The sequence below is a fragment of the Erythrolamprus reginae genome, chromosome 8 (assembly GCF_031021105.1).
Source record: "Erythrolamprus reginae isolate rEryReg1 chromosome 8, rEryReg1.hap1, whole genome shotgun sequence".
NCBI classification, from domain to species: domain Eukaryota; kingdom Metazoa; phylum Chordata; class Lepidosauria; order Squamata; family Dipsadidae; genus Erythrolamprus; species Erythrolamprus reginae.
The window spans coordinates 57,206,088-57,490,640 of record NC_091957.1 but is presented as its reverse complement, the minus strand read 5'-3'; the positions used below and the strand labels follow the sequence as shown (position 1 = coordinate 57,490,640).

Here is a 284,553-nt window from a genome sequence, read left to right as displayed (position 1 = left end):
ATTCAGGCCTCCAGCGGACAATGAGGTCAGGGAAGAAAGACCGACCATACGACTGGGCTTTGCTCTTCAGCCAAGCAAAATCAACCCCGTTGGGCCTCTTTGCAAGGGCTCACCTTTGCTCAGGTACGCCTGGAGCTCCTTTCAAGAGACAAGCAGCCCCCACCATGCTCCCCCCCCCGGCCATTGCTACAGAGCCTGGTTGGGCAGCTGAAAGAGATCTACCCTGCTAGCGAGTCCATTAATCTGCCCTCCTATTATGCTTTTGCTCTCCTATATCTCCTATACCTTTCTTCTATTCCTATATCTCTTCTTCTATTCTTTCATTGATATGTTCTATTACTATACCTTCTTTTCTATTATTTCTTAGATATATTTTACTATGAGTATCTCCTCTATAACCTTCATCATGTATTTTACTAAAACCCTCATTGTGTATTGGACAAAATAAATAAATAAATAAATAATAAATAAAAATAATTTTAAAATAACCTATCAACCCCACCAGATCTCCTTCACAGACAACTCCACCCTGGGTCCTGAAGTCCAACCAGGTTAGTCCTGCAAGAAAGAACCTCTTTCCAAAGACAGGGGGGGGATTCTTGCTCCCAGCCCCCCCTCCCCAGCCCCCCACCCTTCCCTGCTCCAGGTTAATCTGCTGACACCGAGAGTAAATCATTAGCTCTGCTCCTCCTTGGTGTTGTTTTCCTTTCCCTCTGCCAAGCAGGAGGGAGGTGGGGCTTCAAGGAGATTTGGGGGCTGGTTTTTTGGGGGTGGTGGAGGTGGGGCAGGTGGTAAAAACCACCAGGGAGTGTTGGGTTGCTGAGATACACCTCTTGTGGGTTTCCTCTCCCTCTTTTTGTACAGCAATGAGACACACCCAACCTCTTCTGAGCTTGTTCCGACATGCAAGAGGAATGAAAGCTACTTGGTATAAGGCCACACTTGGAATATTTGCATCCAGTTTTGGTCACCACGATGCAAAAAGGAGACTCTAGAAAGAGTGCAGAGAAGAGCAACAAAGAGGATGTGGGGACTGGAGGTTGAAACATAGAAAGAACGGTTGCAGGAACTGGGCATGGCTGGTTTAATGAAAAGAAGGACCAGGGGAGACAGGATAGCAGCCTTCCAATATCTCAGGGGTTACCCCAAAGGAGAAGGACTGAACCTATTCTACAAAGCACCTGAGGACAGAGCAAGAAGCAATGGGTGGAAACTAAACAAGGAGAGAAGCAACTTAGAACTAAGGAGAAATTTCCTGACAGTCAGAACGGTTGATCAGTGGAACAGAAGTTGCCTCCAGAAGTTCTGGGTGCCCCAACACTGGAAGGTTTTAAGCAGATGCTGGATAACCATCTGTCTGAAGTAGTGTAGGGTTTCCTGCCGAAGCAGGGGTTTAGACTAGAAGACCTCCAAGGCCCCTTCCAACTCTGTTTTTATTATTATTATTGTTGTTGTTGTTGTTGTTATTATTATTATTATTAATAATAATAATAATAATAATAATAATAATAATAATAGTAATAATAATAATATATAAAAATTGAGTTGCAATGACTCTGGCATAAGCCAGTGAAAGTGGTCCCAGTGGTACTTGGCACGTTGGGCGCAAGGCCAAAGGATCTCAGCAGACATTTGAAAACCATTGGAATTGACAAAATCTCCACCTGTCAATTGCAAAAGGCCGCTTGACTGGGATCGGCAAACATAATTCGCCGCTACCTCACGCAGTCCTAGGTGCTTGGGAAGCGCCCGACTGGTGATGAAATACGAAATCCAGCATAGTGATCTCGTTTGCTGCATTGTATTGAAATAATAATAATAATAATAATAATAATAATAATAATAATAATAATAATAATAATAATAATAGATTTCCCCTGGCTGTTCCGTTTTATGTATAGTTTGTTTGGGGTATATGACTGTTTTTATATTAAGGGTTTTAACTGTTTTTAATCATTGGATTTGTACTGTGCTTTGCTGTTGTGAGCCGCTCCGATTCTTCAGAGAGGGGCGGCATACAAATCTAATAAATAATAATAATGTTGGATAACCATCTGTCCGAAGTAGTGTAGGGTTTCCCTACCCATAAGAGCCCATCATTGTTTACATGCAAACTTTAAAAAACGGTAAAAGGCAATATTAGATTTCTTTATTGTACACTGTTTTATTGTTGTTGTGAGCCGCCCCGAGTCTGCGGAGAGGGGTGGCATACAAATCTAATAAATAAATGAGTGAGTGAGTGAGTGAGTGAGTGAGTGAGTGAATGAGTGAATGAATAAATAAATATAAGATGGATCCACAGGAAAGGAAGCAAAAGGTCATTCACTCCGCCTTGACCTGCAAGTGCCATCTGGATGTTCGGACTACACCTCCCATCGCTCCCTGCTCACAAGAAAAAATCAGGAAGCGTAGCTCGGTCTGACTGGAGGGCACGTCTTAATTGCAAGACTAACTTTACGATTAAACTGAGCGTAAAGGGATAGAAAAGTTCTACGCAAACACGGAGATAATTGGACCCGGGAACCGCAGGGCAGAAGAGCCACGGGGCGACTTCAAGGTCTTCTCCTCCACTGAGATATCACACAAATCTTCCCTAAGTTCTCCGTAATACAAAGATTGCACAGAGCCAGAGGTGTGTGGCCAGATTCAAAATGATTCTAGTCACGTTATAATTGCAGGCAAATATTTCCTTCCTTATTATCTGTAAGGGCATGACGCTAAAGACCGAACACCTTATAATCCTCCATTCTACGTGCACTGAAACAAAACTAGCCTCTCATTAACAAGGTTAATATTAACAAATAATGGCCTTTCGAGCTGCAAAGGAATCTTAAAACCCAGGTGGACATGGGCTAAACAATACACAAAGGAAGGAGGGATGAAATACAACCAGGAACAGCTGTGTAACAATTCCAAGGATTTCATTTTGGTGGTAGGAAGTCCTGTATTGTGATCCTAGAATCACCAGAGTTGGGAGAAGGGACCTAAGAGGTCATCAAGTCCAACCCCCCTACATGGATCATTCTATCACGCTCGATATTGCCAGCTTCCATTTTGAAAAACCCCAGTGAAAGGAAAGGAAACCCCTCCCTGTCCAGCAGTAAATCCATTTGGGACTAAGGACACTGAATAATTTCTTTCAGTGCAGCCTTGGTGGGTCTCTAAATAATATCCTCAATTTCTTTGGTTTTTGTTTGTTTGTTTAGTTTCTTTCATATCTCAAGACCTAAAATGGTCACCTAACATCAAAAAGATAAATAGATAGAGGGATGGGTGGGTGGGTGGGTGGGTGGGTGGGTAGTTAGGTAGGTAGGTAGGTAGGTAGGTACATAGGTAGACAGACAGACAGATTATAGATAGACAGATAGATAGACAGACAGACAGATAGGATGGATAGGATAGAATAGGATAGGATGGATGGATGGATGGATAGATAGATGTTTGATTGATAGATAGATAGATAGATAGATATATGAGAGAGAGAGAGAGATATGATAGATAGATAACAGATAGATGTTTGATAGATAGATAGATAGATAGATAGATAGATAGATGGATGGATGGATGGATGGATGGATGGATGGATGGATGGATGGATGGATGGACGGACGGACAGACAGACGATAGATAGATAGATAGATAGATAGATAGATAGATAGATGATAGATAGATAGATATGAGAGAGGAAAAGAGAGAGAGAGAGAGAAGGATGGTGGTCACAAGAGAATTCCCTGGCAAGTCTCTGGCTCAGAGCATCAACCTGCAGTTCAGGTGAATTTCCAGAGCTGGCAAAGCTCCCACACCTGGAGAGGTCTCAGCCTGAAAGCTGGTGGACAGGAGAGAAAGGACCATAAATGGAGACGGAGGAAATGGATTTGCCCTTTGGGAGGAAAGGAAGCCAGGTCTTGTTCTCTTCGGCCAGGAAGCCCCACTTGGAGGGAAGCCCTGGGATTTCTTGCGCCTGGAACACCTGGCCAGCGATCAGCCTTAGCCAGATGTGCTCAGTCGTCCCAGGAGAGCTTCCAGATCCAGATTTCCTCCCCCCGCCTCAAAAAAAAGGATGTTGTGTTCTTATTGTGTTCTCATTTGGAAAGAAGGGAAGCCGGAGATTGGAGGCGTAGAAGAGACAAGAAGCTGAAAAATAATTGTAAAAATCACACACACAAACAAACAAAAAATCCAAAAATAAAGATGACGGTGTCCTCGGACCAGCACCAACAGAACTGGCTCTGTGACATCACCACCGGTTTACTACAAACTGGGAGGAACCTACTAAGTCAGATTTGCAGACCATCCTGGTTTACTATATCAAAATATATCAATATATATTTCAGTACACTGTCTATTGCCTATAAATTTAATTAATAAATAATAGATAGACAGACAGACAGACAGACAGATGAGATGGAGAGTGAAAGAGAGATGGAGAGAGAGAGAGAGAGAGAGAGAGAGATATGGAGAAAGATGGAGAGAGTTGGAGAGAGAATGATAGAGACAGAAATGAAGAGAGAGAAAGATGGAGAGAGAGAGGGAGAGAGAGAGAGAGAAAGGTGGAGATAAATGAAGAAAGAGGGAGAGAGATAGAGAGAGAATGGAGAGAGAATGATAGAGAGTGAAATGAAGAGAGAGAAAGATGGAGAGAGAGAGGGAGAAAGATGGAGGGAGAGAGAGAGAGAGAGATGGAGAGAGGGAGAGAGAGAAAGGTGGAGATAAATGAAGAGAGAGAGAGAAATGAAGAGAACGATGGAGAGAGAGAGGGAGAAAGATGGAGAGAGAGAGATGGAGAGAGAGAGAGAAAGTTGGAGAGAAAGAGAGAGAGAGAGAGATGGAGAGAGAGTGTTTTAGCCTGCATTCATTTCAGAAAGCTTTTACAATTTATTATATAGTGGTTTGGGATTTTTTTTTCTTTGACAATAAGTCTTTTAACCTGGATAAAAGCAAAAGTAATAACCAAAAAAGGTAAGGGGTTTTGGTGGGAGGGGGATGTAAAGAGACTCTTAATCAGGATGAAAGCGATAGTAAAAAATGTAGAAACAATTTTTCAGGTAATGAGAATCGAGATCCTAAGAAAAGCAGTAACATTGCCAACTTCGGCCACGACTAATGATTTCAGAGCGGTGGGTGTGGGTGGGAGTGTGGGTGTAAGGATTTTTGTTTTCTTAAATCTGACACATGTGTACACACACACACACAAACACACACACATACACACACCTGAAAGTTTTTGTGCAGCATGGACTTTTGAGCAGAGCTCGGAGGTTCCCTTGAACGTCCTCAGGCCAGAGACCCCAGGACAACCCACCCACCCCCGATATAAAATCCAGGACTGACCAGAGGAGCAAACCAAGTGCACCTGAAGTTGCTCAGAACGGAACCCCAAGTGTTGTTGGTGTGGGAAGGATATTACTAACTTCCCACCAAGAGCTGCTTACGTCCCTCTGGGCCACGGGAGGGAATTGCGAACAGAAACAGGAAAAAACACCTCCTGCCCCTTCCCCAAAAACATCCCCCAGCCACAGCTGCTAGAAAGAGCAGATTCCTCACACCTGAATCCTGGGGACTCCCCGAGACCTGAAATAGGGACCAAGTAGAGGCCACGAGCACAAGTGAGGGGATTGGTAAAGGTGGGGAACAGGAGCGAAGAATGATGGGTGGGGGCAGAATTAAGGAAGGGAGGGGGGGTGTCTTTGTGCTGCCATTATTCCCAGCCAGCAGTGGAATATAGTCATTGTAGTTCAGCCTATCTGGAGAAGTTGGGAAGAGTTGGGCCAAGGATCAAAATTCTCAAAATGTTGACTAGAACCTATCCTAGATCTGAATGAATGAAATATTCTCCTTGAATACTTTATTCTGTACAAAGTTGAATGTGAACAACAGCAGGTGAAAATGATTTTCAGTCGGTGTTGCTTCTTCCTAAGTGGACAGTTTGATTTCACAGAATTTTGATTTACTTGGAGTTATATTGTGTTCTTTAAGTGTTGCCTTTATTTTTTTTGAGCAGTGTATATTGTATTATAAGGCCTTGGTAAGGCCACATTTGGAATATTGCATTTAATTTTGGTCTCCACAATGCAAAAAAGATATTGAGACTCTAGGAAAAGTGCAGAGAAGAACGACAAATATGATTAGGGGACTGGAGGCTAAAACGTATGAAGAATGGTTGCAGGAACTGGGCATGGCTAGTTTAATGAAAAGAAGGACCAGGGGGGACAAGATAGCAGTCTTCCAACATCTCAGGGGTTGCCACAAAGAAGAGGGAGTCAAGCTATTCTGCAAAGCAATTGAGGGCAGAACAAGAAGCAATAGGTAGAAACTAAACGAGGAGAGAAGCAACTTAGAATCGAGGAGAAATTTCCTGACAGTTAGAACAATTGATCAGTGGAACAGCCTGCCTCCAGAAGTTGTGAATGCCCCAACACTGGAGGTTTTTAAGAAGATGTTGGATAACTATCTGTCTGAAGTGGTGTAGGGTTTCCTGCCTAAGCAGAGGGTGGGACTAGAAGACCTCCAAGGTCCTTTCCAACTCTGTTATTCTATTCTATTCAAAATCATAAAATACTCTGCAATTTCAAAGGTGTGTTTAAAAAAGCATGTATATAGAAAAGTATAAGTATTTTAGCTACTGTAGTAATATAATGCTCAAAAAATAAAGGGAACACTTAAACAACACAATATAACTCCAAGAAAATAAAACTTCCGTGAAATCAAACTGTCCACTTAGGAAGCAACAGGGATTGACAATCAATTCCCCATGCTGTTGTACCAATGGAATAGTTGTGTAAATGTGTAAATATTCAGTGAGAATATTTCATTCGTGTTCCCTTTATTTTATATTTTTTGAGCAGTGTATAGTATCAGTACAATATGTTCAAATATATATAATGTGAGGTCACTCCAAAAAAAGGAGATGTAATTATTGTTGTTGTTATTATTAGTCTTCGGAGAGGGGCAGCATACAAATCTAATAAATTATTATTATTATTATTATTATTATTATTATTATTATTATTATTAATTATATTTGTATGCCGCCCCTCTCCGAATACTCGGAGCAGCTGTAATGATATAACAACGCAGAATCACTTCCTGTATTTATTGTATTATTGTTTTTACAAAAAAGACTGACAATTTATAAACTCTATTAATAAAAAAACTTTTTTTTAAAAAAGGCATCTCGAGACGAGAGACCTTTTCCAAACCAAGGAAAGAGGTGAACTCAAAAGGCCCAAAAGGCCACCTTGCCATCAGTTTCTTACAACCGGACACAGAGTTGTTTATAAACACAGCAAATGCAGAGGCACCAAAAACTCTGCCGTGGAAGAAAAAATAATAATAATAATTCCCACACTTCTGCCTTCAAAGGAAACAAAACTCGAAAGTCTTGAGGTGGCCCAAGGAAACTTAAAAGGGGAAGAGACACCACGGGGAGATAACAAACATTTCAGCCAATGTATAAACACATGTTTGGAATGAGGGAGGTTTGGAGTTCGGTTCTCAGGGGAGGTTGATCTGTTTGGCGTTTGTTGTGTTCAGCTTCCTGCCCAGGTTAGGGGTAGAATTAACACCTTGTAAAACAGCCAGGTATTTCAACTGGTCTGCGATTCAAAACGCCTGGAGGAGTCCCAAAAAACGAAACACAGACCAAAAGTAAACTTTGTAAACCTAATCCTACGTAGCTTCTGCTCCGGCAATCTCTTACTACTTACCCGAGTTTACAAAACCTTTGCCAGACCCATCCTCGAATATAGCTCATCTGTTTGGAACCCATATCGCATCTCAGACATTAGCACCCTCGAAAATGTCCAAAGATACTTCACCAGAAGAGCCCTTCACTCCTCCACTCGTAATAGAATCCCCTACAAAACTAGACTTACAATCCTGGGTCTTGAAAGCTTAGAACTACAATGCCTTAAACAAGATCTAAGTATTGCCCACAAGATCATATGCTGCAACGTCCTGCCTGTCGGCGACTACTTCAGCTTCAACCACAACAACACAAGAGCACACTACAGATTTAAACTTAATATTAACCGCTCCAAACCTGACTGTAAAAAATACGACTTCAGTAACCGAGTTGTCGAAGCGTGGAACTCATTACCGGACTCCGTAGTGTCATCCCCAAACCCCCAACACTTTACCCTTAGATTATCCACAATTGACCTCTCCAGATTCCTAAGAGGTCAGTAAGGGGCGAGTACAAGTGCACTAGACTAGAGTGCCTTCCGTCCCCTGTCCTTTTGCTCTCCTATATCTCCTATACCTTTCTTCTTTTCCTATATCTCTTCTTCTATTCTTTCATTGATATGTTTTATTCCTATATCTCTTCTTCTCTTCTTTCTTAGATATATTTTACTATGAGTATCTCCTCTATAACCTTCAGTGTGTATTTTACTATGTGTATGCCCACTAAAACCCTCATTGCGTGTTGGACAAAATCAACCAACCAATCAATAAATCAATAAATCAATAAGGTGTGCCTTGCTTTGGGTTCAAAGCAAAAAAGCCACTTTAAAGCCGACACCTGAGTGTGGTTAAAGTCTCCTTAAAAAAGCCACACAAAACATGCCTGGCTGACATTGATTTAGGCGCCTTGAAAGGAAAACCAATCTTGGATCCTGCCTTAATATCTTGAATTTTTCAGCAGCTGGGCCTGGGGAAGTCCTTTCCCAACCTTTCCAGCCACGCAAAAAGGCACATCGGAAAATGGAAAATTCTCCAATTGAAATTTTGAACGAGCAGGGAATGTAAATTCCCCAAATTTATGCCTTATGGTTTTTTCCCCTTTGTTTTGTTTGTCATTGTTATATTTGTGTATGTATAAAAAATAAAGAGAGAGAGAGAGAGAGAGAAGGCCAAACAGCAGCTTCCCTTGCGAAAGTCCCAGGTTTGGGGATCTGAAATGAAGAAGCGGAACCTGGCCAGATAGACATTTGTCATTTGTCAGGAGTGAAATTACAGCTGTGGGAACAAGAGTTGCTGGCAGGTGAAGGAAAAATCCATTGTGTATAAAATAATTTAAGTTTTATTTTAAGAATATCAGTATTTGATGTCTGTAGCTTCCGTCTCTAACAAGATAAGGATTTCCTGTTTTTCCTTATCTTGTGACGGTCATTTTTGGATCTGTTTTCAACAAGATAAATGTTTGCTGTTTACCCAATAAACCATATAAGGTACTATCCATCTCCAGGAGAAAGAAACAGGATGTAGACCATCTTTAGGCAAGGAATTCTGTGTACCTCTGTGATTGGCTGAGGAATTCTATGTACCTTTGTGACTTGTAAAAACTATACAACCTGCTCTTTAGCTTCTGTACAGGTGTCTCTTCCCTTATGAAGAGTACCCGCTTTGCAAACCGTTTTCTTTTGGTATACCCAGAGGGAATAAACATTTCTGTTCTCTTTGTCCAAACATCTCGTGTGAACTTTTTCATAAAATTTCAGGGCACACAGGGAAGATCAAAAAGGGGAACAGCATCACCTCAAGCATAGAAACATAGAAACATAGAAGACGGAGGGCAGAAAAAGACCTCCTGGTCCATCTAGTCTGCCCTTATACTATTTCCTGTACTTTAACTTAGGATGAATATATGTATACAGTATATTGAATATATGAATACTGTATATGAATAAATATATATATGTCACATGGGTTTTTTTTGCTGAATTTGAAAATTAAGGGAGACTAGGATAGATCTATTTCGGCCTTATTTCGGCCTCATCAGCTAGCCATACCCACTGGGACTTGAACCTGCAACCTTTGCCTTGTAAGGCAGAGAATTAACCTCTAGGCTACAGTATCCAATCCCTTCAGCTCTGCACCAGGGAAGGGTTACATATTTTTGTGTCATATATATACACGAGGATGCTGTGCAGACAGACCACGGAGCAGAAGTCGGAGAGGGGCGGCATACAACCAATTATTATTATAATGATTATTATAAGTCAAAGTTTTGGGATCCTGAAAACCTTTGAAAATAAGGAACCGGAAAGGAGGGGAACTGCCTCTAGCAAGACCAGAGCGGAGATTCCTTGCAAGATCAGGTTCAGGTCCGAAGGTGCTGCTGGGCCTTCCAGGAATCCTCCAGACGTGGACAGAAGCACAAATGGACCTTTTTCCAACTCCAAGCCCTGGCATTCCGGGTGCCCCACGCTGGTCACCAGACGGGCTTGGCATGCCTGTATCCTTCTCCTCCTCTTCTTCCTCCTCCTCTTCCTCCTCCCTTTTCTTCTCCTTCCTTCTCTCCCTCTTCCTGCTGCTCTCCCCCACCTCTTCTTCCTTCTCCTCATCCACTTCTTCCTCCTCCTCTCCCTCCCCACCTCCCTCTCCTTTTCTTCTTCTCCTTCCTTCTCTTCCTCCTCCCTCTCCTCCACCTCTCCTTCCTTCTCCTCCTCCTTTTCTTCCTCTCCTCCCACCTTCTTCTTTTCTTCCTTCTCCTTTTTCTTCTTCTCTTCCTCTTTCGTCTCTTCCTCCTTCTGCTCCTCTCGTCCATCTCCTCTTTCTTCTCATCCTTTTCTTTTTTCCTCTTCTTTCTCCTCTCCTTCCTTCTCCTCTTCCTCTTCCTGCTGCTCTCCTCCACCCCTTCTTCCTTCTCATCCTTTTCTTCTTCCTCTTCTTTCTCCTCTCCTCCCTTCTCTTCTTCCTTCTCCCTGCTCCTGTCTTCCACCCCTTCTTTTTTCTCCTCCCCTTCTTCCCCCTCCTCTTACTCCCCTGCTCCTTCTCCTCTCGTCTTCCTTCTCCTCTCCCCCTCTTCTTCTTCTTCTTCCACTTTTCCTCCAGATTTGGCATAGAACCTAATTCACACGACCCAACTTCTACTGAAGGACCCACCCTGGACCTGCTATAAACACAATCCCTTCCGACAGGCTAAAAAGCCCGTCTGCAAATGTGCTCGCTCGCAGGCTGGGACGGAAACAATGCTCCAGTCATTGAGTTAATTGAGGATTTCCGCCTCTGTCCCTTCCCGTGTCCCCTCTGCACGTCAAAGGCACCAACTAGGGGCTGCAGCCTGCCAATGCCTTTATTTGGGTCCTTGCAAGGAGCTCGGCCTTTAGGGGTGAAGCCCTCCCACCCTCCCACCTCTCACAATACTAGACAACACAGGATCAACAGGAGAGACCTTCCAATTTCTAGGTTCTATCACATCCCAAGACCTAAAATGGTCACCTAACATCAAAAGCATCATCCAAAAAGCACAATAAATGACAAAGGGAGGGAGGGAAGAAGGGAGGGAGGAAGATTAGAAGGGAGAGAAGGAGGAAGATTAGAAGGGAGAGAAGGAAGGAAGGAAGGAAGATGAGAAGGAAGGAAGGATGGAAGATGAGAAGGAAGGAAGATGAGAAGGAAGGAAGATGAGAAGGAGAGAAGGAAAGAAGGAAGGAAGATGAGAAGGAAGGAAGGAAGGAAAGAAGGAAGGAAGATGAGGAGGAAGGAAGGATGGAAGATGAGAAGGAAAGAAGGAAGGAAGATGAGAAGGAAGGAAGATGGGAAGGAAGGAAGGAAGGAAGGAAGGCTGAATCAACCTTGAGCCAGTGGTGAGATTTGAACCAGTGAACTATAGCCAGCAGTTACCAGAAGCAGCTTGCAGTATTGCACTCTAACCATTGTGCTATCAAGGATCTTTGGGCCTATCGCCTCCAAGCTCTCCCCCAACCATGTTCTCAAACGAATCATGTTCTCCAGGGAGCCAAGGCCACGGTTGTTCTGCCTGCCTGCAACCCCCCCCCAAGATCCACCAGCATCCCCCCCCCTTTTCCCCCTGCTAATGAACTGCAGGTAGGGGAGGCTGCTAATTCGGAGCAGAGCAGCCGAGATGGAAGACGATTTCCAAAATTATCCCCCATGACCCCAAAGAGCCTCCGACTTCCCTCGTCTTCCTATCTCATCCCAAGGGCTGGGAGAGAGAAGAATGGTGGGAAGATTTTGGCTGGAGAAACCCAAGTAAATCGAAAAAGGGCTCAACCCCAGCTCAACTCTCCTTCCCACAGCTGCAACTCATTAAGAAAGACAATGTCGCGAGATCGAATCACGGTTCAGTCTGTTCTGGTCTGCAGCGGATTGGATTAAAAACTCTCCTTAAGAAACCCACCGAGGTGGTTGAAAAATCAAGAAGAGACTGAATATTATAAAATCTGGGATACAGTGTTCCCTCGATTTTTGCAGGGAGTGAGTTCCGAGACCGCCCGCGAGAGTCGAATTTCCACGAAGTAGAGATGCGGAAGTAAATACACCATTTTTGGCTATGGACAGTATCACAAGCCTTCCCTTAACACTTTAAACCCCTAGATTACCATTTCCCATTCCCTTAACAACCATTTACTCACCATTATTACTGGTACTCACCATTGAATAAGACAGTGATCCTGATATTTATAAACATAATTATTTATTAACAATAATTAATTTTTTTGTTATTTATTTGCAAAAATTATTAGTTTGGTGATGACGTCATCAGGTGGGAAAAACCCCGCAAAGTATTTTTTAATTAATATTTTTTGAAAAACTGTAGTATAGGCTATTCGCGAAGTTCGGACCCGCAAAAATCGAGGGAACCCTGTAGGGTCTATATTTGGTTGAATGGAAGAAATTCTCAACGAATCCCGGACTATGTAAGTTTATTATCTTGAACTGTATATAAATAGAGATATGAAGTAGGTGTTTTTTTTCCTTTGAAATGATCTAATTAACAAAAGTTTTTTCTTATTATGGAGGCTACTATTTTGAGTGGAGCGATTGGCGCTCCTTTTTTTGTGCGATGTGTTTTGTTTTGTATTTTTATGTATGTATGTCTTGTTTTGTCTTTGAAAATAATAATAAAAAATTTAAAAATTTAAAAATTTAAAAACCTGGTTCTCAGGGCAGGGCAGGTAACGCCAGTTGTGGCTTCTCTTTGCCTTTCGTCCTCGGAGGGTTCGATTCATGGAATAAGGAGGTGTGAACACTCTCACAAACACACACTCACACCCAAGAAAATCTGACAGCAGCACCCTCTCAGCTTCCACTCAGGAAGATGTGGCAGATCAAAGGGAGAGAATGGATGGAAGCATCTGGACTCGTTTGAAGTGTTTCATATATACAGCATGTCTTCCTCTTTCGACTTGAAGGCTCCCGGGAATGATTCTTTCCGGGTTCAGTTGCTTTCGGTCGTGGGAAATGGGCAAGTGGAGCTTTGGAGCCCGAAGGGGAGATGGGGTAGTCCAACATTCGCCGGTGTGTGAGGTCAGACAGGGAAGGAAAGAAAAAGAGAGAGAGAGGGAGGGAGGGATAGAGGGAGAAAGGAAGGAAGGAAGAAAGAAAGAAAGGAAGGAAGGAAGGAAGTCAGAAAGAGAAAATGAGAAAGAAAGAGAGAGAGGGAGAGAGAAGGAGGGAGGGATAGGGAGAAAGGAAGGAAGGAAGGAGGGGAGTCAGAAAATGAGAAAGAAAAAAGAGAGAGAGGGAGGGAGGGACAGAGGGAGAAAGGAAGGAAGGAAGAGAGGGAGAGAGAGGGAGGGAGGGACACAGGGAGAAAGAAAGGAAGGAAGTTAGAAAGAAAGAGAGAGAGAGAGAGAGAGAGAGAGAAAGAGAGGAAGAAACAGAGAGAGAAGAAGAGGAAAAAGAAGGAGGAGGGGGAGGAGGAGGAGGAGGAGGAGGAGGAGAAGAAGAAGAAGAAGAAGAAGAAGAAGAAGAAGAAGAAGAAGAAGAAGAAGAAGAAGAAGCGGCGGAAAAAAAGAAGGAAAAGAAAGGGGAGGAGGAGAGGAAAGGAAAGGAAGAAGGAGAGAAAAGGGAGAGGAAGGGGAAGGAAAGGAAAGGACAGACCCTACTTTCTTGGAAATTCTTGTTATATTTTTAAATCAGGATATGGGTAAATAGTTGTGTTTTTCCCAACACTTCCCCCAAAATAGAGGTATATCTGTTTTTTTAATAAAACAATCAATATTTCTCCCACCACCAACATTCCAAACACGCCAGATATGATAGAAAGAGCAGAAATTCCAATTCGCGGCTTAAATGCTGGGATTCTATTTCCTTCCCTGACCTGTGCCTGCCGCCCATCTGTGCTCTTCCCACCCTCTTCGCAATGGCGGCCTCGGACAGACTCTCCGGGTTTGGTGTCACACTGACGACCACACGTTTCTCTTAGCGGCCGTGGGTGAACCTCCACTTCCCCCCCCTGGTCGTTAAGTCGAGGACTCCCTGCAAGGCCCAATTCCCCCATTACCTGCCAAAAACCTTAATTGGTTCTTCGCTTTCAATTCTCCGTCTCCAGAAGCCGCATCCTCATCGCAAGCATCTTCATCGTCGCAATCCCCACTTTCGGCCCCCTCCTCTGCGTCTTCAAGGCGCTCCGGACTTTTCCGATGAGAGGCAGATGTGCCTTTGAGCAGCTGGAAGGAGAGACGTCGAGAGGGAATGGCTTCACAGGGTTTACAGTGAAAGAATATAAATAGCTTAGGGAAGATGATTACACTGGGTATACAGTGAAAAAAAAAATAGAGTAGGGAAGGTGACACTGAAGTATAAATAGAGTAGGGCATGATAACTGATTGATGAAGCACCCACAATTTCTAGTGGCAAGTTGTTCTACTGGTTAATTGTTCTGTCCAACCCCCTGCTTAGGCAGGAAACCCTACACGACTTCAGGCAAATGGTTATCCAACATCTTAAAATCTTCCAGTGTTGGGGCATTCACAACTTCTGGAGGCAACTTCTGTTCCACTGATCAACTGTCCTGACTGTCAGGAAATTTCTCCTTAGTTCTAAGTTGCTTCTCTCCTTGTTTAGTTTCCACCCATTGCTTTTTTATCTACCCTCAGGTGCTTTGGAGAATAGCTTGACTCCCTCTTCTTTGTGTCAACCCCTAACACAAAGGAGACTTAAAAACATAGAAAACTAGAAGATTGACGGCAGAAAAAGACCTCCTGCTCCATCTAGTCTGCCCTTATACTATTCCCTGTATTTTATCTACAGGTGGATCTATGTTTATCTCAGGCATGTTTCAATTCAGTTACTGTGGATTCTTCCTTCATCCTTCCTTCCTTCTTTCTTTCTCTTCCTTTGTTCCTTCTCTTCCTTTCTTTCTTCCTTCCTTCTTTTCCTTCCTCCCTCCCTTCTTCATTCATAGAAACATAGAAGACGGACGGCAGAAAAAGACCTCCTGGTCCACCTAGTCTGCCCTTATACTATTTCCTGTATTTTATCTTAAGATGAATCTATGTTTCTCCTAGGCATGTTTCAATTCAGTTCCTGTGAATTTACCAACCACGTCTGCTGGAAGTTTGTTCCAAGGATCTACTACTCTTTCAGTCAAATAATATTTTCTCACGTTGCTTCTGATCTTTCCCCCAACTCACCTCGGATTGTGTCCCCTTGTTCTTGTGTTCACTTTCCTATTAAAAACACTTCCCCCATGAACCTTATTTAATCCTTGAACATATTTAAATGTTTCGATCGTGTCCTCCATTTCCCTTCTGTCCTCCAGACTCTACAGATTGAGTTCATTCAGTCTTTCCTGGTCAGTTTGATGCTTGAGACCTTCCACCATTTTTGTGGCCCGTCTTTGAACCCCTTCAATTTTGTCAATATCTTGGTTTGAAACTAGTCAGGGAAAAGGCCGAGATCGCTCAATAGCTCCGAATTAGGATTTTTATTCTTCCGAGGCAGGAAATGTCTTCTTTAATTGAGTCTGGCTGACCGAAAGGCATTTAATAAAAGAAGACATTCCAATGGCTGCAAAGCTGACATGTTTGGCATACTTCTCCAGAACTTTGGAACATCAATCAAGCTTAGAGGTTGGGAAAGGCCGATAAGGACTTTCCAGCTGAAATAACACCCAGGACGGAAGGAGGAACGGGAGGAGACGGGATGGGTGGGCCGAGACCTTCAAGGGGACAAGCCAGAGAAGATCCGAGATCGCTCTCATCTTCCATTCATCCGCTTGTCCTTCTCAGGAAGTCCTTCATCTGAGGACCTGGGAAGTTGGGGGACAACAGGCTAGCAACTTCTTGCCAAATTGGATGCCTTGTTAACTGACCATCTTCCACAGTTCCCAAGTTGGGAAGCGGTTGCGGAAAGGAAGGAAGGAAGGAAGGAAGGAAGGAAGGAAGGAAGGAAAAAATTGAGGGAGGGAAAGAGAGAGAGAGGAGGGATAGAAGGAAAGAAGGAAGGAAAGGAAGGAAAATTGAGGGAGGGAGGAGGAAGGAAGGAAAAAATTGAGGGAGGGGAGAAAGAAGGATGGAAAGAAGGAAAAGAAAGAAGGAAAGAAAATTGAGGGAGAAGAAAAGAAGGGAGGGAGGCAGAGAGGGAGGGAGGAGGAAGGAAGGAAGGAAGGAAGGAAGGAAGGAAAAAATTGAGGGAGGGGAGAAAGAAGGATGGAAAGAAGGAAAGGAAAGAAGGAAAGAAAATTGAGGGAGGGAAGGAGAAAGAAGAAAAGAAGGGAGGGAGGCAGAGAGGGAGGGAGAGAGGAAGGAAGGAAGGAAGGAAGGAAGACTAACCTGCAGAATGCTAAACCATGAACAGGGGTTTCAAACCTGGATATCGTATTTGCATGTTCATCTGCAGCCAACACGGCACACCCCCTCCAACTGCTCAGCCCCAGGTGCAAAGCCAGCCCAGCCCCTTCTTCTCCTTGACCTTGGTGACCCCAACTCAACCACCTGTCCCATCACGTCCTGCCTCCCACCCCCAAGAGAAGGCGGCAGCAGCAGCAGCACCCACCTGGTTGATATGTTTCAGTTTGTCAATGATCTGGCTGATGACCGGTTCGGGACCCCTGGCCTTTGCTTCGTGCTGTCCCGACTGAGATCGGCCTCCGTTCCTCATGGGGGGGTGGCTGTACCTGCAGAGGAAAAGAAGACCCCCAAAGATCAGGACACAAAGGAAACCCCCACTGCGTTCACCTGAGGTCCCAGGAGGGTCCCAGGTGGGCGCTTGGGCAGAGCCTGTCTTGCCAGCTTCAACCTGGATTCCTTCCCAGACCTTCCCGGGGTTTGGACCTGGGTCCTCTCTGAATTCTAGGACTCTAGGAAGGAAGGTTGGCTGTCCCTCAGGCAGAGCTCAAAATATTCCTGACTCCAGCATGGAGTTTGTGTTGGACTTCAGAACCCATCCTCCACAGCCTCCCCTGCCCCTGCAATTCGCCCAGCAATGGGTGGACCGTGAGAGAGCACGAGAAAACCTTTTTTTAAAGAGATTAACAGAGTTGGAAGGGACCTTGCAGGTCATCTAGTCCAACCCCTTGCCCAAGCAAGAGATCCTACATCGGCCTCTACCTAGGGTCGAACTCACACTGCAGCCTGGAATCCACACTATACTACTCTCCCCTGCTACAATAGAAACTTTCTCTCTCTCTCTTTCTCTCTCTCATCTATCTATCTATTTCTCTCTCTCTTATCTATCTCTATCTATCTATCATTCTATTTCTATTATTCTGTCTCTCTCTTCTATCTATCTATCTTTCTATCTATCTATCTATCTTTCTTTCTATCATCTATCTATCTATCTTTTTATTTCTCTCTCTCTTATCTATCTATCTATATCTATCTATCTATCTATCTATCATTCTATTTCTAGTTCTCTCTCTCTTCTATCTATCTATCTATCCATCCATCCATCCATCTTTCAATTTAATTGGATTTATATACCTCCCCTCTCTGGGGGCTTAAAAAAAACAAAAAAAAACAATGCAACATCATAATCCAATTCATTTAAAACAGTTAATCTACTGATTTCTTGTACTCATATTCATGTTTATACTTATACTCGTTATCCCGTACATGTTTGACAAGCTAACTAACTAAATAAATAAAAATGAGATCCTCCAAACCTTGAGAAAAGAAAGACCTTGAGGAGGAACCAGAGAATGGAGTGGAAAGGTCTGAAGAGTCTATAAAAAGTGTTGCTGCAATCTGGGGGTGGGGGGCAAGGAAGGAGGGGAGGGGGAGCAAGCCTTGAACTTGGCCAAGGCCTTGAGGCCGGGTTCTCCGAGTGCCACCTGCTGGAATCGCTGCCCTGCTGCTTCCATGTCCGGATACAATCACACTTGTGCACACCCGCAAGCTCAGAGCAAACAGTTCCTTTGCGGCAACAAAAAAACACCCCCTAAACGGCTAACGAAATGAAAAATGAACCAACCACACTGCACAGAAGTGACTTTAAGGAGAATATAGAGGAGTTCTTGAAGAGGGGCAGCAAGTAAGGAAAGAGAGAGAGAGGAGAGGAAGGAAGGGAAGGGAGGGAGGGAGGAAGGAAGGAAGGAAGGAGAGACAGGGAGGGAGGAGGGGAGGGAGAGAGGGAGGGAGAGAGGGAGGAATGAAGGAAAGAAGGAAAGAAGGAAGGACGGAAGGGAAGGAAGGAAGGAGAGACAGGGAGGGAGGGAGGGAGGGAGGAGGGGAGAGAGAGGGAGAGAGGGAGGAAGGAAGGAAAGAAGGAAGGTAGGAAGGAAGGGCTTAGAGAGGGCTGTACAAGCACTAGGAAGCGGTATATACATCTAAATGCTATTGCTATTGCTATCCAATAGGAACATATTGGATCGTTTATATCCAAATTTTTTCCAATATAAAATAACTTTTCAGAACTAAAGTGTTCTCTCCTTACAATTTTCATTTCCCAAGGCACAAACCATCCAAGGAGCCTTTCCACAGGGGGCTGTTTTCGCTGCCCCTTGGTTTGGGATCCAGATGTCAGCAGACCAGATCTAACAGCCCTGATCGAGATTCAGTTGATAAACTCTCCGGGATGCAGGAAGTCGAACATTTTGCCTTCAGAACATTGCCAGGTCCATCTACCATTTGCCGGCGTGGGCATTCGCTGGGCTTGTGCCCATTTTTTCAGCCATCCTGCTTAATACATTTGAAAGAGGTGGAAGAGAAGGAAAACAGAGGTTGGGCCAACCTGAGGAATTCAAGGAAGGGGGAGGGTGGAGTTACCTGTCCACCACTTCGTGGCCGTTCCAGCAGAAGGTGTCGTTGTGCACGGTGGAACTGTGGCTGCAGATATATTCTGGCAAACTGCTGTAGAAGCCGCTGTGGGCCCGTAGCTTGACGACAAGTTCCCTGCAAGGAAAAAAACCCCCACACATACATAGAAACATAGAAACATAGAAGACTGACGGCAGAAAAAGACCTCCTGGTCCATCTAGTCTGCCCTTATACTATTTCCTGTATTTTATCTTAGGATGGATCTAGGTTTATCCCAGGCATGTTTAAATTCAGTTCCTGTGGATTGACCAACCACGTCTGCTGGAAGTTTGTTTCAAGCATCTATACTACTATTTCAATAAAATAATATTGTCTCACGTTACTTTTGATCTTGATTCCTGATACGTTTTATGCTTAAGACCAAAAGTAGGTTTGTAAGCAAAGCTGCACCATTGTTCTATCTTTGTTCAAAAGCATAGGTCAGTGATGGCGAAACTTTTTTTCCCCTCGGGTGCCGAAAGAGGATGGACACGCACCATTGTGCATGTCTGAGTGCCCACACCCATAATTCAATGGCTGGGGAGGGCGAAAGCAGTTTCCCAACCCCTCGGGAGGCTAGAAACGGCCTGTTTCTCAGCCTCTGGTGGGCCCTGTAGGCTGGTGTTTTGCCCTCCCAAGGCTCAAAGGCTTCCCTGGAGCTGTGTATTAAATATATACCAATATATTAAGTAATTGATATATAATATATAAAGAAGAAAATGGCAAACTGATGAAATGTAAGCCTAAAAACCTCAACTAATGTTAAATATGTTGATTAACTTTATTTTAATTGTTTAATAAAGTTTAAAATGTATATACTGTATACTAGTGGTAGACAGATGTTCAAATGCCTTTCCCTGCCACTAGGTGGCACTAGAGCACTGTTAGAAATGAAGAACTCCAAGCTTTCCAAAAAAAAACCCCAAAACAACTGGGATTTAATCTGTCCCAATACAACCAACATCTTCAACAGTAACTCTTCTGGGGTGATATAATCTTCCAGGCGCATATATGAAAATAAAATTAGTTTATAAACTTTATTGATCCACTTAATCTAGAATTTATGTGGTTTTATTTTGCTCAGAAGCGGGCCAGATAAAAAGAAGGAATCGAAGCAACAGGAAATTAAAAATGCATCATAAAAAACATGCAATAAGAAGAGTAGAAAGAGCGAGAAAGATTCCATGATGTAGCCATATGATAGCACGGGATTTCTGCAGCTCCCACAACATTGTGGAGTTTTTGGTGCAAGACCTGAACGTGGAATCTAACCCACATTCTGTGAAAGACCTTGGAATACTAAGATCGAACGACCTAAGTGCTAAAGCCCACTGCAACAATATCGCCAAAAAAGCCTGTAGAGTTGTTAACCTGATCCTACGCAGCTTCTGCTCAGGTAATCTCACTCTATTCACAAGAGCCTACAAAACTTTTGCCAGACCCATCTTAGACTACTGCTCATCTGTCTGGAACCCATACCACATCTCGGACATCAACACCCTTGAAAAGGTCCAAAGATATTTCACCAGAAGAGCCCTTCACTCCTCCACTCGAAACAGAATAGCCTACGAAAATAGACTAATAATCCTGGGCCTAGAAAGCCTCGAACTACGGCGCCTAAAACACGGTTTGAGTATTGCCCACAAGATCACATGCTGCAATGTCCTACCAGTCAATGACTACTTCAGCTTCAACCGCAATAACACAAGAGCACGCAACAGATTCAAACTCAATACGAACTGCGCCAAAGTTGACTGTAAAAAATATGATTTCAACAATCGCGTTATCGAAGCGTGGAACTCATTACCGGACTCAGTAGTGTCAACCCCTAACCCCCAACATTTCTCCCTTAGACTCTCCACGATTGACCTCTCCAGGTTCCTAAGAGGCCAGTAAGGGGCGTACATAAGTGCACTGGTGTGCCTTTCGTCCCCTGTCCAATTGTCTTTCCTTTCTTTCACCTATCATATATATTCTCTTCCTTTCATATATCCTCTCCTCTAAGTTCACTTTCACCCTCTTTTATATTATCACATATCTATTTTTCTTCCTATGTATTTGTGTATTGGACAAATGAATGAATGAATAAATAAATCAATCAAGAATGCAGAAGGATCCTGGGTTCCATGTTGCCCAGCCACTTTTCTAAGGGGCTTGTCAGTGCAATTCCTGAGCTTTCTACCTCTCTGGAGGCTGCTCTTTGCAGAAAAAGCACGTGAGAATTTGCCAAAGATAAGTGACGCTGTCTCCATTTTCTGCTTCTCAGGGTGGTTCAGGGCTGTGTACAACAATATAAATGCAATAATATACACTGCTCCAAAAAATAAAGGGAACCCTTAAACAACAGAATGAAACTCCATGCAAAACAGACTTCTGTGAAATCAAACTGTCCACTCAGGAAGCAACACTGATTGACAGTCAATTTCACCTGCTGTTGTGCACATTCAACTTTGTACAGAACAAAGGATTCCATGAGAATATTTCATTCTTTCAGATCTAGGATGTAGAAAAAGACCTTCCAGTCTGCCCTTATACTATTTCCTGTATTTTATCTTAGGATGGATATATGTTTATCCCAGGCATGTTTAAATTCAGTTCCTGTGGATTTATCTACCACGTCTGCTGGAAGTTTGTTCCAAGGATCTACTACTCTTTCAGCTGTATTTTAATGGAAGAAGGAAAACCAACCTGATAGCTTCATTGCACAGTATTTCCGGGAGACCCAATTTTGATGCTTATGTAGCACAACCTCCTGACAACTATTACCTATCAGAGAACCCATAAATCTCAGAAATAAATAAAACAAGGCATCGTGGGGGGAAGCAGCCACAGCAGGCTCTGTGTATTTGCAAAAGCATCTCATGCGCCTTCCAAGGCAGCCAGGAGAGGGCGCTCTGGACAAAGCCAGCAACTAACTGGGGTTTAATCAAGCCGTCATGCAAATGAGAGGCCAGTTAAGAAAGGCGACTTTTCCTAGAGACATGAAACCAACATTGTGCCTCGAAGTCTTTAGAGGGGGAAAAATATTTCAGCAAGGAAACCACACTCCTCCTGTTCAAGAGCTGCCAGGACCGTTTTACAGATTTATTTATTTTTTGCAAAGATGGTAGGTGAAGCACACAAATTCAGACTCTATTCACCAATCTTGGCAACTTAAAGACTTGTGGACTTCAACTCCCAGAATTCCCTATAAAGCCCTATATGGCTCAGGACCAGATTATTTATGCGACCGTCTCTTTCCACATACCTCCCAGAGACCTATAAGAGCACACAGAGATGGCCTCCTCTAGGTCCTGTCAGCCAAGCAATGCAGGCTGGCGGGACCACGGGGAAGGGCCTTCTTTGTTGCTGCCCCGGCTCTATGGAATCAACTCTCCATACTGCTCCCACCCTATTGACCTTCCATAAGGCCATGAAGACCTGGGGGCCATGAACCAACGACAACCATGGCCAAATTGCATGAATGTTTAGTATGCATGTTGGGTTAGTTTATTATGTTTATTAGGGTCCTTAATTAATGGTTTCATAACTTAGTTTTTATATTTGACTTATTTTTATTGTCTTGTATTTTATGTTCTTGTAAGCTGCCCTGAGTCCTTTGGAATTGGGCGGCACAGAAGTCGAATTAATAAATAAATTAAAGAAATAAAAAATGGTAATTCAGCCTAGATTGACTATTTATTTGTTTGTTTGTTTGTTTGTTCGTGTATTTATTTACTTACTTACTTATTTATTTACTTATTTATTTACTTACTTACTTATTTATTTACTTATTTACTTATTTACTTACTTACTTACTTACTTACTTACTTACTTATTTATTTATTTATTTATTTATTTATTTATTCATCAAATTTGTATGCCGCCCCTCTCCACAGACTCGGGACGGCTAACAACAGTAACAAAACAATGTAAACAAATCTAATATTTAAGTTAATTTAAAAAGAAACCCCAATTTAAGAAACCAATCATACATACAGACATACCATGCATAAATTTTTTTATAAGCCTAGGGGGGAGGGAATATCTCAAACCCACGACAGAGGTGGGTTTTAAGGAGCTTACGAAAGGCAAGGAGGGTGGGGGCAACTCTGATATCTGGGGGGAGCTGGTTCCAGAGGGTAGGGGTCGCCACAGAGAAGGCTCTTCCCCTGGATCCCGCCAAACGGCATTGTTTAGTCGACGGGACCCAGAGAAGGCCAACTCTGTGGGACCTAACTGGTCGCTGGGATTCGTGCGGCAGAAAGCGGTCCCGGAGGTATTCTGGTCCAATGCCATCATAACTTCTGGTCCGATGACTATCATAACTTCTTGTAAGTAAGCAAGTAAGTCACTACATGAACATGCTTGAATTTACAACCTTTGGGCCAGCTGGAGAATTCTGGGAGTCGGAAAGTCCCCAAGTCTTAAAAGTTGCCACGGTTGGACATCCTCGCTTTAAAGTTTTATCTTCAAGGCAAGTCACTCCAATGCCTCCAGGGGTTTCCGCTATTTCAAATCTGGACCACCACCGCCTTCGCTGCGGAAAAGTACAACTCAAATGTGTTTTTCCTGATAATGCACAATCCTATTTTCCAGCATAATTTCTATTGAAGGTGTTCTGTCGGGCTCTCTGGTAGAATCCTCCCAAAAATTCACAGGTACAAATTTCAGACACACACACGTTTGAAAATTCAAAACAATGTTCTTTATAAGGAAAATTCACTTAAACCAAGCCCTCTTTTGGTATAGCAAAGAGCACTGGTCTCCAAACAAACTGGTAATTTGTACAAGTCCCTTATCAGTTCTGTGATACTTAGCTTGCAGCTGGGAGGCAATTCACAGTCCTTCTTCTTTCACAAAGTGAAACACACTTTGCTCTGGTTTAGTTTCAAAGCGGGGAAAAATCAGCACACAAAAGGTCAAAGTCAGTAAAGCAGTCACGAAACACAAGGATCAGATAATCCTCCACAATGGCCAAACCCACAGGCTGCTATTTATAGCAGCCTCACTAATGACCACAGCCCCACCCAACCACAGGTGGCCTCATTTTCTTTGATAATAATCTCTCAGTTGTTGCTGCCTATGTATCGCTCTCCGCATGCGTGGCTGTATCATTCACTCTTGTTCCGAATCCAAGGAGGAGCTAGATAATTGATCTCCTTCTGAACTGTCTGCCACACTCTCCTCCTCCCTGTCACTCATGTCTTCTTGGTCAGAGGAGCCTTCATCATCAGATTCCACCGGGGGCAAAAAAGGCCTGCAGCATGTGGATGTCTCCCCCACATCCACAGTCCTTGGGGCAGGAGCTGGGCCAGAGCTAACCACAACAGAAGGTGAGGGTTTTTTTTTATTTTTTATTTTTTAAAAAGGTCCTAGCAGCGTAACCAGATGGAACTTTTTTGAACGTACCACCCCTAGTTGGGCTGGAATCAACTTGCTCTCTTTTCAGACCGCCACTTAAAACACAGATGCGCTGGGGAGACGCGTCCCACATCATCAATCAAATCACAGAATGTGCTACTCTGCTATTAGTCAGGATCTTTTTCCAGAAAAAAAAGAAGTGAGTTGAAATAAGCGTTTCAACCCACAGAGACTGGTGGGGAGAAGAGTGTTTGTGGGGGAAGGACAGGAGAAGAAGACAGGGTGGTTTTCTGAGCTGAAAATTGCAGCTTTGTTTCCCCCGAGAACTTCTGACACTAATGATCACATTCTCTGACCATTTAAATGCCAGGTTTTATATATATATATATATATAAAGCCCTTTCCTGCTATATTTGTTCCAAGCTGCAAGGCCACAAAATACAGCTGTAATTACACACCAAGGCTACACAATGGGTGCTTTGGCCTGTCTGTCTGCTTATGGCTTAGCAACGAACAAAGTGACAGGCCCCAAACCCTCATCCTATCCAAACAAGGTTCATTGTGGAAAATGTCCAGAGATACTTCACCAGAAGACCTCTTCACTCCTCTCCCCGTAACAGAACACCCTACGAAACCAGACTTACAATCCTGGGTCTAGAAAGCTTAGAACTAAGACGCCCCAAACATGATCTACGTATTGCCCACAAGATCATATGCTGCAACGTCCTGCCTGTCAAAGACTACTTCAGCTTCAACCACAACAACACAAGAGCACACAACAGATTCAAACTTAATATTAACCGCTCCAAACGTGACTGTAAAAAATACGACTTTAGTAATCCAGTTGTTGAAGCGTGGAATTCACTACTGGACTCTGTAGTATCATCTCCTAACCCTCAACACTTCACCCTTAGACTATCCACGCTTGACCTCACCAAGTTCCTAAGAGGTCAGTAATGGGCATACATAAGTGCACCAGAGTGCCCCCTGTCCTATTGTCTCTCCTATATTTCCTATATCTTCTCTTCTATCCCTTTATCTTTTCCAGCTATTCTCTCATAGTTATATTTCACTCCTTTGTTTTCTCCTCCATTTAATACATTGTACCTGATTATATCCTCTATAACCCTCATTGTGTATTGGACAAAACAAATAAATAAATAAAATAAATAAATCATAGTCAGAATGGCCAAGGAGTTCTCTTTTTGCCTTTTGGTCACCACCAAGTCCAAAACTGTGCACCCACCTCTTTCGACCAGACAAGGTTTCTTGGGATTCCACCAGAGTGGCACCCATCATCCCCTGGTCAGCAACATGGTCTTCGGGGTTCCACACTGACCGGTGTTGCCTCTGGTGGGAAGAGCCACACAACTTGCTGATCTGCAACAGAGAGAGAGAAAAAACCACCACGGAATCAGGAATGCCAAAGCATCGCTTTCAAGACTTGATCTTTTCCAACCCTACTCTCTGGCGAGTCTCGAAACTGCAAACCGAATCGGGTTTTTATTTGAAGTCAAATTTATAATAATAATACATTGGAAGGGACCTTGGAGGTCTTCTAGTCTAACCCCCTGCCTAAGCAGGAACCCCTACACTACTTCAGGCAGATGGTTATCCAACATCTGCTTAAAAACTTCCAGTGTTTGGGGCATTCACAACTTCTGGAGGCAACTTCTGTTCTATTGATTAATTGTTCTGACTGTCAGGAAATTTCTCTTTAGTTTTAAGTTGCTTCTCTCCTTGTTTAGTTTCCACCCATTGCTTCTTGTTCTACCTTCAGGTGCTTTGGAGAATAGCTTGACTCCTCCTTCTTTGTGGCAACCCCTGAGATATTGGAATACTATCATGTCTCCCCTGGTCCTTCTTCTCATTAAACTGAACATACCCAGTTCTGGAGAAGTTGTGAATTTGCAATTCCCTGTTCGATTTAGAGATTGCGAATTGCTTCAGGGCCATTAAAAGATTAATTAAAAGACCGAAAATAATTAATTTGACTTTGTAGACAAAATTCTTGCAACACATTTTTTCCCTCTCTCTTTTTTCTATACTATTTTTATTCTAATCTATTCTATTCTATTCTTATTCTATTCTTATTCTAATCTATTCTATTCTATTCTTATTCTATTCTTATTCTATTCTTATTCTATTCTATTCTATTCTTATTCTATTCTTATTCTATTCTTATTCTATTCTTATTCTATTCTATTCTTATTCGATTCTTATTCTATTCGATTCTTATTCTATTCTATTCTTATTCTATTCTATTCTATTCTTATTCTATTCTTATTTGATTTGATTCTTATTCTATTCTTATTCTAATCTATTCTATTCTATAAGAAGCGGTCACGTCTTTTGACCCCCCCCACCAAATACCCCCAATTGTGGGTTTTGGCAAATAAATTCCAGAATACACACACACTTGAAACATCAGGCCTAGCGGTTGCCTTTCACAATCTCCTATTTAATTATGTGTTGAGCTCCGGCACCTGGTGCACACAGCTGCTCCCTTCCTCCCGTTGAGTTTCTGCCTTTTGGGGCGGGCAGTGGGAGTTCATTCCCTCTCTTTCTTTTCCTGCGTCCTGCTTCCCACCGCCCCACCCACCCTGCAAAGCCACAGGCAGAAAAACCCGGTTGTGGAGAAACCCCCGTGATGCCCCACAGACATCTTCCCTGTGCCAAATGCCAACACAAGAATTCCAGAATTATTTATTTTTTAAATTTCATTTCTTTTGTCAAGTACCTATTGGTGGTATACAAAGATATGCAGTGGCACCTCGTCTTTCGAAATTAATTTGTTCCGTAAGTAGAAAAATTCGTAAGATGAAACAACGTTTCCCATAGGAATCAATGGAAAAGTGACTTATGCATGCGTTCCCAAAACTCACCTCTTTTGCCTTGCGCCGCTGGGAATCCCCACCTCCGGACTTCCGTTGCCAGCTGAAGCGCCCGTTCTTGCACTGCTGGGATTCCCCTGAGGCTCCCCTCGCTGGGATTCAAAGCAGCGCCGGCAAAAATGAAGGGAATCCCAGCGAAGGGAGCCTCAGGGGAATGCCAGCAGCGTGAGAACGGGCACTTCAGCTGGCAACGGAAGACCGGAGACGGGGCATCCCAGCGAAGGGAGGCTCAGGGTATTCCCAGCGCTTCAGCTGGCAACGGAAGTCCGGAGATGGGGCACCCCAGCGGCGGCAGCTTGGGTTCGTAAGGTGAAAATAGTTCGGAAGAAGAGGCAAAAAAAATCTTAAACACCGGGTTCGTATCTCAAAAAGTTCGTTAGAAGAGGCGTTCGTAAGACAAGGTATCACTGTAATAATATTTATATACATGATACTAGTAAGAGAGAAACATTAGGACAGGGGACGGAAGGCACGCTGGTGCACTTATGCACGCCCCTTACTGACCTCTTAGGAATCGGAAGAGGTCAACAATGGATGGTCTAAGGGTAAAATTTTGGGGGTTAGGTGATTGTTGTGGTTAGCTCTGGCCCAGCTCCTGCCCCAAGGACTGTGAATGTGGGGGAGACATCACATGCTGCAGGCCTGTTTTGCCCACGGTGGAATCTGCTGATGAAGGCTCCTCAGACCAAGAAGACATGAGTAACAGGGAGGAGGAGAGTGGGGCAGACAGCTCAGAAGGAGATCAATTATCTAGCTCCTCTTTGGATTCAGAACAAGAGTTAATGAAACAGCCACGCATGCGGAGAGCGATGCATAGGCAGCAACAACTGAGAGATTATTATCAAAGAAAATGAGGCCACCTGTGGTTGGGTGGGGCTGTGGTCATTAGTGAGTGGGTTTGGCCATTGTGGAGGATTATCTGATCCTTGTGTTTTGTGACTGCTTTACTGACTTTGACTTTTTGTGTGCTGATTTTTCCCCGCTTTGAAACTAAACCAGAGCAAAGTGTGTTTCACTTTGTGAAAGAAGAAGGACTGTGAATTGCCTCCCAGCTGCAAGCTAAGTATCACAGAACTGATCAGGGACTTGTACAAATTACCAGTTTGTTTGGAGACCAGGGCTCTTGGCTATACCAAAAGAGGGCTTGGTTTAAGTGCATTTTCATTATAAAGAACATTGTTTTGAATTTTCAAACGTGTGTGTCTGAAATTTGTACCTGTGAATTTTTGGGAGGAGTCTACCAGAGAGCCCGACAGAACAGAAGATGATACTACATCACCCAGTGGTGATGGTGCTGCGCACACAACGCCATTTCATTTCCTGCCCATCTCTGGTTTCAAGGCGCCAGGATAGACGCTTTAGTTCCTAACACCAGGGGAAATTTGTCTTTTCTCCCCCAGGGTCCTGGGTGACCCCTGTGAAAGGGTCCTTCGACCCCCAAAGGGGTCCCACCTCCCAGGTTGAGAACCACTGATCTGGGGGTGTATAGGACATAAACTTTTTAATAGCATTAGCCGGGTCCATTCCCCCCTTTCTACAGGTGTAATCAAAATGTTAATATATGTTAATGTTTACTCTGTGGTTCATGTTTTGTCTTCTTAATGTCCCCGGGGCTTTTAGTGCAGATTTAAATCTTCCAGGTTGTTCGCTGGGTCGGCCTCTTTCGGGAAGGTGGATGGTGCTTGCAGAATACTGATGAAGGAAGGGGAGCGAATGGCTCCCCCCCCCCCCAAAAGAAAATAGAAAGCAAATACAAAGGCTCCATTTATTATAGCCCAAGATGTGGGCTATAATGTACAAATGCACCAAAAGAGAAAGACCTGGTTGAAAAGACTAAAATTTATACGATGTTGTAACTGAAAAGGGAATTTTTACAAACATAGAAACATAGAAGACTGATGGCAGAAAAAGACCTCATGTCCATCTAGTCTGCCCTTAAACTATTTCCTGTATTTTATCTTAGGATGGATCTATGTTTATCCCAGGCATGTTTCAATTCAGTTACTGTGGATTTACCAACAACGTCTGCTGGAAGTTTGTTCCAAGGATCTACTACTCTTTCAGTGAAATAATATTTTCTCATGTTGCTTTTGATCTTTCCCCCAACTAACTTCAGATTGTGTCCCCTTGTTCTTGTGTTCACTTTCCTATTAAAAACACTTCCCTCCTGAACCTTATTTAACCCTTTAATATATTTAAATGTTTCAATCATTTCCCCCCTTTTCCTTCTGTCCTCCAGACTATACAGGTTGAGTTCATTGAGTCTTTCCTGATACGTTTTATGCTTAAGACCTTCCACCATTCTTGTAGCCCGTCTTTGGACCCGTTCAATTTTGTCAATCTCTTTTTGTAGGTCTCCAGAACTGAACACAGTATTATTCCAAATGTGGTCTCACCAGCGCTCTATAAAGCGGGGCCACAATCTCCCTCTTCCTGCTTGTTATACCTTTAGCTATGCAGCCAAGCATCCTACTTGCTTTCCCTACCGCCTGACTGCACTGTTCACCCATTTTGAGACTGTCAGAAATCACTACCCCTAAATCCTTCTCTTCTGAAGTTTTTGCTAACACAGAACTGCCAATACAATACTCAGATTGAGGATTCCTTTTCCCCAAGTGCATCATTTTACATTTGGAAACATTAAACTGAAGTTTCCATTGCTTTGACCATTTATCTAGTAAAGCTAAATCATTTACCATATTATAGACGCCTCCAGGAATATCAACCTGGAGAAGGCACCTTTAGTATACAGCACCATGAAACATTATCTAGAATGTAGAGTTACTTCAAATTTATGATGGAATAAAGGATCATTTTCGCATACAGGGTGGACTTTTAAAAAAGGCTAGAAAACTCTTCCCAAATGCATAGAGAGATACAAAGACTTTTTAAAAAGTAATTTTCAGCAAGGTTGGGACAGCTTGGAAACCAATTTTTAATAAATGTGTGATGTGCTTTCAAAATACCATATAAGAAAAAAAAATATATATATAGAAAGGTATTGTTTAAATGTAAACCTTCCTGACCTCATGACCTCATGGGGAAGACATATTTCATGCCCGGAGGGTCCTTCAATATTGCAGCAGCTTTAAATAATTCACGGCCAAAATGCGAAGAGCCAACGAAATACGAACATTTTAAAGCTCACCGAGAAAAACTGTTTCTAGCACATTGATTCACACCTGTTTCTTGGTGGGAAAAGAGAGACAGACAGAGAGAGAGAGAGAGAGAGAGAGAAGTCTACAAAATCTCTGCTAAGTAAGGCAAACATTTTATTAAATAAAGTTACTGAGTTGATTTTAAAGACTAGGGCACATCCAATGGGTTACATTTAAAAAATTAAAGAACAAGAAACAAAAATAGCAGAAGTGCCTTTAGCATAAACCCTAAAGTGTGGGAGCTGCTAGAATAAAAAGTCTAGGAAGATTGTTGGTCATCGAAGCCATTGGTTGTCTCAAAGAGTGTTTTGGGGTTGTTGTTGTTTGTATTCTTGAAAATGCAAACAGAAGTGGTTCTTCGAGGACGAAGAAAAGGGAAGATAAAAGGACATCTTTATTTATTTATTTGTTTGTTTATTTGTTTATTTATTTATTATTTAGATTTGTATGCCGCCCCTCTCCAAAGATTCGGGGCAGCTCACAACAAGATAGAACAAATCATAAATAATCCAAATAACTTTAAAATATTTAAAGATTTAAAAGAACCCCATATACTAACAGACACACACACAAGCATACCATGTATAAAATTGAACATGCCCGGGGGAGATATTTCAGTTCCCCCATGCCTGAGGGCAAAGGTGGGTTTTAAGGAGTTTACGGAAGGCAGGAAGAGTAGGGGCAGTTCTAATCTCTGGGGAGAGTTGGTTCCAGAGAGCCGGTGCTGCCACAGAGAAGGCTCTTCCCCTGGGGCCCGCCAACCGACATTGTTTAGTTGACGGGACCCGGAGAAGGCCAATTCTGTGGGACCTAATCGGTCGCTGGGATTCATGCGGCAGGAGGCGGTCTCGGAGATATTCTGGTCCAGTGCCATGAAGGGCTTTAAAGGTCATAACCAACACTTTGAATTGTGACTGGAAATTGATCGGCAGCCAATGCAGACTGTGGAGTGATGGTGAAACATGGGCATACCTAGGTAAGCCCATGACTGCTCTCGCAGCTGCATTCTGCACGATCTGAAGTTTCCGAACACTTTTCAAAGGTAGCCCCATGTAGAGAGCATTACAGTAGTCGAACCTCGAGGTGATGAGGGCATGAGTGACTGTGAGCAGTGACTCCCGATCCAGATAGGGCCGCAACTGGTGCACCAGGCGAACCTGGGCAAACGCCCCCCTCGCCACAGCTGAGAGATGGTTCTCTAATGTGAGCTGTGGATCGAGGAGGACGCCCAAGTTGCGGACCCTCTCTGAGGGGGTCAATAATCCCCCCCCCCGGGTAATGGACGGACAGATGGGATTGTCCTTGGGAGGCCAAACCCACAGCCACTCCGTCTTATCCGGGTTGAGTTTGAGTCTGTTGACACCCATCCAGGCCCCAACATCCTCCAGGCACCGGCACATCACTTCCACCGCTTCGTTGACTGGACATGGGGTGGAGATGTAAAGCTGGGTATCATCAGCATATTGATGATACCTCACCCCATGTCCTTGGATGATCTCCATCTTTGCTAGAATAAAGGGATTTTCTTAGGCAAATCCTGCAAAGCAAAGCAAATACTGTACTTAATTTTTATCTCTAGATTGTGTCTGCCCCAAACACATTTCCTAGACTAAATGTGACAGCAAGAAAGGGGTCGGAGTGTGGGTGGGTGATGGATTAATTGCAAGAAAGCTGAAGTGTATGTAGGTCTCAATTTATGACAACTGGGGCCAGAATTTTGGAAGTACCGTAGGGGAAAGAATTCATCTGGCTAGCATCCTTAGCCAGCACATTATTTTATCCCTGGTTAGGGCTTTAAAACAACTTTATTTGGAGAGAGTAACAATGAAAGAACTTGCAGGCCAGTAAGAGCTGGGGACATCAGCTGGAAAGAAATATTTGGAGCAAGTTAGAGCAATGAAAAAACCCTGCAAAGACTTAGGGCTTGGAAAACATTCTTCGCAGAGAGTAACAATGAAAGAGCCTGCAAGATGGTAAGAGCTGGGAATATTGTTAGCACCTAGTTAGGGCTGGAAAGAAACATTCGGAGCAAGTAGAGCAATGGAAAAAACCCTGGAAAGACTTAAGGCTTGGAAAACATTCTTCGCAGGGAGTAACAATGAAAGAGCCTGCAAGGTAAGAGCTGGGAAGATCGTTAGCAGCTAGTTAGGGCTGGAAAAAAAAAGTTATATTCAGAGTATAAGACGCACCCAAATTATCAGCCTCTTTTAAGGAGGAAAAAGGTGCATGTTATACTCCAATAAATACAGTATCTTACATTCAGCTGCAGACAATCGGAAGCTAAATTCCCAACAAGTTGCTTCATGATGCACAGATGGTTTTTTGCAAGAATTTCTTTTAAAAAAAGAAATAAATCCACAGAGCCATCCAGGAATAAACCCTTCACACGATTGGCTTTTTCTAAAGGTGATTCGCACAATTAGTGACCGTTGTTGGGCTTGTGACCCTCGTGACTGGAGCCAAAAGCAACATTCTCGGGGAAACGGAGCATTAATTTGTCTGGCCCCGACTTTAATAAGACCTCGGAACAAGTGGCCGCTCGTAAAACCAGAGTGGAGGACGGAGGGGGAGGCCCAAGCTGCTTAATTAAGCCTCTTTTCCTCCTTCCTTTCCTCTTGATTAGCATCTTCACAGCAAATGCACATATTTATATACGGCATCACAAGAACGCGGGGGCCTTTAATTAAGAGGCAAATGGGTGTTTTTTAAAAAGACCGGAGCATCTTTGCAAACGCTCCCAAAGGACGCTGGATTTGCAGTCGCCACCAGGAGCCTCTCTGGAGCCAGGCCAGGAAGGGGACGAGAGTGACACAGAGCGATCCATCAAATTGTAAGGATGTGGATTGTTAAAAAGATGCCTCTGGAGGGGCCAACGGGGATATGGCCCTGCAACTGGTTCATCACTGCAGTTGTTCCATTAGTAACACGGTTGCAGTGATGGGCTTCTACGGGTACAGTCAGGTACGCAGAACTGGTAGAAAAAATTTGGTCAGGTATGCAGGACCAGTAGGAAAAAAAATTGATTTTTTTTCTTTTTTTCCCTTCTGGGCTTCCTAAGTGGACAGTTTAATTTCACAGATGTTTGATTTACTTGGAGTTGTTTTCTGTTTAAGTGTTCTCTTTAGTTTTTTGAGCAATGTATATCTTTGTGTGCCTGTATGTAATATGTATGTACAGGTATGGCATATATACATAGAATTAAAGAGTATATTTTGGATGTTCAGTAATAGTAAATAGAGAGGGAAATTGTATCTCTTAGAGGTGAGAAGAGGCTAGGCACCCTAACCCTAACCCTTGACATGAGTGATGTCAAGTTGGCCACATCTACCTACCTACCTGTCTGTCTGTCTGTCTATCAGTCTATCTGTCCATTTATCTATTTATCTACCTACCTACCTACCTACCTACCTATCTATCTATCTACCTACCTACCTATCATCTATCTATCATCTATTTATCTGTCTATCCATATCTATCTATCTATCATCTATCTATCTATCATCTATCTATCTATCTATCTATCCATATCTATCTATCTATCTTTCTATCCATCCATCCATCTATTTATATCTATCTGTCTGTCTGTCTGTCTGTCTGTCTGTCTATATCTATCTATCTATCTATCTATCTATCTATCTATCTATCTATCCATATCTATCTATCTATCTATCTAACTATCTATCTTTCTATCCATCCATCCATCCATCTATTTATATCTGTCTGTCTGTCTGTCTGTCTGTCTATCTATATCTATCTATCTATCTATCTATCTATCTATCTATCTATCTATCTATCTATCTATCTGTCTATATCAACCTATCGATCCATCTATCCATCCATCTATTTGTATCTGTCTGTCTGTTTGTCTATCTATCTATATCAACTTATCGATCCATCTATCTATCGATCCATTGATCCATCTATCCATCCATCCATCCATCCATCCATCTATCTATGCATCCATCCATCCATCCAGAGGTGGGCTGTTAAGGTGGAAGGGTGACCTGTGCTTGCCCCCCATGGCTCCAAACGCTAGGGGAGTCCAGCGCAATTATGCCACTGCACCTGGGTAGGTAGTGAAATCGCGCCTGGACATGAACTGTTCAGAGGTGGAGAGCTGCCTGTCCCCCCTCCCCAAACTCTAGCAAAGGAAAGGGACACATCATTTTCCGGTCCCTCGTTTTTCGTCTCTTCTCTTTAAACCTCTGCGCAAGGCTGCAGGATCAGATTAAATCCCCACCGAATGTATTTTCACCCGATAGAAAACAGCAAACACCAGCTCCTTTCGAGGACCATTAACCCCCTTGTTTCTTTTTTATTTCCTGTTTTTGCCTTTGTCTTCCAAAGCAGCATTTCTCAACCTCAGCAACTTTCAAAGGTCTGTGGACTTACTTCCAACTCTCAGAATTCTCCGGCCACGCACCTCAAAATTTCTAAGGCCCAAAAATGCTTAGGACAGTGATGGGGAACCTATGGCATGGGTGCCACAGGTGGCACGCGGAGCCACAACTGCCGGCATGCAAACTGTTGCCCCATGGGGGTGGACCAAAAAATGGAAACCCCTTGCAGCTCTTCCCTGGAATCCAGGTTAGTGAAGCTCCCTTCGAACAGTTTTTGTGGAAACTGGGTTCCTGTACGTGTCTATTGAGCTCTGCAGTGATTTTAGGAGCTGCATTCTTGCGATCCGCTCTAACAATTCGCTTTAGAGTCTGTTCTGCCGGTGTGTTTCAACCGCCCGTAATTACAGGGTAATTACTCCAGGAAGACACACACCACACGATAAAAGGAAAACCCAAAAGTTTTTATAAACAGAAAAACAGAAACAGCTCCCTTTTTAAATGTCACAGGGATTTTCTGGTACACACAAGGCACAGGTTAAATGCAATCCAATTGCTCACCCAATAACTGGGAAATTGAGTCCAATTCTAAAGTCCAGAGAGTCCATACACTCAATACTGAAGAGCAAAAACCACGATCTTGACGAAACAATGAATCAGATAAACTGCCATGAGGCTCAAACACCAGGCTGCACTTTTATCTGTAGCACTAATTACAGCAGCCCCACCCAACCACAGGCGGCCTCATTTTCTCTTGTAATAATCCTTCAGTTGTTGTCTCCTATGCATCACTCTACGCATGCGTGGATGTGTCATTAATTCTTGTTCAGAATCCAGGGATGATACACATGACTGATCTCCTCCTGGACTGTCTGCCAAACTCCCCTTTTCCCTGTCACTCACTCTTCCTTGGTCAGAGGAGGCTTCGTCGGCAGATTCTACTGGGAGCAAAACAGGCCTGCTGCATGTGGATGTCTCCCCCACATCCACCTCCACCTCCACATTCCTTGGGGCAGGAGCTGGGCGGGAGATAACCACAACAGAGTCCGACGGTCTCTTCTCAGACAACTTCGACTTTCAACCAGACCTGTGCTTGGCTGAGGAGTTTTCCCATGTCTGCTGAAAGTTTGTTCCAAGCATCTACTACTCTTTCAGTCAAATAATATTTTCTCACGTTGCTTCTGATCTTTCCCCCAACTAACCTCAGATTGTGCCCCCTTGTTCTTGGGTTCACTTTCCTATTTAAAAACCTCTCCTGAACTTTATTTAACTCTTTAGCTCTTCTTCTCCTTCTTCCTCCTCCTCCTCCTCCTCCTTCTGCTTGGCTGCATAGCTAGAGGTATAACAAGCAGGAAGAGGGAGATTATGATCCCGCTATATAGAATGCTGGTGAGACCCCATTTGGAATACTGTGTTCAGTTCTGGAGACCTCACCTACAAAAAGATATTGACAAAATTGAAGGGGTCCAAAGACGGGCTACAAGAATGGTGGAAGGTCTTAAGCATAAAACGTATCAGGAAAGACTTCATGAACTCAATCTGTATAGTCTGGAGGACAGAAGGAAAAGGGGGGACATGATCGAAACATTTAAACATGTGAAAGGGTTAAATAAGGTCCAGGAGGGGAGTGTTTTTAATAGGAAAGTGAACACGAGAACAAGGGGACACAATCTGAAGTTAGTTGGGGGAAAGATCAAGAGCATCATGAGAAAATATTATTTTATTGAAAGAGTAGTAGATCCTTGGAACAAACTTCCAGCAGACGTGGTTGGTCAATCCGCAGTGACTGAATTTAAACATGCCTGGGATAAACATATATCCATCCTAAGATAAAATACAGAAAATAGTATAAGGGCAGACTAGATGGACCATGAGGTCTTTTTCTGCCATCAGTCTTCTATGTTTCTATGTTTCTGCTCCTCCTCCGCTTTAAATTCTTCCTGGGAACGGGCTTTTTACACAGTCCATCTTGCAGGGTAGGTTACGGTGACATTGGGTGAGAAATGCGAATGCCGTCTCCTGCATTTATAGCTGAACAACGTACCTGAGCCTTCGCAATTGCTTCTCTGTCCCAGTTAACTCAATCAGCAGTGGATGAGTAAGTTTTGCAGGCTGGAAGAAATACCTAATTGCAGAGAATTGTTATGATTGGACACGACCTTCCCTCTAAATCACTTTTATTGCCCTTCCGCGAGATCTCTTTCCGTAAAGCTTTCTGCGGTTCCTGGATGAAGAGAGTGTCTTCTAATGGGGACCGGGTTTTTCAAAAGGCCGCTTTCATTTGCCTCTTTATTATGCTTTTATACATCTAAGTAATTCAGGCGGGCGCAGTAATAAATCGGAAATGTAAATACAAGCAATAAAGATGTGAGTCAAAAATCTCTGAAGTCGTTGCTTTGTGTTTTGTTTTCACTTTTAAAATTCAACAAATTTTTTTTAAAAAAAGACAAAAATATTTTTAAAAAATTCTGAAGTCAAAGGGCTGGGGGGCGGTTTGTAGAAACACAATACTGAAAACCAAAGGAAAAGCAAAAAAGAAAGGGGGGGAAAAACAGGAAAACAAAGAGCTGTTTTCTTAATGCAAACATTTCCCCCAATTTTGGGGGGAGAGACATCATGCAAAAGGTTGCAAAAGACCCTTAAATTAGTAATAAATGGATTTATTACTAAACACACCTATGTTCAAGAATCTAAACTAAGTCTCCAAATGGGTGAGCAGTGCGGTCAGGTGGTAGGGAAAGCAAGTAGAATGCTTGGCTGCATAGCTAGAGGTATAACAAGCAGAAAGAGGGAGATTGTGATCCCGCTGTATGGAGCACTGGGGAGACCCCCTTTGGAATAATACTGTGTCCAGTTCTGGAGACCTCACCTACAAAAAGAGATGGATCAAATTGAACGGGGCCAAAGACGGGCTACAAAAAGGGTCGAAGGTCTCAAGCATCAAACGTATCAGGAAAGACTTCATGAACTCCATCTGTAGAGTCTGGAGGACAGAAGGAAAAGGGGGGACACGATCGAAACATTTAAATATGTGAAAGGGTTAAATAAGGTTCAGGACAGAAGTGTTTTTAATAGGAAAGTGAACACAAGAACAAGGGGACACAATCTGAGGTTAGTTGGGGGAAAGATCAGAAACAACGGGAGAAAATATTATTTGACTGAAAGAGTAGTAGATGCTTGGAACAAACTTCCAGCAGAGGTGGTTGGAAAATCCACAATAATTGAATTTAAACATGTCTGGGATAAACATAGATCCATCCTAAGATCAAATACAAGAAATAGCATAAGGGCAGACTAGATGGACCAGGAGGTCTTTTTCTGCCGTCAATCTTCTATGTTTCTATATAAATAAATGAAACATTTTATTAATTCAAACAAAAATGCACCAATTATGTTTACATCCCTTTTAACTATCTAATTAAATGAGAATTGAGGTCTTTTTCTGCCGTCAATCTTCTACGTTTCTATATTTCTAACTGTTTGGCATTCTCTTGGCATTAGGTAAGGGACAATGGCGTTCAAGAGAGGTTGGACCTGGTCAGTTTGTGGCAACGTAGAGATGCCAGACTGATTCCTCTTTTGACGCCACCCTCCTTTCTCTCGCATCATGTGCACTTCAGAGGTGGCGTCACGCTGTTCCTGGAGAAACATAAATTCAAAAGGGTCACCGAACCCAAGGCAGCCGGCTACGTCAACTTTCTTCCGGAAAACAGCTGAACCGGAGCGATAACAAGGTATAAAAACAACTACAGATCAGAGGCATAACAACGGGATAATGCTCCCAGATACGAAGTGCAGGACAAAAATAAGGCAGCTAATACCTGCAAACAGCTTTTTAGCCATTGGGGGTGTTTCCACCTCCAACTGGTCTTGGGTTCATGCCCAGGTTCACACTCACGTTGAGTGGATTCACACAAAAATTGCATTTTTTGCACAGGGTGCAATTGGCGTTATTCCCGCCATGTTTACACAGTGCGAGTAAGCCCCTGGCGCCTCCTGCACCCCCTGCCTTCACCTCCCCAAGAGGTTGATAGACTAATCCTCCCCGTAACCCATCTTTTCTTCTTTCCCCGCGCAAATTGAATTGTTTTCATCGCACGCAATTATTATTTATTAGGCTCCCCGCTCCGAGCTACTCCTACCAACAATTGCCTGGGAGCCATTTAGACCGAAATAGATTCTGAGCCACTTTGGGAAAGCTACCTTTCTTAAATCTCCTTTTACGGGCTGCGAGGAAGTTGCGTTCTTTCCTTGCGGGTTTTTTTGGGGGGAGGGGGGGTTTGCAACACGTTGTGCTGCAAGGAACAACGAAGCACCTGATGCTCTCCTTTACCGGTGATGTCTTAATCAAGATTCTCCCCGGGTTATTCGCTTGAATCTTTGTTTACCTTTAATGTACCAGCAAATTGTTCACGAGTTATTAACGCCAGCACAGAAAAGCCATTTGCTTAAAATCACCTGCTTTCCCTCCGCCTCCCCCCCCCACCAAAAGCAGCTAATGTCTTGCAATTAGAGAGCGGTAGAAATCTTCCCACCAACCCTCTTCATGGCTCCATTCAGGTTACAGTAGCATTTCCAAAACTTGGCCAAACTTTAAAGCAGGTGGGTTTCAACTCTCAGCATTCCCCAGCCACAGCATTGGGGGGCAACCTTGGGTTACTTATTATGGGCCAGCCTCCTGTCGCACGAATCCCAGCGGCCGGTTAGATCCCACAAAGTCAGCCTTCTCCAGGTCCCATCAACCAGACAATGTCACTTGGTGGGGCCTAGGGGAAGGGCCTTCTCTGTGGAGGGCCCAGCCCTCTGGAATCAGCTCCCTCATTGCCTCCCCACTCCAGGGGAAGGATACTGCAAAATCTCCATTCCTTCCCCACTCCTGGGGGAAGGATACTGCAAAATCTCCATTCCTTCCCCACTCCTGGGGGAAGGATACTGCAAAATCTCCATTGCCTCCCCACTCTAGGGGAAGGACACTGCAAAATCGCCATTCCTTCCCCACTTCTGGGGAAGGATACTGCAAAATCCCCATTCCCTCCCCACTTCTAGGGGAAGAATATACAAAATCTCCATTCCTTCCCCACTCCAGGGGAAGGATACTGCAAAATCTCCATTCCTTCCCCACTCCAGGGGAAGGATACTGCAAAATCCCCATTCCCTCCCCACTTCTAGGGGAAGAATATACAAAATCTCCATTCCTTCCCCACTCTAGGGGAAGGATACTGCAAAATCTCCATATCCTCCCTACTCCTGGGGGAAGGATCCTGCAAAAACCCCATTCCCTCCCAGTCTGGGGCCAGCCAGAGGTAGTATTTGCCGGTTTTCCGAACTACTCAAAATTTCTGTTACTAGTTCTCCAGAACCTGTCAGAACCTGCTGGATTTTGCCTCTGTGCCCGCCCCTTTTTCTCTTGGAAGGACCAATCGTTTTCATGCTATTGCTGGAGGAAGCAACATGAGTCTGTCTCTCCGTGCATTCCTCCCAAGTTGAGTGCACATTTTATTATTATTTATTATTATTATTATTATTATTATTATTATTTTTTATTAGATATGTACGCTGCCCCTCTCCGCAGACTTAATAGCCTTTCTGCAGAAAGCGGGCATTATTCAGAACAAACTCCAAGGGTTCAATGTCCTTGTTCCTTGCAGAAATGCCATGCTGGGACCCTCCGAACGGAAAGAAGGCAAGGCAGGAGGAGAGCAGGCAACGGAGAAAGGAGACAAAGGCAGGTCGGGGTCTTTGAGAGCTTCCTGGGATGGGAGGAAATGAAGATGAGCCTCGTTTCCTCCTTTCCCATAAAAAGGACGACTTGCAGCCGACCCCATTTATCAAGCCGTCATCTTAAAATTAAGAGCAGGCGGGAGGAAAATTGGGAACCTTTTACGGTCCATGAGCCTGTCGTATCCATGACCCACAAGGTGAATCTCAGCTGCCTCTGTCTTCTTCAGAGGGACAAAGATGCTGGTTAAAGAAGGAATGTCCTCTTCTGGGCCACGTCTTTATGGAAGCCCATCAAGTCAAAGCAGCAAATGAATGATCTACCAACTTTCTCTCCCCATTGGGAGAAGGCACTTTTCCTTCTTGCTACGTGTTTTCTAACATTTCGTGTCCGTATAGCCCTTACCAGCCACCTGCAGACACATTGCATACAGCCCACAAACAGTTAGATGTCAAGGTCCTCTTCCAACACAAAGATGGAGATGGAGACAGACAGTGGCAAACAGCAAAATAGATAGGTAGATAAGTAGGTAGGTAGATGAAAGATAGATAGATAGATAGATAGGTAGATGGATAGATGGATGGATGATAGATAGATAGATAGATAGATAGATAGATAGATAATAAGTAGGTAGATAGGTAGATAGATAAATGGATGGATACATAAATGGATAGATAGATAGATAGATAGATAGATAGATAGATAGATAGTAGGTAGGTAGGTAGATAAATGGATGGATAGGTAGGTAGATAGATAGATAGATAGATAGATAGATAGATAGATAGATAGTAGGTAGGTAGGTAGATAAATGGATGGATGGATAGGTAGGTAGGTAGGTAGGTAGATGGATGGATGGATGGATGGATGATAGGTAGGTAGATAGATAGATAGATAGATAGATAGATAGATAGATAGATAGATAAATGGATGGATAGATAGATAGATAGTAGGTAGGTAGGTAGGTAGGTAGGTAGATAAATGGATGGATGGATAGGTAGGTAGGTAGATAGGTAGGTAGATGGATGGATGGATGATAGGTAGGTAGATAGATAGATAGATAGATAAATGGATGGATAGATAGATAGATAGATAGATAGATAGATAGATAGATAGATAGATAGATAGATAATAGGTAGGTATATTAGATAGACAGACAGATAGGAGGGAGGGGAGAGGGAGATAGACAGACACAGCCAAGCAGCAAAGTAGATAAGTAGACAGACAGACAGACACATTCTGTAACATCCGTACCACGTGGTTCAAGTAAAAGAAGAACTTACGGTTGTGACCAACTTCCCAGCGTTCTTCTGCATGTAGCCGATGGCGTCCTGGACCAAAGAGAAGAGGCCGAGGAGCACCTGTTCTATGTCGTAGGGGCCCTTCATGCCCTTCACCATCCCTTCCAGGGAGCGGAGGTATTCCCGCCAGTGGCCGTCAATCTCCACCACGCTGGCCAAGCACCCTTGCAACACCCCGCCGCAGAATCCCGCGCACGGCTTGGCCAGGAGCAGGTCCTGGCACTGGGGGCAATACCACATCTTCAGGAGGGCCCGTCCGCACTCCTTGCTGAACCTCAAGTGGTCAGTGGTGTTGACCACTTCGATGCCCAGATTGAGCGCCTGGAGGAAGAGCCGGGTGACCTGCAGGGACTTGGAGACCTGGGTCATGATGGTCTTGGGGAAGGGCCCAAACGCCTTCAAGTCTTGCCGGGCTAGCCGTAGGCACTCCAGGGTCTCAGCGGGAGGGTCGGAGGCTCCTGGGTGGATCAGGTGGGGGTAGACCAAGGGGAACAAGCTGTCAAAGAGCTCGTTGACCATGTCGTTGACGTTGATATCGGAGCCCAAGATGTAGAGGGAGACGTCGGTGAAGAACTCCCCCACCAATTTAGAAGTCCTGGCAGCCACGTGGCGGTAGGAGCTCCTGAACATGGCGTTGGTGTGGTTCCTGGCGTGGCGCACGACCATTTCGAAGGCTTCTGAAAAGCAAAATAAAACGGGAGAGGAGAGTTGGTTAGTGTGTCAGCGGGCAAAGACAATTCTCATCCACCATCTTATTATCTCTACTGTGATCTCTGCTACTTATCTCCACTGTGTTCAGTTCTGGAGACCTCACCTACAATAGGTATGGATCAAATTGAACGGGTCCAAAGACGGGCTAAAAAAACAATGGAAGGAAGGTCTTAAGCATAGAACTTATCAGGAAAGACTTCATGAACTCAATCTGTCTAGTCTGAACGACAGAAGGGAAAGGGGGGACATGATCGAAACATTTAAATAGGTTCAAGGGTTAAATAAGGTTAAGGAGGGAAGTGTTTTTAATAGGAAAGTGAACACAATAACAAGGGGACACAATCTGAAGTTAGTTGGGGGAAAGATCAAAAGCAACATGAGAAAATATTATTTTACTGAAAGAGTAGTAGATCCTTGGAACAAACTTCCAGCAGACGTGGTTGGTAAATCCGCAATCACTGAATTTAAACATGCCTGGGATAAACATAGATCCATCCTAAGATGAAATATAAGAAATAGTATAAGGGCAGACTAGATGGACCATGAGGTCTTTTTCTGCCGTCAATCTTCTTTGTTTCTATGTTTCTGTGAATGAGGAAGGGAGGGAGGGAGGAAAGAAGGAAGAAAGGAAAGAAAGAGAAGGAAGGAAGGAAGAGAAAGAAGGAATGAGGAAGAAGGAAGGAAAGAAGGAATGAGGAAGGGAGGGAGGGAGGGAGGGAGGAAGGAAGGAAGGAAGGAACGAAGGAAGGAAGGAAGGAAGGAACGAAGGAAGGAAGGAAGGAAGGAAGGAAGGAAGGAAGGAAGAATCCACAGTCACTGAATTTAAACATGCCTGGGATAAACATCTATCCATCCCAAGATAAAATACAGGAAATAGTATAAGGGCAGACAAGGTGGACCAGGAGGTCTTTTTCTGCCGTCAATCTTCGATGTTTCTATTAAGGATTTTCTGGGAGAAAGATGTAAAAAGCTGGAGAAATTCAGGAAAAAAGGGAGTGTGTCCTGTTTTGGACATCATCATTACAAAAAAAAAAAAAGATTTTGAGAGTCTAGAACAGTGATGGCGAACCTTTTTTTCCTCGGGTACGGAAAGAGCATGTGTGAGTGCCCACACCCATAATTCAATGCCTGGGGAGGGCAAAAATAGCTTCCCCCATCCCCCAGAGACACCCTGGAGGCTGGAAACGGCCTGTTTCCCAACTTCTGGTGGGCCCAGTAGGCTCGTGTTTCGCCCTACCCAGGCTCCAAAGGCTTCCCTGGAGTTGGGGGAGGTAAAAACACCCTCCCCCATCCCTCTGGAGGCTCTCTGGAAGCCAAAAACGCCCTCCCAGAGCCTCTGTGCGAGCCAAAAATCAGATGGATGGCATATACATGCATGTTGGAGCCGAGCTGGGCCAACGGCTCGCGTGCCAGCAGATATGGCTCCATGTACCACCTGTGGCACCCATGCCATAGGTTTGCCATCACTAGGTCTCCTGCTTGAACAGGGGGTTGGACTAGAAGACCTCTGAGGTCCCCTTCCAGCTCTGCTATTCTCTAATTCTGTCAAGTGCCAAAGTGCACAGGTCTCTCGGAAGCTTCCTGCTGGCCTGGGGCATTCCCCACTAATTGGTCCCCAGCATCCAAAGCTCTTTGCTGCTCAGGTGATCAAATAGTGCCCCCCCCCCTTCAACCCCACTCCCACCAGCCTGTGAATTAGCAGAGCAAAAGGGAAAGAAAGAGACTGGGCTGGAGGACTGTGACAGGCAGTAGACGCTGTTATGTCTTGTTATGCTGTTTAAAAGCTGCCATCACATTTTCTTTGAATGCTAAATAGTCCCACACCATCTTCGCCCTCCAAACCTCCAGGGCACCTTTAATAAAAGGATGGAAACTTAACAAGCACTTTGGCAGGTGACAGGGGGCTCACCTTTCCTGGCAGGGCAGCTTTCCACAGATTGGTAGACAGAAAGTGGGGGAGGGAAGTGGTAGAACAAGCAGGAAGAGGGAGATTGTGATCCCGCTGTAGAGAGCACTGGGGAGAAGACCCCGTCTGGAATAATACTGTGTCCAGTTCTGGAGACCTCACTTACAAAAAGAGACGGATCAAATTGAAGGGGTCCAAAGACGGGCTACAAAAATGGTGGAAGGTGAAGCATCTGCTTCAACTCAATAAACTAGGTTTAACGTCAGGCGGTAGGGAAAGCGAGTGGAATGCTTGGCTGCATAGCTAGAGGTATAACAAGCAGAAAGAGGGAGATTGTGATCCCGCTGTATAGAGCACCGGGGAGACCCCGTTTGGAATAATACTGTGTCCAGTTCTGGAGACCTCACCTACAAAAAGATATGGATAAAATTGAATGGGTCCAAAGATGGTCTACAAGAATGGTGGAAGGTCTCAAGCACAAAACTGATCAGGAAAGACTCCATGAACTCCATCTGTCTAGTCTGGAGGACAGAAGGGAAAAGGGGGGACAGGATCGAAACATTTAAATAAGTGAAAGGGTTAAATAAGGTCCAGGAGGGAAGTGTTTTTAATAGGAAAGTGAACCCAAGAACAAGGGGGCACAATCTGGGGTTAGTTGGGGGAAAGATCAGAAGCAACGTGAGAAAATATTATTTTACCGAAAGAGTAGTAGATACTTGGAACAAACTTCCAGCAGACGTGGTTAGTAAATCCACAGGAACTGAAATTAAACTGTCTGGTATAAACATAGATCCATCCTAAGATAAAATACAGGAAATAGTATGAGGGCAAACTAGATGGACCAGGAGGTCTTTTTCCGCTGTCAATCTTCTATGTTTCTATGTGGAACCGAGTCCCTAAAAACGATCCCCATGAAACACGAGTGCTCCTTTCGATTCTCCCTCTCTTGCTTCCCAGCTTGTGTTAGATCCAAACTGAGATTGAATTACAGATTATTTCTATCGTGGGGGGGGGGGGGTCCCTGCAGGAAGGCAGAGCTAAGAATTAAGCCACTTAGCAAGATTAAAAGTGTGATGCTTGGTGTTCACAGCACCTTTTAGTGAAGGTTGCCCTTAAAGGGAGACACACCGCACATTAAAATAAAGTTGATTATGCATTGGGCACTTTAAAGGTTGTGGAGTCCTTGATGCTCTCCGCAAAGGTTTCATTATTATCTGACTAGGTAACAACATCACCGTCAACGAGCCCTTCTGAAAATTAGTATTTCTGTTCTATTCCAAATGATCAGGAATGGCTAAACTCCTATGAAAACAAATATCCAGCGACTGGTAGCCAGATAAGCGAGGATTTACACCAAACAAACAATCAAGTAGAAAACCAAATGAAGTACTGTATTTTTCAGAGTATAAAACGCGCCAGAATATAAGACTCACCTTAGTTTTTGGGAAGGAAAACCTTACAAAGACTTAGGGCTTGGAAAACATTCTTCGCAGAGAGTAACAATGAAAGAGCTTGCAAGCAGGTAAGAGCTGGGGACATTGTTAGCACCAGATTAGGGCTGGAAAAAAACTTATTCAGAGCAAGGTAGAGCAATGAAAAACCCCTGCTAAGACTTAGGGCTTGGAAAACATTCTTTGCAGAGAGTAACAATGAAAGAGCTTGCAAGCTGGTAAGAGCTGGGAACATTGTTATCACCTGGTTAGGGCTGGAAAGAAACATTCAGGAGCAAGTAAAGCAATGAAGAAAAAAACCTACAAAACTACAGGGTTTGGAAAACATTCTTCAAAGGGAATAACAATGAAAGAGCTTGCAAGGTAAGAGCTGGGAAGATCGTTAGCAGCTATTTAGGTCTGGGGAAAAATGCTACATTCAGAGTATAAGATGCACCCAAATTATCAGCCTCTTTTAGGGAGGAAAATACGGTATATGCACGCTAACATCCCTGTTCTTTGTGAAATATGTAGAAACTCAGAATGGGTCTTTCAGTTTATAAGAACAAAAGTCTGCTCTACAACTTCAAGGTGTCTTTGTGACTATCTTTTCAGAAGAGCTTCAAGGTTCCACTAGCCCTCTCTTGCCATGGTGGTGTGGGAATATCTTAATTCCTTCATATTTAATTTTCATCTTTTTTGCGTGAAGATTTATGCATTTGCTAAGGAAATCCGAATTTAGGGAGCACTGGATGCTTCTTGAAGATGCCGCTATCAGGATTGATCAGCAAATTCAACCTGGCATCTCATTTTCCGAGAGTTGTTCTGGTATTAGCATAGGTGCAGTGTTGACAATATGAAATTGTTCATATACCAGGCGCCTTTCATTATATTTCCCAAGAATCTTTCTCACTTTCTCTTTGGCTGCAAAGGGGAAGAAAACTCTTCGAAATGACATTTCTGTAAAAATGCAGGATGGCTTTTTTTTTTTTTAGCATTTTAAAATAAAAATCCATTCCATTCAGTCAAAGGTTACAGTCTTTTCTGACAATATGTAATAATAAAAAATAAAAAATCCAATAAAAACAGTGGAATGCACTAAAAAAAATTGGCAGGAAACTAGAAAAAACCCAAGTTTAAAAAAAAGAGGAAGAAATATTTGATCAGTATTTCATAAAAGGTGAATCATGCCTTGAAATGGTTTTTCCCCCCTTGCAAGAATGGTTTGTTTGTTTGTGTGTTTGTTTGTTTGTTTATTTATTTATTTATTTATTTATTTATTTATTTATTAATAAACGTAGACTCGGGGCGACTAACAACAGTAATAAAAATAGCATATAACAATTCAATATTAAAACAGTTAGAAACCCTTATTATAAAACCAAACATACATACAGACATACCATGCATAAAATTGTAAAGGCCTAGGGGGAAAGAATTTCTCAGTTCCCCCATTCCTGACGGCAGAGGTGGGTTTTAAGAAGTTTACGAAAGGCAAGGAGGGTGGGGGCAATTCTAATCTCTGGGGGGAGTTGGTTCCAGAGGGTCGGGGCCGCCACAGAAAAGGCTCTTACCCTGGGTCCCGCCAGACGACATTGTTTAGTAGTAGTTCCAGCCAGCCAAGATGCTGGTGTTGTCCACTGACCCTAATTTTGTCCTTCAGTCTGGGAGTTCAATCCCACAGGGGCAAGAGGACAGCTGTTGTGCCCATTTCATTGATTTAAATGTTGGTAGAATGGCTGCAGCTACAGAAAGCCACAAGATTTAATAACAGCCCATTAACTTTTTCTAAAGCAGGTCTACTGTAGTTGCATCAGGAATGGATAGGATATAATTCCTGCAAGTGTTCAACTGCCCACCACACCCCTTTAAAAATTGCTAATAACGCACGGCAAGTAACAGGACAAATTTGATTTAAAAGGCAGACAGAGATTCTATGCAAATCCAGCTGCAAACGATGTTCTTTGACTTTTCCAGAATTCCTCATCGGGATGGTTTAACATTAGCTATTTTAAAAAAAAAAAACTTGTAGAAGTTTGCAAATGGCAGATGTTGATAAGAGCGAGAGACAAGTGGTTGATCAATGAATAAATAATCAGAAGATGGTTTGGAGCAGGGAAAGCAAACAGAAGTCATTGTTTTGAGACATAATCCTCCCCACACCGAGAATGCATATTTTATAACAATTTGCATGCAAGAACCAACAGAGAATACATTTTTCAACACGGTTAAATATTCATCTCCAGACTGGAAATGTTCAGATTGGCGAATTTTGCATTTGCAAAATGAGATGCCCATATCAGCATTATGGTGCCTTGTTGTAGGGAACCTACAACCATGTTTAAACCATAGTTTAAAGCCACTGTGCAAAGCTCCCTCCTTAATTTTGCCTCCTGCCTTGATGATTTCTCCAGCTGTCAAATTCCATTCCAGGCAATGCAAGACCCACCCACCCAATTTTTCTTCAAAGAGGAGAAAGGGAGCAGAGGGGAAAACATTTATTTGCAGCTGAAATTTGGCCTCCACGAAACATTTTAATTTCCATTGTCAGTTGAAGGCTAAGCCATTCACAGCTAAGGATGGCAGAAAATTTATGCATGGTATGTTTGTATGTATGTTTGGTTTTATAATAAGGGTTTTTAGTTGTTTTAGTATTGGATTGCTACATGCTGTTTTTTATCACTGTTGTTAGCCGTCCCAAGTCTACGGAGAGGGGCGGCATACTAACTAACTAACTAACTAACTAACTAACTAACTAACTAACTAACTAACTAACTAACAAATAGGAATCTTTTTTTTTAATCAAAGAAAATAACCAGAACTTGTTTCGTTCTGAGCAATAGTTCCCTTTCAAAGTCTCTCTTTAGCTCAGCCTGTAAATTCCAGGCACTTCTCTGAACTTCCAAAACTGTTATTTAATTTTATACCTTTTGTAAAAATGGAATCATCTGAATTAGTCTCCTTTTTAAAAAAAATTAGGGAAGGCAGGAATTAGGGAAGAGGTTGATCCTTTTTGACATTCTCTGACTTTGCCCCTATCCCCTTACTGCTTTTATCCAATTGCTCTCAAATTAAACTCCTGTTAATAAGATTAAAATAAAAGAGCATCCAAAGAAAAGAATGAATGTTCAGAATGAAAAACGCAGGAATTAGGTAGTAATCCGGCAATTTAAAGAGAATTGGCTTAGACAAGAGTATCCAACTGTCAAATGATCTTCTATCAGCTTTAACATGGGTTATATACCGTATCTTGCAGACTATATGACGCACCAGAGACCTTAGTTTTTAGGGAGGAAAAGAAGAAAAGAACTGATTGGCAGGTGGATGGACTCCCTGAATACTCTGAAAAATGGTGAAAAACAGGCTACAAAAATGGTGGAAGGTCTTAAGCATAAAACGTATCAGGAAAGACTTAATGAACTCCATCTCTATAGTCTGGAGGACAGAAGGAAAAGGGGGGACATGATCGAAACATTTAAATATGTGAAAGGGTTAAATAAGGTTCAGGAGGGAAGTGTTTTCAATAGGAAAGTGAACCCAAGAACAAGGTGATACAATCTGAGGTTAGTTGGGGGAAAGATCAAAAGCAACATGAGAAAATATTATTTTATCGAAAGAGTAGTAGATGCTTGGAACAAACTTCCAGTAGACGTAGTTGGTCAATCCACAGTAACTGAATTGAAACATGCCTGGGATAAGCATAGATCCACCCTAAGATAAAAAACAGGAAATAGTATAAGGGACTATTGATGGGCCAGGAGGTCTTTTTCTGCCGTCAGTCTTCTAGGTTTCTAGGTTTCTGAAACCTCAGTTGTAGTCCGGCCCAGCTTCTCAAATGGAGGTTTCACAGGCTGGGGGGGGGGAAAATTATACACTACATTCGCTGTATAAATTTTCACCTTCTTTTAAGGGGGAAAATGATGCACCTTATACTCTGAAAAATACGGTATTTTAATGTTTCTATTGTGTTCTGCATGGTCTAAAACTGCACAAGAAGAAGATTTCGGTGAATTCAGAACTGTGCTATCAATCAATAGGGTCTTTTGGGGAGGGGGGCAGAATGAAAAGCTCTTTCCTTTAAGATGCAAAACTGGGGATTTGTGGGGGGGGGAGGAAGGGTGATTCTTAAAAAGCAGGAAGACACAAGGGAGCTATTAGCGCCTCGTGATAGGGATGGGATTGAGCTGGGATTCTCTCTGGAGGCCGAAATGGAGAAAGAGGCTGAAATGGAGACTTTGCCCGTCAGCCAGGCAGAAATTCTATTCAGCCGGTAAAACCCCACAGAAACAAGGTCACGGCTGGGCCCCGACATTTGCACCAAAAAGAGGCAGGCAGGGTTATTCCCCAACTCTTGCAACATCAAAAATTCTCCTTCTCCGAAAGGTTGATTTCACCACGCTTTTAAATTTGGGGTCTCGATGGCAGAAGGAAGACCAGTTCTGCAGCCAAAAACGGTGAAGGGAGGGAGGGAACGGAATGAAAGGAGGAAGGAAGGAAGGAAGGAAGGAAGGAAAGAAGGAAGGGAAGGAGTAGGAAGGGGGAAGGAAGGAAAGAGGGAAGGAGGAAGGAAGGAAGGAAGGAAGGAAGGAAGGAAGGAGGGAAGATAGGAGGGAGGGAAGGAAGGAAGGAAAAAGTAGGGAGAATAGAGAAGGATGGATGAATGGATGGAAGGAAGGATGGAAGGAAGGAAAGAGAGAAGAGAGGGGAGGAGAAAGGAAGGAAGGAGGGAGGGAGGGAAGGAAGATAGGAAGGAAGGGAGGAAAGAATGAAGGAGAGAAGGAAGGAAGGAGGGAGGGAGGGAAGGAAGGAAGGAAGGAAAAAGTAGGGAGAATAGAGAAGGATGGATGAATGGATGGAAGGAAGGATGGAAGGAAAGAGAGAAGAGAGGGAAGGAGGAAGGAAGGAGGGAGGGAAGGAAGATAGGAAGGGAGGAAGGAATGAAGGAGAGAAGGAAGGAAGGAGGGAAGGAAGGAGGGAGGTAAGGAAGGAAGGAGTAGGAAGGGGGAAGGAAGGAAAGAGAGAGAACGAGGGAGGAAGGAAGGAAGGAAGGAAGGAAGGAAGGAAGGAAGGAAGGAAGGAAGGAAGGAAGGAAGGAAGGAAGGAAGGAAGGAAGGGGGCTTTAAAACGAAAAAGCGGCACAGGAGTTGAAGTCTACCAGTTGTAAAATTGCCAGAAGTCGTCCAAAAAGAGGCAGCCCAAATTATTCCCCAACTCTTGCAACTTCAAAAATTCTCCTTCTCCAACGGTTGACTTGACGAATTTCCATGCCCCAGTTGTTCAGTGAATCACTGCTGTTGATAAGAGGTTTTTTTAGTCCCGTCGTAACTCTGAAGCAATACGAACTTGAGGACCTCCTGTATTTACGATGGCAACAAGGGACTTGGACATTTGTGACCACATACACCACTTTCCTTAAAGTGAAGAAAAACCGAGGGAGACCTTCCTAGGAGAGGGAAATAATTGGCTATAAACCTGGGGAAAGTCTTTCTGTTTTGGGGGTCAAGAGGCCTGACCTCAGCACCAATGAAAGAAAATTAAAACTGCAGCTTAAAAAACTGCAAGTTTTGCATAGCCAGAGGTGTCGAAATCCGCTTGCTCTCCAACAGGCGCCTCCCCCCATTTTGCAATTAAAGCCTCTCTGCATGTCTGCACCCAGATAGATTTGGGGTGGGGGGAGGGGGGAATAATAATAATTTCTGCAACCTCCATTATCCTCTTCATTCATTCTGAGCGGCAAACCCCCCCCCCCCAAAACCCACCACTTCCAGTGCTTTTAAGTGCCATTAGAGCTGCACCCAAGCAGGCAGGAGAGGTGGCGGAGAGGTGGGGGCAGAGGCAGGGCGTGCAAATGGGGGCAACACAATTCCTGGGGTGTGTAAGGGGCTAGTTTGTTTATTTACTACTTATTTACTAATTTACTTATTTGCCTATTTATTTATTTGCTTATTTACCTATTTATTTACTTATTTACCTATTTACTTACCGGTAATTACTTATTTACCTATTTACTTAATTACTTATTTACCTATTTACGTAATTACTTATTTACCTATTTACTTAATTACTTATTTACCTACTTACTTATTTACCTATTTACCTATTTATTTCCTTATTTACCTATTTACCTATTTACCTATTTACGTAATTACTTATTTACCTATTTACTTAATTACTTATTTACCTATTTACGTAATTACTTATTTACCTACTTACTTATTTACCTATTTACCTATTTATTTCCTTATTTACCTATTTACCTTTTTACCTATTTACTTAATTACTTATTTACCTATTTACCTACTTACTTATTTACCTATTTACTTAATTATTTATTTACCTATTTACGTAATTACTTATTTACCTACTTACTTATTTACCTATTTACCTATTTATTTCCTTATTTACCTATTTACCTATTTACTTAATTACTTATTTACCTATTTACCTACTTACTTATTTACCTATTTACTTAATTACTTATTAGACTTCTATGCTGCCCTTCTTGAAGCGACTCAGGGCAGGGTACAACAATGTAAAGGTAGACAATATATGTTTTTTAAAAAGACATATCTTCTAGGTGCTTGTCTTATCACATCCAACTCACCTGGATATCAGAATCTGTCACTGGTTGAAACTAAACCAGAGTTTCTCAACCTCAGAGACTTTTAGCTAATTTTGAAGAATGCACAATCAAATCTAAGTTAAGCCTCGTCATCTAACCAATGTTTTCCAATCTCAGCAACTTTAAGTCTTCAAGGCAGGCTGGGAAATTCTGGGAGATGAAATCTTAAAGTTGCTGAGATTGCAAAACAGGGATCTAAGCTACCAGTTGCCTAACAAGCCATTTGGAACCTTTCTGGCTCCAAAGAAGGGAGGAAAAATGAAATAAAACCAAAGAAGAAAAAGAAAAAAACTGACTTTCGTTCATTTCCTTGCTCTGCTCTGCTTCATCAATATTTATCTGGCCATTTGTCACTGAAAGCAACTCACAGCTACTAAACATCCACCTTTCAAATAAACCACCTGTATATTTATAAGGCCTTGTAGCTTTCATATTTTTTATTTTATTCATTTTTCTCTCTCGGAGCTGGAGAAAAGTTTTTTAAAATCCATAGGTATCCTGGTATTTTTCACTTATCAGTTGGATTTTTGGAATTGGCCCTGGCAGTTCTCTTCCGTTGGCTGCATATTTCTTTTTTATCGACAATTCAATCATGTCTGCTTGCAACAGCAGAACTGCCAATCCCATCCATCATCTCTGGATTTGCCATAGAGAAATGACAGGACAAATTTAGAAGTGGCTGTTTTCTCTATCGATTTATACGCTGACCTGAGAAAAAAAATTGCAACCCGATCCCGGCCGGTGGGATTTGCCAAGATCAGTGTCCTCTTTTTTTCCCTGCCTCCTTAATGACATGAAAGCTGAGATAAGGATGAGAATCGGTCCAATCGGGACAAATTGAAAAATTGCCCACGCTATTAATGCAGGATGAGATGAATGCAACATTGAAAGAGAAACACGTAATGAAAAGCTCCTTGAATTGCAAGCGACAAACCAAGCCGCTTAATTCTTTCCCGAGAATCTCCGAAATTGTCGCCGTGTGTTGTGGTTGGCTCTGGCCCAGCTCCTGCCCCAGGGAATGGGGAGGTGGATGCAGGGGAAAATTCACCATGTCACAGGCCTGTGTTATTGCCGACAGAATCAGATCAGAGTTTAGTTTCCTCGGATGAAGAAGAAGGTGGGAGTGACTCGGCAGAGGAGGGCTTGGCACACAGCCCAGGCAGTCACTCTCCCTTATCTTCCCTTGATTCAGATGATGATGTTTTGGACCCACGCAAGCGCAGAATTATGCTTAGAAGAGACCAAATAAGAACATATTACAGGAAATAAGGGAGGCCACCTGTGTTTGGGTGGGGCTCCAGTAATTAGGGCTGCTGCTATAAATAGCAGCGTGTGGGTTTGGTCGTTGTGGAAGATTATCTGATCACAGTTCTTCAGGAATCTTGTGTTGCTGGACTTTGTTGCTTTTTCACACCTTTGAAACCAAAGCAGAGCAACCTTTGTGTGTGTGTCACTTCCTTGGAAGAAGAAGGGGTGTGAAGTTTCTTCACAGCTGCTAGCTAAGTACTTAATGACTGCTTAAGGGAAACTGTACAGACTACCAGGTTGTTTTGGGAAGAGTGCTCTTTGCAATACAAAAAGAGGGCTTTGTTTATTTGGACTTTTTTGTTAAAGAACATTGTTTTTTTTAATTTTCAAATGTGTGTGTGTCTGAAATTTGTACCCTTGAATTTTTGGGAGGCTCCCATCAGAGAGCCCGACAGAACACAGTGGAGGAGTTTAAAAAGTGGCTCTGCAATTCTGGGCATTGATCCTTTTTGGAGGAGAACTAAGAACTGCCGGTAGCTCATATAGGACAGAAAGAGACATGTGGTTCAGACTGGGCCCATTGAAGAGCGTCGGTGGCGCAGTGGTTAGAGTACAGCAGTATATAAGTCTAAATGCTATTGCTAGGGAGGGAGGACAGGAAGAAAGGAAGGAAGGAAGGACAGGAAGGGAGGAAGGAAGGACAGGAAGGAAGGAAGGAAGGAAGGACAGGAAGGACAGGAAGGAAGGAAGGAAGGACAGGAAGGAAGGATGGACAGGAAGGAAGGAAGGAAGGACAGGAAGAAAGGAAGGAAGGACAGGAAGGAAGGAAGGACAGGAAGGAAGGAAGGAAGGAAGGACAGGAAGGACAGGAAGGAAGGATGGACAGGAAGGAAGGAAGGAAGGACAGGAAGGAAGGACAGGAAGGAAGGAAGAAAGGAAGGACAGAAAGGAAGAATGGACAGGAAGGAAGGAAGAAAGGAAGGACAGGAAGGACAGGAAGGAAGGATGGACAGGAAGGAAGGACAGGAAGGAAGGAAGGAAGGACAGGAAGGAAGGATGGACAGGAAGGAAGGAAGGACAGGAAGGAAGGACAGGAAGGAAGGACAAGAAGGAAGGAAGGAAGGACAGGAAAGAAGGAAGGAAGGAAGGACAGGAAGGAAGGAAGGAAGGACAGGAAGGAAGGAAGGAAGGTCAACAAAGGCAAAGGGAGGGAGGGAGGAAGAGCCTTGGTAGCATAGTGGTTAGAGGCGGTCCCATAAGTCAGTGTTTCCCAACCTTGGCAACTTGAAGATATTTGGACTTCAATTCCCAGAATTCCCCAGCCAGCATTCGCTGGCTGGGGAATTCTGGGAGTTGAAATCCAAATATCTTCCAGTTGCCAAGGTTGGGAAACACTGCCATAAGTAATCTGGCGCGATTCCTTTGCAAGGAAAGTGCAAAACCAGCCCACCCACGTGCCCACTGCTGGAGAAGACCACAAGGGAAGCAGCCCCAGCCATCTCAGCAACACTCTTTCTCGCACAATTAGGAAAAGTGTTTTCCGCGCCACCTCCTCCGTCGCTTCCCGTCTCTCTCCCAGGACCGCCGGTGGGAGGCTTAGCACAGCGAGCCTCATTGGTTTTATAGTCCTCTCCGGTGGGGGGAGACGTGGCTGCCTCAAACATCCAGGGGGGGCCGTCTCAAAGCAACGGATGAAGTTAAAGTAATTGCAAATTTCATCAACGGCACCAAAAATAAATAAAATTGGGAAGCCGCCGACGGGCATCGCACACCAAGGGGAGCAATCGCGGCAGCTCTTCTGCAGAATTGCGTTGGAATGCAATGCTCCAAAAAATGGGACAGGCAGGGGATGATGGGGACAGTGGTCCTAAATCTCTGAAATTCTTGAATCCAAGCATCCTCATTCTAAGCTTCAGGGCTGAGCAAATTGGTTGGGTTCACCCATTTTTTTTGTGTGGTTGAAACCTACAGCTTGGCACATGGGGTGAATCCCATCGTTTATTTAGTGCATGATAAGCACATGGCCAAAGCGAAGTGAACATAGCAACATAGAAACATAGAAGACTGACAGCAGAAAAAGACCTCCTGGTCCATCTAGTCTGCCCTTATACTATTTTCTGTATTTTATCTTACAATGGATATATGTTTATCCCAGGCATATTTAAATTCGGTTACTGTGGATTTACCAACCACGTCTGCTGGACGTTTGTTCCAAGGATCTGTACTACTCTTTCAGTAAAACAATATTTTCTCATGTTGCTTTTGATCTTTCCCCCAACTAACTTCAGATTGTGTCCCCTTGTTCTTGTGTTCACTTTCCTATTAAAAACACTTCCCTCCTGGACCTTATTTAACCCTTTAACATATTTAAATGTTTCAATCACGTTCCCCCTTTGCCTTCTGTCCTCCAGACTATACAGATGGGAGTTCATGAAGTCTTTCCTGATACGTTTTATGCTTAAGACCTTCCACCATTCTTGTAGCCCGTCTTTGGACCCATTCAATTTTGTCAATATCTTTTTGTAGGTGAGGTCTCCAGAACTGAACACAGTATTCCAAATGTGGTCTCACCAGCACTCTATATAGCGGGATCACAATCTCCCTCTTCCTGTTTGTTCTACCTCTAGCTATGCAGCCAAGCATCCTACTTGCTTTCCCTACCGCCTGACTGCACTGTCCACCCATTTTGAGACTGTCAGAAATCATGACCCCTAAATCCTTCGCTTCTGAAGTTTTTGCTAACACAGAACTGCCAATACAATACATATATGCACAAGCCATAGAATTGCAGATAATCCTCAACTACAGCTACCAAGGCAATCATATCTGGTATGCTGTGGGTGTGTAGGGTTTCCTGCCTATGCAGGGGGTTGGACTAAAAGATCTCCAAGATCCCTTCCTATTGTTATTATTTGGCGTGCTTACAAATCTATCTGCATGTACTTTGGAGCTGGAATGCCCGACCTGCTCCCAGAAAGGATCTTGAAGTATTATTATTATTATTATTATTATTATTATTATTATTATTATTATTTATTAGATTTGTATGCCACCCCTCTCCGTAGACTCGGGGCAGCTCACAGCAATAATAAAAACAATATACAGTAACAAATCTAATAATTAAAAAACTAAAAAAACCTTATTTAAAAATAAAACGTACACACAAGCATAACATGCATAAAATATATAGGCCAGGGAGATGTCTCAGTTCCCCCATGCCTGACGGCAGAGATGGGTCTTAAGAAGTTTACGAAAGGCAAGGAGGGTGGGGGCAATTATAATCTCCAGGGGGAGCTGGTTCCAAAGGGTTGGGGCCACCACAGAGAAGGCTCTTCCCCTGGGTCCTGCCAAACAACATTGTTTCATCGACGGGACCCGGAAAAGGCCAACTATGTGGGACCTAACTGGTAGCTGGGATTCGTGCGGCAGAAGGCGGTCCCTGAGATATTCTGGTCAGATGGCATGAAGGGCTTTATAGGTCATAACCAACACTTTGAATTGTGACCAGAAACTGATCGGCAACCAATGCAGACTGCGGAGTGTTGGTGTGACATGGGCATACCTAGGAAAGCCCATGATTGCTCTCGCAACAGATACAGATTTATAAGTGGAAAATGGTTCTTCAGAAGAGGCAGAAAAATCTTGAACACCTGGTTCTTATCTAGAAAAGTTTGTAAGTAGAGGCGTTCGTAGGTAGAGGTGCCGCTGTACTGAGATTGGCTCAGCTGATGGGAGACTTCTTTGCCTTCCAAGTTCCTTCAAGGACAAATATTTGATGGAGAAGCAGAGCAGTGGAAGTCCCCTGGTTAATGGAAGGGCTGGGCTTAATAAATCGTTTTGCCCGGAACCTGCATTTCCAAGAAATGGATTTCTGGGAAGAAGACCTGTCATCGCTAATGGCTGCGAGAGGTAATTGCCTCAAAAATCCAGTTGCCATTAGAAGCTTCTCTTAGGAAATGCTGAATTACCTGTTGAAATAGTCACCTCTGCATGTCTGGACTTTGGGAAAAGGTGTTTTGTCTGTTTAAATGGTTGCCCTTTTTTAGCTAAATCCTCCTCACCTGTGATTACTGTGTTTAAGTTTATTTATTTTATTTATTTATTATTTGGATTTGTATGCCGCCCCTCTACGCAGACTCGGGGCGGCTCACAACAAGACACAGCACATCATGACAAATCCAAATAGATTTAAAATAATTAAAAAGATTTAAAAAGAACCCCATTTACTAACAAACACACACACAAACATACCATGTATAAATTGAACATGCCCGGGGGAGGTGTTTCAATTCCCCCATGCCTGACGACAAAGGTGGTTTTTAAGGAGTTTACGGAAGGCAAGGAGGGTAGGGGCAGTCCTAATCTCTGGGGGGAGTTGGTTCCAGAGAGTCGGGGCCGCCACAGAGAAGGCTCTTCCCCTGGGGCCCGCCAACCGACATTGTTTAGTTGACGGGACCCGGAGAAGGCCCACTCTGTGGGACCTAAGTTCAGTTTGCTGTCTTCACTTTGTTGTTTTTTCCCCCTTTCTTCTCTTTCTTGCTGCACAAACCTGATGGCGCATTAGGTGTCCCCTTGTTTAGAATGTTTTTATTGCTAGGAAAGACAACCATTTATTTGTATCTTTTTCATTTATGTACGCTGAGAGCATCTGCACCAAAGACAAATTCCTTGTGTATCCAATCTTACTTCTGTTGTACGTTTTTTAAATAATGGGTTTTTAGATATTTTCTTTTAAATATTAGATTTGTTCATTGTACACTGTTTTATTATTGTTGTGAGCCACCCCTAGTCTGAGGAGAGGGCGGCACACAAACCTAATAAATAAATAAATAAATAAAAGAAATAAATCACACTTGGCCAATAAAATTCTCTTCTCTTCTGTTCTATTCTATTCTATTCTAGTCTCTTACTTACTTATTAGATTTGTATGCCGCCCCTCTCTGAGGACTCGGGGCAGCTCACAACACATCAAAAACAATATATCATATACCTATCTAAAAAAATCCAATTAATATAACTAAAACAACTTTTAAAAACACGAATAAGATTTAAAATCATTCATTTTCATTCACACAGCAAAACATACTACACTCGTCGGCCAGGGGGCAGAAGGAAGGCGAGGAGGAGGTGGGGGCAGTGCGAATCTCTGGGGGGAGCTGATTCCAAAGGGACGGGCCCCCCACAGAGAAGGCTCTGCCCCTAGGCCCCGTCAAGGGACATTGTCTGGTTGACGGGACCTAGAGAAGGCGGTTCCGCAAGTAATCTGGTCCAATGCCATGTAAGGCTTTATAGGACATAACCAACATTTTGAATTGTGTCCGGAAACTAATCGGCAGCTAACGCAGTCCACGGAGTGATAATAAAACGTGGACATGCAATCGAAGGTCCATAACTGCTCGTGCGGCTGCATTTTTAGACGATTCGAAGTTTCCGAACACTCTTCAAAGGTCGCCCCATTTTCTCTGCATGGTTACTTTGGTGTGTTGAACCAGAAAGGCCATGTGTATTTTATGGGTTTGCCTTTTGATTAAAAACTCTTTCTTTTAACTTTTACATTGAGAGTTTGAATTATTTCCAAGAGGCTGAGATGGGAGATATTTGCACAATTCTCTCTTTTACATCTCACTGTCTCTCAGCCTTGGTCACTTGCAAAGGTCAGGACTTCAGCTCCCAGAATTCCTTAGCTGACTAAGCTGGGTGGGGAATTCTGGGAGATGAAGTCCACATATCTTCTAGAAACATAGAAGATTGAGGGCAGAAAAAGACCTCCTGGTCCATCTAGTCTGCCCTTATACTATTTCCTGTATTTTATCTTAGGATGGATATATGTTTATCCCAGGCATGTTTACTTTCAGTGACTATGGATTCTTCCTTTCTTCCTTCCTTCTCTTTCTTTCTATCCTTCCTTCCTTCCTCATTCCTTCTTTCTCTTCCTTCCTTCTCTTTCTTTCCTTTCTTCCTTCTTTCCTTCCTCCCTCCTTTCCTCATTCACAGAAACATAGAAGATTGACGGCAGAAAAAGACCTCCTGGTCCATCTAGTCTGCCCTTATACTACTTCCTGTATTTTATCTTAGGATGGATCTATGTTTATCCCAGGCATGTTTCAATTCAGTTCCTGTGGATTCTTCCTTTCTTCCTTCCTTCTCTTTCTTTCTATCCTTCCTTCCTCCCTCCCTCCCTTCCTTCCTTCCTTCCTCATTCCTTCTTTCCTTCTTTCTTCCTCATTCCTTCTTTCTCTTCCTTCCTTCCTTCTCTTCCTTTCCTTTCTTCCCTCTTTCCTTCCTCCCTCCTTTCCTCATTCACAGAAACATAGAAGATTGAGGGCAGAAAAAGACCTCCTGGTCCATCTAGTCTGCCCTTATACTATTTCTTGTATTTCATCTTAGGATGGATCTGTGGTTTATCCCAGGCATGTTTATATTCAGTTACTGTGGATTTATCAACCACTACTGCTGGAAGTTTGTTCCAAGCATCTACGACTCTTTCAGTAAAATAATACAGACTCTACAGATGGAGTCCATGAAGTCTTTCCCGGTAAGTTTTATGCTTTGAAGACTTATGGACTTCAACTCCCAGATTGACCCACCTGAAAAATTCCCAGCTGGAAAATTCTGGAATTTGAACTCCACAAAGTCTTTAAAAGTTGCCACTTTTGGAGACCCCTGGCTTTGGGCCCGATTCTGAGAAGAAGCCACGAAGGATCGCTCCAGGATGGGTTTGCGACATCATCCTTTTTTTCTCTCCTCCTGCCAATGTTTATTTGGCTTCTCTCGGAGGGGGACCGAATAGAAGCTTTTCGGGGAAAACCAAGGCTTTTGTTCGAAGTGTCGTTTCAGCACTGGGCCCAGATGGAAACTCCGCCAGGGACTTCGCAGCGGCTCATGCCCTCTGCCCAATTTAATTGAATGCAGCCCGGAAGGAAACGTCGGCTATTTAGGAACAACGGACCTCCTATCACGTTCCAATTGCAAGGAAGCCGGGAGGGAAAAAAACACTTAAAACCCGGTCCATTTAACACAGACGCAGCCAGAATGAAAACCTTTGGAGAGAGTTTACCAGGCGGGTCTCAGAACATCCCATAATATGCCCACATGTCTTCTTCTGCATTTTTCAAGTAGAAGAAAAAAAGTTGCTTCTAACCAATTACAACACTAATGTTCAGCCTCAGTTCCTGCTCAGGACTTTTATTTACAGAGAGAAAGAAGGAGGAGGAGGGATATACGGATCCCGGCGGCCAATCAGGTCCCACAGAGTTGGCCTTCTCCGGGTCCCATCGACTAAACAATGCCGTTTGGCGGGACCCAGGGGAAGAGCCTTCTCTGTGGCGGCCCCGGCCCTCTGGAATCAATTCGAATTGCCCCCACTCTTTCCGCATTCCGCAAGCTGTTAAAGACCTATCTATGTCACCAGGCATGGAGGGTCTAACCATCTCTTACCCCCACCACCACCACCTTTTTTTCTGACTGTAATACATGAGAATAGTGTGATTGTGCAATAACGATTGTTTTTAATATTTATGGGTTTTAAATTTTGCTTTTTATCTAATATTGGATTTGTATTCTGTATATTGTATTATTGTTGTTGTGAGCCGCCCTGAGTCTTTGGAAAGGGGCGGCATACAAATATTATTATTATTATTATTATTATTATTATTATTATTATTATTATTATTATTATTACGAGATCACTATGCTGGATTTCGTATTTCATCACCAGTCGGGCGCTTCCCAAGCACCTAGGACTGCGTGATGTAGCGGCGAATTATGTTTGCCGATCCCAGGAAAGCGGCCTTTTGTAATTGACAGATGGAGGTTTTGTCAATTCCGATGGTTTTCAAATGTCCGCTGAGATCCTTTGGCCCTGCGCCCAGCCTGCCAAGTACCACTGGGACCACTTTCACGGGCTTATGCCAGAGTCGTTGCAGCTCGATTTTTAGATCTTCGTATTTCACTAATTTCTCTAGCTGCTTCTCCTCAATTCTGCTGTCCCCTGGGATTGCGATGTTGATGATCCATACTTTCTTTTTCTCCACAAAATAATAATATATTATTATTTAAATAATAATAATTGTTATTGTTATTATTTATCATTATCATTATCATTATCATTATCATTATCATTATCATTATCATTATCAATAATAATAATAATAATAATAATAATAATAATAATAGTAATAATTTATTAGATTTGTATGCCGCCCCTCTCCAAAGACTCAGAGCTAGCTGGCTAGATGAATGAATGAATCAATCAATCAATCCCCACTTCTCTGTTTCACCCTCCAGATGTGTAAGTAGAGCAGAGGGAAGGGAACCCAGTCCAGGGTCTCAGGCCCACCCTACAAACCCCCCACCCCACCCCTCCTCCCCTCCTCCCAGCAGAGATAGAAATCTCAGCCTGGCTTTTAACATTTTAATTCCACTGGAGACCTTATCTGCCAGGGCCGAGCAAACAGGCGAAGAAAGATGTTATCAGAGCTGGGGTCCCCTTTTAGGAAGCTTGGAAAGCACTCAGCATCCCTCCCCCTCCCTTGCGGCCCCCTCCCCACCCAGCGCCAAAGGGGTCATTACGGAAACCGAGACCCTCTGGCATTTAAACACCGGGCTAATGGTTTCCTTTCTCTCACCCTCCTGGGTTCAGAGAGACCCCCTCCCAACTTTGCCTGGGGTTCAGACTGGGCAGGGGAGAAATCAAGCGAAGGCGGGGAAAGGGAATAAAATGACCCCCCCCAAATGAATGTAGCTACAGATGGAAGTAGCTGCAACCCCCCCTACCCACAAAAAAACAGAGAGAGAGATAGAGAGAGACCTTGGAAATGCACCACACCCCCAGGAATTTGAGGTTGGGGGCCATTTCGAAAGAATGTTATTGACGTGCAAAACATTTACGCAAGCAAAATGCATTGAAATGGCTAACTAATACAACCCCCCCCCCAAAGGAAGCTGAGCCAGCAGTGTTAAACTGACCCTGCCTAAGCCACGTTTTGTTCAATGGTGGTTGTTGTGGTTAGCTCTGGCCCAGCTCCTGCCCCAAGGACTGTGGATGTGGGGGAGACATCCACATGCTGCAGGCCTGTTTTGCCCCCCCCCCCGGTGGAATCTGCTGATGAAGGCTTCTCTGACCAAGAAGACATGAATGACAGGGAGGAGGAGAGTGTGGCAGACAGCTCAGAAGGAGATCAATTCTCTAGCTCCTCCTTGGATTCAGAACAAGAGTTCATGATACAGCCACACATGCAGAGAGCGATGCATAGGCAACAACAACTGAGAGATTATTATCAAAGAAAATGAGGCCACCTGTGGTTGGGTGGGGCTGGGGTCATTAGTGAGGCTGCTATAAAGAGCAGCCTGTGGGTCTGGCCATTGTGGAGGATTATCTGATCCTTGTGTTTCGTGACTGCTTTACTGACTTTGACCTTTTGTGTGCTGATTTTCCCCCACTTTGAAACTAAACCAGAGCAGAGTGTGTTTCACTTTGTGAAAGGAGAAGGACTGTGAATTGCCTCACAGCTGCAAGCTAAGTATCACAGAACTGATAAGGGACTTGTACAAATTACCAGTTTGTTTGGAGACGAGTGCTCTTTGCTATCCCAAAAGAGGGCTTGGTTTAAGCGAATTTTCAGTATAAAGAACATTGTTTTGAATTTTCAAACGTGTGTGTGTTTGAAATTTGTACCTGTGCATTTTTGGGAGGAGTCTACCAGAGAGCCCGACAGAACAGTGGTGTAGTGAAATTTGAATGTGGTTTAGCAGGAAATGCCGCCATCAACCCGGTTTGCAAACAGAATAACAGAAGAAGGGTTCTTGGAGGTCTTCTAATCTAAGCCCCCTCCTCAAGCAGGAAAGGGTCAGAATAGTAAAAAAAGTAGAAGCGGATAAAACTGATACTGTTCTGCAGAGGAATCACTGAGTCTGTCACCTGCACCTCTATCACTGTCTGGTTCGGTTCTGCAACCCAACAAGACCGACATGGACTTCAGAGGGGAATCAGAACTGCAGAAAAAACAATGGCTGCCAACCTGCCTTCCATTGAGGACCTGTAGACTGCACAAGTCAAAAAGAGGGCGGGGAAAATATTTACTCACCCCTCACATCCTGGACACAAACTGTTTCAACTCCCACCCTCAAAACTACAGAGCACTGCACACCAAGACAACTAGACACAAGAACAGGTTTTTTCCCCCGAACGCCATCACTCTGCTAAACAAATAATTCCCTCCACACTGTCAAACTAAGTGTGATTGGACACAAGGAATGATGATAAAAAAATTAGTAGCAATAGTAGTTCAGGCTTAGTAAATAGTTTGACAGTGTTGAGGGAATTATTTGTTGAGCAGAGTGAGGGCGTTCGGGGAAAAAAACTGTTCTTGTGTGAAACACTTTTCAAAGGTAGCCCCATAATAATGGCGCCGCCTCCAGTAACCCTCCCATCAGCCGCTTCCAATTCCTCCAGTGTCTTATTCCTCAGCTCCTCTTTTAATCCAATTGAGAAGCCCATCAATTCCATGTTTCCTTGACTCCCACTTTAAATCTATTATACCTGGCTACTTGTTAAATTGTCATTAACTGATGGAAAGAAGACTATCGCTTGCTTTCCGGGCACCGGATCAAAGAGGTAGTAAATTGCTTTTTCAAATTATTGAGCGCTGGGAACCGTATTACACACCCCGTCTCCTTCTCTTGCAGCCTCTCATTAGCCTGGGGTCGCAAGGCATTCTGTAACACACACACACCCCTGTCCTTTCCCCCCCACCACCACCACATTTTTAGAACTCAAATCAAGGGGGAAGGAAAATAAACAAGGCTGCAGCTCGTTGCCTCCTCTGACAAGGCCTGGGTGTCAGGTACACTGCTTAGTGCAAAGGCTGTCGCTCCAAAGGGGCTTTACTACACCCTATTCGGTGCGATTAAAGAAAAGATTAATCTGGGAGGCAAATGAAACTCTTAAAATTAAGGGAAAGAGGGAGATGGAGGGATGGAAGGGAGAGAGGAAGATGGAGAGAGAGATGGAGAGAGAGAGTGATGGAGAGAGAGAAAGAGAGAGAGAGATGGAATAGAGAGAAGAAAATGGAGAGATATGGAAAAGATAGAGAGAGATGGAGAGAGAGAGAGATGGGAGAGAAAGATGGAGAGAGATATGGAAAGAAAGAGAGAGATGGAGAGAGAGAGAGAGGTAGAGATGGAAAGAGAGAGAGAGAAAGAGAGAGATGGAGAGAGAGATGGAAAGAGAGAAAGTGAGAGAGAGATGGAGAGAGAGATGAAAATAGAGAGAGATGTAAAGAGAGAGAGATGGAGAGAGAGAGAGATGGAGAGAGAGAGATGGAGAGATGAAAATAGAGAGTGATGGAGAGAGAGAGATGGAGAGAGAGATGAAAATAGAGAGAGATGGAGAGAGATATGAAAATAGAGAGAGATGTAGAGAGAGAGAGATGGAGAGAGAGAGATGGAGAGAGAGATGAAAATAGAGAGAGATGGAGAGAGAGATGAAAATAGAGAGAGATGTAGAGAGAGAGAGATGGAGAGAGATATGAAAATAGAGAGAGATGGAGAGAGAGAGGTAGAGATGGAAAGAGAGAGAAAGAGAGAGAGATGGAGAGAGAGATGCAGAGAGAGAGATGGAGAGAGAGATGAAAATAGAGAGAGATGGAGGGAGAGAGATGGAGAGAGAGAAAGAGAAAGAGAGATTTGCAAGAATAATTGAAAAAGATGTATTTTTTCCTGAGCAAGCAGAAATGAATTCGTTTCTCTCTGGACTGCCAGGCAGCTAATCAATCCCTAATTAGTTCCTCTTAGCTCAACGCAAACCTCGTTAAAGCTCCTGTCACCTATTCATCTTTTTATTTCTTTCCCCCCCCAAAAGAAACCGGTCCCAGGACCAAAGGCAGTGGTGGGTTAGGGGAAAATCATGACAGGGGAAAGAGAAGGTGACAACGTACCAGTAATTGAATTTTTTTCCCCTCCCCGTGCAAAAGCCAAGTTTCTGTTTTTCTTTGAGAATATCATTCACTGCAGGAAATGTCAGAAGGCAGAAGTGGAGGAAAAATCTCTATTAACGTTGCGTGACCCTTTTTGGAGGAAAAAAAAGAAACGGGGCCTTTCGGAGAGCAGACTCTGGGTTGCAAAGAGGAAGAAAAGTCGGTCTCAAGGCCAAAATCACCGGTGGCAGGGAAAGCGAGTAGAAGGCTTGGCTGCATAGCTAGAGGTATCACAAGCAGGAAGAGGGAGACTGTGATCCCGCTGTATAGAGCGCTGGTCAGACCCCATTTGGAATAATACTGTGTCCAGTTCTGGAGACCTCAACTACAAAAAGAGATGGATCACATTGAAGGGGTCCAAAGACGGGCTACAAAAAGGGCGGAAGGTCTTAAGATCCAATCCAAAAAGGGTCACGCAACATTATGCTTAGGACCTTCCGCCATTTAGACCTGCCGTCTTTGGACCCGTTCGATTTTACCCATCTCCTTTTATTTATTTTATTTTATTTATTTATTTTGTCCAATACATATTGAAAGTTAAGGGGAATAAAAATGTGTAGTAGTAAATATCAGGGAAGGGATAAAAGAAGAGACATGAGAATAGAATACATCAATGAACAGTAGAGGAAAGGATACATGAATGGGAGAAAAGATATATAAAATATAGGAGAGACAATTGGACAGGGGACGGAAGGCACCCTAGTGCACTTATGCTCACCCCTTACTGACCTCTAAGGAATCTGGAGAGGTCAACCATGGACAGTCTAAGGGGAAAATGTTGGGGGTTGGGGGTTGACACCACGGAGTCTGGTAATGAGTTCCATGCTTCAACAACTCGATTGCTAAAGTCATATTTTTTTACAGTCAAGTTTGGAGCGGTTGATATTAAGCCTGAATCTGTCGTGTGTTGTTGTGGTTGAAACTAAAGTAGTAGTTGACAGGCAGGATGTTGAGCATATGGTCTTGTGGGCAATACTTAGATCATGTTTAAGGCGTCGTAGTAACAAGCTTTCTAGACCCAGGATTGTAAGTCTAGTTTCGTAGGGTCTTCTGTTTCGAGTGGTGGAGTGAAGGGCTCTTCTGGTGAAGTATCGTTGGACCTTTTCTAGGGTGTTGATGTCCGAAATTCAGTGTGGGTTCCAGACAGGGGGCGAGGTCTCCAGAACTGAACACCTTTACATTGTAAATAATTTACGCTGTACTTTTTTCTTAATTTTTTTTCGTCCTCCTTTTCATTGGAAAAAAAAATGGGTCACCTTAGTCTCTCTGGCAGGCAGAGGATTCCCAGGCCCCTCGGACGATCCCTGCTCCCTTTCCGGCATCTCAGGAATCCCTCAAGAGCTTTGATTAGAGAGCCAGACGGGAGATACTCCCAAGGCACTGCTGCCAGCCGACCTCCGAGCAGTCTCGTGTCTCTACCAGGCTCCATCTTAGATAAACACACCGAGACACCCACACTGCCCAGACTGAGGGCCTGGGTCTTTTCACACGAGGGGGGGGGCTGTGAGGGGCCGGCACTGGTCCGAGGCTTCTTTTGCAGTAATGCTGGAAACTCAGACTGCCTCATCCCTGCAGAGCCCTGCACACCAAGACAACTAGACACAAGGGCAGCTTTTTCTCGAATGCCATCACTCTGCTAAACAAATCATCCCCTCCACACTGTCAGACTATTCACTAAGGCTGCACTTCTATTTCTTTTGGACACCATAGGGGGCACGGATGGAGAGAAAGAGAAAGAGGGAGAGAAGAAAGGAAGTTTTTCTCATCATTCCTATCCCCCATTTCCTCCCACTCAGGACTGTATGACTGTAAATTGTTCCTTGTATCCTTAAGATTTTTATTAATATTGATTGCTTCCTCATTGCTTATTTGACCCCTATGACAATCATTAAGTGTTGTAGCTCATGATTATTGACAAATGTCTCTTTTTCTTTTATGTTCACTGAGAGCATCTGCACCAATCATACTTGGCCAAGAAAGAATTGTATTCTATTCTATAAAATAAAGTGAATAATATAAATAGATGGATGTATGGATGTATGGATAGAAATTAGATAGATAGACAGACAGATAGATAGATATAGATGGATAGATGGATAGATCAGTGTTTCCCAACCTTGGCAACTTGAAGATATCTGGATGGGGGAATTCTGAGAGTTGAAGTCCAAATATCTTCAAATTGCCAAGGTTGGGAAATACTTAGATAGATAGATAGATAGATAGATAGATAGATAGGTAGGTAGGTAGGTAGGTAGGTAGGTAGGTAGATATAGAAAGAATATATGATAGATAGGTAGGTAGGTAGGTAGGTAGATATAGAAAGAATATATGATTGATAGATAGATAGATAGATAGATAGATAGATAGATAGATAGATAGATAGATAGATAGATAGATAGATAGGGTGGGTGGACGAACGGACGGACGGATGGATAGAAATTAGATAGACAGACAGACAGATAGATATGGATGGATAGATGGATGGATGGATGGAGGGAGGGAGGGAGGGAGGGATGATATAGATAGATGGATAGATAGATAAGAGATACTGTAGATTGTCCTCACTGTTAGGAATTTTCTCTTTAATTCACAGCATCATTCAGGAAAGAGAAAACCGGGAGAATGAGACGCCCCCACAGGTCTTCTCACCGAGGGAGGCTTTGAGCACAAGACCTAAATAGGAACACTGGAGTTGCACGCCAGGGAGCACTTCAAAGCTCTCGCTTCAACCCATCGCCAAGGCTCGCCAAGCCCGGCTTACAAGCTGGCGGTGTGAATTTGGCCCTTGTTTGCCGAAGCCGGTTTCCGAGGCAGACCCCCGGCTCCCTCCCCCTTTTCTTCTGAGCCCAGATTAACCTAAACTCCTCCAGAGGGCCTGGCACCATTCGAGATGGCTGGACGGCGCTCCCATCATTGGCAAGTGTCAATAGGGTGAATAAGGGCCTGTTTTCTTGTGGGCAAGGACGTGTATTGACAGCTTAAGGGGCTCGGGAAGAGCTCATCTCTGGCCTTGACTGTTTTTTATCATTTTTGTCTCACAGGGGCTTCGAGAGCCAAGCCCATCGTAGCCGCTGAAGGGATGGGAAGAGGGGAGAGGAGGGCGAGTGTTTGTTCTCTATCAATCCCTCTCGTCCTTGACTGGGTCTGCTTGCTATGCGTCCCTCATGTTTACCAACTCACGTTTCTTCTCTGCATTTTTAAATACTCCGGCACAGACAAAAGAGAATTTATTGTCTCCTTTAATCCCTTTTCATCCTACAGAGCAAACAGGGGAAATGTTGGGTGGGGGGTGGCAGGGAAGGGAAGCAGACAGGCAGAGGAGCCGCCGAAAAAAGGGAGGCAAATTCAGTTCGGTTTTGGAAGGTAGCGCGACGCAGTAGTAGAAACATAGAACCATAGAAGACTGACGGCAGAAAAAGACCTCGTGGTCCATCTCGTCTGCCCTTATACTATTTCCTGTATTTTATCTCAGGATGGATATATGTTTATCCCAGGCATGTTTAAATTCAGTAACTGTGGATTTATCTACCACGTCTGCTGGAAGTTTGTTCCAAGCATCTACTCCTCTTTCAGTAAAATAATATTTTCTCACGTTGCTTCTGATCTTTCCCCCAACTAACTTCAGATTGTGTCCCCTTGTTCTTGTGTTCACTTTCCTATTAAAAACACTTCCCTCCTGGACCTTATTTAACCCTTTAACATATTTAAATGTTTCGATCTTATCCCCCCTTTTCCTTCTGTCCTCCAGACTAGACAGATGGAGTTCATGAAGTCTTTCCTGATACGTTTTATGCTTAAGACCTTCCACCATTCTTGTAGCCCGTCTTTGGACCCGTTCAGTTTTATCCATATCTTTTTGTAGGTGAGGTCTCCAGAACTGAACACAGTATTATTCCAAATGTGGTCTCACCAGCGTTCTATATAAGAGGATCACAATCTCCCTCTTCCTGCTTGTTATACCTCTAGCTATGCAGCCAAGCATCCTACTTGCTTTTCCTACCGCCCAACCACACTGCTCACCCATTTTGAGACTGTCAGAAATCACTACCCCTAAATCCTTCTCTTCTGAAGTTTTTGCTAACACAGAACTGCCAATGCAATACTCCGATTGAGGATTCCTTTTCCCCAATGTGGGTTGCTAATGGTACGGTAGGGGACAGCGCCACAATTTGCATGTGGCCGCTGTTGTGCGTGCTCTGGTCCTGTCGGATTCTGAGGAGGAATACCCTTCTGGAGACCCTGGGCGAGGGGGGGGTTGACAGATGAAGCAGAGAGCGAGAGAGAAAGTGACCTGAGGGAGCCTGAGGAACCACTAGAGGGAGCTGATGTGACAATGAGGGAGTGGTCGCAGTCAGAGGAGGAGGAAGACATTAGAGTGGAAAGTCGGTGGAGAGACCCTCGCTGTACAATGTGACAGTTTGATTTTAAAACGTTTAGTTTTTAAGATAGTTTTTAGCTTATTGATTGATTTGATTTTGATTGATTTTATTGGATTTGTATGCCACCCCTCTCCGTAGACTCGGGGCGGCTAACAACAGTAGTCAACAGCATATGACAATCCAATATAAACAGTTAAAAAACCCTATTGTAAAACCAACATTTATTTATTTATTTATTGATTGATTGATTGATTGATTGTATTTGTATGCCATACATACAGACATACCATGCATAAAATTATAAAGGCCAAGGGGGAAAGAGTATCTCAATTCCCCCATGCCTGGCGGCAGAGGTGGGTTTTAAGAAGCTTACGAAAGGCAAGGAGGGTGGGGGCAATTCTAATCTCTGGGGGAAGTTGGTTCCAGAGGGTCAGGGCCGCCACAGAGAAGGCTCTTCCCCTGGGGCCCGCCAAGCGACACTGTTTAGTTAACGGGACCCGGAGAAGATCGACTCTGTGGGACCTAACTGGTCGCTGGGATTCGTGCAGCAGAATTAATTGGCCTAGAAATGTTTTATATACTTTGTACCTTTTTATCAAAAGGTTGCCCCAAGTCCACGGAGAGGGGCGGTATATAAGTCCAATAAATAAATAAATAAATAAATCCGCCCCTGAGCGCGAGGTTTGTGGCTGCCCAGGGAAATCCTAGAAGAAAACAACATCACTTGGTGGTGGTGGGGGGTTGTTTTTTATAGCGTTTCCCGAGCACTCGGAATGTATTCAGACTTAAAACTGCAGAAGATAATTCTTGCCTAGAGAAGTAATTACAGAAAACAGGAGTTTGCTGTTGCAAGTAGTAAATACATTGCAGGAAGAGGCAATGCGACTGGGTGGGAATGGCCCGGTGCTCTCTAAGCTCTTCTCAAAGGAACAGATGGCGCTTGAGCTCCACCACTTCTCCACCCTAATCTTCCCAAAGCCGTCTGCGGCAAAACCACCTGAAGTCCATTCTCTTTTTTCCCTGAAAATACAACAGAACCATTTAGCGTTCCTTCCATTCGACCGAGGAGAGAACCAAAAAAACAACTTTCCCTTTGCATCAAGATATGGATCAAATTGAAGGGGTCCAAAGACGGGCGACAAAAATGGTGGAAGGTCTTAAGCATCAAACTGATCAGGAAGGACTTTGTGAACTCCATCAACAGAAGGGAAAGGGGGGGACATGATCGAAACATTTAAATATGTTCAAGGGTTCAATAAGGTTCAGGAGGGAAGTGTTTTTAATAGGAAAGTGAACACAAGAACAAGGGGGCACAATCTGAAGTTAGTTGGGGGAAAGATCATAAACAACGGGAGAAAATATGATTTGACTGAAAGAGCAGTAGGTGCTTGGAACAAACTTCCAGCAGACGTGGTTGGCAAATCCACAGTAACTGAATTGTTACATTTCCCAAACAATTGTTCACATGGTCCTGACCAAGGTGATTTCTGGCTTCTTGGAAACTTTACTCCTCCCCTCTTCAGCCACCCATGGGAATGTCCTTGATTCTCAAGGGAAGCTATTTTGTTTTGACTACAAAACCCCAGCTCTCTCTATTTCCTCCACCCCAATCCCTCAGCACCATTGTGGCAACGCCGAAGCCTCCCAGATGGCCTTAGTCAGGCTAGCTTCAGAGTTGACAACCCCACCCCCCCAAATTTGAAGATGGGCAGGGAAATCTGGAAGCTGCAGCCCACCCATCTTCAAGCTGTCAAAGGTTGAGAACCTGGCTTAACAGAAGAATCTCCCAACCTGTCATCTCGGAGACAAAACAGATGGAAGATCAAAAAAACTCCACCAGCCCTTCCTGGGAGGGGGGGAACCTTGGCCCAGTCATCAATCTGTCAGTGTCATCTCAACTGGCAGCTATTTTTGGCTGCCACCAGGAAATGGGAAAGGTCTTCGCTCGCCTGCTGAGAAACAGCTCGTGTCAATCTGGCCATCACCCCCCCCCCCCCCTTCTTGCGTTTGATACCACGTATGGAAATGTCACCAAACCCAAAAGGATTTTGGAAAACAATTCATAAGTGGCTATTGGAGATAACAGAAATGGATATAGAACTCACTCCAGAATGCTTGCTTCTAGCAATAAAGACAAAAATACAATATTTAATTACCCATATAAGTAGAGCCGCAAGGATATCCTATGCACAATTCCGGGAAAACAAAAGAGACCCCACCAGAAAATAATATCATAGATAAAATCTTTAGATGCGCAGAAATGGATAGGATGGCCATGGAGATGGAGGGATGAAGTAACTCAGAACATTAGGAGATTTGGAATACGTATTTGGTATAATTGGATACGCAATAAAGGCAAAAAGATTGGGATAAAAAGTGAAAGAACGTAAAAAAAATGAGAAATATACTTATAAAAATGTAATGCAATACAGTGGTACCGCTACCTACAAACATGCCTCTACTTACGAACATTTCTAGATAAGAACCGGGTGTTCAAGATTCTTTTGCCTCTTCTCAAGAACCATTTTCCACTTACAAACCCCAGCCTCCGAAACTGTAACTGGGAAAGGCAGGGAGAAGCCTCCATGGGGCCTCTCTAGGAATCTCCTGGGAGGAAACAGGGCCGGAAAAGGCAGGGAGAAGCCTCCGTGGGGCCTCTCTAGGAATCTCCTGGGAGGAAACAGGGCCCGAAAAGGCAGGGAAAAGCCTCCGTGGGGCCTCTCTAGGAATCTCCTGGGAGGAAACAGGGCCTCCACCCTCCCTGTGGTTTCCCCAATCGCACACATTATTTGCTTTTACATTGATTCCTATGGGAAAAATGGCTTCTTCTTTCAAACTTTTCTACTTGAGAACCTGGTCACGGAACAAGGTGATTAAAAGAAATAATAATAATAATAATAATAATAATAATAATAATAATAATAATAAAATAATTTGTTAGATTTGTATGCCACCCCACTCCGAAGACTCAGGGCGGCTCACAACAATAATAAAAACAATATTAAAATGGAACAAACTAGGGGAAAAAACAGGCACAGATCTGAATTAAACTATAGAAATGTGGTTTTTAAACCTTGAAAACTAATAAACAAACCTTTTCTAAATGGAAATGTCACCGCACCCATTCAAAAGCCTTGCGCGCATGCTCTGCCGGCCTTTCACAACTCATTTCAGGAGGTTTCCATCAACTGCACGCAGGGGCTGCTTGAGTGACAGGGCCGACTCCAGCCGATGCGCTCCTGCGCTAAATTGAATTTCCTTCCTGCTGAAGCCGCGTCGGGATTTTTTTTTCTTTTTGCTGATGAAGACCGTGAGGAGTCGTTTGGCATTTAGCGAGATGCCGTCCAGGCATGTCCATTATGGTGTTCACTTAGCAAACTTTATTAGATTATTAGATTTTTTTTTCCCCAGGCCCCGTGGCATTTCCAGGATTGCAGCCGTGAAATAACACCAAATAAGAGCTGGCGGTTGGTTCTCTGTCTGCTGCCAAGGACTCTTCCCCCACCGCTATACAGTGGCGCCTCTACTTACGCACTTAATTCGTTCCGTGACCAGGTTCTCAAGTAGAAAAGTTTGAAAGAAGAAGCCATTTTTCCCATAGGAATCAATGTAAAAGCAAATAATGCGTGCGATTGGGGAAACCACAGGGAGGGTGGAGGCCCTGTTTCCTCCCAGGAGATTCCTAGAGAGGCCCCACGGAGGCTTCTCCCTGCCTTTTCCAGCCCCATTTCCTCCCAAGAGATTCCTAGAGAAGCCCCACGGAGGCTTCTCCCTGCCTTTTCCAGCCGTGTTTTCTCCCAGGAGATTCCTAGAGAGGCCCCACGGAGGCTTCTCCCTACCTTTTCCAGCCCTGTTTCCTCCCAGGAGATTCCTAGAGAGGCCCCACGGAGGCTTTTCCCCACCTTTTCCAGCCCCATTTCCTCCCAAGAGATTCCTAGAGAGGCCCCACGGAGGCTTCTCCCTGCCTTTTCCAGCCATGTTTTCTCCCAGGAGATTCCTAGAGAGGCCCCACGGAGGCTTCTCCCTACCTTTTCCAGCCCTGTTTCCTCCCAGGAGATTCCTAGAGAGGCCCCACGGAGGCTTTTCCCCACCTTTTCCGGCCCTGTTTCCTCTCAGGAGATTCCTAGAGAGGCCCCACGGAGGCTTCTCCCCACCTTTTCCGGCCCTGTTTCCTCCCAGGAGATTCCTAGAGAGGCCCCACGGAGGCTTTTCCCCACCTTTTCTGGCCCTGTTTCCTCCCAGGAGATTCCTAGAGAGGCCCCATGAAGGCTTCTCCCCGCCTTTTCCAGCCCCATTTCCTCCCAGGAGATTCCTAGAGAGGCCCCACGGAGGCTTCTCCCTGCCTTTTCTGGCCCAGTTTCCTCCCAGGAGATTCAAATCAACTCTCCACCAGTGGAGGGCTGCAAAAAATTTTACTACCACACTGTGGCCGTGGCTTCTTTTGTGGGTGTGGTTTGCTGGCCATGTGATCAGGTGGGAGTGGCTTGACGATCATGTGACTGGGCACGGCTTAAAGGTCATGGGACTGGCTTAAAGGTGGCCAACTTGAGGTCACTCACGTCAAGAGTTAGGGTTAGGTTTCCCTCTCTATTGACTATTACTGAACATCCAAAATATGCTATTTAATTCTATGTATATATGCCATATGTTTACATATATATTACACACAGGCACACAAAAATATACGTTATCTATTATATAAAGTGTATGCACACGCGCACGCACAGCTCTTCTAAAATTATACACAATCAACCTCATTTACTGCATTAGGAAAAACAGACCCAGAGCCCAGAAGTGGAAAAAAGAAAATTCAAAATTCAATTTTTGTTCTCCCGGTCCTGCGTACCTGACCGTCCCTGTAGGAGCCCATCCCTGCTGTCCGCTCACCTACCTTGGAAAACAGCCGCGTTCTGCATGATGAGGAATTTCAGATCCATGCTGGCCGTCTGGAGAATCTGTTCCATGTTGGAGCGAGCCAGGCCTTGGTACCTCTCCTCCATCTTGCGGGAGCAACAGGTGAGCCCTCTAGGGAGGCATACTTGCAGGTCTGACCCTGAAAAGGCAGAGAGCGGGGAGGGGTGAGCACCTGCTTTTGGGGTAGAGGGGCTCTCGTTCTTTCTAGCAACATGGGGGAGCGAGAGAGCTGGAACTTCTAGAAGAGGCGAGTTCTTGCGCCAGGTGCCAGTGTTGGGATTCAGCTGCTTTGGGCCAGTTTGGGAGGGAGGGAGGGAGGGAGGAAGGAAAGAGAAGGGAGGGAAGGAAGGAAAGAGAAGGGAGGGAGGGAGGAGGGAGGGAGGGAGGAAAGGGAAGGGAGGGAGGGAGGAAGGAAGGAAGGAGAAGGGAAGGAGGGAGGAGGGAGGGAGGAAGGAAAGAGAAGGGAGGGAGGGAGGAAGGAACGAAGGAACAAAATAGGAGGAAGAATAGAGAAATGGATGGATGGATGGATGGGAGGGAGGGAGGGAGGGAGGGAGGAAGGGAAGGAAGGAGGGAAAATAGAGAAGCGGATGGACAGAAGGAAGGAAATAGAAGAAAATGATGGACGGATCGATCAATGGAAAGAATAAAGTCTTTAATGGGGATTGTTAAAGTGAATCACCACAATTGCTAATCTTAATAGTTTTAAAACTAAGAGGGGAAAGACAGCTGACAGATTGGCCATTTCTGCTTCCCACAGAATAGTTGAGAACCACTCCAAGGTGATGGCCAACTGCCCCCCCCTCCACACACACGCAAGAATCTTTGGCCTCCCCAAGATCCCAAGGACCAGGCGGCTTCTTTGCTGGCCCTAGAGATGCCAAGGAGCCAAGGAGGCGACCAACTAAGCCTCTACCAACCTCCATCCCATAAAAGCAGAGCCATGTCTAATTCGCAAGGGTCTACAGCTTCCCTTCTGTTTTAATTACGCGCATAAATACATAAACAGACTTCCCGAAGCCGCAAGGAAAAATAAGCAAAAGAGCGAAGGCAGGGAGGGGGGTGTAGAAAGGCTTGCAAAAATTGCACTTTTTTGTTGTTAAAATTAATCCCTGGGCCAAGAAAAGGAGCCGCCAGCGGTTGTTACCGGGAGAGAAGCAACGGCCTGGAGCAGCTTCCTACCGCGTGGAGTCTTCCAAAGCCATCAAGAGAGCCACTCGCGGTCCTGAAATAATTGCAAGCCAAAAACCCAATTACCCAGCAAACCAAAAGAGCCCCGAAAACTGCTGAGCCCAAGGAGAAGGTGGGAGGGAGGGAGCATGGGTGGTGCTAATGTCCTCGGGTGCGCAGAGGCCCTCCGAGCGCTCCGGGTCCCTCCCACCCGCCCCACACAATCCAGGAGGGCCTGCTATTGAAATTTATTTATTTGTTTTATTTATTTATTTATTGGATTTGTATGCTGCCCCTCTCCGGAGACTCGGGGCGGCTAACAGCAATAATAAAACAATGTACAATAATAATCCAATAAATACTAAAAACGATTAAAAACCCATTATAATAAAAAACCAAACATACATACAGACATACCATGCATGAAATTGTAAAGGCCTAGGGGGAAAGAGGATCTCAATTCCCCCATGCCTGATGGCAGAGGTGGGTTTTAAGTAGCTTACAAAAGGCAAGGAGGGTGGGGGCAATTCTAATCTCTGGGGGGAGTTGGTTCCAGAGGGCCGGGGCCGCCACAGAGAAGGCTCTTCCCCTACTACATCCCGGTAGTAATTTTTGGGATGTGTGCGCAGTGGCACGCCCCCAACACACGCACATGTGCCCCTGTGTGAGATTTTGGCTTCTGCATACGCACAACAAGTGAAATCTTGTGTGAACATGCTCGCTCAAGTGAGATTTTGGTGACTTTCGCTGAAATTTTTGCTTCTGCGCATGTCTCGCTTGCGCGAGCATCTTCACATAGAATTTCACTTGTTGTGCGTGTGCAGAAGATCACAGTGTCTTCATACAACATTTCACTTGCTGCACAAGATTTCAGCAAAAATCACCAAAATATCACTGGCGTGAGCATCTTCACACAAGATTTTACATGCTGTGCAGGTTTTCAGTGAAAATCAACAAAATCTCACTGGCGCAAGTGTCTTCACACAAGATTTCGCTTGCGGCAGAAGATTTCAGGGGGTGTGGGGTTCAAATGGTTCTCCCTGGTTGCTTCCTTCGCAGGGCCGAGTTCTTTCCATTTTCTGACTTTTAATTGTTCGGAAACTTCAGATCTACACTCCGCAGTCTGCATTGGTTGCCGATCAGTTTCCGGTCACAATTCAAAGTGTTGGTTGTGACCTATAAAGCCCTTCATGGCACCGGACCAGAATATCTCCGGGACCGCCTTCTGCCGCACGAATCCCAGTGATCAGTTAGGTCCCACAGAGTTGGCCTTCTCCGGGTCCCGTCAACTAAACAATGTCGTTTGGCGGGACCCAGGGAAAGAGCCTCCTCTGTGGCGGCCCCGACCCTTTGGAACCAACTCCCCCCGGATATCAGAGTTGCCCCCACCCTCCTAGCCTTTCGTAAGCTCCTTAAAAACCACCTCTGTCGTCAGGCATGGGGGAATTGAGACTTTCCCTCCCCCTAGGCTTATAAAATTTATGCATGGTATGTCAGTATGTATGATTCGTTTCTAAATTGGGGTTTTTAAAATTAACTTAAATATTAGATTTGTTTGCATTGTATTATTATTGCTGTGAGCCGCCCCGAGTCTGTGGAGAGGGGCGGCATACAAATCTGATAGATAGATAGATAGATAGATAGATAGATAGATAGATAGATAGATAGATAGATAGATAGATAGATGATAGATAGATAGATAGATAGATAGATAGATTAATAAAAAAATAAAATAAAATAAAATAAAATAAAATGAAATTTTAAATAAAATAAAATAAAATAAAATAATTGAATTGAATTGAATTGAATTGAATTAAATTAAATTAAATTAAATTAAATTAAATTAAATTAAATTAAATTAAATTAAATTAAATTAAAAGATGGCTAGGGGATTTAGGGGAGCTGAAGTCCACCCCTCTTCAAGTGGTCAATTCCGAGACACCCCGAGTTAAAAACCCGATGGTCCCTTTTCAACCCAGGCTGAATCTACCAGATCCAAACAGATTTTTGGAATTTACAGATGATGGGGGGGGGGGGGCATTAGCTAAAATCCCCCAGAAAGGACTATTGTTTAAGAAGGGTAAAGATAACCAGGCCACCTGGAACAAACCGTGCCACCAAATTAACTACGGCTCTGCGGAGAAGCAAAGACGGTCCCACGGAAATGAAACTGCTCTACGGTAATCTCGTAAGACATTTATTTAATCGTCTTATCAATAGAATGGAGGAAATGCTACAGCGGAATCCATCTTGCCTGCTTTAATTAAATTATCAGGGAAGCAGGAAACCGGTAGCAAGCAATCGTTCGGCTCCCCTGGCACAAAATTGATAAGTCCGGCCTCCTGTATAATCCCGTAATGTGGACAGATGAGAGCTGTGGCGCGGGGAGCTTTGGAGAAGCGACGGCCAAAAGAAATACGGTAAACGTGTGGTGGGCGAAGGGCTTTGGATGCGCTCTCTCTGAAAGGAAAGAGGGTTTTAAGAAGCACTTAAGACCTGATGGCATTTGGGGGGGGGGACTGCCATAAATTGGCCATCGCAGCCCTAGCACCGTTTTTGACAGACGGCTGCCCAGTTTCTTCTTGAAAGCTTCCAATGATGAAGCTCCCACCGTTATCCTGAGGAAGATATTAATAATAGTAATAATAATAATAATAATAATAATAAGAAGAAGAAGAAGAAGAAAAATAATACTAATAATACTAATACTAGTACTAATACTACTACTATTACTAATAATAATAATACTAAGAAAAATAATACTAATAATACTAATACTAGTACTAGTACTAATACTACTACTACTACTACTACTACTAATAATAATAATAATAATAAGAAGAAGAAGAAGAAGAAGAAGAAGAAGAAGTAAAATACTAAGAATAAGAATAAGAATAAGTAACAACAACAACAACAACAGAGTTGGAAGGGACCTTGGAGGTCATCTAGTCCAACCTCCCACCCAAGCAGGAGACCCTAGACTAGTGGTTCTAATCCTTTCTAATGCTGTAACCCCTTAATACAGTTCCTCATGTTGTGGTGACCCCCAACCATAAGTCTAGCGCCAATTCTCCCAACAGAGCTTTTAGCTGATTGGCAAGGAAGGTCAAAGGGACACCCGTACTATGGGAGGGAGGGAGGGAGGGAGGGAGGGAGGAAGGAAGAAGGAAGGAAGGAAGGAAGGAAGGAAGACGGAAAGGAAGGGAAGAAGGGAAGGAATGAAGGAAAGGCAGGACAGAAGGAAGACGGAAAGGAAGGAAGAAGGAAGGAAGGGAAGAAGGGAAGGAATGAAGGAAAGGAAGGAAGGAAGAAAGGAAGGAAGGAAGACGGAAAGGAAGGGAAGAAGGGAAGGAATGAAGGAAAGGAAGGAAGGAAGAAGGGAAGGAAGACGGAAAGGAAGGAAGAAGGAAGGAAGGGAAGAAGGGAAGGAATGAAGGAAAGGAAGGAAGGAAGAAAGGAAGGAAGGAAGACGGAAAGGAAGGAAGACGGAAAGGAAGGGAAGAAGGGAAGGAATGAAGGAAAGGAAGGAAGGAAGAAAGGAAGGAAGGAAGACGGAAAGGAAGGAAGACGGAAAGGAAGGGAAGAAGGGAAGGAATGAAGGAAAGGAAGGAAGGAAGAAAGGAAGGAAGGAAGGAAGACGGAAAGGAAGGAAGAAGGAAGGAAGGGAAGAAGGGAAGGAATGAATGAAAGGAAGGAAGGAAGGACAGAAGGAAGGAAGATGGAAAGGAAGGAAGAAGGAAGGGAAGAAGGGAAGGAAGGAAAGGAAGGAAGGAAGGAAGCAATAGCACATATAATGCTTCACAGTGCTTTTCCAACCCTCTCTAAACTGTTTACAGAATCAGAATCCCCCAACAATCGGGGTCCTCATTTGACCCACCTGGGAAGGATGGAAGGCTGAGTCAACCTTGAGCCGGTGGTGAGATTTGAACTGCTGAACTACAGAGAGCAGTTAGCTGAAGGCGTCTGAGGTGCTGCACCCTAACCACTGCACCACGCCCGCTCAGTTCGGGCAAACAGGTAGTAGCAACCTGCGGCGCTATTGTCATCCCTATTTAGGCACATTTTGAAGCTGCGCGCAGGTGTGAGCCAAGCACATGAGCGGAAGCGGCTGTGCGCTCACATTTGCCAACCGGTCAGGAATGGAAGTGAATGGCATCTCCGAAGAGGATGGAGAAGAAGAGGAGAGCTGACAGGCCGAGCGGGGCAGGTGGCGGCAGCATAGACGGAGGAGCGAGCAATAAACAGGCAGCCCAGCCACCCAGTCCTCATGAGGCTTCCCTGATTATGGAGGATTTATGGAGCCCGTTCTGGAAAGGAGACGGTCATCAAAGTGTAATTACTCTTCCGAGATTTCCAGAAATGAGCAACGAGAAGACAGAAATAGACAGACAGCCCAGCCATTCTACGCATTAGGGCAAGATGCATACCGTATTTTTCAGAGTATAAGACGCCCCTTAGTTTTGGGGGAGGAAAATAGGGGAAAAAATCTTCCTACCAGGTATTCATCTGGCTAGCGTCCTTAGTCTGCTTAGCTTCAGCACATTATTTTATCCCCTGGTTAGGGCTTTAAAAAAACTTTATTGGGAGAGAGTAACAATGAAAGAGCCTGCAAGCTGGTAAGAGCTGGGAACATTGTTAGCACCTGGTTAGGGCTGGAAAGAAATATTTGGAGCAAGTAGAGGAATAAAAAAAAACCCTGGAAAGACTTAGGGCTTGGAAAACATTCTTTACAGAGAGTAACAATGAAAGAACCTGCAAGGTAAGAGCTGGGAAGATAGTTAGGGCTGGGGGGGGGGGAGGCTTCGAAAAAAGCTACATTCAGAGTATAGGACACACCTGAATTTATTTATTTATCTATTTATTTATTGGATTTGTATGCCGCCCCTCTCCGTAGACTCGGGGCGGCTAACAACAGTGGTAAAAACAACATGCGACAATCCAATGCTAAAGCAGCTAAAAACCCTTATTTCAAAAACCAATCATACATACAAACATACCATACATAAATTGTAGAAGCCTAGGGGGAAAGAATATCTCAGTTCCCCCATGCCTGACGACAGAGGTGGGTTTTAAGAAGCTTACGAAAGGCAAGAAGGGTGGGGGCTATTCTAATCTCTGGGGGGAGTTGGTTCCAGAGGGCCGGGGCCGCCACAGAGAAGGCACTTCCCCTGGGTCCCGCCAAACGACATTACTTAGTCAATGGGACCCGGAGAAGGCCCACTCTGTGGGACCTAATTGGTCGCTGGGATTTGTGCGGCAGAAGGCGGTCCCTGAGATAATCTGGTCCGGTGCCATGAAGGGCTTTATAGGTCATAACCAACACTTTGAATTGTGACCAGATATTATCAGCCTCTTTTAGGGAGGAAAAAAGTGTGTCTTATACTCCGAAAAATACGGTGTGTGTGTGTGCATATACACTGCTCAAAAAAATAAAGGGAACACTTAAACAACCTAATATAACTCCAAGTAAATCAAACTGTCCACTTAGGAAGCAACACTGATTGACCATCAATTTCACCTGCTTTTGTGCACATTCAACTTTGTACAGAACAAAGTATATTCAATGAGAATATTTCATTCATTCACATCTAGGATGTGTTGTTTGAGTGTTCCCTTTATTTTTTTGAGCAGTGTATATGTACATACACACACACACCAGTGAGGGGAGAAGGGTAATGCAATGTGTAAATACCAAGAGTCCTCTATTTACATTTCGTTTAGTGACCGGTCACCAGGAGATTGATTTCCGCTATCGGTGCACCGTCATCGTAACCTACCCACCCCCGTCCAGGTAGGAACTCAATACTGTCACCTTCCCCACTGGAAATCTACCATCAACCCCCCCTCATCAACAGAACAAGACCTCCCCCCTCGTGATTTTTAGGCTGAATTTCTTTCTGTGTCTAAATAAGATGCCAAATCACGTCCTAGCTTTTCAAACACCCCTTAATGACAGGTTTCGACCTCCAAACCAAGGCTTCCAAATTGGTACCCGACCCAAGTTGTAGGGTACCAATTTGGCTGTCGTCCTCCTTCTCGGCTGGCAATCTTGGGAACTGTAACCCCAACTTATCCCGACAGCTGCCGGAGGGATTCAGACGTTAGCATTAAGCTATGGTTAAGTTGTAGGCAGATGAAAAGGCCCAACATCTTATATTCTCATTTTTCTTTGCTGTTTTTAGTTATCTTTGAACACTTTGTAATTCTGAAAATGAGTCTGCTTAAGCCGACTTCAAAAGGACATTCAAGCCTGCCAAATGGATCCATATATCCCAACTGGATTATCTGCAGCATACAGACTTTTCCGTTTTTGTTTTTTTTTTAAATATCGTAATAATTTTTTTTGCAAGAATAATTCATGACTTATCTCCTTCCCCCCTCCCCTTTTCCCGGGAGAATGCCCCCCACTGCGTCTCCCTCTGGGAGGATTTACACAAGTTTTTACCCTACGTTAAACTGGTAAATAAAAAAAATGTACATCTAATTTAGCACTTCGCCTTTAAATTCCAAGGAAAACTCCCAAGTACATAAGCAGAAAATAAGAGAAATGAGACTTTGGCAGCCAGAAATGATTCACAGACAGTTCCTGCAACTGGTTCAGCCTTGGCAAAACTGAGATTTTCGGCTGGCTGGGAAATTCTGGGAATTGGAAGTTACCGAGGTTGGAGAGCCCAGTTTTAGCCAGAGTCTACCAGCACAGGCTTAACCCTGGTCAGCCAGCCCTCAACGCCACTGTAGACTTACAGGCAGGATTAGAGCAAGAACTGGAGATAAAAGAAAATTCCTTCCCGAGACTAATACTGTACTGCATCCAGTTTTGGTCGCCACAATGCAAAAAGAATGTTGAGACTCTAGAAAGAGTGCAGAGAAGAGCAACAAAGAGGATCAGGGGATAAATGGAGGCTAAAACACATGAAGAACGGTTGCAGGAACTGGGCATGGCTAGTTGAATGAAAAGAAGGACCAGGGGAGACAGGATAGCAGTCTTCCAATATCTCAGGGGTTGCCACAAAGAAGAGGGAGTCAAGCTATTCTCCAAAGAAAAAGAAAGGAAGGAAGGAAGGAAAAGAGGGAAGGAAGGAAGGAAGGAAGGAAAGAACAAGGAAGGAAGGAAGGAAAAGAGGGAAGGAAAAGAGGGAAGGAAGGAAGGAAAAGAGGGAAAGAGGGAAGGAAGGAAGGAAGGAAGGAAGGAAGGAAGGAAGGAAGGAAGGAAGGAAGGCGAGGACTAGGAAGGAAGGAGATGACTGGGAAGGGAGCATCCCGGGCGCCCTCTCCCCCGCTGCGCCCTATCCCCAGAGCCGGGCAGCCTCGCAGGGGCCTCCCCTCCCCATTCCGGGGCGCGGGCTCACCTGTCCCGGGGCTCTCGAGGACCCCGCGGGCGCCCGGGGGAAGCGCCTGGAGGGCTGCGCGGACGCGCGGGCAGGCGGGCGGGGCGGGGGCCGGCGGCGTGGAGGCGGGCGGCGGCCAGGAGGGCGCAGAGGCGGCAGGCGAGGGCAGCGGCTCCGCCGGGGCTCATGGCGGTCGGGCGGCGGCGAGTGCGGCGGCCCCGAGCATCCCGAGCCGAGCGGCGCGAGCTGGAAGCCGCCGTCGTCGGAGCAGGAGCGCGCCAGCCGAGCGGCAGCCCAGCCCAGCCCGGATTGGCCCGCGACGCCCCCCCGCAAACTTTCCTCGCTCTTCATTGGCTGCGCGGGGCGGGGGGGGGTCTCGCCGCTCCCTCTGCGGTAGACTGCCCGTGCGAAGGGCGGCTCCACCTGGACGGGTCAAGACGGGGCGGCTCTGCCGGCAGCCTCTGCCGGGGGAGCCTTCGGGGAGCCCCCTCTCTGCCCCCCCCCCGAAGCATCCCGCCTCCTGTATCCAAGACTCGCCCTTCAGTCCCGGACAGATTGAGAATTTGGAATAGAGGTGGAAGGGACCTTGGAGGTCTTCTAGTCCAGCCGGAGAAGCAGGAGAGCCTATATACACAAGGGGCTGCCCGGTCTCTTCTTAAACGCCTCCAGTGATGAAGAAGGGAAGGAAGGAAGGAAGGAAGGAAGGAAGGAAGGAAGGAAGGAAGGAAGGAAGGAAGGAAAAGGATGGAAGGAAGGAAAAGGATGGATGGAAGGAAGAGAAAGGATGGAAGAGAAGGAAGGAAGGAAGAGAAAGGATGGAAGAGAAGGAAGGAAGAGAAAGGATGGATGAGAAGGAAGGAAGGAAGGGAGCAGGGAGGAAGGAAGGAAGAGAGAGGATGGAAGAGAAGGAAGGAAGCCCCTCCAATGCTGGAAGACTGTCCTCGTGTCACCTCTAATTCTTCTTTTCTTTAGATTCCTCCAGGATCAGCAGGAACCTCCCCCTGCCTGGGGTGTCCATCCTTGGCCACTAAGACTTCTGAACTTCAATTCCCAGAATTCCCCCGTCAACTAACGGAACCCTTCAGCTTCTAGATTAGGGGTGTCCAACCTTGGTAAAGTTAGAACCTGTGGACTTCAATTCCCAGGATTCCCTAGTCAATTCCGAAGGCTTTTTTCCCCCTAAACTCAGAGCAGCAGCGTTTCCCAACCTTCGGCGATTTTTAAAGGCCTGAGGACTTCTATATATAGCTGGCTGGGGAATTCTGGGAGTTGAGGTCCGTGGGCCTTAAAGTCGCCAAGGCTGATTGAGAGGACTGGGAGAAATTGAGAGACTTCAAAAGTGCTTAAGACGATGGATGGAGTCTCTCTTTCTCTCTCTCCAGGCTCCCACCGAGCGCCTGGGGCCTTCCCGCCTTCACCAAGCCGGGCTCCCGAGAGCCTTTTTAAAACGATCCGTGCAGCCTCACTTATAAACTGATTTCACACCCGCAGACTGCATTAACACCCCGCCGTAGCTCATGGCTCCGAGCCCTGGAGTTAAATCTCTTTGTAAAACAGTGCTGCAGATTGCAAGGCAGATACTCCTCGGAGGAAGCAACTCTCAATCTTGCAGCTTCTGGGGAATCCAGCTCAAAAGAGAACTGTCAGTTCAGCCTTGAGTGATAGGGACAGCACGCTATTCTTCATTCCGCTCAACAACCTGCCCTTTCTTCCTAGCCGCAAATCCCAGAATTTTAGCATATTCCCGCAATTTCCCCAATGTCGCCTATCTCTCTTTAGTCTCCTGCCTGCGAAGCACAGAAGGTAGTTTGCATTCAAGCCAGGCGTGAAATGGAGATGAAACAAGCTGGGTTTTTTCTTTTTTTCTCCCGTTGACATTTTTAAAGCTAGGAAATATGAATTAAGGGATGCTCAATTAAAAGGTGTTTGCAGGAACGCAGACTAGGGGAATGTCAGGTGGCAAAGGGGCCAGGTGTGTCCACTTTGGGTCAACTGTTGGCTTAAGCAAGGTTCCAAGTTCCTTTGCAACTCCACAGTTGCCTTCTCCATGTGCCAAAAATCCTGCACCCACTGGCTTGACTGACTGTCTCCAGACTAACACATTTGGAATAATACTGTGTCCAGTTCTGGAGACCTCACCTACAAAAAGAGATGGATCAAATTGAAGGGGTCCAAAGACGGGCTACAAAAACGGTGGAAGGTCTTAAGCATCAAACTCATCAGGAAAGACTTCATGAACTCCATCTGTCTAGTCTGGAGGACAGAAGGAAAAGGGGGGACATGATGGAAACATTTAAATATGTTAAAGGGTTAAATAAGGTCCAGGAGGGAAGTGTTTTTAATAGGAAAGTGAACACAAGAACAAGGGGACACAATCTGAAGTTAGTTGGGGGAAAGATCAGAAGCCACGGGAGAAAATATTATTTAACTGAAAGAGTAGTAGATGCTTGGAACAAACTCCCAGCAGACGTGGTTGGTCAATCCACAGGAAATGAATTTGAACATGCCTGGGATAAACATAGATCCATTGTAAGATCAAATACAGGAAGTAGTATAAGGGCAGACGAGATGGCCCAAGAGGTCTTTTTCTGCCATCAATCTTCTAGGTTTCTATGTTTTTAACTGAATCCTGGTTAGCTGAAGTAAAGCCAATTATTGGCGTTTACACACACCTTGAATTGCAATGTTAGTTAATTCTACTATTACATGTTACAGTAGGAGAAATGAAGGCTCGTGCTGCTACTGCCACCTAGTGGTTGTTTTGCCTCTGGCGGAAACCAGGTTTTGTAGCTTAATGCATTGTGCCAAGCCCAGTTTGGTTAGCAGGTAAATCATGGTTACATGACCAGTGATGGGCTGCTGCCCCCACCGGGGTCCGGGGGGGTTATGCAGTGGGTGTAGTAAGTTTATGTACTATTTATTTAATACATAATCGTTTTTTTATTGTCCTTCCTTCTCTAATAGGCTAGTATGATCCTGAATTACTTTTAAAATAGGAACCTTAACCTTAAAATGTTGCTGTGCTCCTCAATCAATCATGCTGTCTATCATTGGTCCTTTTTGTGGCTATTCAACTGAAAAAGAGTCCAAACACCTGTTTGAAAGCTTATCTTGGTTGGTAAGCCACTCCCACCCAGTCACATGACCTTTAAGCCAACCCCACCGTCACGTGATTGCCAGGTCACTCCCACCTGGTCACATGGTCCTCGGAGAGGGGCAACATACAAATCTAATAAATTATTATTATTGTTATTATTATTATGGCCAGCAAGCCACTCCTACCCAGTCACATGGCCAGCAAGCCACACCCACAAAATAAACCACGCCCATGGTATGGCAATAAAAATTTTGGCAGCCCATCATTGGACATAACACTATTTTTTTCCTTCTTCCTCCTCCTTTCACCTACAAAGTTAGCGTTAATGCTACAGGCCTCTTCTTCCTTTTCAACAGGGTGTAACCATTGAGCAAGGAAAAGGTGAATATAATATAGATGTAGAATTGAGAAGTATGGATATATGTGTGCACGTATATATGTATTTAAAGCCACAAGAAGTAATATTGTGAAGTGTTAATATATCTGGAAGTGAAATACTGTAGTGTTCCCTCAATTTTTGCGGGTTCGAACTTCGCAAAACGTCTATACCACGGTTTTTCAAAAATATTAATTTAAAAATACTTTGCAGTTCTTTCCCCTATACCACGTTTTTTCCCGCCCGATGACATCATATGTCATTGCCAAACTTTCGTCTGCCTTTAAAAAACATTTTTTTAATAAACTTTAATAAATAAACATGGTAATAATCTAAATGGTTCTTAAGGGAATGGGAAATTGCAATTTAGGGGTTTAAAGTGTTAAGGGAAGACTTGGGATACTGTTCATAGCCAAAAATAGTGTATTTACTTCCGCATTTCTACTTCGCGGAAATTCAACTTTCGCAGGCGCTCGGAACGCATCCCCTGTGAAAATCGAGGGAACACTGTAGTTGCAAAAGTGATTAGTATTTACTTTATCTGTTTATATTTCATGTATTTTTGTATATCTTGTTTATATGTGGTTTGTTTATAACTAAAAAACTCAATAAAGATTAAACTTTTTTTTTAAAGAAAATCACAAACCATGGTTTGTTTATTCACAAGCTGCTAAACCCTGGTCTACCTTCTTGCTGCTTTGGCACATGACTGATCTGCAGGTATCTCTGCAAAGGACCTACCAATTGATTTCACACAACACAGCTACGGCGTGGAAGTAAAATATGCGACATGAACAGATCAGCGACTGCTGTAAATTCTTGAATAGAGCCTCAATCCTGGGATCCCACATGGTTAACCACAGTTAACAGAGCCTCACTTTGTTCTGTTTAACCCCATTTCCACAGCCTAAGCAGCGCGCAAATGGGTTTGCACAGCACATTAGCTAAAACAAGGCTAGCTAGTTTAACCACGCTGAATTGTAATTAGCTGAACCCAAAGACCGGACCGAAAAATCTTCCTTTTCTCTCTCGTCGTGATCCTGGCCAGTCAGGGGGGGCTAAAAGCGAAATATATTTGCAAATGTGAATGTTGCAACCTAAACAGAAATAAATGTGACATTTCGTTCTGGACGCCCAAGTGAAATGGTCAGAACAGATTTTTACGTTAACTCAGCCGACGCCTGGAAAGGCCTCCAAAATGTCATGGGTTGATTAATTGGCTGGTTCACACCTGCTAGCCTGGAACACAGGCTGGCTGGGGACTCGGTGGCAGAGTTCACACAACATGCTGACACCCATTTTAGCCCAGGGCAGCTTGCCTGGAGGGTGGGGGGAGGAGCGAAAGAGGAATTCTTTAATGGCCAAGTGTGATTGCTCACAAGGAATTTGTCTTTGGTGCAGATGATCTCAGTGTACATTAAATATATACGTATTTCAAGAATCATGGGGTACAACACTTAATGATTGTTATAGGGGTCAAATAAGCAATGAAGAAACAATCAATATTAATAAAAATCTTAGGACACAAGCAACAAGTGACAGTCCTACAGTCCTAAGTGGGAGGAAATGGGTGATGGGAATGAGAAAAAAATAGTAGCAATGGCAATTGAACCAGTAAATTAGCATAAACTGAGATGGTCATTGAGCAAATTGTGTCACTGGACACAATTTTGCTTTTTTGGTGGGTGGGAGCGGATTTGCAACCGTCGTTAAGCAAACCCATAATTCATTACAGGGCCTTTTTTGGGGGGCGGGGTCCATAAATTATGAGCCTCCGAGTCTTCAGAGAAGGGTGGCATATAAGTCCAATAATTAATAAAAGATCACTTGCATTTATAGCTGCAGGACCTCAACAGCTCTAAAGGCAGGCCAAGCACCTCTAATGTAGTCATGTGACCAAAGGCTGTAGCCAGAATTTTGAATCTGAATGGTCACTAAGTGAGCAATTGTATTACCTGTATAAACTTCCCATTTTCCCTTGGGAGATTCCTAGGTCACTCTTAAAAACATAGATTGACGGCAGAAAAAGACCTCCTGGTCCATCTAGTCTGCCCTGATACTATTTCCTGTATTTTATCTTAGGATGGATGCTTCTCCCAGGCATGTTTCAATTCAGTTCCTGTGGATTTACCAACCACGTCTGCTGGAAGTTTGTTCCAAGTATCTACGACTCTTTGTCAAATATTTTCTCATGTTGCTTCTGATCTTTCCCCCAATTAACCTCAGGTTGTGCCCTTGTTCTTGTGTTCACTTTCCTATTGAAAACACTTCCCACTGAACCTTAGAAACATAGAAGACTGACGGCAGAAAAAGACCTCATGGTCCATCTCGTCTGCCCTTAATACTATTTCCTGTATTTTATCTTAGGGTGGATATGTTTATCCCAGGCATGTTTCAATTCAGTTACTGTGGATTTACCAACCACGTCTGCTGGAAGTTTGTTCCAAGGATCTACTACTCTTTCAGTAAAATATTTTCTCACGTTGCTTTTTATCTTTCCACCAACTAACTTCAGATTGTGCCCCTTGTTCTTGTGTTGACTTTCCTATTAAAAACACTTCCCTCCTGAACCTTATTTAACCCTTTAACATACTTAAATGTTTCGATCGTGTCCCCCCTTTCCCTTCTGTCCTCCAGACTCTACAGACGGAGTTCCTGGAGTCTTTCCTGAGAAGCAGAAAAGGCATTTGAGCCATGAAAGTGGAAGTCCCCAAACCACATGGGATCCATTCACTCTCTCCCACCTCAAGAAGTTTGCAAGGAAACAAGTTCTTCCAGTGTCCAAGTCAGTTTATTTTGTTTTGCAAAGACGACACCCACCCCCCTCGAGAGTCCAGATTTCCCCTTACGCCCCCCTCTTCTTCTGCGCCCCCCCCCAAGGACTCGCCAGAGCCAGGAAGGTCCTGCGGTTTACAGATGGATACCGTGCAATTTCCTGCCTGCTAATCTAATCAAAATTGCATCGTGATCCACCCGACAACAGCAACACAGAGCTTCCTGCCAGGGCCCCCAGCTCGCTTGGCTGGTGCCCTCTGCCTCGTTCTTCCGCCGGGTCGATCCTCCGCTCGCCCTCCACAGGCCGGGACAAGTGCAATACTGTTCACACAGACGTCCGAGTAATACAACTGATCCCAACCCAGGGAGGAAAGAGCCTCTCCGATGGCCTCCGCCACATGGTCTCTCCAGGACCCCCAGTTTCCTCCTCGTAATCTGCCCCACGGTCAGTTTTGCATGGATTTGCACAGCAAGGGAGGTCCAGCTGAGATGCAAACCAGCAAAACCCACCGTAGGTCAGCACGGAAGGGGGGAGGGTCCTTCTTCGTCTGCCATTCCCGGAGCAGAGAATGCGGCCGTGGAGCTCAGGATCCGGCACGACTGGAAGTGCCCACATTACAGTAGAATTTGGCTCCACAACTACCTGCACTGTGAGCACTTTGGCCCTGCCAGGATCAACTGGAGGTGGGGGCCAGGAGAGTAGAGGGTCTCCAAGGAGAAGCGGGCACCAACTTCCATCGTTTCGGAGAAGCAGGAGTTTGGGTCTAGCAAGGTCTAAGCAATGTCGCCTGGCGGGACCCAGGGGAAGAGCCTTCTCTGTGGCGGCCCCGGCCCTCTGGAACCAACTCCCCCCAGAGATTAGAAATGCCCCCACCCTCCTTGCCCTTCGTAAACAACTTAAAACCCACCTCTGCCGCCAGGCATGGGGGAATTGAGATTTATTTATTTTTTACATTTGTATGCCGCCCCTCTCCGCAGACTCGGGGCGGCTCACAGCAGGATACAACAATTCATGGCAAATCTAAATATAATTTAAAATATTTTTTTAAAAACCCATTTACTAAACAAACATACACACAAACAAACATACCATGCATAAATTGTACATGTCCAGGGGAGGTGATTCAGTTCCCCCATGCCTGACGACAAAGGTGGGTTTTAAGGAGTTTACGAAAGGCAGGGAGAGTAGGGGCAGTTCTAATCTCTGGGGGGAGTTGGTTCCAGAGTCGGGGCCGCCACAGAGAAGGCTCTTCCCCATAGGCCTTTACAATTCTATGCATGGTATGTATGTATGTTTGGTTTTTATATTAATAGATTTTTAATCATTTCTAATACCAAATTACTATTGTACACTGTTTTATTGTCGCTGTCAGCCGCCCCGAGTCTCCGGAGAGGGGCGGCATACAAATCCAATAAATAAATAAGGTGGGTCCAAGGTGGCCAGCCCCATCAGGAAGAGCTGAGGGCCCACTCCCCCAGGAAGGCTGAAACTATGACTCAAGGTGGCACAGTGGTTGGAATGCAGCATTGCAGGCTAATTCTGCCCACTGCCAGGAGTTCGATCCTCACCAGCGCAAGGATGAGTCGGCCTCCCATCCTTCCAAGGGGGGTAAAGATTAAGAGGAAAATATCTTGACTCTGTAAACTGCTTAGAGACGGCTGCAAAGCCCTGTGAAGCGGTATATAAGTGCTATGTTAAGAGCTGTGGCAGCGCAGTGGCTAGGAGATATTGCGGGCTAATTCTGCCCACTGCCAGGAGTTCGATCCTCACCGGCTCAAAGTTGACTCAGCCTTCCATCCTTCCGAGGTGGGTAAAATAAAGACCCAGATTGTTGGGGGCAAGAGGCCGACTCTGTGAAACTGTTTAGAGAGGGACTGTATAGCACTGTGAAGCAGTATATAAGTCTAAGTGCTATTGCTATTGATTGACAGGAGCTCGAATGAAAAAAAAATCAAATTTCATTGTACTGTACCCCCTTTCTTTACATAGTATAAAGCCGTAGGGGTTTTTCTTCAAACATGTCACCTGCATGGACTTTAACTCCTAAAACTCCCCAGGCAGCATGTTTTAAGACATGTGGATTTCAATTGCCCAGCCAACATGTTTACGGAGGGCATATGAATATGGCTAATCAATTATAGTTTGATTGGCAGCAGATCAAAGTTTATCACCAAAATGAAACCACCCTTCTACCATATTGAACCCTTTGGTGAACCCAGAACATCCCCATGTTCTCAACAGCTGCCATGAAGAAGGGAGAGCATCAACCCCATCCCCGCAATCCCCCTACCTCCAAAGCACTCAACACGAGTAGTTGTGGCTGTTGTGTTGCCAACCCACCTGAATGGAGTCGTCTTTTCAACCAGGGGTTTCCAACCTGGTTAAGACTTGCGAATTTCAACTCCCAGAGTTTTATTTATTTATTGGATTCCTATACCTCTACTCTCCGAGAACTCGGGGTGGCTTACAACATACAGTGGTGCCTCTACTTAAGAACTTTTCTAGATAAGAACCGGGTGTTCAAGATTTTTTTGTCTCTTCTTAAGAACCTTTTTCTACTTAAGAACCCGAGCCTGGAAAAAATTCCCAGGAACTTTGAGAGCGGCACGAAGGCCTGGCCACTTTCCTGCCCTTCCCCCTTTAATCCCGGTCATCTGGGCTGCCAGAGGAGCCTTTTGATGGCACTTAAGGAGGCTTTGGCAGCCCAGAGCGAACAAAGCATTTTCCTTCCTGTGGGCGCTTGGAGAGGGAATAAACCTCTGCCAGCGCCCAAAGAAACGCTCCCTTCGCTCTGGGCAGCGACTGTCCTCCTCCTCTTCTTCCTCCTTTTCCTCCTCCCACCCAAATTCCGAGCTCTTATTTCTTTCCTAATGGGTTTGCACGCATTATTTGCTTTTACATTGATCCCTATGGGAGAAATGGCTTCTACTTACAAACCTTTCTACTTAAGAACCTGGTCACGGAACGAATTAAGTTCATAAGTAGAGGCACCACTGTATAGAGTTCTCCAACACACACACCTGTACTGGCTGGGGAATTCTGGGAGTTGAAGTCCATAAGGGGCCCAGGTTGGACCTCAAGCATCTTTGGGGGGGATGACCCCAAGCCAAGACTTTGGAGGAAAGATTGCAGAGTTGGACAGGGTCAGATTTAACTGGACCAGGAACCCAACCTGATGGACACTGCAACTTCCTTCCAGCCCATAATGGTTTTTTTCAAAAGAATATGGATCCGAGAGAGAGAGAGAGAGATCCAAGAGAGAGAGAGAGAGAGAGAGAGAGAGAGAGAGAGAGAGAGAGAGAGAGAGAGAGAGAGAGAGGTCCCTTCATTTCCTTCTGCACAACATGGACCAACCTAACTGATCATGGTTAAGACCAGGAGGTGGGACTCATCCTCACGTCTACCTTCACCCATGGAAGCTTAGGGGGTCAGTCTCAGGTGTTCTCTTTACCTGCTGAGGGCAACGCCGTACATCAAGCCTGACCAGGTAGTAGCTCCGCGTGCCAGAAGGAGCACTCAGGGCAGTAGATTGTAAGCTACTTCACTAACTGCACTAGATGCACCTTAGCACAAGGAACTTCTTGGGTCCCTCTGTTGAGGTTGGAGAACGTGGACTTGAGCTCAACCCTCCACCAGGAAGAAGATCCATCCTGCGCACTGCGCCATTGTGTCACTGAAGTGCTAACACTGCAGTAGGGAGCATCCACTACCTGCACTATAAGCACTTTTGCGCCACCAATGGCTTGCCTCAAGGTCCAGCGAAGCTCTTGGGACAGCTTCCTTTGGCCACTGCTACTGCCGTGTCCGGTCAAGAGTAGCTGTTGGACAAAAAAAAGGGACAGGAACAAAGAGAAAGGCGACACATTAATGGACACAACGATGACCAGATGGCAGAACTATTTGGACCGGGACTCACTGCTCACAGTCACTCATGCCCTCATCACCTCGAGGTTCGACTACTGTAACGCTCTCTACATGGGGCTACCTTTGAAAAGTGTTCGGAAACTTCAGATCGTGCAGAATGCAGCTGCGAGAGCAATCATGGGCTTTCCCAAATATGCCCATGTTACACCAACACTCCGCAGTCTGCATTGGCTGCCGATCAGTTTCCGGTCACAATTCAAAGTGTTGGTTATGACCTATAAAGCCCTTCATGGCATCAGACCAGAATATCTCCGGGACCGCCTTCTGCCGCATGAATCCCAGCGACCGGTTAGGTCCCAGAGTGGATCTTCTCCGGGTCCTGTCAACTAAACCAGAGGTCCCCAACCGCCGGTCCGCGGACCGAGACCGGGCCGTTGGGGCTTTTCAGCCGGTCCGCGGCGCCAGGGCCCCCTCGGCCTTTCCGCACCACCAGTGGCGCTCCCCCCGCCAGCCAGCCAAGCCCCGCGCCCGCCGGAACCGGCTCCTCGCTCTCCCCCCGCCGCCCGCCGCGTTTGCAGGAGGTGGGGAGGGTTGGGCGGCCCGCCAAGGCCAGGAGGGACGCCGCTGCCCCCCCTTCCCTCTCTCCGCCCGCCGCTGCGCCTCCTTGACGCCGAGAGGAAATGCCGGCAAAGGCTTTCCTCAGCGGAGGCCGGCGAAGGTGATATTGAATGTCGGGGGAGAACGGGCGGTTGCACGCGCTCCCTATCTCCCTGCTAGCCCACTCGGAATATTCAAAATAAGAAAAACCTTTGCCGGCGAAGGCTTTTCTTATTTTGAATATTCCGAGTGGGCTAGCAGGGGGATAGGGAGCGCGTGCAACCGCCCGTTCTCCCCCGACATTCAATATCACCTTCGCCGGCCCCGCCTCTCCTGCAAACCCCCTTGCTGAGAGCCCGGGCCGAAAGTGCTCTCGCAAAGGTGAGGCGGGCAGGGCGTGCGCGCGTCATCGCTGAGAAGAACGGAGAGAGAACGAGAGCAACAGACAGCAAGATAGAGAGAAAGTGAGAAAGAGAGAGTGAGAAAGGGGGGGAGAGAAAGAGATAGCAAGAGAGAGAACAAGAGAGAGAAAGAGCGTGAGAAAGAAAACAAGAAAGAGTGAGAGAGAAAGCAAAAGAGACAGAAAGAAAACAAGAGAGAGAAAGTGAGAAGAAGAGAGAGAAAGAGAGAGGGGGGAGAGAGAGAAAGAGAGGGAGAGGGAGAAAGAGAGAGGGAGAGGGGGGAGAGATAACAAGAGAGGGAGAGAGGGAAAGGGGGAGAGAGGGGGGAGAGAAAGAGAGGGAGAGAGAGAGGAGATAAAGGAAGAGGAGAGAAAGGAAGAGAAAGAAAGAAAGAGGGATAGAAAGAGAGAGAGAGTGAGAGATGCTCAGTGAGCCTTTCTTTGAAGTTGCCTTTCTTTCTTTCTCTTTCTTGCTTTCTTTCTTGCTCTTTTTCTTTCTCTCTTTTACCTTCCCTTCCTCTATTTCTTCTTTTCTTTCTCCTTCCTACCTTCTTCCCTTACTCTCCCCTTTCATAAGTTTCCTTGCTTCCTTCCTCTGTTCCTGTCCCTTCCCCCTTTCTTTCTTTCTTTCCTTTCCTCCCTCCATTTCTTGCTTTCCTTTTCCTTCCTCCCTTCTTTCCTCCCTCATTCCCTTCTTTCACTCCTTCCTCTCTTACTCTCCCCTTTCACACCTTTCCTTGCTTCCTTTGCACCCTTCTTTTGTTCCTGTCCCTTCCCTCTTTCCTTCCTTCCTTCCCACCCTCCGTCCATTCATTCACCCATTCCTCTCTTGATCGCCCCTTTTACGGCGCCGCTGACAGCTAGCTCCCCCCCCCCCCACCGGGCCATGGAAAACTGGTCTAGCTTAAAGCCGGTCCCTGGTGCAAAAAAGGTTGGGGACCTCTGAACTAAACAATGTTGGTTGGCGGGCCCCAGGGGAAGAGCCTTCTCTGTGGCGGCCCCGACTCTCTGGAACCAGCTCCCCCCAGAGATTAGAACTGCCCCTACCCTCCTTGCCTTTCGTAAACTCCTTAAAACCCACCTTTGTTGTCAGGCATGGGGGAACTGAGATATCTCCCCCGGGCCTATAGAATTTATGTATGGTATGTTTGTATGTATGTTTGTTTAGTAAATGGGTTTTTTTAACTATTTTAAATTTTAAATTATTAGATTTGTCATGAACTGTTTTATTGTGTTGTGAGCCGCCCCGAGTCTTACGGAGAGGGGCGGCATACAAATGTAATAAATAAATAAACAAACTCATCTGATAGCTCATTGAATTCAACCAGTTTCTATTGAGGTTCCTCACTTCAGCTTCCAGAAGGCTCAACCAGGCCTCAGTGTCCATGGAGGCTATAGACCACAAAGAGGCTGGAAATGTTTCTTCACAAGAGAAGCCATATTCTGGGATTCCGGAGTTTCCAGCTGCAAATTGCTGTCATTCACAAAGTCCTCCATAAGCTGATAAATAGCCATTCCCATCACAGGTAGCATTTCAAAACTGACCCTTCAAGATCTTCAAGGGAATGAAGGACCTTTAAGGAGGTTGTTAAGCATCAATAATCGCTTAGCAGTCAAAGATACACATACAGACTTCAACGACTGTGTTTTCCCGAAAATAAGACCCTGTCTTGTGTTTTTTTCAACCCCGAAATAAGCGTTTGACCTTATTGTCATGCACTCAAAAACCTCGATTGGTCTTATTGTCTTATCTTGGGGGAAACAGGGTTGGACGGTCATTAACTAAGCATTAAGTCGCACAAGAAGGTTGATCTATTCTATTCGGGGTGTGTGTGTGTGTGAGTTTTTCAATTGCACCCTGCAAAGTGAGCCGAGGTGGCGCAGTGCGTGGAGTGGAGTACTGCAGACCATTAAAAGCTGACTGCTAGATCTGTAGGTCAGCTGTTCAAATCTCACCACTGGCTCAAGGCTGACTCAGCCTCCCATCCTTCCGAGGACCCAGATTGTGGGGGCAATATGCTGGCTCTGTTAAAAAAAGTGCTTTGGCTAAAATGTTGTAAGCCGCCCTGAGTCTAAGGCAGTGTTTCCCAACCTTGGCAACTTGAAGATATTTGGACTTCAACTCCCAGAATTCCTTTGCTGGCTGGGGAATTCTGGGAGTTGAAGTCCAGATATCTTCAAGCTGCCAAGGTTGGGAAACACTGGTCTAAGGAGAAGAGCGACATTTTTTTAAAAATCAAATAAATAAATAAACAAGCATGGTCAGGATCCAGATATTAACCAGGAGTACGTGATATATTATATCAGAGGCATATTAGCAATATATATTGATAAGACTTCCATTCTTGGAAAAGCTTGACAAATGCAACATTAATTATGGAAGAGGGCCACCAGCTCCATCCTCCCATACTCCTGTGCCCCAGAATTCAATCCGGAGAGGCCAAAATTGCCTTTTTGAATGGTTCTGCTGAAGCTGGGTTTGAGGTTCTACCAGGGGGGAAAGGGCCAATTGTGCCAAGAAGGAGAGAAGTCCCAAGAAGTCCTCTTGGAAGGAGAACACCACGAGATTCTCCACTTCTTCTAAACAAACGTGGACCAAGCTAACTCAGGGGTGGGCCGAGTGGGCTCTTCTATGACTTGTGGACTTCAACTCCCAGAATTCCTGAGCCAATCAAGCTATCTCAGGAATTCTGGGAGTTGAAGTCCACATGCCAGAGCCAACTTTGCCTACCCCAGATCAGGGTTAGGGCCAGGTGAGGCTGGTCTTCACATCTACCTTCACCCAATGAAACTTTGGGGTCTCCTACTTCAGCCAACCTACCTCACCAGGTTCTGGTGGTAATGGAGAACGGGAGAAGACCAAGCTGTGGACGTCTCTTGGGTCTTCTGGAGAAATAGCTGGATATCTGTAGAACTACTCAAGAACATGGACATCTCTGTGGGTGGAAACGAAAGATTAAAATTAGACTTGTGATCCAAAGGACCTTCTCTGAAGCCCCCCCAATGGTTGTCTTGCAACACACTTGGAAGCCCCTTCAACCTGACCCCCCCCCCCAGAGCCACGTGTGAAGCATAGGTGGGCTGCTAAGGTGGAAGTTTGATGTGGTGGCTCTGAGTGCTAGTGGAGTCCAGTGCAATTCTGCTACTGCACCTGGTCATGCGCGCGATTTCACTCCCTGACCAGGTGCCGTAGCAGAATTGCACTGGACTCCACTAGCGCTCAAAGCGACGGGGGCGAGCACACCTCACCCTTCAGCTTAGTAGCCCACCTCTGGGGTGAAGAGGTCCCCCTTCCCTGCTGGCCTTGGCCTTTCGGAAGCCCCCTCCCCAGAGGGGAATCCCCACCACCGCCCCTCCCCTCCCTCCCCAACGCTTTCGGGGGCCAAAGCTTTGCAACAGGCCCCTTTTTGCAAGGGGGGGAAAAGTGAAAGGGAAAAAGTCTCCCGCACAACTTTCGCCCGCAGCCCGGGAAAGTTCCCCAGGCAGAGAGGGGGAAGGGGGGGCGCCTGCAAAAGAGAAAGGAAAAAGCCGCCCCGCGCAGGAGCCGCACTTGCAAGAGGGCGCCCGCGGGCCCCGCCGGGAAAGCGCCGCTTCCATTCAAAGGGGGGGAAACGCGCCAAGCCCTGCGCCGCCCCTCCCACTCCCGACTTTCTGCCCCCCTCCCCCTTCTCTGCCCCCCCCCCGCGCGGCCCGAGGGGAGGGGGGGGAGCGGGCGTGGCGCGGCCCTTTGTCCCGCCGCCACGAGGGACCCCCGCCCGGCGCCCCCGCCCCCCCTCCCGGAAAAGTTTTGCCCGGCGCAGAGCGGCCTCGTGGGGGCCCGGCTGAGCTTCGGGGGGGGGGCGGGGGAGGGGGGCGAAGGGTCCCGGGGCGGCAGCGACGGCGGCGCCTCCGCCTCCTCCCGCGCGTGCTGCCCGCGTGGGAACTACCCGCCCCGGCGTGCCTCGCGGGCGCGCTCATGCGCACTGCCCCTCCCGCGCCGGGCGAGCGGAGACGGGCCGAGACACGCCGCCCCCCCCCCCGCCCCGCCCCGCCATGTGCAGGGCGCAACAATGGAGACGTGGCCCGCGCGGCCCGTCCATCCCCCCTGCCCCCCTCCGCGCAGAAGGCGCGCAAGCGGCACAGACACACACACGCACGCGCGCAAAGTGTTCCCCCCCCAAGCGCGCAAAAGGCGCGCGGCAAAACTTTTGCAAGGCCCGGCGGCGGATGGCGCGGAAGGGGCCTCGAGGGGAGGGGGGGTCCTCTCTGCCGGGCCTCCCCCCCTCCCGGGCCTGGCTCGCCCCCCCACCCCCCCGGGAACTCGGGCCCCTCGGAGGGGGGGTCAGGTGGGGGGGCTGCACTGCACCGGGACCTCCCCCTTTCCTCCCCCCCCGTCCTCTGCAGGTGCCTGAGGAAGAGGGGGTCTCGGCGGCAGGCGGCGGACTGGCCGGGGCAGCGGGGCGCGCGGCGGGCCGGACGTTACCTCGGAGCTCCGGAGCGAAAGGCTGCGTTGTGGGGGGGGGCGAGGCAGATTTACGAAAGTGGCGCGAAGAGCCGGTCATGTGACCGCGGGGGGCGTTCCCGCTCTGGCCGGCCAGCCCCCCAAAGAGGCACATCCGCTCCCCGCCTCATTTGCATAAGGAGGGCGGTCCGGTCGCCTCGGCCCCCTCCGGCTCAGCCAATGGGAAGGCCGGGACCCACCTCCCCAACCCCCTTCTAGATCTGGCGGGCAGCGCTTTAAACGCCGGAGGTGGGGGGGCGGGGTCGCTTCGGGATGAATGGGAGGAGAGGAGCCCCCCCTCCGGATGGGGGAAGCCGGAGTGACTCCGAATCCCCCCGCAAATTGGGCTCTATCCCCACCGGGCCCCGACCCTAAGCGACCGCACTCCGGGGAAGCCATCCCGGCCGAGCAGCGCCTCCTCTGCAGCGTCCCCGGGAGGAAAGCGGAGCGATGCGGCCTCTCCCCCTAGGGGGCCCGGAGCCATCGGGCGGGGGCCCCTAAGAAGGGGGGTGCTGCCTTCTCCCCCCCCCCACACACACACCAGCCTCGCTTTTCCGGAGCGCGCAACCTCGATGGGTGCAAAAGCCCCCCGCCCCCCCTCCATTCCCCCTCCCAGCCGTTGCATTGATTCCCCCCCCATTGGAAAGCCCGTCTTTTTCTCTCCGGACCCCCCCCCAAAAAAAACCCCAGAACAAAGACCCCCGGCCTCTCCTCCGGACAGTCCTGCGAAAGGCATGTGGCCTCTTCCTGCAGGCCCCCCCCCCCCTTTAAAGCCAGCCTGTGGTCAGGCTGGGGCTGTTTAAAGAATTATTTATATATCTATTTATACGTGGTGCCAGCAAGTATTAGAAATTAATAGCTCACAATCCGGTTTTCAACAAGAATTGCAGGACATATTTTCAAATAATCCTAATAATCTGAAATCAGGCTATTTTTAAAGTATATTTGTTGCTCACTACCATATTCTTCAGGGAGCAGTGGCTTCCTTCTGATTTTGAAATAAAGTGATAAGGAAGACTCTTAAAACGAGGAAATAAAATTTAAAAGAAGGGAGAGCTTACTAAAATAATACATTCCTTCATTCTAACTATTGCTAACTTTTTTTTTTAATGAAGAGGGGAAAATCCCCAAGGAAATCAATAAATAGTCCTTTGTGTAAATATCCTTTGTATAGCTGTTGCTCTCCACTGTTTTAATTTCTCCTTTTACCCTCTAAAGTCAGGCTAGGTGAGAACAAAGAGTTTGGGGCAACTGCATCCTGATTGGGTTTTCACTGGGATAATTTAACAAAAGGAGCCAATTTAAGCCCCAAATTCAAGATTCCTTAAACAAAGGCTCTGGGTTAAAGAGAGAAAGAACAAGGTAGAAATGTCATCCATACATCTGCAGGAACAAAAATGCTCTTTTGTGTTTCTCTTCTCCAAATTCTTGAAGACACATTTACCCAAATCTGAGTTCACTCATCAATTAGAAGAGAAACAAATTAGTTTAATCCTAGTTGCCAGAATTTTGAGAACTTTAATATCCCAAAATTGCCCTAATCCTTTTCCATTTATAAGCATCAGATAAAGTTCATTGGGAATATATATTTGCTATAGTTAGTGCATAAAGTGTCTTAAGAACTACTCAGCCAGAACAGAAAACCTTTGAAAATAAAGGACTGATAATCTCAGTAGTTTAATTGATGGAATAATTTATAATATACAGCTACAGATACCTCTATCTATATTCTATACTGATCGCTAGGAAGAATTTAGAACCCAGCCTATCTCTCATCAAATTCTGTAACTTAGAAAAGTTCACAAGAAAATTAAATGCTGTATATTAAAATCCTCTTATATAGGGAAAAGCACAAAGATTTTATTTCTGTAAAAGCTAAAGACTGTTTACCTGGAAAAATGGAGAACCATAATAATTTTTGCATTCCTACTCAGCTTTTAGAAACATAGAAACATAGATGTCTGACGGCAGAAAAAGACCTCCTGGTCCATCTAGTCTGCCCTTATACTATTTCCTGTATTTTATCTTAGGATGGATGGATGTTTATCCCAGGCATGTTTAAATTCAGTTACTGTGGATTTACCAACCACGTCTGCTGGAAGTTTGTTCCAAGGATCTACTACTCTTTCAGTGAAATAATATTTCCTCACATTGCTTTTGATCTTTCCCCCAACTAACTTCAGATTTTATTTTTAATTTCTGAGCAGTCTAAAAAGAGACCATTCTAAAGAAAACATCATCTCCCACAGAGATTTTAAGCATCCTTTTCCTGTTGTTTTACTGATTCACCTCAAACGAGGGTGCAGACATTGTCAGGAGCAGACAAAAATTAAAAGTAATTAAATATTTTGGTACCATCCAAGGCTACTTTAACCTGTTTAGAATATCAGTGCAGTTTGGGGAGAATTCCGTTGCAATTCATGTGGATGTGATATTTAGAGATATGATGCAACTAATGTGCTTGCGTTGCACATTAATTTATGAAACTTTTGCTGTCTGCAATTTTGTTGGGAAATAAGCCTATTTCTAATCAAATTAACAACCTTTTCACTTTCAAAAAACACCATATTCTGTATTTTGTATAAATGGGTACATTCAAAAGTTGGAATCGCTTTTTCTGTGACTGTGTGTGTTTATTATAACTCAGCTGTTTGCCGTGGTTGAATTGTTTATTAGTGTATATCCCTGTTTTTGCAACCGAGTTCTGAATTGTAGCCAAGATGTCACTTTTACACCATGGAGCATACTCCTGATTTCACAATTTTTTTCCCAATGTGGGAAAAATGTGCTTTGATTCGCCTGCAAATGTGCCACATGTTGCTCTTCCTTGGACTTAACTGATCCTCCACAAATTGATATGCAATATTTTCTTCAGAAAGCCTTATAAATAGTAAACAGTGAAACGTAAGCGTTTGCCCACATGGGATTTAACAAGGCTGTTTTCGTGTTCCGTGATTCAAACTTGGCCACTGGGAACATCAAGCTTAGCTAACAAGACTATGATTGCAAACCGTAATGGTTGGATGAGCGCATTAAACTATGTTAAAAGTATTTTGAATTCAAACTATTAAACTATTAATAGTTTAAAAATGTTCATAGTAGAATAAACTTAGATATGCTATTTGCTATATTATATTTTTTGAATAAGTATTTTATAGGCAAAGTAATTAAATTAACATATAGAGTTAAAATTTAATAAATGCCTAATATAAATGTATGTTATTTTTCTATTGATCTGATTATAGTTAGGTTTTTATTTTTTGTAGTAGTTAGACTTCTAAGATAAGTGGAGCAATGGCAGCTCCTTGAGTGTTCAATGTTGTATGTCTTTGTCCTTTTAAAAAAATTCAATAAAAATATTATTTTTAAAAAAAAGTATTTTGAATTCAAGGGATCCCTTCCATTTGAAGGCATCTACCAACATTACAAGCCCACTCTAAGCAGGTTCTTCTGCGCTCAGGTGGGTGAGGGTTGCAGAGAAGATGAGGGTGTTCCCAGAAACTCTGGTGAGAAGAACAGAAGATTATTTCAGCAAGGGAATTTTTTGCCTTCCCTACTTGTGGATCTGAGAAGCAGCCACTCCTGGGACATTTACACCCCCCCCCCTTGTGTATTATAACTGAGCCTGGTGGCGGTGGTCACAACTCAGTCAATCTTCCCTTCCCTTCTTTTGTTTACCCTGGATTTAGAAAGAGACATTTTGCATCTTTAAGAACCTTGGAGAATCTTCCATTTATCTGTCCTGCTTTTTTCATGGAAATGCTCCAGCAAACAGGGATTCGATTGTGGAATCTGGCCGCCTTGCCCCTGGGAGAAGCTCATTGGGTCGGACAATGGTACCTCTTGGTGTCTCCACTCTTTTGAATTCCCAGTGGTCAGAGGCTTCAAAGGTCAAGCAAAGTGCATCCTTCTGTTGTAAGCAAGGAAGAATGTGGGGCTGGGGGTTGGGGGAGGGGGTGGGGTGGGGTAAGGGAGAGGGAGCCGGCTGGCAGAACACAAAGGCCCTGCACTGGGTAATTTGCAAGGATGGTTCAAACACACACAAGTTCTAACAGCCTATAAACCCCGCATTGAGGCTCCAGCAGGGTAGAAAGCACCAAAAACCTCCAGCCATTTGTAATGCATCATATTCTTATGCTGCTATTCAAGGAAGCAGCAAGTTGTAGAACAAAGGAAAGGGACATTTAAGGCCTCCAAAACTCCATGAACAGATGCAGGCATTGGGGAGGTCCAGTTTAAGGAAAGGAAGGATTAAGGGGTAACATGATAGCAGTCTAATAATAATAATAATAATAATAATAATAATAATAATAATAATAATAATATTAACCATGTGAAGGAGAGCAAAGAATCAGCGTTGATGGAGGTCAACAACAGGAAGCTTCTCAAGGTGAAGCAAACTAAGGACCAGTACAGAAAAAATGTAACTCAATGTCTTATGGACAGTTGGCGGAACAAAGCATTGCATGGACAGTTCTTGGAGAAGATTGAAGGCAAAGTGGATAAAGAAAAGACCTGGTCATGGCTTACAAGTGGAACACTAAAAAAGGAGACAGAAGGACTAATACTGGCGGCACAAGAACAGGCCATTAGAACAAATGCTGTCAAAGCCAGAATTGGAAAATCAACAGAGGATCCAAAGTGCAGACTCTGTAAAGAAACAGATGAAACAATCGATCACATACTCAGCTGCTGCAAAAAGATCGCACAGACTGACTACAAGCATAGACATGATGCTGTGGCACAGATGATCCACTGGAACTTGTGCCGAAACTACCAGTTATCAGTGGCAAAGAACTGGTGGGATCATAAGCCCGAAAAAGTGGTCGAAAATGAGCAAGCAAAACTACTGTGGGACTTCCGACTTCAGACTGACCGAATTCTGAAGCATAACACACCAGACATTGTGATCGTGGAGAAAAAGAAAGCATGGATCATCGACATCGCAATCCCAGGGGACAGCAGAATTGAGGAGAAGCAGCTAGAGAAATTAGTGAAATACGAAGATCTAAAAATCGAGCTGCAATGACTCTGGGCGCAGTGCCAAAGGATCTCAGCGGACATTTGAAAACCATTGGAATTGACAAAATCTCCATCTGTCAATTGCAAAAGGCCGCTTGACTGGGGTCGGCAAACATAATTCGCCGTTACATCACGCAGTCCTAGGTGCTTGGGAAGCGCCCGACTGGGGATGAAATACAAAATCCAGCATAGTTATCTCGTTTGCTGTGTTGTACTGACATAATAATAATAATAATAATAATAATAAAAATAATAATAATAATAATAATTTATTAGATTTGTATGCCGCCCCTCTGAGGGGCAGTCATAGAGGGTGAGGGCTGGGGGGGGGTCATCAATCTGTTCTCCAAAGCACCTGAAGAAGCAATGGGTGAGAGATCCAAGCTAGAACTAAGGAGAAATTTCCTGACAGAACAATTAACCAGGGGAACAGCTCGCCTCCAGAAGTTGTGAATGCTCCAACACTGGAAGTTTTTAAGAAGAAACTGGACAACCATTTGATTGCATGGTGGGTAAAGTCTTCTGCTTGAGCAGGGTATTGGGCTAGAAGACCTCCAGGGTTCCTTCCATCTTTTTTAAAATTATTGTGGCTATTTTTAGATACTACTTTTTGTTTTCACTCTAGGCCAGAGGTCTTCAAACTTGGCAACTTTAAGACTTGTGGACTTCAAGTCCCAGAATTCTGGGAGTTGAAATCCACAACTCTTAAAGTTGCCAAGTTTGAGGACCCCTGCAGTCTAGGCGAAAGCAAAGTCAGTCCTATTTTAGAATTAAAACCTAAGTATTTATTTTATTTTCGGTGTGCTTTTAAACTATGTCACCATTAGGGGAGGGGAGGTAGCAACTGGCAATCACATAAGCTCAGGGTTCCCCCATTGTAAATGCCCTAATTTTGATCACATGACCCTGAGGAGGCTGTAATGGTCATAAGTGTGAAGACTGGCCATGGGTCATTTAAACAGTTTTATTTATTTATTTATTTTATTAATTGGATTTATATGCCGCCCCTCTCCGAAAACTCGGGGCGGCTAACAGCAATCATAAACAGTGTACAATAATAATCCTAAATTAATAGCTGCTAAATTAATAGTTGTAAATTGAAGGCTACCCGTATTAGAGCCCATCTCAATCAAAGTAGTTTAATCTTCTAGCAAAGATAATTTCATGATTGGCTTCACCTACCTAGTGTGGCTGACAAAATGTTCCCAGTTGTTGCAGTTTAAAAACCACAGTGGCCGGCCTCTGTATCTCTAAAACACAATCCATTGTGACTTATTCCACAATAAGTGTTTTCTTTCTGTTTCTTTGACACAAAGGGAAAAAAGGGTCTCCTTTTTAATCTTATACACACAGAGAATGCCAACATCCGAAGCACATGCCCTCCAAGATCCCTTTCTCATAATGAAACCAGAGCATCAGAATGTTGCCATAAATCTATTTCTCAGAGGTTTTGCGCCCCTGAAAAGGACACCCCATATTTCCCCCCACCTAAAACCCCCTCTGTTTCTTGAGATATTGCTGTAAACGTTCTTGGCTCGCTCAGAATCAAGAGTGCAAAAAGAGATTTTTTTTGTGACCCTCTCCTTATTTTGCCCTACAGAGACAGCAAAGGGTGTGGAAGGGGGTGTTAGGTGTCCATTCTTGACCAACATCAGGCCAAAAAAGCAGCTGGGGTTTCATTGTATGCTTCTGGCTCTTCCGGGCACCAGCCATGGGCCGGTCAATAGGCTGCCTTCATCCCCTCCTGGTCCCTCTGGTGCAGAATGGTCACCCAGTTCCAAGGTCAGCAGGAGGGCAGCCTTTTGTCTCCAGCCCCTGAAAGATTGTAGAGCAAAAGGCTGGCTTTTAAAAGGTCCCCAAAGGCGGGAAAGCAAGAGAGAGAATGGAGTTTGGCAAACACTTGCAAGATTTCAACCTTCTTTCGCATTCCTGGTTTTGTGTCTCCTCCAATCTTTGTGGAGGAATAATTTGATCACGGTGAGTGGTTGAGTAGAATATTTGCCCACCCACAAGCACAAGTATTATTATTATTATTATTATTATTATTATTATTATTATTATTATTTATTAGATTTGTATGCCACCCTTCTCCGTAGACTCGGGGCTGCTCACAACAATAACAAAGACTATGTAAGAACAAATCTAATAATTTAAAAAATGCTAAAAAACCCATTATTAAAAGCAAACATACACACAAACATACCATGTATAAACTGTATAGGCCCAGGGGAGATGTCTCAGTTCCCCCATGCCTGACGGCAGAGATGGGTCTTAAGAACTTTACGAAAGGCAAGGAGGGTGGGGGCAGTTTTAATCTCCGGGGGGAGCTGGTTCCCGAGGGTCGGGGCCGCCACAGAGAAGGCTCTTCCCCTGGGTCCCGCCAACCGACATTGTTTAGTCGACGGGACCCGGAGAAGGCCAACTCTGTGGGACCTTATCGGTCGCTGGGATTCGTGCGGCAGAAGGCGGTTCTGGAGATATTCTGGCCCGATGCCATGAAGGGCTTTATAGGTCCAGACCAACACTTTGAATTGTGACCGGAAATTGATCGGCAACCAATCTACTACTTGGAAAGAACCTATGCAGAAAATATTTGGCCAATTTCGCAGTTTTGGTACATTATTTAACAGCAAGGGATGGCGAACAATATCCTGGTCTGAGTGCCAACTATGGTTTAGGGAATTCCAACCCCCCACCATTTAACAACTGCAGTGACTCAAATTAACAACCATGGCTGAAAGATCATGTCGGGTGTGACTCCTTTCACAACTACCTTGCTTAGCGAGGGAAATTCTAATCCTAGGAAAAAGTAGATGGGAAGTTTTTAAAAACTACAAGGAAAAACCAATCGCTGGCATTGTTTGTGTTTAAATGCCACAGTAGCCTGTCCACAGTGCCATCCATTTGTTCCCAAGGAGAGTGAGAGGAAAAGCTTTGTTCCACCTTTGCCCAGCTGGGAAGTCTGGTGCGAAAAAGAGGAGGGGGAGGAAGCAGAAAGAATGTGGCAAATGGGCTAGAAAGAGGGCAGCTAATTAGTTGGGCTTGCAAATCCAGCCTGCCTCCCTCTTCACGCTTTTGCACAATAATTTTTCCATTGCAAAATGCTGATTGCCCCCCCCCCCCAAAAAAAACAATAACCAGAGTTTTTGCATGTGAGACCTGCAAGAAAAAGCAATCCCCTCCATTTCATTTTAACAACACAACAATCCTGTGAGGTAGGCCAGGCTGAGAGATTGTGGCATTCAGTCTTCAAACATGATGTTCTGTCGGGTTCTCTGGTAGAATCCTCCCAAAAATTCACAGGTACAAATTTTAGACACACACACACACGTTTGAAAATTCAAAACAATGTTCTTTATAATGAAAATTCACTGAAACCAAGCCCTCTTTTGATATAGCCAAGAGCACTGGTCTCCAAACAAACTGGTAATTTGTACAAGTCCCTTATCGGTTCTGTGATACTTAGCTTGCAGCTGTGAGGCAATTCACAGTCCTTCTTTCACAAAGTGAAACACACTTTGCCCTGGTTTAGTTTCAAAGCGGGGAAAAATCAGCACACAAAAGGTCAAAGTCAGCAAAGCTGTCACGAAACACAAAGATCAGATAATCCTCCACAATGGCCAAACCTACGGGCTGCTCTTTATAGCAGCCTCACTAACGACCACAGCCCCACCCAACCACAGGTGGCCTCATTTTCTTTGATACTAATCTCTCAGTTGTTGCTGCCTATGCATCGCTCTCCGCATGCGTGGCTGTATCATTAACTCTTGTTCCGAATCCAAGGAGGAGCTAGAGAATTGATCTCCATCTGAGCTGTCTGCCACATTCTCCTCCTCCCTGTCACTCATGTCTTCTTGGTCAGAGGAGCCTTCATCACCAGATTCCACCGGGGGCAAAACAGGCCTGCAGCATGTGGATGTCTCCCCCACATCCACAGTCCTTGGGGCAGGAGCTGGGCCAGAGCCAACCACAACACATATTTGTTTAGTTTAGTGGGATGTAAACCCAGACTGGATTTTCTAAATGCTCCTCGTCTATTAAGCCTGCGGGTCCTGCTTCACTAGAGGCGGGTTCGTACTTCAAGTTACCCGTGAAATTTGGTCCTCTTTGTTTGTCCAGTCAGCCAAGATTGTAAGAGTCAAGGAAGCAAATCCTGTTAAATTCTCGTTTCCATTTTTCATGACTCCCAAGCGCGGCTGGTGGGAGCTAGCCTCAGTGTGTCATTTGCAAAGGACTAGAAACGAGCTTTGCATTTAAAGATGCTGTCAGGTGGAAAGTTACGATGGGTTTGCATCCAACGCATGTTACGTGGCTACCCTGCATTTCAACCCTGTGGAATAAAAGAGCCGTTTTTCTAACTTGGCCACTTAAAGGAAGAGGAGACTTGAAGTCCCAGAATTCCCCAGCCAGGAAAAAGCCGTTTGGAAGACGTGGAGACTTGTGGAGATTCTCAGCCACCCAGGCCATGGGTGTCCCAAAGGTGTTTTTGGGCTGGACTTTGTTTTCCCTTGAAGACATTCCTCCTCCAAGAAGCTTCTTCAACTGCGACTGGATGGTGGGGAAGAAGCTTCTTGGGTGAGAAGAGACACCTCTTTAAGGGAAGACCAAGGAAGCCCAGTTGCCTCTTGGAAGAGCCCCTTTGGGACAACCATGACCTGGATGATGGGCAGTCTCCACACAGGTCCTCCTGGAGGTTTACATCCCCCCCCCTTTCATTTCTTGTGTTTCGAGTCTGTGCTTGTCATGCCGCCCTCGGCCAGGAGGAGGAGCCCTCCCGCAGCTTGACAGCCCCCGTGGCTGTGCAGCACAAAAAGCCCGCAAAAGTTTTAAATGCGCCGCTTTCCCCTTGACACATGTTCGCACGCCCAGCATGTGGGGCATCAGGCACCGCGGGACTTCCTCGTTACTTTTCATCCCTATATAAAGGGGCGCGTGGGTTTCCCCCCCCCCCCTGAAATCAATGAAACAACTATATTTTCAATAAATCATTTACATTCCCAACTGATTGGAGGGGGTTTGCAAGCCGCCCCACAACGAATGGATTAAAAAAAATTAACAAGAGGAATCTTCGGGCATGCTCAGTTGCTTCGCAGCCTCATTGGACGCCTACTTCCTTTTCGATGCGGCTGCGTGGAAGCGCCGCCTCAACCCTTCCCCTGAAGCGAAAGCAAACGCGCACGCGCGGCTCTTCTTCCACACGCGAGATAGGATGTTGGCCTCATCCCAACCGTCGCGCGGCCTTCTGCGCACGCGCCTCCCCGACCGTCTTTCCCCCCCTCCCTTTAGGGGGCGTTTCTCTTTCTTTCCCTTTTTCCCTCGGCGCCTGCGCAACGACGGCGTCCGTCAGGAGGGGAAGAGGGGGAGGCGACGTCGGGGGTGACGTAGAACGCCGGTAGCGCGACCGACGCTCGCTCCCTTAGCGGCGCGCCGTACGTCCCTTGCGTGCTGGCGTCAGGCTCCGCGGCGTAGCGTCTTCTCTCCTGCTGCCCCTCCGAATGAAAGGGAGCGGGCGGGCGGCGGTCCCGGTCGGCTTCTGAGCAGCGTTTCCCGCGCGTCCCTCGCTTGCGCCGGCGCCCTCGGCCTGAGCCGCCCGGTGAGTCCCGCGTCCGGACGCCACCCCGCCAGGTTGCTATGGGAACCCTCCCCCTCCCCCCCTTTCCCCGGGGGTCCACCGGGGTCCGAGAGGGAAGGGCCGCCGCTTCCGGGGCCCTTCGACCCTGCCCGGCCCCGCCCCTCCCGCCGCTGGACGGAGGGGGTCCCCGCGGGCCCCGGAGGGAGAGGCCGGAGGGGGGGGGGAGAAGCCCACCTTGTCCAGGAGGCTTCTACTGCCGATGCCTCCCCCCCGCGCCCCGTTTCCCCCTGGCTCAAAAAGAGGTGGCTGGGGGGGTCCCGGGGAGGGGGGGCTTCCAAGGCCCGCCGGGTGGGCTCTGCTGTGTGCCTCCCTGGCAGGGGTGGGAGACAGCCCCCCTGGAGGGGAGGGAGGGCCAGGATGGCATCCCAAGGTTGGGGCTGCCACGGAAGGGCCCGCGGGGCCACCCTGCAGCAGGCCCGTGGGGTCTCTCCGTGGCAGATCTAATGGACACTTCTACCACATGTGGACTTCAACTCCCAGAATCCCCGAGCTAGCCTGATTGGCTCAGGAATTCTGGGAGTTGAAGTCCACAAGTCCTAGAAGAGCCCACTTGGCCTCTCTCCAGGGGTTCTGGCCCTTTCCCTCCTGACCTGCAGTGCCAAGGGCTGCCAGGGGCTTTCCCAAACTACCCGCCTCTTAGGTCACTCCTGAAGGGCAGCTTTCCCCCAACAGCGCTTCTGTCCCGATTCTGGCTCCCAGCTTTGTAGGGGAAGGCCGGTGGAGTCCAACCAGGAGCTACGCAGCTCACCTTCAAGTTCTTAGCTGAGGGTATCACCTTCCGAGGGCAGAGGAACCATGGGAGGCGCTGGGCTCCCAAAAGACTGGGCCCAAACCCACCCGACACCTGGTCCTCCCCTTTGGCATTGGACTTCAGGTGCTTGCCCCCCACTGCTGGTTAAATTCAACAAAGGACCCTGCAAATCATTTGAGGTCTTTTGCACTGGCCCTTGTATACCTGCACAGGTGTGGAAGTATGTGCCAGTATTTAATGGGGTTTTTTTTACACAGTTAATCTACCTGTCAACATCACATCTTGGGGCGCGGGGGGGGGAGGGTGTTGGCTTTGTCATTACCTGTGTGCCCTGCAAGTCTTTAGGGCTAAGGTGATGCCATGGGCACCTGTCTTTTCTACCTTCTAACTGCAGTGAATGGTGGAGAATCTGAATAACCGAGAGACCTGAAAGAGATTTTAAGGGTGGGATGACAGAACTAGCCCTGTAGAGGAACAGGTTTTATAGTGTTTATTTGTAGACGGAACAATATTATTTTTAGCCATTTGCTCTATATTTCTGAAACGAGGTTGGTACAGTGTGTGTATTTATTTATTTATTAGATTTGTATGCCGCCCCTCTCCATCGACTCGGGGTGGCTAACAACAATAATAAAAACAGCATATAGCAAATTTAATATTTAAAACAACTAAAAACCCTTATTAAAAACCAAACATGCAGACAAACATACCATGCATAAATTGTATAGGCCCAGGGGGAAGGGCAAAAGGTCCACAGTCACAAGTGGGGCTGCAGATCCGAGAACCCCACGCTTCAAAGCTTGCCTATAACCCAATGCCTTGGACTTCCTCCAGGGATCTGGTCTTCTTGGCATCTAGGAAGCCTGGACCTCTTGGAAAAGGGACAGGCTGGGGCTTGACTGGCAGCTCAGGCGTTGTAGCCAGCATGTGGACCAGGCTCTTGAATTTCCCTCCTTACCCTCAGCTGAAGTGACATCACCGCTGCCCTCCCTCCGTTGGGGCTGAATGAAGCCGGCTGCTGTGGAGCTGTCCTTAGGACCATTCTCCCCCCCTCCCTTGCTTTTGGAACCATCCGTTTCGGAAAGCAATGGAGGCTCCCCAAAGGGCAGACCATGCGGCTGATATTTGGGGGGTGGGTGGGGGGAAACGGGGTCCAAGCTTGCCTTCTTAGGGGAAAGCCTCTTGCGCCAAAGATAGACAGCCCTGCAAACATCAGAAGGATGTCCTCAGCTCAGAACTTAGTGGCCCTACAGAAGGACTCAGTCTAGTGTGTCTTTAGTTGGGGTTCTGAGTGGCGCTACGAGTGAGAAGGTAAGGCTTGGCTTTGTATCGGGGTGGGTTGCATCACAACGGAAGTGCACATTTTCTGTGCGTCATTTCCCTATCAAAAAAGCTTTTGCGCAGGTGCAGAAGCACAAACACAAGAGAACTGGCTCAGGTGAGTGGAAGGCCTGGGTCGCTGCTGGTTCCAGTGACCCAGGCTGCCAATTTACTACTGGTTCTATAGAACCAGTCAGAACCTGGAGGAACCCACGTCTGGTTTGTACGTGAAACATTTCTGGGCTTCATGTCACATTAATATGCATCTCACAGTGCGGCTTTGTTGCCACAGTGAGGAAAACATTGCTAAGCTTTTTTTTTAAAAAAAAACATTAAACCACTGTTAGCTCAGAACACCAAAACCACAAATGCATATCTGGATTAATTATTTTTGTCAGAATGTATCCACGTTCTCCTGTCTTGAACCCTTCTGATATATTGGGCTACAACCCAAATCATTCACAAAATAGGTTTAGGAAAGAAGACGGAGAACCTGGTGCCAGTAAACTAAGGCTACGTAATGTTAATTTAAATACAATCTCTTATTCTGGAATGGCAAGTGAAGCTATAATCTTTTTTTCTGTATGAAAAGTAATGGCAGTGCTATATGCTGGTTTTATTTTTCCTCCGGTGGAAAAAAATAGAATATTCTGCCTGTTCTCAATGAGGAAGGTAGGCAATATGGGTTTTCAGGTAGGTGATATTACAAGCATCGGAAAGTCATTTTTCTAAGCAGGTTCCAGAAGTGATTACAAGGCCAATAGAAGCTGTTTACAATTCTTAACAAGAATTTGATGGCATGGAGTTACAGGCCATCAAAGAGCATTGTTATGGTGAGGGTCGCCTAGAAAACTGAATGAAGCCATCAGCAGTTTGCAGCCATACTGGATGTCTGTGGATCCAAAATCAGATACTCATCATATTTGGGACATCGCGATACGGAATGATTTTTCTTTTGCTTTTCCATTTGTGGGGAAAAATTTCCACTAATTATTGTTCCTTTAAAACTGTTTGTAGCATGGCAGCACACCAACTTCTTCCTGTGTATAAATTGACTTACTTAAGGCTCTATCCTTGAATGCAAAGAATGACCATACTCAGTACATTCGTGTTCAGGTTCCCGCTTTCTAGAGTGTGGATACAATGAGCACTTCCAGAAAATCCGAAAATAAGAGAACTTTAGAATAAGGCTGGACCGCTTTGTTCCCAGGGCCCAAACATTGTGACGTCTCCTCTCCTGCGCTGCCTTTGCTACTTGGGAGAATTATTGTTTTTCACTGAGTCAGTTTTTTCTCCCTTGTAGAAGTGAGGCTTTTGGAGAAAGCATGCAGATCTGTTAGAGGAGTTACGCCTTTTCCTATGTCCCTTTGGGTGCTTAATGATAAAACTAGCTTTGATGAGGGATACCGAGGAGTTTCCCTGCACTTCAGTAAATAAAAGTAATATTTCTGTTGGTTTCCCCCTCCTAGATCTAGCCAGAATTGAAGTGGTGCCCTTCAAGCCATTTTTAAATAACCATGTCGGGTGCTGTTGGGCAGAAGAAGGGCCCCAGGAGGCAGCGCAAGTGTGGCTTCTGCCGATCCAACAAAGAAGAGGAATGTGGGCAGCTGTTGCTCTCTGAAAACCAGAAGGTGGCAGCCCATCATAAGTGTATGGTGAGTCCCACGAGCGATGCGGGTCAGCCCCGGTGGTTGCAGGGGAGGAAAGAGACGGGGCATAAGTCTTGCTTGCCTCTTTCTTCTCCCAGAGGCCTCTGTGGTCGTTCTTAGCATGCGCCTTTCTTCACTGTGACATAGCGTAGCTGGTGGCCCTGTCACTTTAACCTCTGTCGAGCTGTTTCCTGTGATTCCTGAGCGAACATCTGCCCATTGTGCCCATTACATTAAAGCACGAGAGACAGGCATGGCTTCAGAACGATGGCCTTGCTAGTCTCATGTGCTTCTGCGACAGGGGCAAAGATTGTCCTGCAGTGGGGTCACCTAGGTTGGACTGGAGGTATTCCATCTGCAAGAGCATAACAAGGTTCTGAGCAATGTTCTTCTGTATGTGTCTAGCTCTTCTCGTCTGCTCTGGTGTCTTCACACACTGATAACGAGAGTCTTGGAGGCTTTTCCATTGAAGACGTACAGAAAGAAATGAAAAGAGGCACAAAACTGGTAAGTTAGCATTGCTGATAGTGATAGCACTTAAATATGTAGCGTTCCAAGGGAAATCTCACCTTGGTAGTCCTTGCACAAACCTTCCCCAATATGAACAATAAAACTGTAAGAACTATATGCGTGTAGGGATCCAGTCGTGTGGAAAAAATGGACACAGGCTGTTTTTCTGGTTAGAAGTAGCTCTGTAGTGGCTTTTCAAATAATTGGGTGTATTATATGGTCAATAAAACAAAATTCCTTGAGTCATCAGATCATTCAGACTGTTTTAAACTTTTACTTGCTGCCAAGTTGTACCTGGAGCTGTAGGTGGGTTTAGAGCATTTTATATGGAAGATATTTCAGGCCCAGGGAGGTGCGACCTTTAGCTCTTCTCCTAAGTTGCTTTCCCCAAAAACGCAGGACTAAAGCTTGATGTTAATATGCCTGTGATGGAGCAGCAAATTGTAACCCCCTTGAAGATTTATGAATGTGGGGCAATCGTGAAAGTAATGGGGTCCAGGCCATTTTACACAATTTATCAGCAAACTCTAGTTACCCCCCACTCCTCAAATTACCACTAATATGGCTTTTCAAATCAGTTAAGCAATGGAGTAATCTTGCAGTAGTAATATATACTCACATGTGGAGAGACACTGCAGGTGAAGTGCCTGATGACGTTGAACACATGGAACTCTGTAGCCTTGCTAGCTAGGAACCCTGAGTAACAGCTGTGGGCGAGACGTTGAGGTTCCTTTGAGCAGAATTGCCAGCAGATAAATTTGGGACCTTGTGCACACAAACGTTGTCCTTTGTCTTGTGAAAGGAGTTCAAACCCTTAGAATATTTGCTTTGTTTTGGAACCCGTAGTCACTTACTTCTGGTAGATACAGAAGTATCTATCAAAATCAGTGGTGGCATCGTCGTTATCTCCAGTGAAGTGGGAACTACTATCTTCTTCATCTCAGTGGGAGAGATTTGGAGACAGTGATTTGGGTTAACAGCCCATTCAGGATTGATTTGGAGATTACTGAGTATGACAAAGACAATTGTGCCAGACGTTCCGTGTGGTTATCTCCCAGCTTCTAGGTAGAAGGTCAGCTGTGGAAGTGTTTTTGCCCGGCTTCTGAAGATGCTCTTCCGCTTTTCAACTGTAGCCTTGCCCTGCTCGCATTTTGAAATAGCCGTTAAAGGGCAGGCTGGGTTATTTCACCGTCCACAGGAAGAGCAGAAGCCCTAAAGGGGCAGTCTTCTTTTTTCTTTCAGAAGTGTTCCCTATGCCATTGTCCAGGGGCAACCATTGGTTGTGATGTAAAAACCTGCCACAAGACGTATCACTATTATTGTGCATTGCATGATCAAGCACAGATCCGAGAGAAACCTTCGCAAGGCATATATATGTGAGTATGTCTCATGAAATCGAAGGGATCCAGCACTTTTTTTAAAAAATGGTTGCCAACTTGGCTAAAGCCCCAGAATAGTTAACTAACTTGGTTTTTCTCTTATGTTCTGTTTCTAGGATATTATGTCGAAAACACAAAAAAGTACCACACAATTCTGAAGGTAAAGCTATGCAGTTTGTGATGGTTCTTAATTCTCTGCATCAATTTTTCCCCTCCATGAAAAGTGTAAAGAATGGTCATGAAAACAAGCATTGTCTTTGTATCAGTTTAAAATTCTTTTTTAGAGAGTTCTTCCCCAAACCTTATGCCTTTCGGATACACTCAGCAAGGGTTCCTATAATCCTCAGCAACTGAATGGATTGGGAGGGATGGGAATTGTAGTCAACCCATTTTAAGAGCAGTGGGTTAGGGAGGGGTGCTTGCAAGGAATGTAGATGAAAGATGAATTGGGTTGCTTTGGCAATTTCTAATTTTTGGCTCAGAGGCTCCCGAATGTTTCGTGTGTCTACAGAATTGCATCACAAGTCAAACCGTTCACGTTTCTTTTCTCTGTGGTTGTGCCTCCCCCACCCCACCCCAGCGGATTTAGAAGAAGGCCTAAATGAACATGAGCTGGATCCGTCTCCTCCCAAAAAAAGGGGGCGCAAAGGAAGGCCCAGAAAGACGAGCCTTAAAGGGCAGTCGGAAGATGCTCGCTCAACCTCTTCACACGGCACAGATGACGTAGAAAGCAGTTCTTATGTAAGGAGTTTGTGTGTTAAAACCCCTTCAAAGAAGTTCCAGGCTTTCTCTCTCGTTTGCCTTCTCTAGAAGCTGTATTTGTTTTTCTGGCATATTATTTTAGAAAAGTCTTTTTCTTTCAGAGAGACAGATCACCCCACAGAAGCAGCCCCAATGATACAAAACCTAAATGTGGATTCTGTCATGCAGGTGAAGAAGAAAATGAAGCTAGAGGGAAGCTTCATATATTCAATGCCAAAAAGGCAGCCGCACATTACAAGTGCATGGTGAGAAATAGAACGTGGTCTTCCCCTTTTCTGGTTCACTGGGCAGTCCGAAATCAAACCTGGGCCCTTGTGACCTGTGGACTTCAACTCCCAGAGTCGCTCTGCCATTATTTCTTTAACCTTGAATTAGAATGTTAAGATTCAAACTCTTCAAAAAATTGTAACTTTAAATGGCTTAGTGTTATGGGTTTGCCTGATTCAGTAGCAAGCAGGGAACAGGTAAGCAGTGACACTTTTGGGGGCACAGCATCCAGCGTCTGGCTGTCAGACCAAAGGACTGTTGCCAAGAAATGTGGGAGGCACTCAAGAAATGGGTCCTGTCAGGCTTCTGGATCCCTTCCCCTAGTCAAGCCTTCTGGTATAGGAGAGCTGTCCCTGGTTTTTGTCTCAGCCGAGCCCCAGCTCTGCTTCTGAGCCTTCTGTCTCTGTTTCTCCCCAGCTGTTCTCTTCTGGTACTGTGCAGCTGACAACCACTTCCCGGGCAGAGTTTGGTGATTTTGATATTAAAACTGTACTTCAAGAAATCAAACGCGGAAAAAGAATGGTATGCCCTTTCAGTTTTGAAACTTGATGTTCCACCTCTGTTTGGTCTCGTGCAAAGACCCGAGGGATGCCCGCAGGGGTCCCTTTCCCCATTTTCCTCACGGCGAGCACATGACCAGAGTGGCCAGTGGTGGTCAGGCAGAGATTTTAGCCTTGCTCTTGTTCCTGTGGTGGCCTATAACCTGCAGCTTGGAGGGAAGGCCCAGCCTTACTTCACCCCCTCATCCTCCTGTTGTTATTTCTCTCTTCGTGACAGAAGTGCACCCTCTGTAGTCAATCTGGCGCTACGATTGGATGTGAAATTAAAGCTTGTATCAAGACTTACCACTACCATTGTGGAGTACAAGACAAAGCAAAATACATTGAAAACATGTCACGGGGCATTTACAAGTAAGTTCGTCTCTGTTCATTTGATTCTGGGCAGCCCCATTATTCTTGGTAAAAAAAATCTGTAAACCTGGGACATTGGTAAAAGCTAATGGTGCACTGACTAGGCTGAAGGAGTTCGAAGTCAGGAAGTATATTCAGGTCGAGGCCTGGACAGCATCCTTGCTGGTCCTACATTTGTGTAGATTGGTTAGGGAACATGGGCTGCTCTAGGGTTGACATGGGACATGAGACAACATGTTTCTTGGAGAGTGTGCTGCATTTTTATGACTGTTTCTGAGTTCAATTTGTGTCTTTTAACCCGGCTGTTGTGTTCCCATTTACTATACTGTACACTGTTTTGGGTGTAACAAAATGTAACAATCGGCGTGTAGCAAAAAGTAAAGGGAAAAACCCACACTCAATAGTAAGAACCCCTCAAATGAGGAAAAGTCAATTAATCACAAGTTTCTGATCTGCATGACAAATAATCTACAGGGTCTCAAATTTCATTTCGGGCCATATAGACCCCAGCATAGGAGCAGGGTTAATGCAATAAAACCAGTGTTTCCTTCTTTCAAGCTATTAACTGGACCCTTCCCAGTTAGCTGATGTTGAGACCTGGGGCTTATGTGTAGCAGATGCCTCCTCTAAGTAGACGTTGAATAAACTGCTATTACTTGATGTGCCAACCCAAGTTACCCACCAGCCTGGTGCATAAAATCCAGGAGTGCCTCGGCTGAGATTACAAGCGGCCAGGTCAGCTTCTTGGATAAATTGCCCTAAGAGAGATGCCTTTCTCACATTTTCTCCAGGCTTTATTGTAAAAACCATAGTGGAAATGACGAACGAGATGAAGAGGATGAGGAGCGAGAAAGTAAAAGCCGTGCAAAGTCGGTGGCTGATCACAGTGCAATTCCTCAGCAGCAGCTCAATGGAAATTAGGTATGAAGTTGCCACCTGCCAGTCCTCCTGAGATACCACTGTACAATTGATGTAGTTGTTGTTAGTGGTAAGACATTTTAAAGCTGAGCATATGCCAATAAGTGATTTTTGTTTTATTTTTATTTTTTTTTAAAAAAAAACTGGAGCCCCATGGCACAAAAACTGGGGAGATTTCTCGATTTCATCTAACTCGAAAGAAGATTCCACTCATCGGTTAATAAATATTGCTTTTATCTTCGATTGGTAACATGCTTTTATTCTCCACTATTTTAAACTTTATCTTTTCCTCCTCATCTGTTAAATCAGTTTCAAGTGACTGCGTTAAACTGGGAATGAATAAGACGTCCATAACTACTAACCTTTTTTAATGCTTAGTAACTTTTTTTCTACTGCCTGTTAGAAATGTCCTTGAACTGCCAGAAATGTTCACATGTATGATGAGCCTTCAGCAGAAGTCGTTTCACATGTCAATATTATGTAGGTAATCTGCAGTGCCTGGAAAAACACAGAGAAACATGATATCAGTGAGATGTAAATTATACAATGTCAACGGTGGTGGCAGATGTTGTAATAATAAATTCTATTCCTGGACCTGGAATTCAATTCTCAGATTTGGAAAACGTTCAGTGGCTTTTTGAACACAGCAGCTGTCAGCAGATGTTTTTGCTTACCAATTGGATGTGCCTGTTTCGATAGCAGGGCTGTAGAAGGTGTGCATTCTCCTTCCCGTGCAAATTACAGAAAGAAATCAGAAGGCAATGAACTGACCCCTTTTGCAAAATGGCCAGTGTACAAAAAACAGTTCTCAGCCCCAGACACCTGCTTTGAATCTTTGGCATGGCTCTTTTGGGAGGACTCTACTGCCCGGAGGCCACTCCAGCCGCTGCTGTGACCCATGAGATTTGACAGTTATACCAAAAGGTTCATTCTTTCTTTCCCTTCTCCTTTTATTTGAACCCTGTGGCTGGAATAACTGAAAACAAGGTGTTGTCTTCTGGGAGTGTTCAGTGCTGGGCCATTTTTCTTAGATTTCCAAGTTAATGCTTAATGCTCACTTTGGACATCATACCTCAAGTGCTCGGTGGAACACAAGTTTTGTCATATATATATATATATATATGTCATATATATATATGTCATATATATATATATATATATATATATATATATATATATATATGTCATATATATATATATGTCATATATATATATATATATATATATATATATATATATATATATATATATATATATATATATATATAATCACAGATCCTGTATGCTGTAAGAAGAATGAAATAAGACAGAGTCTTGTCTTTTTTTTTATTTTGTTTTTGAGGTAAAAGGTCAGTATTTATTTTGTGTCTTGTGACCACTATATGAGAATGTGTTGATATTTCATCAAAGTTTCCTGGCAGATCAGTGAGTGCTGTTAATCTGCAAGATGGCTGAAATTATGTTAAGTCTTAACATCCCAGTTTTGACCTCATAGAATCCTGATATTTCTTGTAATTGCTTCACGTCTTTTGGTTGAACCTATTCTAAAAGCAAAGTTAAACTTGTCAGCAAACTGCCAATTTCACTCTTCAGATATTTTTCTTATCTCTCAAGTGTCGGATTAAGGCATCAGATTGGAACAGGCTGATAGTTGGATGAAAAACTGAGAACATTCACTAGCAGTTGATACTGCAAAAAACCTGATATATTTGTTTATGAAGTCTTGTTTATTTTTTTTAATTTTTGACCTTTTGTTTGCTTTTTTTTTTTTTTAAAGTGCATTTCATTGTCTTGAGGGACTCAACTATTGTGTATACAACCTCTAAGGCTCTCAAGTTGGAATTCAATCCATTTGGGTTTGAAAACTTCCTGGAAGAATGCAGTTTAGTAGGAAAGTTGTGTATAAAAATAAATCTGTTAATTGCTCTTATGCCATTGACCAATTTTTTTTTTATTTTGTAATGTAACTTTCAAAATTAAAGGCGCCACTTGTACCGAAATAGGTTTTTTTAGCAGGCTGTGCAGTTTTTCAAAATAATGGGTTGTGTTGTGTTCTTTAATTGTATAAAGATTTTGCATTTCTGTTGCATGGTCTCACTACTCTTTCGTTTTTATTTCTCAGACATCTATACTTTGGTTTTTGATTTACATACTTAAAAAGCCATGGGAGTTCCCATTCCCATTCCATTTATTTAAAAGGACTAATCGGTAGAACAGTCTTTCTCTTCTGGATGTGAAGACCATGAATACTGTACTCATAGTAACTTCCTGTTTAATTCTGATGTGCACAAGAAAAGCTGACAACTATGGAAACTCCACCTTGTGGACCTAGTTAAAAATAGGATGATGTTACACATGCCATTTCAGTGGGAAATTCTGTTTCCAGTTTTATTTCAATCTGCAGCAGCTTTCCATATGGCAAAGGTTCATAAAAGGGCAGAGTGTTGAAATGATCAAATTCCATTATTTGCCTGAAATAATATTAGAATTTCATCACTGATGTTTTGCTTATTTTTTTTTAAAAAACCAGCGTTTCACAATAAAGGGTGTAACTCTGCTTCCTGTGCCCCTCTGAGTAGACAAAGTTGCCCCAGTGAAAAGCACAATACACCCTAACAGTTGTAAGGGTCCGCTTAGTAGCTCAATAGCCTTTTGGTGTCCGGGACTGACATGCAGACGCTGTCTTCAGTAAATGCTGCTTTTAAGGCCACAGAGAACATGATTTCCCTTCCAACTCGCTGCTAGCAAATCTTTGCTGAGGGTGCAATGGGGAGAATAATCCTATATGCCTACATTACTTAAAGAGGAAAAGATGCAATAAAAATGTAAATATCAATCATTTGCACCCATGTGTAGTTTTTGTAAGTAAATTCTGTTGAATTCAGAACAGAGGTCCTGTTTCAGTTCATTGCCTGTTGTATTTTTTATTTTTATTTTTTTGCTTGCAGGGAATTTTCTACAGGCATCTTTTGAAAGCATGTTGTATAATCAGCCATGTTATACTCATCAAGTCCTGCTGCAGATGTAAATCTGTTTTTATACTTTCCTGGACTGGGGTCACAGCAGCTGTATTGGAACATAGCTTCTCCCAAGCAGCATTTTTGCTTCTAGGACAAACGAGCCCTACAGAAGAACGGTCTACTGTGCCTGCTCCACAGACTTTGCTCCTCTTTCTCACCAAGTTTTCAATACTATTGTAAATACTCATTTGAATAGTGCTATCAGTGTGTGTGTGTGTATGTGTGTGCGAAGCATAAAAAAGTTATCTGTTTTAAAAAAAATATATTGTCTAAAATTTATCTCAGAGGCAAGAGTTGAAGAGGAAGTATGTGAGACAGAAGTCCCTGCTCCTAAAGCAAGTATTGTGATCTTGTGCTCATTTGAAATACAGCATCCTGAATATGGCAAGATTTTTTTTCTGACCAAATGATAGGGTTGCATTGGTTTCAGAAAGTGTAATTCTTGGCTATGCCTAAAAAACTTTAGTTCTACTTTTTTGCATTTTAAAAATGGGATTAGAAACATAGAAGACTGATGGCAGAAAAAGACCTCATGGTCCATCTAGTCTGCCCTTATACTATTTCCTGTATTTTATCTTACAATGGATATATGTTTATCCCAGAATCCAGGTTTTATTTTAAGTGCACTCATGAGCATATAAAGAAAAGTGGCTTTTCAGAGTTTCAGACAAAGTCTGACTTTTGCCTTCATTTTGCTGGAAAAACAATTATCTATTGAAAATATGTGTCATCATGCTCCAAACAATTCCTTTTTTCTTTGGATTATCAAGCACATTAGCTCAGGGCTTCGCTCTTGAAACGTAAGAGATGTGTTCTATTCCATACTGTAAAGAGGCTGTCATCTTTATTCTTTAGAACGTACAGAAGCAGTTTATTACATTTCATATCTCTCCAAAAGCAAAATTATATAGGCAGAGAACAAAGAGACAGCAGATAACAATGAAGATAAGACTTAGAACACAGATAGCTGCCAAAATATATTAGGCAGTAAGAGAGTAATGATCCAGACAACTATGATGTAAGTGTCTATGAGTAATTTGCAGGATATCACCACTTTATTTAATGGAGGCATCTGGAAGACAACTTTGGGTAAATATAACACATGTTCATCCAGGTATGGCTGCAAAAAGAAGTAGACGTTTGCCTCTTTAGATCCCGCGTTCATTTGTTTAGCAATCTCGGGGCAAGCAAATTCTGCAGATTTGAAACTAACGGCCTTGAATTACCAATGCAACCATTGGAACCAGAAACACAGATAATATTTTACAAGCACTTCTTGTCTTACCTGCTGAACAAAGGACAGAATCCCCATCAATGGGTTTTGCAGCCTACAGGTGTTCTCCCAAGTGGGTGCAAATTAGCACACGCCAAGAAAGCCATAGCAACACGTGTGCAATCCGTACCAAAGGTTTCTGCAAAAATAAAACAAGACAGAACAAGCAACAGGTCAAATGTCTTTCATAAAGAAGGGCAATTTAACACTTTTTAAAAATTAAAAAATGGCACCTTGTATTTTCAGGCATCCACCATTCAGAAGAGCAGCATTTTTTTTTAAAAAAAAAAATCCTATCTTTGGAAGGATTTTTTATGATTGCACTCTTATGTCTACCAATTTCATAGCCCTATGTCTATTAACTTGGAGTCCTAGACCACTAGTCTGCCTTGCTGGAACAAACCATTATCCAGATAACACAGGTGGTCAGTTAACAGCTCTGAGATTTTCTCTACCAAATTGGCTTGGTAGTTGGCTCCAGGCTAGAAAGCAGGAGGTGCTGAGTTCAACTCATGGCAGCTAGGTGGCTGATCTTAGGCCAGTCTCCCATCTTCTCAGCCTACCTCACAGGGTTGTTGTGAGGAAAATAGGAAGTTGTGTTTAACTATGCCCCCTGCCTTAGAAACATAGAAGTTTGACAACAGAAAAAGACTTCATGGTCCATCTAGTCTGCCCTTATACTACTTCCTGTATTTGATCTTAGGATGGATCTATGTTTATCCCAGGCATGTTTAAATTCACTTACTGTGGATTTACCAGCCACGTCTGGTGGAAGTTTGTTCTAAGCATCTACTCCTCTTTCAGTTAAATAATATTTTCTCATGTTGCTTCTGACCTTTACTGCAACTAACCTCAGATGGTGCCCCCTTGTTCTTGTGTTCACTTTCCTATTAAAAACACTTCCCTCCTGAACCTTATTTAACCCTTTAACATATTTAAATGTTTCGATCATGTCCCCCCTTTCTGTCCTCCAGACTACACAGATTGTGTTCATGAAGTCTTTTCTGATAAGTTTAATGCTTGAGTTATTTGTAAAGGATACAAATAGAAATAAATCCCATCCTTAAGACACATTTCCCCAATCCTTTTAGAAAAACAAAACAAAACACGAAAGCATGTCAAACCTTCAAAACCATGGGGCAGAATTAAACACAGGGGCCTATATGGAAAGGGAAGAGCGGGGTGCCTTTGTTATTGCAAAGCCACATTTTTGGGGGGCTGAGGATGCCATGCCCAGGTTTAGGGACAGGGTCAGCCACAGACATCTGCATTTCATTTCTTATTTTATAATCGTTTTTTATTTATCAATCTGCCTATCATCTATCTGGGCAGCTGGTGTCTCTATTTCATTTTATATATAATCTATGATTTTATTTTTTAATTCTATCAATCTGCCTATCATCTATCTAGGCAGCCAGTGTCTCTATTTCATTTTATTTATAATCCATGATCTTATTTTTTTTTCTATCAATCTGCCTATCATCTATTTAGGCAGCAGGTGTCTGTTATTTCATTTTATTTATAATCCATGATCTTGTTTTTTTATTCTATCAATCTGCCTATCATCTGTTTAGGCAGCAGGTGTCTCTTATTTCATTTTATTTATAATGTCCTTTTTTTTATCCTATCCACCTGTCTGTCTATATCATCTAGAAAGCCGGTTACATTTCATTTCATGTCTCATTTTATTTATCATTTATTTAATTTATTCGACTTCTATGCCGCCCAATCCCGAAGGATTTATATTAATCCGACGTCTATCTACCTATCCAGCCAGTGTGCCTACTGTTTCGTTTCGTTTCTCATTTTATTTGTAATTTATTATAATTATTTTCATTTTTATTTTGACGCCGCCAAGGTGACTCCCCAGCGGGCTTATCTGAGGTAAAAAACAGCTTTGGCGGGAAACGCCGCTCCCTCCCTCGCGACCAACCGACCGCTCCCCCCTCCCCCCCACGCTCCCCCCCCCGGCGGCTCGCGCACGTTCGGTGGGCGGGGCCCGGCGCGCGCCTTGAACCCCCCCCTCCTCCCGCGGAGCACCGGTGTCAGAAGCGGCGGCGGCTGTTTGCGGGGCGGCAGGAGCAGCGCGGCGGGCCGCCTTCCCGCCGCTATGGCCGGCAACAGCGGAGGCGGCGGAGGCCGTTGCATCGTGGTAAGGGCCTCGTGGTGATGGGGGGGGAGGGAAGAGAGCTGCGTTGCCCGGCAACGGGGGCGCGCGGAAGTGGGGGGTGGGGGTCTTTCCGTTGGTGGTGGGGGGAGGGGGGAGGAAGATACTCCACAGGCCGGGAGGGAGGGAGAAGGCTCTCTGGGCATGTGCAGAGCGTCTCCGTGAATCCACTGGACCCCGGGGGGGGATTGGCTCCATTCATTGCTGCTTTTGCCCCCCCCCCCCCGAGTGGATTCGTGGCCTGGAGGGAGGGAGGGTCAGCAGAAAGGCCATATTTGGGCAGGGGGCGCGACAAGGCCCGCATGGAGATCTCTGGGCCCTGGTGGTGGTGGTGGGGGCGTCCTATGGGGAGGGAGGAGAAATCTCAGGGGAGGGTGAGGATGAGGGGACCCTCCAATTGGGGAGGGCAGGCCACAGAGGAGGAGGCCTTGTCAGAAAACACCCGCCACACACATCCAGAGTGAGGAGGGTCTCTGGTTCCCCCTGCCTTGCCATCAAGAACAAGCAGGAGAGGGGGGTGTTCTGCCCCACCCCGGAGAGTTTGTTGGGGGGGGAGCCTGTATGCATATACATATGTGTGTGTATATGTATGCATAGTCCTTTGAGGGGTGGGCATAAAAGTCCAATAAATAAATAAATAAATATAGCTGATGAGGCCAAAATAAGGCTGAAATAGATCTATCCTAGTCTCCCTTAAATTTCAAATTCAGCAAAAAAAACCATTTATAATTTATATATATAAACTTATAATATATAAATAAATATACACACATATACACCTGGAATTTGCATTTTTAGGACAATTCTTGACATCTATATATATGTATAAATACAACCATCAGCAGCCTCTGGTGGTGTGTTGTGTCCTTTTAAAGGCCCCAACTAGAGGATTGTGTGTGTGTGTTTGTGTGTGTACACACACACACACACACACGTGTGAGGGGTGGGTGCCACCCAGATGCCAAGCAGGGTCCCCGCCTGTCCTGGAGAGCCAACTGGGAAAGGGAATTCACAAAGGTTTTGGGTTTTTTTGCATGCCTGGCAGCCTGAACATGGGGGATGCTTTGTTTTGGGGGGGGGGGGGAAGAGAGAGAGATCCCTGCACAAAAGATCCCCTTCCCCAGAATCCTGGAAAGCCCGCTGGATCCAATCCTCCCTGGTGGATTCGCAGGCATGTTCATCAGGCACGTGCTGAGATGAGCAACTTCCTGCACCAGCCTCGGAGGTGATCCCTGGGTCTGCCTTGGCTAAAACCCCTTCTGCCCTTCACCGAAAAAGGCCTGGGAACTTCTAAGGGGAGGCTGAAGGTCCCGAGGAAAGGCAGAATCCGAGGAGAAGCCCCTGGTCACCACAAACCCCCACCCACCCAACCAATTCAATTATGCAGCCATTTTTAAAAAAAATACAGGAGAGATCTCCGATGTTGGTGCTTTCTCGTCTGTCGGTGTCGTCTTTTCTTGTCTGAAGTTCGATTTTCTTTCATTTTTTTAAACTGGGATACTCGTACAGGAAGTATTGCCGCTGCTTCAGTGGACTTGATAAGGGGAGAAAAATATCAGCTATTTTGGAGGCTGTTTTGTCCTGCGGGTTTTCCACCCTGGCAGACAGGCTAATGGTTAGGATTTATCGTAAACCAGGGTCCCTCTGCTTTTTTTTTTTTTTTAAGATGAGAGAACGGAGAAGGTGATGTTCCTGTGTGATATATATTTGCTTTTCTCTTCCGTTCTGTTCAATCTGCAGAAGTAACCTAGAGCTTTGAACCTGGGGAGGGGGAAATGTCTCTCCTATCAAGGCACCACCAGTAGAACTCTGTAAACTGCCAAGCCGCTTTTTATTAGCTTATTGTTTCCAAGCTCCTTTTTTTTTTAAAACCGAAGATAAGAGCACTCAGGGCTGTGGAAAAGACAGTAAACTGTCCTTCAAAAATACCAATAACGAAAGAAGATGTGATGTAAGAGTTCAACTCGGAATTTTGCTGCTTGTTAATCATGGCAGTTTCTATATTAGAAACATAGAAGACACGGCAGAAAAAGACCTCCTGGTCCATCTAGTCTGCCCTTATACTCTTTCCTGTATTTTATCTTACAATGGATATATGTTTCTCCCAGCATGTTTACATTCAGTTCCTGTGGATTACCAACCACGTCTGCTGGAAGTTTGTTCCAAGGATCCACTACTCTTTCAGTAAAATAATATTTTCTCATGTTGCCCTTGATCTTTCCCCCAACTAATTTCAGATTGTGTCCCTTGTTCTTGGGTTCACTTTCCTATTAAATTATATTGCTTTTTGAACTGACCTCGAAAACTCTTCTGGGTTCAGACCTGCTTTTTAGCCTCTCTGCCCGAGCCTGCCTTGCATTCATTGAAAAGAATCGGAGGAAACGCTAGTGTAGCTTTCTTCCTTTCTTACACAGAGGGCTAAAAGTACTGATTCGGTTCTGCAGCCCAGCTGGCTGTTTTGGACCTGCAGAACATTTCTCAAGAGAGGTGGACTGCAAGGACTTCCTTACCTAGTTATAATATACATTGGTGCTCAGGTAACATAGTGGCATATAGAATATTGGATAAAGAAACCAGGTGTTTAAGCCTGACCATTGGTCACGTTTTGCATAAATTGAAATATAGCTCTGATGCTAGCGAGACTCTGCTTGGTTTGGTTTAAAAGTGAAAGGGTTTTTTTTAATGGCACCCAAATGTCTTTGGTTTTAATATATTAGAATTGCTTGTCCCCTACTTTTTGATACGCTAGATCAGTGATGGTTGAACCTTTTTTTTCCTTGGGTGCTGAAAGGGTGCCTATGTGTAAGTTCCCACACCCATAATTCAATGCCTGGGGAGGGCAAAAACAGCTTTCCCCACCCTCTGGAGCCTGGAAACAACCTGTTTCCCAACTTCTGGTGGGCCCATTAGGCTCATGTTTCGCCCTCCCCAGGCTCTAAAGGCCTTCCTGGAGCCAGGCGAGGGTAAAAAATGCCCTCCTCCATTCTCAGAGGCTCCCTGGAAGCCAAACATGCCCTTTCAGGGCCTCTGTGCGAGCCAAAAACCAGCTGGCCGGCACACACATGCACCTTGGAGCTGAGCTAGGGCAACGGCTTGCGTGCCAGCCGATATGGCTCGGCATGACACCTGTGGCACCCATGCCATAGTTTCGCCATCACTGCACTAGATCAGGGCTTGGAATATATTACAAATAATTAATATTTGCTAAAGGGCACTGAATAGGCCTTGCCTTGCATGTGTCTGGGTGCTTTGCAAAAGATATTCACGCACACACATACACACACACACTAAAGATCCCAAAGATGGAATCTTTGCAAACTCATTTGCCTCTTTGAGTAAAACGTGGCTCACAGACCACGATGCTGTCTCTTGTGGGGTGCAGCTTTTCTTAGGGACTCCATTGACCAGATGTTATCTGCACTCTGGAATAGGCTTTTAATGGGCACGCAATTCCTCGCGGATTGTAACCATGATCCGTGTCCACACGGCGCATTTTTCTGCGGGAGGTTGAGCTCCAGGTGAAGTCAAAAGCGCTGGCAGTGCCAAGGGGAAGAAACTGCTTTTCCTACTTGGCATTGGACCAGAGTACCTCCGGAACCCGCCTGCTACCGCACGAATCCCAGCAGCCGATAAGGTCCCACAGAGTTGGCCTTCTCCGGGTCCCGTCGACTAAACAATGTCATCTGGCGGGCCCCAGGGGAAGAGCCTTCTCTGTGGCGGCCCCGGCCCTCTGGAATCAACCCCCCCCCCCGGAGATTAGAACTGCTCCCACCCTCCTTGTCTTCCGTAAACTACTTAAGACCCACCTATACCGCCAGGCATGGGGGATTTGAGGCATCTTTCTCCCAGGCTTATTATAATTTATGTTTGGTATGTATGTGCTGTTTGGTTTTTATTATGATAGGGTTTTTAGTTATTTTTAATATTAGATTTGTGCCATTATAGTATTGTTTTTATCGTTGTTGTGAGCCGCCCCAAGTCTTCGGAGAGGGGCGGCATACAAATCTAATAAATTATTATTATTATTATTATTTCTTTATTTTATTTATTTCTTTTATTATTTACATTGAAGCTTCTTTAGGCGGCAGGGCCAGAAAGTACCTGGGTGTGCTTTTTTCTGATTGTGTAGTGAAGGAGGAAAGGTGTGGCAGTGATTAGGGCAACTGTTAAAATCTGTCTGGTTGTTGAACTTTAGTCCAGGGAACTTTGCCAGCCGGCATTTTTAATGCCATGTGCGCCAAGCTGCTTTTGCATAAACGCTTGTTTTTATGGAGTCTAGAAACTGCCGGCTGCCCAGTCTCAACTTGCTCCGCTGACCATCCCCTGCATTCTTTCTCAGCAGGAATTATATATTTTTCCCTTCTTCAATGATACTCGCCCATGAATGAAGAAAACCTGAAAACTTGTCCAGTCTGCCTGCAGCTGCCTCTTTCTTTGTCTTAATGGACTCAATCTGTCTAGTCTGAAGCAGTGTTTGCCAACCGTGGCAACTTGAAGATATCTGGACTTCAACTCCCAGAATTCCCCAGTCAGCGTTTGCTGGCTGGGGGATTCTGGGAGTTGAAGTCCAAATATCTTCAAGTTGCCAAGGTTGGGAAACACTGGTCTGGAGGACAGAAGGGAAAGTAGGGACACGATTGAAACATTTAAATATGTTAAAGGGTTAAATAAGGTTCAGGAGAGAAGTGTTTTTAATAGGAAAGTGAACCCAAGAACAAGGGAGACAATCTGAGGTTAGTTTGTTTGTTTGCTTGTTTATTTGTTTGTCCAATACACAAGTACATAGGAAGAAAGATAGACATGTGATAATATAAATGAGGGTGAAAGTGAACTTAGAGGAGAGGATATATGAAAGGAAGAGAATATATAAGATAGGTGGAAGAAAGGAAAGACAATTGGACAGGGGACGAAAGGCACTTCAGTGCACTTATGTACGCCCCTTAGTGGCCTCTTAGGAACCTGGGGAAAGATCAGAAGCAACATGAGAAAATATTTTATCGAAAGAGTAGTAGATACTTGGAACAAATTTCCAGAAGACGTGGTTGGTCAGTCCTCAGGAAGTGAATTCAAACACGCCTGGGATAAAACATAGATCCATCTTCAGATAAAATACAGGAAATAGTAGAAGGGCAGACTAGATGGACCAGGAGGTGTTTTTTTCTGCCGCCAATCTTCTATGTTTCTATGTCTTGAAGAATCAAACCATTCTGAAAAGGGGCAAATGCCACAGCCCTGAGATTCCCCTCCCCCTCAAATGCCAAGCATGCAACAACACCCCCCACCACCACCACCATTTCAGGATGGGGAGAAAATCAAGCGCTGGTTTCTGATGTGGCTGCTCTCCACAGAGACGCATGGTGCATGACCTCTGACCTTGCCCTGTTTTTCCTCCTCCGCCCTTTCTAGATTGGAGACAACGAACAAGGTTACGACCTGGATTTGTTCTGCATCCCCAAACACTATGCGGACGATTTGGAAAAAGTCTACATTCCTCACGGGCTCATCATGGACAGGTTGGTTGGACAGGCAGAGTCTGTTCCCAATTGCAAAATGCATGTTTCTCCTCGGTTTGCGACCATAACGGATGCAAAGATTTATGTTGGTAAATTGCTAAGTTGTATTGTTGTATCTAAGTTGCAAAGTATTGCATTGGCAGTTCTGTGTTAGCAAAAACTTCAGAAGGGGTCCTGATTTCTGACAGTCTCCAAATGGGTGAACACTGCGGTCAGGCGTAGGGAAAGCAAGTAGGATGCTTGGCTGCATAGCTACATAGAGCTGTATAGAGCGTTGGTGAGACCCCATTTGGAATAATACTGTGTCCAGTTCTGGAGACCTCACCTCCAAAAAGAGATGGATCAAATTGAACGGGTCCAAAGACGGGCTACAAGAATGGTGGAAGGTCTTAAGCATAAAACGTATCAGGAAAGACTTCATGAACTCAATCTGTATAGTCTGGAGGACAGAAGGAAAAGGGGGGACACGATCAAAACATTGAAATATGTTCAAGGGTTAAAGAAGGTCCAGGAGGGAAGTGATTTTAATAGGAAAGTGAACACAAGAACAAGGGGACACAATCTGAGGTTAGTTGGGGGAAAGATCAGAAGCAATGTGAGAAAATATTATTTGACCAAAAGAGTAGCAGATCCTTGGAACAAACTTCCAGCAGACGTGGTTGGTCAATCCACAGGAAGTGAATGTAAACATGCCTGGGATAAACATAGATCCATTGTAAGATAAAATCCAAGAAATAGTAGAAGGGCAGAGTAGATGGACCAGGAGGTCTTTTTCTGCCGTCAGTCTTCTATGTTTCTATGTTTCTAAGTGAGTTTTGTCGCATTTTACGATCTTTCTTTCCAAGAGAATCACTGCAGTCGTTAAGTTAGGGACATGGTTGTTTAGCGAATCTGGCTTCCCCGTTGACTTTGCTTGTCAGAAGGTCGCTAAAGGGGATCACGTCTCTCATATACACAGACACACCGGACAGGACATTGCAACCGTCATAAATACCAGCCAGTTGCTAAGTGTTCAGATTTTGATTACATGACCCATGAGGACGGTCAGTAAGTGTGAAAAATGGTCATACGTCACTTTTTCAGCAGCGCCGTCCTAACTTTGAACCGTCACTAAACAATCTGTTGTGAGTCAGGGACCCGGATTGTGGGGGTAATAGCCTGGCTCTGTTAGAAAGTGCTATTGCTAACATGTTGTAAACCCCCCTGAGTCTAAGGAGAAGGGAGGCATAAAATTGAATAAATAAATAAATATCTGCACAGGCTTGCTTTATTGATTGATTGATTGATTGATTGATTGATTGATTGATTGGATTTGTATGCCGCCCCTCTCCGGAGACTCGGGGCGGCTAACAACAGTGGTAAAAACAACATGCGACAATCCAATACTAAAACAGCTAAAAACCCTTATTATAAAACCAATCATACATACAAACATACCATACATAAATTGTAAAAGCCTAGGGGGAAAGAATATCTCAGTTCCCCCATGTCTGATGACAGAGGTGGGTTTTAAGAAGCTTATGAAAGGCAAGAAGGGTGGGGGCTACTCTAATCTCTGGGGGGAGTTGGTTCCAGAGGGCCGGGGCCGCCACAGAGAAGGCTCTTCCCCTGGGTCCCGCCAAACGGCATTGTTTAGTTGACGGGACCCGGAGAAGGCCCACTCTGTGGGACTTTTATCGGTCGCTGGGATTCGTGTGGCAGAAGGCGGTCTCGGAGATAACCTGGCCCGGTGCCATGAAGGGCTTTATAGGTCATAACCAACACTTTGAATTGTGTCTGGAAACTGATCGGCAACCAATGTCATAACCAACACTTTGAATTGTGTCTGGAAACTGATCGGCAACCAATGCAGACTGCGGAGTGTTGGTGTGACATGGGCATATTTGGGGAAGCCCATGACTGCTCTCACAGCTGCATTCTGCACGATCTTTAAGGAACTTCCCCCTGGGGAAGAGTTGTATAAAGTTCACTCCTCTGAAACGGAAAGTGTGTATAAATTTAGCCAAGGATCGTAAGCAGGGGACTCCACCCCCCCCGGCACCCGTGTAAGGACCCCCCCCCCCCTCCGAAACCAAGAAAAGACTTCCTAGCTGCAGCTTGTGACATTTCTACCAGACCAGCCTCTCTGCCACAAATGGCAAGCATTATACATTTAAAAATGTCCCCAGTATTAATCTTCTCTTTTATCCCCGCTAAGCAGATGCCGAGCAGTCTGGACAAATGTCACACAGCTTCTGCAGCTGCCTAATCATTTTTTGCTTCTCAGGAATAATGTTCTCTGTAGTAAAACGTTGGGGTCAAATGATGAATATACACTGCTCAAAAAAAATAAAGGGAATGTACAGTAACTCCAAGTCAATCAAACCTCTTTGAAATCAAACTGTCCACTTAGGAAGCGACACTGATTGACCATCAATTTCACCTGCTGTGATGCACATTCAACTTTGTACAGAACAAAGTATTTCAATGAGGATATTTTATTCATTCAGATCTAGGATGTGTTATTTCAAGTGTTCCCTTTATTTTTTTGAGCAGTGTATATATAGAGAGAGATGATAGGTAGGTAGGTAGGTATAAGATAGATAGACCAGACAGATAAATGATAGATAGATAAAGATATACAGTGTTCCCTCGATTTTCGCGGGTTCGAACTTTGCAAAAAAGTCTATACCACGGTTTTTCAAAAATATTAATTAAAAATACTTTGCGGGTTTTTTCCCTATACCACGGTTTTTCCCACCCGATGACGTCATATGTCATCGCCAAACTTTCATCTGCTTTTAATAAAAAAAAATTAAAATAAACTTTAATAAATAAACATGGTGAGTAATAATCTAAATAGTTGCTAAGGGAATGGGGAAATTGGTAATTTAGGGGTTTAAAGTGTTAAGGGAAGGGTTGTGAACACTGGTCCATAGCCAAAAATAGTGTATTTACTTCCGCATCTCTACTTTGCGGAAATTCAACTTTCGCAGCGCGGTCTCGGAACACATCCCCCGCGACAAGCAAGGGAACACTGTACATACAGATAGATATAACGATATAGATATAAATATAAAAATATGTAAAAAATATAAAACAAGGGTGTCCAGGCCTGAACCACTTTATTAAGACTTGTAGACTTCAACTCCTAGTGTGGCTGGCTGAGGAATTCTGGGAGTCAAAGTGCACAAGTGACTAAGATTGGACACACCCACCCCACCCCGATATGGGGGTGTAACTGAAGTGGGGTGTGTATAATGTAACATTGTATAGGCAAGCTTTACTGCGTGGTCTCCTTTTCTGCCATGGCTCGAAAGCACGGCTGTCCCCACCTGGAAACGTTTCGCTGCTTTGCTTTTGAGAATTCCTGGAACAGGCCCCCTCTTGACACCCCCCCTCCCCCCCCCCAAAAAAAAGTAATCGGGCCTTTATAGAACTGGATTCCGTTTCCCGAAAATCTCGCCACCTAATCCCTTCCGCAGGGTCGTGCGGTCAGTATCTGGAGGCTGAGATTTGCTTTGGCACGAGCTCCCTAGACGATTAGATTAACCTTGGCCAGTGAGAAAAAGCAGGCATGTCATTGACCAACCGGTCAACAGTCATATTCACTCTCAGATGGGAGGCTTTTAAAAAAAGCCGTGTTTGTTTTACCTTTGCCACCTTCGTTTCCTAAAACTGGGTGGAAGCCCCTGGATGACCTGGCTGCAAACACCCCCGTTGCCTCTACAAGCAGCCCAGTCCCTTTAGTGACTGTTACAACGGCGCTGAATAAAAAGTGATTTAGGACTCTTTTCATATTTATGAGCGCTGGAGCATCCCCGTCAGAGATAGGGTGCTACCAGTTCGACCCAGATCGGCGAACCCGTAGAAAGCAGCAGCGGGAGGCTTCAACCCACCGGGCCCCGGGATACTTCTGCGCAGAAGTAGCACAAGCGAACCAGAAGCAACGGGATTAAGCAAGGGGAAGAGCCTTCTCTGTGGCGGCCCCGGCCCTCTGGAATCAACTCCCACCCGGAGATTAGAACTGCTCCCCACCCTCCTTGTCTTCCGTAAACTACTTAAGACCCACCTATAGCGCCAGGCATGAGGGATTTGAGACATCTTTCCCCCAGGCTTATTATAATTTATGTTTGGTATGTATGTGCTGTTTGGTTTTTAATTGTGATAGGTTTTTTAGTTATTTTTAATATTAGAATTTGTGCCATTATAATATTGTTTTTATCATTGTTGTGAGTCGCCCTGAGTCTTCGGAGAGGAGCGGCATACAAATCTAATAAATTATTGTTGTTATTATTATTATTAACAACCATGTTGCTGACCTAATTCCAGCGATACAAGAAAAGTTGTAAAGCAGGACAGGGCTCAATTTAATGACTGTTTCCGTTAGCCAGAGAAATTGGGGTCATAAGTGGAGGAGGAGTAAATTTGTAGTAAATTCTCTTTTTTCCCCCCTGTAGGACGGAGAGGTTAGCCCGGGAGATTATGAAAGGGATGGGAGGCCACCACATCGTCGCTCTCTTGTGTGCTGAAGGGAGGCTACAAATTTTTTGCCGATTTGCTGGATTATATTAAAGCCCTGAATCGGAACAGCGACAAGTCCATTCCGATGACCGTCGACTTCATCCGCCTGAAGAGCTATTGCGTAAGTCGGTCTGTTGGAGAGGGCGCTTTTTGAATTTGTGGCTTGTTAGTCAGCTTAGAATCCAGGGGCCTGCCAATGCTACGCCCTAGAATGCTCAGGTCCTTTTTAAGTCTAGCTGCATAGATAGAAGTAAATATTTCATAGTCTACATTTAATAGTGATATGGGCCTATAATTTTTTATATTTCCTTTATCTGTTTCCTGATTTATGAATTAAAGTCATTAAAGATTCTAGCCATGATTTAGGAATTTTGCCAGTCATTCTACTTTCATTAAAAGTTTCCAACATATTATTTATTATTACATCACTATCTATTTTATACCATTCTGCCGGTATAGCGTCAGGTCCAGTTGCTTTGTTATTTTTTTGCTTTTTAACAGTTAATTGCAATTCTTCAATTGTTATTGGGCTATCTAGATTTTCTTGTTGTTCTTCGGTTAATTGTGGTAATTCTAGGGGGTTCTAGATAATTAAAAATTCACCAAGATCAAAACGGATTTCTGCCAGGTAGACAAATTAAAAATAATCTTAGGACAATTATTAATATATTAGAATATTATGAACAACATATAGGAAAGCCAGTATCACTATTGCTTGACGCCAAAAAAGCCTTTGATAATGTGAATTGGACTTTTATAAAAATGCAATTAAATAGAATGCTCAGGTCCTTCCTTGGTGGCAAAAAAAATCACCCTGCAACTGGAGGGAAAACAGGCAGTAATTTGAAAACAATTTATGCTCCTTCTGCATCTTTCAAATCTTACTTTAACGGGAGCCCCTCCTACCTCACTGCGGGCCCAGTAAGGGCCCACAGAGTTGGCCTTTTCCAGGTCCCATCTGCCTAACAATGTCGGTAGGCAGGCCCTCTGGACAGAGCCTTCTCTGTGGCGGCTCCAATCCCTTTGCAATCTACTGCCCCTGGAAATCCGTACTATCTCCACCTTATCGGTCTTCCAGAAAGCTGTTAAGACCTGGCTTTTCTGGCAGGCCTGGAACTAGGAATGGCTATATGTGTGTATGGTGTTTTGGTTTTTTAGGTTATTTTATATACATTGCTCAAAAAAAATAAAGGGAACACTTCAAATAACACATCCTAAATCTGAATGAGTGAAATATTCTCATTCTGTACAAAGTTGAATGTGCACAACAGCATGCGAAATTGATTGTCAATCAGTGTTGCTTCCTAAGTGGATGGTTTGATTTCAGAGGAGTTTGGTTTACTTGGAGTTATATTCCGTTGTTTAAGTGTCCCCTTTATTTTTTTTGAGCAGTGTATTTTTTATTGTGTTGCTGCTATTGTGGTTGTATTTTGCTGTTTATGTATTTCTGACTATTGTTAGGCACCCTGAGTCCTTTTTGGATTGGGCAGCATATACATACAAAGAAGGAAGGAAGGAAAGGAGGGAGGGAAGGAAAGAAAGAAAGAAAGAAAGAAAGAAAGGGAAAAAAATATTGTGAACATGCAATCCAGTCATGGGGGGAAAAGTGATTGTCTTTTATTCAAAGCAAACCAGGGAAAACATTTCAGGTTAGCGTGAGAAACAACCTCAGCAGCAGAAAAAACAGCCTCTCTGTCAGCAGTATCTGCCCATTTCCCTGGGCATAAACCCCATTTAAACGAGTGGGGCTTCCCTTGCACTGTGGGTGCATCAGGCTCTTCGGGATTAGGCAAGGCTATAAACCTTGTTTGCAGGATGCATGGCAGCTACGAAAACATGACTTGTCCTTTTGCTATGAGGGGGATGAAGCCACAGGCTCACTAATGTTTTAAAAGTTTCCATTTCAAAAAGGGCTGTGGTGGGTTGTTGTTTTTTCCCCCTCCCTTTCCTGGAGGTTTCCGTAGTATTAATAACAGCTTTACTTCTCTTCTTTTTCCTAAACTTAGAATGACCAGTCAACCGGCGATATAAAAGTAATTGGCGGGGATGACTTATCAACCTTGACTGGCAAGGTATGTCCCGAAAGAAGACAGGGATATGGGGAATGCTACCTGCCTCGTTCACCAGCAAAATGGACTTAAAAAATGAAATGCAATTAAAGGTGTGAAAGCATTTCATTTAAAAAAAAGGAAAAACGCAAAACAACTCCGTGCGAAACTTTGCCAAGTCTCCCTTGCAGGTCTGGCTTTGTCAGAAAGTTAGCTAATTATGTGGGTCCGTTCTGCAATTGTGAGGTTACAGTGGTGGTCTCTGCTGAGGGGAGCAGGATACACATTTTTATGAACACAGAAATGGTGCTCTTGTCCGCTTAGGAAAGGGAGGAGATGGAAACCAGAAAGAATTAAATCCATGCCCTCTTCTAAGCCAGGAGTACCTATGCTGGCCCACCCCCCTTTTGCTCTGAACATCAGATCCTGGGATCAAAAAGAAACAGACTTTACTTCTGTTCTGTCAGGCTCTCTGGTAGAATCCTCCCAAAAATGCACAGATACAATTTCGGACACGCACACGTTTGAAAATTCAAAACCATGTTCTTTATCATGAAAATTCACTTAAACCAAGCCCTCTTTTGGTATAGCAAAGAGCACTCGTCTCCAAACACAAACTGGTAATTTGTACAAGTCCCTTATCAGTTCCGTGATACTTAGCTTGCAGCTGGGAGGCAATTCACAGTCCTTCTTCTTTCACAAAGTGAAACACACTTTGCTCTGGTTTAGTTTCAAAGCGGGGAAAAATCAGCACACAAAAGGTCAAAGTCAGCAAAGCTGTCACAAAACACAATGATCAGATAATCCTCCACAATGGCCAAACCCCCAGGCTGCTCTTTATAGCAGCCTCAGTAATGACCACAGCCCCACCCAACCACAGGTGGCCTCATTTTCTTTGATAATAATCTCTCAGTTGTTGTTGCCTATGCATCGCTCTCCGCATGCGTGGCTGTATCATTAACTCTTGTTCTGAATCCAAGGAGGAGCTAGATAATTGATCTCCCTTCTGAGCTGTCTGCCACACTCTCCCTCCTCCCCTGTCACTTCATGTCTTCTTGGTCCAGAGGAGCCTCTTCATCAGCAGATTCTACCGGGAGCAAAACAGGCCTGCAGCATGTGGATGTCTCCCCCACATCCACAGTCCTTGGGGCAGGAGCTGGGCCAGAGCTAACCACAACAATTTCCAGCGGATTTTCCCCAAAGGCTTCCAGATGTCTCAAGTGATCCCTTTTCTAAGTTCAGCCGTAGAGCTCCTGATTTGAAAACTTGTTCTCTAGACGTATGTTCGAAAACGTTTATTGGTTTTGGCCAGGAGAAAGTACTTAAACCACTTCAGAAACGCTGGTGAACTAAAACCATTTAGGGTGTGCATCCCAAGGCGTTTTAATTCAGTGTCTTTCCTAGTTTTAATTGTTGCTGCTTTGCGGTGAAGCATTTGTGTTTGAACTAAATTGTTTAAAGTCCCAAAGAATCTACTAACGAGCTTTTTAATAACTTGTATATTTTAAACACCAGGTACAATTTGTAGCCATTGTCTCCTGGCCTGTTTTATAGATGGGGAATTTGCCTATAATTCTGTGGTAGTTAATTAGTTTTTAAAAACAGAATAAAATAGAAGTTGGGAGTTAAAAACTGAACTGAAATCACTGATGGTGTTCTGTCTTTTTTTTTCCAGAATGTCTTGATTGTAGAAGTAAGTACTTCCGTTGGCAGTTACTACTTTTATGTATGTTTTGGGGGCGGTGGCCTTGAGTTTCGCTGATTCCTTGCAAGGTCTGAATAAGATGTATGGATTTGAATCTTCTTCCAGTTGCAAATTTCAAGGCAACTTCAAACTTATCCATTCCCTCCTAAATGGGGATGAGGGAAACTGTTGAAACATTCTTGTTGAAACAAGAATTATTACCGTATTTTTCAGAGTATAAGATGCGACTCCCCTCTCCGCCCCCCCAAAAAGAGGGTGGAAATGTTGGTGTGTCTTATACACCGAATACAGCCATTTTTGGCCTCCCAAAGCCCCACCACCGGACCCCATTTTTATTAAAAATGGGCCTGTTTTTTCACAAAAATAGGCCGTGCAGAAGGTTTGGGAGGCCTGCAAAGTGCTGCTGGGGCAAAAACACAATTCTGCAAAAAAGCCAGGCCATTTTCTGCAGAAATTGGGCTGTTTTTGCCTTCTCCTGCTCCCAGAAGTGTTCTGCAGGCCTCCCAAACCCTCTGCACATCCTGTTGTTTGCAAAACCAGGCCTGTTTTTGCAAAAAAATCCACAGAGAGTTTAGGAGGCCTGCAGAAAGCTCCTGCGGGCCGGGGAGGACAAAACCTTTTTTTTTCTTATTTACCTTTTTGAAATCTTGGTGCGTCTTATAGTTTGAAAAATAGGGTGACTCTTTTTGTGACCAAATGCACATTAATAATTTACGTCAAAGTTTACTTGTCTTTGTAAAAGGCCCTGTAAAGACACTCGATCAGGTTTTAATAATGTATGTTACGCCCCTGAAGCTGTCTCCCTTATAGGTATGTTCTTTCTTCTTATTCTTATTTTCTCTAGGCATAATGCACCCCAATGCAGCATTCATTTTACCCTGGCCAGTCGCTCATCCGAACGAGATCTATTTTGCTGTAATTTTCCTCCAAAAGAAGCTGTAGTGTGTGATCCCTTTGTTGTTGTTTTTAAATCCTCAGGATATCATTGACACTGGGAAGACCATGCAGACTCTCCTGTCGCTGCTCCAGCAGTACAATCCAAAGATGGTCAAAGTAGCCAGGTCAGTGCCTACCCCCCAAACCCTCCCCCCTCCCTAGGCAGGACAGAACAAGCAGCCTGGAGGTGTGATGGTGCCTCTTTCAGCTCTAGCACATCCGAGCAAGGGGTGTTCGCTTTGTTTGCTTAGTGGTCCTTAGTTGCTTTCCTTACGAAAAATCTGAGCTAGCAACGTGGGCTTGTTTGCGTGCTTTGGTGAACCATGGTTTAATAACAGAACATTTGGGGGTGGGGGAAGAAAAAACCAGAGTCCATCACACGCAGCTCTCAAAAGACCTCTATTTTATATTTATTTATTGGATTTTTATTTATTCATTCATTCATTCATTCATTCATTCATTCATTTATTTATTTATTGGATTTGTATGCCGCCCCTCTCCGCAGACTCGAGGCGGCTAACAACAGTAGTAAAACAGTAAATAATAAAATCCAATACTAAAAACAGTTAAAACCCCATTATAATAAAAACCAAACAGACATACAGACATACCATGCATAAAATTGTAAATGCCTAGGGGGAAAGAGTATCTCAATTCCCCCATGCCTGGCGGCAGAGGTGGGTTTTAAGCAGCTTACGAAAGGCAAGGAGGGTGGGGGCAATTCTAATCTCTGGGGGGAGTTGGTTCCAGAGGGTCGGGGCTGCCACAGAGAAGGCTCTTCCTCTGGGTCCCGCCAAGCGACATTGTTTGGTTGACGGGACCCGCAGAAGACCCACTCTGTAGGTAATATGCCTCCGCTCTCCGAGGACTCGGGTCAGCTTACAACATATAAGGAAAAACGTAAATCCAATTAATTAAATATATATTTTTTAAATTCCCTGAAAAACCAATTGGATGGATGGATAGAAAGGTAGGTAAGTAGATAGGTAGGTAGGTAGAGAGAGAGAAAGAAAGAAAGATAGGGAGGGAGGGAGAGAGATATAGAGAGAGAGATAGAAAGACACAGAGAGAGAGAGAGAGATACATACATACATACATTTCCCAATCTGGCTGTCTTGCCAGGGACTTATATTTGGGCTTATGTCTTTCCCCTTTGAGCCAGCCAGCTTGCTCAGCATTTCAAGGATGTTTGATCCTCTGCACTTTCACAAGAAAAATGTAACTGCTGATCCGAACCAGAGACCGGTTGATAAAGCTGCTGCTCCCTGGCCGGTTTGGGTTGCCCGTAACAAGCTGCTCCGAGTGTTGGTCATGCTCTGACCTTGACCAAGCATGCAGCACTGATAGCAGACAAGCAGTCGCTGAACCGGCTTCTGTACAGTAGAAATAAACACACACACACACACACACTCCTGTTTGTATGCATCAGGCAGTGTCGCTGGCTCTTCCTGCCGCTCGAGTTCGCAGCAAGGCAGAGGCTGATGTGGGGAGGAAGTGGGGCAGCGTTTCCCCTTTCTCCTCCCGCCCTGCTTAAAGAGGCAGCAGTAGCCTTTTGGTCCTTCCTCTTCCTCTGCCGAGGCCCTCCCGAAGCAAGAAGCAGCCTTTGTGTATATCTACAACTTGGAGAATTTCATCAGAAGGGTCCCTCTGGCTCTTGATTGGCTATTTATTTTTTGCTACACCTTTGAGGAAGGGTAGGAGGTAAACCAGAGCTCAGAGCTGCCCAACCTTGGCAGTGTTAAGACTTCTGGACTATCATGGATCAAAGATTGGCTAACTATAGAAAATAATAGAATATTAATTTTAGAAGGATGCAATTTGCTAATGGGATGGCATGCCTACGTATGGTATGAAAAATATATATCACATGCAAATTTCAAGAAACACATAGGAATGCACTAATACAAATTTGGCAGGATACAAAAAAACCCACCACCACTGCCAAAAAATTACCTGAATTATTTATTGATTGATTGATTGATTGATTGATTTATTGATTGATTGGATTTGTATGCCGCCCCGTAGACTCGGGGCAGCTGACAACAATGATAAAAACAGCATGTAACAATCATGCTGTTTTCCCCAATTGAAACAAAATATCACCCAAGTTTAATACACTTAGATAATGCTATAGGATATAAGGAATTGTTGAAAGAACAATTCAAATTAAAATCAAAAGAAGAATTAGAAGAAAAAGGGAGAATTTTGGATTGGTGGACATATTTACAGATGCAGGATATACACTGCTCAAAAAAAATAAAGGGAACACCTAAACAACACAATATAACTCCCAAGTAAATCAAACTTCTGTGAAATCAAACTGTCCACTTAGGAAGCAATGCTGATTGACCATCAATTTCACCTGCTGTTGTGCACATTCAATTTTGTACTGAACAAAGTATTCAATGAGAATATTTCATTCACTCAGATCTAGGATGTGTTCTTTGAGGGTTCCCTTGATTTTTTGAGCAGTATATATCAAAAAGATAAAGCAAGACTTAGTAAGAGCCGGGGTGGCGCAGCAGGTAGTGTTGTACTGCAGGCCACTGAAGCTGACTATAGATCTATAGGTCAGCGGTTCAAATCTCATCACTGGCTCAAGGTTGACTCAGCCTACCACCCTTCCGAGGTGGGTCAAATGAGGACCCGGATTGTGGGGGCCATAGGCTGGCTCTGCTAAAAAGTGCTATTGCTAACATGTTGTAAGCCGCCCTGAGTCTAAGGAGAAGGGGGCATAAAAATCGAATAAATAAATAAATAAGACTCAGGTTCCAAGTGGGAAAGAGCGGCCTAGATGGGATAATCATGGGAGCAGATACAAAACTAATTGGTAAAATTTAAGACTTCTGGACTTCAACTCCCAGAGCACTGGGGAATCCTGGCAGCTGAAGTCCACCGGCGTTTTGCTCCTATCGGTTACGTGAGCTTTGACTTTTTTTTGTTTTTGACAGCTTGTTGGTGAAAAGGACACCCCGAAGTGTAGGATACCGGCCTGATTGTAAGTAACTCTTGTGTGAGCACAGTGTAATCTGGTGTGTAGAGGCCTCGGGAGTGAAGGGAAGGCCGTTGAAAGCAGAAGTCCGTGGGCTGAAACTGGTTAACCAGGAGAAGCTCCGGTGGCAGAGGACGGAGATGGCTTACAATAACGGCTTTTCTGTGCCTTGAAAAATCCAGTGGTTGGCTGTGTGTCTGTAGACAAAACTAAGCCAAAGCAGCCAACAGTGTAAGCCAGTGCTCAGCCCCCTTCTGTTTAAAAAGATATTTACTCCTTAGTGACCACCTTTAGGATTTCATTTTAACAACATTGGGGTCAAGCATGATTTTGCAGTGTGAGCATCCACTCTAATTTTGGGGAGCACTTCTAACTCCCCCGTCTCTTCTTTTACTCACTATGGAACTTGGAGTGGCCTTAGGAAAACGCACCTGTTTAACTTGCTGGCTTATGATAACAAACCTAGTTTTATTTTGATTTTAAAAAGGCCCATGCAAGGACTCTTAACAAACCGCTCCAATTATTTATTTCTTTATTTATTGGATTTGTATGCCGCCCCTCTCCGCAGACTTGGGGCGGCTAACAACAGTAATAAAACAGTATATAACAATAATCCAATACTAAAAACAGTTAAAAACCCATTATATAAAAACCAATCATCAGACATACCATGCATAGAATTGTAAAGGCCTAGGGGGAAGAGGGTCTCAGTTCCCCCATGCCTGGCGGCAGAAGTGGGTTTTAAGCAGCTTATGAAAGGCAAGGAGGGTGAGGGCAATTCTAATCTCTGGGGGGAGTAGGTTCCAGAGGGCCGGGGCCGCCACAGAAAAGGCTCTTCCCCTGGGTCCCGCCAAGCGACATAAAATATATTATTAACACGGTTGTCCAAACCCTGCCTAAATTTCACTTTCTGCTTCATTGTGGTTCTTTTTCAGTTGTTGGTTTTGAAGTGCCGGACAAGTTTGTGGTTGGATATGCTCTAGATTATAACGAATACTTCAGAGATTTGAATGTAAGTGATTAATACAGATCAGTGTAAAAGCAGTGTAAAAAGATTACAATATCAACAACCTTGTTTCTTGAGGAAACAAGGATGGGAATGTCCAGAGCCTTGTAGCGACTCCCAGGGCCCTCAAGCCACTTTTTCCAGTCCGAATCCCATTTTGATTCTGGCTTCCCACACAATTTGTTTGGTACAGAGCAAACTAGCAAAGTTTCACCATTGGCTCAAGGTTGAATCAGCCTTCCATCCCTCCGAGGTGGGTCAAATGAGGACCCAGATTCTTGGGGGCAAGAGGCTAATTCTGTAAACAGCTTAGAGGGGGCTGTAAAAGCCCTAGGAAGCGGTAGATAAGTCTAAATGCTATTGCAAGGAAGGAAGGGAGGAAGAAGGGAGGGAGGAGGGATGGAAGGAAAGAAGGAAGGAAAATTGAGGGAGGGAGGAGGAAGGAAGGACAGACGGAAGGAAGGAAGGAAAATTGAGGGAGGGAAGGAGGAAGGAAGGGAGGGAGGGAGCCATGGCAGCGCAGTGGTTAGAATGCAGCCTCGCAGGCAGCTAACTGCCGGCTGTAGTTCAGCAGTTCAAATCTCACCACCGTCTCAAGGTTGACTCAACCTTCCACATGGGTAGAGGCACATGGATAAAATGAGGACCCAGATTCTTGGGGGCAAGAGGCTGAGTCTGTAAACCGCTTAGAGAAGGCTGTAAAAGCACTGTGAAGCGGTGTATAAGTCCAAATGTTACTGCTATTACGAATTTGGAAGCCTTTTTTCCTCCTTGTCTTTCAGCACATCTGCGTGATCAGCGAGACCGGGAAAGAGAAATACAAGGCGTGATCCCGGTTTCATCCAACATCAGCGAGACCGTGAAGCTGACCTCCACCCCACGCCCCTCTCTGCCTTTCGGCCCAAACACCAGCTTCGGATTGTGGAGTGATCCCCAGGCTCTTGCTCTCTCTCTCTCTCTCCCTCCCTCTCTGGCCATACTCGCTTGCTATAAGTTATTGCATGTACAGCATGGGAAAACTCATCTTCTTCATTTACATTTGGGAAGTCAAAGGAAATTTTCGCTTTCCCTTTTTTTAAATTTGCACTATGCATCGCCTCCCCTTCCTGGCCCCCTCCCTGAAGAAGAAAAAAAATCCCCTCCCTCCCTCTCGCTCTCCCACCCACCCACCCACCCCCTTTAAAAAAAAAAACCTCATCGGTTCACAGAAATAGTTATAAGTACTGTAAATGTATAAGGCATTTTAAGATGGGAAATCTATATTAGTAATATTTTTTAAAAGAAACGAGTAATTTAAGTTTTATATTGTAATGGAATGTAATTTGAGATTTTGGGGGATGCAGGGGGGTAATAACGGGGTCGCTGCTCTGGGGGGGGGTCCTGGGAAAAGGGGCATGGGGGAGATGACTTTGGTGTCCTCGGAAGGAGCCCAAAGATGTTCTCCCGCTAAGCTGCTTCTCGGAGTGGCTTTCGTCGCCTCTTGCAGAGTTCAAGGAAAAAGTTTATTTGGGGTCCGGCGGGGGTGAAGTGCAAGAACGGTTCAGGATTCGAGGGCACCGTTGGCCTCCTTTGGCTGACCGGAGGGAAAGATGCTTCCATCATCCAGCCGGCAACACCACACGAGCTTGTCTCTTTTTCTTGCTCCATCAGCTGAAGTTGCCTTTCGCATCCGATTCCCCAATCGTCTTTGTATTTTGTGCCAGTGAACCCCCCCCCCCCGCCCCATGATTGTAATGCTGACCCTTTCGAGGTGCACAAAGCGGATGTACTTTAAGAATAAAAGCTGTTTCTCCAGAGAGGCTGCCCAGGCGGGTGTGAGGTGTCTCCACCATATAATTCAAGCAATCGCCAGCTGTGGTCTTCCTCTCTGGGGGTCTCTTTGCCTCCAGTGTCCCCATCCTCATCCCAGGCCATTGAGTTCAAGGAAGAATTTGCCTTTCTTGGGCGGGGGGGGGGGTGAGTGTGTGTGTGTATGTGTTTATTAGATTTGTATGCCGCCCCTCTCCGTAGACTCGGGGCGGCTCACAACACAATAAAAACAGTTTATAACAAATCTAATAATTTATAATTTAAGATATTTAAAACCCCCATTATTAAGCAGACATACATACAAACCTACCATACATAAATTGTATAGGCCCGGAGGAGATATCTCGGTTCCCCCATGCCTGACGACAAAGGTGGGTTTTGATGAGTTTATGAAAGGCAAGGAGGGTAGGGGCAGTTCTAATCTCTGGGGGGAGCTGGTTTCAGAAGGCCGGGGCCGCCACAGAGAAGTGATGATAGGCCCTGTTGGGAAAACACTTCGCTCCTTAATAGCCTCAGCGCAGTAGTTGGAGTGCACTACTGCAAGCTACTTCTGCTCACCGCTGGCTGCCAGCAGTTTGGCAGATCGAATCTCACCAGGTTCAAGTTTGACTCAGCCTTCCGTCCTTCCGAGGTGGGTCAAATGAGGACCCAGATTGTTTGGGGCAAGAGGTGGACACTAAACCGCTTAGAGAGGGCTGGGAAAGCACCATGAAGCGGTAGATAAGTCTAAATGCTCTTGCTATTCTGGCAAAGTCAATTGTGCAACTCCTCTAGAACAGGCCTGTCAAACTGATTTCATTGAGGGCCGAATCAGGGTTGTGTTTGACCTGGGGGGGGGGGTGCGTCTTGGCCCTCCCAAGCTCCATTTTCACCGGCAGAGGCACCGCGGGCCAATCCTGTTTCCAGGACGGCCTCAGAGGGCTTTGAGTTTGAGACCCCTGCTCTAGAAACCCATCATTTAGACTGAGGAGCTTTTGTACTCTTCACAGTTGTTGTCCCTGAGTTGTGTGACTTTTCACAACCCCATAGACCCCACAACCTGCCCCTCCGCCTCCAATATCTCCCAGAGTTTTATCTTTATTGCATCCAGGACACACTGACCTCTGCTGTCCCCCTATGTTTCAGTCGGGAGACTTGGTAATTCTGACACCTCTTTAAAAAAAATACACTTTTTTTTTTTAAACTAAAGATTTTAGGGGTGATTTTTTTGTCTTTTCCATTCAGTCCTTCAGGGTTTCCATTGCTTTCTCCTGCTCCAGTTCAGGATGGTGGTTTTAAAATAAGTTTTAAGTGTTTATTTTCTACGCTGTTGGCTGCAGAAGGGTGACCTCTGCTGTTCTTTGGGCTGGAGCACATTTGCAGCAGCACATTAAAAGGAGATGCATACAAATTTTCTAGCACACACGCGTGATCCGTTGGTCCATTTGCCTTGCGCCTGAAAGTGGGGAATGCTCACAGTGATGTCAAACCAGTGTGGTTCCTTTGGGGCCTAATGTGACCCCTGGCTTAGTAGCACCTATGGGGCAGGCCACAATTTGCTTCTCAAACCACAATTAAGAGCCTTCGTTGCAGGATCAGGTTTAGTTTATTTAAAACAGACTTTATTGATTGAAACTCAAAGGTTTATACAACATAAGGAATGAGAACATATAGCTTCACACTTCATGCTAAGTTTTTAAAAAAACACACCCTTTTTACTAGGTGACCAAATCTTGTCTGCATTATAGGAGGGGGGAAAGTGGATGTCCTACATATAAAGTAGTTCCACATTTTGCAAATCCTGATATTTGTCAGTACCAGCTCCTATCCCTAATTCCCGTTTTCTGCCATTATCGGCAGGATTGGACCAAAAGTAGGAATAGAATGTGCTTCTTTCTGAAAAGCTCCGATGCTAAAATTCTACTTTGTGGCAGGAGACGATGTATCATGTAGAGTCACCTGGATAGAATGGAATTCTTTATTGGCCAACTGTGATAGGACACACAAGGAATTTGTCTTGGTGCAGATGTTCTCAGTGTACATAAAAGAAAAAGATGCATTTGTCAAGAATCATGAGGTACAACGCTTAATGATTGTCATAGAGGTGAAATAAGCAATCAGGAAACTTAATAAAAATATTAAGGATACAAGCAACAAGTTACAGTCATGAGTGGGAGGAGATGGGTGATAGGAATGATGGGAAAAAACTAGTAGTAATAGTGCAGACTTTAGGGAAATGTTTAGCAGAGTGATGGCGTTCAGGGAAAAAACTGGTCTTGTGTCTAGTTGTCTTGGTGTGCAGTGCTCTATAGTGACATTTTAAGTGTACGAGTTGAAACAGTTTATGTGTAGGATGCGAGAGGTCAGTAAATATTTTCACGGCCCTCCGCAGTATGCAGGTCCTCAATGGAAGGCAGGTTGGCAGCCATTGTTTTTTCTGCAGTTACGATTCTCAGTGGAGATTTCCAGTCATCCAAGTCCTGGTTGCCCCAAAGGTGTTTTTTCAGGAAGCCACTGGAATTTCTTGGTTTTTTCCCCTTTTGAAGAAGTTTTGCATCTCATCCAGGAAGCTTTCTCAACTTTTCCATTCCCCACTCTCCCGATTCCTGTCAGAGCTGAAGAAGCTTCTTTGGATAAGAAGTGAAACGTCTTCAAAAGAAAAAAAGAAGCCAAGTCCAGTTGCCTCCTGAAAAACACCTTTGGGACAGCCGGCTTCTTCATCTCTTGTCTTTCGCCAGTTAGGCAAGTCACTCACCTTGGCAGGTGAGAGTTTTCGTTCGCGTTAAATGCAGAACGGGAAAATGGGAATCCGTTTAGCCGGCCGTTATCTCGAATCAACCTCCCGCAAGTTTTCCCGGATCTCCAGCCTGGCCGGGTCCGGTGCAACAGAGACGACCAGGAGAAAAAGTGCCGGCGATGGGACCGCAGCTCCAGAGGGCGCGCCCGGCTCCCGGTGGCGGGCGACCCAGCGCTCCGTCTCCGCTTGCTCCCTCCGGACGCCCCGAAGGGAAGAGACGGAGGCCGGTGGCGCGCGGCGAACTCCGCTTGGATGGGAGCCGGGGCTTCCCAAGGACGCGCGGCTAGCAGCATCGCCTGCCAGACTTTGGGGAGAAGCAGAGGTGGGTGGAATGGGGAGGTGTGCTCGCCCCCGCGGCTCTGGATGCTGGCGGAGTTCGGCGCAATTATACCACTGCACCTGGGCAGGTAGCGAAATTGCGCGCGGAGACGCAGGGGCAATTTCGCTACCTGCCCAGGTGCAGTGGTATAATTGCGCCGAACTCCGCCAGCAACCAGAGCCGCGGGGGCGAGCACACCTCACTCGTCCACCTTAACAGCCCACCTCCGCGGCTGCTTCTTTCGCAAACTCGGCGGCGGGCAGGCGAACCGCGCCGTCGGGCGGCCGGACCCCCGTCCCAAGCGGGACCAGGCTGCCCAGCCGCACCCAGGCTGGCGGAGGGCAGGGTGGGGCCGCCCGACTTCTGCCCGGGATGGAGCGCCTGGCGAGGGCCAAGGAGAAGAGGCGCGTGTTGGGCCCTGCTCCCCTCCTCTTCCCAGGAGCCCGAGACGCCACCGCACCCAGAGCAAAAAGCCTTGCAGAGTCGTTTTTCCTTTCTTTTAATGCCCGCGCGTCCGTCTCAACCCGGCCGGCTTCGAGGCATTCACGTCGGGCAAAAAGTCTCGCCCTGCCCGACACTTTGCAAACTCTCCTGGCCCTTTGCCTCTCCCGCTGCGAGATCGAGACTGACTAACCCCAGAGTTGGGCTTGGAGGCGGAGGAAACTGCCCGGCCGCCTTGGAACCAACAGAGCCGTTCGGGCTCCCTCGAGCCCCGCAAGGGAGATGGGGTCGGCACCCACGCACCCAATTTCCAGTTCCCCAGGGGACTAGCCAGAGGTTCGGTTCCCTCTCCCGGGCCGGCGCGCTTTGAAAAGCGACCCAGCCGGCTCCGTCAGCCGCGGGAGCCTTGACGGGTTAGGGCGTGTCCGCCCACTCCTCAGCCCCTTCCCCGATTTCTTCGGGAGGGATGCGCTCTCGGCCGTCTGAAGGACCCAGCACCGGGCGTCTCGCCCAATTTTCTCCCGGGGAAAAAGCGCCTTGCGCTTCCGAAGCCATTGGGGGCTCCGGGCGCCCTTTCGAGCCCGGGGGAAGGCTGGAGGGGGGGGGCCGGAAAGGACTCCCCCGAAAGCAGGCGGCCGCGGCAGCTTTTTCTTCTGGTCTCTCCCGATTATGAGGCGCCGTTGATTCAACCCGTTTGATTCAACCCCCGTTTTCCTCCGTCTGAAAAGCTACCCGGGGATTTCTGATTCCGATTGCAATCTAATTTCTCCTCCAGGCAGAGGTGGGCTGCTAAGGGGGAACGGGGAGGTGCGCTCGTCCCAGGGGCTCTGGGCGCTAGCAGAGTCCCGCGGAATTCTGCTACGGCACCTGGGCAAGGGGCGAATTGGCGCGCCGACACGCAGAAGTTAAATTCACACAGCGGGATAAGCAAAAACGAAGGTTTATGTGTCTTAAAACGTTGCACGGATTCGTGACAATACGTCAATCTTGGTTCAACTGGTCCTGCAAATCTAGGCAAGTTGTGGCTTATTCCATAAACCAGGGTTAGGGAAAGTGCAAAGCCAACTCTGGAGCTTCTGTCTGTCCTGAAAACTTCAGCAGTCAACCAAAGAGAGTAGCAACTGATTCTCTCAATTCAGATAGGGGAAAATCACACTGTGGTTGATTCATCCCAGATATTTAGTACAAATATTCGTTTTGTAAAATTATATTGCACCCAGAAGATTGTATCACTTTTACTAGAAATTCTTGCCGTTACCCCCCCCCCCCAAACTCTGGAGGAATAAATTCAAAATCATCACATCAAGCCAGTCTATGATTTATACAACATTAGTTAGTATATAAAATCCATCTAATTTTGTTTAACAAAAAGGAGCATTAATTAAATAAGTCAGCGCTCTGAGTCTCCGGAGAGGGGCGGCATACAAATCTAATAAATAATAATAATAATGATAGAAGAATCCAATCAGCTAAATTGCACAATTGATGCTTTTATCTTGATGATTCCTTACAGGAAACATTCAGTTGGCTTCTTCCACAGAATAGAATAGAATTTTATTGGCCAAGTGTGATTGGACACACAAGGAATTTGTCTTGGTGCAGATGCTCTCAGCATCCATAAAATAAGATATACAGTACATTTGTCAAGAATCATGTGGTATAACACTTAATGATTGTCATAGAGGTCAAATAAGCAATGAAGAAGCAATATTAATAAAAATCTTAGGATATAAGCAACAAGTTACAGTCATACAGAATAAGGTTTAGGAACAGATTCCCATCCTTGCTGATTAAGAGAGTCCGCAACACTTAGTAGTAGTTGGATTATACCATATTAATTTACTACTACATATCCTACTATATTGATAGACCCTCTTTCCACAATCAGAAGCATTAAATTTGCTTTCTTGGTTTTAGTTTTTTCCTTCTTGCAGACATTCCATTACCCAACAAGGGTAGATCAGTGCTACAAGGAAGTGGAATTATACTGGTATAATAAAAGACAGCCAACCCCACCCCCTTCTAGCACTGAAGATGTTACTTAGTTAGGTAATAAAACCTCTTCAAGCAAACAGCCAAGCTCAGGGAGTATCAGGGACCCTACAGTCCAACTAACACATTCTCATTTGTCTTTTGCAAATCCACGGGGTTGCAGCTCCTTAAATTCTCTAACAGGAGAGTTACCGTAGATATTTTTAACATAAGCCAGATATTTAAAAAACCCCATAACCCTATTTTTCAAAGTGCACAAGATTTTAACTCAGGCTATGCTTCCCTTGTGTTTCACCCTCCCGGAGGGAGAATGTTTTCAAAGGAGGGATGATGGTTAATTGGGGTAGAATCACAAGTCCCATCCTAAAACTCTCAACCCGTAGATAACGAACAAAGCTCTTTGCATCCCTTTAGGCCCAGTTTCCTGGAGAAGGTGCCTGCTGCACTACAGCAGCAAAGCAATACTGGAGGCTTTCCTAAACTCCAGTATTTACGTGCTGCTAAAGCATAGCAGACAGTTAGTTCTTTTCTGCAGCTCTCCCTGGGAGTAACAAAGAGGACTGTTAGGTCGCCCAAGGCCTGCAAGATGGCAAGGGGGGGGGGGGGGGAGATTGATCATAGACAGGGTATTTTGGAAGACAATTCAGATTGAAATATTTTTTTTCTTTTGACTTGGGAGTAGCTCTCGTGAATTTGAAGCTCTGCATTCAAGGAAATGTGTTGTCCTGCTAGCAGCACGCAGTCCAGAGCATGCGGAGAGGGGTGGCATACAAATCTGATTAATAAATAAATAATACATAAATAAATGCCACAAAGAGGGAGTGAGGCTATTCTCCAAAGCACCTGAGGGCAGGGCAAGAAGCGATGGGTGGAAACTCTTCAAGATCACCAACTAAAGGCAAATTTCCCGACAGTTAGAACAATTAATCCATGGAACAGAAGTTGCCTCCAGAGGTTGTGAATTCCCCAACACTGGAAGTTTTTAAGAAGATGTTGGATGACCATCTGTCTGAAGTAGTGTAGGGTTTCCTGCCTAAGCAGGGGGTTGGACTAGAAGACCTCCAAGGTCTCTTCTACTCTATTCAGAGCTTTATTCTGCTGGGAAGGATGCTAGCCACTTTTACATGCCCTTAAGAGCAGTGGTATCAAACCTTGGCAACTTTTAAGACCTGTGGACTACAATTCCAAGAATTATTCCACAGCCAGCCGGTTTTAATGTTCCCAAGGTTGGAAACCCCTGCCTTCAGAGGCAGAAATTTTATTATGGATTCAGAGAAGGTTCTGGTGCCAGACACATTAGACCCTCTCGTTTTGAGCGATGCTGAAACTATTTCCCATATTTCTTTCATTTTTGAGATGGGAAAGGAAAAGTAAAGTTACAAGGCGTGTGCTTCAAGGACCCGCTTGAAGTATTGTTACTGAAACATACCTGGCCAGGTAAGCTAAGTTTGGGACGGTCTTGGCTTTCCTGAGGCGGAGGACGGCTTCTCTTCGACTGAATCCTTGAGGTCATGAGGCAGCCCAGAACGGTCTGTATCTTCTTTTCTCTACAAACCATGTCGTGCTGCTACGTCACCTCAAGGTTGGCCTTTGGAGTGGGGGCCCCCAAGGAAGCCAAGTTGCAAAGCAATCCAAGCAGCAGGATGTCAGCAGGTCCCGTCTCCCCTGCTTTCAAATATTCAGGGAGAAAAGGGTTCGAAGTCGCAACGTACAAGTAGCAACAAAAGAATGTCAATCAGCGTCTCATGAGAGTGCTTAGAGAATGAATTCTTGGCTTCTGAGCAACTTGGGGAGAACTCTAACCTAGGATTCCATTGGTGGCCTGTATGGTTTTATGCAACCTAAGGATTTTCCCTGCCTGCCTCCCTCCCTCCTAAATTAATCATTTTCTGCAAGCCAGAGTTCCCATTTTCACCTCTAAAATGCACCTCTTCCAGCGGTAGCCAGTGGTGCATTTCAAACAATGAATTCAGGGCAAATTTAATTTACCCCAGCATAAATCTAAGGAGAGGGGCAGCACACAAATCTAATTAATAATAATAATAATAATAATAATAATAATAATAAAAAATGTACAGGTATAATTTCAGTTGGATAGTCAGGGAATTTGAGGAACTGCTTTCCATCAACTTTATTTGGTATGCACTGTGAATGACAGCTGTCAGCTACAAAAGCATTTATTATTATGTTCTGATAAATGGTTAGGCAATTATGGATTTTGTATTTTATTTGTTATGGACCAACACTTATAAGCGTAGTTAGCAGTTTTTTCTTCTTTTAATTATGTCCTTCGCACATTGTTAACTGCAGGAATGAATGTCTGATCCCTCCAATTATTTCATTTACTTAATAATTCTTAGTTTATCTATGTGTTAAGATATACGGCAGGTTTTGCAGCCTTGCCTGATCTAAAGCCTTCCGAGTACTTTGAGTTGGATTAAAATGCTCTCAATTTCCTTTATTCATTTTAAATCCAACTTGTCCACACCTCATATAAATTCATTATAAACTTAGCTATCCCTGTTCAGTAATTCCACGAACATGTTCTACAGGGCAGGCTTTTAAAACACATGACTGACTTAAGAAGAAAGCTAAACTTATTTAAAGAGTTCAGGGTTCTATTTTAGTTTTTTTTTAAAAACCCACAAATCCTTAGAAATGGAAAGTGTTATGTAAAATGCCAATAGCATGCCAGCCAGTAACCAAGTTTGTAGCCTGTGAAACAAACAAAGTATTCTTGACTATAACAAATTAATTTGTTTATCTAAATGGCATCATATTTCCTTGAGACATCTTTACAGTCGCTGGAAAATGACTCCCGTTTTCACTGCTTTATGGACAGGTATGTTTTAAGGAAAGTTTTGTGTGGACAATATGAGACAGTTATAATGCTTTTTCAGATTTAGATTTAGCAGGGAAATGCTGCCACAGCTTAGCAGGACTTAATACATGAAAGCTGAAGGGACATCAGATGGCACATTCAGACCATTGCTGACATGGGTACCACAACTCCCATGTGTCTGTAGCCGTTCCTGCTCACAGCAACTAACAGAAGCAACCAAAAAGTTATTTTCTAGGAGTGCCTGTTGCTTTTGCTAAGCCTGACATGCTGAAAGAAGACAAGCAGGGAACTTAAACCTCCCAGACAATTCAGCTAACAAGCTGCCATTGGAAGGGGGATGCTACTCATTTAAATCTCTGGTCATTTTACTCACCTGTGTCAACTTACCTGCGATGAATAAAACCAATGCAAAGAGAAAGATTCACCATTCGTTCCAGCAGGAGCTAAAACATCAAACCCCACAAGCAAAGGTCTTACAAACAGTTTTAATGCGTGTTTTAGATAAAAGCCATGAATGCCAAAGCTCACAAACCTTTGAGGAAGTTGTGAGCACTAACTTTTAGATGGGGAAAACCCTCCAACCCCCGCCCCCCAAATACTGGTTGCAGGGGGGAAACCCCACACCCTCAGAGAGATGGAATCTAATCACTTCCATTCTTTGATGGCCTTTATGGTTTATTTTACCCTCCCACCCAGAAAAGAAAGCTACTAGGATCCAAGTTCCTGGAACCAAATCCCAGCCAGAAATGAATTTTCTTCTACAGCCCCCATTACAGTCCATGGAAGACATGATAACTTATTATTTATATCCATGGCATTTGAAGCTGCTAAAGACACGTGTGCAACCAGGGTTATGCATGGCTAAGAAAGTGACCATGTTAGAAACCCAACTTCGTTTTGGCCACTAAACTGAACCAATGTTGGAGCTAGAGAAGACTTCTGTGGGAAAGAAGGCTCGTAGATCAGACTTCTACTGAAGCCGCAATCATTAAATTGCAGGCAGACACATTCTTTTGCCTCCACAGACAAAGTAATAAACTGGACAAAGTAATAAACTGGACAAAGTAATAAACCCGACAATGTCGGCCTTCCTCCTCCCGCCCTCTGTTAATCTAGCAAAAGGGAAATAACAACATACCCAAAACTGTCTGTCCTCTGTCTTCTTCCTCCTCCATCCCGGAGGTTCAGCAAATGCACAGAACACTCACCTGAAATTAAAACAGAAAACCCAAAAAAGAAGTCAACTGAAGGGTTGAAGAAAAATCCCCTGTGGAAACAGAACAGGATTAAGTCCAGATTATCACCACCATTATGGAATCTTTGGATCTTCAGCCAAGCACGCAAAAGTGAGCAACTTGGGACAACTTCCAATTTTGTAGCGCAGCGTTTTCCTCAAAATTGGTGACTTTAAAGTGGTGGATTTCAACTTCCAGAATTCTGGCAGCCCACCCATCTTAAAACCACCAAGGTTTGAGAGACATCGATGTAGCAAAAAAGTCTACCATAACTGTCTAGAAAGAAATTTGTCAGAAACCCCACTTCACGAATCACAAAGGACTTTCAAAGTTATCACATCCTACTCACATATCCTCTTCCAACCAATATTTTAATAACTCCCTTTGTTGTAGCAGAGTGAAACTTGAGTTTTGAGAACTTTGCAGCTTGTTTGTGAGTTTATTTGCAATAAACAAATAGGGAGCAATCAAGGTAATGAATAAACAGAAATAACATAGCCTGCATGTCATTTCAACACATTTTTCGGTATGGATGGTTGTTATAAAAATATTCTTACTGGATTAAGTGACTTTTGAGGGCAGATTCACAACAGTTTTCTGGCACTGAATTGTGTCTAATTTCAGCATGATTTTTTTAAAAAAAATATTCTTGGAACATTTCATCTTATTTCTTCCCTGTACAAAGAATGACCATTTTTACATTTCCATTAAAAGCCTAGCCTGAAACTATTCTATGTGAAAAATGGTGAGTGAAATAAAAATTATTAATTTTGAGTGGACTTATGCAAGTTATTTTTTTTTTGGGCGGGGGGGGGGGGAGTCTCTTGATATAATCTGCCCAACCTACAACAAGAAATAGAACAATTTAGAAGCCAACATTCACTCCAGTGAAACTTTAAAACAATCTCCTTGCTATGTTGTAGGGGTCCCCAAACTTGGCAACTTTAAGAATTGTGGACTTCCAACTCCCAGAATTCTCCTGCCGGCTGGAGAATTCTGAGAGTTGAAGTCCACAAGTCTTAAAAGTTGCCAAGTTTGATGATCTCTGCTATATTGTTTCGACATTGCTGAAGGCAAGATTATACCTTTAAAAATAAACATAAACAAAGAGTATTGCAATATGTTTTCAACTAGCATCAGCATAAACACTGAAATGAAATTTCCAGAAATGATAAATAATTTCTAAAATACAGATTACCCTTTTTTAAAAAAAAATCATCATCAACCACTGGATCTAAATCATACACGGACCCCTTCCCCCATTTTATCCTCTCATAAAAGATCATTTAGAAACAAACCAGGATTAACCTATTATTAGCTGGTTTCCAAATTCTGCTCTTAGCCTAAACCGTCATATTGCACAGTTCTTAAAATTTTTGCAAGAAAGGAAGAACTTGCAGTTTCCCACTTCATGAGAGGAACTTTTACGACTTCTTTTAAATGGAGCACAAGGGAAGGCTGCATATACTGTATGTTAGAATGCCAGTAAAAGTTTTCCCTCAAAAGTGCTGACGAAGAACAGTATTTTAAACTCCCTGGAGCTTTTCCGTTTGTTCAGTGTCGCCTCCTCTAGATGTAAAGACTGCATTGCAGACTTAAAAACCAAACTCTTAAAAACACCATCTGTGCAAACCAAGGACGGTAGGGAAGTAGAAAACCTAAGAAGAATCAGCACCCATTAATAGGACTTGCATGGGAGCACACACGCACACACACACACAAAATACATACCCACACACAAAATAGATTATCTTTTTAAAGACGTCCCCCTTCTCCACTTTTTTCCAGAAGAAACGTTATGACTTTGGATTTCAAAAAGAGTTTGTTTCTTAGCCCACCCGGCAACAAAATCGGACAATTACAATTTATGTATATTTTTAAATCATTTTAAATGATTAAAACTAGGATCTTGCAAATTGCCCCCAAACTACTTAAAAGAAAAATAAATTATTGAATAAGAATTAATGTCTGAAATTTATATAACTGCACTTTTTGTTAAGAAAAAATTTTTTTTTAAGCTATAGCAAATGTAAGGAACAATTTTTTAAAAATCTAAATTAGGCTTCATAAGGGATAAACAATTTTTTAAAAATTAATTCTCTAATTTAAAAAGTCTATCTTGTTTATATTGGTTCATGGTACCGTTATTTTAATCAGTTTTTTAAATTACATTTCAATCCATGGCTGTAAAATAAAACATGTAATGACAAAAAGTATAAAACAGGGCAAATTAATTTCTAAAATTGTTTATTTTTTGAAAAAATGACTTGCATACAGTAAAAATTAGTTACTATACTGTACATTTTAAAATGCATTTTATATATAAAAAGATAGAATTTATTGTGAGTGCTTTTGAAAATTTTAATTCGGCTCTCGTGAAAGCCAAAACAAATTGCCACCTTTCCATTTGCAAACGGGCCACTTCGAATTCAACCCACTTTATTCCAAATCACAAGGGCCGGCAAAACAAAAAATAAAAAATAAGAACCATCGCATTTTACATTTGGAAAAAAAAATTTTTTTTTAAAGGAAACAAAAAAACCCACTATTTTAAAACGGTTTGGGGGGGAAAAAGTGAAATGAAACCATCTTCTCGCTGGCCATTTCGTTTCAAACGTTACTCCAGGCCAATTGAAAACGTCTTTTTTTCTCGCCCCCCTCCCTATTTTTCAACCAGCACTTTTTGCTTCGATAGAAACTTTTTTTTTTCCGGGACGGGGGGGGGGCGCTTGCAGAGAAGAAAAGTCCTATTTTTTTTCCTTTGCAACTGGATTTCCCTCGGAGGGAGGAAGAATATATATAGATATAGATATATATATTCAGCGGCGCATCACTTTTTTTAACTCTCGCTCTGCCGGCTCCACGTCCGCCGGGGCTGCAGAGCTTCCTTCGGGCCCGGAGTTTGGGGGGGGGGGGGTTGTAAAAAGATGGGGGGGCTTAGGAAAGTCAAGACAGAAAGAAACGGGGTGGGGAGCACGAAGTCCCCTCGACCTCCTGGGGTTTGGCCCCCTGTCACTTTCCCTTCCCCTATTCCACCCCTCCCCTTAATTATTTTTTATTGGGGGGGGCTGCCGTTCCAAAAGCTCCGAGGAAGCCCCCCCTCCCCTCGCCACGCGCGTCTTTTTCCTCCCCCCCCGAGGGAGCGGCCGAGGAAGCCCCCTCCCCACCCGCCCCTGCCTGCCCCCCTCCCCACACAAGTCCCCGAGCCCCGCCGGCCGCCGATGGGCTCCTCCGGGCGGGCGGGCGCGACTCCTTCCCGGCCGCTTCTTCCGCGCTGTATCCATATTTAGCTAAAAAGTATCGGGCGGAGGAAGCGGCGGCTGGACGGGAGGGGGGATGAGGGGGCGCGTGTGGCGGCCCTTCATGAGGGGGGGGACCGAACCCCGCCCCGCGGCGCCCCCCCTCACGCGTGGAACCGGGCGGGGGGGCTTTTCCCCCCCTCCCTCAGGACGGCGACGACGCCCCCTCAGCTAAGGGGGGGAGGGTTGGGGGGGGGGAAAAACAGGCCCCCTCAGAGTCAGACTCGCCCCGCCCCGTCAAGAAAAGTTTGGCCACTTTGACGGGCTGAGGAGAAAAAAAATGGGGGGGGCGACCCCCGCTCGAATTGAAGTCGGTCCGCTGAGGGGAGCGCCCCCCCCCTCTCACCGGCGGCGGGTGGGAGAAAGAGCAACGGGGGGCCCGGCCGGTGTCGCCCCCCCCTTCAGGCGCGCGCGCGCCGCCTCCTCCTCCTCTTTCCCCCCTCCCCCTCCTTCCCCCTCCCCTCCCCCCCCCCGCCCTCCTCCTCCTCCCCCGCCCAAGCGCCGCTCTCCCGCGCCTCCCCCCGCCTCTCCCGGGCCAGTTTCGGGCCGGGGGTATTTTTAGGGATTTTTTGAGGATTTTTGGGGCTCCCCCCGCGGCCCCCCCCGGCCCGGGGCGCCCTTCTTTTTACCCCGCCCCTCCCTCCTCACCTCCGAGTCCACTCGAAAATGGCGCCGAAATCGAAAAAACTTTGCAAATTTCATTGTAGCGCCTGCAAAGGCTGCTGGGACGGGGAGGGGGAGGGGAGGGGGGGGCGGCGGGGAGGCACCGCCCAGGAGGGAGGAGGGCGGGGCCGGGAGGGGCTGAGGGGGGAGGAGGAGGAGGGAGGAGGAGGCGGGAGCGCTGCGCGGGGCAAGGCTTTCGCGGGCGGGATCGGGCGCAAGGGCAGCGCTGACAGGTTGAGCGCGGCTCTCTCTCCCGGCCGCAGACGGACCTTGACAATCTGGAGGAAGGATTCGAGAGTTGTTGCCTCAAGAGTTGTTAGGTTAACAACTCCTGAGGTAAAATCTTTAAGGGTTGTCCAGGAGAAGGCAAAGTTGGCTCTTCTGTGTGACTTGTGGACTTCAACTCCCAGAATCCCTCAGCTAGCACGAGTGACTCAGGGAATTCTGGGAGTTGAAGTCCTCACCTCATAGAAGAACCAACTTTACTTACCCCTGAGTCCTAATCCTACATAGCTTCAGCTTTGGTAATCTCACACTACTAACTGGAGCATACAAAACTTTCGCCAGACCAATCTTTGAATACAGCTTATCTGTTTGGAGCCCACACGGCATTTCGGACATAAACACTCTACAAAACGTCCAGAAATACTTTACTAGAAGAGCCCTCCACTCGCAACAGAATCCCCTACGCAACTAGACTTACAATCCTAGGTTTAGAGAGCCTAGAACTACGTTGCCTTCAACACAACCTAGGCACAGCCCATAAAAGTATCTGCTACAACATCCTTCCTGTCAACGACTACTTCCACTTCAACTACAACAACACTGGAGCACACAACAGATACAAACTCAAAGTAAACCGCTCTAAACTTGACTGCAGGAAATACGACTTTAGTAACCCAGTAGTTGATGCATGGAACTCACTACCTGAGTCTGTAGTACTATCACCAGACCCCCAAAACTTTACTCTTTTAGACTCTCCACTGTTGACCTCTCCAGATTCCTAAGAGGTCAGTAAGGGGCGTGCAAAAGTGCACCAGCGTGCCTTCCATCCACAATACGTACTTGGAAAAACATATAAATAAAAATAAACAAAATGTATGTACACAAAGTAAGAAACCAAAAGTGGGTGCTTTCATTCACAAGAACATCCTGGAAAAGTAACACAACCACAAAGCAATATATGTATTTTTCTGTTGTCACATTTGTTTATTTGAATGTTTTACATATTGATACATTATTTATGACGTTTCTTAGCCTCCAATTCTGTCTCTCAATGAAGACAAAATAAATAGTTTTCAAGGGTCAGCCAAAGCCCCTTGGGCCGTCCGAGGAGCTGAAGGATCGGGGCTAAGCTCACCCTGTCCGAAGAGGTCCAGATTCATCCAGGTTTAGGGAGGGCGGCTCTGAGCCAGTTCCAAAGCAAACCTCACACTCTCGAGCCTCGTCCTTCTTGCGGGGAGCGGTCAAAAAAGTCAAGATGGCGGCCGCAGCTGCCTCAGTGACCCCCATAAACATAGTCAGCCTTTGCTGATCCCCCCTTCTGTCTTGTGGGCCGCCTGGGCTACTTTTCCTTCTCTCTTCCTGCAAAATGCTTGATGCAGCTGTTCACTCCAGATGTGCAACAAGTCTCCTCTCCCTCTTGTGCATCGGCCCAGGGTGACTGTGGAAGATGAGCTTTATTCCTCCCTTTAAAAAAAAAAGAAAAAAAAAAGAATTTCTATTGAAATATATACATTAAAAAAGAAACAATGCAAAAAAGATACAAACATTAACATAAACACACATACAAAAGAAAAAAAATGAATTAAAATTAAACACATTGTCACTTTTTTACAGCTGTTACAGTCCTATGTAAAAGATTTGCTCTGGTATATATACACATGCATTATTTTTACCGCCTTGTGTTAATATTACAATGTTCCAATTAACTGAAATTGATGGAGGATGAGCTTAAAAAGCAAGGGCTTGGACGAGATTACTCGCAGGACCGCCTTCTGCCGCATGAATCCCAGCGACCGGTCAGGTCCCTCAGAGTCGGCCTTTTTCAGGTCCGGTCAACCAGACAATGTCACTTGGCGGCGCCTAGGGGAAGAGCCTTCTCTGTGGGGGCCCTGGCCCTCTGGAATCAGCTCCACCCCCTGCCCCCACCCTCCTCGCCTTCTATAAGTGTCTTGACTCATTTATACCACCAGGCGTGGGGCAATTAGATCTTAGGCCCCTGTAGGGCTGAGGTTTGAATGTATACGATTGATTTTTAAAATATTGGGGATTCTAGGTTATTTATCTACTTTAATTAATTGGATTTAGCTATTGCATTCTATTGTTTTATATGTTGTAAGCCACCTTGAGTCCTCGGAGAGGGGTGACATATAAATCAATGAATCGATCAAATAAATAAATAAATAAATAAATAAATAAATAAATAAGCTACACACCATCTTGGGGTGTGAATTGACAGATAGGAAGATAACGAAAAAAAACCATTGAAATTGAAGTGGGTGATGAACACGGTAACTTAAATGAAGAACTTAAAAACCCATCTATGCCGCCAGGCTTGGGGTCACAAGATCCTGTTGTTAGAATGTGAATAATTGATTTTTTTTAAAATGTTCCATGGTTTTTAGAATAGTTAATTATATTAATTGGATGTTAGATATTTATATTGTTTATTATTTTTTGATATGTTGTCAACCACCCCGAGTCTTTGGAGAGGGGCGGCATAGAAGTCCAACAAATAGATGGATGGATGGATGGATATATAGATAGATAGAGGAAGGAAGGGAGAGAGAGGGGGGAAGGAAGGAAGGGAAGGATTGAAGGAAGGAAGGAAGGAAGGGAGGAAGGAAGGAAGGAAGGAAGGATTGAAGGAAGGAAGGATTGAAGGAAGGAAGGAAGGAAGGGCTGAGAAAGAGTCATAATGGAAGGAGTAAGGAAAACTGATTGATAAGGCATGGTTGTGCAACTTATTATTATTTTTCCCCGATCAGCAAAAGGGAAAAAACATCTCCTACACTCTGCAAATGTTATGTCCCAGCCCTCCCGGATTTCTCATTGTCCCAAACTCAAAGGCTTTTTCGCTTTGGGGGCAAGGGTGGATTTTATTCTGTCCGAGGAGGAGCCGGCCTTCGGTTGCTCTGCTCTTCTTCTAACTTCCTTTTTCAAGATGATCGAGCCACCCAGTTGTTTTTCTTTCTGCTGTCAAAAAACCAGAGGGAGGAGGAAAAGAAAAAAGACCAAAAAGAAAGAAAGAGGAAGATGTTATTTAGCTAAACACGAAACCGAGCAAAAGGGACAACTTCCTGCTGGCTGTCCGGCCTGTTGTCTTCCTGCTTCTGGAAGAATTCAGACTTTGACTCAAGAGGGATTAACGTGAATTAAAACCAAAGAATGTTTTTCTGCAGCTTCACCTAATTTCAATCTCCACTCCTCCCCCCCCTTCCTAAAGCAAATTTTGCTTTGGTGCTTGTTTGTTTGAGAAACGGTGTAATTATCTGCATATGCCTTTTTGTCTGTAGGGTTGCACGATATTGTGTCTTGTGTCAGGAATGGCTCTCTAGCAAGCTCTTAGCAATTTTGTGGGTCTACGAGGGTCGCCCAGAAAGCGATGCACCCCTTTTTTTTTTCTCAGTCACACTACTACGCCCTGGTCCGATCACACCTGGAGTACTGTGTTCAGTTCTGGTCACCACACTTCAAAAAAGACATTGAAACTCTGGAGAAGGTGCAGAAAAGAGCAACCAGAATGATCAGGGGTCTAGAAACCAAGACTTACGAAGAGAGACTGCGAGAACTGGGCATGGATAGCCTAGAGAAAAGGAGGGCCAGAGTGGACATGATAACAGTCTACAGGTATACGAGGGGTTGCCACAGAGAGGAGGGGGCCACTCTATTCTCCAGGGCACCGGAGGGCCGGATGAGGAACAACAGCTGGAAGCTGACCAAGAAGAGATTCAACCTGGAAATAAGGAAGAACGTCCTGACGGTCAGAACGATCAACCGGTGGAACAACCTACCAGTGGAACAACATTGTGAACTCCAATACTCTGGACATTTTAAAGAGGAAATTGGACTGCCATTTGGCTGGGATGCTATAGGGTTGCGGCTTAGGCAGGGGGTTGGACGATGACCCGCATGGTCCCTTCCAACTCTAACAATAAATAAATAAATAAACAAACAAACAAATAAATAAATAAATACTGTAATGGTACAAAGCAGCGTGTCGTCATTGAATTTCTCACTGCAGAGAAAAAAACTGTTGGAAACATTCACAAACATTTGTGTACAGTTTAGGGAGAATCTGCAGTCGACAGAAGTACGGTTAGTCGCTGGGCACAGAGGGGGAGGCCAATACAGGGCAGAAATGGCTTCGTGACCAGAACAAGGAGTGGTACCGACAGGGCATACACGCCCTTGTGTCTCACTGGAGGAAGGCCACAGAACGGGACAGAGATTACGTGGAAAAATAGGGAGTGTGGAAGAAACATCATTCTTTCTTGTGTGTAAGTTTCATTGTGTTCAATAAATAATTGTTGAAGAAAAAAAAATGTGGTGCATTACTTTCTGGGCGACCCTCGTATCTTCCCTGCAATTCAAGACATGGCAAGACATGGCACTTGCTAACACGCTAAAGCCAAGGTTATGGGTGCCCTTATAAATGTTACCTGCACTTTTCCAGCAGGAAAAAAGAAGAAAAAATTGAAAACCGAACAGTTGGGTGGGGGAATCAGCATTTGCTAAGCGGGTGGGTTTAGGAGTGTGACTTCTCCTCTTCTGTGTCAAGTTGTCTTGGTGTGCGGTGCTCTGTAGCGACGTTTTGAGGGTAGGAGTTGAAGCAGTTTATGTTCAGGATGCGAGGGGTCAAGATGTAGACGGGCTACAAGAATGGTGGAAGGTCTTAAGCATAAAACCTATCAGGAAAGACTTCATGAACTCCATCTGTCTAGTCTGGAGGACAGAAGGGAAAGGGGGGACATGATCGAAACATTTAAATATGTTAAAGGGTTAAATAAGGTCCAGGAGGGAAGTGTTTTTAATAGGAAAGTGAACACAAGAACAAGGGGGCACAATCTGAGGTTAGTTGGGGGAAAGATCAAAAGCAATGTGAGGAAATATTATTTCACTGAAAGAGTAGTAGATCCTTGGAACAAACTTCCAGCAGATGTGGTAGATAAATCCACAGTAACTGAATTTAAACATGCCTGCGATAAACCTAGATCCATCCTAAGATAAAATACAGGAAATAGTATAAGGGCAGACTAGATGGACCATGAGGGCTTTTTCTGCCGTCAATCTTCTATGTTTCTATGTTTCTTTGAATGAGGAAGGAAGGAAGGAAAGAAGGAAGAAAGAAAGAAAGAAAGGAAAGAAAGCGAAGAAATGAAGGAAGAGAAGGAAGGAAGGAAGAGAAAGGAAGAAGGAAAGATGGAAGAATCCACAGTAACTGAATTTAAACATGCCTGGGATAAACATAGATCCATCCTAAGATAAAATACAGGAAATAGTATAAGGGCAGACTAGATGGACCAGGAGGTCTTTTTCTGCTGTCAGTCTTCTATGTGTCGTATGTTTCTATACAAATAAAACGATTACGAAATAGGAAGAAATATGAAGATAGATACAGAAATGAATGGGGGAAATGAAATTTCACTTTTCTTCCAGTCCTTCTAAAGGTAAGAGCCAGAAAAATATTATCCTCCCCTGGGACTATTGAAAGGGCAAAACTTTCCTTCTTTATACTGTACTGTCATTTTAAAAAAAACGCCCATCAATTGCAGCCTCGCTCAGAGTAAAAAAACCCCGCCAATCCTAAAACGGAGGCATTGGGAGCAGGCCCCCTGCGCCGTTGACGCGATCGTTGCTTTTTAAAATTCATTGCTGCCCTTGGAGAGGTGTGTTCTCCCCTCGCAGCCTCCGTTTCCTCCAGCCTGCAAGATCCACTCAACTCCTGCACCAGCTGTGAGCCCGTAGAAATCTATATTTATATTTATGATGAACACAAACCTCTGGAGACGGTGGTGAGCGCAGCCAAAAATACGACAGTGTGGTGGATGCGAGTGTGAGTGTTTTTATAAGGGCTAAACTTTTGACCTGCACCCAAGAGGGGTGGAGAAAAATAAGGCAGGGGGGCTAGAGTTCTCATCTATAATAAAAACATCTATTTTCTCAATGCTCTAAACCAGAGGTCTCCAACCTTGGCAACTTTAAGCTTGGTGGACTTCAACTCCCACAAGTCTTAAAGTTGCCAAAGTTGGCAACTTTGCAGGCTGAGGAATTCTGGGAGTTGAAGTCCACGTCTTAAAATGGCCAAGGTTGGCAACTTAGAAGGCTGAGGAATTCTGGGAGTTGAAGTCCAGGTCTTAAAATGGCCAAGGTTGGCAACTTAGAAGGCTGAGGAATTCTGGGAGTTGAAGTCCACGTCTTAAAATGGCCAAGGTTGGCAACTTAGAAGGCTGAGGAATTCTGGGAGTTGAAGTCCACGTCTTAAAATGGCCAAGGTTGGCAACTTAGAAGGCTGAGGAATTCTGGGAGTTGAAGTCCACGTCTTAAAATGGCCAAGGTTGGCAACTTAGAAGGCTGAGGAATTCTGGGAGTTGAAGTCCACGTCTTAAAATGGCCAAGGTTGGCAACTTAGAAGGCTGAGGAATTCTGGGAGTTGAAGTCCACGTCTTAAAATGGCCAAGGTTGGCAACTTAGAAGGCTGAGGAATTCTGGGAGTTGAAGTCCACGTCTTAAAATGGCCAAGGTTGGCAACTTAGAAGGCTGAGGAATTCTGGGAGTTGAAGTCCACGTCTTAAAATGGCCAAGGTTGGCAACTTAGAAGGCTGAGGAATTCTGGGAGTTGAAGTCCACGTCTTAAAATGGCCAAGGTTGGCAACTTAGAAGGCTGAGGAATTCTGGGAGTTGAAGTCCACGTCTTGAAATGGCCAAGGTTGGCAACTTAGAAGGCTGAGGAATTCTGGGAGTTGAAGTCCACGTCTTAAAATGGCCAAGGTTGGCAACTTTGCTGGCTGAGGAATTCTGGGAGTTGAAGTCCGCCAGGCTGAAAAGTTGCCAAGGTTGGAGATCCCTGCTCCTAAACGGAAGCGGACTTACACGCTGCCTGATCTACCTTATAAACATTACCTGCACTTTTCCAGCGGGAAAAAAGAAGAAAAAATTGAAAACCATACAGTTGGGTGGGGGAATCAGCATTTGCAAAGCGGGTGGGTTCAGGATAGTGACGGATGAACAGGAAGCCCACCAGGATGGAGCTGGGGGCCAAAAACCCACAAGCCTGTAAATTAAAAACAATAAAGGAAAGAGGTTGAGTCAAGGGGCTCCCTCCCTATCGGTTTCTTGCACATTTTCAGCAGTTGGGAATCAACGCCGGGTGTTGTTGAAATTGTGCTGTTTATCTCTTGACTGGTAGGACAAGACAAAAAAAAACAAAGATCACCAACCCAAAAGTCCATGGAGGTTCTCAGCCATCCAGGTCGTGGCTCTTCCGAAGGGGATTTTCCAAAAGGCAACTGGGTTTCGGTTTTTTTCCTTGAAGACTTTTCTCTTCTCGCGCAAGAATCTTTCTTCAGTTTGGCTCTCAGTTCTTCAGAGCTGGAACAGAACAAGAGAGTTGGAAGGGGTCTTGGAGGTCTTCTAAGTCCAACCCCCTGGTTGAGCAGGAGCTTCTTCTATAACAGCGGTTCTTCAACCTTTCTAATGCCGCGACCGCTTAATAGCCGCTTAAGTCTGCGGAGAGGGGCAGCATACAAATCTAATAATAATAATAATAATAATTATTATTATTATTATTATTATTCTTGGAGCTGAAATCCATTGCAACGACTGGCATAAGCCCGTGAAAGTGGTCCCAGTGGTACTTGGCACGCTGGGCGCAGGGCCAAAGGATCTCAGTGGACATTTGAAAACCATCGGAATTGACAAAATCTCCACCTGTCAATTGCAAAAGGCCGCTTTACTGGGATCGGCAAACATAATTCGCCGCTACATCACGCAGTCCTAGGTGCTTGGGAAGCGCCCGACTGGTGATGAAATATGAAATCCAGCATAGTGATCTTGTTTGCTGTGTTGTACTGACATAATAATAATAATAATAATAATAATAATAATAATAATAATAATAATAATTTATTCGATTTGTACGCCACCCCTCTCCGAAGACTCGGGGCGGCTCACAATGGTAAACAATATATAACAAAGCCAATAATTAAAAACTTAGTGTAAGAACCCGTATTGTTAAAATAATCACACAACCCAATCATGCTGTTTGTTCTGGGAAAAATAGAAGGAAAGACTAGTATGTTGATTTGACTGTTTTTTAGGAAAATGGGATAAAAATCTAACACTGTTAAATAAGCTGTTTTCGCCCTCCCCAGGCATTGAGTTATGGGTCTGGGCATTCGGGCATGTGCGATAGTGAACGGGCACACTTTTTTGGCATCCAAGGGGGGAAAAATCACTGGTGTAGGGAGCAGGGGGCTAGAATAGAAGACATCCAAGGCCCCTTCCAGCTCACTCTATACTAAATCATCCCCCCCCGCTTGAAATAACCCCTCGGCTTAAAACTGTCGCTTTGACCTCATTCCCCATCTCCCATCCCTCCAAATCCCCCTCCTCCTCCTCGTTACCTTTCATGCCGAGTTTACAATTACCCAGGGGAGTAAAAATAGCACCACGAGCTATGTGATGTCACTGTGGCCTACCACATGCTTCCTGTGTTTTAACCGCTCGTTTTTGGCTAATGCCAACCTTGCTGGTGGCTCGCCGATTGGTAACACTTGCTTGGACACCACCGAGAGAGTCGATTTCTTTTAAGCCCACCTTTTTCTTGTCAAGGGCCGGCAGAGAAATAGATAGAAGATTGACGGCGGAAAAAGACCTCCTGGCCCATCTAGTCTGCCCTGATACTATTTCCTGTAATAGGATGGATCTATGTTTATCCAAGGCGTGTTTAAATTCAGTTACTGTGGATTTACCAACCACGTCTGCTGGAAGTTTGTTTCAAGCATCTGCTACTTTTTTGATAAAATCATATTTTCTCACGCTGGTTCTGATCTTTCCCCCAGCTAACCTCAGATTGTGCCCCCTTGTTCTTGTGGGACATATAGAGAGAGACGGAGAAAGAGAGAGAAGTGAGGGGAGAGAAAAATGGAGGGGGAGAGAGACAGACACACACAGAGACAGAGAGAGGAGGAAGAGCGGGAGGAGTGGGGGAGAAATAGGGAGAAAGAAATCGAGGGAGAGAAAGAGACAGCACAGACAGACAGACAGAAGGAAGACAGAGAAGAAGTGGGGGAGAGATAGAAAGAAATGGAGAGAGAGAGAAAGTGACATTCAGGCAGAGAGAGAGAAAGAGAGGAGTGCGGAAGAGAGGAGTGGGGGGGGGGGAAACATAGAAGACCGACAGCAGAAAAAGACCTCTGGGTCCATCTAGTCTGCCCTTCTACTAGTATTTCTTGTATTTTATCTTAGGATGGATCTATGATTATCCCAGGCAGGTTTCAATTCAGTTCCTGTGGATTTACCAACCACGTCTGCTGGAAGTTTGTTCCAAGCATCTACTGCTCTTTCAGTCAAATAATATTTCCTCCCCTTGCTTCTGATCTTTCCCCCAACTAACCTCAGATTGTGCCCCCTTGTCCTTGGGCTCACTTTCCTGTTAAAAACACTTCCCTCCTGAACCTTATTGAACCCTTTCACATATATCAATGTTTCAAGGGAATCCTGCCCCGAGGGACCTTCCATAGGAATGGCTGCAGTGCAGGAAGACGCCACTAGAGGGAGGATTCGGCGGTGGAGGGAACGGGGCCGGTTTCCGACCTCTTCAGTTTCTGCAACTCCAGCCTTGTTATCGCACACATACAATTATGAACTTCCCCCTGAAAGGGAGAATCCTGAACAGATGGAACGGTGTCTGCAGCGGGAGAGGGAGGGAGGAAGAGGAAAAGCCCGCCTGGAAAAAGCATGAATCACCCATGACAAAATTGCTGAGTGGAGCGAGACTTTGCGCCCAAGATGCTGCTGCGGTGCAATTGCTCCCGATTTAGCGCAGGTTCTGCTGCAGATAAACTGGCTCAGGAAACATTGCTGGAGCATTCGAGAAGCCTTCTTCTGCAAGAGACATACACGGTGTGTTCCAAAAGTAATGCAATTTTTTTTTAAAGTAATTGAACAGATTTGCACGAATACTTAAAATTCTTCAAAGTACTGTCCTTGGGCCTCTACACATTTTTCCCAGCGACTCTGCCGTGACCGGTACACGCCCTGGAGGACCTCTCACAAGGTCTTCGTCACAGCTGATTGGATCTCTTCGGTGGCCAAAAAACAGCGCACTACTGTACTGAGCCAATCAGGCTCTGGGATACAAAGCAGCACTCCCTGGTTGGTCACTTCTCCATCAATCAACCAACTGTGTGTTGTTTACAACCTTATGTAGGCAAGTAGCGTCTCAGATCGAGTTCCGCAGAAAACCCGCGAAGTAGCAAAAATCCACGTCATATTTTTTCTATTGATATTTTATAAAAAACCGCGATGCACCGAGTCCGCGAAAGGTGAACCGCGAAGTGGCGAAGGATTCACTGTACCAATAAGCAGTAGCTATGGGTGTCCACACAAGCTCGCAGAATTATTAGTTTCCTTTCTCTCACTTATCATATATATTCTCTTCCTTTCATATACATTCATACCTCGTCTTACGAACCTAATTGGTTCCAGGGGGAGTTTCGTAAGACGAAAGGTTCGTAAGACAAAACATTGTTTCCCATAGGAAACAATGTAAAGTCAATTAATCTGTGCAACCAAACCCCCCCCCCCCCCCCCAAAAAAAAAACGCTGCCGCCCGGCTGTCACTTTTTAAAACAGCCTGGGGGCTTCTCAGCGACCTCCCGAACGCCGAACCCGAACTTCCGGGTTCGGCGTTTGGGAGGCCGCCGAGAAGCCCCCAGGCTGTTTTAAAAGGTGACAGCCGGGCTGGGGGGGCTTCCCAGCAACCTCCCAAACCCCAAACCCGGAAGTTCGGCAAAAGTTCGGGGTTCGGGAGGTTGCTGGGAAGCCCCCCAGCCCAGCTGTCACCTTTTAAAACAGCAGGGCGGCTTTCCAGCAGCCTCCCGAAGCCAAACGCCAAACCCGAACTTCCGTGTTCGGCGTTCGGAGGCTGCTGGGAAGCCCCGCCGCCCGGCTGTCACCTTTTAAAACAGCCGGGGGGGGGCTTCCCAGCAGCCTCCCGAGCGCCGAACACGGAAGTTCAGGTTTGGCGTTCATAACACGAAAAAAGTTCATAAGAAGAGGCAATTTTTTTCTGAACCCCGGGTTCGTATCTCGAGTTGTTCGTAAGATGAGGGGTTCGTATCTTGAGGTACCACTGTATCCTCTCCTCTAAGTTCACTTTTACCCTTATATATATTACTACATGTCCATTTTTCTTCCTATGTATTTGTGTATTGGACAAATGAATAAATAAAATAAATAAAAAATAAATAAATTTGTGCTGCTTGAAAAGGAAAAGATACCAGCGAATATCTTACAATATTTATTGGAAGTGGGGAAACTAACTCTCCATATTGAGATCACAAGAACGGAGGCACAGCTGGCCCGAAGGGAGGACTTATTACAATTCCAAACAAACACTTTCGAAACCAAAATGCTAAAAGTACGGAAAACGAAACGGCCTCTTTTTTTAGGCCTCTCCCCCTCCCCTCTGCAGACAGGCAAACTTGTTGGCAGAGATTCCGGTGCCTTTCAGGTCAGCACAATCCCATGTCAAATTCAGTGCTATTATCTTACCCAAGGGGGTGGGGAGGGAGAAAACACCCCCTCCCCAACTTGGATTTGACAAAAAGAGCGTGTGGATACTCACAAACATTCAAGAGGGGAAGCGTACATTGGTTTTTTTTGTTTTTCTCAGACAAGGTTGCCTATTCAATACAGACCATAGCCAGCACTCACGAAACATAAAAAAGGGATTCAATCATAAAAAAATACTATAATTCAACACCAGACTTTTTTTTTTTTACAGTTATAAATAATAAATAGCATAACACAGTAGATTACAAGTGGATCTCTTTTCTGTTGGTTAAGCCTGGTTAGGTCTCAAGAAGTAAAGAAACTGTTTGCTGCAGCCCAAACTGAGCCCAGCTACTACAGGTTGTCCCTCCTCCTAGCTTAAAGGTCAAGCTCCTTGCGAACCAACAGAGTTTTGAGCCCAACGATCGGGGAGTTTGTCTTGGGGCTGCTGCCCAGGCAAACCTAACCCTGAAGAGACCCCCTTTTAGCCCCCCCAGGAGCAGCAGGAGGGCAGCAACGCCTCCCCCTTAAAGCCTTTCCCCTCCACCCAGCTCCTTTGCTTACATTCTTCCATCCTTTTACTAGGCCTCCTAAGGCACAAACGTTGCTCAGTGCCGCGGGAGACACCGACTATTTGACCTATTCTACTTGATAGCCAAAAACAATTTCCCCCTTTCCCCCACCCCAAAAAAATAATTTTGCAACCGGTCATCCCTGCAGCCTTGGAAGCCATCTCTGTACAACCCCAGAAACAGCAGGCAAGTTAAATCCTCCACCGTCTGCAAACGGAACCAGCCTTCTTCCCAAAGTGTTTTGGTTCACAAAGGTGACGGCGGCAGCCGCTACGAGCCACCAAGGGCAATTTTGCAACCTCCTCCTCTTCTCTGGAAATGAAAAAGTAGAAGATGCAACTGAGAAATAAAGAAGTTCCTCCTATAAAATAACTATTTAGGGGTTTTGTGAATTTGGGGGGGGGGGGGACAGGGGAGGAGGCTCAGAATGTGCCCGATGTCCAGCAGAAAACAGTCCATTTCTCCCCCCTAAATGAATTTCTAGAGCAATCTAGGTTATTCTTTAAAACAAGACACAGTTTTCTAACGATTCTCTCACCCCCAACCTTCACCTCCAGAACCCACGACCATGATAGCAACAGCGAAAGGCTTCCCCGCCTACCATTCCCACACTAATATAAATTAGGTGTTTCTTTTGAAAAAGTTCTAAAAAGCGTTGCGGTTTCTTTGAAAGCAAAGATAGTAATGATTTCAACAGATATGGGTAAAATAACAGGTTGGGTTTAAAAAAAACACAAAAAAGCTGGTTAAGGGGCTGACAGGTTGGTTGGAAAGAGGAAAGCTCGTCAAAACCATAAGTTGCCAAGGATTAAAGTCGCATTCGTATTTCCACTCAGTACTTAAAATCCTCAGGTCCTGGAGGATTTATTTCCCGTGGACTTTCTCAGCGCCTACGCAGAAGTGAGGGGACGGAGCGTCCACCCCCTGCCTGGGAGAGAAATCACTTGGGAGAAAGGTCATCCATCAAGAGGAAGGAAGAGCAGGAGTTGGAGCACGCGAGGGGCGATTCGGTGGCGGTGCTGCCTTTGGCCAAGGAGTCGGAGGAAGAGCTGACACTGCTGGTGCTGCCGTCCAAGATATCCGAAGACAAACTGGGAAGAAACAGGGGGGAAAGACGCCATTTTATTCGGGCAGGATTTGGATAAAGAATGGCCCTTAGACAGTATCCCGAAGGAGAATAAACCGCCAGGGATGCCTGCAGACCCATACTGGGCAAATAAATCGGAGGGGGGGGAGGGATATTACATTAAATAGCAATAGCACGTAGACTTTTATACTGCTTCCCAGCCCTCTCTAAGCAGTTTACAGAGTCATCCTACTTCCCCCAACCACTTGGGTCCTCATTCTACCAACCTTGGAAGGAAAGTTGAGTAAATCTTGAGCCTGGTGCAATGAACTGCCAAAGAGTAGGCAGTCAGCAGTCAGCAGAAAATGTAGTACTGCACTCTAACCACTGTGCCTCATTTATTTATTATTATTTATTAATTAGATTTGTATGCCGCCCCTCTCCGTAGACTAGGGGCGGCTAACAACAGTAAAAAGACAATATGAACAAATCTAATATTAAAAGTAATGTAAAAAACCCCAATTTAAGAAACCAATCATACATACAGACATACCATGCATACGTTTTATAAGGGTAGGGAAAGGGAATATCTCAATTCCCCCATGCCTGACGACAGAGGTGGGTTTTTAAGGAGCTTACGAAAGGCAAAGAGGGTGGGGGCAACTCTGATATCTGGAGGGAGTTGGTTCCAGAGAGTTTAGTTGACGGGACCCAGAGAAGGCCAACTCTGTGGGACTTAACTGGTCGCTGGGATTCGTGCGGCAGAAGGCGGTCCCGGAGATATTCTGGTCCGATGCCATGAAGGGTTTTATAGGTCATAACCAACACTTTGAATTGTGACCGGAAACTGATTGGCAACCAATGCAGACTGCGGAGTGTTGGTGTAACATGGGCATATTTGGGAAAGCCCATGATTGCTCTCGCAGCTGCATTCTGCACGATCTGAAGTTTCCAAACACTTTTCAAAGGTAGCCCCACATAGAGAGTGTTGCAGTAGTCGAGTCTCGAGGTGATGAGGGCATATTATTAAATAAGTATTATTTATCTCATAAGTTAATTAGAATAAATGATTTTCAGGTTTGACACCCTGCAAAGGATACCAAGTTTGCCCCTTCTTTTACTTGGAGTCAAGGACAGGATTTTTTTTGGGGGGGGGGGAGGGGGGGATAAGATGCTTCTCTTTTAAACCTAGACTTCTTTCCACAATGTTATATACACAAACTCTGTACCCGCAACTCACTTTTTCCTTTGCTCACACAAGTTTGACTGAACAGCTTCTGAAGCATTTAATCCATTCAGGAGCTCCAGCAGGTCACCTCAACCTCACGGGGTGAAATGTTTGCAGGTGGGGGAAGGCAGTGAAATCCCAGCCCCATGGAACGGACCATCCAGAATTAAGATCGGTTTTGTGATTCACCCGAGTCACAAGGCAGAGAAATTTAAGTCCCACCTCCTTCAACTGGCAACCCTAAACTTCTGCAGTTGTCGGATTTATTTTCTCCTTCCTATTTGCTTGAGGAGCCAAGGGGGAATCTAACGTGCCATAACGGACACCAAAAAAGGCGAGTCTGCGAAGAATCAACCTTGTCCAAATGGAGCCGCTGACCGGTGGCAGCTTTTCAGAGGATCAGACAAAACTATGTCCCAGTTAACCCAAAAAACATAGAAACATAGAAGATTGACAGCAGAAAAAGACCTCATGGTCCATCTAGTCTGCCCTTATTCTATTTCCTGTATTTGATCTTACAATTGATATATGTTTATCCCAGGCATGTTAAGATTCCATTTCTGTGGATTGACCAATCATGTCTGCTGGAAGTTTGTTCCAAGCATCTACGACTTTCAGCCAAATAATATTTTCTCACGTTGCTTCTGATCTTTCCCCCAACTAACTTCAGATTGTGTCCCCTTGTTCTTGTGTTCACTTTCCTATTAAAAACACTTCCCTCCTGAACCTTATTTAACCCTTTAATGTATTTAAATGTTTAGATCATGTCCCCCCTTTTCCTCCTGTCCTCCAGACTATACAGATTGAGTTCATGAAGTCTTTCCTGATACGTTTTATGCTTAAGACCTTCCACCATTCTTGTAGCCCGTCTTTTGATCAGTTCAATTTTATCCATATCTTTTTGTAGGCGAGGTCTCCAGAACTGAACACAGTATCTCACCAGAGCTCTATACAGTGGGATCACAATTTCCCCCTTCCTGCTTGTTATACCTCTAGCTATGCAGCCAAGCATCCTACTTGCTTTCCCTACCGCCTGACCGCACTGTTCACCCATTTTGAGACTTAGTTTAGATTCTTGAACATAACAGAAATCGCTACCCCTAGAAATGGCTTGAACTGAATCTCAGAACTTCTGTCCTGGAAGCAAACATCTTGCCAACACTTTGTAGCCCTTTCTTAACTCTTCTTAATCTCAGTACGGGTCATAAAAATTACACGCGCTGTATGAAACTGTAAGGAGCAGAGGACACAACTGCCTTGGCAGCCCATTTATAAGGGGGCGGTGGCATATTCCAGACCACCTTTCTGCTGAAACCATTTACCATGAGCTGAGGTCAGTCAGGTGGGTGACATCAGGAGAGAGCATGTTGGTGGTTCCTTGGAAAAGTCTCTTTGGCTGGCTTTCGGTCTCCATTTCACCTGTGGGGATTCAAGCCGTTCTTATGACATTTGGAAAGGAAGCTTTTTAAGAGAGGCGATTCCATCATCTACTTTGGACAGACACACTTTGCCATGGGAGAAAGATAATGTCGGCATGGCACAGAAAATCAAAGCTTTGTGAAGAACAAAGTGAAGAGTTGTGCTATGAACACACATAAAGGGTGCCTTATTCTTGACATTGAGCAGGTAGGAAGTTTCCCTCCTAGTCTCTTTTTGAAAAATAAGCCTTGGCAAACTACCCAGAGTACAAGGCTGTTTTTCAAAAGGAGGGAGGGTTAACCCTTCCCTCTCTTAGAAACATAGAAGACTGACGGCAGAAAAAGACCTCATGGTCCATCTAGTCTGCCCTTATACTATTTCCTGTATTTCATCTTACAATGGATATACAGTATGTTTATCCCAGGCATGTTTAAATTCAGTTACTGTGGATTTATCTATGTCTGCTGGAAGTTTGTTCCAAGGATCTACTACTCTTTCAGTAAAATAATATTTTCTCATGTTGCTTTTGATCTTTCCCTCAACTAACCTCAGTTTGTGTCCCCTTGTTCTTGTGTTCACTTTCCTATTAAAAACACTTCCCTCCTGAACCTTATTTAACCCTTTAACATATTTAAATGTTTCGATCCTGTCCCCCCTTTTCCTTCTGTCCTCCAGACTAGACAGATGGAGTTCATGAAGTCTTTCCTGATACGTTTTATGCTGAAGACCTTCCACCATTCTTGTAACCTGTCTTTGGACCCGTTCAATTTTCTCCAGAATTGAACACAAGGAATTCTCCCGCAAGCTCCAACAACATTCCCAGACCATATCCAATAGTTTGCAGGGTTTCCCACCCCCTTCTTAATTAAGCAGAAGAGAAGAAAAAGTTTCTACTTTCTGCTTAGAGACATGAGGGAGGGAGGGGGAGAGAGAGAGAGACAATTGTCAATAACCCCCTCTGAGAATTCCAAGACCAAAATCCAAGATTTTTTCAGTTTCCTGCTTGCTTCTGAGCAGATTTATTGAAGGTTGCTTTCGTAGCCCTACTGGGATCAGCTAGGGACCGTGTAAAACAGGAGCAATTGGTGTTTTTAATGTAGGAGAAATATACTACCATTCAGCCCCTACTCCAAAGCTGGTGGCCCTGAAATCTCCTTATTTTATAGCGCTGAAGGAATATGCATTCTCCTTAAGAGCACAGAAGAATGAGACTTCCATCACGCGGAAATGCAAGGGGGGGGGGCATTCTCAGTGGTCAAATACACCAGCCTTGGTCCAAGAACTTTATACATATGTCTCTGTAAATTGACATCATTCCATCAAGAGAAATTGATCGATAAAACAAACTCTCTCCCCCTCAAGTATATAGCAACCAGCAGTTGGGGGAAGATCCTTGTGGTGTCTAATACTTGATATACTGGTCAATATTTTGGAAGCATTACCTACCTTTCCTTTTAATGGGACCAAGTACGCTGGGTCTGATACAGTTGATTGGACTCTGACTCCTCCTGCTAAAATCAAAGTCGGAGAATTATCTTTCTAGGATGTTTGAAAACTCTGAAGGTCGTAAGGAAACACACCCCTGAATTATTTTAAAATCAAGTGTCTGTTTTAAGACTATAATTACGTATGAGCTCCAGAAATAGGAGACCCCACTTTCTGCCTGCCTTAAAAGCTAATGTAACCAAAGGTTTCTGGGAGGTGTAGTACATAGTAATATCTCCGGGACCGCCTTCTGCCGCACGAATCCCAGCGACCGGTTAGGTCCCACAGAGTTGGCCTTCTCCGGGTCCCGTCGACTAAACAATGTCGTTTGGTGGGACCCAGGAGAAGAGCCTTCTCTGTGGCGGCCCCGACCCTCTGGAACCAGCTCTCCACAGATATCAGAGTTGCCCCCACCCTCCTTGCCTTTCGCAAGCTCCTTAAAACCCACCTCTGTCGTCAGGCATGGGGGAATAGAAATTTTCCCTTCCCCCTAGGCTTATAGAATTTATACATGGTATGTATGATTGGTTCTTTAAATTGGGGTTTTTTAGATTATTTTTAATATTAGATTTCTTTACATTGTCTTTTTTATTGTTGTTAGCCGCCCCGAGTCTGTGGAGAGGTGCGGCATACAAATCTAATAAATACAAATACAATACAAATTTGGAAGCAACCAATCTGGACAGAATGGACACGATTTCTTGTAGAGGACATTTGGAGGGGCCAATAAACAAATTAACGTTAAGATGCATGTAGCATTTCTTAAATTTCACAAGCAAGTACCGGAGTTTAATCCTTTAAAAAGAAAGCTAGATTTATACGTGACTGAAGTAGATTTTAGATTTACAGCTGACTGAGATGTTTCTTAAGTTTCATAAGCTAGATACCTGTTGGAGTTTAATTCTCTGTTTTCCAGATTTCTACCTTCTTGGACCTTTCTCTACCTTACCCTATCCGGGAGCCTTTAAGAGATATGATATGCAATGTTCATTATCTCTTCCTGTCCTGTTAGTTCTACCCGCTGACTGGGCACGGCAACTGCCTGAGACCACTTACCAAACAAAAAATAGCAGAATAATTTGTTTATGAATCATTTTTAAAGCTTTTCTGACAAAGGGGACATCTACAAGAGACACATGTTCTTGTGAACTTGTAGTCTCACTTAAGAAAAAGACAGCAAGTTGTTGCTTCGTACAAAGAATTGTTCCATTGCACCGCCTAGGAGTTTCCTCGCCCTCATTTCAAAGAATGCCACGCAGACCTTTTGGTGATGGTTAAAAGCAACCTATATTTTATAAAATATGGGATAAAGTATATAAATGGTGGAATTTTAAAAATAGTTTTCAAAATTAAATAAGTAAGAATTTATAATTATTTGAACTTATTAATTTGATGGTAAACCATATGCATATATGAATAGCTGAAAAATAATATAAACATAAGGTAGTTTTGCAATATGATAAATTTAGAAGTGATATATTTTATATTCTATTTTAGATTAAAACATTTAGTTTAGTTTAGTTTAGTTAGATTTGTATGCCGCCCCTCTCCAAAGACTCGGGGCGGCTAACAACAATTAAAAACACAATGTAACAAATCTAATATTAAAAAGTAATCTAAAAAAACCCAATTTAAGAGACCAATCATACCAACAAGCATACCATGTATAAATTCTATAAGACTAGGGGGAAGGGAGAAAATTTTTTCAATTCCCCCGTGCCTGACAACAGAGGTGGGTTTTAAGGAGCTTGCGAAAGGCAAGGAGGGTGGGGGCAACTCTGATATCTGGGGGGAGCTGGTTCCAGAGGGTCGGGGCTGCCACAGAGAAGGCTCTTCTCCTGGGTCCCGCCAAATGACATTGTTTAGTCGACGGGACCCGGAGAAGGCCAACTCTGTGGGACCTAACCGGTCGTTGGGATTCGTGCGGTAGGAGGCGGTCCCAGAGATATTCTGGTCCGGTGCCATGAATAATAATTTAATATTTGATAGATAAGAAAATTAATTAACATAGAGAATATAGAGTTAAATTTAATAAGACTATAGAGTATGTATGTTATGTTTTTGTATTGATCTGATCATAGTTAGGCTTTTTTCTTTTTTGTATTAGTTAGACTTCTATGATAAGCGGAGCAATGGTACCTCTTTAATGTTGAATGTTGTTTGACCTTTGTCTTTTGAAAAACTAATTTAAAAAATTATTTTTAAAAAAAAGCAACCTATGGAATGGAGGACTAGGAACTACAGCCATTAATCTGACGATGTCTACGCAACCTCCAAAGGGAACCATCCAGCCAGAATCTGCTTTAAGGCAAGACGTTCGCAATTCTTGGAACATTTGCTGATATTAGTCCCGTCCTTGGGTGGATCTTTATTCAGGTGCTATTACTATTATTATTATTATTATTATTTATTGGATTTGTATGCCGCCCCTCTCCGCAGACTCGGGGCGGCTAACAACAGCAGTAAAACAGTACAACAAAATCCAATACTAAAAAAGCAGTTAAAAACCCATTATATAAAGACCAATCATACATACAAACATACCATACATAAAACTGTGAAGGCCTAGGGGGAAAGTGTATCTTAGTTCCCCCATGCCTGGCGGCAGAGGTGAGTTTTAAGCAGCTTACGAAAGGCAAGGAGGGTGGGGACAATTCTAATCTCTGGGGGGAGTTGGTTCCAGAGGGTCGGGGCCGCCACAGAGAAGGCTCTTCCTCTGGGTCCTGCCAAGCGACATTGTTTGATTGACAGGACCCGAGAAGACCCACTCTGTGGGACCTAACTGGTCGCTGGGATTCGTGCGGCAGAAGGCGGTCCCTGAGATAATCTGGCCCGGTGCCATGAAGGGCTTTATAGGTCATAACCAACACTTTGAATTGTGACCGGAAACTGATTGGCAACCAATGCAGCAGTGAAACCGTTATTATTAAGAAGGCCTGGACTCACTTTGAAAATCTCCTTGTGGGACTAGGAATAGGGCTCGGAGGCAATCCGTTACTGCTCACAAACATTTGCAGAGACGGCGAGAAGCATTGCTAGGAAGGAAAAGCATAACATTTGCGTGGGATTTGAAAAGGCAGAAATGAAAAACTCACCAGCATGATCCATGGACGCGAGGGGAAGTGGCAAAGAAGGATAGGATGCTACCAGTGGCCTCCTTGGCTAAGCCACCACACAATCCTCATTATTTTCTGATTCACACAACGGGCAATTCAGGCTGCTGAGCTGGCAGCTAAAAGGGGCAATTGAAATGGCCGAGAAGGCAAGGAAAAAAGGTGGGGAAAACCTACCAGCACTTAGAAACATAGAAGACTGACGGCAGAAAAAGACCTCATGGTCCATCTAGTCTGCCCTTATACTATTTCCTGTATTTTATCTTACAATGGATATACTGTATGTTCATCCCAGGCATGTTTAAATTCAGTGACTGTGGATTTACCAACCAAGTCTGCTGGAAGTTTGTTCCAAGGATCTACTACTCTTTCAGTAAAATAATATTTTCTCATGTTGCCTTTGATCTTTCCCCCAACTAACTTCAGATTGTGTCCCCTTGTTCTTGTGTTCACTTTCCTATTAAAAACACTTCCCTCCTGAACCTTATTTAACCCTTTAACATATTTAAATGTTTCGATCATGTCCCCCCTTTTCCTTCTGTCCTCCAGACTCTACAGATGGAGTTCATGAAGTCTTTCCTGATACGTTTTATGCTTAAGACCTTCCACCATTCTTGTAGCCCGTCTTTGGACCCGTTCAATTTTGTCAATATCTTTTTGTAGGTGAGGTCTCCAGAACTGAACACAGTATTATTCCAAATGTGGTCTCACCAGCGCTCTATATAAGGGGATCACAATCTCCCTCTTCCTGCTTGTTATACCTCTAGCTATGCAGCCAAGCATCCTACTTGCTTTCCGTACCGCCCGATCACACTGCTCACCCATTTTGAGACTGTCAGAAACCACTACCCCTAATTAACTACAAATATTCACCAGCAAACTTTGGGGGGGAGCCCTCCTTGGCGAGCGAGCGCCCTGGGGGAAAGGCGCTTAAATGGGCTCAAAACACAGACACAGAGCCCAGCAGGGGAAAAGCCATCCTTTTTAAATAGAGGGTGACAGTGTTGGCTCTACCCGACTTACCTTTCCTATCCCTCTGGTGGGCGAAGGAGCTGGAGAAACAGGAATGAAGTCTATTCTCTTTGGAGAGGAGGATTTTTCGGATTTGTCCAAGTCGTTGTCGCTCTGGGAACACAAAGCCTCCCGTTTATGATTGACGCGGCGTGTGGCAGCCTGAAAAGCTGAGCCGTTCTAAGGGAAAGCCAAGGGGCGAACCAGCCTCTCCCCTTAAGCCACATCTGTTCACGCTCCTTATTATGTTCACTGGTTAAGTGAAGGAGTGGAATTAATAATATTAAACATCTGTAAAGATATTACCAGGCTCAAGCTTTCTTCCCACGATTGGCTGATCTGCATTGCGGTTTGCACTTCCCTAAAACACAGAAAGGGTCATCAGTGCCACCACGGGACCAGAGGGGGCCACTTCCAGAGCGCGTCTCAATCACACCTACCTTTCGTGGGCCGTTTCTCTGTTCATCAGGTCCACTCCTTCCTCCTGAGGAAGAGGAAGAATCAATGTCTCGGGGGTCCGCACTGCCTAGATTGATTGGCCCTTTGCTATCGGTGTAGTTAAGAGCAGAGAGGAGCAACATAGAAACATAGAAGACTGACGGCAGAAAAAGACCTCCTGGTCCATCTCGTCTGCCCTTATACTATTTCCTGTATTTTATCTTAGGATGGATCTATGATTATCCCAGGCATGTTTCAATTCAGTTACTCTGGATTTACCAACCACGTCTGCTGGGAGTTTGTTCCAAGGATCTACTACTCTTTCAGTCAAATAATATTTCCTCACGTTGCTTTTGATCTTTTCCCCAACTCACTTCAGTTTGTGTCCCCTTGTTCTTGTGTTCACTTTCCTATTAAAAACACTTCCCTCCTGGACCTTATTTAACCCTTTAACCTATTTAAATGTTTTGATCATGTCCCCCCTTTCCCTTCTGTCCTCCAGACTTCATGAAGTCTTTCCTGATATGTTTTATGCTTAAGACCTTCCACCATTCTTGTAGCCCGTCTTTGGACCCATTCAATTTTGTCAATATCTTTTTGTAGGTGAGGTCTCCAGAACTGAACACAGTATTCCAAATGTGGTCTCTCCAGCGCTCTATATAAGGGGATCACAATCTCCCTCTTCCTGCTTGTTATATCTCTAGCTATGCAGCCAAGCATCCTACTTGCTTTTCCTACATGCTCAGCTGAACCCTTGCCTGGGTGCGAGAATATCCCTTTACACTCAGGTGCAAGCTGGAAACTGTGCCTGCGTCTCCAGCCTTGGCAATTTCACAACTTGAGGTCCACAAGTGGCAAAGTTGCTAAGGCAGGAGAGCCCCGCAGTCTCGAGGGTTTGTGTGTGTGTGTGTGTGTGTGTGTGTGTGTTTTCACAAAAGAAAGCTCCAGCCACAGGGAGAACATCTGAGGTTCAATTTACCTAGGCTGCCAAAAATGTCATCGTGCCAGCTATGTTTTGACTCAGTCGAAAAAGAATCTGCAGAGAAACCCGATATATGTTATTTTCACGGAAGAAAGGAACCCGGTTTTATACACTTACCCTTCTGATCTGATGGAGCCGACTACTAGGGATACGGATTGGAGATGATGATATCAGCTGGGGGGAAAAAAATACAGGCAGACGTTTCAAAAGCAGACAGCATAAAACAAAAAGCACAGGCAAAACAAAACCTTCCTTCCTTTCAGAAGCACTGTTTCCATGTTGGAGAAATATACTACCACGCAGCCTGTGCTTCAAGGCAGGTGGCCCTGAAACCTCCTCGTTTTGTAGCACTGAAGGAATACTCATTCTCCTTGGAAGGAAGAAGAATTAACAGTTTCCATCATGCAGAACCACGCCAGCACCCATGCCAAAACAACACAAAGAATGACAAAATAAAGCCTATTGCGCTGTGAATTTTAACTGTTAAGAAAAGACATTTAACTCAAGTGCTTTTTGCCAAAACAGGCAACACAACTTGTTTTGGCAAAGCAAAGCACAGCTGCAGAGCTAACTATATGTTTTAAAATCCAAAGGGGCATTTTTGATGCTGTTGAACCCAACCAAGACCCCGAAAGAAATTGCACGCTCCGGATGTCTCAGCCTTTGGAAAGGCCCCTGCTCAGGATTTAGCTGACAACTTCATTCTAGGACCTCCTCTCTCCTGGGTCACGTGACACCAGATGATCCTATGTTTGCCCACCCTGTGTTTCCCCAGTGCGTGTATGTGCACATTCACAAATACATCCGCAGGCCAATTCCTAAGTCTCCAGGAAGACTGAAAATCTTTCTGTGCCTCCCAAACACTCACCATGCTATGCCGGTTCATAACTGTTGTGCTGTTCCTGCGGGTTCGTAAGACGTAAGGCTGAAAAACCTGCGAATTGTCACTGGAAAGAAATAAAGTAGAACTGTTACATCTCTACAGTGGTTTTTCTACCCCTTTGGTTTTTTTTTTTACCACTGATCTAACTTCCATCCTTTTTCAGACAGTGACCTTTTTTTATTATACACCTTAATAGAATAGAATAGAATTCTTTATTGGCCAAGTGTGATTGGACACACACAAAAATTGTCTTTGGTGCATATGCTCTCAGCAGACATAAAACAAAAAATATATTATTTGTCAAGAATCATGAGTTACAACACTTAATGATTGTCATAGGGGTGAAATAAGCAATGAGGAAACAATGAATACTAATAAAAATCTTAAGGATACAAGCAACAAGTAAAGGAAGCCACCTGTCCTTTCGCTTACAACTGTTCTTTAGGGTGCTATGTAAATTGCCAGGGCTATAAACATGTAGGTTATATACCTATCATTGCCTTCCCTCAACCCTTGAGCAGGTACCCAAAGAACTGGTTAATTCTGTGGGTTCTGCACCAGAGGGGGAAAGATAACTTGATAACTTCCTTTGCAAATCTAGGTCACTCCAGCTGGGGAATTCTGCCATGAATTGAAATCTACATCTCTCAAAGTTGCTGAGGCTAAGAAACACCGATGTAGACCAACCTAGGTCATCTCAAAATGCCACATTATTATAAACCTTGCTGCTTTAATTATACATTATCATCGTTATTTTTTGGTCTTTTATTACTCTCTGAGGTTTTGCAGCTGCACTTCTTTGGCAAGGTGTGTGTGGGGGAAGACTTTTTCCTTGCATCGCCACCATAGGCATGCCCATCTCTCTCCAACACTCCCTGGTCTGCATTGGCTGCCAATTGGTTTCCAGACTCAATTCAAAGTGTTGGTTATGACCTATAAAGCCTTACATGGCATCGGGCCAGAATACCTCTGGGGCCACCTCCTGCCACATGAATCCCAGCGACCGGTCAGGTCCCACAGAGTCGGCCTTCTCCTAGTCCCATCAACTAGACAATGTTACTTGGTGGGGCCTAGGGGAAGAGCCTTCTCTATGGTGGCCCCAGCCCTCTGGAATTAACTCCCCCCAGAGATTATCTGCCCCCACCCTCCTTGCCTTCCATAAGAGTCTTAAGACCCATTTATGTCGCCATGCTTGGGACGATTAGATCTTAGCTGCTGGTCAACGAATGACTGAGGTTAGTTGGGGGGGAAATCAGAAGTAACGTGAGAAAATATTATTTTACTGAAATAATAGATGCTTGGAACAAACTTCCAGCAGACGTAGTTGGTCAATCCACAGGAACTGAGTTTAAACATGCCTGGGATAAACATCGATCCATCCTAATATAAAATACAGGAAATAGTAGAAGGGCAGACTAGATGGACCAGGAGGTCTTTTTCTGTGGTCAATCTTCTATGTTTCTATGATTGCATTGTTGCTGTATGAATGGGTGTGATTGATTTTAATGTAACTAGGAATTTTAAATAGTTATGTAATTTTGAGTTTAATTGGACTTAGTCATATTGTAACTTACTGTTTTTATACATTGTAAGCCACCTCTAGTCTTCAATAAAGAAATAAACCCACTTTTTCTAAATTTGATTGCATCGTTTTCACTGGTTGAAATTTTAGGGCGGGGGTGCACCAGAGGGAAGGGCGGAAAGAAAAGTTTGGGAACTGCTGACCCAATTTTTATTAATTTAAAAAAGGAATTGCAGGTTTATATCAATTGCATCCTTCTGGCAAGCCAGAAACAACAACTGGCCACCCACCTCCAAGAAAATCTGGGGGGGGGGGGTCCTCCCCAAGCCAGAGGCCTTTCCTGTGTGTTCTGGGGGCCCCCCAGGCCCTTCAAGCGACCCCCACAAACTCAAATAAATCCCTTTTTGCAACAATAGAAACAAGATTGACGGCAGAAAAAGGGGGCGGACAGGGCGCCTCCAGACCTGCTTTCTCCAACCTGGAGCCCTTTGGAAGAAAAGAAGAAGGAAAAAAGCCCACGTGCCTCAACCGGGCAAGGGCTGGGCAGCATGGGCTTTATAGTCTGAGCGTCTGGCGAAGAGGGCGGATGGGACGAGCCCTCTCCTCCGCCTGGACTGCAGAGACCATCCTACGCGGCAGGCCCGGCTTTGCACTCCTTGCACTCTCTTCCCCTCACGGGTGGCGGATGGGTCTTGTAGTCACCTGAGGCCGTGGATGAGCGGCGCGCTGTTGGAACGCCTCAGGCCACCGCCGTCGCCGCTCCCGGCCGGGGGCAGCTCCAGGTCCAGCTCCATCTTCTCGGCCTGGGCCATGGCGAGGGCGGCGCTCAGAGGAGAGGAGGAAGGCCGCTTGCCCGGCTCATGCCCGGCGGGATGGCGGGGCGCCGCGACGGCGGGGCTCGACGGAGGCCTCAAGCCGCCTCCCCCGGCTACAGGCTCCGCGGGCCGGGGCGGTGCAGTGGGATTCGGCAGCCCCGGCGCCGGCGGCGCCCCATGCCGGGGGAATCCAGGGGCGGCAGCGGCGGCGCTCTGCCTCTTCGTGGCCGCGGCCCGGCCTGGCCAGCCCGGCGGCTCTCTGAGGGGAAAAGGAGAGGTGGGTGCGCGCGCACCCGCCTCGGCTGCGTCTGCGCGGTGGCGGCGGTTGTCAAGGCGGTGGGACAGTAGCGGTTCGGGGTAAAGGGGAGGAAAGGAGTTAGGCCGCTGCGCGGTCCTGCGCTTGCGCGACGGCCTCGCTCTGGCCGCCGCGGGCGGATGCTCGGCTCCTCCCCTTTCCCTGCGGGGTTGGTGGGGGGTGGGAGAAAGGCGAGCTGTAAAGAAGAAAGAAAGACGAATCACGCTTGGCCGGGCCGCCAGGGAAGGCGCTGATTCGTTGCGCGTCGGGTTACTTTGTAAGCGTCGCTCCGCTCCGACTGGCCAATCGGAGGAGCGCTTTAAGCGAGGCGGCCCGGGAACGTTCTTTGGTCTCCCCCCCTCTCCTTTTTTTGGGCCTATTCTAGGTGGCGAATTTGAATCCTGCCTTGCAGCATTTTGGTATTTAACGCGGGTCTTTCTTCTTTTTTTTTAAAAAACAATGCTGGGAGTTGAAGGGCCTGCTTGTCTTTTGTTCGCCTTCTGGTCCGCGAAAGCGGGGCGGCACAATAGAAAAAGAACGGTAGGCAGCCCACCTGAAAGGTGCCAAGGGTAGGATTCGCACCTGGGTCCCAAGTCATGATCCCAGCAGCTTGGTTCGCTCAAGGGATTTCCCTCCTGGGCTGCATCTCAAATCAAATCCTGGGGAGCCCTGACAAGACAGGTGAACAAATAATGCCTGGAGACCTCACCTACAAAAAGATATTGACAAAATTGAACGGGTCCAAAGACGGGCTACAAGAATGGTGGAAGGTCTTAAGCATAAAACGTATCAGGAAAGACTTCATGAACTCAATCTGTCTAGTCTGGAGGACAGAAGGAAAAGGGGGGACAAGATCGAAACATTTTAAATATATTAAAGGGTTAAATAAGGTTCAGGAGGGAAGTGTTTTTAATAGGAAAGTGAACCCAAGAACAAGGGGACACAATCTGAGGTCAGTTGGGGGAAAGATCAGAAGCAACGGGAGAAAATATGATTTGACTGAAAGAGTAGTAGATGCTTGGAACAAACTTCCAGCAGACATGGTTGGTAAATCCACAGTAACTGAATTTAAATGAGCCGGGGTGGCGCAGCAGGTAGAGTGCTGTACTGCAGGCCACTGAAGCTGACTTGTAGATCTGAAGGTCAGCGGTTCCAATCTCAACACCGGCTCAAGGTTGACTCAGCCTTCCATCCTTCCGAGGTGGGTCAAATGAGGACCCAGATTGTGGGGGCAATAGCCTAGCTCTGTTAAAAAAAGTGCTATTGCTAACATGTTGTAAGCCGCCCTGAGTCTAAGAAGGGCGGCATAAAAATCGAATAAATAAAATAAAATAAAAAAATAAATAAACAGATCCATCCTAAGATAAAATACAGAAAATAGTATAAGGGCAGACTAGATGGACCATGAGGTCTTTTTCTGCCGTCAGATTTCTATGTTTCTATGCCTGTGTTTGATAGGATTCTTTATTGGCCAAGATTGAACACACAAGGAATTGGTCTTTGGTGCAGAAAAACCAACGTCAAAGCAGGAGACATAATAAAAAAGTAGTTATGGAAGATAATGAAGGTGATTCTATTCCACGGGGTGCTGACTTAACCTAATTGTATATTTTTCTACAAATAATTTTTATGTGTTGTATATATAAGCCTCTTAGAATAAAGGATTTTTTTTTTTTCTGCACTTAATTGGGCTGGCTGTTCTTCTGGCGCATCCCTCTGTAGAAACATAGAAGATTGACGGCAGAAAAAGACCTGGTAAAATCCATTGTAAGATAAAATACAGGAAGTAGTATAAGGGCAGACTAGATGAACCATGAAGTCTTTTTCTGCTGTCAATCTTCTGTTTCTATTATCTCTTTGAGCCGGGGTGTCTCTTCCATTTTTCCAACATTGTGCTGCCCTTTGCTGTCATGAAATGAGCTTATTAGAAGGCAGAGCGAGATGCCACCTTGTTGCCTCCAACTATAGCTTGGTGTAAGTTTGTGCTTCAATCTCCAGGAACTGTTTACAAGGAACGTCTGCAGAGGTTATAAAACCAGAACGTTCTCCAGCTGATTTTGTTCAAAACAGTTGCGAAAGAAATTAGGGGCTGAGCAAATGTCCTTTCTCCCTCCCTTCTCTTCCTGGAGTTGTAAACAAAACCACGGGACAAAATAGCCAGGCTACCTAATTTAATAACTGAGTAATGCGAAGGAATTTCATGCAGAGTTCCCATCTAGTGTCGACACGGGATAGGATTTCGCTGCCCTGGCTAAACTACCGGGCTGGTTTATAAAGGCTGGTCAAAAAACAATTGTGACAATTTCGGGATAGCAGAGCCAGCTCTAGCTCCAAAAAAATAGAGACCCAGGACTGTGTCTCACACTTATGACCGTTGCAGGAGCCCCCGTGTCATATAATCAAAATTCAGATGTTTGCCAACTCACTCATATTTATGATGGGCTGCAGTGTTTCAGGGTCATCTACCTCAGTGTTTCCCAAACGTGGCAATTTGAAGATATCTGGACTTCAACTCCCAGAATTCCCCAGACAGCATTCGGTGGCTGGGGAATTCTGGGAGTTGAAGTCCAAATATCTTCAAGTTGCCAAGGTTGGGAAACACTCATCTACCTGATCCACTTTTGTGTCCTTCTAATTAGCAGTCAATGAGAAAAACCAGATTCACGTAACAACTGTGTTACTGACTGAACTGCAGTGATTCATTTAACAACCGGGCAAGGAAGATTGCAAAATGGAGCAAATTTCACTTCAATGCTTTGTTTAACAACAAACGTTGAGCTCAATTGAGGTCAGGCCCAGGAGTACTGGTATTGTAAATGTTTACATGTACTATTTACCAGAGTTTTGGTGGTGCCTTCTAGGCCAGTGATGGTGAACCTTTTTTCCCTCGGGTGTAGAAAGTGCGTGTGCTTGTACTATCACGCATGCACGAGTGCCCACACCCATAATTCAATGCTTGGGAACGGTGAAAATGGCCTCGTGTGAGCCCCGGAGGCCTAAAACAGTCCATTTCCCAATCTCTGGTGGGCCCAGTAGGTCTGTTTTTCACCCTCCCGAGGCTCCAAAGCTGAAAATGCCCTCCCAGAGCCTCCAGGTGAGCCAAAAACCAGCTGGCTGGCATGCACATGTGCCAGCAGATATGGCTCCATGTGCCACCTGTGGCACCCAGGCCATAGGTTTGCCATCAGTGTTCTAGGCTAGCCTGCGACGATAATTCCTCTTCCTTCTTTGCAGGGCTCTTGCCAAGGCCACACACAAGCAGTCCACAACAACATGGAGAGTGGGTGCAAAGGTTTAATCTTCCAAAACATTCCTTACATAGTCAAAGTGCATTAGACCTTTCAGAAAAAAAAAAAGACGACAGAGGAAGGGCTTAAAAACAGAACCCCCCAGTCCGAGAAAGAAAACGAAGGGGTTTCCTTAGCCAAGGCTCCGAGTGGACAATCATTCCTGCCCAGGGACAACAACACAAGATGCATTCGTTCTCAAAGTCAGTTCCTGGGGTTTTTTCTTTTGCAAAGAGACCAAGCACATCTTGCATACGAGGTGGGGACGGTGCGTAGAAGCACTGCCTTAAGTTTGGATGCGTAATGAGGCTGGTGGCGCCAGTTAAGGGAATGTTAAGTCATCCCAGAAGTGGGTTAAAGAACAACCTTGGCCGGAACAAATGAGCTGGTTAGGCCCGAATGGCAAGAAACGGAGGCCAGGGAACTGGACAGAGAACGGCAGCTTCCTGGCCCTGGTGGAGGGTCGGTCAGCAAACGAGATTGCTATGTAAACACGATGCCTTCGGCCGCCGGCCTTTTCGCCGTCCAGAATAACGTTCTGCCAATTTTGAGAACTGGCCAGGGCTACACAAGAGTCACTTTGCGCTAATGGCAACACAAGACACGGGAGGGAGGGAAGGAACGAACATTGCGGGCGCGTCTGCTGGGGGTTTTGCATGATGATCAAACGACAGGTGGGCAGGTGGGACTTTTTTTCCCCTTCTTTCTTAAAAGCAACAGAAACGTTTCTTGCGATCGGCAATGCTGCCCGAGGGATGCAAATATAAAAATGCGCTCCGGGTTCGTTTCATCGCTGAGCGTTTTTGAGAGCTGTTCCGTAACAGAAGTGCGGCTAAAGGCTTAAATCGTTTCGGTTAGACATAGTTAAAACATTGCTTTTTTCATTAAAAAAAAAAAGAAAACAGCTGTAATGTAAATCGCTGAATAGGTTTCTTTCCATCGCATCTCAGTGGAGCCCAATGGGAGTCAAAGGCAATTCACATTCAGGATGTGAACTTATAACACCTTCTTTTAAAAAAACATACGACTTTCCACATCCCGTTAAAATATCACTCATGTTCTTAGGATAACCATGGTGATGAGACCTGAAACAAGAAGGAAATCTTGGTCGGTTGTAGCTTAAATATACATTGTACATGCCGAGCGTAAGTACGTACGTAAGTGGCGCCTCTACTTACGAACTTAATTCGTTCTGTGACCAGGTTCTTAAGTAGAAAAGTTTGTAAGAAGAAACAATTTTTCCCATAGGAATCAATGTAAAAGCAAATAATGTGTGTGGTTGGGAAAACCACAGGGAGGGTGGAGGCCCTGTTTTCTCCCAGGAGATTCCTAGAGAGGCCCCACAGAGGCTTCTCCCCACCTTTTTTGGCCCTGTTTCCTCCCAGGAGATTCCTAGAGAGGCCCCACAGAGGCTTCTCCCCGCCTTTTCCGGCCCTGTGTCCTCCCAGGAGATTCCTAGAGAGGCCCCACAGAGGCTTCTCCCCGCCTTTTCCGGACCCGGATTGTGGGGGCAAATATTCTGGCTCTGTTTTTTTTTTAAAGTGCTATTGCTAACATGTTGTAAGCCGCCCTGAGTCTAAGGAGAAGGGCGGCATAAAAATCGAGTAAATAAATAAATAAAACTATAAGCTAAGATCCTGCTATGTTAAAAACAGTCAATCAACTCAGTCACCACCACACATCACATTTAATAGTCGGGGGGTGGGGGCATGATCTAGATCTTAAGACTCTTGCGAAAGGCGAGGAGAGTGGGGGCCCAGTGTTCCCTCTAATTTTCTTTGGGGGTGGGCAGAAAAGTATAGTGCCTGAGCGGCAGTCCCTCCGGGACTGGGCGGCACAGAAATAATAAATAAATGAATGAATGAATGAATGAATGAATGAATGAATGAGTGAGTGAGTGAGTGAGTGAGTGAGTGAGTAAGTAAGTAAGTAAGTAAATAAATACTGTGTGTCTATAACAGTGAGCTCATAATAGGGCAACTCTATCAATATCAAAATGCCACTTAAATAGTTGAGCTAGTTTCAAACTAGATTTTGATTTTCTTTCTCTCTTCCTTACTCCCATTCTTTTTCTTTCTCTTTTCCTTCCTCTCTTTTTTCTCTCTGTTTCTCTCTCTTCCTCTCTTCCTCTCTCTCTCCTTCCCTCTCACTCTTTCCCTCTCGGCTTCTGGGCAGGTTTGGAAAACTCTGAGTTGATGATGATTTTTAAGTGAGCGATTGCTCACTGCTCAGCTTAGAGGGAACTATGTGGGGGCCGCGTGAATCTCTGGAGGGAGCTGGTTCCATTACACATCCCGTAAACCGTCTGTAAAAGCAAGGAGGAGCATACCTAATACATAAGCAGCTACTAACTTCTGATTCACGCTCAAGTGGAGGTAGAGAGGCACCAGGGAATCCAATTCTCCCAATGTGGGAAGCATAAGAGCAGCGATGCACAGGATTCCCACAAAGACGGTGAGTAAACTAGGCCCCGATGAGGCAATTCTGTTTTCTGGGGAAAAGGGGTGAAAAAAACAACCAAAGGAGGGAGAAAAAAATCAGAATTACAGAATCACGTTGCATTTCAGGTTTTTCCCTTTTATTTTCCTCTCGTATCTTCATGCCCATGACTGCTACTCCCAATGGCAAAAGCACCATTTATATCTTGTATTCCACAACTGCTATTGCAGCCCTGTTAGACCAGGGCTGTCTAATCACGGCCACTCTATGACTTGCGGACTTCAACTCCCAGAATTCCCCAGCCAGTAAATGCTGAGAATCAAAGTCCACAAATCTTAAACGTGACTGAGGTCGGACACCCCTGTGTCACCACTGGTCATCTAATCTGGCACTGTGCCCAACTAGTGCAAAAAAAAAGTGTGTGTGTATATAAAACAACTGTCTTCCTTTTTTATTGTGAGTTTATGAGAAACAGCTGGCTCACTTCCAATAAAAGCCACTTCATGATGGAAGTGACATGTCCTCAACAGCCCTTGCCTTGCATCTCATCGAGCCGGGCTGGTGCAGTGGTTGGAGTGCAGCACTGCACGCCACTTCAGCTCACTGCTCGCTGTAGTTCAGCAGTTCAAATCTCACCACTGGCTCAAGGTTGACGCAGCCTTCCATCCTTCCCAGGTGAGTCAAATGGGGAGCCAGATTGTTGGGGAAAATATGCTGACTGTGTGAATCGCTTAGAGGCATATAAGTCTAAATGCTATTGCAAGAAGAAAAAAAAAACAAAGAAAGAAAGAAGAGAGAAAGAAATAGAGAGAGAGAGAGAAAGAAAAAAGAAAGAAAGAAGAAAGAAAGAAACAGAGAGAGAGAAAGAAGAAAGAAAGAAAGAAGAGAGAAAGAAAAAGAGAGAGAAAGAAACAAGAAAGAAAGAAGAGAAAAACAGAGAGAAAGAAAGAAAGAGAGAGAAAAAAGAAAGAAAGAAAGAAAGAAAGAAAGAAAGAAAGAAAGAAAGAGGATGGAAGGAAGGAAGGGAGCTGGGGTGCCGCAGTGGTTAGAGTGCAGCCCTGCAGGCTACATCAGCTCACTGCTCGCTGTAGTTCACCAGTTCAAATCTCAACACCGGCTCAAGGTTGACGCAGCCTTCCATCTTTCCTGGGTCAGTAAAACGAAGACCCAGATTGTTGGGGGCAAGAGAGAGGGCTGTAAAAGCAGGGTGAAGTGGTATGTAAGTCTAAACGCTACTGCTGTCTTGGGTCTCCAAATGGCCTGACGTCATGGCACCTTAGCACACCTATTTTCACTGCTCAATGGGGCGACAGAAGCCACGCAGGGGAGGACAAGCTCCCTCCGGGCGAGGGAAGGACGCAACGGACTTGATTACCTGGCTGACACAGAGCCTGCTCCAGAAAGACACTTTCGGCCAGATGCTCCTTCAGCCTCTTCTCTTCCTCCTCCTTCTGCTGCTGCTCTTTTGCGGTGGGGAGCAGAGTCGCAATCACCTCTTTCCTTCCCAGGGCTTTCCTCTGGCTCTGCTCCGAGACCTGGAGCCGGAACTTATCCATCACTCCATAATGGCAAGGTCGGACATCTCGGTGACGAATCACTCTGCAAAGGGAGGAGAGGAGCGCGTGGCTTTTACAGGCCGATTTCCCACAGAGAGAGAGAGATGGAGAGAGAGAGAGAGAGAGAGAGATGGAGAGAGAGAGAAAGATGGAGAGAGAGATGGAGAGAGAGAGAGAGAGAAATACAGAGAGAGAAAGAAAGAAAGAAAGAAAGAAAGAAAGAAAGAAAGAAAGAAAGAAAGAAAGAAAGAAAGAAAGAGTGGGGGGAATAAATATGCTTTGCCACCTCTGTTCATAACATTTCAGAGGAGCTGGAGTGTTTGGGACAAGGGTGCGAAGAGACAATTTACACCCACAAGACCTGAAGGGATTGCTCCATAACAGGGGTGGTGTCAAACTCGATTTCACCGAGGGCCTCATGGTTGGGCAGAGAGAGTTTTGCACACACGGATGTTAACCCACCAAGCAGCCAGTTAACCCCTATATCTATCTATCTATCTATCTATCTATCTATCTATCTATCTATCTATCTATCTATCTATCTATCTATCTATCTATCTACACCATATCTCTCTCTCTCTCTCTCTCTTTCTTTCCTCTCCTTCCCTCCCACCCACCCTTCCCTGCCTTGGTGGTGCAGTACTGCAGTGGTTAGAGTACAGTACTGCAAGCTACTTCTGCCGATCACCGGCTGTCAGCAGTTTGGCAGATCAAATCTCACCAAGCTCAAGGTTGACTCAGCCTTCCACCCTTCCGAGGGGGGGGGGGGTGTCAAATGAGGACCCGGATTGTTGGGGGCAAGAGGCTGATTCTCTGTAAACCGCTTAGAGAGGGCTGTAAAGCACCGTGAAGCGGTATGTAAGTCTAAGTGCTATTGCTACTATGCAGCAAGGCGAGAAATAATGTTTACATACATATCAATGCAGCACTGAGGCTTCACTGCACCGGCCGCATCCACCACGACATATTTATTTGGAGTTGTACATAGAACTGCAACGAAAGGAATACGGTTAACAACAGGCCTTAACAGCAATCGAAAGATTCAGATACGTGCCCTGATCTTAACTGTGATTCATATTTTCAACCCGTCTCCTACATTCTGTAACTTAAAGACTGAGTTCCATTTGGTGAATTTATAAACTCGCAGAGCTTCTAAAGGCAGGTACTTTGGGCAGGACGAACCTCAAGAAAAAATAACTACCACATTTTTCGGAGTATAAGACGCAGCTTTTTCCTCCCTAAAAGAGGCAGAAAATTCAGGTGCATCTTATACGCTGAATGTAGCTTTATCCCCCCAGATCTAACTAGGTGCTAACGATCTTCCCAGCTCTAACCTTGCAGGCTCTTTCATTGTTACTCTCTGCAAAGAATGTTTTCCAAGCCCTAAGTCTTTCCAGAGTTTTTTTCATTGCTCTAACTTGCTCAAATGTTTCTTTCCAGCCCTAACCAGGTGCTAACAATGTTCCCAGCTCTTCCTGGCTTGCAAGCTCTTTCATTGTTACTCTCTCCAAATAAGGTTTTTTTAAAGCCCTAACCAGGGGATAAAATAATGTGCTGAAACTGACCAGACTAAGGACGCTGGTCAGATGAATACCTGGTAAGCAGATTCTTTCCCCTATTTTCCTCCCCAAAAACTAAGGTGCGTCTTATACAGTGTTCCCTCGCTTTTCGCGGGGGATGCGTTCCGAGACCACCCGCGAAAGTCGAATTTCCGCGAAGTAGAGATGTGGAAGTAAATACACTATTTTTGGCTATGAACAGTATCACAAGCCTTCCCTTAACACTTTAAACCCCTAAATTGCAATTTTCCATTCCCTTAGCAGCCATTCAGATGATTACTCACCATGTTTATTTATTAAAGTTTATTTTAAAAAAATATTTATTAAAGGCAGACGAAAGTTTGGCGATGACATATGACGTCATCGGGTGGGAAAAACTGTGGTATAGGGAAAAAACCCGCAAAGTATTTTTTAATTAATATTTTTGAAAAACCGTGGTATAGACTTTCCGCAAAGTTCGAACCCGCGAAAATCGAGGGAACACTGTACGCCAAAAATACAGTAATAATATTACCCACTCCCTGGATCGCTGTTGCTACAATGCAACACAGAAATCAAGATGCCCCCAATAACTTCTCGTTTCTAAAAACTGTTGAAAAGCTGGAGAGGAAAGCAGAGCAAAGCAAAGTTGAAATAAAATAAACCCTCCAGCAAGGGCTTCAATACCCACCTTTGAATTTTAAGGCAAACTCATAGGGGTTGTAGAGAGTCAACACCTGTTTGTGCGTCGCCTGGTCATCGGCATAAAAGATGAGTTCGGTAGGAAACACAAAGACGGGAAGTTTCCCTTCCACTAACTCTGGTTGTCTTTTTTGCTGCTGCATTGGCACCAAGTCCTCCTTTCCTGCTCCTGCCGCACGTAGGGTAGCTCAGTCTCCAAAGACTTCTTCTTCTTCACAGCGGCTTAAGAATCGGAGAGCACTGTGCTCAGCCTGCAAATATGGGGAGGAGACAGCGAATGGAGATTGAAAAGCAGGAACAAAACCCTCAGCAGCTGGAAATTATGGATGCTGTACTTGCCCAGGAGAGTTTAGACCACTTTTTCTTGTTTTGGGATGGAAAAGTATTATTATTATTATTATTATTATTATTATTATTATTATTTATTAGACTTGCATCCCGCCGCCCCTCTCCGCCCCTTATAATAATATAACAAAAAAGTTGGAATAATAATAATAACAACAGCAACAACAATAACAACAAGAGTTGGAAGGGACCTTGGAGGTCTTCTAGTCCAACCCCCTGCTTAGGCAGGAAACCCTACACTACTTCAGACAGATGGTTATCCAACATCTTCTTTAAAACTTCCAGTGTTGGGGCATTCACAACTTCTGGAGGCAGGCTGTTCCGCTGATTAACTGTTCTAACTGTCAGGAAATTTCTCCTTCATTCCAAGTTGCTTCTCTCCTTGTTTAGTTTCCACCCATTGCTTCAGGTACTTTGGAGATTAGGTTGACTCCTTCTTTGTGGCAACTCCTGAGATATTGGAACACTACCATCATGTCTCCCCTGGTCTCTTTCTTTCTTTCTTTCCTTCCTTCTCTTTCTTTTTTTCTGTTTTGTTCTTTCTTTCTCTTTAGAGAATAGCTTGACTCCTCCTTCTTTGTGGCAACCCCTGAGATATTGGAACACTACTACCATGTCTCCCCTGGTCCTTCTTTTCATTAAACTAGCCATGCCCAGTTCATGCAACCGTTCTTCATGTTTTAGTCACTAATCCCCTTATCATCTTTGTCGCTCTTCTCTGCACTTTTTCTAGAGTAAAGTAAGGCCTACAATTATTCTGAACGACAGATCTAATTATTAGGACTCAATTCTTTTGGTGCCACTGGTAATTTACAGGCACAGCTTCGTTCGAGCACAACAGAAGCACCGACAAGTCTGCTCTGGAAGCCTGCCAGCCTGCAAGAACACAACAAGATTGTTGAAAAATACCCTCCTCTATCTGGTACTGCATAAATAAAGGATTCCAGGAAAAGCTAATAATTATTAAAGTGAGCCCATTTACTGAAACGGCACCACCCTGGATATTGGCAGTTTGTGTTTTTCTCATCCCATCTATTTTAAGGAAGTCAGACTTTAATCCCTAAATCTACATTATCTCCGAGTCTCCGGAGAGGGGCGGCGTACAAATCTAATACATAATAATAATAACAATGGCAGAAGCAGACATGGATTGCATTTAGAGCACCAAATAAGAGCTCGGTCTACAGCAGTGATGGTGAACCTTTTTTCCCTTGGGTGCCGAAAGAGGATAAGCACATGTTATCATGAATGCGCGAGTGCCCATGCCCATAATTCAATGCCTGGGGAGGGTGAAAACAGTTTCCCCTTCTACCCGGAGGCCCTCTGGAGGCCGGAAACAGCCTGATTTCCAACTTCTGGTGGGCCCAGTAGGCTCATGTTTCACCCTCCCCTGGCTCCAAGGCTTCCCTGGATCCAGAGGGGGATAGAAATGGCCTCCCCATCTCTCCAGGGTCTTTCTGGAAGCCAAAAACGCCCTCCCAGAGCCTCTGTGCAAGCCAAAAACCAGCCGTCTGGCACACACATGCACGCTGGAGCTGGGTTAGGGCAACAGCTCGTGCACCAGCAGATATGGCTCCGCCTGCCATAGGTCCATCACTGGTCTATGGAAAGAGGACCCCCACTCCAATACACTGCACATTTACATCCACGAAGAAAACAAACGTGACTTCAACGTCCCTGAATATATTGCCAGTCAGTGACTATGTAGGAGATAATTTCTACAAACTGTCTGCACTTGGAAGCCACCAATGAACTGAAAGGGAGGAGCACATTTCCCCAACACACAACCTGGGCCTCTGTTGCTAAACCTGTAGCTTCCGGGCACTCCTGGAGGCCACAATCCAGCCCCTTTATGGCCCTAGCAGCTACCTTTTGAGTAATGCAATACAGAGGAGGATATTCGTTCGATGGCATGCCTGCAAAGGATATAGCCCCCACCCGCTCAAAAATCTGGGGGAATTGGCCAAGACAGGAAGGAAGATGGTTGCGGGCAGCCAATGTCATGCTGGAGCTACAAGGCAAGGAAGAAAAAAGAGAGTTTGAATCCCACGGAAGAAAAGAATCAACGTTCTCTCCCTAGCATAACTTAAAAACAAAACAAAACCTCTTTTATCTAGAAATCTCCACAATCATCCAAATGGAAAGTGTTACAGACGTGCTCCTTAGTATTCTGTGAAAATAATCTATTAAAAATGTAAAATTTTCAGATGCAGCTAGCCCACTGAAGGTCTAGACTTGGCAACTTGAAGAAATTTGGACTTCAACTCCCAGAATTCCCCAGCCAGCATAAGGTTGGGAAACACTGGTCTAGATGACTGAATGTGTTTTTGGATAATCACTAATATTTCATAAGGTTATCACTATTTTATTCTATACTTTTTTCCTGTTAAGATCTCACCAGTAGTGTACCATTGTTGGCTCTATATTCTGACTTATTTACTTAAGTAAATTAATAATAATAATAATAATAATAATAATAATATATTAGATTTGTATGCCGCCCCTCTCCACCGACTCGTGTATTCACACAAATTGTGTATTCTGTGTTCAAGCAATGTCGTCTGGCGGGACCCAGGGGAAGAGCCTTCTCTGTGGCGGCCCCGGCCCTCTGGAACCAACTCCCCCCAGAGATTAGAACTGCCCCCACCCTCCTTGCCTTTCGTAAACAACTTAAAACCCACCTCTGCCGCCAGGCATGGGGGAATTGAGATCCTCTTTCCCCCTAGGCCTTTACAATTCTATGCATGGTATGTATGTATGTATGTTTGGTTTTTATATTAATGGATTTTTAATCACTTCTAATACCAAATTACTATTGTACACTGTTTTATTGTCGCTGTTAGCCGCCCCAAGTCTCCGGAGAGGGGCGGCATACAAATCCAATAATAATACACAGGATGAATGACTTTGTGTAGTCTTAACATAGAAACTTTGTTTAATTTCTCTCAGGAGCTTGCTTATCCTATCGATCTACCTACCCACCTACTAATACTGATAATTACTTTTCTTTCTTGTCTGACAGACTAAATTCCTGCAATAAGATGGGGTCACCCCCATCAAGAAGATGGTGGTGCAGTGGTTAGAATGCAGCATAGCAGACTAACTCTGTCAACCGCCAATAGTTTGATCCCGACTGGCTCAAGGTTGACTTGGCTTTCTGTCCTTCCAAAGTCGGTAAACTGAGGACCTAGATCATTGGGGGCCACGGGCCGGGGTGGCGCAGTGGTTAGAGTGCAGCACTGCAGGCTTCTTCAGCTAACTGCTAGCTGTAAGTTCAGCAGTTCAAATCTCACCACCGTCTCAAGGTTGACTCAGCCTTCCATCCTTCCGAGGTGGGTCAAATGAGGACCCAGGTTGTTGGGGGAAATATGCTGATTCTGTAAACATCTTAGAGAGGGCTGTAAAAGCACTGTGAAGTGATAGATGTCTAAATGCTATTGCTATAGGCTGGCTTTGCAAAACACTCAGGGAGGGCTGTAAAGTGGTATATAAATCTAAGTGCTATTGACTTCAATTAACCTCTGAAGTTCAGTGACAGTTCAGACATGTTTTTCTCTAGGTGAAGATCAATCAAAGGCAGGAAGTGATCAGAGCTGGCTTTGATTCCATGTTTATGAATCATTCTACCCTTCTCGGAAAACAACTTCCTGGAAAGGCAGATCGAACTGGATTCTTCTCATCTCCCAAATCCTGGGATTGTAAAGTCTTTTGATTGGTATGTGTGATGGTAAGATTGCATTGACTAGATTAAAGGGCTTTTTATTGTTATTAATGCTTGAATTTGACATTTTACTGTATTGCTTTATTGTTGCAAGCCTGTCCTGAGCCCTATAGGATAGGGTGGCATATAAGATAGCGGCACAGTAATCGAATTAAGACGGCACAGAAATCGAATAAAAAAATACGTCAAATTAGATAAAGAAAAATTCAGGCACATGAGCCCCAGCGACCAGTCGGGTCCCACAGAGTTGGCCTTCACCAAGTCCCATCGACTAGACAATGATGCTTGGCGGGGCCTAAGGGAAGAGACTTCTCCATGGGGGCCCCGGGGGGATTCATACTGCCCCCACCCTCCTCCCCCAGGCTTGGGGACACAAATATTTACAGCACTTGCCTATGAATGAATGTATGCTGAATGGAAAGCAGGTTGGTGGACTGAATACAACTGATTTTAGATTAAATTGGGATTTTAGACTGTTTTAGTTTTATTGGATTTCAGAACTGTATTTTTTTCATATGTTGTAAGCCACCCTGAGTCCTTGGAGAGGGGTGGGATAAAAATCCAATAAATAAATAAATAAAAACATAGAAGATTGACGGCAGAAAAAGACCTCATGGTCCATCTAGTCTGCCCTTATACTATTTCCTGTATTTTATCCAAGGATGAATATTTGTTTATCCCAGGCATGTTTAAATTCAGTGACTGTGGATTTACCAACCACGTCTGCTGGAAGTTTGTTCCAAGCATCTACGACTCTTTCAGTCAAATAATATTTTCTCACTTTGCTTCTGATCTTTCCCCCAACTAACCTCAGATTGTGTCCCCTTGTTCTTGTGTTCACTTTCCTATTAAAAACACTTCCCTCCTGAACCTTATTTAACCCTTTCACATATTTAAATGTTTCGATTATGTCCTCCCTTTCCCTTCTGTCCTCCAGACTATAGAGATGGAGTTTATGAAGTCTTTCCTGATCAGTTTGATGCTTAAGACAGACAGACAGACTAGATAGATAGTTATAAAGCAGTCTCGTCCTTTTTTCAGATATACCTGCGACCCATTCAGCTTTTGTTGAGGCCCAGGGGTAGGCAAAGTTGGCTCTTCTATGACATGTGGATTTCAACTCCCAGAATTCTTGGGCTAGCATGAATAGCTTAGGGAATTCTGGAAGTTGAAGTCCACAAGTCATATAAGAGCCCGCTTTGCCTACCTCTGGCTTAGGCCGTCCTGAGGACCCCTCTCAGCAACTGGGCATCCATTTCTTGGCCTCCCCCAATAATCCCCAGGCATTAAATGACTGACCCTCTCCCCAAAAACCGCCTCTCCCCCCCACGATGTGGGGCCTGGCTCTTCCTCCCGGCCCGGGAGCCCCCCTCCCTTCTGGGGTTCGGAGGAGGGGGACCTCTCGCCTTCCTTCCCGTTCCGTGGCCGAGATATCCACGGTCCCCCCTCCCCCCGCGTCTACACGCTCACACGAGCCTCCGAGTCACGGGCTTTTCCTTCTCCGCCCGCCCCTCAAGAGAGGCCGACTAGCAGGGCCCTCGCTCACCCCGCCGGCCATGCTCGCCGTCCCGGACTCGGCAACCGCGGAGAAAAGCGCCGCCGACCCGCCTCGCCAACTCAGGGCCTTCTTTCTCCTCAGGCAGGCCGGCTCGCCAGTCTCGATTTCCCCGCCCCCCCTCTTTTGACGTCACCGGGGGTCGCCGGGAAGGCGGAGGACCGAGCGAGGAAAGAAAGACCCTGAGGGGCTGCGCCTGCGCGGCAACTACGCTTCAACGTCACCGCCTCCTCTCTCTCTCTCTCTCTCTCCCCCCCCCCCCCCCCCCCCCAATCATCCTGGCAGTTTCCTGCGGTGGCTCTAGAGACGCGGTCGCCAAGCCGCGCATGCGCCTTTCGGCCTTCAGGCTGGCCCGGCCGCCATTTGTAACGGCTGTTGTGGAAGAGCGGGGGGGGGGGGTCATTTTGGTTCGGCTCAAAGGCGTGGGGGGAAGAGGGCGACTCCGCGGGTTATTGAAAAATCTGCTAGTAACGCCGGTAAAAGCCTTGCAATCAGTGGAACCGGAGTGAATGGGACCCTTGCCAGGCTGCAATTTGGCGGTCCAAAAGGAGAAGCCCCAAGGCCGGGGTAGGCAAAGTTGGCTCTTCTATGACACGTGGACTTCAACTCCCAGAATTCCTGAGCTAGCATGATTGCCTCAGGAATTCTGGGAGTTGAAGTCCACAAGTCATAGAAGAGCCAACTCTTCCAACCAAGATGAGGCTTTCCCTTCATTCATTGACCTGGTTGGCTTGACTGGGCTTTGTTGAATAAGCCATGGTGGACTTCACGCTGGGGTGTGATGGCCAAGCCCAACCACGATTCACGGCACTGACCAAGGGGACCCCAAAAGAAGAACCACGTGGCTTAGCCCAGGGGTGTGCAACCTTTTGAGAACTTCAACTCCCACAATGGGCTTGATATTATGCAGGTTTGCAATAGGCCTCCCTTGGTTTGGGCTTGATGCATGATGGGGATCCAGCCTTCCCAGTTCTGCAATAGCTGCAAAGCTTAAAAAGTCCATTATGGAGAAAACCACTGATCTCGTTCTAATGAGAGCTCTTCCAACAGTAATTAAAATAGTTATCACTCCTCTTAGAAGTGCTGAAAGTGATTCCACCAAGGGAAAACAACACTGTTGCACCACGGAAGCTATTCCGAAAATAAAAACACACAGCAGCAATGAAACCTGAATGGCTTTCCATCTTTTTCTCAGATTGTTTTTCTGCAAAACGATGGAGCAGATGGTCCAATTTTTTTTAAGGTCACATTTGGCAATGGGATCCTAATCTCAGACAAGATGCAGGTAAATGTGGTTTTAGTTCTAGGAGATTATTGTTTTAAGAATCTTTTTTGGGTGGGTGGGAGGCAAAGATTAGGAAGTTGTCAAATTGCCCTCCACAATTGCTGTCTTTTATTTATCCACTTCTTCGCCGGTGGAAGTTCATGAAAGAGAAACCAGACTTTAATTTAGCATCTATACTCCTAATCAAATATTAGCTCATTATTATTATTTTTAAATTGTTTACTGCCTTGTTTTTCTCACCTTGTTCTTGCAGGGTAGGGAAATTCCATCCAGCCCCAGAACAAGACATTGTATATTTGCTGAGATCTAAAGGAAGCTGTTTTAACACCAGAAACAGATTACATTTTTGTAATCTTCTTAGAAGTGACTAACGCTCAGCTACCCCTTTGTTGCTCTGCCCCACCAGTGAAGCCCCAACTTCTGTCACTCCCAATTTTATCATCTCAGCCATGCAAAATATTTATATTTTATACCTATTTAACACTGCTCCAAACAGAATAGAATGGAAGAGTATAAAATTCTTTATTGGCCAAGCGTGATTGGAAACACAGGCAATTTTGTCTTTGATGCAGATGCTCAGTGTACATAAAAGAAAAGATACATCTGCCAAGAATCAAATCAGCTTGGCTTTTAATCAGTGGCAAAGATCCATGAGTACGTAAAGGAAATATTTCTCTTTTCTTTGCTCCAGTACAGTTGGGATCTATGTTTACAAAGTAATAACATTTGAGTGAAAGATCCGGGATGCCTATTTTTGAAAGGACCTGCAAGTAGATTTTTCTATCGGCAAGTATCTTTTATTTTGTGTAGCTGGTTCCAATCCAACCTGGTAGGATCAAATGCAAAGGGGAAAATAAGAAAGGAACCCTTCCCATAAAGGAGGCAAGAACAGGAGTACTGTATCTCTAAATCTTTAAAGCTTTGGAGGTTGAAGAGGCAATTGAAAGTCTACATTTTACAGAGTCTTCCTCTGCACGTCTGTAACTGTCTGGTTTGGTTCTGCAACCCAACAAGTCCAACATAGACCTCAGAGGAGAATCAGAACTGCAGAAAAAACAATTGCTGCCAATCTGCCTTCCATTGAGGACCTGTAGATTTGCACGAGTCAAAAAGAGGGCGGGGAAAATATTTACTGACCCCTTGCATCCTGGACAATAAACTGTTTAAACTCCTACCCTCAAAACGTTGTTACAGAGCCACGCGCCGAGACAACTAGACACAATCAGGAAGTTTTTTCCTGAACGCCATCACTCTGCTAAACAAATAATTATCTCAACACTCAAACTACAGTATTTACTAAGTCTGCACTATTATTATTACTAGGTTTTTTCCCTCATCATTCCTATCACCTCTTTCCTCCCACTTATGACTGCAACATGTTGCTTGTATCCTTCAGATTTTTTATTGTTACCCGATGGCTTATTTGACCTCTATGACTATCATTAAATCTTGTATCTCATGATTCTTGAGAAATGGATCTTTTATGTACGCTGAGAGCATCTGCATCAAAGACAAATTCCTTGTGTGTCCAATCACACATGGCCAATAAAGAATTTTATTGGAAATGTAGCCACGTTTTAGCCTCGGGTGCTGTTTCCAAGAGCCGGTGTAGGAAGCGGGTGGGCCGCTTCTTTAGCAATCGGGCTCGCCCAACGCGTTTGGACTTGTCCTAGCCTGGATCGAGGCACTCGGGTGGGTTAATGCTGGGACCACCGCCCCCACCAACACCAAACCCCAGGCAATGGGGGGGGGGGACGCAGCCCCCCCCGAAATGCCCCCAGGGCTGCGATCGGCCCAACCAGCCGCAGCTGAGCCGGAGGGTTTCCTAGCCTCCAAACCCCGGCAGAGGTGGCACTGCCCGGCCTCGCGGGGACGGGGCGGACGGCTTGGCTACAAGGATCTCGGAGGAGACGGGCTCCCGGGGAGCAGAGAGGCCGGGAGACCCGGGGGTAAAAAAAAAGTGCCCCGGCTGAGACGAGCGAGCAGACCACACGTCCATCTCCCTCCCTCCCCCCGGCCCCTCTGCGGAGAGGAGCAGCCGCCGCCGCCGCGTCGTCCGTGGCCCCTCCCCTCCTCCCACCGGCCTGCCAATCACCTCCCGAAGGCCCTCGGAGCGCCGCTCGGGTTTCCCCGCCCCTGCCTGCCGCAGAAAGAGAGAGAGCGAGAGCTTTCCCCGCCCTCTATGCAAATGTGGGCATAATCGCCAGCCAACGAGAGACCGCCCGAGGTCACGTGCCCACACCCCTCTCCGCTCGCCCCGCCCCCCCGAGGGGTGGCGCCGGCCGCCGCCGCCGAAGCGAGCGAGCCGAAGTTGGGAGCCGCTCAGTGACTTCCCGGCGGCCGGAGGCGGAGGGTCGCCCGGGCGGGATCGCTTGGGGAGGCCGGCCGTGAGCGAGGAGCCAGGAGGAGCGCGGAGGAGGAGGAGGGGGAGGAGGAGGAGGCGAGGCGGCTGTGCCCCCCCCGCCCCTCCCGTCACCGGGGCGCCGTCGCGGGGCTCTCGCGGACCATGCCGATCCTCCTTTTCCTCATAGACACGTCCGCCTCCATGAACCAGCGGGCGTATCTGGGCACCAGCTACCTGGACGTGGCCAAGGGCGCCGTCGAGCTCTTCATGAAGGTGGGGCCCGGGCCTGCCCGCCTGACGCGGGTCCCGCCAAGCACGTTCACACGTAACACTGCCCCCCTCAACGCGTGTCGGGGCGCCCCCTCCCCCCCATAGCGCCCCCCCCACCTCACACTCATTCTCCCTCTTCCCCCATTCTCTCTCCTCACAGCTGAGGGCCCGAGACCCGGCCAGCCGCGGCGACAGGTACATGCTGGTCACCTTCGACGAGGCGCCTTATTGCATCAAGGTAAGCCCGGCGGGGTGAGGGGGGCAGCCCCCTTTCGCTCGAGCCCCCTCCCTCCCCGCCCCCCTCCCCTCAGACGGGGCAAAAGAGGCCGGGCGGCCCCGGGGCGCAGCCCGCCCGCTCGCCCGCCTGCGAAGATGGCGGCGGACATTTTGCTTTTGTATGGAGGCGGCGGCGGCGAGCGAGCCAGAAGAGCGGGCGCGAGAGAGGCTTGTGAGGGCGCTGCTGAGGTGGAGGAGGAGGCGGAGGAGGAGAGCCGGCCTTCCCTCCCGCCCCACCACGCGGCGGGCCTCCCCTGCCCCCCCCCCCCGCTCCGCCGGAGGAGGGGGCTGCTGAAGCCGCTTCCGCCGCTCCCTTCCCAAGGCACACGCGGGGCCGTTCACACGTACACAAACACACACGGGCGGGAGGCGGCTTGAAGGGGGCCTTGGGTGGGTGGGGGATTCGTTTCCCGGGGAGGGGTCTCTGAAGGTCACTTAGGTGCAGAGGATGCCAAAAAGGCAGGTGAGGTTAGGCTATATTGGCTCTTCTATGACTTGTGGACTTCAACTCCCAGAATTCCTGAGCCAGTCCTGCTAGCTGAGGAATGCTGGGAGTTGAAGTCTGCACCTCATAGAAGAGCCAACTTTGCCAACCCCTGAGTTAGGCTAAGTCAGAGGTAGGCAAAGGTGGCTCTTCTATGACATGTGGACTTCAACTCCCAGAATTCCTCAGCGGGCATGAGTGGTTCAGGAATTCTGGGAATTGAAGTCCACATAATAATAATAATAACAACAACAACAACTTATTAGATTTGTATGCCTCCCTTCTCCGAGGACATGTCATAGAAGAGTCACTTTGCCTACCCTTGGCGTTAGAGTCTCTGGAAGCTCCACTTGGACAAGGTTGTAAAATGAGGACCCCAGGGTTGGGAGCCAGAGGTTGGATGCTGTTTAGAGAGGGCGGGAAAGCACTGAAGTCACATATAAGTCTAAGGGTTATTGCTCACATAGGTACATTAAATCTCTGTCTCTCTCTTGGCCTCTGCAGGTCTAGATTCAGTCTAAATAATAACAATAGTAACAATAACAAAACAACAACAATAATATAGTAATAATAATAATATAGTAATACAGTAATAGTGTAGTAATAATACGAAATACAAAAATTTGAAAATCGAGGTGCAGCGACTCTGGCATAAGACAGTGAAAGTGGTCCCAGTGGTCCTTGGCACGCTGGATACAGTGCCAGAGGATATCAGTGGACATTTGAAAACCATCGGAATTGACAAAATCTCCATCTGTCAAATGCAAAACGCCACTTTACTGGGATTGGTGCACATAATTTGCCGCAACATCACGCAGTCCTAGGTGCTTGGGAAGCGCCTGACTGGTGATGAAATACGAAATCCAGCATAGTGATCTTGTTTGTTGTGTTTTATTGATGATAACAACAACAATTAATAGTAATACAGTAGTAGTAATAATAATAATGTAATAATAATAATAATAATAATAATAATAATATAGCAAGAATAATCGTAGGTCTTTGCTAAGGGCTCTCTAGGTAGACAAAAATGCCAAACACAATCTGAACATCTGGCTTGCTGTGTGATGATCAACAATAATCTAGCAACCCCAGGAAGAGGAACATCATATTTCATCAGGAAAGCACTTCACCTCTGGCTTCTCTAGGTGTCACAACACCTTTTAATTTATTTTTATCCCACCTTTGTTTTTATAAATAACTCAAGGCGGCACACGTACACCTTCCTCCTCCTTTCCCAATCCTGTGGGGTGATTTGGCCTGAGAGAGAGAGGGAGTGGACCAAAGTCAGCCAGTTGGCATTCATGGGTAAGGCAGGACTAGAGCTCGTTGGCTCCTAGGGATTGGCCAAGCGTCACCCAGCCTTTTATGCCTAAGGTGCAACTAGATTTCACAGTCGCCTGGTGATTGGCCGAAAGTCATTCAAGCTATCTTTCACGCCTAAACTGGGACTAAAACTCACAATCTCCTCTTTCTAGTCTCTAGACCAAGCAAATGAACAAGCGTTCCTTCCTTCACATATCTTCATGGTGTCCCTTCTGTGGTTTTTCATCTGTTCCCCTCAAGCATCTCCATTAAGCCTCCATGCAAGGCATCTCCTCACTGGCTTAAGGCAGGGGGGTTCCAGATGGGGGAAGTTTGACTTGTAGATTTAAAAAACTCCAAACTTTCTCTGACCTATTTTTCCTGAAAGGTGGTCTTTCATTGGCCTTGTTAATCAGCAACACCTTTATCATAAAAGCAATTGATAAAATGGATTTTCAATCAGGCTCCCTACAGATGCTTGGAAGTACAATCTGGCTTCCGTGCCAGGATACGATAAAGTAGTTTTTGCCTTGGATTCTGCCCTTTCCTCCCACTCCTACCATCCTAAATTCTGATCTGAATAAGGATGGTTCTTTAATTGTGTTCAATAACATTTTAAATCAATCCTAGATATTAAATCTCCAGATAGGGGCCTGTTTTATCCTTACATGGCAATCAAGCACCTAAACAAACAATAATCTGTCTCCCATCTTAAAGGAGCTCTTGATTAGACAGTTTTTCAAAGCTTCCCAATTCCTTTCCACATCCTTTACTTCCAGAGATTAACTGCGTTGGGGCACGAGGCCGCCTCCATCTCCTTTGGTAGACAGTTGGTTTATTGACAGAGAAGGAATTGACCTAGAGCAGTTGTGTTGCTTTCTTTTCCCCTTAACATCTGTCATATTTTCCTTTTGGCAGGGCCATAAGGGCTTCAGCCTTGTTTCTGGGAAAGTTCTTCAGTTTCTCCTCCCCAATTTCCTTGTTGCTAATCCCACCTTGATCTGCATAAACAAATTGTTCTTCCCATCATGCACGTCAGTCTTAAGTATTGTGAATGAATTCCTTTCAGTTTCCTCGGTTGAAGATCAGCTGTAAAGTCTGCTTCCTCTTTCTGAGAAAATGATCCCTTGCTAGGAGCCCATTTTTCACATTCATTCTTCTGCAAAGCTTAAAATCGCTTGTGTTGCAATAAGACCCCAGATAAAAATGGATCTCAAGTCCTGCAATGCTGCCTGTTGGCCACATTCCCAAAGGATCAAAATAAAACAATTATCTGGTAGCGTTTTCAAAATCTTTAAAACTCTGCACCTGTGCAGTAAGAGAAAATGGAATCTGAACTGAACTAACAATTTATCTTTAATTTTTGGAACAGGATACAGAAGCCCGTTCCATTCGCTTGTCTACTGTGAATTGATCAGGACATGGTCAAAAATTTGCTGAAGTTAGCCTTTCATTTTCTTCTGCCACCACCGAGGAGAAGATTCTGTCTTTTGCCTCTTTGCTTTGCCTCCAGAGAGAACAGGTTTTTGTGTAACCTTAAGGCTTTCTTCACAACAACTAGGAATGCCCGTTGTTTACAATTTCAGCTACACTTCAGCTACAGTTGTGCACCTTAATGTATCCAAGAATAATTGTCCATTTCAGTAGCTCTTTGAAATACAGTATACTCTGGGAGTTCTTGATTTCTTAATCGTTCTTCAAAAACTATTTATCTTGTCAGTCAAAAATAAGACTGGAATTAGTCAAAGGGACCCCTGCCATTCTGGAAACGGTATATATATATTTGTAGTTTTCAGAAGTTTTCACTATCACTTGCATTGTTGTTTTTACAGCCATTCTTCCATCTTTCAAGAAGAATTGGAGAGTCAGAAATAGTGAGTTGCTCGGGACCACTTACTGACCCCATGGCTGAAGTTGAACTGAGAAAAACAAGGGATGTGTTTCTACGTATCCTGGAAACAAGATACACTTTTAAAAAGTACAATCAGCTCCTTTAAAACATTGAAAAGACCTCGGCCACTCTTTCCTTTTCTTGCCCATATCCTTAAACAGTCCGCTTTCACTTTGCTTTCCACCAATTCTTACTAAATTGAGGTTTCCAGCCGTGAAATGGCACTTTTTTTGTCCCAAGTTAGGTTGTCAATCCTGTAATTGGGATTTTAGAATACATTTCTTTGCAAAGCCCGTTACAAAGTTTCTGGCGCTGTTGGTGGTGGAAATAGAAGAAAAATATCAAACCTGAACACACTACAGAGACAAAAACTATAATTAGTTGCTGAGGATACTACATTAAATGTTATTCGAGATCCTGCAGCCACGTTATTGGAAGAAGTGAACCAGAAGATACAAAGGCTAGCACTGGTGATGTTCCCTAGTTGGATCATGAAGCATCTGAGCTCAGAAAGCACCAAGGACCCTGCGGTTTAACCCTGAGCTGCACATATTCTATCGGATGTAAAGGCTTTATTTGTGGTCCTCAATGTAGGTAGCCAATAGGCATGACATCTCTTAACCATTCCCCAAAAGATTTTAGTCTTTTCCATTGCTTCCTTAGCCGCTTAACAATCCAATTGAAGGAGTGCAAATATTTATTGTAGCGCCGATAGCTAATCTGTAAGAAGAATAACTTCAAAGCTAACCAGTAAGAGAAGGAGATGACTTCAAAAACTTCTAGGTTAGCTTTGTCATAAAATCTACATTTCCCAAGTAAAGTGTTCAGCTGCAGTCAGTCTTGTGGACGGGCTGTAAAAAGCAGTAATTGATGGCCGATAGCAGGCTTACAGGGAATGTTGCAAAAAGAACCAATTTTTCCCTTCTTGTCTGATGAACTATGGCCTGTGAGGGTCTAAGAAGGATCTCCATTCAGACCACTCCACATACAGGGTTTAATTTGTCGCTGAGCTCTCAAGTAGCACCATTGAGTTCATCTTCTAAGCCAGTGTTTCTCAAACTTGGCAACTTGAAGATATCTGGACTTCAACTCCCAGAATTCCCCAGCCAGCGAATAATGGGAGTTGAAGTCCAAATATCTTAAAGTTGCCATGGTTGGGAAACACTGCTCTAGGCAATAAGGCCAAGTGCTTATTTCAGAGTTCAAAAAAATATAAGTCAGGGTCTTATTTTTGGGGAAACGTGGTAAGAAATTTTGCAAAACATCTGTAATCAAGTCAGTCTCATTGACTCATTTTGAGGGGTTGAGACAATAATTCCCAACCTGGTGAAAAGCTGTTTTATCTTCTGCTCAGTGGTTTGGCTCTTTATTTTTTAACGCACGAGTTTTGTCTTCTAGAAATGGAGCAACCTGTATTTTGGAGGCTGTTTGGATTTTTAGAGCTGTTGGGCAAATCCTACGTCATATAGAAGCATTCAGAAATCAGAAAAACACCTCTTCCCATCTTCATATCTGTTTTCTTGAATTTGTTATCTGCTTGCGCCAAAAAGTCTGCAAAATTTTGAATGGCCCAGCAATCGAAATTCAGTATTGCAGGGCTGCACTGGTTTCCCCAAGGGAGCATTACATAGAATTTTAAAACACACATAGGGAAGAAAATACTAGCCCTTCTGAGTAGCCTTTCTGCCCTGCATTTATTTATTTATTTATTTTTATTCAATTTTTATGCCGCCCTTCTCCTTAGACTCAGGGCGGCTTACAACATGTTAGTAATAGTGCTTCTTAACAGAGCCAACCTACTGCCCCCACAATCCGGGTCCTCATTTTACCCACCTTGGAAGGATGGAAGGCTGAGTCAAGCATTGCCTGAACAGCAAAAGAACCCTTTGGTAGCTCTTTCCAGATTGGATGAAGAGCTAATCCATGGTCTTTAAACGTCTCTCTCTGGTTGAAACACTCTTCTTCTTAGAAACATAGAAGACTGACGGCACAAAAAGACCTCATGGTCCATCTAGTCTGCTCTTATACTATTTCCTGTATTTTATCTTACAATGGATCTATGTTTATCCCAGGCATGTTTCAATTCAGTTACTGTGGATTTACCAACCACGTCTGCTGGAAGTTTGTTCCAAGGATCTACTCATGTTGCTTTTGATCTTTCCCCCAACTAACTTCAGATTGTGTCCCCTTGTTCTTGTGTTCACTTTCCTATTAAAAACACTTCCCTCCTGAACCTTATTTAACCCTTTCACATATTTAAATGTTTCGATCATGTCCCCCCTTTTCCTTCTGTCCTCCAGACTATACAGATTGAGTTCATTAAGTCTTTCCTGATACGTTTTATGCTTAAGACCTTCCACCATTCTTGTAGCCCGTCCTTGGACCTGTTCAATTTTGTTATATCTTTTTGTAGGTGAGGTCTCCAGAACTGAACACAGTACTCCAAATGTGGGCTCACCAGCGCTCTATATAAGGGGGTCACAATCTCCCTCTTCCTGCTTGTTATACCTCTAGCTATGCAGCCAAGCATCCTACTTTCTTTCTTTTCTTTCTTCTCCCTGTGGAATATTATGTCTTTGGTGGGCTGCTTCTAAATTTCAAAAGTTGAATGAAACTTTTAAAATGAGGTTGGAACCGGTCTCACAGAACAAAAATCCCTACAGATAAACACTCAGCAGTTCATGGCAGAGAAATAGAGGAGGCCCTGGAAGGAACCGCACAATTTAACCCCCTCCCCAGAAAACCAACTGAAGGTCTTTGCAAAGGTTAAGAACCGAGGGAGCAGCCGAGACATCTACGTTTGGTTGCATAGAATTGTGCCAATTGCAAACTTATGCATGTAGTGCTCTGACTTGGCTTTGGTTCACACCAAATAATTCCGAGTCTTCCTACATCATCTGTTATTCTGAAGAGTAGGCTGTTGGCAGGACTTGTTCTGGCCAGTTTCTCCGGATCTTATCATCGGAAAGTTCTCTTGACTCGTCAGGATGACACTTCCTGTTTCTTTTTCCAAAGCTGCTTGCACTTAATACGCCTCTAAATGGAGTAGACAAGTCAGGGGCAGCTGAAAATGGAATTTTTCCCGAGGAACACAATGCAGGCACTGTCGTGTGTGTGAGACCAATTTGGAGAGTTTGGTTAACTCCTCCCAAATTAGATGCCTTTGTACTTGTAAAGTTGTGGCGTTAATAGTTGCGAGCCACCGTTAAAACTTCTTGGGAACTCAGGTGTGGAATTTATTAATTCGATTGATTTGATTTATAGGCCTTTGCATTATTATTATTATTATTATTAATTGGATTTGTATGCCGCCCCTCTCCGGAGACTCGGGGCGGCTAACAGCAATAATAAGACAGCGTACAATAATAATCCAATACTAAAAACGATTAAAAACCCATTAATATAAAAACCAAACATACATACAGACATACCATGCATAAAATTGTAAAGGCCTAGGGGGAAAGAGGATCTCAATTCCCCCATGCCTGGCGGCAGAGGTGGGTTTTAAGTAGCTTACGAAAGGCAAGGAGGGTGGGGGCAATTCTAATTTCTGGGGGGGAGTTGGTTCCAGAGGGCCAGGGCCGCCACAGAGAAGGCTCTTCCCCTGGGTCACGCCAAGCGGCATTGTTTAGTCGATGGGACCCGGAGAAGACCCACTCTGTGGGACCTAACCGGTCGCTGGGATTCGTGCCGCAGAAAGCGGTCCCTGAGATAATCTGGTCCGGTGCCATGAAAGACTTTATAGGTCATGACCAACACTTTGAATTGTGACCGGAAACTGATCGGCAACCAATGCAGACTGCGGAGTGTTGGTGTAACATGGGCATATGGACTCCCTTGATGGAATTAGTGATAGTCCAGGAATAAATACATAACACAGAGTTAATTTTGAAAAATGGCTTTTGAAAAATATTTAACATCTGCAGGGAACAATTCAGCCACAACTGGACACACAAAGCAAAACATGTTAATTTCCCTTACACCTTTATAACACCTGGCTAGAGACAGTTTTAAAAATAAAAAATAGGGCAACTATAGAATTGGAATAATAAGCTAAAATGCATTGATAGAATGCATTTTAAATACCTTATCAAACCTGAAGAAGGGTGGTATCATCACAAAGGCTAATTCTGTAGCCTCTTCAGACACTGCAGTGTTTGTTTGAGAACTATGTATGATTTTTCTGTATATTAGTTTCCTGAAAGCCCAGCTTTGCCTGCCTTAAGAATTTAATTCACATACATTTACTTTTATGGCTGCTTGGGAAGATTAAATCTTTCCTTGGATGGTACTAAATTTAACCAGAGTAGAGGGCTGGACTAAAAGACCTCCAAGGTCCCTTTCATCTCTACGATTCTGTTCTGTTCTAAATGTTGGTTTCCTGGGAAGCAGAAAAATTATCTGGCTATACTTGAGTATGTTTTTTTTAATTGTGAGGCGAAGAAGGAATTTCCTGTCTGTGATTCATGGTAGAATCTTTTCAGCTGTCTTAGACAGGCACTGTGTCGGATTAAATCCTTTGTTTGCAGAGAGGGAACACCTGCCCTACACCTCTTCAACAGGTCCTTCTGCTCTTCTCTCTGACCTTTGGATGTGTGGAAGGCTTGTATTGTTCCTTCAATTAGCTGCCATGGTGGTGTGTGTCTCCACCGGGGTGTGGCGATTTTAATGAAGGGTTGCAAAAACTTGGCTTGCCAGTTTTCAAAGAGCCCCGTGCACCATGAACCATTGGGTAAAAAATTGCCCATGCCAATTATTATTATTGGGGTGGTGGTTAATTGCCGAGTGCCATCTGGTTAGACTAGGGTAGGAATCTCCAACCTTGGTCACTTTTTAAGACCTGTGGACCTCAAATCCCAGAATTCCCCAGATAGCTGTCTGGGGAATTCTGGGAGTTGAAGTCCTCAGGTATTAAAATAGCCAAGATTGAACACCTTGGTTTAGGGCAGAGGCAGGCAAAGTTGGCTCTTCTATGACTTGTGGACTTCAACTCCCAGAATTCCTGAGACAATCCTGCTAGCTCAGGAATTCTGGGAGTTGAAGTCCACAAGTCATAGAAGAGCCAACTTTGCTTGCCCCTGGCCTAAGGGCAGTGACAGTGAACTTCTTTGGTTCATGTGTTGAAAAAGGGTGTGTGCATGTGCTAGCATCCATGCCCACACCCATTCCCCCCCCCCACACGCATGCGCACCCATCTGCGCATGCGCACAACACCCCATCCGTCCCTGTGCATTCACACAGGCCTCACTGAAGCCTGGGATGGTGAAAAAAAACGGTTAAATAAAGTTTGGGAAAATGGAGTCCCGGTTTGCCTGTTCTGCTTGTTTTTCGCACCCCGGAGCTTTCAGGGAGATTCCTGACGCCCCGGAGTGTGAAAAAAAGAGTACAGCAGGCAAACGGGAAGCTCTTTTTCCAAACTTCCGGTTTGCCCCATTGGGCGTTTTTTTGCACTCCGGGTCTTCAAAGAAGCTCCCATAAGGCCTCTGGAAGGCGAAACGTCCTCCCCCAAGAATGAAAATCAGCTGGCTAGTGCACACACGTACGCTGGAGCTGACATAGGGCAACACCTCGCGTGTCGTAGGTTTGCCATCCCGGGTCTAGGGAGATACGGCTGCTTGGAGCATCAAGGTCCAGTGAAAAGTGGATCTCCACAAGGTCCAACCGCTGCCCTCTGGGATAAAGTGGGTGAGGGGGAGAGAGAGAACCTGGCAATTCGCCCCGTTAATCATCGTGCCAGCCCCTCCTTGTTTTTCAGTCTGCCGTTCTTAAGGCACACCTCTGTGGTTATTTGTCTCTGTTGGAAGGAAGCTCCTCATTTGCAGCTTCTAACGTGTCATTTGTGTGTGTGGGGGGGGGGGTGTTTCTTGCCAGGCTGCAGCAGTAAATGTAGAGAGATGCTCTCTTTAAAAGGGTGAATTATAGTTTCTTTTTCCTCCCATAAGCTGTTGATTGTAACAAAAGATAAACAGCTAACGTTGAATAACAATAACAGAGTTAGAAAGGACTCTGGAGGTGGTCGTGTCCAATCCCCCTGAGTAGGAGATCCTATACCAGGGATGGCGAACTTTGTTTCCTCGGGTGCTGAAAGAGCGTGCGTGCTTGCGTGCTATCGCGCATGCGTGAGTGCCCACACCCATAACTCAAGGCCTGGGGAGGGCAAAAACAGCTTCCCCCACCCTCTGGAGGCCAGAAATGGCCTGTTTCCCAACTTCTGGCGGGCCCAGTAGGCTCGTGTTTCGCCCTCTCCAGGCTCCAAAGGCTTCCCCAGGGTCGGGGGAGGGTAAAAACGCCCTCCCCCGGCCTCTTGGAGGCCAAAACCTCCCTCCCGGAGCCTCTGCGAGCCAAAAAGCAGGCCAGCACACACTTGAACACTGGAGCTGAGCTAGGGCAACGGCTTGCGTGCAAGCAGCTATGGCTCTGCATGCCACCTGTGGCACCCGTACCATATGTTTGCCATCACTCTCGTATACCATTCCTGAGAAATGGATGTCCAGACTCTTCTTAAAAGTCTCCAGTGAATGGAGCACTCACAACTAGAGGCAAGCCCTTCCACCAATTGATTATTACGTATCAAGAAAGACTTCATGAACTCCATCTGTAGAGTCTGGAGGACAGAAGGAAAAGGGGGGACATGATCGAAACATTTAAATATGTTAAAGGGTTAAATAAGGTTCAAGAGGGAAGTGTTTTCAATAGGAAAGTGAACACAAGAACAAGGGGACACAATCTGAAGTTAGTTGGGGGAAAGATCAAAAGCAACGTGAGAAAATATTATTTCACTGAAAGAGTAGTAGATCCTTGGGACAAACTTCCAGCAGACGTGGTTGGTAAATCCACAGTGACTGAATTTAAACCTGCCTGGGATAAACATAGATCCATTGTAAGACAAAATACAGGAAATAGTATAAGGGCAGACTAGATGGACCATGAGGTCTTTTTCTGCCATCAGTCTTCTATGTTTCTATGTTTCTATTCTCACTGTCAGGAAATTTCTCCTTATTTCTAGGTTCTTCCTCTCCTTGATGAGTTTCCATATGTTGCTTCTTGTCTTGCCTTCTGGTGCTTGGGAGAATAGTTTGAGCTCCCTCTTTTTCGTGAGAGCCTCTCAAGTATTGGAACCCTGCTATCATGTCACCCCTAGGCTGGATGTACCCCAAAACTGGGATCAGGAGTGATCTACAGTATCTCCTGCCTTCATGACAGAACAACTACAGAAATTATCTCTGCAAAACAAATATTTGGGAGAATTACCTACCGGATTATTTTTCAGGTTATTTGTCGCTTTTTCCTGTGATCTAGAAAAAGGAGGTAGAAAGGGACGTTTGTTTTCTAAAACCCCTGTGTCCATACCACCTTTCCAGCCCCTCTGGAGGTTGCGTAGCATCAAGTGACCTCCCTGATGTAATACAGTGTACTTGGTGTCAGATAACCGGAACGTACGTGATGTATTTAGAATATTGCAAGTAATGAGGCTGTGGTTACTCAGATATTTAATAGCTGCAAATATGCGTTTGCATAAATTTGAATAAACCTGAGCCACAATCTAGATCTGATGTTGTGGTCCAACACCTGAATTCACACCACCTCATATATCACGAGCGGCCTTCAGTTTCCCATGCTTGTTCCATTTGGTGAGAGGGAAATATGCAGTATTTATTTTGTTTTATTTTTTAAAATATGTATGCCACCCTACTCCCTAGGGACTCTAGGCGGCTGATAACCAAAAAATAAAAACATACAGCGTAATATTAGAACCTCTAAAAAACACAATATAAAAACAATTTAAAACCAACAGTAAAAAACCAAGCATGCCATTTATGGCCGGACCTCCATGGTAATTTGGTGTCACCATTTTGGAGATGGAAATGAGTTACTTCTCAAGAGTTACTTTATAGTTCTTGGCTCTTTTGGCATCCACAGTGAAAGTGCTAACCATCTCTGACTGCCCTTAGCATTTCAAGAGCCAGATAAGGTGGCTAGATTTTGCTCCTTAGCTGGGTGGGTGCCCTTCATGGCACCGGACCAGATTACCTCAGGGACCACCTTCTGCTGCACGAATCCCAGCGACCAGTTAGGTCCCACAGAGTGGATCTTCTCCGGGTCCTGTCAACTAAACAATGTCGCTTGGCGGGACCCAGAGGAAGAGCCTTCTCTATGGCGGCCCCGGCCCTCTGGAACCAACTCCCCCCAGAGATTAGAACTTCCCCATCCTCGACTTTCGTAAACAACTTAAAACCCACCTCTGTCGTCAGGCATGGGGGAATTGAGATCCTCTTTCCCCCTAGGCCTTTACAATTCTATGCATGGTATGTATGTATGTATGTTTGGTTTTTATATTAATGGGTTTTTAATCATTTCTAATACCAAATTACTATTGTACACAGTTTTATTGTCGCTGTTAGCCACCCCGAGTCTCCGGAGAGGGGCGGCAGACAAATCCAATAAAAAAATAAATAAGAAATAAATACTAAAATGTTAAAAATAGTTTAAAAATGCAAACACTATTAATTTGGTCAGTGTTTTGCAGTGCATTGCCTAGCTCCATCACGGCGAACCTATGGCACGGGTGTCAAAGATGGCACACGGAGCCACATCTGAGGGCATGCATGGCTTTTGCCCTATGTCAGCTTCAGCATGTATGTGCACGCTGGCCAGTGATTTTCAGCCTTCTGGAGGGTGGAGGGGAGGCTGTGTTTGCCTCCCCCAGGCTTCAGAAAAACCTTGGGAAACTTTCCTGAAGTCTGAAGAGGGCGAAAAAGGGGCCTACCGGACGTCTGGAAGCTTCAGTGAGGCGTGGGGGGGGGGGGGGTGTCAGCAGGTGGGTTTTGTACGTGCATTGTGGGGTGGAGGGCATTGTGTTATGGGTGTGGGCATGCAAGCTATTGTGCATGCGTGTGCCCTTTTGGCACCTGAGGGGAGAAAAGGTTTGCTATCACTGGCCTAGCACTTGAAATGAAATTGCACACGTTTTTGTACTAAGTTGCTTCCCATAATATATTAATTTGATTAGTATTAATAGTGTGTTAACTTGTATTGAAACCAAAGCACACTCCTTTATCCCAGTGTTTTCCAACCTTGGCAACTTGGAGATATCTGGACTTCAACTCCCAGAATTCCCCAGCCAGCGAATGCTGGCTAGGGAATTCTAGGAGTTGAAGTCCAGATATCTTCAAGTTGCCAAGGATGGGAAACACTGCTTTATCCCACTCCTGGATTTTACAGTTGATATTTATATGTCAGTGTATTTGTTTGGGTGGCTCTTGGATAGGGAATTAAATTTTTGTGAATCCCCTAATTGCTGCTTTTGCACTGTGGATATTTTATGACTTGGTGGATCCTTTGTTGGGAATTTTATTGGGAAAATATTTTAGACCCAAAGGCCTCTCTTGTAAGATTAAAATTGGGTATTATGGTAAGGTGTTAGGGAATTGCAGCGCTTCGTTCAGTCATGTTTTCTGCATCTTGAACACTTGACGATTGTGAGTTGTAAGCGTGTAGAGAGATGACTTCATTGCAGCCACTAAAAAAGCTTGTCTCCTAAATCTTTTGAAATGTTTCCAGCAAATGTTACAGCAACTTCAAGCTTCTTTGCTAGTTAGAAACAAAACGTTTCAACAGGTTCATCATTGGCCTGTCGAGAAGACTTGTTTCTTGGGAGAAGGAGGATTTGCAGTTCAATACCTCACATTTATTTCATAACTAACGTAGCTCTGGAATTTTTAAAAAGGGGTTCTCCATTCGGTGGATATTTGGGTACAAAAAAAGTCTTTTGATCTGCAAAACGTGGCAGAGGCTAAGGAGGAAAATTGTGTAATGTCAATAGAACTTTTTCACAGGGAGTGAAAGTATGCTCAGTGATTCTGAGGCTACGTATAACAGTCTGGCCGCGTTCCTTTATTTTTCCACAAAAAAAGATTAAAAGCCTGGGAAAGTTCCTGTATTCTAGTACAGTTTTTTCCAGGGGTGAAAAAACAAACCCTCTCTAGGACTCTTGACTATGAAATAGAATGGCTTATTTGGCAGATGCTCCCTGCCCAGTGACGTTTGGCAATTTAGTGTAATAGTCCTCAAAGATTAGCCGTGATTCAAAGGCTCTTTGTAGCCATTCACCTAAATTAAAGCTATTGGAATGAGATCTGAGAGATGCTGCTGCCAACCATTGAAATGGGTGGACCACGTTGCCTTCTCTGTAAAGTGCAGGCAGTGGAAGGCCAGCCTGGAACTGAAATTCCCCAGGCAGCTGAGCCCATTCGATGCTTATCGGAATGAATTGTTTCTCATTCATTTACCAGGGTGTCCAGCAGACCTGGAAAACAGGGGAATTAGGGGGTTAGGGAATTATAGAAACATAGAAGACTGACAGCAGAAAAAGACCCCATGGTCCATCTAGTCTGCCCTTATACAATATTCTGTATTTTATCTTAGGATGGATCTATGTTTATCCCAGGCATGTTTACATTCAGTTACTGTGGATTGACCAACCACGTCTGCTGGAAGTTTGTTCCAAGGATCTACTACTCTTTCAGTGAAATAATATTTCCTCACGTTGCTTTTGATCTTTCCCCCAACGGACCTCAGATTGTGTCCCCTTGTTCTTGGGTTCACTTTCCTATTAAAAACACTTCCCTCCTGAACCTTATTTAACCCTTTAACATATTTAAATGTTTCAATCCTGTCCCCCCCTTTTCCTTCTGTCCTCCAGACTATACAGATGGAGTTCATGAAGTCTTTCCTGATAAGTTTTATGCTTAAGACCTTTCACCATTCTTGTAGCCCGTCTTTGGACCCGTTCAATTTTGTGAATACAGTGATCCCTCGAGTTTCGCGATCTCGACCTTCGCGAAACGCTATATCGCGATTTTTAAAAAAATATTAATTAAAAAAAACCCCACTTCCGGGTTTGGCTTCGGGAGTCAGCTGGGAAGCGGCGTGGCTGTTTTAAAAGGTCGCAGCCGGCCTGGGGGGCTTCCCAGCACCCCCCGAACCCCCAACCTGGGTCTTCCCGGCCGCCCACGCAAAGGGGAAACCCCGGCTCCTCATTGATGCCCGCCGCTCGCCCCGCCCGCCAGCAAGAGGGGGAAGACCCAGGGAAGGTTCCTTCGGCCGCCCAGCAGCTGATCTGCTCGGTAGCGCAGCAGCAGCGAGGAGCCGAATCGGGGTTTCCCCTTTGCGTGGGCGGCGGGGAATGCAAACTCCACCATCTACGCATGCGCGGCCATAGAAAAAAGGGCGCGCATGCGCAGATGGTGTTTTTACTTCCGCAACCCTACATCGCGAAAAATCGATTATCGCGAGGGGTCTTGGAACGGAACCCTCGCGATAATAGAGGGATCACTGTATCTTTTTGTAGGTGAGGTCTCCAGAACTGAACACAGTATTCCAAATGTGGTCTCACCAGCATTCTATATAGTGGGATCATAATCTCCCTCTTCCTGCTTGTTATACCTCTAACAAGAGGTATGAATTATCAGGGAATTTATGAAAAAAAACCCGGAATAAATCAGGGGGAAAAATCAAACTGTATTAAAATGTTAAAAGGTCAGGGAAAAATCATGTTAAAAAAACCGGATTGTGCTGCCTGGCAGAGTCGAGCAAAAATGAGCATAACTGTGGCAACAACTTGCTTTTTCAGCTACCGATATTTCTCCACGGCTTAGCCGTTTGGTATGATATCATCTACGACCACGCCTTAACTTGATCCCAAGTTACAGGGAAATGTCAGGGAAATATCAGGGAATTTCAAAATGCTTTTCCCCCTGGACACCCTGCTCACTCACGTAACCTTCTTGCCTCTTTAGTAAAATAATCACGGTGACTTGTTTTGAAGCCCCTTTTTCCTGGCCAGCCCCAAAGTCAACGTGGCCTTTGCTCGTTCTCTAGGCCGGATGGAAGGAAAACCATGCCACTTTCATGAATGAACTGAAAAACCTGCAGGCGTCAGGATTGACCACCCTCGGCCAGGCTCTGCGATCGTCCTTCGACCTGCTGAACCTCAACAGATTAGTCTCTGGAATAGACAACTATGGGCAGGTAATGGGGTGCTGGCCTTGGATTTCCCTCGCCTGGTCCTCTGAAGAAGGTGCAGAGCTCTTTCATAAAAGGGAGCAGAGCAGTTGCTGATAATGCTTCAAATAAATTATATGGGCCATTTGGGAAACCCCTCGACCCTTCCTAGCCAGGAGCAGAAATTCTGTATTTCTGTTCCTCTTTTCCTTTGGGAGGATGGACTCTTCTTGGGGTTGATTTCGGCTGATGGGTTAGGTTCAACTATGAACGCATCACCCTCTTTGATTCTTTGAAGATGTTGACTTGGGCATTTTGTTCCTTTCTGTAGGGGAGGAATCCTTTTTTTTTAGAGCCCTCGATTTTAATTACCATCACAGATGGAAACAAGCTGACAAATACTTCTTCGGTTCAAGAGGAGGTAAGATGCGCAACTAAATTGCTGTGCTGTGAAGGTGGGATGTTTGCTGTTAAAATTTTACCCCTCTCCTTATAAAGGAACCAAGTCTGATTAAAAATGCAGGATTGTTTGTTTTGTTCATGCGATGCTGTTTTTCCGTGATTTTGTCCACCTCTGCTTGTGGAGTCTTGGCAGACTCTTAGCTAAAATGTTTCTCTTCTTTTTATAGCTACACCTGCCTCTGAATTCCCCCCTGCCTGGTAGCGAGCTCACCAAAGAACCGTTTCGCTGGGATCAACGGCTGTTTGCCCTCGTGCTGCGCTTGCCCGGAGCCTCTTCGGTGGAACCCGAGCAGTTAGGGAGCGTCCCCACTGACGAGTCTGCCATCACGCAGATGTGTGAAGTCACCGGAGGTAGACAGCTTTCGCAGTTTAGCGATGTTGGAAATTATATGAGACTGTAGCCAGGGCAGACAAGGTGGAACTTCCGTCGGTTTAACTTGTTCTCTCTTTGTGTGGGTTGTGTCTTGGCTTTCCTCTCCCCACAATCTCTGCGGGCTTTCTGGGAACATCTGTGCAAGCAGCTCCAAAGCCACAGTCCTTGTTGAGTTTATGAAGATGGATTTTATATTTCCTAATCTTAAATAAACCTTGCCCTTCTGAAGGCCTTGTCAAATTTGTCACTATGACAAGCTGTGGGAGAAATACAAAGATCGGGCTGGTCCCAAGGTCCCTGTTGTTAATACTCTTTGGTTGTTCTAGAAAAAACATCGTGAACATCCAAGACACCCTTGGTATAAAATTTTGCCTTCTAGCCCTAAAAACATTTTTCTTTTGAGATAAGATTTGAAGGAGCCGTTTTAGAAACCTTTTTAAATCAAATTAAAAGTCACCTCAACATACTGTCGACAAGGGAGTGTTGTACTCCCTTATCACTGTATTTTCTACTTTCCAAATAGAACCTTTTTCCAGAATGGGATCAAATAGGAATAAAAATCACCCTCTGCTTTAATTCTGAAAGCGTTCCAAGTCCAGTTTTTTTTTTCTAAATACCTTCTTGTAACTTGCCTGATTTAAAACCTTTCTCTTTCGATGTTTTCTATTCCAGGGCGCTCGTATTGTGTTCGGACTCAGCGCATGTTGAATCAGTGCTTAGAATCCCTCGCTCAGAAGGTTCAGAGTGGTGTGGTCATTAATTTTGAAAAATCGGGACCAGATCCTCCTCACATTGGGGAAGGTAACTAATAAAAAGCTTTACGTGGACCCTTAGCTTAATTTTTTTTATTATTATTTGTATTTATATGCTGCTCCTCTATGAGGACTTAATGGGCCTTGGTTGAAGGATCTTTGCTGACTTCAAACAGGAATCTGGACATTAAACCCCCAAGACTTTGAACTGACACAAATTAGGCAAATTAGGTTTTCAAATGCAAAGTTGCAAATTAAATTGAAGTTGCACTAATATTTATAACCTCTATTTTTGTTGCATTGTTCTAGTGTAGAGATAACTGGCGATCATATTCACGTGCCACATTTCTTACCCTGCTGTTTTTCCTTGGATTTTAGATGGCCCCACGGATACCCCAAGGCCTGTCAATTCCTTCGGTTCTCAGACGTGGCACAGCTGCCATAAACTCATCTACGTGCGTCCGAACCCTAAAACGGGGGTGCCTGTTGGCCACTGGCCAATTCCGGAATCCTTTTGGCCCGATCAGAATTCACCAACGCTGGTATGTAAGAGCCCCCTATGTCTTCTGGGCTGCATTGTTGGGACAAACTCCTAATGGATGTGTTCTTAGTACAGGTTCTACGCTCGTCTGAAAGGGCCTAGAGTTGTCCCGTCCCAGCTCCGTTCCCATCTCCTGGAGGTGTACCTACAAACCAATAGTCTTAGCGTCAGCTTTGAAGGGCCTTGAGCATATTAAAAGCACTGAATAGCATCTGCGCTATTTTAAAAACTCTGTAGGGTTTGTTAGGAACCTTGTTTAAAAAAAACCCTGGACGTGTTGACTTAAGCTAAAATGGTTAGCCACAAGTACTTTTTGGAACGGGCTGGGACTGAACCTTTTGACTCTGCTTGTTACGTCCTTTCCAGCCCCCCCGCACAGCTCATCCGGTGGTGAGGTTCTCCTGCATGGATTGCGAACCCATGGTGATCGATAAGCTGCCCTTTGACAAGTACGAACTGGAACCATCACCTTTAACGCAATACATCTTGGAACGGAAGTTGTCTCACGTGTGCTGGCAGGTACTTGCACGATCTGTTTTTTCAGATGCTTAACGCCGTGCAGATTTAAAAAAAGGTTTGGGAATAATAATAATAATAATAATAATAATAATAATAATAATAATAATTTATTGGATTTGTATGCCGCCCCTCTCCGTAGACTCGGGGCGGCTAACAACAATGATAAAAACAGCATGTAACAATCCAATAATAAAACAACTAAAAACCCTTATTATAAAACCAAACATACACACAGACATACCATGCATAACTTGTAATGGCCTAGGGGGAAGAAATATCTCAACTTCCCCCATGCCTGGCGGTATAAATGAGTCTTGAGTAGTTTACGAAAGACAGGGAAGTTGGGGGCAATTCTAATCTCTGGGGGGAGTTGGTTCCAGAGGGCCGGGGCCGCCACAGAGAAAGCTCTTCCCCTAGGGCCCACCAAACGACATTGTTTAGTCGACGGGACCCGGAGAAGGCCAACTCTGTGGGACCTTATTGGTCGCTGGGATTCGTGCGGTAGCAGGCGGTTCCGGAGGTAGTCTGGTCCAAAGCCATGTAGGGCTTTAAAGGTCATGACCAACACTTTGAATTGTGACCGGAAACTGATCGGCAGCCAATGCAAGCCACGGAGTGTTGAGGAAACATGGGCGAATCTTGGAAGCCCCACGATGGCTCTCGCGGCTGCATTCTGCACGATCTGAAGTTTCCGAACACTCTTCAAAGGTAGCCCCATGTAGAGAGCGTTGCAGTAATCGAGCCTCGAGGTGATGAGGGCATGAGTGACTGTGAGCAATGTCCAAATAGGGCCGCAGCTGGTGCACCAGGCGAACCTGGGCAAACGCCCCCCTCGCCACAGCCGAAAGATGATGCTCCAATGTCAGCTGTGGATCGAGGAGGACGCCCAAGTTGCGGACCCTCTCTGAGGGGGTCAGTAGTCCCCGTCCCCCCCATTGGTCCGGCCCTTCAACTGAGAGTAGCACTGGGCTACCCACGGAGGGTTCCCCAGTTCAATCCTGGTTATTCTTGCCGTAACTGGAGATTTTGAGGGAAGGGAACATCCTCGTATCTGCTGCCATTCTGACCAGCCATACTATTCTGAGCAAGCAGATGGTAGCCTGGCTTGAAATTTCACACGCGGGCTTCTGGTAATATTCCATTTCACAGGCAACTCCAAATTGTGTGGAATTGCCTGCTGCTCAGTGGTAAGAACGTTAGTGTCAGCGCCCCAAATAGCGCCCTGCCAGTTTGTTTGTTTGTTTGTTTGTTTATTTATTTATTAGATTTGTATGCCGCCCCTCTCCGAAGACTCGGGGAGGCTAACAACAATAAAAAAGACAATGTAAACAAATCTAATATTAAAAACAATCTAAAACCCCCAATTTAAAGAACCACTCATACATACAAGCATACCATGTATAAATTCTATAAGCCTAGGGGGAAGGGAAATTTCAATTCCTCCATGCCTGACGACAGAGGTGGGTTTTAAGGAGCTTGCGAAAGGCAAGGAGGTTAGTGGATTGGTAGGAATATTTCATTTCCCCCCCTAGTTTCAGGGGAGGAGAGTATGTGTTTTATCTCCCTCTTCTTTTTTTTACTTCAGGTCCTCTTGTCTTTTACCTGGTCCTGAAACTCCTCTGCAGTTTCTCCTCTCCCTTGCCCAACATTATTGGTCACCATAGCATAACTCTCCAGAAATATAGTTTAAAAGAGCCAAGAGAGAGAGAGAGAGAAAAAGATTAATCCCTCTCTGCGACCCAGAATTCTAGGAAAAGCTACATTTGTCTTTCACATTAACACGAATAACAACTGGTAATGTGAGAATTGTTTGAAAGGTTTATTATATATTTTTTTAAAAAAAATATTTTTTATTGGATATTAATATTAGAAATACATTTAGAATATTGATTAGACTTATGCTCACATAATGTAACATAGATACATAGATACGAGTCTACGGAGAGGGGCAGCATACAAATCTAATAAATAATAATAATAAAAATAATAAACATACAAACAGAGCAAGGTTTATTGTAATAGATGTGGGCTAACTAGAATTAGGGAACTCCATGGGGCCCTAATCTTAGCCCGATGAAGTAAGTATCGTTTGTTAAATAGGACAGATTACGAAAAAACCCCTCTCTAGGCCACTTTTGCTCTTAATATATATTATGTTTCTCCTGCCACCCCCCTCCCAAAATCTGATCCTTTTTGGATACAGCACAATGCCCTTGCTATCAGTGGCTGCATTGGAGTAGGTGCTTTGGAAGTTGCAGTTTATGCACAGCACTGGCAAAACTATCGGTTCGCTGGAGAAAAACCAGACATTTAAATCAAAGGACATGAAGCAGCAGCCCCCTCTTTAGAAAACACGGCAAATCTCACCAACATAGGGACCGCCTTCTGCCGCACGAATCCCAGCGACTAGTCAGGGCCCACAGAGTCGGCCTTCTCTAGGTCCCGTCAACTAGACAATGTCGTTGGGCGGGGCCTAGAGGAAAAGCCTTCTCTGTGGGGGCCCCGACCCTGTGGAATCTGCTCCCCCTGGAGATTCCTACTGCCCCCACCCTCCTCGCCTTCTGCAAGAGTCTGAAGACTCATTTATGCCACCAGGCCATTAGATTCTTGCCCCGTGGCCAATGAACGTTTTGAGAGAATGTTGAGCAAATGGAATGACTGCTTTTTATGGTTTTGTGGGTTTTTTGGACTTTTAAATCTAAGTCTACGGGCAGGGGCAGCATACAAATCCAATAAATTATTATTATTATTATTATTATTATTATTATTATTATTATTATTATTAATTAATTGGATCTAAGATATTGTATGTTGTTTATTATATACTGCTCAAAAAAATAAAGGGAACATTTAAACAACACAATGTAACTCCAAGTAAATCAAACTTTTGTGAAATCAAACTGTCCACTTAGGAAGCAACACTGATTGACCGTCAATTTCATTTTGTTGTCAGCACATTCATCTTTGTACAGAACAAAGTATTCAATGAAAATATTTCATTCAATCAGATCTAGGATGTGTTTTTTGGGTGTTCCCTTTATTTTTTTGAGCAGTGTTTGTTGTAAGTTGTCCCGAGTCCTCGGAGAGGGACGGCGTAAAAGTCTAATTAATTAAGTAATTAAGTAATTAAACAAACAAATAATTAAATAAGTACAGACTATTCACCCCCTCTTTTACAACTTACTTTCTTCCCCAGTTAGCCCCAACACTCTCTCCTGCCCGGTGTGTCTAACGTTGCCCCCCTTCCCTTTGCTCTTCCTCCCTAGGTCTTTGTGAGCAGCAGCGCAAAATACAGCGAGCTCGGACACCCCTTTGGTTATTTAAAGGCCAGCACCAGTCTGACCTGTGTCAATCTCTATGTGATGCCTTACAACTACCCCGTCCTGCTCCCTCTGCTCGGTAAGCGCCGCCCTGCCTGCCCGGCCACATCTCAGGAAGGTCACCCCGACGTCTGTCTCTATATATGTGTCCGTGCTTGTATGTTTTGCCAGCCGTTTTCTTAAACGGGATGGGAACCAAGTGTTGCAAACTGCCACGTTTGGGAGAAGAGGCTTTTTACACCCCCCTCTCCCTTTTTTTCTCTGCAGCAGAGGAGGAGAGCCACCTGCTGCCCAGTGCATGTTTGATGCTGCTCACCTCCTAGACTCGTAGCTTCTTCCTTAATTGGAGTAAGGTTCAACCTCCATTCTTTTCCCTCTTGCAGGCTGTGGTGTCTTACATTTGCAGCAGCATGTGTATAATAAGCCCTGGGTTTTGTTTTCGTTTGAGAACTCGGGCTCGGAATTTCCAAGGGTTTATAGATACCGGGGAGAAAGAAAGAAAAAAGGAAAACCAAGCTTGCTGTTCCCTTCTTTTGCAAGAAATAAGCACCTTGTCCCTGGGTGGATTTATTTTCACAAAATTTGTTTTAGCCTGGATCCTGACCCTCTTTGGTTGGGAAGGAAACCCAGGTCACCGCGCTGTGTTGACAGTTTTTGATTCCAAAAACAGAATTGTCTGGGTAGAAGGAGCCCGTTTTGTTTTAACCTCAGTCAAGGCTTCGTGTTTGAACTTGGATGCCCCTGCATGGCCTCTGGGTGGCCCCAGGTGTCCTCCCTCCCAGGGTAAAGCAGAGAGCCTTTTTTCATCCTCTCAACTCACCCAGAGTGTAAAGCATTTTGCCTGCGGAAGTTGCCCCCCAATTTAGAAGGCGAGTCCTTTTTCAGATGCCAGCTGAGCTCATTGGTTAGCCGTTGCCTAAAAGGGTAACATTAGTTTCAGACGTGTGGACACTGGAAGGAAACACCTCGGGGTTGTGTGTGTTTCCGCTTCCCTCCTTGTCACTGAGCTCAATTTCAGCCTTGCCCATTAACTCCAATCTTGGCTCACTGTGCAGGCCAATAACAATCCTTGTGCCACCCTGTTTCTAATTCCCCGGCCTTGCGGTGCAGAAGTGCATGGGTTTCCCTGCCTCGGGAATGACGGGCCTATTTTGAGCCTCTTAGTTGCACTTGACAGGTTTTGACAGCTCTTTGCCTTTGTCTTTCTCCGCTGGCGACTTGTTTTCACAACCGAAAACAAAGCGTCAGTCTGTTTCCCTTTTGCAGCATCTCTGCCTGGCCTTCACGTGTTCCTTTTTTTAGGTCTTTATTTTTCAGCCCAGATGACTAAATGTTGAACAGCAGGGTGGAGATCCCGAGCTGCATGACTCACTGTGGTTGGGTAATTTTTGCAAACGGGGGAATGGTAAATCGAAGCGTGTATGCCTTGTGCTCTTTCTTGCGTCAGCTGAGGAATATACAGTGGTACCTCCACTTACGAACTTAATTCGTTCCATGACCAGGTTCTAAAGTAGAAAAGTTTGTAAGAAGAAGCCATTTTTCCCATAGGAATCAATGTACAAGCAAATAATGTGTGCGATTGGGGAAACCACAGGGAGGGTGGGGGCCCTGTTTCCTCCTAGGAGATTCCTAGAGAGGCCCCACGGAGGCTTCTCCCCGCCTTTTTCCAGCCCTGTTTCCTCCCAGGAGATTCCTAGAGAGGCCCCACGGAGGCTTCTCCTTGCCTTTTACGGCCCTGTTTCCTCCCAGGAGATTTCTAGAGAGGCCCCATGGAGGCTTCTCCCCGCCTTTTCCGGCCCTGTTTCCTCCCAGGAGATTCCTAGAGAGGCCCCACGGAGGCTTCTCCCTGCCTTTTCTGGCCCTGTTTCCTCCCAGGAGATTCCTAGAGAGGCCCCACGGAGGCTTCTCCCCGCCTTTTCTGGCCCTGTTTCCTCCCAGGAGATTCCAAGAGAGGCCCCACGGAGGCTTCTCCCTGCCTTTTCTGGCCCTGTTTCCTCCCAGGAGATTCCTAGAGAGGCCCCACGGAGGCTTCTCCCCGCCTTTTCTGGCCCTGTTTCCTCCCAGGAGATTCCTAGAGAGGCCCCACGGAGGCTTCTCCCCGCCTTTTCTGGCCCTGTTTCCTCCCAGGAGATTCCAAGAGAGGCCCCATGGAGGCTTCTCCCTGCCTTTTCCGGCCCTGTTTCCTCCCAGGAGATTCCTAGAGAGGCCCCACGGAGGCTTCTCCCCGCCTTTTCTGGCCCTGTTTCCTCCCAGGAGATTCCAAGAGAGGCCCCATGGAGGCTTCTCCCTGCCTTTTCTGGCCCTGTTTCCTCCCAGGAGATTCCTAGAGAGGCCCCACGGAGGCTTCTCCCCGCCTTTTCTGGCCCTGTTTCCTCCCAGGAGATTCCTAGAGAGGCCCCACGGAGGCTTCTCCCCGCCTTTTCTGGCCCTGTTTCCTCCCAGGAGATTCCAAGAGAGGCCCCATGGAGGCTTCTCCCTGCCTTTTCCGGCCCTGTTTCCTCCCAGGAGATTCCAAGAGAGGCCCCATGGAGGCTTCTCCCTGCCTTTTCTGGCCCTGTTTCCTCCCAGGAGATTCCTAGAGAGGCCCCACGGAGGCTTCTCCCCGCCTTTTCTGGCCCTGTTTCCTCCCAGGAGATTCCAAGAGAGGCCCCATGGAGGCTTCTCCCTGCCTTTTCTGGCCCTGTTTCCTCCCAGGAGATTCCTAGAGAGGCCCCACGGAGGCTTCTCCCCGCCTTTTCTGGCCCTGTTTCCTCCCAGGAGATTCCTAGAGAGGCCCCACGGAGGCTTCTCCCCGCCTTTTCTGGCCCTGTTTCCTCCCAGGAGATTCCAAGAGAGGCCCCATGGAGGCTTCTCCCTGCCTTTTCCGGCCCTGTTTCCTCCCAGGAGATTCCCGGAGAGGCCCCACAGAGGCTTCTCCCTGCCTTTTCCGGTAACAGTTTTGGAGGCTGGGGTTTGTAAGTAGAAAATGGTTCTTGAGAAGAGGCAAAATAAATTTGAACACCCGGTTCTTATCTAGAAAAGTTTGTAAGTAGAGGCGTTCTTATGTAGAGGTACCACTGTATCCAGAAGCACAACTGGATTACTTATCGATTAAGTCCTTGAGTATCTTCCTAAAAAAATGTTTTTTGTCCCTCTGAGCTCTCTTCTTTCCCTGGAACAAAAGGGTTGCAAAGATGGATTAGTTTTATTTCTGGCCTTCTCATTTCAGAAACACTTTCTGCTTATTCTTTTGCCCTAAATTATGCATTGGGGAATATAGTGATTTTGGAGAGAGAACTGCTGGTAAATAAGAGATTCTATTCCCCCCCCCCCTCCTTTTTGGGAGTGTGGGTGCATGATTCTACTTGAGATTTCCTGTTGCTTCAGACCTTGCTCTGTTCCCGTAGGTCAAAGAAAATAGGAACTCCTGGCTCTTCTTTCAGATATGTTTTTCAAATATAGATGTGTGTAGGTGAAGAAACCTGCATGATTAGTTTTCCTATTTTATCCCCCTGTTGGCTCCCAACTACATAGATTTGATTTGCCGCTCCTCAGATTTGGTCTCCTCCTTGCCACTTTTCTTTGGTCAGTTGTTATGTTTGCTGTATTAAACATTGAGAATATTTCCTGCCCTGATTGGCAAAGATACTAAACGGAGATGTTAAAACGAAGGCTCAGCGTCTCTAAGTTCTTGGTTGATTTGCAGGAGATGGAGGTCTCTTGCCTGGGCTGATAGTTAGCGGGGGGGGGGGGGGGGGCAGACGAGTGGCTTTGTCAAGTAACTGTTGAATTTTCTAAGAATAATTTCCACCCTATCTCCCAAAGGTAAAAACGTTCCTGATGGCTTGTCCAAGGTCCCTTTTCCATCAGGAAAAGTTGAGTAAGAGCTTATCAGGAATTCCATCTGTTGCTTAGTTACCTAAACAAACCATCATGCGAGTGCACACACACACATTCGCTTCAGCTTCTTGTGTTGCAAGGGAACACACCGCACCGAAAGCTGAGGAAAAGACCCTGGCTTCCATTTAAGGCTCTATGGCACGCTTTAAAAAGAAACATTCAGACAGAAATTTCAAAAGGGCTTTGAAAAAATTTTTGGAAGGGATTTGTCATTCCCTTTCTCCTAGAGCAGAGGCAGGCAAAGTTGGCTCTTCTATGGCAAGTGGACTTCAACTCCCAGAATTCCTGAGCTAGCATGATTGTCTCAGGAATTCTGGGAGTTGAAGTCCACATGTCCTAGAAGAGCCAACTTTGCCTGCCTCTATCCTAGGGAGCTGAGAGTGAATGGTCCAAGGTTTATCTAGTGGTCTTCTGCCTCAGGTGGGGTTAGAGCCCAGGTTGTCCTCTCTCCAGACTTCACACCTAGGCCAAATTGTCTTCTCTACTTTTATGTGGATGGATGGAGTTGTGGCATACAATAGCGTTCTGTGTGTGTCTTTAGAAGCCCAAAATATCTTCTTGTTAGCTCCAACATGGGATTTGATCTTGGAAAACCCACCTCCCTTTGGATCTTGGTTCTTAAGGGAAAAATCTCCTGGCGCAGGAAATAGTTGTTTTACTTTTGACGTCCAAGTGTCGGGGTGCAGGTTTTGTTTTTTCTTAACTCGGATTGTTTCCTCCTCTTTGCAGATGACCTTTTCAAGTTTCACAAGCTGAAGCCAAACCTGAAGTGGCGACAAGCATTGGAGAGCTACATAAAAACCATGCCTCCTTACTACTTAGTGGTAGGTAGTGCTGTCCTTTTCGTGGGCCCAAAAGAACCCCTCGAGAGAACACCCTTCTTGCATGTCTTTTGAGTCAAACATCTTGCATGTCAGGGTTCCCGAGTTCTTAATGCTTGCAATTTAGTAAATCCCCCCCCTTAAAAAAAACCCTTTTGGAATTGTCACCTAGCATATCGGATTTGCGGGGGGGGGGGTATTTTTCAGCCCCCTCCTTCCCTCCTCCTTCTTTATCCTTTCTGGGTCCATTAAGTTCATTAAGTCTTTCCTGATACGTTTTATGCTTAAGACCTTCCACCATTCCAAAGACGGGCTACAAGAATGGTGGAAGGTCTTAAGCATAAAACGTATCAGGAAAGACTTCATGAACTCAATCTGTAGAGTCTGGAGGACAGAAGGAAAAGGGGGGACATGATCGAAACATTTAAATATGTCAAAGGGTTAAATAAGGTCCAGGAGGGAAGTGTTTTTAATAGGAAAGTGAACACAAGAACAAGGGGACACCATCTGAAGTTAGTTGGGGGAAAGATCAAAAGCAATGTGAGGAAATATTATTTCACTGAAAGAGTAGTAGATCCTTGGAACAAACTTCCAGCAGACGTGGTTGGTAAATCCACAGTCACTGAATGTAAACATGCCTGGGATAAACATAGATCCATCCTAAGATAAAAATACAGGAAATAGTATAAGGGCAGACTAGATGGACCATGAGGTCTTTTTCTGCCGTCAGTCTTCTATGTTTCTATGTTTCCATTAACTTCAGATCTCTGGGCTACTGCCGCTAGTGGTATAAGCAATGGAAGAGGGTAGCATTTAACCTTGTGCCTGGCTGAGCCAGAGGTGGGAGGGAAGCTGATAAAAACTAGGTGGGCAATATGGAAAGTACCTGGATAGCTTGGGCAAGATGCCTCGTTGTGGACTTGCATCATCCCGGCAATCAGGGTCTCCGGCTTCTGTGCTGTGACTGGTGGGGGCGCCAGGATGGTTCCGTGGCCCAAATACCCACAATGAGATGCTTTAAACGACTGGAATGTACGACCTTGAATCCATGCTTCCAAAAATATATATGAAAAAAAATAAAACACGGCATACTGGAGCACAAACTCTGCGGTGCCTTAATATCTTTTAAGAATTTTTTTTTAAAACAAACAAACAATTTCTTTAAAGAAAAAAAAAGATTTGATTCTCTTCTCACTCTTGTGTATTTTGTTTTCCTTATAGCCATTAAAGAAAGCCCTCAGGATGATGGGAGCTCCAAATCTGATATCAGATAATTTAGATTGTGGACTTAGTTACAGTGTTATCTCTTACCTTAAAAAGCTCAGCCAACAGGTAGTATCGACAAAACCTTTGAAATTAGAAGTACATGAATTATTATTATTTTTTTAGTGTGTGTTGCTCTAGTTCTATAAATAAATCACCCAAGGAATGTCTCTTCCCCCTCCCTATTTTTGAGATAGGTTAAAAAGGCCTATTTGCATCTCCAATAAACGGTGGTTGGGGTCCAGAGCACAAGAAATAGAGGACGACAAACAATTTTAGTGTGGCTGTTTATTTTTCACTGGGCTGTGGTTGTAAATCACTAGCATTTCATAAATACAGCAGCTGTTCTGTGCTGTTGGTACCTGGAAACCACACATTAACTGGGGTTGGGGTTTTTTTAGAAACAAAAGCAAACTAGACACATCACAATACTGAGGCTAGATAATATCCTTAAAGGACCCCTTTCGTTGAGTATTTAAGAAATGCTAAGAAGTTATATTGAGTTGTGTCTTAAAAGTTGCATGGGTTGGGGTGAAGGGTGCCTGATGCTTTAAAGCAGAGAATCTCTCCCAACCTTTACCACGTGTGGACTTCATATCCCAGAATTCATCAGCCAGCCTCGTTCTGAGAGGGATTCTGGGAGTTGAAGTCCACAAATCATAAAGTTGCCAAGGGTGGGGACGCCTGGTATTGGAATTCCCATAGAGTGGGAAAATCTTCCTGTTGCGTAAACTTAAAATTGCAGGTCAAAACAACTGACCACAAAGTGACTCTCTTCCCCTTGTTAGAAATCTCACCTTCCCCTTTGCTTGTTTTGAACAACTTGAGTAATTGGTTAAGAAATCTGCCTACTACTAGACGATGTTAAGAATTAACCCCAAACCATTCAGATTATTTTGGGATGTTCAAGAAAGACCTTCAGGATCCCAGCTAGCTTCCTGTATGTGTGTTTATGTGTTTATGTTTATTGGATTTGTATGCCGCCCCTCTCCGTAGACTCGGGGCGGCTAACAACAGTGGTAAAAACAACATGCGACAATTCAATACTAAAACAGCTAAAAACCCTTATTTTAAAAACCAATCATACATACAAACATACCATGCGTAAATTGTAAAGGCCTAGGGGGAAAGAATATCTCAGTTCCCCCTTGCCTGATGACAGAGGTGGGTTTTAAGAAGCTCTTCCCCTGTGTCCCAGTAGAGCTTAAGAGGCAAAAAGCTGAAAGGTGCCGATGGATTGAAGTAGTTGAGATGTAGCACGTTTCCTTGGTTTTCTATGGGATGCAAAGCTGCACAGTATTTGGAGTAACATCAACACCAAAGGCTTGAGAAAGCAACACTTGGGCAGGGTGACTTAAATTTTGCTGTCTGTCCTGTGATAACTGTGACCTTTACTAGTAGTTACGTGAGAAAGCCAGAACTTGCAGTGAAACAAATTCAACGTAGAGTCCATAAAAATAATTGGAAGCCATATGTGGCTGTGTCCTTCCAAGACCCACGCAGTTAATTCTATAGAAGTCCAGTTTGGGATAATTTATTTATTTATTGCACTTCTATGCCGCCCCTCTCCAAGGGCTCGGGGCAGCTCACAACATATAGCAAACCATATACAGTATCTAATGCCTTATTGATAGCTCTCTCTCTCTCTCTCCCTCCCCCTCTTCCTCTTTCTCCCTCTTCCTAAATTATACAAATTCTCTCTTTTTTTGAGTGTATATACTTATATTGGCCAAAGGGCTGTTTGATTTGTAATTCAGTTGCTTAAACTGGAGCTGTAATCCAAAGGGCAGGGAACCAGGATGTATTTTAGGGGAAATTGCAGCTGTGCCTCCTTGGGTGAGAAAGTTGTTTCTATTCGAAACTTTGTTCAACAGAGGTTCTGGGTCAATGCTCTTAAATTGCTTGCCGTCATCTTTGAAGTATTGGTCTTTTCTGCAGAAACCTTTAATCCCTTTTGCAGTGCAGTAGCGTTTTATGGGACTAATATGAAACCAGGCATGCAAGTTTTTAAGCTGCACAACTGGCAAACATGATTATTTGCAGCAGAGGCTCTGGCCAATGAAAAGATCCCTGCTATGGTAACGTTTCCCCCTGCCTTTACCTGGGGTTCAAAAACTTCCTCCATTGGCTTTCCTGCAGCCCATTTTGCAGACTTTTAAGTCACCCGTGTGTCAGAACCGCTTCAGAAAAGGCCCACGGTGTAATTTGAAAGCTTGCATGACTTCAAGTGATTGCGATGGGTGTTGTGCCAAAATGTTGTGAACCCTTGAAGAAGGACCCGGTTTAAGCAGTTGTTGTTGTTTTTTTAAATTAAAACTCCCTGACACTCGGAAGGCAGAGTTTGTCTTTCAATGTGCCGGGTGTTTTGCTTTAAAGCTACAAACCGCCGGCAGGGCTGTGGGCCACCATTAACGGGCCCTGTGGTTTTCATTGCAGACAAAAATAGAGTCGGAGCGGATAATAGGGTCGGTGGGTAAGAAACCCCCGCAAGAGACGGGCATTAAAGTGAAGAGCCACTCCAGCGGCTTGTCCCTCATCCAGAGCAAAGATTTCAAGCAGTTGCTTCAAGGGATTTCGGGCAGTTCTCCCCTGAGGCTGCCTGAAATGAACGTGAAGGAATTTGCTGGATTCCACATAGGGCTCTTGAATAAGGTGAGTCTGGGTCCCAGATCTGAAGGAAGCAAGGCGCCCCCAGGCTCTGGGTCCTTCTGGCTTTTCAGAAGGGGTGGGTGGGAGGAAAAAAAAAGACTAAACCCAACCGTGTTCTTTGCCCAAACCCAGGATCTGAAGCCGCAGGCCTTCCGCAACGCTTACGATATTCCCCGTCGCAGCCTTTTAGATCAGCTGACCAGGATGAGAACCAACCTGTTGAAAACACACAAGTTCATTCTAGGCCAGGATGAAGGTAAGGATTCCCGTGGAGTTCTGGGAATGCAGAGGGTGGCTTTTTACGTCTGCCTCCAGATAATCCAGACAGCCTTGGTTGTCTCTTTCCAAAACCCTCAATCGAGGCTGCGTTTGCTTGCGAAAGAGGCGCTTAATCTCAGAACTCGGGCCTGCTCCTGCGAGTAATTTGGAGGGGGTGGCGCTGTAGATTTATATGTACAGTCTGAAGTGGAGAATAAGGGTGCTTTGCCTCTTCGTTTTGGACTTGTTTCCCAGGAAATGTTTTAGATAGAATAGAATAGAATAGAATTCTTTATTGGCCAAGTGTGATTGGACACACAAGGAATTTGTCTTTGGTGCAGATGCTCTCAGTGTACATAAAAGAAAAGATGCATTAGAATAGAATAGAATAGAATATTATTATTATATATTTAAATGTAAGATAGAATTAGAATAGAATATTATTATTATTATATATTGGAGACATTTTTACCGCAGTCATAGGCTTTTTTTGTGGAGGGAGGCTTTAGAGAACGCAGACTCTTTGGGCAACGAGGCACCTGGCTCCTGTCTTGCAGACTGTCTTCACAGTGTTCCCGTAGCACATATGGGCAACTACCAGGAGTACCTAAAGATGATGCCTTCTCCCCTTCGAGAAATTGACCCTGACCAGCCCAAAAGGCTCCACACTTTCGGAAACCCTTTCAAGCAGGATAAAAAGGTAGGCGGCGGTGGGGTGGGGGCTCTGCTTCCCGGCCAAACTCCGTCCCCTTCCTCGCCCAGGCGGTCGACGCAGCCTGTCGTTCTTCGCGGATTCCACTGATGGCGGGTTTTTCCCCCTCTTCCCCCTTCCAGGGAATGATGATCGATGAAGCGGATGAATTTGTCGCCGGCCCTCAGAACAAAGTCAAGCGTCCGGGGGAGCCCAACACGCCGGCCTCCCTCAAGAGAAGGCGCAGCATGTCCCCGCTGTTAAGACGGCCGCAGTCGCCACCAGTCGTAGCTAACCACGTTGGCGGGAAGGGATCGCCCTCAGCCGCGGGGGGCACGGCCAACCCCAATGCTAAAACCACACCAGCTTTTAAAGGTATAAAGTCGCCTCTAGACCAGATGGGCGGCACCAGAGTACTACAGAACTAAATAAATGCCGTTGCCCAGATGTCAAGAGAGTTTTGACCCTTTATTCTTTGTGCCCTCCTTGCTGTCACCCTCACCCAAAGACCCTCTGCGCTGCAGGGGGCAGGCGAGGCCAAGAGAGAGAGAAACATAGGAGATTGACGGCAGAAAAAGACCTCCTGGTCCATCTAGTCTGCCCTTATACTCTTTCCTGTATTTTATCTTAGGGTGGATATATGTTTATCCCAGGCATGTTTCAATTCAGTGACTGTGGATTTACCAACCACGACTGCTGGAAGTTTGTTCCAAGCATCTACAACTCTTTCAGTGAAATAATATTTTCTCACATTGCTTTTGATCTTTCCCCCAACTAACCTCAGATTGTGCCTGATTGTTCTTGTGTTCACTTTCCTATTAAAAACACTTCCCTCCTGAACCTTATTTAACCCTTGAACATATTTAAATGTTTCGATCGTGTCCCCCCTTTTCCTTCTGTCCTCCAGACTATACAGATTGAGGTGTGTAACACACTTCCCAAATGCAAAACACCTACGTTTTTATGAGTGTGCCTCAGTGGTCTTTCTTGCGTTCACCAGCAGGGGGCTCACCTAATTCAGGTGTGCTCTGCAGGGCAACAGGTAGAGAAAGAGACTTACCTGGGTCAGCTTTTCAGGCTGCTGCCCAAAGCTCTGCAGAAACTGTCTGTCCTAGCAAAATTGGCTTGGATGTGTTATTTGGGATGTTTTTCTTCTCCGATTGGCCTGCTGTTGTCTGGTGCTGGCCCTGCTTGTCTGGGTGTGGGATACTTGAGCCTTTTACTCGGGGCTTAAAAATCTCCCAAATTAGCCACCCAGACTCATAAACTTTGCAAAGAAGCTGTGTTTATCAGGATATCTTTCCTGTGTAATTGCTGAGTTTTCCCCCCAGAAATCCTGGTGCAGTTAAAACACAGGCAATTTTGACTTAATGATCACCATCGAGTCAAACTGTTGCCAAGTGAGAAATGTGTTAGGTGAATTTTGCCCCATTTCACGATTTTTCTTGCTGCATTTGTTAAGCAAATCACGGCAGTTGTTAAATTCGTAACCAGGGCGTTAAGTGACTTTGCTTTGCAGGAGATGATTGCGCGACTCCAGGGCCTTCGAACCGTCATAGAAGGGAGACAGTTGTCAAGCCATCCAAATACCAGTCACATGACTATTGGAGATGCTTGCAACAGTCCTAAGTGTGAAAAACGGTCCTAAATCCATTTTTTTCAGGGCCGTTGTAACTTCGGATGGTCACTTAGTGAGCTGCTGTAAGTGAGATTACCTGTACCGTAGCATAGAAATTTGTCACTTTTTTGAGTTGCTAGGCATTTGGAATTCAAGGCTTCGGATACATTTGAAAGGACCTGTCTCGTGTGTCCTCTCAGCTTTGTTCCATTTTGGGATGGTGATTGTGATCATTTTGTAACACTTTTCTGTGCCTTCCATCTTTTAGAAACATAGAAACACAGAAGATTGACGGCAGAAAAAGACCTCCTGGTCCATCTAGTCTGCCCTTATACTATTTCCTGTGTTTTATCTTAGGATGGATCTATGTTTATCTCAGGCATGTTTAAATTCAGTTCCTGTGGCTTTACCAACCACGTCTGCTGGAAGTTTGTTCCAAGCATCTACTGCTCTTTCAGTCAAATCATGTTTTCTGACGTTGCTTTTGATCTTTCCCCCAACTGACCTCAGATTGTGCCCCCTTGTTCTTGGGTTCACTTTCCTATTAAAAACACTTCCCTCCTGAACCTTATTTAACCCTTTAACCTATTTAAATGTTTCGATCATGTCCCCCCCTTTCCCTTCTGTCCTCCAGACTCTACAGATTGAGTTCATGGAGTCTTTCCTGGTCAGTTTACTGCTTAAGACCTTCCACCATTTTTGTAGTCCGTCTTTGGACCCGTTTAACCTCATCAATATTTGAAACTCAGTGCCAAGCTTTCTCTTTTACAGATGCAAACAGCAACACGGTTCAAGATGGCAATGGTGAAAAGAAAGCCGAGAATTTCCAGCCGCTGGACAAACCAGGGGACGGACCTTTGGTGCATCTTGTTCCTCCACCCCCGGCTACTGTGGCAGACGAAGATCTTCCAAACGACATGGACTCTTTGACCGGTGAACTGAACTGTGTTGGGGAAGATGGGCTGGACCATAGACCTGTGGTCAATTCCCTCGTACGGGGCCCTGTAAACTACAGTATATCCGCCGAAGACCAAAAACTACTGGTGGAGCCGGCTTCTGGAACTGTGCCAAACTCCGTGAAAATAACATCCAACATGTTTGAAGGGAACAACGAGGTCATTAAAATCAAGGTCATGAAGGAAGTTCGCAAACCCGGGAGAAGTAAGTGACTGGAAAGACCGAAACTGGATGCAATAATTCCAAAGTATGATTTGGCAATGCCTTGGTTAAGGCCAGACTTGGTATATGACACCCAGTTTTGGTTGCCATGTTATCAAAAAGATGTTTGAGACTCTGCAAAGAGCGCAGAGAACGGCAACAAAGATGATTAGGGGGCTTGAGACAAAAAAGTACGAGGGTCGCCCAGAAAGTAATGCACCACTTTTTTTTTCTTCAACAATTATTTATTGAACACAATGAAACTAACAAGAAAGAAGGATGTTTCTTCTACACTCCCTGTTTTTCCACATAATCTCTGTCCCGTTCTAGGGCCTTCCTTCAGCGAGACACAAGGGCGCATATGCTCTGTCGGTATTATTATTATTATTATTATTATTATTATTATTATTATTATTATTATTTAGATTTGTATGCCGCCCCTCTCCAAAGACTTGGAGTGGCTCACAACATGCAATATACAGAGTACAAATCCAATATTAAAAACAGTATTTACTACTCCTTGTTCTGGTCACGAAGCCATTTCTTCACTGTGCAAATCACTGAGCTGTCTTCTAATGGCTCAAAAAATTAAAGGGAAGACTCAAACAATACATCCTAGATCTGAATGAATGAAATATTCTCATTGACTACTTTGTTCTGTACAAAGTTGATAGTGCAGAACAGCATGTGAAATTGAGTGTCAATCCGTGTTGCTTCCTAAGTGGACAGTTTGATTTCACAGAAGTTTTATTTACTTGGAGTTATATTGTTTTGTTTAAGTGTTCCTTTTATTTTATTTTTTTTGCGCAGTGTATAATGATGCTAATCATCTGTAGCACATTTATGTTGGAAGTTTAGGAGAGTGATGAAGTTCAATTCGTTTTCTTTTTAAATACATTTTTTTCTGCTTTTCGGTCAATCCTGGGAGTGGTTTATATACTGTAAGATTTCAGACACAGGACAGAAGTACACTGCTCAAAAAAACAAAGGGAACAATATAACTCCAAGTAAGTCAAACTTCTGTGAAATCAAACTGTCCACTTAGGAAGCAACACTGATTGACAGTCCATTTCACCGGCTGTTGTGCACATTCAACTTTGTACAGAACAAAGGATTCCATGAGGATATTTCATTCATTTGTTCCCTTTATTCTTTTGAGCAGTGTAGAAAGGACACTGGGAGTAGCTTTGTCATTCTTGGTATACATTTTTTTATTTTTTCTCCAACATTACAATTTATGCATGGTATGTTTGTTTGTAGGGATGTTTGGTTTTACAATAAGGGTTTTTAGCTGTTTTAGTATTGGATTTATATGCTGTCTTTTATTACTGTTGTTAGCCGCCACGAGTCTACGGAGAGGGGCGGCATACAAATCCAATAAACAAACAAACAAACAATGCCTACCTTCACCTTCAGTGCTTTTAATCAAACATTCTTAAGGTCTGGAAACTGAAAAGTGGGTGGGAATTTTGCTAAAGCAAGTTGAAATGAAGAGACCAATAATATCGCTCTTGGCAATTCTACCTAATCCAACCCTCTTTGTCTTTTTTATTTTTAAATTGCAGATTATGAAAAAATCTTCTCTCTCCTAGAAGAAATACAAGGCCCTGCAGAGGTTCAAAAATATTTCATTGAATTTGCTATCAAGGAAGCAACAAGGTGCGTATCAAGGCACAATGAAACAGAAAGGCTTTATTTTGACTGCCTGGCTTGTTTGCATAGTTTATGAATATTCCAAATGTGCTCCCTTCCGTAGAGGCTCCCAAGGGGCAGATGGACATCTTATTTCCCCGAGAGATCAAAGCTCTTGGCTGTTGTCTGTTTACGTTATCTATAGCAGTGTTTCCCAACCTTGGCAACTTGGAGATATTTGGACTTCAACTCCAGAATTCCCCAGCCAGCATGCCAAGGTTGGGAAACACTGGTCTATAGCAATGATGGCGAACCTTTTTTCCTCTGGTGCCCACACCCATAATTCAATGCCCGGGGAGGGCAAAAACAGCGTGCCCCACCCTCTGGAGGCCCAGTAGGCTCACGTTTTGCCCTCCCCGGGCTCCAAAGGCTTCCCTGGAGCCGGGTAAGGGTGAAAATGCCCTCCCCCATCCCCCCTGGAGGCTCTCATGAAGACAAAAATGATGCCCCCCCCCCGTCTCCCCGTCTCTGAGCAAGCCAAAACATTAACTGGCTGGTACACACATGCACATTGTAGCTGAGCTATGGCAATTAGCGCACGTGCCAGCAGATGATGATGATAATGATGATGATGATGATGATGATTATTATTATTATTATTATTAATTGGATTTGTATGCCGCCCCTCTCCGTAGACTCGGGGCGGCTAGCAACAGTAATAAAAAACATCATGCAAATCCAATACTAAAAACAACTAAAATGCCCTTATTATAAAACTAAACATCCATATAACAAACATACCATGCATAAATTATAAAGGCTTAGGGGGAAAGAATGTCTCAATTCCCCCATGCCTGGCGGCAGAGGTGGGTTTTAAGCAGCTTACGAAAGGCAAGGAGGGTGGGGGCAATTCTAATCTCTGGGGGGAGTTGGTTCCAGAGGGTCGGGGCCGCCACAGAGAAGGCTTTTTCCCTTGGCCCCGCCAAGCGACATTGTTTTGTTGACGGGACCTGGAGAAGGCCCACTCTGTGGGACCTAACTGGTCGCTGGGATTCGTGCGGCAGAAGGCGGTCTCGTAGATACCCTGGTCCAGTGCCATGAAGGGCTTTATAGGTAGTGACCAACACTTTGAATTGTGACTGGAAACTGATCGGCAACCAATGCAGACTGCGGAGTGTTGGTGTAACATGGGCATATTTGGGAAAGTCCATGATAGCTCTCGCAGCTGCATTCTGCACGACCTGAAGTTTCCGAACACTTTTCGGATACGGCTCCGCATGCCATCGGTTCGCCATCACTGGTCTAGAAACGCCAAGTTCCGTCCCTTAATAAACAGACTCCCTTCTCTCTCTCCCTCCCTCCCTCCCTCCCTCTCTTTCTTTTTAGGTTTAAAAAACGGGTCTTAATTCAGCACTTAGAAAGAATACTAGAGGAAATAGAGTTCAGCAGCCTTCCCAACCGAATTAATCACATCAACAGTAGATAATAATAGCGTGCCGGCCAGTGGAAGAGACAGGGACCGGCCGACGGAGTTTGCTGTGCCGCGGAGGAATGGAAGAGGACGTGGCAGCCGCCGCCTGTGCCGGGCGGGCGGCTTTTCTGCGGGCGTCCCAGAAGAAGCAGGGTGATGTTTTTACGCTTAACGCACCTCTTTGGCCGGACACCTGGAGGAAATTGCCGCAGGAGGCGTGCGGCTTCCTCCCTCCCTCCCCACCCGCCTTCGGAGGGCCGAGCTGCCCCTGGGCCGAAGAGAGACACTCGGTGCCGCTCCTGCAGGTGATGGGGATTTACTCATTTTTGAACCCTTGGCTGTAAGACAACTTTTTGCTGTAGGCCACTGGGGCGGCTGGCGTGCACCCCCCTTGTGTTACCTCTGCACTGGAGCGATTCTTTGTCCTAAAGAAAACAAAAGGAAAGAGGAGGAGGAGGAGAGGAAAGGCTCTCCGTGGTGGTAGTGCCTCTTGTTGCTACGGGCACGAAGGTGGCCCTTTCCCACGGGAGCGGCTAGCCAACCCAGGTGGCAGGCCCCGTTGGACTGACAGGTGCTGCTCTTCCTGGGTTGAGGAGACCCCCTTGAGAGCCCCGGGACGGACGGACGGACGGTCTGTCTGTCTGTCTGCTGCTGCTCCTGTGGTAGCCCCTCTACAACCTACCTCAGTCTTCCTCTTCTTCTTCTTCTTTTGTCTGCAGACGTTGTGCGCCCGAGGCTCCCCCAGGTCCGGCCTTCAGTTCTCTTTCATCTCGCTGGTGAGGAGGACGGAGAGTCTTCTCGTGGACTTGGCTTCGGAGGCGCTTAGAAGGAAACTCGGGGAGGGGGGGGTTAGGAACAAAGAAAAACAAAAGCCAGGGGGGGTAAAAAAAAGAACTCCCCTCCACACGGATTTTACTTTTTAAATGTTCATACCAGAAGAAATTATTTTGGGACAGTGTTTGTTTAAAAGATCCTCGATTTGAGATATCAGACGGTGTGTGCGTGCGTGCGTTTGTGTATATAGACATCTATACATATATATATAAATACACACACACACACATATATATATATATATATATGAGAGAATTTTTTTGAGCACTTGTACATAATAAAAATCATTTTACGATTTTTTCTAAGGAGTGCCTAATCTGAATAGGGGGTGGCTCTTGTTAGCGGTCCAGCTGTCCATTCCTAAAATACCTTCCCAAGGTGTATTTTAAAAAGTATATGCCTTGGAAAGGAGGAGAACTCTGCCTTCTGTGACCCTTCAGCTTCTCCCGCTGAAAGTCGTTGAACGAAACGGCTCGAGGTTTATTTATTTTATTTATTGGATTTGTATGCTGCCCCTCTCCGGAGACTCTTGATGGTGGTTTTTTTCTCTTGCCTTGGTGCCCCGTCTACCTGCAGGCCCGAGTGGGTGGCGTTTGGTCCCTTTAGACCAGGGGTCGCCAACCTTGGTGGTTTTAAGACTTGTGGACTTCAGCTCCCAGAATTCCTCAGCCAGCTTCACTGGGGATTCTGGGAGTTGAAGTCCACAAGTCTTAAAACCGCCAAGGTTGGCGACCTCTGCTTTAGACTTCAGCCTGTCACAACCAGCTTCAACTTGTGGTTGCTGAGTGGTTTGTTGTACAATAAGGGGAACCTGGCACGCTCCAGAGGTTTTAGCTTTTGCCCGTTCAGGAGGGCTGGGAACGGTCATTCCAAACAACTGGACACAACCCGCTATCCGCTCCCCTTTTCTGGATAAGAAAGTGATTGGACGGATGCAGGGTGTCCAGCAAACTTGGAAAGCAGGGAAATCTGGAAATTATCAGGGAAATTGGCAGTTTGGGAAATATCAGTGAATTAGTGAAAAAAACAGAATAAATTTAAAAAACAAACTATTAAAATGTTTAAAAGTCAGGGAAAAATCATGTTAAGAAAAAACCCCGCATCGTGCTGCCTGGCAGAGTCGAGTAAAAATGAGCATAACTGTGGCAGCTACTGATATTTCTCCATGGCTTAGCCGTTTGGTATGACATAATCTACGACTGCGTTTTAACTAGATTGCAAGTTACAGAATAGAGTAGAGCAGTGTTTCCCAACCTTGGCAACTTGAAGATATCTGGACTTCAACTCCCAGAATTCCCCAACCAGCATTCGATGGCTGGGGAATTCAGGGAGTTGAAGTCCAGATATCTTCAAGTTGCCAAGGTTGGGAAACACTGGAGTAGAGTACAGTAGCATAGAATAGAATAATTTATTGGCCAAGTGTGATTGCACACACAATAATAATGTATTTACTTATTTATTTATTCATTCATTTGTCCAATACTGTACACAAATACATAGGAAGAAAAATAGACATATGGTAATATAAATGAGGGTGAAAGTGAACTTAGGGGAGAGGATATATGAAAGGAAGAGAATATATAAGATAGGTGGAAGAAAGGAAAGACAATTGGACAGGGGACGAAAGGCACACCAGTGCACTAATAATAATAATAATAATAATTAGATTTGTATGCCGCCCCTCTCCGAAGACTTGGGGCGGCATACAAGGAATTTGTCTTTCGTGCAGATGCTCCCGGTGTACATAAAAGAAAAAGAGACATTTGTCAAGAATCATAAGGTACAACACTTACTGATGGTCATAGGGGGAAAATAAGCAATGAGGAAACGATCAATATAAATAAAAATCTTAGGACACAAGCAACAAGTTACACTCATAGAGTCCTAAGTGGGAGGAAAAGGATGGGGAAACGTCAGGGAAATGATTTCAAAATGCGTTCCACCCCTGGACGGTGGATGGTGACCAGCCCAAGCTTGCGGGATGCTGTTGCCTGCATGTGGGAGAAAACTGGCCGGCTAAATTCCTGCAAGGTGGAAACTTGACCATCAAGGCTGATTTTCATGGAGGTCAGAGTTCTTAAACCTTTCCGGCTTTGCGGAGGTGGGACGAGGGGATGATTCTGTGCGGGCAGCTAGCAAGCACACGCACAGCTCCATTTGTGCAGGCGGGCCGGCAAGCACACCTGCTTCTTGTGCAAATGAAGCGTGCACGCTTGCCTGCTGCTCACACCAGTGGGGGTGTGGCACACACACACACACACACACACACACGGCTACCGCTTCCACAGCCCAGTTCCAAACAGCTCACGGCCCAGTTAACAGGCGGAAGTCTGGGGGGTTGGTGATCCCTAATGTAGTAGAGCAGTGATGGCGAACCTTTTTTTTGCCTCGGGTGCCGAAATAGCATGGGTGTGTGCTGCTTGCATGCGCGAGTGCCCACACCCATAATTCAATGCCTGGGGAGGGCGCCCCCGAGGCCCTCTGGTTAGCGAAAATGGCCTGATTCCTGACTTCTAGGGGGCCCAGCAAGTTCGTATTTCGCCCTCCCGCATCCCCCCAAAGGCTCTCTGGAAGCCAAAAACACCCTCCCAGAGTCTCAGTGCAAGCCAAAAATCAGCTGGCTGGCACACACATCATCATCATCATCATCATTATTATTAATTAGATTTGTATGCCGCCCCTCTCCGTAGACTCGGGGCGGCTAACAATACAATAAAACAGTTCATAACAAATCTAATAATTTACAATTTAAGATATTTAAAAAAACCCATTATTAAGCAGACATACATACAAACATGCCATACATAAATTGTATAGGCCCGGGGGAAATATCTCAGTTCCCCCATGCCTGACGACAAAGGTGGGTTTTGAGGAGTTTACGAAAGGCAAGGAGGGTAGGGGCAGTTCTAATCTCTGGGGGGAGCTGGTTCCAGAGAGTCGGGGCCGCCACAGAGAAGGCTCTTCCCATGGGGCCTGCCAACCGACATTGTTTAGTCGACGGGACCCAGAGAAAGCCCACTCTGTGGTACCTAATCGGTCGCTGGGATTCGTGCAGCAGATTGCAGTCCCGGAGATATTCTGGTCCGTTGAAGCTGAGCTAGGGCAATGGCTTGCGTGCAGGCAGATATGGCTCCGTGTGCCACCTGTGGCCCCCATGCCATAGGTTCGCCATCACTGTGGTAGAGCATAGACTGATGAAAACATCTGCTTTTGCACCACTTTGATCTCAGTCATGCGAGTTGGAAACTTCATGTCCTGGCGTGTGTGTGCGCGCTTAAATTAGATGCTTAAATTTGGTTCTCATTTCCAGTAGTTCATCGCTGGATAATGGGAGTTAACTGGATGTAGGTGTTGCTCGGAACTGAAATACAGGGTTGCATCAGCTGCAAACGCACCTGACAGTTGCAAGGGGGGAAAAAGATTAGCTTGCTTGCAGAAACTATTGATCGTATTGGCAGGCCTGGTTCCAGCCTTTAGTCGAGGCAGAATTTTCCCTGCAGGCACACTGGAAGAAAGTAGCACACGACGGCCCTGAGATGGTACTAAAAATACCAACCACCTCAGGTGATTTGTGCGCGTGCCTTGTTTTCCTGCACCAACGCAGCATCTCTGGGGGGGAGAGGAATGGAGAGTCAGCTTGTGATTGCCAGAGCAGAGCCGAGAACATGTGAATTGAGCAAGGCCTTTTTTTTGGTCTTGGTTTTCAGAAATATTGGAAGCTTTTGGAAAGGGGCGTTTTCAATGTTACGTTCCCCCTGAATTGGGCCCGATGATGCCCTATGCGCCCCAAATGTGGGACCTTAATTAAGGGCTTATTTATACGATGCCAGATGGGAGGTGGGAGAGTTTATGTTGGGATATCACCATTCTGTCCATCAATGAATCATTTCCCCTTTAAGTACTTTCACTTCTCCCTTCAGAGAAATCAATCATCTTTCAGGTGAAAGAACCCTTTTCAGATTCAAGAATCCTTTTCAGGACCTTAGAACAGTGTTTCCCAACCGTGGCCACTTGAAGATATTTGGATTTCAACTTTATATATTGGATTTGTATGCTGCCCCTCTCCGTAGACTCGGCGCGGGTAACAACAATAATCTGCTGCACGAATCCCAGCGACCAGTTAGGTCCCACAGAGTGGATCTTCTCCGGGTCCTGTCAACTAAGCAATGTTGCCTGGCGGGACCCAGGGGAAGAGCCTTCTCTGTGGCGGCCCCGGCCCTATGGAACCAACTCCCCCCAGAGATTAGAACTGCCCCCACCCTCCTTGCCTTTCGTAAACAACTTAAAACCCACCTCTGCCGCCCGGCATGGGGGAATTGAAATCCTCTTTCCCCCTAGGTCTATGCATGGTATGTATGTATGTATGTTTGGTTTTTATATTAAGATTTGTAATCATTTCTAATACCAAATTACTATTGTACACTGTTTTATTGTCGCTGTTAGCCGCCCCGAGTCTCCGGAGAGGGGCGGCATACAAATCCAATAAATAAATAAATAAATATAAAACATCATGTAAATCCAATACTAAAACTAATACTAAAGCAATTAAAAAACTCTTATTTGTAAAACCAAACATACATACAAACAAACAAACATACCATGCATAAATTGTAAAGGCCTAGGGGGAAAATGCTGGCTGGGGAATTCTGGGAGTTGAAGTCCAGATATCTTCAAGTGGTCAAGGTTGGGAAACACTGGCTTAGAACACCAGTAAAAAAAAATATGTCTGCAAAAATCATTCTTACACTCTGTTTTGGAATATTAGTTCTTTATTGGACATTGCAAGACCAAAAAAGGAGAAGAAACAAAAGTTGCACATTTGTAAAATAACCATGGACAGTGAAAGGGACCCTGTTTATTTCTTGCACGTTTTAGAGACTTAGAAGGTGCTTGAACAGAGCGCGCAACCCAGAACACATGGACTTTGGAGAAAGGCCGCCTCTTTGCAGCCAAATTTGCAAAACCGTCAGGATAAATAATAAACGAGGAGTCCAGCTTGAATACTAAAATAGCAAACATTGCCCAGGCAAATCACTGGCGTTTTATGGAGCTGTTTCGGATGTCACAATCCCTATGAACTGCCCGCCTCATTGCTTTGAATTTTGGGCTGGAGAGAGTTTACTTAGATACAAGACAATTAAAAACCTGGTAGAAGAAACAGAATCCACCAGAAAGGAATTGGGGGGAGCAGAATAGCCAATGGGCTGCTACTTTGAGCAGGTATATTAATATTAGGAGGAAGGTGACCAACACCCAACTGTCTTACAGATGTCTGATAAGTTTCACCTAGAAAGCATACAAGGCTGAGGTTGAATTTTAATTCAAACGAAAGACCACAACGTTAAACCAATTGGTACCAGTGTCAGGTTTTGCTATTCAATATTCGTCAAGAGCCAAGTCTAGCGTTCTGATCCTTTGCCAAGATAAAAAAAATATAACGTTGGGTTTTGCGCTTGGTCCGAAGCGGTTTGCCATCTAAGGGAAAGACCCCATATCATGCTCTCTAAAGTGCATGCATTTTATTTTAATCACCAGCGCACCCGACTTCTCACCCATTTGGAGCCCAAGACCTTTGTCCCCAGAGACTCAAAGACAAGGCATTCAACTTCTCTACGTCTTGAGCTGCTAATTTTGAAACTGGTTACGTTCTATGTGGGGGGGGGAAAAATCAAGCTTCGAGCAAAACGTGTATTGAGCCGAAGGGAACTTCTAGTCTCCCCCCCCCCCCAACTCCCAAAGAGGGTCATTCTGGAAGAAGCCTGGTGATCACACAACAATTAGGTTTTTTAAAAAATAGTGCAGCAGGGTGGAAAAACGAGTTGAACACGTTCAATTGCTCAAGCGGGAAGCCTACAGGCAAACTGCCTCTATCCTGTTTTTAAAAGCAAGTACAAATGACGGGGAGCCAAATCAAAAGGCACTATTGAAAAAAAAATGAAATCAAGAAATCATTACGAGACAAAATCCCCAAGTCTTTCTCGCCTGCAAGCGTTTGCATGCTGTCAATCCACTTCCTCAGTCTTCTCCCGCCGCCTGTCACCTTGGATGATATAAATGAAGAGCTTCACGACAGAAGTGGACGGATCACAGCTGTGAGGATTCAGTTCCGTGTCCTCGTTAGCCTAAGACCTCGTCGTTCATTGTGACTTCACAAAAAAGCACACACTTTTCATAATCTCTGAGCATTTCGGGGGACTTTGCAGTCAATGGCTAACTTGGTAAACCAAGTCCATACCCCTTTGGCAAAAATGTTGGCTAAATTCCTACTTGTAAAAGATTAATCCCTTGCCAGATATTCCACACACAGCACCAACTAACGAGATGTAGAAATTAACCACAATTGTATCAAGGACTCAGCTGGAAGGAGAGTTACGGGGCAGCAAAGCCGACAAGCCACCCATAACTATACAATACAACACATCCTTTTTCTGTGCTTATCTAGTCCATCTGCATTTGGGACACACAGAGTTTGATAATTCAGAAGTGAGTTTAACCGTAGTGCTTTAATGAAAGGTAAAATGCACAATTTCACTGCACAATTTTAGCTGTAACTTCCATGGTTTGCCAAATCACAATTTTTGTTGTCATGACCAGTGTTCAAAAGTCCTTTTAATATATATTTAATATATTTGTGTATGTGTGCACACACCTGTGTGTAAGATACACAGGTGTGAGCACACATTACTATAAAGCCTGGAAGATCAATATAAATACTGCTCCAGAAATTTTTTAAAAAGGTGTTAAATATCCAGCTCCAATATTACAGCTCAGTGTCCTATTTTTAGAATCGTCTATAAAAAAAACCACCTCTTTAACGGTGCAGAGGTTCGAATTTTCGCAGCTTCAGTGATGTGCTGGATGACAACGCTTCCTGGCTGGAGGAAGAGTGGACAGTATCTGGGGACTGGAACAACGCTCTGCCCCGGTGGTTAAATACATAAAAGGATGGATGGTTCCTTAATGTGTCGAATGTCCTTGAAAGAAAGGAACACAAGAGAGAACGGAATTAACATCGAGTGAGAAACAGGTAGCAGTCATTTCAGAGAGAATTTTAGACAATAAGAACCTAAGAAGAGCCCTGCTGAATCGGGCCAAAGCCCATCAGGTTCATCACTCTGGCCCTCTGGAACCAACTCCCCCCCCCCCCCCCGATATCAGAGTTGCCCCCACCCTCCTTGCCTTTCGTAAGCTCCTCAAAACCCACCTCTGTCGTCAGGCATGGGGGAATTGAGATATTCCCTTCCCCCTAGGCTTATAGAATTTATGCATGGTATGTCTGTATGTATGATTGGTTCCTTAAATTGGGGTTTCTTTTTAAATTAACTTAAATATTAGATTTGTTTACATTGTCTTTTTACTGTTGTTAGCCGCCCCGAGTCTGCGGAGAGGGGCGGCATACGAATCTAATAAATAAATAAATTGTCCGTGGGGATCTTGAGCAAGAAAGAGAAGGAAAGAGCCTCCCTTTCCCTTGACCCCCCAAAGGAACCCTGCCTGCCTGAACCAATATAGAGGCACTCAGACAATGGGTAAAACCCAAACATGGGTTTTAAACATTTGATATAAACAAATATCATGGACATTGTTTAACTTAAACCTTACCTGAAAGATAAAAGATTACTGCCATATGTCAAGCAGCATAGAGAAAAAAAAATCAGGGATCGTTGCTAAGCTACAAAATTTGGACCAAGAACACGTGGAGAGATGGTGAGTTCTCCAGCGAAGGAAGGTTCTTAAAGAGGCTGCAGAACCATCTCTCAAGGACAATTTACTTGATCTACTTGCATAATACAGAGCGCTAGGCCTCAGGATTCCCTTCCCACTCTACCATCCTACAACTGATTTCCCCATAGCTTTTGTCAACCTTGGCACGCCCTGAAACGTACCGTGCAGAATCGGCCTTGCTTCACAATTTGTATAAACCCAATTTAGCTAAAGCTTGCTATTAATTACCATGCAGTATGTTCTTTCCCCAAGCTTCTGCCAGCTGCAATTCCCAAATGAAGCCATTGGCCTTGGACTTTCTCTAAAAGGGCCTAAGATGGCAGATGAACTCTCCCACCTCAGCTGTTCTGAGTATCTAGTCCAGAGATGGCGAACCACAGGTGCCACAGGTGGCACACCGAGTCATATCTGCTGGCATGCAAGCCGTTGCCCTAGCTCAGCTCTGACGTGCATGTGTGCCGGCCAGCTGATTTTTGGCTTGCACAGAAGCTCTGGGAGGGCGTTTTTGGCTTTCAGAAAGCCTCCAGGGGGTGGGGGAGGGCGTTATGGAGAGACATTACGGAAAAAAATTTAACGGGGATGAAAAGAAAGGAGGAGAGAGAGAGAGATGATGAGACAAACGTAAGTTTCCCAGAAGCCAAGGCGAGGAAGCGTATCTAGCGCTTGGTTTTACTCGGACTACAGTGGGCAGCAGACAGCATGAAGCCAAATAAATTAAACACATTACACCCCAATCACATTGATGAGCTGCTGGGGTTTTTTCAGAAAAAATGTGCTGAATATTGCAAACAATGATCCCAGCAGAGAGTTGGAGGAGAGAAAAGAATTGAGAAACACTGGCCTAGTGGATTGCGTGGTTAATTTACTCCCTACAATTCATTTATTGGATTTGTATGCCGCCCCTCTCCGCAGACTCGGGGCGGCTAACAACAGTGATAAAAAACAGCATGTAACAATCCAATACTAAACAACTGAAAAAAACCCCTTGTTATAAAACCAAACATACATACAAACATGCATAAATTGTAGAGGCCTAGGGGGAAAGAATATCTCAGTTCCCCCTTGCCTGACGGCAGAGGTGGGTTTAAAGAAGCTTACGAAAGTTGAGGAGGGTGGGGGCAATTCTAATCTCTGTGGGGAGTTGGTTCCAGAGGGCCGGGGCCGCCACAGAGAAGGCTCTTCCCCTGGGTCCCGCCAAACAACATTGTTTAGTTGACGGGACCCGGAGAAGGCCCACTCTGTGGGACCTAACTGGTCGCTGTGATCCGTGCAATACAGCTCCCTTAGGCAATTCCCCTGGCAGAACTATTCTGAGGGGAGGGGGGAGTACGAAGAGGAGGCCCCACATGACCCTCCTCTCTGAGCAGAGCCTTTTATCTCCCTTGGCATTATTGGATGGCATCTGGCCAACAACACTCTTGTTTTCCTTTTGAGCTGAAGAGTGAGAGTCCCCTCCTACCTGGCCTGAAATAGCCCAACAACAACCGGAAGACACAGAATTAGTAATCGAGGAGGGAAAAAAAAAGGGACATACTTATTTTTTAGCTCTGAAGTAGCGTCCATGTCTTTAAATTCTCCTGCAATATGGACAATCCCGTAACAGGTAACCGCAAAGGCCAGCAGAGTTTGAAGAACGATCTATAAACAGATGAAAAAACGACAGCTGGGTGTTTTCAGGAAGCCTCCGTATATTTGGTTCCCTATTCAAGGCAGTTCTCCTTTTTTGAGCTCAAAAGTAGCAAAGTTAGAAAAAGGGTGACAGGGTAGACCAAGGTCTAGTTTGAGACACGGAATGCCTTCTGAGGCTCACTCCGTGCAAACGTGAGAAAAAACAAACAAACTTTACTGCAATTAAGACTATTACAAAGATTTCAATGGCAAAGGCACCGGATGGTTTGCAATCTCTGAGCACTCCTGACCAGTTCAAAGTCAGTAAAAAAAAATATAATCAAAAACACTGAGAAAAAATCAAGGAGAAAGAACGCAATGAGACCAGGATCAGGAGGCGGAAGATATGTTCAGGCCAACGCCAGAAAGTTCAGGCTGTTTACTCTGGGAGTTGAACCAGAGCGAAATAGCAACTTAAGGCAGTGTTTCCCAACCTTGGCAACTTGAAGATATCTGGACTTCAACTCTGGGGAATTCTGGGAGTTGAAGTCCAAATATCTTCAAGTTGCCAAGGTTGGGAAACACTGCCTTAAGGCAACATGGGGTTCCGAGACTTAGAGGGATGCTTTCAAGGCAGAAGAAAGTCCCAAATTTGGACGGTTTCATTCCTGCCACCGAGATCACGCGCTACAATTGGCCAATAAAGAAAACGAGGAGCCAGCAGTTCAAATCCTGCTCAGGCCTTGAGCTCCGTTTGCTTCGACTACAGAGTCCTCAACTTACAACAAATTTATTTAGAGACCAAAATTACAACAGCACTGAAAAAAGTGACTTATGGCCATTTTTCACACTTGCATCGCCATGGTCTCGTGATCTACATTTGGGATGCCTGACAAGTGACTCATATTTATGATGGTTGCAGTGTCCCATTAATTTTTGTGACCTTCTGATGAGAGAAGTCGATGGGGACGTCAGATTCACTTAACGACCACGTTACTAATTTAAGAGCCGCAATGTTTACTCAGCAAACGTGGTGGGGAAACTCTCTTAACAAATGCCTCACTTAACAATGCAAACTGGGATCAACTGTTGAGAACTAACCCTACTCCAAGGTCCAATCTACCACTCTGGGACTTGGGCCAGGAACCACTTACGTCTATAGGCAACGTCTCATCTTCCTTCTCAGTTAGTCTCATATAGGAACGATCTGTTGGAAACACAAGGAGGCAAAGTAAGAGAGAAGCATTAGGACAGGGGACGGAAGGCACGCTGGTGCACTTATGCACACCGCTTACTGACCTCTTAGGAATCGGGAGAGGTCAACAGTGGACAGTCTGAGGGTAAAGTTTTGAGGGTTAGGTGATGGTACTACAGAGTCTAGTAGTGAGTTCCATGCATCAACTACTCGGTTACTCCAAGCCCCCCCCCCCCCAATCCATTCCCCACTCCGGGACTACAACTCCACCACTGGGAGTTGCAGTGAGCTTTTACACCACTCCAAGGACCTCCCTATCCATCCCACACTCTGGGACTACAACTCCCATCACCATTAGGAGTTGCGGTGAGCTTTTACTCCACTCCAAGGGAGTCCCCCCACCCATCTCCCACTCTGGGACTCCAACTCCCATCACCACTGGGACCCCTCTCATCCATCCCCTACTCTGGGACTCCAACTCCCATCACCACTGGGACCCCCCTCATCCATCCCCCACTCCGGGACTCCAACTCCCATCACCACTGGGACCCCCCTCATCCATCCCCCACTCTGGGACTCCAACTCCCATCACCACTGGGAGTTGTGGTGAGCTTTTGCACTACTCCAAAGACCCATCCCCCACTCCGGAACTCCAACTCCCATCATCCTCCCGGGCACCTCCGCCGCCGGCTGGGTTCCCGGGACTCCAACTCCCATCATCCTAGGCCCCTCGGCCACTGGCCCGCGAGGAGCTGCGACTGACTTTCCCCTTCTTCCCAGAGGCCCCAACCGCCCCGTCGGGGTCCCCCTCCTTCACTCACGCTGCGCGGCGGAGAAGGCCGCGTGGGCCAGGGCGAAGAGCCCGACCCCAACCAGCCCTTTCCAGAGTGAGGCGGCCGCCATCATCCGCCTCCTCAAGCCGCCGAGGGGCGCCGCGTGCGCATGCGCGACTCAGAGAGAGAGAGCGCGCGAGCCAAAGGAGGAGGAGGAGGGGCCTCGGCCGTCGCGTCGCGCCCCTATGACGTATAGGCGCGTTCCGATGACGTGAGGCGAGGAGAGGGCCGGAGCTGTGTGGGCGGGGCGGGGCGCCGGGCCGGGGATGATGGGCGTCTGAGTCGGGGGAGGTCGGCGTCGGGAGCCATGGCGGCGCTGCTGGTGCTGGTGCTGGGCCTGGACCCGGGCCCCGGGGCGGGCGGGCGTCGGCCGGGCGGCCTGGAGGAAGAGCTGGGCGCCGAGAAGGCGGCCGAGGCCAGCCACCGCCAGGACAGCGCCAACCTGCTGGTCTTCATCCTCCTGCTGACCCTCACCATCCTCACCATCTGGCTCTTCAAGCACCGCCGCGCCCGCTTCCTCCACGAGACCGGGCTGGCCATGATCTACGGTGAGCGGGCGGGCGACCACCCGGCCCATCATCCCCTGCCCGGCCCCTCCCTCCCGGGAAGCCCATCTCCCCCCAGCCAGGGGGTCCGGGGGGAGGAATAGGAGTCTGTATTGGCCAAGTGGGATGGGAGACACAAGGGATTTGTCTTTGGGGCAGATGCTCTCAGTGGACATAAAAGAAAAGAGACATTAGAATAGAATAGAATGAGAGAATGGAAGGGAAGTGAAAGAGAAAGAATAGGAAAGAATAGAATAGAATTCTGTATTGGCCAAGCGGGATTGGACACAGAAGGAATTTGTCTTTGGTACATATGCTCTCAGTGGACATAAAAGATAGAATAGAAATAAGAGAAGAGTAGAATAGAATAGTAAATTGGAATAGAATAGTAAATTAGACTAGAATGGAACAGAATAGAACATTCTTCATGTTTGATTGGACACACAAGGAATTTGTCTTCAGTGCAGATGCTCTCAATGTACATAAAACAAAAGAGAGAATAGTACGGAATAGAATTTTTTATTGGCCAAGTGTGATTGGACACACAAGGAATCTCAGTGTACGTAAAAGAAAATATACATTTGTCAAGAATCATAAAGTACAACAATGATAGTCATAGGGGTCAAATAAGCACCCCTCACCCTTCCACAATAGCAGCACACCTCTGTCTTTATGTTAACAAACTACGTTTTAGAGTGTTGGGTGTGAACAGGACTCCTGCCCTATTGATTAGCTATTTGAATCCAAGAGTCTGGATTGACCTGTTTTTTCCCCCCAGCAAGGCAGATCCCTGTAATACAAGTACACATCTTGGATTTTTCTCTGCAAGGTGTCCTGGCAAATCTTTTAGAAGTTGCTCAAGAGATTGCCTGCCATTTCTTCTTAACTGAAGCTAACTGTGCTGGGAAACTTACTGAAGCTGAAGTGGAGTAAAAACTTACTGAAGCTCAACGGACATAAAAGAAAAGTTTCAAGTTTAAATTTATCTGCTTTTCTTCTGAAACCGACAGAGGAGAACATGCCTATTTTAAGTTGCATTACAGTTGCATTACAGAATTAGATTTTTTTTTAAATGGATGGGGGTTGGATTAGGTCAGTGGTAGGCAAAGTTGGCTCTTCTAGCACATGTGGACTTCAGCTCCCAGCATTCCTGAGCTAGCATGATTGGCTCAGGAATTCTGGGAATTGAAGTCCACAAGTCATAGAAGAGCCAGCTTTGCCTACCCCTGGATTAGTGATCTCTTGGAATCCTTCATATCTTTATGGTCCGATTTGTGCACCATAATTCATCCGGGAGTTTGAATGTTCGACATTTTCTTCTCTTCCTACCCTCATTTCTGCCACTCTGTTTTGCACCCAGATTTTTAAAATAACATCGAGGAAACATTCAGGGCATGTCAGGCTGTTTGTGTCATTCACGAGCAGTGTAATTCTGAATTATTTACAAGGCTCTGCATGATTTGAGGGGTTGAATTTATTCAGTTTAGGCACCGCTTGATTCTTCTGTTTACCCCGATTTTGCTGGAGGAGTTCTCTTCCGATAGTCGGTGAAAGAAAGCTACTAAGAATGTATAGATTTGAATTCTGAACCTCTCCAGATTACTTTAGAAACCAAGCAAGCCTGAAGTCCTCTGTGTTTCTTCCAGGAGTCCTGGTGGGGGTCATCCTTCGTTACGGCATCCATATTCCCAGTGATATCAACAACGTGACTCTAAGCTGCCCGATGCAAACGAGCCCGGCTACTTTGCTGGTCAACCTGAGCGGGAAGTTTTATGAGTATACCCTGAAGGGGGAAATCAGTTCCCACGAACTCAATAATGTTCAAGATAATGAGATGTTGCGGAAGGTAAAACCTCATGTTTCCCAATTCACTTTTCCCCCTGTTTAGATAAAAGGTTCTAGGTTGAAATTTTATTTTATTTTTAAATATACCGTACTTTATTTATAAATACAAAGAAAGAGAAAAAGGGAAATAAGGGGGGAAGGAAAGGATGAACAGAAGGAAAAAAAGGGAGAGGTGGGGAAAGGGGATACACAATCAGGAAATTAGGAAAAGTAGTAACATTGTACATCATACATTATAGATCATAGCACATATATTTCTTAATATCGTTATTGTGTTTCTTAAACAATGTAAATAAACAATATAGGTTGAAATTTTTATTATTATTTATTAGATTTGTATGCCGCCCCTCTCCGTAAACTCGGGGCGGCTCACAGCAATATCAAAGACAATGTAAAAACAAATCTAATAATTTAAAAAACACCAAAAACCCCATTATTAAAAGAAAACATATACACAAACATACCATGTTTAAACTGTATAGGCCCAGGGGTGATGTCTCAGTTCCCCCATGCCTGACAGCAGAGGTGGGTCTTAAGGAGTTTACGAAAGGCAAGGAGGGTGGGGGCAGTTCTAATCTCCAGGGGGAGCTGGTTCCAGAGGGTCGGGGCCGCCACAGAGAAGGCTCTTCCCCTGGGTCCCACCAAACAACATTGTTTAGTCGACGGGACCCGGAGAAGGCCAACTCTGTGGGACCTAACTGGTCACTGGGATTCGTGCAGCAGAAGGCGGTCCCGGAGATATTCTGGTCTGATGCCATAGTTTTGCCCCAGGTTTCTAGAAGAGTCTGGGGAAAAATAAAACTTAAAAGAGTTTTTGAAAGCATCTCTGCTCATTCTTCTCTGGGCCGATTGCTGTTACTCAAACTGTGTTAATACCACTTTATAAAGCCTTGTTAAGGCTACGCTTGGAATCCTGCATTCAGTTTTGGTCGCCACGATGCAAAAAGGATGTTGAGATTCTAGAAAGAGTGCAGAGAAGAGCAGTAAAGATGATTAAGGGACTGGAGGCTAAAACATACGAAGAACGGTTGCAGGAACTGGGCATGGCTAGTTTAATGAAAAGAAAGACCAGGGGAGACATGATAGCAGTGTTCCAGTATCTCAGGGGTTGCCCCAAAGAAGAAGGAGTCAACCTATTCTCCAAAGCACCTGAAGGTAGAACAAGAAGCAATGGGTGGAAACTAAATAAGGAGAGAAGCAACTTAGAACTAAGGAGAAATTCCTGACAGTCAGAACAATTAATCAGTGGAACAGCTTGCCTCCAGAAGTTGAGAATGCTCCAACACTGGAAGTTTTTAAGAAAATGTTGGATAACCACCTATCTAAAGTAGTGTAGGGTTTCCTGCCTAAGCAGGGGGTTGGACTAGAAGACCTCCAAGGTCCCTTCCAACTCTGTTGTTGTTCAATAGGAAAGTGAACACAAGAACAAGGGGACACAATCTGACGTTAGTTGGGGGAAAGATCAAAAGCAACATGAGAAAATATTATTTTACTGAAAGAGTAGTAGATCCTTGGAACAAACTTCCAGCAGACGTGGTAGATAAATCCACAGTAACTGAATTTAAACATGCCTGGGATAAACATAGATCCATTGTAAATAGTATAAGGGCAGACTAGATGGATCATGAGGTCTTTTTCTGCCATCAGTCTTCTATGTTTCTATGTTGTTGTTGTTATTATTATTAAACTTTTCTGCTTTGCCTACTCTAGAAATCCTTTATGGCTGGGTACACACCTTGCTTTAAGTCTAAATGTGAGTTGCTGCAACCTGCCACTTTGGGTGGGTCTGGCCATTTGAAGAGGCAAACTGGCACCAAGTTGTGTGCGGTCAGCCATTTATAATTATTCAAGAAATTTAATGAGGCAAACTCACCTCAGTCCTGCCCTTCCATGGCCAAATAAAAAGTGCATCCTTCCCATATTCATCAGATCTTTTGGGGGGCAGACATATTATTCTGCTGTGTTGTGCACCCCAGACCCACAACGCAGTGAGTGCCAACACAGGCTGTCTTGTTTCGATTCTGGAAGCTTTGTGGGTGTGAAGTCAACTAACATCTCCTGGTTGTGAAGTTGAAAATTGTGGAACGCAGAACTGTTGTGCTAAAAGGTGGCACGGTTCTTGTTTTTCTTAATGAAAATGTGCTTCGTAAACTACTCAAGACTCATTTATACCACCAGGCATGGGGGAGTTGAGATAGCTCTTCCCCCTAGGCCATTACAAGTCATGCATGGTATGTTTGTGTGTATGTTTGGTTTTATAATAGGGGTTTTTAGTTGTTTTTTATTATTGGACTGTACATGTTGTGTTTATTATTGTTGTTAGCCGCCCTATTATTATTATTATTATTATTATTATTATTATTATTATATGATAAGTTTTACTCTCCACTTCAATGGAAGTTGGACCTTTTGTCATGCTTTGATTCTGTCTTTTAATATCCCTACAGGTAACTTTTGATCCTGAAGTCTTCTTCAATATCTTGCTCCCTCCGATTATATTTTATGCTGGATATAGTTTAAAACGGGTAGGTGTCTGTGCCTTTTAACTCTCTTTAAAATTATCCAGGGTAGCAACACACCTGTTGATAAGAACATAAAGCAGACACCATCCACCTGTTTCTCTGTTGTCTTTGACCACAACTTCGGTCTGTTTTGGATGACGTCAGCTCATTTAATGCCTTAAGGTTCTACTTTCCAATAGTTGGAAACAGGAGAAATAATCTTTTATATACACAATTTTTCCGGTACCTGTAACAATGTAGGCCAGTACATTTGTAAAAAGGGAAAATAAATCCTTTGAGTTGTATCCTTTGCAATCCAAACCTTTCATTGCCTTCTCTTGTAACCTATCAGGAAAGACTTAATGAACTCTATCTGTATAGTCTGGAGGACAGAAGGAAAAGGGGGGACAGGATCGAAATATTTAAACAGGTTAAAGGGTTAAATAAGGTTCAGGAAGGAAGTGTTTTTAATAGGAAAGTGAACACAAGAACAAGAGGACACAATCTGAAGTTAGTTGGGGGAAAGATCAAAAGCAACATGAGAAAATATTATTTCACTAAAAGAGTAGTAGATCCTTGGAACAAACTTCCAACAGACGTGGTTGGTAAATCCACAGTAACTGAATTTAAACATGCCTGGGATAAACATAGATCCATCCTAAGATAAAATACAGAAAATAGTATAAGGGCAGACTAGATGGATCATGAGGTCTTTTTCTGCCGTCAGTCTTCTATGTTTCTATAATAATAATAATACCACCAGAACAGAATTTCTGCCTGAAAGATAAAATTGCGCAATAAAAATATTTGTGTTGTGAAATATTTTTCCTCCAGACCAAATGTGCCTCTGATCTTTGCAAAATCGGTCATTTGTAACCAGGCATCAAGTGCCTACAGGCAGGGCTATCTGCCCTAATGTTAATTAACACACGCACACACACACACACACACACACCATGTTAGGGGGGAAATGTAATTGTGTGCTTGTAAAACATCTAAGTTGGAAAGGCATTTTAAGTGGATCGTGCTGTTATTTGCCTGAGATAATTGTATGTTTAGGGAGGGTTCAGTGGGACTTTGAGAAAAATTGCCATGTCATTTTGTGTCAGTCATTCTTAGCATATTAAAGTAACCAGAGTCTTTCTCCCTCTCTCTCTCTTTTCAAGCGTCACTTCTTCCGAAACCTTGGATCCATTTTAGCCTATGCATTTCTTGGAACAGCAATTTCCTGTTTAATGATAGGGTGAGAATTCCTTCCCCTTCTGCTTCTAAAAATTATTCCTTGTTTACATCCTTTGCCTATTACCTAATCAACAGATCTCTGCAAAGCAGCTGCAATGCCAGAGGTTAAAACCATGACAACAATAAGGCAATAAGCATCAGCCATTAAATCAGGCACAGTCTAAATCACAACAGAACAAACAAGAACAAGGCCTCATTGCATTTTTAAAAATGAGAAGCTAAAACAATCCCAGGCTGGTTTGGCTACGTCGGTAAACAAATCCTGTTTTCCCGAGTTCTGTGATTCTCCTTCTTGTCTATTGTGCCCACGATAAGTTTTTGCTCCATGGCAGATTGCACAGAATTGAACATACAGAATGAACTATGGTTGGTTAGTCTTAATTGTGACTAATTTTAGTGGGTTTAGTGGGTCCATCTAGGTTTTTTAAAGCAGAGACGGGACAGACATTTGTCTGAAACAGTGTAGGGAAGTGATGGTGAACCTTTCTTTGGCTCGGGTGCCCACACCCATAATGCAATGCCCTACCCTAAAGGGAGGACTGCCTGGACTGAGGTCCAGCTTGCCAGGGTGACCACGATGCCAACCCTCTTTTGTGTCCTACAGATCCATCATGTACGGCTGCGTTGCGCTGATGAAAGTGATGGGGCAGCTTGGCGGAGACTTCTATTTTACCGACTGCCTGTTTTTCGGTGCCATTGCCTCCGCTACCGATCCCGGTAGGTTGTTGTTGGGAATTTAATTTAATCTAATTTAATTTAATTTATTTGACTTCTATGCCTCCCGGTCCCGTAGGACTCAGGGCAGCTTACAGCAATATAATACACAATAAAATGCAATAATAAAAGAAGTCAAAATTAATACTGAAACATTAAATTAATAAAAACAATAAAATCCTCCACAGCAATCCAATCAACCAAAGATACATACCTATCCAATCAACACTATTCGGCCGTGACAGATGGTAGTATTCACGGCCCCCAGGGACCCTCCTCAAAAAGGCCATTGGGAGCGGACAATCCATTATTATTATTATTATTATTATTATTATTATTATTATTAATTAGATTTGTATGTCGCCCCTCTCCGAGCATATACACAGTTCCATATCATTTAGCACATAGCAATGTTAGCACACAGCAATATAATATATTCTCTTATTTGAACGCAGCAGGTACATAAACTATTTTGCACACAGCAATATAGTGTATTATCTTATTAGCACACAGCAATATAATATATTCTCTTATTCGCACACAGCAGATACATATACAATTTTGCACACAGCAATATAATATAGTGTATTCTCTTACTAGCACACAGCAAAATAATATCCTGTATTCTCTTATTAGCACACAGCAATATAATATATTCTCTTATTCGCACGCAGCAGGTACATATACTATTTCGCACACAGCAATATAGTGTATTCACTTATTAGCACACAGCAAAGAGCATCAATACTAACCAACATATCTACACCAGCAACTAACAATACAATGTAAGGCAACAGAACAACATAATGCAACAAAAGTTGAGCACATCTGTCTCCCTTTATACGGCTAAATGCCACCTAGCTCTTCAAGTAACTTAATTGCAGCCTAACTCTTAAAGTAACACCATCCAAACATTCATTGCTGGTTAGTTTCATATACAGTGGTCCCTCGAGTTTCGCGATCTCGATCTTCGCGAAACGCTATATCGCGAGTTTTCAACCCGGAAGTAAACTCCACCATCTGCGCATGCGTGCCCTTCCACGCATGCGTAGATGGTGGAGTTTCCCCGCCGGGCAGAGGCTTCCCTGGGTCTTCCCCCTCTTGCCCCGGTAAGGCGCGAGCAACGGCGTGGGCGGGTGGGCGGCACACCCGCGGGGAAACCCCAGGGCCGCTTCTCAGCTGAGAAGCGGCCCCAGCAACAGCGCGGGGGGCGGGCGGCACGCGCGCGGGGGGAAACCCCAGGGCTGCTTCTCAGCTGAGAAGCGGCCCCAGCAACAGCGCGGGGGGGGCGGGCGGCACGCGCGCGCGGGGAGAAACCCCAGGGCTGCTTCTCAGCTGAGAAGCGGCCCCAGCAACAGCGTGGGGGGGGCGGGCGGCACGCGCGCGCGCGGGGGAAACCCCAGGGCTGCTTCTCAGCTGAGAAGCGGCCCCAGCAACAGCGCGGGGGGGGTGGGCGGCACGCGCGCGCGCGGGGAAACCCCAGGGCCGCTTCTCAGCTGAGAAGCGGCCCCAGCAACAGCGCGGGGGGGGCGGGCGGCACGCGCGCGCGCGGGGAAACCCCAGGGCTGCTTCTCAGCTGAGAAGCGGCCCCAGCAACAGCGCGGGGGGGCGGGCGGCACACGCGCGCGCGGGGAAACCCCAGGGCTGCTTCTCAGCTGAGAAGCGGCCCCAGCAACAGCGCGGGGGGGCGGGCGGCACGCGCGCGCGCGCGGGGAAACCCCAGGGCTGCTTCTCAGCTGAGAAGCGGCCCCAGCAACAGCGTGGGGGGGGCGGGCGGCACGCGCGCGCGCGGGGGAAACCCCAGGGCCGCTTCTCAGCTGAGAAGCGGCCCCAGCAACAGCGCGGGGGGGGGGGGCGCGGGCGGCACGCGCGCGGACAAGCAGCAGCAGCGAGGCGGCGGGGAAACCCAATCTTCGGCTCCTCGCTGCTGCGGTGGAAATAAAAACACCATCTGTGCATGCGCAGATGGTGTTTTTACTTCCGCACCGCTACTTCGCGACAAATCGATCATCGCGAGGGGTCCTGGAACGGAACCCTCGCGATGATCGAGGGACCACTGTATTGAAAACCCAACCAGTGCAGTATGCAGTACTGACAAATGGGCTCCACGAGGAGTCCAAATGCTTGGGGGACAGAACCTCTTGCTCTTGTGACCAACCCAGAGGGGATCCTGTCTCATAAGCATTTGTCGGTTCTTTCTACAGATGTTTGCATCTCTGTTTTATTTCCAAGATTGAGATGTTGCTGGGTAAATAATGCAGTAAGCTAACCTGGGCTTCTAGCAAATTCTTTTCTCTTTTTTTCCCCTTGGCTAGTGACGGTCCTCGCCATATTCCATGAACTTCAAGTGGACGTCGAGCTCTATGCCCTTCTCTTCGGAGAGAGCGTCCTCAACGATGCAGTGGCCATTGTGCTGTGTTCGTAAGTTGCGTATTTGTTGCAGCTCATAGAAACATAGAAAAAGACTGACGGCAGAAAAAGACCTCATGGTCCATCTAGTCTGCCCTTATACTATTTTTTGTATTTTATTCTTAGGATGGATCTGTGTTTATCCCAGGCATGTTTAAATTCAGTTCCTGTGGATTTACCAACCACATCTGCTGGAACTTTGTTCCAAGCATCTACTACTCTTTCAGTCAAATAATATTTTCTCACTTTGCTTCTGATCTTTCCCCCAACTGACCTCAGATTGTGTCCCCTTGTTCTTGTGTTCACTTTCCTATTAAAAACACTTCCCTCCTGGACCTTATTTAACCCTTTAACATATTTAAATGTTTCGATCATGTCCCCCCTTTTCCTTCTGTCCTCCAGACTAGACAGATTGAGTTCATGAAGTCTTTCCTGATACGTTTTATGCTTAAGAGCTTCCACCATTCTTGTATCCCGTCTTTAGACCCGTTCAATTTTGTCAATATCTTTTTGTAGGTGAGGTCTCCAGAACTGAACACAGTATTATTCCAAATGGGGTCTCACCAGCTCTCTATACAGCGGGATCACAATCTCCCTCTCCATGCTTGTTATACCTCTAGCAATGCAGCCAAGCATCCTACTCGCTTTTTCTACCGCCCGACCACACTGCTCACCCATTTTGAGACTGTCAGAAATCACGACCCCTAAATCCTTCTCTTCTGAAGCTTCTCAAGCTCAAGTGTAGTTGTCCTCCCAATATCAGGTGGAACATTTCTTCTAGCTGTCAAGAAGAAGAATTCTTGGCTCCTGCGATCTGTGGCAGACCCAGCAAGCCTCCTGCTAAAAAGCCTGCGTTCCACTTGGGGAAAAGGAATCCTCAATCTCAGTATTTCATTGGCAGTTCTGTGTTAGCAAAAACTTCAGAAGAGAAGGATTTAAGGGTAGTGATTTCTGACAGTCTCAAAATGGGTGAACAGTGCGGTCAGGCGGTAGGGAAAGTGAGTAGAATGCTTGGCTGCATAGCTAGAGGTATCACAAGCAGGAAGAGGGAGATTGTGATCCCGCTATATAGAGCGCTGGTGAGACCCCATTTGGAATAATACTGTGTTCAGTTCTGGAGACCTCACCTACAAATAGATATTGACAAAATTGAACGGGTCCAAAGACGGGCTACAAGAATGGTGGAAGGTCTTAAGCATAAAACGTATCAGGAAAGACTTCATGAACTCAATCTGTAGAGTCTGGAGGACAGAAGGAAAAGGGGGGACATGATCGAAACATTTAAATATGTTAAAGGGTTAAATAAGGTCCAGGAGGGAAGTGTTTTTAATAGGAAAGTGAACACAAGAACAAGGGGACACAATCTGAAATTAGTTGGGGGAAAGATCAAAAGCAACATGAGAAAATATTATTAAGTAGTAGATCCTTGGAACAAACTTCCAGCAGACGTGGTAGATAAATCCACAGTAACTGAATTTAAACATGCCTGGGATAAACATATATACATTGTAAGATAAAATACAGGAAATAGTATAAGGGCAGACTAGATGGACCATGAGGTCTTTTTCACCCGTCAGTCTTCTATGTTTCTATGTTTCTGTTTTCCCCACAGTTCAATCGTTGCCTACCAGCCCGCAGGAGACAACAGCCACACCTTTGATGTGACAGCCATGTTCAAATCCGTCGGGATTTTCCTTGGGATTTTCAGCGGATCGTTTGCCCTGGGGGCTGCCACGGGGGTCGTCACTGCTCTCATATCCTTTTTGTTTCCGAGCGAGAGAAGGTTTGCCGCTTGAGAGGCTGTAAAAATCGTCCGAGTAAAGAGGTTTCCCCCAGTGAAATAATTCTGAATTCTGGACTGGTTTGTCAGTAAACCTCTCAACTTTTTACCGATGTGTTATGAAGGTTGCCCAGAAAGTAAAGCACCACATTTTTTTCTCCAACAATTATTTATTCAACACAATGAAACTTAACAATTCAAAGTGTTGGTTATGGCCTATAAAGCCCTTCATGGCATCGGACCAGAATATCTCCGGGACCGCCTTCTGCCCCACGAATCCCAGCGACCAGTTAGGTCCCACAGAGTTGGCCTTCTCCGGGTGCTGTCGACTAAACAATGTCGTCTGGCGGGACCCAGGGGAAGAGCCTTCTCTGTGGCAGCCCCGACTCTCTGGAACCAACTCCCCCCCAGATATCAGAGTTGCCCCCACCCTCCTCACCTTTCGCAAACTCCTTAAAACCCACCTCTGTCATCAGGCATGGGGGAATTGAAATTTTCCCTTCCCCCCTAGGCTTATAGAATTTATACATGGTATGTTTGTTTGTATGTATGGTTGGTTCTTTAAATTGGGGTTTTTTAGATTGTTTTTAATATTAGATTTGTTTACATTGTCTTTTTTATTGTTGTTAGCCGCCCCGAGTCTTCGGAGGGGCAGCATACAAATCTAATAAATAAATAAATAAATAAATAAATACACACACACACACACACACACACACACACAAAAGAACAATGTTTCTTCTACACTCCCTATTTTTTCACCTAATCTCCATCCCGTTCTATGGCTTCCCTCCAGCGAGACACAAGGGCGTGGATGCCCTGTTGGTACCCCTCCTTGTTCAAAGCCATTTCTGCGCTGTGCGAATCACCTCTTCGTCATCCTCAAAATGTCTTCTGCGACTAACCGTACTTCTGTCGACTGCAGATTCTCCATCAACTGTACACAAACGTTTGTGAATGTTCCCAACAGTTTCTTTCTCCGCAGTGAGAAATTCAATGACGACACGTTGCTTGTAACATACATCACTCACAGACGCCATTTCAAAAAACTGCTGCAGCTGCTTCTGTCTGAAGAAACACAAAATTTACACACGCACTCCTGACCATTCAAATAATGTCCATCTAAAGTTTCTCATTCGTACCGTTACTGTAGGCTGAGAAAAAAAAAAGTGGTGCATTGCTTTCTGGGCGACCCTCATATTTATTATTATTAACCTTTTCCTTAGAAACATAGTTAAAGCTTTAACCCATTTATCATAAACTTGATTGGCCACAAATACCCAAATTGTAGAAATCTTTTTTTAAAAAAGAAATTGTTATATCCATTTCAGCCTGCCAGAAGTGCCCTATTTCCTCGTTTTTGCTTATTGGGTTTATAATGCTCTTAATTGTCAAGCGGTTTAATTAAGATTAGATTAGATCAGATTTATTGGATTTATATGCCGCCCCTCTCCGCAGACTCGGGGCAGCTCACAACAATGGTAAAAACAGTACATAGTGACACATCCAATACCCACCAATCCAATTACAATTTTAAGTTAAGAAATTCATAAAACAACCCCAATATATATAAAAAACAAGCACACAATCAATCAAACACCAAAACAACATGGGCAAGGGGGAGAGGTTTCAGTTCCCCCATGCCTGATGGCAGAGGTGGGTTTTAAGGAGTTTGCGAAAGGCAAGGAGGGTGGGGGCAATCCTAATCTCAGGGGGGAGCTGGTTCCAGAGGGTCGGAGCCACCACAGAGAAGGCTCTTCCCCTGGGTCCCACCAGACAACATTGTTTAGTCGACGGGACCCGAAGAAGGCCGACTCTGTGGGACCTAACCGGTCGCTGGGATTCGTGCGGCAGAAGGCGGTCCCGGAGATATTCTGGTCCGGTGCAATTAAGGACCAATTAAGTCGGATAATGCAAACGGCAGAAACATTTCAAGAACACACTCATATCATGCACCCTTCTCTTCTCAATTGCAAGCCGAGAATATTAGAACAAAAAGCCCCAATATTTGACAAGCCACAGCTTTGCCGATACATTTGTGGGGTGGCTTGAAGCCCTTAACGTTTGCTGAGTTCATACTCTTCCCTAATTTTGGGGTGCTCTAGCAATCTTGGTGAGAAATTGTTCTGGTTTTGTTGGAGTCGTTTAAAAAAAAAAATCTGCGGAAATCTCTCGTGTGGATTTTCCCCTTAACTACTTCCAGCTTCACGTCACCAAGTTTACCAAACTCCACGATTTCCACCTGCTGGAAACCGGCTTGTTTTTCCTGATGTCCTGGAGTACCTTCCTGCTGGCCGAGGCGTGCGGTTTTACCGGTAAGTGGCGGTGGAGTGGTCCCAGGAAACTTCCCAGTGAGATTTAAATCCTTGCCAAATTCCCAGCGATGCCACTTCTCCGAGACTGAAAAGGCCACAGCCAGAAAGGGTCCCCACGCCCCCCCAAACCCTGGACCAGTGGTGGGTTGCTGGGGTTCAGACCAGTTTGGCCATAGCGGTGGCGGAAATTTCCACCGACTTGCTGAACAGGCAGCAATGGCTGGCTGTCCACATCCCCCAAACCGCTTCTCCGGTTGCTGTACCTGGAAAAAAATTGTTCAGATCAGGCTGAAAGCCAGTGCCAAGCCCTAAATTTACCATATTTTTCCGAGTATAAGAAACACCTTTATCCTCCCTAAAAGAGGCTGAAAATTTGAGTGCGTCTTATAGTTGGGTAAAGTATAAGGTAAAAAAAGGATGTAAGCATGTTGAATGCTGAGTCATAGCTGTAAACTGCGATCTGATTGGACCAGAGCATTATAAAATGCAAAGCAACTTCATGATGATTGTTGGCTTTTTATGTTGGCTGTTGTTGTGATTTTTCTGTCGAGTACAAGCTGATGCAGGAGATGAGCCTGTAGTCTAATGGCTAAGGCCTCTGCCTTACAAGGCAGAGGCCCCAGGTTCAAATCCCAGTAAGGATGTGGCTACCTGATGAAGACAAATAAGCCTGAAATAGATCTATAGTAGTCGGTCTTCCTTTTCATTATCAGCAAAATATGTTATATGAAAATGCTGATGAGGCCAGAACAAGGCCGAAATAGATCCATCCTAGTCTCCCTTAATTTTAAAGTCAGCAAAAGATAAAATAATGTGCTGAAGCTGTAATGATTAATATCTGATGGGCAGATTCCCTCCCCCACCCCCACTATTTTCCTCCCCCAAAACTAAGGTGCAAGAACAGTTTTTTTCTGAACGCCATCACTCTACTAAACAAATATAATTCCCTCAACACTGTCAGACTTTCTACTAAATCTGCACTTCTATTCTACTAGTTTTTCTCATCATTCCTTTCACCCATTTCCTCCCATGTTGACTGTATGACTGTAACTTTTTCCTTATATCCTAAGATTTTTATTAATATTGCTTCTTCATTGCCTATTTGACCCCTATGACAATCATTAAGTGTTGTACCACATGATTCTTGACAAATGTATATTTTATTTTATATACGCTGAGAGCATATGCACCAAGACAAATTCCTTGTGTGTCCAATCACACTTGGCCAATAAAAATTCTATTCTATTCTATTCTACTCTGAAAAATGCGGTAGGTTTATGCTGGTGTAGCACTCACCTATCCTGCTAAACTGTAATAGAAAGGGCGGCTGTGTTGAAGGAAAAGAGGAGATGGGCTTTGGGTGCTCCCTTATTCATCCACTCTCTTGTCCCCAGGTGTGGTGGCAGTTTTGTTCTGTGGCATCACGCAAGCTCACTACACCTACAACAACTTGTCCACAGAATCGCAACACAGGACCAAACAGGTAAGGCCTTGGATCAGAATGGCCGGGGCAGGGCACCTCCCTCGAGGCAGGGGCAGTTGCAATAATTGTTTTTTTTAAAATTGCCACTACAGCAATCCCTCGCTACTTCACGGTTTATCTTTCACGGATTCGCTATTTCACGGGTTTTCAAAAGGGCTTAAATCCATTAAAAATTTTAAATCCATTTAAAAATTTCATAAAATTCTTCTACAGTGCTCCTGTGCTCTACTAAAGAAACTGGTAGGATATCACATGTAGTTCCAGCTGAGAAACATTGTAGGACGACTGTTTAATGCAAAGGGTGGGTTTTAAAAAGTCAAAATACTCGTTAAATACATTAAAAAAATATGTTTCCTCTACTTCACGGAAATTTGTTTTTCACGGGTGGTCTTGGAACGCATCCCCTGCGAAAAACGAGGGATTGCTGTACAGTGTTCCCTCGATTTTCACGGGGGATGCGTTCCGAGACCGCCCGCGAAAGTCGAATTTCCGCAAAGTAGAGATGCGGAAGTAAATACACCATTTTTTGCTATGAACAGTATCACAAGCCTTCCCTTAACACTTTAAACCCCTAAATTGCAATTTCCCATTCCCTTAACAACCATTTACTCACCATTATTACTGGTACTCACCATTGAATAAGACACTTAGTGATCCTGATATTTATAGACATAATTATTTATTAACAATAATTATTTTTTTTTGCGATAACAACGCTGATTGGCCTAGATTTTGCCCAATCAACAATGGCAGACGAAAGCTTGGCGATGAGATATGACGTCATCGGGCAGGAAAAACCGTGGTATAGAAAAAAAACAGCAAAGTATTTTTTTAATTAATATTTTTTGGAAAACCGTGGTATAGGCTATTCACGAAGTTTGAACCCGCGAAAAACAAGGGATCGCTGTATATTTATTTTAGATGTAATAAATATAATGCTGGCTTATCTATTTTGTGCTTTGAAGAATTCCCTGTCAATTTAAGTAAATATTTGGGTCGTTGTCGTCACAAAGGCTACGCTGCCATTGCTCTCTTCTTGTCTTGTCCAACATTTTAGTTGTTTGAGCTCCTCAACTTCTTGGCGGAGAACTTCATCTTCTCCTACATGGGGCTCACGCTATTCACCTTCCAGAACCACGTCTTCAATCCGACATTTGTGGTTGGAGCTTTTGTATCCTTTGTTTGTTTAAAAACAATATGAGTGGGAGCCACATAAAGTTGTAGTAGTAGGGGAGATAAAGAAAGAGAAATCTGGAGAGGCGGAATACGTTATTACTCCCAATTAAACTGGATTGAAAAATGTTTGTACACAAACATAGAAACATAGAACATGCCTGGGATAAACATGGATCCATCCTAAGATAAAATACAGGAAATACAGTGGCGCCTCTACTTAAGAACTTAGTTCCTTCTGTGACCAAGTTCTTAAGTAGAAGCCATTTTTCCCATAGGAATCAATGTAAAAGCAAATAATGCGTGCAAACCCATTAGGAAAGAAATAAAAGCTCGGAATTTGGGTGGGAAGAAGAGGAGGAGGAAGAAGAGGAGGAGGACAGTCGCTGCCGAAGGAAAGTGAGTTGAGTGGAATCAAAAAAATCCAAAATTTTAAGGCTTTAAAAAAAAAGAGGGACTCTGAAGTAGCGAGGAGGAGCACGCGCCTCCCATACACTGGCTGCTGCTACCTGCTTCCCCTTCCTTCCCATGCTGAAGGGCTGCCCTCTCCTCTCGCTCGCTCGCTTTGTAGCCGGCTCCTTTCCTTCGCTGTGGTGATTCCTTGGCTGCCCAAAGCGAAGGGAACATTTCTTTTCTCTGGGCGCTGGCAGAGGTTTATTCCCTCTCCAAGCGCCCAGAGAAAGGAAAATGCTCCATTCGCTCTGGGCTGCCAAAGCCTCCTTAAGCGCCACCGAAAGGCTCCTCTGGCAGCCCAGAAAAGCCCCAGATGGCCGGGATTAAAGAGGGAATGGCAGGAAACTGGCTGGGCCTTCCTGCCACTCTCATATTTCCTGGGAAATTTTTCCCGGCTCGGGTTCTTAAGTAGAAAATGGTTCTTAAGAAGAGGCAAAAAAATCTTGAACACTCGGTTCTTATCTAGAAAAGTTCTTAAGTAGGGCTTGGAAAACATTCTTTGCAGAGAGTAACAATGAAAGAGCTTGCAAGCCCGTAAGAGCTGGGAACATCGTTAGCACCTGGTTAGGGCTGGAAGGAAACTTATTAGAATAAGTTTCCAAGCCCTAAGTCTGCAAAGACTTAGGGCTTGGAAAATATTCTTCGCAGAAAGAAACAACAAAAGAGCCTGCAAGGTAAGAACTGAATTGAAACCTGCCTGGGATAAACCTAGATCCATCCCAAGATAAAATACAGGAAATAGTATAAGGGCAGACTAGATGGACCAGGAGGTCTTTTTCTACTGTCAATCTTCTATGTTTCTATGTTTCTAACTCCTTTCTACCACTGCCAGCGTTACCTGATACATCTGCAAGAAATGCACCCAACTCATCAAGCATCAGGGACACATAGCCCCCCAATCCAGTTCGACCCCGAGCTACAAGTATTCTTTTCCGTGGGGAAATAATTTCCTTAATGCAGCCCTGAATCTAGCTGGCGGTGTTCCTGGGCAGAGCAGCCAACATTTACCCGCTCTCTTTTCTGCTTAACCTGGGGAGGCGAAACAAGATTGGGACAAACCTTCAGCATATGATGATGTTTGCCGGTGAGTTTTCTGTGGGGCTCCTTTGAACGTGGTGGCCACAAATCTATAAAGCCCTTCATGGCATCGGACCAGAATATCTCCGAGACCGCCTTCTGCTGCAGGAATCCCAGCGACCGATTAGGTGCCACAGAGTGGGCCTTCTCCGGGTCCCGTCAACTAAACAGTGTCGGTTGGCGGGCCCCAGGGGAAGAGCCTTCTCTGTGGCGGCCCCGGCCTTCTGGAACCAGCTCCCCCCAGAGATTAGAACTGCCCCCACCCTTCTTGCCTTTCGCAAGCTCCTTAAAACCCACTTTTGTCGTCAGGCATGGGGGAATTGAGATATCTCCCCTGGGCCTATACAATTTATGTATGGTATGTTTGTATGTATGTCTGCTTAATAATGGGGTTTTTAAAATATCTTAAATTGTAAATTATTAGATTTGTTATGAACTGTTTTTATTGTGTTGTGAGCCGCCCCGAGTCTTACGGAGAGGGGCGGCATACAAATCTAATGAATAATAATAATAATAATAATAATAATAATAATAATTATTATTATTATTATTATTATTATTATTGCACACTTATTTATTTATTTATTCGATTTTTATGCCGCCCTTCTCCTTAGACTCAGGGCGGCTCACAACATGTTAGCAATAGCTCTTTTTAAAAACAGAGCCAGCCTCTTGCCCCCACAATCCGGGTCCTCATTTGACCCACCTCGGAAGGATGGAAGGCTGAGTCCATCTTGAGCCGGTGATGAGATTTGAACCGCTGACCTACAGATCGAGCAGTCAGTTTAGTGGCCTGCACTTCCTTGAAAGAAGGAAAGGAGGCCACTTGTATCAATGGGCAGCGGCTTATGTGAGCGCGCTCACCTGTCACCAATGTGGCCCCAGTCCCAAATGTGCCACAGCCTGGGGGAGGGGGCATTGAGGACCCCCGGACTAGAAGACCAGCCGCGTTGAGAGATAACTTCGCACATCCTTTCTGCCTCTCTCAGGCCTGCGGGGAGCCATGGCGTTTGCCTTGGCCATCCGGGACACAGCCACCTATGCGCGGCAGCTGATGTTCAGTACCACGCTGCTGATCGTCTTTTTCACCGTCTGGGTCTTCGGCGGCGGGACCACCGCGATGCTTTCGTGCCTGCACATCCGGTGAGCAGACCCTCCCTCCCCTCTTCCTCATTCGGGTGGGCGGGACATCCTGTGCGTGGCGGGTTTGAAAAAAAGCAGCCCCCAAAGCCACTTTCTGGATAATTCGCCATTTGGAGCAAGTTGGTTTTTATCTTTTTTTTCGTGGTTAAAAGAGATGCTGTTAGTATGATTTAAATATGTTAAAGTTCAGGAGGGAAGTGTTTTTAATAGGAAAGTGCACACAAGAACAAGGGGCCACAATCTGAGGTGAGTTGGGGGAAAGATCAGAAGCAACGTGAGAAAATATTATTGGACTGAAAGAGTAGTAGAGGCTTGAAACAAACTTCCAGGAGACGTGGTTGGTAAATCCACAGGAACTGAATTTAAACATGCCTGGGATAAACTTAGATCCATCCTAAGATAAAATACAGGAAATAGTATAAGGGCAGACTAGATGGACCAGGAGGTCTTTTTCTGCCGTCAATCTTCTATGTTTCTATGATTGGGAGGTGAATGAATGTGGTTTGTGATTTTACGACCTGGGTTTTAAGATTGGTTTTAAATTTTATAACTTTTTATAATTGGGCTTCAGAATTGTCGTTTTGTATTATTTATATGTTGTGAGCCCCCCTGTGTCTTCGGAGAAGGGCGGCACATACAGGTCCACAGCGTGGCCAGGAAAACAGGGAATTATCAGGGAAATTGGTGGTTCGGGAAATATTAGGGAATTCACAAAAAAACCAGGAATAAATCAGAAAAAAACCCCAAACTATTAAAAATTTTAAAAGTCAGGGAAAAATCATATTTTAAAAAAACCCGATCGCACTGCCTGGCAGAGTCGAGCAAAAATGAGCATAACTGTAGCAACAACTTGCTTCCTCAGCTACCGATATTTCTCCACGGCTCAGCCGTTTGGTATGACGTCATCTACGAGATCGCAAGTTAGAGGGAAATGTCAGGGAAATATCAGGGAATTTCAAAATGCTTTCCCCCGGACACCCTGGTCCAGTAAATTTAAAAAATTAAGGGAACACTCAAAGAACCCATCCTAGATCTGAATGAATGAAATATTCTCACCGAATACTTTGTTCTGTACAAAGTTGAATGTGAAATTGATTGTCAATCAGTGTTTCTTCCTAAGTGGACAGTTTGATTTCACGGAAGTTTGATTTACTTGGGAGTTATATTGTGTTGTCTAAGTTTTCCCTTTATTTTTTTGAGCAGTGTAAATAATAATCCCAGCAGCCGATAAGGTCCCACAGAGTTGGCCTTCTCCGGGTCCCGTCGACCAAACAATGTCTTTTGGCGGGCCCCAGGGGAAGAGCCTTTTCTGTGGCGGCCCCGGCCCTCTGGAATCAACTCCCCCCAGAGATTAGAATGGCCCCCACCCTCCTTGTCTTTCGCAAACTACTCAAGACCCACCTTTGTCGCCAGACATGGGGGAGTTAGGATATTCCTTCCCCTAGGCCATTACAAGTTATGCATGGTATGTTTGTGTGTATGTTTGGTTCTTTTATAATTAGGGTTTTTAGTTGTTTTATTAAATTGGATTGTTACATGTTGTTTTTACCATTGTTGTTAGCCGCCCCAAGTCTGCGGAGAGGGGCGGCATACAAACAAGCAAACAAACAAACAAACAAACAAAATAATAAAATAATAAAATAAAATAAAATAAATGCTGGCTTCAGTGGAGCGAATTGCAACTGTGGGGTTTATGTTGCCCTTGTGTGAGTTTGGCTGCGGTGTCTTTTGTGCAAACCGAGTGGGGGCCGTGTCCAGTTGTGAAAAGGATCCTCTTAGCCACTGGGTGTCATCTTGGCTCTGGCTGATGAGAGGGAGAAGGCAGGAATCAGCCACGCCAACCTCCATAGGGTTTTCTATGTCGGCTGGAGAGGTGGAGACCTCTGCTGCCCAGTCTGAGCAGGGAGTGTAGTCACAGTCCTTGTGTGTTCTTCCCTGCAGGGTTGGTGTCGATGCTGACCAGGACAATGTGGTAAGTGCCTCTCCTCCTTTTCCTGTCATCTCTTCCCCACTCTTGCAGCGTGTAAGCCGGAATTCCCGAGGCTTCAGCGATTAGGATCGTGCCTGAGACATTGCTCACCTTTTGGAGTGCCAATCACTTTCAAGATAAAGAAATGAGAATAAGAAATTAGACTAGAATAGAGGAATGGAATGGGAGAATAGAATAGAATAGAAGTAAAAGAATACAATGAAATAGAGTAGGGATAGGATAGCACAGAACAGGAATAGAAATAGAATAATAATAGAATAGGAATAGAATAGAACAGAACAGGGCAGGAATAGAAATAGAATAGAAATAAAAGAATAGAATGACATAAAATAATAATAGAATAGGAATAGAACAGAACAGGAATAGAAATAGAATAATAATAGAATAGAAATCAAATAGAAATAAAAGAATACAATGAAATAGAGTAGGAATAGAATAGAACAGAACAGGAATAGAAATAGAATGGAATGGATATAGAATAGAAATACAAGAATAGAATGAAATAGAAAAATAATAGAATAGCAATAGAACAAAATAGTAATAGAACAGAATAGAATAGGAATAGAATAGAACAGAAATAAAAGAATGAAACAGAATACAACAGAACAGAACAGGAATAGAAATAGAATAATAATAGAATAGAAATAGAATAGAAATAAAAGAATAGAATGAAATAGAATAGCGCAATAGAATAGAATAGTAATAGAACAGAACAGGAATAGAAATAGAATAATAATGGAATAGAATAGAATTAATAGAAATAGGATAGGAATAGAATCTTTATGGTCACTTCAAATGTACATTAATTAACATACATCAAAATGAAATTTGGTTGCATTTATCTCTCAAAAGATAACCACTATTCATATACCCACGTATCTCTCCCCCCCCCCCAATCTCATTTCTGACCAGACTAAGTAGCGCCCCCCCCCCCCCCCCCTGTTCCTAATGCCAGGATTCTGCCAGGACTTTGTTGAAGTGCTACAGATCTTTAAATTCAGTTTTCAAGTAACGCAACACAGATCACAAGCCTCAGACAATCAACACACACCGCAGAAATGAAAGAGCCGACTGGACATTGGTGGTGGGCTCCCCCCCCTCCCCCCAAGCCCCACTACGACCCTGTTGCCTTCCTTCTTTTCCAGGGCGGGCCAGAAATCGGGGGGCGAAGCACCAGAGCCGAGAGCGCCTGGCTATTCCGAGTCTGGTACAACTTTGACCATAAGTATCCTTCCTCAAGACCAGCGGGTGGTCTCCTGCATCTGCGGCCAGAGATGGCTGAAGGGCCTTTCCTTCCTCAGCTGTGCATTCTTGTCTCTCATGTGGCCATTTATCCGGGCTGAGCACCAAGAAATGCAGGACGATCGTGTGTCCTATGTGCCGTGCCTGCAGGGGCAAAAGATTATTTTAGTGTCTGCGGCCTCTTGTGTCCCACCCCCCACCTCAGGTTTTGACACCAGGCCAGCTCTCTGCCGTGTCCAGAAGTGACCGGGCCCCTGCCACTAGCAACAAACCTTTGAGAAACCTAAAAACAAAACTTATACAGTGGTCCCTCTATCTAAGAAGGCCTCTACTTATGAACTTTTCTAGATAAGAACCAGGTGTTCAAGATTTTTTTGCCTCCTTCTCAAGAACCATATTCCACTTACAAACCCAAGCCTCCGAAACTGTAACTAAGAAAGGCAGGGAGAAGCCTCCATGGGGCCTCTCTGGGAATCTCCTGGAGGAAACAGGGCTGAAAAGGCAGGGAGAAGCCTCCGTGGGGCCTCTCTAGGAATCTCCCAGGAGGAAACAGGGCTAGAAAGGCGGGGAGAAGCCTCCATGGGGCCTCTTTAGGAATCTCCTGGGAGGAAACAGGGGCCAGAAAAGGCGGGAGAAGCCTCCGTGGGGCCTCTCTAGGAATCTACTGGAAGGAAACAGGGCCAGAAAAGGCGGGGAGAAGCCTCCATGGGGCCTCTCTAGGATCTCCTGGGAGGAAACAGGGCCACAAAAGGTGGGGAGAAACCTCCATGGGCCTCTCTAGGAATCTCCTGGGAAGAAACAATGCCAGAAAAGGCGGGGAGAAGCCTCTATGGGGCCTCTCTAGGAATCTCCTGGGAGAAAACAGGCCAGAAAAGGCAGGGAGAAGCCTCTGTGGAGCCTCTCTAGGAATCTCCAGGGAGGAAACAGGGCCTCCACCCTCCCTGTGGTTTCCCCAATCGCACGCATTATTTGCTTTTACATTGATTCTTATGGGAGAAATTGCTTCTTCTTACAAACTTTTCTACTTAAGAACCTGGTCACGGGATGATTTAAGTTCCTAAGTAGAGGGGCCACTGTACTGAGCAACCTATAATTTCAGAATCAAAGCATTATCCTCCTGCAAGCTACTTGTTTCTTAGAGTGAAGGTGGGCCAGACCTCTCTCTTGCTCCCTGGTGTAAAGCAGAAGAGAAAAGCAATGGGTGGAAACTAAACAAGGAGAGAAGCATCTTAGAACTAAGGAGGAATTTCCTGACAGTCAGAACAATTAATCCATGGAACAGAAGTTGCCTCCAGAAGTGGTGAATGCCCCAACACTGGAAGTTTTTAAGCAGATGTTGGGTAACCATCTGTCTGAAGCTGTGTAGGGTTTCCGCCTAAGCAGGGGGATGGACTAGAAGACCTCCAAGGTCCCTTCCAACTCTGTAGTTATTTGTTATAACTGAGAGTCGACCAAAACTGTAGTAGTAGTTGCGATGACAATGTAGGAAAGCTGGAGGAAATTTGCAAGCACGCGTAGAGGAATCTTGTGTGGCGGGGGGGGGCTCTTTTTTAAGGAGTGTGTAGAGTAATCTCTGAGTTGTCAAAGATACACACACACAATTTCCCCCCCTATTTTCCTCCCCCAAAACTAAGGTGCGTCTTATAGTCCGGTGTGTTTTATACTCTGAAAAATGTGAGTCTTGGCTTTGGCTAAAAATGTACTGTTTCCAAAAAGAGAGTGGCCTCCTTAACCAAGCCCCCTCCTCAGCTATTTAAAACCTCTCCTGACACACAGTGGTCCCCCCCTGACCACAACGCTCCCCAGCTGCTGTGGACCCCTCGCAAGGTGTTTGACGAGTCCGCAGGCTTACGAGGTGAGTCCACAACTCCCCCACCCCCAAAATAGCCTCAAGGACATTGCCCACCGATGCCTTCATCTTGGCCTGCTCACTGTTGCTGAGGCGGGCTGGGTGGAAACCCCTTGGGCTGGACAATCCGTGTGTGGGGTTGGGAGGATTGACCTCCGGAAAAGGGGGGAAGAGCTTCGGGGAAGAAGTGGGGAGGACGTGGTTTGGGTTGTCCTTTGTTGGGGTGGCTTTGTTGGGTGAGGAGGTGGGATTTTTCCTTCTCAAGTTGGATTGATGGAATGTGTTTCTAGCCTCAAAGCTCTTGAGGAGAAGTCCTCAAACTTGGCAACTTTGTGGACTTCGACTCCCAGAATGAATGATAGAGTTGGAAGAGGCCAGAAGGCTCATGTAAGTCAGGGGTCTCCAACCTTGGCAACTTTAAGACCCGTGGACTTTAACTCCCAGACTTCTCCAGCCAGGGTCTCCAACCATGGCAACTTTAAGACCCATGGACTTCAACTCCCAGAATTCTCCATCCATCCATGAATGATAGAGTTGGAAGAGGCCAGAAGGCTCATGTAAGTCAGCGGTCTCCAACCTTCTCCAGGCAGAATTTTGAGAGTTGAAGTCCACAAGTCTTAAAGTGGCCAAGTTTGAAGACTCCTTCTCTTGGATTCCTCCTCAACCGTAGAGCTCCTAAATAAGCAACAGCCAAAAAAAACACCCAGTTGCCTTGAATGGAAAGGTGGGCTTTTGAAAGTGGCCCCCAAACCTATTTCTCAAAATCAAAATCTCCCCTCACCATGCCGTCCCATTGACTGCGACCCCATCTTGCAAAAAAAGTAGGGAATGAGTTTGTAGATACTAAGAAGTTGCCCATCTATGTTATTGAAGCCTGTTTAGTCTTTTGCAGTTTAATAAAACCATCGGTCTTCTCCTCCTTCTCCTCCTCTTCCTCTCTTCTCCCTTCCTCCTCCTTGTCTTTGTTCTCTTTTACTTCCTCTTCCTGCTCTTTCTTCTCCTCCTCCTTCTCTTCCTCTCCTCCCTTCTTCCTTCTCCCTTACTCCTCTTCCCTGTGTTCTTTCTCTTTTTCTTCCTCCCCTTCTTCTTCCTTCTCTTCCAATTCTTCATCCTTCCCCCTCTCCTCTCTTATTCCTTCTCTTCATGTTCTTTCTTTATTGATTGATTGATTTGATTTGATTTCTCTGCCGCCTTGGACAACTCAGGGCGGCGCACAACGTAACAACTACAGTACAATACACATGTATAGAAATCCGATATAAAAAATTACTATGAAAAAACCCTAAAAAATTTAAAGTACCCCATTCATCCCAACACAAGCATTCACGTTCGCCTAATCAATCACTCGTGGCTACAGCCAGAATTGATCCCAATACTCACGGCCCCCATGCCCACTGGCAAATATGGGTCTTCAAAACTTTGCGAAAGGCCAGGAGGGAGGGGGCGGTACGTATCTCCAGAGGGAGTTCGTTCCAGAGGGCCGGGGCCGCCACAGAGAAGGCTCTTCTCCTAGGGCCCGCCGGGCGACATTCTCTAGCCGACGGGACCTGGAGAAGATTGACTCTGTGGGACCTAACCAGAGGCAGAAGACCGTCCTGGAGATAATCTGGTCCTAAACCATGTTTTGGGGGTTTTTCCTCTTCCAATTTTCCTCCTCTTCCTGCAGAATCAAGAGCAACTGAAGGACGATGACTCCGATCTGATTCTGAACGACGGGGACATCAGCCTGACCTACGGGGACTCCAGCGGGAACTCTGACTCGTTGCCGTCGGGCGCCTCCAGGCGGGTGGCTGGGAACGGTTCCGACGACACACTGGACCAGGAGCTCGGCTTTGGAGACCACGAACTGGTCATCCGCGGGACACGCCTCGTCCTGCCCATGGACGACTCCGAGCCTCCTTCCGGCGTGGTGGACAACGCTCGCCACGGCCCAGCCTAGGCATCGGTTTTCTTGAGACGATGGGGAGTCCAAGAAAGAGGAACCACAGGAATGACAACGACAGCAACCAAAATATCCACAGATGATGGTGAAGAAGAAGAAGGCCTGGCTAATCAGTGACCCCCAAAACCTAACTGCACATCGCAGAATGTCCGAGCTGTATAAATACGATTCATTTGTACGGTGTCGGGAGAAACTGCCGCTATCTGCGCAAGGCAGTTTCTCGGGGAGCGAGCGGTTGATTTTGTGCGCTTGGCAACAACCACGTGAAATCGATGGGACGTGGACCGAAGACTGGAACTGTTTTAGATACGGAGATTTGTAGGGCAAAACCAGTTTTTGCAACAACCCCACCCGGGTCTATAGAATTGTGGTTGTTTTTGGGGTTGGGTTTTGACCATCCGGTGCCCCATTTTTGCCAATGCCAGGAAAGGAAGGAGTGAGGGGTCAAGATGGAGCGGTGGGGAACTTTAGACGCGGTGGCCAAGATGCGGTTAGGCGGAAGATCTAAGAAAAACTGGAGCGAATTGCTTTGAAATCTTTTATTTTGAAGAACTGGACGTTGGGCGGATTTGGAAAGAGTTGTCCAAGTTTGGCCACTTGGCTGTCCACACTGAAAGGAGAATCAGCCGGAGGTTGGACGCTGTGGACATTACAAGACTTGGCAAGTTGTGTGTGTGTGTGTTGACAGGAACAACCTCCTTGGTTGTCCCCGATAGGCAGAAGCTCATCCTTTGCACCCAAAGGTGGATCGTTTTATCATTATTTGGCTTTTAATTTTTTTCTCTCTCGCCTTAATCCTATTGCGTTAGGGTCAAGAACCGAATTGACCGAGTACCGAAACAGCGACAGGTTTGTTATGTCCGCGCAGAGAATTAGTGCGCCCAGAAACTGCCAAATCTATTCTAGTGGCTGTATGTGTGTTTGGGGGGGCGGGGGGGGGGAGAATTTTTTTTTTTAATGGGTGCACAGCTGCAAACAAAAAAAAAATGGAACAGCTCCCACGCTTCAAAAGACACAAATAGAGATTTTACAGGGTTTTTGTTATTATTTTTCTTTTTAAAGATGCTCGGAGCATCCGTCCACTTGTATAGTTGCACTGTTTGGTATTGGTTGCATGATAATATGTGTGTGTGTGTGTATAAAACAGAGGGGAAAAGATTTCTGTCTCATCGTTTACAATTCAGTGACAAAAATGCCAATAAGGCCAATTTCTTGGCACCGGTTTATTTTTATTTTTTCCTTTGCCTACGAACAACCTGCTGGTTTTTACATTCAGTTTATTCAGGGTTTTATTTCCCTCCTAACTTTCTGTTTGAGGGTTTTTATTGAACACTGGCTGATCTGGGAAGTGTTACAGACCGAGCCTCATTGCTTTCTTTTAAGCAGAAAACACACAAGGCCAACTCCCGTGTTTATACTTTTTTATTCTAGCTATTAACACTCCCTGTTTTTTTAAAATCCTTTTTAAAAATTCTCTTTTTTTCAGTTTAGCACAACCTGCAAGCCGCCGCCTGGCTTCCCTTTCGTTCCTCCTTCGATCACCAGAGAGACTCCGCATCTTAAAACTAAACATTGTAAACCTAGGCGTACTTTCCTCCAACCAGGGAGGAAAACCGCACTCCAAAAATTGTGGAATGTTGTGATCATTTTGTGCCCTGAAAAGCAGGCTGGTTAGCTGTGGACATCCTGCATTTCAGCATATGAAGTGTAACTTGGCGTGTGGTTTTTCTTTATTCCTTTTCTTCAAAGACAACATTTGGGATGAGATTATCCCCCCCCCCCTCCAGAACAGAAAAATTGAGTGGCTTCATCCTTTTAAGCCTTGGTGGCACAGTGGTTAGAGTGCTTTACTCCGTCCTTCCTGGGTGGGTCAAATGAGGACCCAGATTGTTGGGGGCAAGAGGCTGATTCTGTAAACCGCTTAGAGAGGGCTGTAAAAGCACTAGGAAGCGGTATATAAGTCTAAATGCTATTGCTATTAAAGAATTGGCTGTGCTGGACTTTGGCCTCCCAAAAGTCCTTCTTGTGGCCGGCAAGGAATCAATTCCATTTCAGCCACGAAAACAGATTACAGTGTTCCCTCGATTTTCGCGGGTTAAACTTCGTGAAAAGTCTATACCACGATTTTTCAAAAATATTAATTAAAAATACTTCGTGTTTTTCCCCCCCTACACTATGGTTTTTCCTGCCTGATGACGTCATATGTCATCGCCAAACTTTTGTCCACCTGTAATAAATATTTTTTTAATAAACTTTAATAAATAACCCTGGTGAGTAATAATCTAAATGATTGCTAAGGGAATGGGAAATTGCAATTTAGGGGTTTAAATGGTTAAGGGAAGGCTTGGGATACTGTTCCTAGCCAAAAATAGTGTATTTACTTCCGCATTTCTACTTCGTGGAAATTCGACTTTTGCGGGCGGTCTCGGAACGCATCCCCCGCGGAAATCGAGGGAACACTGTACTTTTAATTTTCCAAAAGTTTCATTAACTTTCCTCAACGATTTTTGACTTCCCCAGGAACGGTGGCAGTAGTGGGTTCTAAATGCTTATGCTACCGATCTGCTTTCATTGTGCCCCACCCACCTTTTTCAAGGATCGACCCAATTCTGTATAGTGACTGACACCCCTTTCTTGAGAAGTATATAGCTTCACTGCACTGGAAAATGAGATTTTTTTTCCCCCTTCTCCACTCTTTTAGGTCTCTTATTATTACCATTTCTTTTTTTCCTGCTATGCAGGAACGTCATTCAATATATGTGAATGCATGTTGTGCTTCTATATAATGTCTGTATCTTAATGTCCGACGTTAAAATAATAATAATAATAGTACTATTGCTAATAATAATAATAATAATATGAGAAATGTTCATGTGATAACTCTTCGGTTTCAAATGTTCTTAACGATCTTGCGTAGCCTGACCACTCACGGAGTTTGCAGACTTCTGTATCAGAAAATGTAGAATTTTGTCCAGGAGCCATCTATGTCTGAAATGGTGAGTTCCTTCTTCTACTCCGTCCTCCCCAATTTGGAAGATTTACAGACCCCTCTCCCTGTTAAGTTTCTTTTTTTTTAGTAAATCATGACTAAGACACCTTGCGTCTACTGATGTGGTGGAACTACAATTCCCAGCATCCTCAAATGCCTCAGGGGGCATGCTGGGAATTTGAGTCTGCTAACATCTGCAAGGTGGTGTCCTTCAGCAACATCTGGAAGGCCCCATTTGGTCCTGCTTGAGGCCTTTTGCCCAGGCCAAAACTGAAACGAAAAGATCCCTTGCAATTTGGGGTTGCGTGTCTAAATTTGATTTCTATTGGCATCTAATAAATTAAAAGGCTGACAAGTTTAGGGAGATCCCAAGTCAACCCACCTTCTTTCTCTTCTGTTTTGTTGCCTTAAATGGGACAAAGAGGGAAACCAACTCCTTGGTTGTCCCTCCTTCATCCTCAAGTGCAGTTGTGCAGTGCCAGACTATTCCTGTAAGCACCCCCCTGCACATTTTCTAACGTTTGTTGTGGAGCGAGGGCTTGTGTTATAATCGTAGGTTGCAGTGCATCTTGGTTAAGAACCTGGCTGAGACCTCTGGGTTTCAAAAGACTGAAAGATCTGATGGTCCATTGGAGAGAAATATCCTTGCAACATCTTCTTGAGAAGGTGTCCTCCTAACGCAGAGGTCTTCAAACCTGGCAAGAGACCTCTGGGTTTCAAAAGACTGAAAGATCTGATGGTCCATTGGAGAGAAATATCCTTGCAACATCTTCTTGAGAAGGTGTCCTCCTAACGCAGAGGTCTTCAAACCTGGCAAGAGACCTCTGGGTTTCAAAAGACTGAAAGATCTGATGGTCCATTGGAGAGAAATATCCTTGCAACATCTTGAGAAGGTGTCCTCCTAACGCAGAGGTCTTCAAACCTGGCAAGAGACCTCTGGGTTTCAAAAGACTGAAAGATCTGATGGTCCATTGGAGAGAAATATCCTTGCAACATCTTCTTGAGAAGGCGTCCTCCTAACGCAGAGGTCTTCAAACCTGGCAAGAGACCTCTGGGTTTCAAAAGACTGAAAGATCTGATGGTCCTTTGGAGAGAAATATCCTTGCAACACCTTCTTGAGAAGGTGTCCTCCTAACGCAGAGGTCTTCAAACTTCTCAACTTTAAGACTTATGGACTTCAGCTTCCAGAAATTCTCCAGCCAGCAACAAGGTCCTTTGAGGGAAAGCCAACCTGATCTTCAGACAAACCCAACCCTTCTTGAGGCTGGAATTCTGCATCTTTGAGAATTTCTCCTTCTAAATATTGGGTCATTCTTTGTCAAGTGGACCAGGTGAAATTGAAGCCTTATTTGAAAAGAAGCCATCAACATATATGATAGAAAAAAACCTGTGCTCTTTCTAATGAAGATGATAGAAGTTGATGAAACAGAGCTCTTTGTTTTCTCACCTTCGATCATCTTCATTTTTACATCATTAGAAAGATCAGGGTTTTTTCTATCATGTCTGTTGTTTTTGTGTTGGTTTCTTTTCAAATAAGGCTGCAAAAATCAGTCAAGTGGACACCTGGTCCACTTGACAAAGAATGACCCTGTAATAATGGTTTTTTCATGCAAGCTTACTGTTAAGACAGAATAATAACACTCCACAACACTCCAGAAGGTCTGGGATAGTTTTTAACTGCTGATTGAGTTAATACTCACCTGTTGGAAGATGGATCCCAGGTTTCATAAGCCAGCGAGAAATCGGGGAAGCCTTCATATCCTCACTGCTGTTCCTCCGTGATTAATCACAATCTATCAGAAATTAAACATGGCGTTGATAAGTGTGGGTTTCTTTTCTTTGATGCTTGATGTCTTTGGGGGTCTCTGGTGCCCTGTTCTTAAAACCACCTCAAAAACAGCAGTGGGGATGTATAAGCTTGTGAGTCCAGCTGCAGGTTTAAATTCAGTTGTCCTCAAAATATGCTCTTTTTTTCCTGTAAAGATTCAATTTCTGCAATCGGTGACGTTGTATGTTCAAGTTCTACTGTTGAATTTG

The 284,553-nt window shown here is 45.1% G+C and overlaps 8 protein-coding genes, 1 long non-coding RNA gene and 2 other non-coding genes across 21 annotated transcripts in view; 4 read left to right on the top strand and 7 right to left on the bottom strand.

Moving 5' to 3' along the window:
• The window catches only part of GPC3 (glypican 3), an 86,077-nt gene extending 2,625 nt beyond the window's left edge, over window positions 1–83,452 (bottom strand). The window contains exons 1-7 of the mRNA XM_070760029.1: window positions 83,383–83,452; window positions 74,841–75,002; window positions 41,661–42,355; window positions 25,519–25,652; window positions 18,900–19,025; window positions 16,690–16,810; window positions 14,195–14,360 (exon numbers count right to left, since the gene is read on the bottom strand). Of these exons, the coding sequence (XP_070616130.1) occupies window positions 14,195–14,360; window positions 16,690–16,810; window positions 18,900–19,025; window positions 25,519–25,652; window positions 41,661–42,355; window positions 74,841–74,949 (1,351 nt within the window). The 5' untranslated portion in view covers window positions 74,950–75,002; window positions 83,383–83,452. The remainder of the gene's footprint in view (window positions 1–14,194; window positions 14,361–16,689; window positions 16,811–18,899; window positions 19,026–25,518; window positions 25,653–41,660; window positions 42,356–74,840; window positions 75,003–83,382) is intronic.
• A 25,848-nt stretch (window positions 83,453–109,300) lies between these two features.
• On the top strand, window positions 109,301–121,788 carry PHF6 (PHD finger protein 6). 4 transcript variants are annotated; one of them, XM_070759993.1, is made up of 11 exons: window positions 109,301–109,566; window positions 113,146–113,331; window positions 113,731–113,832; window positions 115,078–115,211; window positions 115,331–115,374; window positions 115,795–115,955; window positions 116,078–116,221; window positions 116,661–116,765; window positions 117,021–117,154; window positions 117,946–118,075; window positions 121,021–121,788. In XM_070759993.1, the coding sequence occupies exons 2-10, from the start codon at window positions 113,194–113,196 to the stop codon at window positions 118,073–118,075; spliced, it is 1,092 nt and encodes a 363-aa protein (XP_070616094.1). In that variant the 5' UTR covers window positions 109,301–109,566; window positions 113,146–113,193; the 3' UTR covers window positions 121,021–121,788. The 4 variants fall into 4 exon arrangements, with proteins under 4 accessions (XP_070616094.1, XP_070616096.1, XP_070616097.1 ...); XM_070759995.1 differs by lacking the exon at window positions 121,021–121,788 and adding an exon at window positions 119,687–120,166 and having other exon boundaries at window positions 109,309–109,566; XM_070759996.1 differs by having other exon boundaries at window positions 109,312–109,566; window positions 120,195–121,293.
• Window positions 121,789–124,365: 2,577 nt separating this feature from the next.
• Window positions 124,366–145,029, top strand: HPRT1 (hypoxanthine phosphoribosyltransferase 1). Its single transcript, XM_070759992.1, is given in 10 exon segments — window positions 124,366–124,517; window positions 129,939–130,045; window positions 134,485–134,545; window positions 134,547–134,669; window positions 136,555–136,620; window positions 138,272–138,289; window positions 139,280–139,362; window positions 142,189–142,235; window positions 143,165–143,241; window positions 144,018–145,029. Coding segments are annotated over 10 exon segments (672 nt in total). The 5' UTR covers window positions 124,366–124,475; the 3' UTR covers window positions 144,066–145,029.
• Window positions 145,030–153,284: 8,255 nt separating this feature from the next.
• Window positions 153,285–158,636, bottom strand: LOC139170826 (uncharacterized). The gene is made up of 3 exons (XR_011559672.1): window positions 158,597–158,636; window positions 154,553–154,622; window positions 153,285–153,857 (listed from the first exon to the last, which is right to left on the bottom strand). It is a non-coding gene; the product is annotated as an uncharacterized lncRNA (long non-coding RNA).
• A 1,173-nt stretch (window positions 158,637–159,809) lies between these two features.
• Window positions 159,810–185,220, bottom strand: PABIR2 (PABIR family member 2). Of its 4 annotated transcripts, none has more exons than XM_070759990.1 (10): window positions 184,814–185,193; window positions 182,575–182,653; window positions 181,824–181,880; window positions 180,727–180,770; window positions 180,593–180,647; window positions 180,299–180,400; window positions 179,109–179,197; window positions 176,124–176,188; window positions 174,581–174,677; window positions 159,810–160,300 (listed from the first exon to the last, which is right to left on the bottom strand). In XM_070759990.1, exons 1-10 carry the CDS (start codon window positions 184,921–184,923, stop codon window positions 160,291–160,293), a joined length of 708 nt encoding a protein of 235 aa, XP_070616091.1. In that variant the 5' UTR covers window positions 184,924–185,193; the 3' UTR covers window positions 159,810–160,290. The 4 variants fall into 4 exon arrangements, with proteins under 4 accessions (XP_070616091.1, XP_070616089.1, XP_070616090.1 ...); XM_070759988.1 differs by lacking the exon at window positions 159,810–160,300 and adding an exon at window positions 170,126–172,055 and having other exon boundaries at window positions 184,814–185,220; XM_070759989.1 differs by lacking the exon at window positions 159,810–160,300 and adding an exon at window positions 170,126–172,055 and having other exon boundaries at window positions 176,124–176,185.
• LOC139171743 (small nucleolar RNA U109) lies at window positions 175,770–175,902 on the bottom strand. Its single transcript, XR_011559797.1, has one exon. It is a non-coding gene; the product is annotated as a small nucleolar RNA U109 (small nucleolar RNA).
• On the bottom strand, window positions 181,981–182,114 carry LOC139171744 (small nucleolar RNA U109). Its single transcript, XR_011559798.1, has one exon. It is a non-coding gene; the product is annotated as a small nucleolar RNA U109 (small nucleolar RNA).
• Window positions 185,221–188,497: 3,277 nt separating the features above from the next.
• Window positions 188,498–200,635, bottom strand: MOSPD1 (motile sperm domain containing 1). 2 transcript variants are annotated; one of them, XM_070759987.1, is made up of 7 exons: window positions 200,356–200,601; window positions 196,958–197,099; window positions 194,733–194,994; window positions 193,418–193,493; window positions 192,323–192,546; window positions 190,838–190,999; window positions 188,498–189,593 (listed from the first exon to the last, which is right to left on the bottom strand). In XM_070759987.1, the coding sequence occupies exons 3-7, from the start codon at window positions 194,884–194,886 to the stop codon at window positions 189,562–189,564; spliced, it is 648 nt and encodes a 215-aa protein (XP_070616088.1). In that variant the 5' UTR covers window positions 194,887–194,994; window positions 196,958–197,099; window positions 200,356–200,601; the 3' UTR covers window positions 188,498–189,561. The 2 variants fall into 2 exon arrangements, with proteins under 2 accessions (XP_070616088.1, XP_070616087.1); XM_070759986.1 differs by lacking the exon at window positions 196,958–197,099 and having other exon boundaries at window positions 200,356–200,635.
• Window positions 200,636–204,014: 3,379 nt separating this feature from the next.
• LOC139171631 (integrator complex subunit 6-like) lies at window positions 204,015–242,763 on the top strand. 4 transcript variants are annotated; one of them, XR_011559774.1, is made up of 19 exons: window positions 204,071–204,266; window positions 204,424–204,501; window positions 220,100–220,249; window positions 220,554–220,643; window positions 220,852–221,035; window positions 221,730–221,858; window positions 222,188–222,351; window positions 222,717–222,869; window positions 226,136–226,268; window positions 230,798–230,892; window positions 232,111–232,221; window positions 234,589–234,804; window positions 234,934–235,057; window positions 235,617–235,759; window positions 235,894–236,125; window positions 238,140–238,529; window positions 240,092–240,185; window positions 241,545–241,934; window positions 242,349–242,763. XR_011559774.1 is itself a non-coding variant. In XM_070760027.1 (18 exons), exons 1-18 carry the CDS (start codon window positions 204,156–204,158, stop codon window positions 241,642–241,644), a joined length of 2,697 nt encoding a protein of 898 aa, XP_070616128.1. In that variant the 5' UTR covers window positions 204,015–204,155; the 3' UTR covers window positions 241,645–242,763. The 4 variants fall into 4 exon arrangements, 3 of the variants coding, with proteins under 3 accessions (XP_070616128.1, XP_070616126.1, XP_070616129.1); XM_070760027.1 differs by having other exon boundaries at window positions 204,015–204,266; window positions 241,545–242,763; XM_070760025.1 differs by lacking the exon at window positions 232,111–232,221 and having other exon boundaries at window positions 241,545–242,763.
• A 4,451-nt stretch (window positions 242,764–247,214) lies between these two features.
• MMGT1 (membrane magnesium transporter 1) lies at window positions 247,215–254,011 on the bottom strand. Its single transcript, XM_070760024.1, has 4 exons — window positions 253,813–254,011; window positions 252,951–253,003; window positions 251,723–251,826; window positions 247,215–249,437 (listed from the first exon to the last, which is right to left on the bottom strand). The coding sequence occupies exons 1-4, from the start codon at window positions 253,895–253,897 to the stop codon at window positions 249,275–249,277; spliced, it is 405 nt and encodes a 134-aa protein (XP_070616125.1). The 5' UTR covers window positions 253,898–254,011; the 3' UTR covers window positions 247,215–249,274.
• Window positions 254,012–254,092: 81 nt separating this feature from the next.
• Window positions 254,093–282,396, top strand: SLC9A6 (solute carrier family 9 member A6). The gene is made up of 16 exons (XM_070760023.1): window positions 254,093–254,372; window positions 256,016–256,215; window positions 258,662–258,739; window positions 259,882–259,958; window positions 260,562–260,674; window positions 262,987–263,092; window positions 264,693–264,834; window positions 267,070–267,175; window positions 268,570–268,658; window positions 269,716–269,829; window positions 271,257–271,368; window positions 272,351–272,504; window positions 274,446–274,476; window positions 275,640–275,719; window positions 277,486–277,591; window positions 279,252–282,396. Exons 1-16 carry the CDS (start codon window positions 254,132–254,134, stop codon window positions 279,522–279,524), a joined length of 2,022 nt encoding a protein of 673 aa, XP_070616124.1. The 5' UTR covers window positions 254,093–254,131; the 3' UTR covers window positions 279,525–282,396.
• Window positions 282,397–284,553: the final 2,157 nt, after the last annotated feature.

What these genes read in the sequence shown, in the direction of transcription:
- PHF6 (XM_070759993.1), top strand. Translation starts at nt 113,194, where the DNA reads ATGTCGGGTGCTGTTGGGCAGAAGAAGGGCCCCAGGAGGCAGCGCAAG. An exon ending in TGAAAAGAGGCACAAAACTG is followed by an intron (nt 113,833 to 115,077) that starts GTAAGTTAGCAT and finishes TTTTTCTTTCAG; the next exon opens with AAGTGTTCCCTATGCCATTG. An exon ending in CCTTCGCAAGGCATATATAT is followed by an intron (nt 115,212 to 115,330) that starts GTGAGTATGTCT and finishes TTCTGTTTCTAG; the next exon opens with GATATTATGTCGAAAACACA.
- PABIR2 (XM_070759988.1), bottom strand. Translation starts at nt 184,923, where the DNA reads ATGGCCCAGGCCGAGAAGATGGAGCTGGACCTGGAGCTGCCCCCGGCC. An exon ending in AGAGAAACGGCCCACGAAAG is followed by an intron (nt 180,648 to 180,726) that starts GTAGGTGTGATT and finishes TCTGTGTTTTAG; the next exon opens with GGAAGTGCAAACCGCAATGC. An exon ending in TGGTCCCATTAAAAGGAAAG is followed by an intron (nt 174,678 to 176,123) that starts GTAGGTAATGCT and finishes GAATCCCCACAG; the next exon opens with GTGAAATGGAGACCGAAAGC.
- MOSPD1 (XM_070759986.1), bottom strand. Translation starts at nt 194,886, where the DNA reads ATGCAGCAGCAAAAAAGACAACCAGAGTTAGTGGAAGGGAAACTTCCC. An exon ending in CCTCAGTGCTGCATTGATAT is followed by an intron (nt 192,547 to 193,417) that starts GTATGTAAACAT and finishes CTCCCTTTGCAG; the next exon opens with AGTGATTCGTCACCGAGATG. An exon ending in AGTAGCTGCTTATGTATTAG is followed by an intron (nt 189,594 to 190,837) that starts GTATGCTCCTCC and finishes TTCTTGTTTCAG; the next exon opens with GTCTCATCACCATGGTTATC.
- LOC139171631 (XM_070760027.1), top strand. Translation starts at nt 204,156, where the DNA reads ATGCCGATCCTCCTTTTCCTCATAGACACGTCCGCCTCCATGAACCAG. An exon ending in AGGCGCCTTATTGCATCAAG is followed by an intron (nt 204,502 to 220,099) that starts GTAAGCCCGGCG and finishes CTCGTTCTCTAG; the next exon opens with GCCGGATGGAAGGAAAACCA. An exon ending in ATCAGAATTCACCAACGCTG is followed by an intron (nt 222,352 to 222,716) that starts GTATGTAAGAGC and finishes CGTCCTTTCCAG; the next exon opens with CCCCCCCGCACAGCTCATCC.
- MMGT1 (XM_070760024.1), bottom strand. Translation starts at nt 253,897, where the DNA reads ATGATGGCGGCCGCCTCACTCTGGAAAGGGCTGGTTGGGGTCGGGCTC. An exon ending in GGCCTTCTCCGCCGCGCAGC is followed by an intron (nt 253,004 to 253,812) that starts GTGAGTGAAGGA and finishes TGTTTCCAACAG; the next exon opens with ATCGTTCCTATATGAGACTA. An exon ending in ACTTCAGAGCTAAAAAATAA is followed by an intron (nt 249,438 to 251,722) that starts GTATGTCCCTTT and finishes CTTTCTTTCAAG; the next exon opens with GACATTCGACACATTAAGGA.
- SLC9A6 (XM_070760023.1), top strand. Translation starts at nt 254,132, where the DNA reads ATGGCGGCGCTGCTGGTGCTGGTGCTGGGCCTGGACCCGGGCCCCGGG. An exon ending in GTGGCCATTGTGCTGTGTTC is followed by an intron (nt 263,093 to 264,692) that starts GTAAGTTGCGTA and finishes TTTTCCCCACAG; the next exon opens with TTCAATCGTTGCCTACCAGC. An exon ending in ATGCTGACCAGGACAATGTG is followed by an intron (nt 274,477 to 275,639) that starts GTAAGTGCCTCT and finishes CTTCTTTTCCAG; the next exon opens with GGCGGGCCAGAAATCGGGGG.